Source organism: Miniopterus natalensis, chromosome 12 (genome assembly GCF_054644295.1).
Source record: "Miniopterus natalensis isolate mMinNat1 chromosome 12, mMinNat1.hap1, whole genome shotgun sequence".
Classification (NCBI taxonomy): Eukaryota; Metazoa; Chordata; class Mammalia; order Chiroptera; family Miniopteridae; genus Miniopterus; species Miniopterus natalensis.
In genome coordinates this window covers 8,025,186-8,260,134 of record NC_142092.1, presented here as the reverse complement: position 1 = coordinate 8,260,134, position 234,949 = coordinate 8,025,186, and the positions used below count along the sequence as shown (strand labels likewise).

The window sequence follows — 234,949 nt, the reverse complement described above, 5'->3', positions numbered from 1 at the left end:
CAGGTCCTTGCTTTTCATCACTTTGAATATTTCTTGCCACTCCCTTCTGGCCTGCAAAGTCTCTTTTGAGAAATCAGCTCACAGTCTATGGGAGCTCCGGTGTAGGTAAGTAATTGCTTTTCTCTTGCTGCTTTTAAGATTCTCTGTTTGTCTTTAATCTTTCACATTTTAATTACTATGTGTTTTGCTGCAGGCCTCTTTGGGTTCCTCTTGTTTGGGATTCTTTGTGCTTCCTAGACTTGTATATTTCCTTCACCAGGATAGGGAAGTTTTCCGTCATTATTTTTTCAAAAAGGTTCTCAATTTCTTGCTCTGTCTCTTCTCCTTCCAGCACCCCCATATGCGAATGTTGCTGTGCTCAAAGTTGTCCCAGATGCTCCTTACACTCTCCTCATTGTTTTGGATTCCTTTTTCTTTTTGCTGTTATGATAGGGTATTTTTTGCTTATCTTCCAAGTCGATGGTTTGATTCTCAGCTTCACCTATTCTGATGTAAAATATTCTTTATTTCAGTTAGTGTATCCTTCGTTTCTGATTGGTTCTTTTTTTTCTTTTTTCTTTTTAAGGTACAGTTCAGTGAATTTATTATGCATACTTTAAAGTTGATCTTTTAATTGACTGGTTCTTTTCTATGCTGTTGAGGTCCTCACTAAGTTCCTTGGGCACCCTTATAGCTAGTGTGTTGAGCTCTGCATCTGGTAGGTTGCTTGTCTCCATTTTGTTTTGTTCTTTTTCTGGAGTTCTGTTCTGTTCTTTCATTTGGGACATGTTTATTTGTCTTCTCATTTTGGCGGCTTCCCTGTGTTTGTTTCTATGTACTCGATCAAGCTGCTACGTCTCCTAGGCTTGGTAGCATGGTCTAACGTAGTAGGTGTTCTACAGGGTCCAGTGGCACAGCCTCCCTGATCACCCCAGCTGGGCACTCGAGGTGCACCCCCCACGTGGGCTGTACACCCTCCTGTTGTAATTGAGTCTTGGTTACTGTTGGCATGTCAATGGGACGGATTTACTCAGGCCTATCAAATGGAAAGCCTGGCTGCAACAACTGACCACTGACCTCCAACCACCTTGGAGGATTAGCAGGGCCCGTGGAATAGAGCAAGACTTACTTCAGATGCCGACATAGGAGAGGAAGGGAGATGACACAGGTCACAGCTGCACCCGCCGCCTCCCACAACCACATCAAAATTGCAACTAAAATACAGAACCACCATCACTCAGAACCTCCTGAAGTCTAGCTGAACAGAAGCCCTACAACCGGGGAACTGAAAAAGCATCGAGACCAGTAAGAGAGGTAGAGACACAGGCAGATCGGGGCTGGGTCGCTGAGACACGGCCGCGGGCCCACACCCGGTGCTGCAGTTTAAACCCGGGAGGGAATCCGGGCAGCAGAGTTTTCCCGTAGGAGCGAGGGGGCCCAGCCCCACATCAGGCCCCCAGCCCAGGGCTCCAGGGCCGGGAAGAGATGTTCCCACAACAGCGGGGCCTGTCTCTGAGGGTCTCGGCCCCAGACTTTCCTCTTAAAGGGCTGGCGCACAGACTCACATGCGCCCCCTCTGAGCCCCGCGCCAGGCAGCAGCTTGAAAGGAACCTGGGACACTCGGGGAGGAACTAACCTGCCTGAAATCAAGGCGAGAGGTGGAGGGGCAGCTTCCTCCCAGGCAGAAGAGCTGGCAGAGGCCATTGCTCTTCAGGTGAGCCCTCCCTGCACACAGCAGGCAAGCAGGCACCATATTTGAATCACCAGCACATGACTCACACCTCTGGCCCCACACTGGTGATTCCCAGATGCCCCTCCCTCCCCACCTGCAAGCTCATCCAGGCCATTTCCAGCGGCTTTTCTATGCAAGTGGCTTCTCCAGCCTCATGCTTAGGACTTTCCTAACATCTCTCAAACAAGCAGCAGCTGGCCTCGGCATGCCCCATACGGGTTGATAAGTGGCCCCAGGCCTGGTGCTAGTGGCAGCCTGCATTGGTTCATAACTTGGCCTCTCCTGGACCCCTCCAAGCCCAGCCAAGTAGCAGCCAATTATGGTTTCCTGTGTAGCTCATGCTGGGTGGCCCTGGGCAAGGCACTGGCAGAGGCTGACTTTGCACCTCCTGGGAGGCCCCAGAGACAGTGCACCTGGTGGTCAGACTCCACCAAGCTGGATTACAACCCCACCACATCCACAAGTGACACACTCAAGGGGTGCACTTGGTGAACACCAAAGCGCCACTGAAGTAAATCCTGATCCATAGGGGTGTCTCTAGCACAGCAGCTCTTTGGCTGTAGTTGCAGCTGGTCCTCACAGCTGACTGATCTGGGGGTCAGTTCCTCCCACTGATGCCAATAGCAACCAAGGCTCAACTACAACAAGACAGTGCACACAGCCCACACAGGGGAGCACCTGGAAGGCCCAGCTCAAGTGACTGGGGAGGCTGAGCCACTGGACCCTACAGAACACCTGCTACACAAAGCCACTCTACAAATTCCAGGAGACATAGAAGCTCTACCTAATACATAGAAACAAACACCTGGAAGCAGCCAAAATATGGAGGCAAAGAAACATGTCACAAAAGAAAGAACAGAAGAAATCTCTAGAAGAGGAACTAAATGAAATAGATCCAAGCAAGCTAACAGGTACAGAGTTCAGAATTTTGTTTATAAGGATGCTCAGGCATATTATTACGAAAACAACTGAGAAAATCAATGACATAATAAAGTACCAATTTGAAATGAAGCCTACATGAACTGAAACGAAGAATAATTTACAGGGAATCAACAGTAGAGTAGAGGACACTGAGAATCAAATCAACAATTTGGAACATAAGGAAACAAAAAACACCCAACCAGAAGAGCAAAAAGAAAAAGGGATCCAAAAATATGAAGATAGCATAAGGAGCCTCTGGGACAACTTCAAGCGGCCCAACATTTGTATTATTGTAATATGAGAAGGAGAAGAAGGAGGGCAAGAAATTGAAAACCTATTTGAAAAAATAATGACAGAAAACTTCCCCTACCTGGGGAAAGAAACAGACTTACAAGTCCAGGAAGCACAGAGGGTTCCAAACAAGAGGAACCCAAAGAGGCCCACAGCAAGACACATCATAATTAAAATGCCAAAGGTTAAAGACAAAGAGAGAATCTTAAAAGCAGCAAGAGAAAAACAACTAGTTACCTACAAGGGAGCACCGATATGACTGTCAGCTGATTTCTCAACAGAAACCTTGCAGGCCAGAAGGGAGAGGCAAGAAATATTCAAAGTGATGAAAAACATGGAACTACAACCAAGATTGCTCTACTCAGCAAAACTATCATTTAGAATTGAAGGTCAGATAAAGAGCTTCACAGACAAAAAAAAAGCTAAAGGAATTCATCACCACCAGACCAGCACTACAGGAAAAGTTGAAGGGTCTTCTTTAAGAAGAAGCTGATGAATGAAAGAATCTGAGGAACTAAATAGATCCAGAGACATTGACACATGTAACAGATGATCATATCTCAGAGGAAAGAGGAAAGGGGGGTGGAGGGTGGGAAGAGATTAACCAAAGAAGTTATATGCATATATGCATAACCCATGGACACAGTCAATAAAGGGGTGAAGGCCTGAGGAGGGGGCAGGAGCGAAGTGGAGGGGGTCAAGTGGGGGGGGGGAATGGGACACCTGTAATACTTTCAACAATAAATTTTTTAAAAAAAAGACTTACTTCAGCATGTCTGATACCCACTAAGTCCACCCCTTGAATGTGTCACTTATGGAGGTGTTTGGGTGGTGGTACTTCAACATGGTCTGAAGCTGTTGACTGGGTCTGGGGCCTCCTGGTAGGTGCAGGCCATGGTCAGCCACCACCTGTGTTCTGCCCGGGGCACCAGGCATAAGCTACAAAGCAATCTGCAGATGGCTGCTTCTTTTGCTGGGCTTGGAGGTGCCCAGGCACAGCCAAGCTGTGAACCAAGGCTGGTTGCTGCTAGTGCCAGACCTGAGGCCACTCAGCAAGAGGTACAGGGCTTGCTGAGGCCAGATGCCGCTTGTTTGAGAAATTTTAGGAAAATCTAAAGCATGAGCCAAGACAGGCCAGTCTTATGGTAATGCCACTGGAAATAGCTTGGGTGGGCCTGAAAGTTGGGTGGGGCAGAGTTTCTCCAGGGTGGAGCAAACACTATTATCCAGGTTGATGGCGTCTCAGACATGGTGCCCATCTGCTGGCTCTGTGTGTGTGGGGGGGGGGGGGGGCTCAGAAAAAGAACAATGGCCTCTGCCAGCACTTCCCTCTAGGAGGAAGCTGCCCCTCCAGCTCTTGCCCCGCTGCCAAACAATTCAGTTCCTCCCCATAGGCCTCTGTTCCCTTTCTACCTGCTGCCCCAGCGCTGGAGCTCAGAGGGAGTGAGTCTGAGTTTGTCCCTGCCTGGGCCCTTTAATAGGAACTGCCTGGGACTCCAGCAGCCTCCGCCTCCCTCAGCCTCAATCCCTGCTCGTTTTTACAGCCAGAAGTTATGGGGCCTTCTCTTCCTGGCACTGGAACCCTGAGCTGGGACCCGGGTGTGGGACAGGGACCCCTTGCTCTTCAATGGAAACCTTCGCATTCGAGATATCCCTCCCAGTTTTTATACTCCACACGTGGGTGTGGGACCAGCCCTTCCACTCCTCCACCCCTCCTACCAGTCTTGATGGGGCTTCTCTTTAATTCCGTAAATGCAGGACTTCCATTCAGCTCGATTTCAGGCAGCTCTGAATAATGGTTGTTCTGTAGTTTAGTCGTGAGTTTGATGTGGTTGTGAGAGGAAGTGAGTACCACTTTTACCTACCAAATTCTCAGTAAGTTTTGACCAACCTGTCCTTGAGAGGCTGTCGAGGCTGTGAGAAGGTGTGGTTCTCTCTTACCCATGTAAGCCATAAACTCAGCTTTGTCTTAGCAACAGAATGTGTTGGTGACATTTGGGAACCATCACTTGAGAGGCTAACAAAATACCACTATATCTGTGAGTTGCTTTTAGTAAATAGGGCAAGTAGAAATCATGGAGATTGAGAGTATATGATCATTTGTGTGCTTAATAACCAGGAATGAAATCACAACCTCCCACCCTCCACAGACAGAGTCTGACCTTGGCCAAGAATTTAATCAAGAACTTACAGTATGATTTTGCAGCATCTGCTAAGCCAAGGTACAGTTTTTGGAATAAAAATAGGATTGCTTTGTTTTCCTAGAGGACCTGAGAGGTTATAATTTGAAAGCAGAGAGTAGAAAAGGGGGGTGGGGAGGAACAAAACCAATACTGCTCGTGTTATAACAGGCAGCAAGGAGTGTACAGGGCAGATTCCATTGGTGGAGAAGTAGCTTATAAATTAGGGGTCAGCAGCAAAATACGTGTCTCCCTCCTCATGGGTTTACTGTACAGCTTCTGAGAATTAAAATTTGTCCTTGGGAGATAAACATGATTATGTACTTGTGTGTTTTATTTAGTCATTAGCCTGGACAATCTAGACGGTAAGATACATTCAACTCCTACTGGAGGACAGATAGTAAAAGAACCAAATTTTAAGTGGCCCGCGGCTACTCTAAACTCTCCCTGATTCCTGGACCGCTGAAGCCTTCCCTCACTCCCATGCCAGCAGTTCCGTGGGACTTGGAGAACCACCAGCCCTGGCTCTCCAGACTCCCTTCTGTGGGTTGTTACTCTCTCACACACACAAAACTGGGCATTATTAGTAGATGAAGGCATCGTGAGGGCTCCATAAGACGATAAAATTTTGTTGTATAAAAGTGTCCTTTTTTGCTCTGGACAGGTCAAGCTCAGTCTCTGGTCGATGTTTCTCTCTCACATCGATGTTCCTCCCTCTCTCTCTCCCCCATCTTCTTCTCTCTCTAAAATCAATAAAACATATCAATAAGTTAAATTAAATTAAATTGCCCTTTTTACAAATCTATAGAGACAGAAAATAAATTGGTGGTTGCCTTGGGATAAAGTAGACATTAGATTGACTGCAATTGGGCAAAGGGGTCTTCTGGGGATGGAAAAAAAGCTCTAAAATTGAATTGTAAGGATGGGTGCACAACTTTGTAAATTTATTAAACTGAATCGTGCACTTAAAACATGTGAATTATACTTCAACTGCAGTTTTTCTAAAACCACAAATTGCCCTTTCAGTTAAAAAGAATACTTACTTAAAACCCTCATGTTATCGAAGAAACCCGCATAGGAACATGCATCCTAAGTGCTTGCTGCCTGGCCTTCCATCAGAGAGGAAATTAAGAAAAAAAATTAATTCCAGAGCATTTCAGTTGACTTGCCAAGTTGATAACTGAAAATACAATAATAGACATCATTTTTAAATGAATTAATTTTTAAAACCGTACCCACTTTTGGTTTAGTAGTATTTTTCTAGACCTTTGAAAATGAACTTATAAACATGTGCGTATAAAACTGCAAGGTATATTTTGTGGCTTTTCTTTAAAACACTGAGATTAAACTTTTCCTTTTGCTCTGTGACTTGCTCTTTCACTTAGAAAAATATGTTTGGAGATCTCTCTATGCATATTGAGCTTTACTAGTATTCCACAGTATGTAGTTTATTTGACAATAGCATTCCATGTTATTCTTCCACTGATGGACATTTAAGTGTTTCAATTTTTACTAATATGTGAAACATTAATGCCATGAACATTCTTACTTATACCACCTTAGGTGCACGTGCAAAATGTTGCTGGGTTAGAAAATTACTGGATTGAACACTATAAAAATTTTTAACTGATAGCTTTTGGGTTCTGTGATTTGTTAAAGGCCTTTGCAACCCCAAGATTATAAAAAATATTTTGTTTTGATACTTTCATAGTTGACTTTGGTGTTAGCTTATTAACCCATCTTAAATTCATCATCGTGGATATGATAGGAAATCCAAATCTAGCTTAGTTTTGAAACCTCAGTGGGTAACTGTGGCGGAGATGGCTAGATGCTCACCAAAACACGGCTTCCCTTCCTGCGCACACAGCAATCTACCTTTCTTAGCCTTCTTTGCAGTGAAGTGTGACCATGCAACTAAGCTCCAGGGAGGAAATGTGGGTAGAAATTATGAACCCCTTTAGGCCTGGCTCCTAAACACTTCCCACTCCCACCCTCCTCGCCCTTTCCCCTTCTGGCTGATGCAGTAGAGCACACACCCTTGCAAGCCATGTTTTGAAAGTGGAAATATCCCAATATGGAAGAAATCTTGATCCCTAAATTATTATTTGGAGGAGGGCCACCACCAATCAGGAACACCTATTTTGGACTGTGAGAGAGAAGCAATATTTTGTATTGTTAAACCACTGAAGTTATAGCAGGTAGTATTGCCTTAACTAATACAAGAGCCAATTTTCCCAACACTATTTATTGAAAAGTTCATCCCTTCCCCGCTGAACTGAGATCCTTTTAACTTTATCAGAAATAGTTAAGTCGTTAAGAGCACAGCCACGGCACTGTTTTGTCAACTTGGGCATTGTGGTTACCTCTCTCAGTCTGTTTCCCTCTAAGGAAATGGGGTCCATGAGAATACGGTATGTAGTGAGCTCTCAATAAAAGTTAGCTGCTCTCAGTGTTGTTACAATTATTATATGCTAAATCCCATTAAGCATGGGTCTATTATATTCCATGAAATATTTGTCTGCTCCTTGTTTGTTTACCATGTCCTATTTTTTATTGGAATTCAATTTTGTTGTTGGACTTAGTACCACCTGTAGACCTGGGAACCTGGGTCTCTGGCCTGGGCCCCCAGCTTTATAGGCGCCTGCTCTGGTTGTCCTCCAGCCAAGCCCCTTCCCCGTGGCTGAAGAGTCCGTGGGTGTGGACACAGGCTGGGTGAAGAATCAGCCTCTACTGTGGTCGCAGTCTGCGTGTGTGTTTCCTCCCGTGTTGCACAGGCTGAAGGCCCACCACGTGTTGAAAAGACGCTGATGAAAATGCTCTACACCGCACGGTTGCAACTCTACACTTGCACTATTTGAGTCACAGGCCATGATATGTGACTCAAACTGGCAAAAGACATTTTGTAACAAGAGGACTACAATTTCATACAAATACAATGGACTTATAAAACTTGGGCCCGTGTAAACCACATAGAAAATACGTCTTGCCCAGTCTTACTCTCACGGGAGCACAGTAAAATTCTTCTTGGCTGACTGTAACTTGAGTAATTGGATACAAATCACTGTTAGCAGTCTAATAGCACTAGGGACGAACTGATAAAGCTCCTCAGCTTGTGACTGCAGTGTTCATAGTAATGCAGGAACACACGAAGGATCCAGAATTCTCACGTGATGGTGTTTGGGAGTGGCAGTCGGGCTGGAAGGCACTGCCAGGGGACTTGCCTTGATACTATCTTTCATAGTAAAGATGTTTTTACTTACAGCATATGTTACACATCAATACAAAATGGCAAACATTTTTGCAAAATTTACACAAGATTGAGGCAGTTTCAATTATTCATACAAATGAATTTTACTATCATTACCTCCGAAATTCCTTTCGTTGACATAGGTGGCTATTCGGGGGGCTAACCCATCTTCTAAGTACTTCTCACCCCGCCCCCCAATACTGTCAGCAGTATTGGCAGATGGGGCAGTTTTACCCTTCCGCACAGCCTTGATGGCGACCGAATGACCTTGAGGTACTAATATTGACTCTCTATGCTCCACCAAAGACATAAGCTTACTTCTTTTAGATCCACAGTGATAAATTACCAGCTGGATTTGGAATCGAGTTGAAAACGACTTGTGGCTACACACTAAATAATACTACTGTGGCGTGTTAGAGTAAAATTCAAAACATTTAAATGAAGTAGTTTAATGAGGCATCTGATTAATACTCTCAGCAAGCACTTAAGTCTTGAGAGAGGCCAAGAACTGACTCTTGGGGTTTTATCACCTGGAGGAGCTGCTGGGTGCACTAGTTGTAAGCTTCTGCCAAAGGTAGTTAGTGCATTTTGTATCTGTGGAAACTTTCTGCTATGGCATTTCATTTTAATTATTGTCATTTAATTAAGGTAAGTAAGGACAAATCCATTTTTTAAAAATATATCTTTATTGATTTCACAGTGAGGAAGGGAGAGAAAGATAGAAACATCAGTGATGAGAGAGTCATTGATTGACTGCCTCCTGCGCACCCCCTACTGGGGATGGAGCCCACAAACCAGGCATGTGCCTTGCTGAGGAATCAAACCTCTATCTCCTGGATCCTAGGTTGATGCTCAACCATTGAGCCAACCCAGCTGGGCAGAACAAATCCATTTTTAAGTTCTACTACTCTTTACTTCTTTGTGTCAGAGGTTAACTTTGGAGAATGGTGTCGGTACAGTTATAGCTGATATATGTATATTATTTTACTTTTTGTTCATAACTGATTATGGACTTACAGAAGAGTTGCAAAAATAGTAGAGAGAGTTTCCAAATATCCCTCACTCAGTTCCCCTAATGCTGTCACTATAGCCAATGATCAAAATCAAGGAATTAATATTAGGACAATACTATTAACTAAGCTACAGTCCTTATTCAAATTTCACCAATTTTTCTACTTTTTTTCTTCTTCCATGATCTACCCGGACTCTCACAGAGGACAGGTTATCATTTGGTCTTACTTCCCTGCAGTCAGTAGCAGCTTTGCAGTGTTTCCTTGGCTGTCATAATCCTGACACCTTCTATGAGAATTGATTGAACATCCCTCAGTTTACACCCCTGGATTTGTGACTGGTTTCTTTCTCTAGGCACCTCTTAAAGGCTTATCCGTGTTGAAATATATACATAAGTATTTCATTCCTCTTTATGGCTGAAAAATATTTCCTTGCACAGATGAATACCACATGCTGTTTATCCATGTATCAGTTCATGGACGTTTGGGCTGCTTCCACTTTTTGGCTATTATGAAGAGTGGTGGTCTGAACATGCGTGTACAAGTTTTTATGTGGATGTATGTTTTTATTTCTCTTGAGTAATGCCCAGGAGTGGAATTGCTGGGTCATACGGCAACTGTATGTTTAACTTTTTGAAGAGCTGCCCGATTATTTTCCAAAGCAGCCACGCCATTTCACATTCCCACCAGCAGCATGTAAGGCTCGGACTTCTTCACGCCCTCACCAGCCTTGCTGTTATCTGTCTTTTATGTTACAGCCACCGTTGTGGGTGTGATGCCCCTTAATTTTTAAGAGTTCTTTATATTATCTAATATTGGCCTTTTGTCTATGGTTTATGTGCTCTAAATACTTTCTCCCAGGTTGTCAGTTGTTTTTTGACTTGATTTTTAAAAATTTTGCCACACAAATTTATTAAAATTGTCATCTTTACCTTAGTGACTTAAGATGCCACCTTTGTCACCTGTTTCCAAATGTATTTGGGTCTAATTTTAACTTCATTGTTCTATTCCACTGGTCTGTTTGCTAGTCATTCACCAGTACTACAGTGTGTGAATTATAGTAACTTAAAAGTTTTAATTACAGTGACTTATATGTATTAATAGCCAGTAAAACATGTCCTCACATAGTATTTCAGTGTTTCCTTGGTTATTCCTGCATGTTTGTTCTGACTATAAAATGGCTTGTTGGTATTTTTATTGGGATTACATTTACAAATTAACTTTGAAAGAACTTACATCTTTATAATGTTCAGTCATTGTATCCAATAACAGAGGATGTCTTTTTAGTTTTTCAAGTTTATTTTCCTATCTTTCGGTAGTGCTTTAGTATTTCTTCATATTTTTGTTAAATTGAATCCTAAATACTTCATCTTTTTTGTTGCTATAGTAAATGAGTTTGTCTCTAATACTATGTCTTCTGTTTATTGTTTGTGTGCATAAAGGCTATTGATTCTTGTATGTTAATGTCATATCCTGCTACTTCACTGAATTATTTTATTGTTTAAGTTCATTTTATCATTCACTTTTCTGGAAGTTTCCAAGTACAGTATACTATCATGTCATCTGCAAATTTAGATATTTTTACTTCTTTACCATTCTGCTGCCTCTAATTGATGTATTATGTCTAATTGTATTGGTTAATTCCTCTAATACAATGTTGAATAGCAGTGGGCATTTCCAATCCTAGAAGAAATGCCTGGAGTGTTTTTCCATTAAATAAGAAACTAGCTTTAGGAGGAAGGTGTATATATATATATATATGTATATATATATATATACACACACACACATATATATATAATTTTTTTTTTTCTGTCATGTTAAGAAAATATTCTTTAATTACTATCTTCTTGAGTTTTTTTGGTGATGATAGGTGTTGACTTACTCAAAGGCCTTTTCAGCTTCTATGGAGATTATGAACTTTTTATTAGATGTACTAATATGGGGTATGATATTGATTTCCAAATACTACCAGATTCGCATTTCTGGAATAAATCCCACCTGGCCATGGTGTATTATTTTCTTAATGTGGCATTGAATTCTTTTTGCTAGTATTTTGTTTAGAATTGTTGTATCGGTATTCATGAATGACATTGGCCAAAATTTTTCTTTCTTTGGACTGTATCTAATTCAGATGTCAGTGTTATACCTGCTTCATAAAAGAAATCAGGGAAGTTTCCTTCCTTTTTAATGCTCTAGATGAATGGTTTCGTAGAATTCCCTTGTGAAATCATATGGGCCTGGTGCTTTTTCTTGGTGTGGTTACTTAACAATTTTCTCTGTTTCTCCTATGGAAATTAATTCCTTTAAGCTCTCTGACTCTAAGGGGTTCAATATTGCTAATTGAAATTTCCCTAGGAAATTGTCGATTTGCTCTAGGTTTTCAAATTTATTTGCATAGAAGTCTGCAAAGTAGTCTCATATGGTTTAAATTTTTCTTGCCACAGTGGCTATCTCCCCTTTGTTGATATTCATTTATAATGTGTTTTAAGAGAAACCTAATATAATATGTGATGGTATGAAACAGAATTTATTCTTTTTTCTTGGTACTTTTCTATATTACATTTTTTCCAATAGAAATATTCATATATTATATACATTTTTGAGGAGACACACATGCAGAGGGATGGTCTGTGTGGTAAGTGTCTACTCTACGGGGCCTGTGGCTCCACATGCTGCTTGATATATCAAATTAACGTCAAGATACAATCTGAGTCATCCAGTAGTATTTAAAGTTACATTAGTATCTGGAGCACATTTTGGAAACGGTTGCATTACTAGTTAAATGAGCACCTTTTTAATGTATCTGCTGCCCCTTTCCCCCAACTGAACAGAAGGCCTCTTTGTGAGCTTAGGTGCAGACTTCTCACAGTAGTAGCAGAGGCCCCTGGTTATACCAGGCGTTCAACAGTTGATGACTGGCTCTTAGAGTGACATAATTATAACACCTTACATTTTCGGCGTGCAAAGCACTTCTACATGTTTTCGTCTTTGGCCATCACAGTATCTCTATTAGGTAGACTTGGAAGGGCATCTGCATTTTAAGGGTGAGAAAAGATCTCAAAGAGAGTAAGTGGCTTTGCTCAGTCACCTGGCTCACACGGGGCAGGGTTAGGGCTGGCACCAAGCCCCCCTCGTCCCCTTGTGCCGCAGTGCTCATCACAGCCTGACTTCTCGGCCACGTTTCAATGGCATGCCCACCACACTGTTCGCTGAACGATAATGTCGATAGCAGAGATGTCATATCGGCAAAACAATGTAGTGTTGTGCTTTGAAACGCTCACTCAGCCTTAAGAGGGTAATTATGTATTGACTTAGGAAGCCCGGCCACTGTAACAGACTTACTACAATGGCAGAAATGATCTGTGATGCTAAGCCACAGAATCAAGTACACTGTCTTGCTTAGCATTTCCACTTAGCTGAAAGTACGTTCTTAGTCCTTCCACTCCTGTTCATTCAACAAATATTTATTGAATGCCAAGTACGTGCCAATCGCCGCTCTCAGCACTGCAAATTCAGCAGGTAACCTCGGAGAACAGAGTCTCCGTTCTCAGGGAGCTCGCACTCCGGTGGAGGGAGACAGATGACAAATAAATTAATTCATGCAGCGGAAGATTCTCTAGAGGAAGGTACAGTGGGAAATGGAGCTTTGATTACACTGGTCAGGTGGGGTCTCTGATGCGGAGACATCTGAGCAGGGATGTAAAGGAATTTAGGGAGCGAGCCATACTGGGGAAAGCTAGCTCCAAGCGAGGGAACAGCATGTAGACAGGTCCTGGGGTGGAGAGAAAATGATCTCTGTCATTCTGAAAAGGGTAGAAGAGAAAGCAAGTTCTCTCATCCATAGAGGGCTGCAGGAGCTCGACATCTTCTCCAAGATTAGGGAACTAGTGTGCACAGTGTCTTGTATTTACATGATTCCTTCTATTTAAAATAAACTTTCCAGCAAACAGTAAAATCTACTATGCCTCTGTTGCCTAAACAATGTCACATTTTTTAAAAAAAACCAAAACATTGCCCTGGCTGCTGTTTCTCAGTGGTTAGAGCGTCAGCCCTCACATTAAAGGGTCCCGGGTTTGATTCCGGTCAAGGGCATGTGCCTGGCAGGTTCACTCCCTGCCCCCAGTTGGGGTGTGTGCAGAAGGCAAGCAGTTGATGTGTCTCTCTCACATCGATGTTTCTCTCTCTCTCTCTCTCTCTCTCTCTCTCTCCCTTCCCTCCTTTCCTCCCACTCTCTGAAAAACAATGGAAAAAATATCCTCAAGTGAGGATTAACCAAAAAGAAAAGAAAATATTATTGACCATTTTATTTGCTCATCTATTTTTATCTTTGTATCTCCACCATGGGGACACAGTCTTTGTTTTTTAATAAATCGAATTTTTACCTAAAGAACTTACTTAAGCTGCGTACGTGAGGCTCTGGGAAAATGCAGTTGCCCGGGGGAAACCAGCAGCAGAGCTGTCTTCTCAGCTGGACACCTTTGTGCTACAGAAACTACGCTTCTTGCTCAGATGTTTGTCTTCCGGGCTGTTTTCCCGCTGCCAGGGGAACCCCCAGGACATGCGGTGCCTTTGAGTCCCTCCCCTCACGGCCTTGTGATCTCCCAACCCCAAACTCCGTGACTTGGACCAACAGCCACGCTATTGTCTTAGGATCCCGTGGGTCCACTGAGCGCAGCTGGCACCTCTCTGCGGGGCTGGCTCGGTGTGTGGCACCAGCCGCAGCGCACGGCGGGCCGGGTGACAGTCCCTGGGCAGGAACCACTGGGTCTTCCCCTTCCCCAGCGCATCTCAGGGCTGCTCCTCCCTGCCTGGCCTTTGCGGGTGGCTGGTGGGCTTCCGCACAGTGTGGCAGCTCGTTTCCAAGGACAGTTCCAAGAAGCAAGCAAGGGAAGCTGGCATTCCTCTTAGAGCCGAGGCCCAGGCCTGGCACAGCGCCCTTCCGCTTCACTCTCCTTGTTGACACCTTGCTGAGCAGTCAGAGGACACACGTGTTTCTGTGTCTGAACATCGCTGACTGCTCACGAGGTAACTCATAACTTTAAACACCTTGCTGACCAAAGTAACCAGCAGCACGGGTGAGGTCTGGCTCGAAATAGCCAGTGGGCAGGCAAGCTGTCACAGCCAGGCCAGATCCAATAAGGGACGGGACTGCACAATGACATGAGCGCCGGAGAGCGAGGTCCAGCGAGGCCGTCCTCTCACCCATCCACAGTGCAACAGACGCACCCCCGGGGGGCGCTGACAGCCCGGGAGGCTGTGCTCGGGCTGGGGAAGAGCGTATGTGGGAGGCCTCTGGGCCTTCTGCTCAATTTTGCTGTGCATCTAAAATTGCTCTAAAAAATCAAGTCCATTAAATATTTATAAAATACCAAAGGAAAAAAAAAAAAGCCAAATTGTTAATAATTTTTTTTGAGAGGGAAACCTGGGTGGACAAATGATGAGGATTTTTCTATTACATATTTTGGTGCTGTTCGGGCTTTTTTATTTTCATGTCTGTAAACTCTTAATCAGAAAAACATATAGTGTATATATGAGAAAACAAAAGTAAAGGACGGCCAACTCCTTTGGGATGAATAATGAAAGATGGAAGTGGCAGAATCCTCACCTGGCACTCCTGTCTCATGACGGGCCGGGCACACCGCTGCGGCTCAGTGAGGCTGGCAGACACCTTCTCTGCGTGCCAACCGTCTCAGCCTGCGCAGCGTGTCTGGGAAATGCTGTACGAGGGGAGGGCCCATCCCCTTATTAAAAGCCACCACTGCCCCTTTGCCAGAAACTCCTGCCTGGGGTTAGGAACTCCAAAGGAGAGACGGCGACTTGGAGGAGCAAAGACCTCCGAGGCTGTGTGGAAAGGTGTTCAGATACCCGCAGGAAGGGTCCGCAGAGGAGGGCCAGCCAACAGGCAGAGGGCCAGCCAGAGTAGGCAGGGCAGGCACTTCTGCAGGGGCTTTGAGAGCCCGTGGGTATGCTGAGGCTTTTTGAGCCAACAGAGGAGATAGAAGCCTACCGGGTCTTTTCCCCTTTGGCTAATTATATTTTTGCTAAAACAGGAAAGCAGCTTGGACTTGGATTTGGGGCCTGGTTTCAAATCCCAGCTTTACTACTTGTTACCTCTGTGATCTTCAACGAACGCTTTAGGATTTTTCACTGTAATTTCCTCATGGGTAAAACAGTGATAACACCACCTATCTCTCAGGACCCTCCTAAGGATCTCCTGGCTAATGTGATTAATGAATTGAAATATGTTAGAAATGACCACTAACGGTGAATCTGAGGGATTTCTAGGTAGGAACTGGGGGCTCTGGGAGCATAGGAAAAGGCTTCCATGCAGTAAACTGGACCCTAGAGAGCTTTTAGTTCTGTTTACAAATACCTGTAAATGTGGAGTCTAACATAACAAATTAAAAATATTCCCAGGGAGAATAAACTAGTTTCCTAAGGGGAGAAAATGGACCCTTCAGGTGCCAAGTAAAGAAGCAGCAGAAAGAGCTGTGGTCCTGGAGGTGGGCAGAGGTCTGCTGCACTGGGAGAGGCCTGAACGGCTCCGAGCTCAGGCCCTGATGGCCATTCAGAGGTGGGAGATGAGGCCTGGGTGTGTGAAGACTTCTTAAACAGACATCCTTCGTGGTAGCTTCAGCTGTTCTCGGAAAAGCAGCTGGGGCCAGCTCCAGAGGGAGCCCATGGGCACCTCTCAGTGACTCAGGCAGCTGCTGATTTCCACGGTACTTCCCCAAGCCAACCACGGCTTCCATTGACTAATCCAATTTAAAACTCTCTTGTAACAATCACTGTAGTGTAAGAATATGTATGTCTAGAGTCATTCATGCCAGTATTGCTGAAAACGGTGAAACATGGGAAACACCAAAATGTGCCTCGGTAGGGAGCTGGTGAAGCACACTCTATTGTGCCAGCTCTTGATGTATTGTCTCACATCTCCAAATTCACCCTTCATTGCCTGCTCTGCAAAAATAAAGCTGGGTCCTTGGAAACATTTTCTTTTGCCAGCAGGTGTTAAGCTCTGGCAGAAGTGGGTGGGGACACTGGAGGAGAAAGAGCTTTTCTCTGTCTAGCTCCGGTGAATTGTAGCCAGGCTACTGCATAGCATGTGTTTTTCCTCACTGCCTAACTCCAAGTGGTTTTTTAATTTTTATTTTACTTTTTAAAAATTTTACCAACATTTATTGAGTACCTACTACGTGCCAGGTCCTGTGTTACTTATCAGAATACAATGACACATAAGACATGGTTACTGCTTTGTTTTTTTATTAACAGCTTTATTGTATAATCATATGCCATACAGTTTCCTTATTGCCTTTTCTAGCTGTCAACAAGGGGAGTGGCAGGAGAGCCAGGAGCCCCAGAATGCACGGGCCTGTGTCTCAGCCCAGGCAGCTGCTCCTGGCACCCTTCTCTCTGCCCTTGTGTGCACACACTGGGGCCCTGCGGGACTAGCCACGCAGGGGGTCAGTCACCTGAACTTTGTTCCGTGCAGTGCCTGGAGTCTCTCCAGCCCAAGCCACACAGAGAAGTGTTCTGGGTTCCTACAGAGCAGGCTCTCCCCAGCTTCTGGTCCCAGCAGTGTTGACGTGGCTCCAGGTTCCCTTTGCGCACCCTGCCCGCCATCAGCCTAGACTGGCCTGAGCCCTGGGAGGCTGCTCCTGCACGCCCAGGCAGTGTGGGCCATCCCTGCCCTGACCACCTGGCCAACTTCCTCACCATCCAGGGGGCTGCCACCACGCCTTACTCAGGCAAGTCTGAACTCCCTTCCAACTTGGACCTTTCTTGGGTACCGTCCCTCCATCCGAGGGTGCCCTTTAGAATTCTTTTTCCATTTTTATAGTTAATCTTCCATCATAGTTTAATAGTTCTCTATATTCCATTTTCTGTTTAAATTATTATGTGTTTCTATCTTCTGATCGAATCCAAACTGATATATAAAGCGTTAGCATACAATGGAATATTTGTGGCCACTAGAATAACAACATGGAGCATCTATTGACACAGAACTATGTCTACGATATTGTTGGGTAACAAAAAGTAGATATGTAATATTATAAGTGTGCACATTGCATGAAGCAGACTAGAGGATGCTTAGAAAATGTTGGCAGTGGTTATTTCTGGGTGGTGAGATTTCAGATGAGTTTTACTTTCTTTGTGCTTTTCATACTTTTAATTTCTTTCAATGAGTGTGTATAATTTCACCCAAAACAATAAAGTTAGTTCTTCCCAACCCTCAAAAAACTAGTGACACACTCTAAGTTTAAACGGTAAAGTCTGAACTCCTTACAATGCCACATCAAGTATTGATGTAGCCCCATATTTTTCTATTCTACGCAAAAGTTCTAGCTAATCTGAAGCCCCCTGGTTCATACTGTTGGGCACACGTAATTTTCCCTGGAATAGCTCAATCATTCATCAAAGCCCTGCCTAAACCTCTCTCCTCTCCGGAGGCTTTCCCAACTCATGCCCCTTAATCTTGCCTTTAGGTGGTAAGTTCATCAAAGGACACATGCTGGAGGCCTTCAGAGCGGAAGGGGTGACCTGAGCCCCAGCTGGGCAGGACCTCTGTCCCTCCCTGGGGGTCAGGCAACCTTCTTCACTGTGTGCCTTGGTCCCAAGCTGAGCCACCTCGACTGTACCAGCTGCTAGATAATGCTAAACATGTCAGTGACAAAAGACAACCTGGCTTCCATCAGATGATCCTGACAGATCCCATTGCTGGTTTGTATGTTTACATAGCAGCGTCTCAATTTTTCCTGAGCACAGACATCTCTTAGGGAGGTTGTAAAGTGCAGATTCTGACTCGGTAACTCTCGGCTGGACCTGAGACTGTGCATTTCTAACAACCTCCCAGGCAGGGTGCAGCTGCTGGTCTCAGACCATCCTTAGAGAGTGAGGTGTTAGCTTATTTTTTAATACATTTCTAAAATATGATCCAACCAGAAGAGCAGCCCTATTTCCAACATCTTAGTCAATTCAGACCTAGTGAGTACAAGTATAGCTTTCACCCCACAAAAGGATAGTGAGGGAGGGTCTAAGTATATCATTACTTCTCACTAGCCCTCAGTAGGCACTCACTTATATAATTTCTTTTTAAAAATTATTTTTTTCCATCACTGTTTATACCCCACACCCTCTTCTACCTCCATTCACCTCCCTCCCCATCATATAATTTCTTTCTTTATTTTTCCACATATAACAAATGGTATACTAATCCTTTAATAACTTTTTATTTTATGACATTCTAACGCTCTTATTACCCCCTAATGTGATACAGCAGCTGCTTAACTAGCACAGAATTGAAGTGTCATTTACGTAATTTCTTTTAGTGGTACAATTATGGACCGCCACCCAGGGCTTACATGCACAGTAAAACCGTCACCCTGCTTGCAGGGCTCTCTAAGGAGAGAGGCCAGGCCCTGCTCCCATCCTAGCTGCCCACTCGATGCTTGGCAGGAGAGAGTAGCAGCGAGAGGAGCGCAGGCCCAGCCAGGCTGCCTGCGATCCGGGTCCCAAGCCTCCCACTGACTGAGGTGCTCGCTCATTTTAAGAGGGGACAGTAGAAGCACCTCCCTCCTCAGGTTGTTAGAGGGACTAAATGAACAGGTAGAAAATACTCAGAACGATGGGTAGCACCTCGTAAGCACGGTACAAAGCTCAGCTATAATTATTAGCAAATGTGTAGAATAATGAATGTTTCAGAAAAAAAGAAACAATATATCTGTTTGATCACCTAACATGTATTAATTAATTTTCATACATTAATTTGTCTTATTTTTACTTTATTTTTTTACAATTCAAAATTGTCAGGAGCACAGGAGTTTCTTGTTTATGTATATACATAAACAAGAAACTCATTCACTCACACAACAAATATTTCCTGCATGAAAGGTGCCTTTCCAGGCACTGAGGATGAAACCAGAAAAAAAGGGAGGGAAAGGATACTGAAACGAGTCAGATACAACTCTGGCCTCAGGGAACAGGAGTAAGGAGAAGGGATTATACTGCCGTGCACAGCAGCCCAGTGCCCCAGGGACACACCAGCAAGGCCCTCACGCTAATCACCACCTGCGGAGGATTCTGGTCACCCGCCCAGCCCTCTGTTCCTACCTGCTAGCATCGGAAAGCATTTTCCTGGGAACCACTGCTCCCACTCAGTCTCGGTGGTTAGGGGGTTGACCCCAATCAGACTCCAGCTTGGTGTGGTGATCTGGGCCTAGCTGCTCAGAGAATTAAATACCGTTTGTTATAGCAAATAGTTCCATTCTGGGACACCTGTGCCAGTGTTGACGTTAAGGTCCTCTTCGTTTCCTGCTGGGCTAACAACTCGAAGTCTGAAACGCTGCTTTGCTGGGACCATCTGCGGAGAGAAACTGGCAAAAGGGAAGCCAACGCAGAAGAAAATAAAGCAGAGAGAGTGGGAGGGACAGAGAGCGCTCAGGGCCTGGCATGGTTTCTCCCCAATCCAGCTATGCCCCATTCATTCTTGGACTTTTTTCATGGGCCAACAAAGTCCTTTGTTTTACTTATTCCAGGTGGGTTTTCTGTTGCTCACAACTGGAAAGATCCAGAATAAATGTGGAACTAAAAAGTTGTAAATTCAAAATTATTTCACTCAGCCTTGACAAAAGTTATAACCAGTGTCAAAATTTTAATATTAGAAACTTCAAGAGAATAAAAAAAAGTGTTCTATGGAGACAGTGCTCTGTGGATCCAAAGCGCTGTGCTAGCCAGTAACACCTTGTCGCCAGAAAGAAGGCTGGAAAAAACCTCAATGACAGCAAGAACACAAATATTGGTAGGTTGGGTCCAGGTCCTTTGCAGATTTCAATATTCTCTGACTGGTCATCATAAGTGGATTTGAGCTGCTACAAGTTCTCTTACAGCATCTTGGTTGTTAATGGTTTGTGGTTCTACAACTCCTAACTGTGAGACTCTGTACTTGCTTTATCCAATTGCTGTGAGAAACCGAATTAGACTTCACTTATCAACCTTGTAACAACTAAACCAGAAAGTAAAATGCCATTGATCTTATCACAGTCAACTCAGCTGGTATAAAGGACAGACGAGACCCTCTTAGCGTTCAGAAAAGTATTTTTGTTCTTGCCTATATTATGCAAGTAGAAACAATTGTAAGAAATGTAATTTTTTTTTTTACCTTTTTAAATTTACTATTTTGGTTTTATCTTCCCATCAAAATATGAGGAGCATAGGACCAATTATAATCATCCTAATTTTAGAGAGGAGAAAAGGTAAGCAAAGAGATAGCAGTAATCCAGTGGTAAAACAGTATATGTGGAATGCAACTCTTTGGTGAGTCACAAAAACTCACACCTTTTACAGCCTCCGCCTTAGCATTCATCCAGGTGTTGCTCCCTGCATGTAATGAAAAGTAGTAAAGCTACTTGTTTTTGTTTGTGTGTGTTTTATGTGTTTTTTTAAACTCTGAATTGATCTCTTTGTGTATTTAATTCAATATGGAAGAGGTTAGTGTACTTTATTTCATTATTCCTAATGGAATTCATATGTTAAGTCAAGGTAATTTATATTTTGTTTGTAATTAAACTTCACTGCATTTCCACTAGTGCCAATACACAATGGCTCTGGAAGGGATGGTGACATTCAGCATCTACACCTCACTGATTTTTTCGTATGCCTTATTATCTAAGCTATATGGATGTGTGTATGTGTGGTTTTCATTTTTTTCTGTTTGGTATAATTACTAGAGATTGTTTTTATATCTTGGATTATTAGAAAATTCAGTCTATTAAACTGACCACATTAAACATAATGTTGCGAGTAACTCATGCTAATGTGGTGAAGCTGTCTTTTAGGAATGCATTCATGGATGCAGCCTCCCAGAAGGAGGGTCAGGGGAAAATGTGAGGCTGCTTAATAGTTACCATCAGTAAGTTCCACATTAATTATTAGCCCCATAAGAGCTAATATCAGCTAGGGGCTACTCACCTCTACTTCAGTGGTTGTAAAGGTGTTCTTACTAAGCAGCCAGGCTAGGTTGACTGACAACTGTTTTAGGAAGTTATGATTTGGAAGTTAGAAAGGAGTGCTCACAGGGCACGCCTTAAGAACTTGCTGTGGTTGGCTGTGCTGGAAAGGACAGGAGGAGAGGGAGTGGCAGTTTCTAGATGTCCAGTAGGAATATGACAGGCCCTTCTCTCAACTGGTAATTTTTAGGGTTTGGCTGGTGACTCCAGCTGTGAAAGAATTCACAACTAAAAGAACAGATGCAGAGAGGAAGTTTATTTTACTGTACACGAAGGGAAAGGGCCAAGTATTGCGAGTCAATACAGGGCAGGGAACAAAGTGCAGCTTCCACTTTAAGCCGTGGCTGCTGCTGAGCGACGAGGGAGGGAGAGGAATTCTGTTGAGGTTGAGCAGATATTTGGGGTTGTGCTTTCTAGGAGACAGTCCGGCAGATGTCCTAGGGAGGTGTCTTATCAGCATTTTTCCCAAGTCTGTAAAACTTGCTTAGAGCAAAAGTTACAGAGTTTGAAATGGGGAGGCTTGGGTTTGAAAGGGAGGGAAAGGCACTTTCTCCTAACTAGTGACTCCTTGGCACCAGTTATCCCTGAGTTGTGCAAACAGCAGGGAGGATGGGGAGGCAAGAATGTAGCCCTTGAGAGTAACTTATCTTGTCCACAGTCTGAACAGAGGTGTTGTTTGAATTAGAGGAGCCAATAATCTTGGGGTTTAATTACCAGGTGCTTCTCATAAATTGTTGGAAAGCCACAGCAAAGAAAAAGGAGGCTTTTTCTCTATCCTTACAGTAATGGTTCCTTGGTGTTGTGGCTTGGTGATGGGCAGCTTAAACCTGCCAGAGACAACTTTGGCTTGAAGCAGTGGTTCTCCAAGTATGGTCCCTGGTGCATATGGTGATTCTGCTGCATGAAGAATCTTTGAAAATTTCATTCAACTTTTACTGATGAGGCATTGTTATGACTCTACCCGGTCTTAGGCCTGACTCAAAATGATGACGATGATGATGATAGTAGTCATGTTGATAATAACTTTTACTGAGGATGTATACCCTGTGCTGGGCATGGTGTTGACACTTCGTATGTGTTATCTGACCTAGTCCTCACAATAACCCTCTGAAGTAGGTACCATTATTGTCTTCATTTCACAGAAGAGAAAACTACGGCACAGAAATAACGAACATGAGCAAGGTCATAAAGTTAGCTAGTGGCTAAACCAGGATTTAAATCATGGTCTAGCTCCAGAATATATGCTTTTTAAAAAAAAATGTGGTAAAATACACATAAACTTTACTATTTTAACCACTTTAAACTGTACAATTCAGTGGTGTTTCGCACATTCACATTTTGTGCACCCATCACCACTCTATAGTTTCTGAAAGTTTTCATCACCCCAAAAGGCAGCCTCATGCCCATGAAGCAGCAACTCCCTATCCCCTCCCCCCAGAACCCCTGGCAACCACTCACGAATCTGCTTTCTGTCTCTATGGATTTGCCCATTCTGGACATTTCATATAAATGACATCACACAATATCTGTGCCTGGCTTCTTTCACTTAGCATAATGATTTCAAGATTCATTCATGTTGTAGCAGGTATCAGTACTTCATTGATTTTTAGAGCCAAATAGGAGGAAGGGGACAGGGAAGGGGGGGGGGGGGAAGCAGGGGGAGGGGGAGGAGGAGGGGGAGGGGGAGGGGTGCCACATTTTGTTTATGCATTCATTAGTTGATGCATACTTGGGTTGTTTCTGTCTTTTGGCTATTGTGAGTAGTGCTGCTATAAACATTCAGGTACAAGTTTTTGTTTGAACACCTGCTTGCAAATCTTTTGAGTAAAAAATATAGCCTTTCAATCATAAACCTAAGCTGGCTAAGAAGGGGATGACCAAAATATCTCAAAAACTTCATACATTCAACAACTTTTGAGAACCTACTGTCCAGCCACCTAGACTGCTAAGCACTGGGATTATAAATTGCAACGAGTAAGACGGACATGATCCCTGCCCTCCTCAGGAACGACAGAAAATTGAGAGGGTGGGTAAGACACAGCCCTGGCAGCAGTTAGGACTAAGGGTTCCTTTTCCACTTGCTACTAAAATAAAGTTAAAAGGGCAATGATGCGCCTGAGCAAGATGCTCCAACAGGGTGCTTCTGGATGCAAGGAAACAAGTGCAACTAAGAGTAACTTAAACAATAATTGCCTTTATCATTTTAGGTAATAATGGGTCTGAGGTAGGAAGGTTCCCCAGCAGGGTAAGTCAGCAGCTCCACATAAGGAACTAGTTTTCTCCATCCCTCTGCTCTGCCACCCTCACGGTCCCAATAAGGAACAGCAACTTCAGGAATCACATCCCCCTCACATAACAAGGACCCAAGAACAGAAGTGGGAAGACGGCAGATCCCCTCCCAATCCCTTTTAAGGTATAGAAGTTCATAGATACCCTTCAGAACACCTCGCTTCGGGTCTCTTCTGCCAGATTTGCATCACACGCCTATTCCTACACTAACCACTGGCGAGGGAATGGAAGTACAGGGCAGGACTGAGATTAATCAGCGTGGGCCCAACCTCCCCTGGGGCACACAGCCACCTACTGCCCCAACAAAACACAGGTTCTGGGGACACCTAAGAGGAAAAGATGGCAGCCAAGAGTGTCTGCACGGGCGCCTTGGCAAGCACTCCTGTTCTTTGAGCTGGGTGTTCTTTTTCTAAAATCCTCACCCCAGGACATATTTTTATTGATTTGTGAGAGAGAGGAAGGGAGACAGAGAAACATCGAAGTGAGAGAGAAACATCAGTCGGCTGCCTCCCGGACGAGCCCCAACCGAGGATGGAACCTGCAACCTAGTTATGTGCCCTGACGGGGAATCGAACCTAAAAACTTTGGGAGTACAGGAGGATGCTCCAACCAACTGAGCCACCCCGCCAGGGCTGAGCTTGGTGCTCTTTGAGCTCCAGGCCTCAAATGAGCATCTGGAAAGAAAAACAAACAAAACCCCAAACCCCAGCGCGTCCAAGACTGAGCTCATGATTCTCACCAAAGGGCTCTCTCCCAGTTCTCTAATTATTTGTGAGTAGCACCACCATTCCAGCTGCACCAGTCAGAAAAACAGAAGTCATCTTACCCATGCCTTTTCCTCCTTCCCTCTGGATCTAGGGCATCACCAGGTCCTGCTGGAGACCTGCAAAACAGCTCTTGGGTCTCCCCCTCTCCCCACCTCCACTGCCACCCGCAGTTCTTTCCTGGAGCTCTGCAGCAGTCTTCAGCCTGGTTGACTCCCCTCCAGGCCCTTCACGTTGCAGCCAGAGTAGCCTTTCAAGTATATGCTTGTGTTTAAAATCCGCTTCTCACTGCTCTTAGAATAGAGATCGGATGAGGCCCTCCCCCAACCCTTTGCAACCGAGGCCACCGGTAGTCTTTGAGCTCGTGGATGGGCTGTGCCCTACCCCACCGCGAGACTTCTGCACCTGCCATAGCTCCTGCGCCTCGTCATCCTTCAGATCTCGGCCTCAGGTTCCTTTTCTATCCCATAGGGAAGTCAGTCTGTGCCTTTCCTTCGGGGCACTTCTCTGTCTACACACTGGAAGATCCATGGAAACACGGAGCTAGCATCTCCTACGACATAATGCCTGGCACACAGTAAGGGCTCAATATACAGCCGTTCAATGGATAAATGAACACACAGACTTCCAAGAAGAGTAGCCGATAATGAACGCTGCGCATCCAGTCCCGGAGCGAACACAAGTTACGCCGCCTTGACCCACCCGCACTGGCCGACTCGCCTGGACCACGGGCTCCGAGCTCCTCCCAGTGGCTCCGCCCCTTGGACTCCGCCCCGCCCCGTGAGCCCAGGGGTGGGGCATAGAGGTCGCAAGACGTGACAGAAGCTGGCCTCTGATTGGGCTTCCAGGCGTGCCGCTAGGGAAAGGGGCGTGTCTGCGCGCTCTGATTGGCTGCCTGGCGAGCGGCTGGGCGGGGGCGGCGGCGGCGCGGGGGCCGGCGCCGGGAAGGAGGGGACCGGGCAGGGAGAGCAGCAGCGGCGGGCGCGATGGGTCCTCGCCGCCGGCTTCGCTGAGACTCGCTCGCGTGGGCTGCCCGCGGCGGGCCCGCAGTGGCCGCGGCGGCATGAAGGGCTCTCTGGGGAGCCCCGTGGCCGCGGCCGCCGCAGGCGCCGCGATGCAGGAGAGTTTCGGCTGCGTCGTAGCCAACCGCTTCCACCAGCTGCTGGACGACGAGTCGGACCCGTTCGACATCCTGCGCGAGGCCGAGCGCCGGCGCCAGCAGCAGCTGCAGCGCAAGAGGCGAGACGAGGCGGCGGCCGGGGCCGGCAACCGCGGCCGGAGCCCGGCCGGGGCCTCGGGCCACAGACCCGGCGCGGGCTGCGGCCGGCGGGAGTCCCAGAAGGAACGCAAGGGCCTCCCGGCGCCGGGCGCGCCGCAGCCGGACAGCCCCGGGGGCGGCCCGCAGGCCCCCGGTACGCGCGCGCCGCCGGGCACCTGGACGCCCCCGGGTGAGCGCCGTGGGCGGGGGAAGGGACGGGGGTCGCGGAGGTCCCCCCTCAGCCTCCCGGGACTCCCACTCGGGGACTGTGGTCCCTGGAACCTGTTCCGAAATAGGGGAGGGGGCTTTCGGAAGAGCCGGGTCGAGTTGAGCATCCGTGTAGCCGAAGAAAGTAGCGAAAGAGGGAAAGTGGGGAAAGTGGGGGTTGTCACTTCCCTCTGACCTTTCCCAATCCCGTCTTGGGGGGAGGGGGCTGCAGGCTCGGAGTAGGGGTCTCAAAACCCCGGAACTGAGCCTTTCCAAGTTGGGCAAACTTGAGGGCTACTGCTGGCGTGGGGGTGGGGTAAAAACTGGGGTCGCTGCCCCGGGGCTCCGCAACCTAGAGGTAGTGGGGACCGTCTGCGTCCTCCAGCCCCCCCTCTGCTAGATTCAGGTGGGGTAGCAAAAAGCGGGGCGCGGTAGGAGGGGAGCCCCACTTGGGGAGGGCGGGGAAAGTAGGGCGCGCCGGGCCCCAGCGGGTGGTGGCGAGAGCCGGGGGGAGGGGTGGGGTGAAGAGTCGCGGGAGGGAGCGAGCTGCGCGGGCCTCTGTGATGGAGCCGAGGCCGGGATGACCCCCGGGCGGGCTGTGACGTGGGCGCGCGCGGCACGCGGGGGTGGGCGCGGGGTGCCCGGCGCCTTCCCAGCGCTGCGCCTTCCCCACCCCTGACCTTAGCTTCCCGCGCTCAGCCGGCGGTGGTGGGCTGTGTAAGGGGCCGTGAACCCTGGCTGCTGTCCGCGACCTTTTCAACGAGGGTGTCCCGAGGTCCCCGCCCCCGGCGCCGGCGGAGGCGCGTGCCCGGGACTCGGGTCCTCACCGGAGCCGCGGCGGTCTGCGCCGAGCGAGCTCACAGCCGCGCGTTTCCCTAGAATGAGGCGGTGGTCGGTCCTAAGGTTTGCCTGAGCAGAGCGTTGGGATTGAGACGTGCGGTTCCGCCGCTGCAGCCAGCGTTCGGCGGGGGCTTCCTCTCGGCTTCACTGGCTAGCTCCTTGCTCGATAAAAATCGTGCATCCCCCAGATGGGCAGTTACAAAATAGTCACGGGGATGTAACGTTCAGCATAGAAAATACGGTCAGTAAGATTGTACGATGTGCTGTGCCAGGCGGGCACTAGGCTCCTGGGGGGTCACTTCCTAAATTATGTAAATGTCTAATCGCTGTGCTGTGCACCTGAACCTCATACTATATTGAATGTCAACTGTAATTGAAAGTTTTTTTAAAAAGTTAAATTGTGCATTCCAACCCTGGGAAAACAACTGATTTAAGTATTGGGGCTTTGACTCCTGCAACTAAGTTACGTTTACCGTTAGCTGTGAAAAGTGCAGTCCTGCGTGCGATATCACTTTGAGAATCAGAAAGTCAAGTCCCTGAAATACAGATACTGAAAATTATTTAAAATGCTATCTCAAGACCTCTTGGTAAGCCAGTAAGCTCATAAGCATATTTAAACAGTGAGTGAGACTTGATATATGATGTACATTTTGTACTATGTTCTATTTTTTTCTCCTAAATTTGTTTAGACAAATATAGTAGAAAAGAATAGAGAAAGGCCAAGCAGTTCCTCTCTCTTTATTTTTTAACTAATGAAAATGTGCATTTTATCCTTTAGAATAGTGTGAAACTTTTAGTGCTACTAACACACTTTTTAAACTTTTTAAAATTAAAAATGCCATGCATTTTTGTTACCTTTTAAATGAGTTAGAAATGTATGAAGTAAAATGGAGATCCTACTGTTAACACTTTGTATCTATGTACATAAATGCACAAAGCTATATTTTTACTAAATTTAAACGCTGTAAACTGGGTTGTAATCTGTTGTGTTTTTTTAAAAATATATCTTTATTGATTTCAGAGAGAGGAAAGGAGAGAAAGAGAGAGAGAGAAACATCAATGATGAGAGAGTCATTGATCGGCTGCCTCCTGCACTCCCCCTACTGGGGATCAAGCCTGCAACGCAGGCATGTGCCCTGACGGAGAATGGAACCCCAATCACCTGGATCCGAGGTGGATGCTCTACGCTGAGCCAAGCCTGGCTGGGCGTAACCTGTTTCTTTCACTTAGCCTTGTAATCTAGTATGTCAATTGTTCTTTTCTGTCAATTGTTCACAGTCCAGGTGATCTGGGTTCTGAGATCTATATTATAGATCTTTAGTTAATTTTGTAGTTAGAATGGAAATTTTTTCATTCTGGTTCCTTTTTCAAGAATGTGTTATTTCAGAAGCAAACAGCTCATTAATTTCTATTTACATGGTTACTGTACTAAATGTACCTGTAATGGACATTAGAGAGCTACTCTCGAGGTTTTGTAGTCCTAATTTATATGGACTACACTCAAAATTTCCTAACACTCAAAATTTTTAATGTAGTTAGAATATTGTGAGTGAATAGTGTAGTCAAGAAACAAAGTTGAAACATGTTTCACATATAATAGAAACATTTATTAATTTCAGAAGGATGTGGAAATCATAAGATTTTCCATTGAGGTTTTTAATATCCTTCACTTATTGAACAATATACAGTTGATCCTTGAATAACTTGGGTTTGAATTTCTCAGGTCCACTTACATGTGGATTTTTCAATGGATTCACGTTGTTCAAGGGTCAACTGTACATTGGCCCTTGTGTGAGCCTTGCTCAGTAAATTCATTCTTCAAGTCTTCAGAGGCTGTTTCATCTTTACATTTCTTAGCCTTTCAGAACTATTATCTTTGAGTCAAAGCTCAACTTTGTTTTGAAGGAAATCTCATGGTAAATTTTATTGTATTCTGTCCCTTCATGGGCTCGGTTTTAGATCAATGAACAAACTGCATGTGCCAGCCTTTCAGTGGAAAGGGCTAGTGAAAGTCAGTGTGCATTATCCACTGGGAGCTGCTGATCTAGCATAGTAAACAACTATGTTCAGTTGTAGTCTTAATCTTTTAGCACTTAATTGTGGAGAAACAATTGTGCCCCTATTATCTTTATTTTTTTGGGTTTTAGAGAAAGAATGAAATATTTGCAGGGTATTGATAATTATTCTAATAAATAGCCAGTCAATATTGAATGGTTCTCAATTTATGTACAGAAACTTTGGAAGAAATTTTAATATAAAATATGCAGTAAATGTCATTTTAACTTTTGATTGGTGAATTCCAAATTTAATTGATACAACTCAAAAATAACCTTTGAGGAAGGAGAAGGTGGGATAAGGTCCTAAGTAATTCTGTAGTTGAGTGTAGATATTAAGGTTTTTTTAAATGACAGGTTATAAATAGAAAATTTGAAGCTGTGTTAACATAGCTTTTTACTGTTTGAGGGGAAAGTGTTGAAAAGCACTGTTACTGTTGACATATTTGCTCATGACTGTTATGTCGTGGTGTAGTGTAGTTTTCAACTTGTTAGATAAGTAGCTTTCATAGTAACATTTTCTATCTTAACATGTCAAATGCCATTTCCAAATCTTCTCTCTATTAGAATGTATATACCCTTGGATCTGGCATTGTGTTCTCCTGGGCAACTGGGCACGTGTGTCAGTCTGTTTTGTTTCTGCAGTAAAAGCATAATGCTCTTTTTCTAACATTTTCCCCATATCCTAAACATGTCACAAGCTCAAATTGTGACTTCAGTACAAGATATAAGTCAGATTTAAGCATTTCTAGGTTATGGGACATTAACTTAAGGTTGAACTTAGATCTGTTGTATAACTTTTAACATTTGAAAAAATGCTTTATGTTAAATAGCATGTAATAAATTACAGAACTTTATGTTACCAATGTCACAGACATGATTTTGCTTTAGAATGAGATCAGTAAGGTATTGGAACTATGTTAGTACATGTGCCCAGTTTATAAAATTTAGATAGAAAATATTAAGTGGGAAAATGGGAAAATATGTATAAACATATTCCTTAAGAGCCATGTTTATTTGTCTAAGTAGGAGTGGAAACAAGCAATTTAAAAAATACTCATTAATCCAAATACACTTAATATTTTTATAGCCATATAATCAATTGAAGGGTAATTTATAGAGAATTGAAGGTACTGTAATAAAAGTTATATATAATGTTTGAGATGGGGACTTTTTAAATGTATACAAAGAAAAGATAAACATTTTTAGAAGATGATTTAGGAATTGACCTAAGTTCTTCAGAACATATATACCAGGTATTAGATGCCTATTAGACATAGACTTTGCTTAAAATTTTTAAAGCATCAAAACTGGAGGGGAGTAAAGTAAGGTGAGAGGAGAGAGGGAAAGACTGGAATGGCCCGGTCCCCGCCCATGAATGATGAGAGAGATGCCCCTTTGGATGCTAACTGGCCCTTGTATGATTTGGCTAGACAAGTTTGGGCTCATATTTCAGAAGTATGGCCATAAATGCATAAATACCATAAAATAGTAGAAAAATCTGTTTCTAAATAAAAAAGATAATAGTGGTATAAACTGTATTTAAAAACAAAAACCTTGCCTGGCTGGCATGGCTCAGTGGCTGAGCATCAACCTATGAACCAGGAGGTCACTTTCAATTCCCCGATTCCCAGTCAGGGCACATGCCCAGGTTGCTGGCTCGATCCCCAGTAGGGGCATGAGGACACTCTCTCCCTCTCCCTTCCTCTCTCTGAAATCAATAAAAACATATTTTAAATAAATAAATAAAAACAAAAAATTTAGTAGCTGATGATAAACTATAGTTGGGGTTCTAAAAATACAATTTGAAGTACAGAGAATTTGTCCTAAAAATTTCTGAATGTAGCTTAGTTACTATGTTTTGATAAAGCTGCTTTTGTGAAATGTAATTGATTTACAGTTATCTATATCCGTAACTATTACAGAGCCATTGTGAGATACCTGTAATTGCAGGTTAATTGGTGTAGTTTGTTTACCTTAATCATACCTTCCAGGACATGAAGAAAGCATGTAATTCAATAGTAACTTAAAACTTTTATTAGAAAGTAGTTGATGCTGGGCTGTAGTAATATGAACAACTTCTCTAAACTTTTCCAAATTTCCTGAATTTCTCCATAACATTGGTTTTTAGAAGAGTGAAACATAAAAGTACCTGTAAGTAATGTGCTGCCGTAGACCTTGTGTTCAGCTCTCCCCTTTGATTTTTTGCTTGCAGGCCAGAAGCGAACTCCTAGAAGAGGGGAGCAGCAAGGATGGAATGATAGCCGGGGGACAGAGGTGACGCTGGATAGAGCAGAGCGGAGATCCTACAGGGAATATCAACCCTATGAGACCGAGAGGCAGGCGGACTTTACATCTGAGAAGGTTACAGAAGAAAAGTATGTACTGCAAACAGATCTCGGCAGGAGGGTCGAGGAACTAGAATGATATTCAGAGAATGACTAGCCTTTGTGACCTTTTCATGGTGCCAGTTCTGGGAATAGTGTGCCAGTTTAAGTAGCAAATCAAAACCTTAGGTGCCACGTGAAGGATATTCATTTATCTCCTAAATGACCTTAAGTTTTGGTTCAAGCAATGATTTTATGATGAATTATTGGTGACTAAGAAAAGCACTCTCAAAAAAACTGCACAGTAGTATGTTCAAGTAGTTAAATTTCCTTTTGGAGTTTAGGCTAGGGATATAATTATGTTTTTGATTTAGCATTCTTAATTTATACTACTGATGAATTTAAACAGATCCCTAGCCCCATGGTCAGGTCCATAGGCTATCATGATGAAATTTGAAGAAAAACTCATATGATGTGTAACACCAACTTCTGACTCCCATGACTTCTCTAGAAAGTGATCTGACCTGGAAGATGGTCTCAGGCTGGTGCAGTCTGACACCGCTCCTGAGTGATGTGGCTTCATGCAGGCCATCTGTGCCCACTGTACAAAGGTGCTAGTTCTTCGTGTCTTATGCTTGGCACTAACAGGATGGATGCTTGCTGCCTAAAGTTTTTAATTATTAAACCTATATAGCACTGAGTTTAGATTAAACTGAAACAACTTGTGAATCACAAAGGAAAATAAAGGAAAAAAGACTTAAGGAGACTAGAGTAGTGTATAGTTTAATGTCGAAGGAACCATTTTCCCCAGAGTCTTTCAACTTCTTGACTACTAATCCTATTTATGATCCTGGCTAAAGTTTTGTTTTTGTTTTTTAATACTTTTTTATTGATTTTGGAGAGAGAGGGGAAGGGAGAGGGGGAGAGAGAGAGAAACATTGATGTGAGAGCAAGACAGTGATTGGTTGCCTCCCATTCGTACCCCAACCTGGAACCAAACCTGAAACCTCGGCATGTGCCCTGACTGAGAATCGAACTTGTGACTTTTGGGTGCATGGGACGATGCTCAGCCAACTGAGCCACACTGGTCAGGGCCTGGCTATAAATTTTAACCAAATAATATGGCTTTGTAAAATTGTACTCGAGTCCATTTAAACAAACCTTAAAAAAAAATAAAAAGTCCAGAGTAGCTCAATGAGAGGGCTGAGCAGGTGGTGACTTATGCAGATCTGTTCCCTAGCAGTTAAACGTTCAAAACATCGAGAAAGTGTATCTTCTACCACATTGGAGGTGGGGTTGGAAAAAGGCTTAATTCTGCCCTTTTTTTGAAATTACTTCAAATTTGCTGTGTAATGGCCATGTCTGCATGCTTATAAAAAGCCTTCTGGATCAGAGCTGCTTATTTTAGGGAGCATTTGTGTGTGTGTTTTTCTCACTTCAGGAATTTATTCTGTGGAAATAAGGAAATTATAGCTCAAAAGCACAAACTCGTGTTCCCAGTTTTTTTAGTAGCAAAACTACAAGTCTTTAAAAAGGGTAAGATAGGTCTTTATGTGTTAACATGAAAAGATGCCTATTAAGTGAAGTCATACATATATATAAGACTAGGGGTAGGGTGGGATGTGGGATTATGGAAGGATTTTTTTCTTTAAAAATAACTTCAGTTTAACAAAAAGTTGCAAGAATTATATAGAAAATTTCCATATCCCATCATCCAGATTCCCCAGATGTTAACATTTTACCACATTTGCTTTATTATATCCCTTTCCCTCCTCTTTCTCTCTGTTTCTCTCCCCCATATGTCTTCTCTCCCTCTCTCTCTCTCCCTCCCCGCCCCCGAGTCTCACACACACACACACACACACATGCACACACCTTTTGCTTTGTCATTTGAAATGAGAGTAAGGTGCAGGAATGTCCCTTTATCCCTAAATACTTTAAATGTGTTTCCTAAAAACATGGTATCAAACTTATTAACATCAATATAATTCTGTTGAATTCTCTAAATTATGTAATCTACAGACTACTCAGATTTAGCAGTTTTCCTACTAATGTCCTTTTAGCAAAAGGAAAAAAAAACACCTCAGGAATAAGCCTTGCATTTCATCATCTTTAATTTGGGACAGCTCCGTAGTCTTGATCTTTTAGTTTTTTTGAAGAGGACAGGCCAGTTGTTTCGTAGAGCAGTCTAGAATTTGAGTTTGCCTGGTGTTTCCTCGCAGAATGAGTTCACCTGGCAGGAACACCACAGAAGAGACGTCTCCTGTCCTTCCCAGTGTATCACGTTAGGGATATGGAGGAATTCTGACTTTCAAGGAAAATGTGCCATCAGAAAGGATATTTTTCTTAGTTTCTTTAAAAGTACTAGTCTATTAATAAAGGCCCGTAAGACCTTCAGTAAAAATAATTTATAGTCTTTTCAGATAATTTGGAAAATGTGTAGAATTATAAAGAAAATTAAAAGCACCTGTCTCACCTAATCTGAGATGTTGACTCTTAACCCTTTGCCTGTCTCCTTTTTGTACATAGATGTACTTAGATGTGACGGTGATAGTGCGTGTACACTGAGCACTTTATATTCTTTTACACCTGACACGGCAGAAGTCTTCCCCATGTCATTAGCAGTCTCTGGGAAGCATTTTTAATGGTTCTGTTATGACCTGCTGTTTGTATGTATTATAATGTAACCATCTCCTTAGTGTTGGACATTCGCTCAGCTTCCAGTCTTTTACTTTATAAATAATACCCAGTGAGCAGTGTTTTGTGTACGTAGGGACTTTCCTAGACGGAGTCCTGGAAGTGGGTCCTAGTTAGGATCATAAAGCAGTGGTTCTCATGGATGCAAATCTGGGCCGCCATTGTGCTTCAGTGCAAGGTTGGATGGCTACATATGGTGTGAAAATAAACAAAAATTGGGCTGGAAGGCACCCTGGCCGGTGTGTCTAAGGGGTTAGAGCGTCAGCCTGCGTACCAAAGTGGCCAGGGTTTGATTCCCGGTCAAGTGCAGGAGACAGCCAGTCGATGTGTCTCTCTCACATTGATCTCCCTCTCTCTACTCTTTCTGAAAAGCAATGGAAAAAATACCCTCAGGTAAGGATTAACCAAAAAAAAAATTGGGGTGGGGGGGTATTGATACATAGTGACAAATCACTATCCTGGTAACCTATTAATGTACTCTATCACTAACAATCTGTAAAACCATTTTTCATAGCACTTTGTCCATACTTAAATATAATAATGTTTGTTCTTTGCTTACTTGATAGAGAAAATAGTTATTGCCGTGCATTCCTGATACCGATCCACGCTTATTGGACAGAATTATAGAATCTTGGTCATAGAGTCTTAAGAATCTTAAGACTGTCTAGTCCCATCCTCTCAGTTTATGGATGAAGGAACAGAGGCCCAGAATTTCAGCGCTGTGGAGTCTGGTCATCGCCAGCTAACAGGGATTTTTATTCCTCCAGGGCACAGCTCATGTTTCCACGTAGAAGCAGTGGCATAAATGGTGCTGGGAGCAACTGTCAGTGTGGCCGTGTGCAGTCAGCCACGTCACTTCTTGCATATGGTCCGGGAGTGGAACTGCTCTTTTTAATACAGTAGGAATTTTTCTTTAGGCTCCAAATGATGAATTGAAGTGAACTCTTAGAACCCAGGCTATTAGGAAATTAGTCTGCCTCTGTCTGGATACATTTTGGTTCTTTGGCTCTTTCTGGCACTTTACTGCTGTTCTTTTAAAATCCGTTCTAGTTCAGAAAGAATCACTTAGGTATTTAAATTTTCCCCCTCCTCATGAGGAAGCATTTTTTAAAAACTGTAGTAGTGTATACATAATACTTACCATTTTAACCACTTTTAAATGTACAGTTCAGTGGCATAAGTCCATTCACACTTGTGTAGCCATCACCACCGTCCTCCTCCAGAACCTTCTCATCTTTTCCACCTGTTCACATTAAACACCAGCTCCCCATTCCCCCATCAGGAGCCTCATTCCCTTTACTTGTAAAAACGTCCTCATGTCTACTTAAGAGCATTGTTGTAGGAGTGGGTGACAGGTACGTACAGCTGGATGCTTGGCTCAAAGGTGGTTTTCCTTCCTTTTGCTTGTGAGTGCATCACCAAGCTCCCAAGTGGAGGACAGGATTCCTAATCTCACCACCCTCATTTTATAATGAGGGGAAAGTAAAGAAGCAATTGTAAATATATTTACTTGGGGGTGGGAGTAAATTTGTGAAGTAAAGAAAAAATGATTTAAGGGATTAAAAATACACCTGAACACACAGGGCTATTTTTAGGGTCAGTTTCAATCATGATTATAGTTTAAATGAATTTGTAACTTTATCCGTATCTGATTTAGATTTCATGTAAATTTAGACCTGATTTTGACTATTGGCATTACTTTTCTTGTATGTTTTTTGCTTTATTTCCTCTCAATTTTTAGGTAGACTTTTTTTATTTTATGACCCTATCCAACTTCCTGGTTAAGAACTTATTTTTCTTTTGTCATTGTTTTAGAACTATGCTTTAGGTCCTTTAACATAGAATCAGATTTTACAAAAATCATCTCCATTTAAAAATTTGGTTTTGGTCAGGGGTGGTAGGAGACAAAAGTCAACTTGGAACATTTATTTAGAATGGTGTTTCTTATAAGAGTCTGGCATAAACTTAATGACTGATGCTTCTCTCTTTCTTTATCTTTTTGAGTAAGGAGAATTAGAAGTTTTGTATGTTTTCACCCATGATCATATAGTAGCTTTTTAAATATATTTTTATTGATTTTAGAGTGATAGGAAGGGGAAGTGGAGAAAGAGAGAGAAACACTGTGTGCCTCCCGAATTTACTCCTACTGGAGATCCAACCCACAGCCTGTGTATGTGCCCTGTCCCAGAATTGAACCAGGGACCTACCAGTGACCTTTCAGTGCACTAGAGGACGCCCAGCCAACTGAGCCACACCGGCCAGGGCTATCGTAGTATTTTAATGTAACATTTTCAGCCATAGAAGTAGACCTCTAGTTCCAGCATTGGAGCTACTAATAATGCCCCACTGGATTTCCCTTTTTTAAAATTAAATTTATTGGGATGACAATGGTTAATATGAACATATAGGTTTCAGGTGTGGGTTTCTGTGTTATAAGACCTGTATATTGCTCTGTGTGCCCACCACCCAAATAATTAGATTTCAATAACTTATTTCTTGTAGCTTTAAATGTTTGCAAAAGTCATGACAAATTAAAAAATATAATTTGTCTTATTAAACTAGGGTTTAATGATTAAAGAGATGTGGCCCTTCCTTCAGGAGCCTTGAGTTTAGTGGAGGAGAAGGGAGTCCTCATGGAAAGTGATGGTGACCAGCAGCGAGGCAGAGCTGGGTGTGGGGAGAAGTGGGTAGGCAGTCAGGCCCTGGGTCCCGCGGGTGTGGCAGGGGAAAGGGGGAGTGGAGAAAGGGCCCAGTTCTTGGCTTGGGCACTCTTGTGTTGTGAGTTAGGGACCGTAGGAGGAGCAAGGGGTCACTGTTGGTCACACATCTACAGGGCTGGGAGGTACAGAGGAGGATGTCCGGGAAGTACCTGACTTTGTGGCCTGGAATCAGAGACACCCCCCCCCCCCAGTGAGACACACGGGGTCACAGGAATGAGGGCCACATAGCATTGGCATAGAGGTGAGGCCGGTGTGCAGGGGACAGGAAGTTGGGAATGCCAGCGCCCTTCAGGACGGATGAGTAGAAGAGAAAGGGAGGCAGCTGTGTGTCGAGTGCCAAGACATGGTGGGTGGGAAAGGCAAGGTGCAGCGCTTTTCCCTTTGTGTCACCCCGGAATTGCCTGCCTCTAGAAGTGGAAGTAAGGTGCTGAGGAGCAAGGGGAGTACCTTGTCAATTTTGTACCATGTATTGGTATTACCTATTACAAAAATAATTTTTTAAAAATATATTTTTATTGATTTCAGAGAGAGGAAGGGAGAGAGAGAGAGAAACATCGGTGATGAGAGAGTCATTGATCGGCTGCCTCCTGCACACCCCTGCTGGGGATCGAGCCCACAACCTGGCTTGTGCCCTGACCAGGAATCGAATTGCGATCTTCTGGATCATAGGTTGATGCTGAACCACTGGGCCACACCAGCCTGGCCAAGAATAGTTTTTTAAGGAAAAAGAAGCCAGAGAGGTCAGAGGAAAAGTAGTGGTTGGCAGTATCACATGGTGAGTTAGGGGCCAAATGACTTAAAGACAAAAGTTACTATTGGGTTTAACAGCCAAGAGGTGGTCTTTAGCTGTCCTTGGACGTTTATGTGGAGTAGTGGGGTAGAAGTCAGGTTGTCATAGGATAACATTTCAGCCCCAAATGTCACTGACTGGTTGTGTGTTTGAGATAGGGATATTTAGGAGGGGGCATAATTTGAAGTTGAATCATTTTTCTTATTACATAAACATTCCAAATTTAACTTAAATATTTAGTATTAGAAGTGGAAGGAACCTTCAGGTTAGTTTATCTAGGAAACCAGATCCAGAGAGAGAAAGGGGTTCCCCTCTGCATACTAATATAAGACCTGCTTAGGGCCTGCTCTCACTCGCTCCCCCACTTAGTAGCCGTATGACCTCGGGCAAGTTACCTACCTCCACTGCGTCTCAGTTTCCTCATCTGTGGGCAATAGTTGTATATTATAGATTTGTTTGTGGGAATTAAATGACTGTATGTGAAGCACTCAGAACAACACCAGGGATAGTATGTGTTCAGTAAAAGTTAACATGTAATTCATTGTTCAGGCCACCACTCTTTCCAATATACCGCAGCTGTAATGTCCTCGAATTTTTTTTCTTAAAAAGCCTTAGCTCTTTAACTGACCACTTTTTATTATACCTGTCTTTTCCTAGACCGGTTGACAGGTTTGATCGAGACAGACCCCTGAGAGGACGGGGTGGTCCCAGAGGGGCCCTGCGGGGCAGAGGCCGAAGTGGTCCTGGGAGCAGAGCTTTCGACCGTTTTGACCAGAGAGGGAAACGGGAATTTGAGAGATATGTTGGGAATGATAAAATGTAAGTTTCTTTATAAATTCTGTTTTTACTTCAAGATCGTAGTCATACATAGTATGAATCTATTATGTGTTACTGTTTAGTTGACTTTATATTAGTAAGTTGCTCTTTCTGAAGGAGCTGATCCCGGGATAGCGTTCATGATCAACTTCTCTGCGTCAGAGATTGACTACAGCCAGCTTTCAGTTTAAGGGAATATTCTTTCTTTCTCTAGAGCAATGAGAACTGAAGACAACATGGGTGGATGTGGAGTTCGCACCTGGGGATCCAGTAAAGACACCAGGTACAGTGCAAATGTGTGCATTCTGTGGACCTACAGTTAAGTGGAAAACTCAGTTCTTGTCTGTCTTTCATAAAAATTATGTTCTCTGTTGTGCTTGCAGGTCTGTATACTTTGTTCCCTGAAATAGAGGTTGATTTTAGGCTTTTGTTTAGTGAGATAACTTTTAAAAATGGGTTTGCTGTGTTGCTATTAGATTTGAAAACTTTTTAAAATTCTTTCGCCAAAATTTATAAAGAACTTGTGAAACTCAACACCAGGAAAACAAACAATTCAATTAAAAAATGGGCAAAGGACCTGAATAGACACTTCTCCAAAGAGGACACACAGCCCAGCCGGCGTGGCTCAGTGGTTGACGTCAACCCATGAGCCAGGAGATTGCGGTTCAATTCCAGTCAGGGCACATGCCCAGCTTGTGGGCTTGGAGGCAGCTGATCAATGACTGTCTCTCATTGATGTTTCTCTCTGTCTCCCTCTCCCTTCCTCTCTCTGATATCAATAAAAACATATTCTTTTTTTAAAAAAGAGGACACACAGATGGCCAAGAGACATATGAAAAGATGCTCAACATTGCTAATCATCAGAGAGATGCAAACTAAAACCACATGAGGTAGCACCTCACACCTGTCAGAATGGCTCCATCAACAAGTCAACAAACAGCAAGTGCTGGCGAGGGTGTGGGGAAAGGGGGACCTAGTGCACTGCTGGTGGGAATGCAGACTGGGGCAGCCACAGTGGAAAGCAGTTTGGAGTTGCCTCAAAAGATTAAAAGTGGAAATACGTTATGACCCAGCAATTCCACTTCTGGGAATTTATCTGAAGAAACCAAAAACACTGATTCGAAAGAATATGTGTAGCGTTATTCACAGTAGCCAAGATTGGGAAGCAGTCCAAGTGTCCGTCAGTAGATGAGTGGATAAAAAAAGCTGTGTTGCATTTACACAATGTAATACTACTCAGCCATAAAAGAAGGAAATCTGCCTGGCTGGTGATCGAGCATCCACCTATGATTCGGGAGATCGAGGTTTGATTCCTAGTCAGGGTACATGCCCAGGTTTTGGGCTCAATCCCCAGCAGGAGGTGGGGGGGAGTGCAGAAGGTGGCTGATCAATCACTGTCCCATTGATGTTTCTGTCTCTCCCTCTCCATTTCTCTCTGAAATCAATAAAAATATATATATATTTTTTTTAAAAAAGAGAAATCTTACCCTTTGCAACAGCATGGATGGACCTGGAGAGCATTATGCTAAATGAAATAAGCCAGTCAGAGAAAGACAAAATTTCACTTATATGTGGAATCTAATGAACAAAATAAACCAACAAACAAAATAGAAACAGACTCATAGGTACAGAGAACAGACTGACAGCTGTCAAAGGGAAGGGGGGGTAGGAGGGCTGGGTGAAAAAGGTGAAGGGATTAAGCAAAAAAGCAAAAAACCCCTCACAAACAGTATGGTGATTACCAGAGAGAAAGTGGGGTGGGGGGAGGTAGGAGAGGGTAAAGGGGCATAAATGGTGATCGAGGAGACTTGACTTGGGGTGGTGAACACACAGTACCATATACAGATGATGTGTTATAAAATCATACCCCTGAAACCTATATAATTTTGTTACCCAAGTAACCCCAATAAATTCAATTAAAAAAAAAATTCATTTGTCTTATTTTAGCCAAACAAATTTGTGTGTTTGCTGATGCCCCAAGCACATGACACTGCATTTGCGTATGCCTCAGAGTGCCTTTTAAATGCCTGAATATTCTATACTTACCTTTTTCATGATCTTTCAAAGATCTTATATATATTACATCTTGATTTCCTGAAATCACTTGCAGATTGAAGCTCAGTGACAGAGTTTCATCTGAGGTTCAAATTTGACATTTCTCTGAGGTATCATGGTGTCTCAGATCTGTGCTAGCTTGCTCCTTAAAGGAGGTGCTTGGTTCTGCTGTTTCTGTCATTTCATAGCCACAGGGATGATGCCTGCCTGGTGTCTGCAAAGGCTTAGGCAGGAAGCACCTGAAGGCAGTGTAGGCGAGGAATGGGTCAGCCTAGCATGTTGCAGGGCGGGCTTCCCACAAGTTTGAACTCTTAAGAGGATCCAGACTTCTACTTTTCTTCTTTGAATATAAGCTTTTTATATAAACTGATTTTTCTGAAGTTATTATCCTTAAAGACAAATGTACACAGTAATATCAAATGTAACGTTAGATCGACTACCGTTGCACATCTGTGCTGTCCTTGAAAGGAAGAAAAACTTGTTGAATGTTCTCAGTCTGGGGTTCCATGAGATCTGACCACAAATCTTTTCATTTTGTTTTATTTTGCTGTGATAAGACACATACATTTTTGTGATAAAATATTTTTAAAGAGTAACATGGGCACCTCTTGAGTCATCTGGTTTACTGCTTTAATACTGCCGCTCCATTTCCGTTTACGTTTGAACGTAAACTTCTTGGCTCCAGGTGATTACTTGCGGTAACAAAGGTCAGTGTTGGCCATGTAGCAAGAGGTGCCTGTGCTCCTGGCTGTTGGACCGGCACGTCCGACGTGGAGGTGAAAGGTGCCCCGTGGCACTCATCTTGGGTTGGTTTGTGAGTAATGAAGTCAAAGCTCTAAGATGGTAATAATCTGTACTTGAAAGATTTATTGTAGAGTAAGACTTTGTTTACTTAATTTTTGAGATTTTGACTTGCCATCATGAAAACGTGCAGTGTAGTAGAGTTACGTGCTACCTTTGATTAATGAGAAAAGAGCAGAGGTGGGCCTAATGCAGTAAGTGATGTGTCCGTGGCTGGCGAGGCCAGGTGCTGCACGTTTCATTGTAGGTGTGAGGGTTTTGCTGTAGTTTAATATTTCCGTTTGAAGATATTGGCAGTAGGACCAGATCTGCGGACAAGATGCTTTCAAAATGATGTGACTGAGCCATTTCCAATGTTACTGGTTTTCAGAACAGTTTGATCGTGAGTACCTCTGCTGGAAGTAGAATTTGCTCCATCAGCAGCAGTTTACAAAGTATAATATCAGATATTATTTCCTTGTTACCAATTGAAATAGACGCTCATGAATGCAATTTGCAATAATGCTGCCTTCCAGCTTCTGTTGTGAAGAGCAGGACAGTTTATGTAGTAATCAAGGAACATTTGGCTAAAATCTGTTCACTGTCATTGATTTGTTTAAGTGTGAAGTCTGATTGAATTTGAGCTAGGAAACAAAGCCTTGAGGTGTTCAGCATCGTTTGTGGAACATAAGTGCTCAAACAGGCACTTTCTATGTTAGAACAGCTGAAGTCAAAACATACACTTGGCCCTGGAGCTATGTCTTTCTTCTAACTAATCCAACATCGGGGATTGACTTTAAACAAAATAACAAAATCTGGCAGAATAAATTGTACCTGATATTGAAACTTAATTGTTTTGTAGTTGTGGTCATATGGTACTTTAAGAGCTATAAATACAATGTTAGTTTTACATTTATTCATAAAATAATTTAGGTCAATACAGGGAGAAGATCTGTGATTTTTTTTTTTCTTTAAAATTATTTGTTCAAGTTTTAGAAATACTGGTTTTTACAGAGTCTCTTGGTATTGTATTCTGCTTCTTTTTTCCTTCCCCATATCTTTGTAGCCGTTTTATGGATTTTAATTGTTGAAAGCTATGAATTGTCAATACACCTATGTTTTTTATCCCCTTGGTTTATTATGTGGCCAAGGGAATAAAGAGAAAGTTGGAGTCATTTGGTGGTTTGGCTGCTGCTCGACTTTGGGGCTCCTGGGTGCTAAAAGCTTCCATGATCTTGCAGGGTCAGGCAGGTGTGAAGAGGTGGCCTTTGTGAAGGGGCCTCCGCTGGGCGGAGTAGCAAGGATGCCCTCCCAATCCCAAGTGCATTTGATATAGGACCTTTTTTAAAAGTAAAAATTGCCCCGCCTGTGTGACTCAGTGGTTGAACACTGACCCATGAACCAAGAGGTCGCTGGATCGATTCCCAGTCTGCAGGAGGGAGGAGGGGGACATGCACTAGGCAGCCAATCAATGTTGGTATTTCTCTCTCATCTATGTTTCTATCTCTCCCTTCCTCTCTCTTTAGAATTAATAAAAACATATTTTTATAAAAGTGAAAATCATTCAAATTTTGTATTAAAAAAGTGAGTTGATATTTTAAAAGTTGATTACAATAGCTTTGATTTGAGAATTAAAAAATATTAGTGTAAAATGAGTATTCTGTTATTACAGTTCAGTTTATGTTTACTTTTGAAAAAATAGCTTATTTTATGAAACTGCGCTCTGTATGTAGAGTGTAAAATATTTCTAATGGATATGTAATATCCATTATATTGACATTATATATTTAAATATATTGACTAATTTTAGCATTTTCCTGAAAATGAAATTTCTTTTGCTGGGACTATTTTGTTTTTAAGTAATGTTCAGATAGGATTAATGTTACCATAAAAAGGAAGAATTAAGATCATATGTGTTAAAATTCAGATTGTTTTACGTGCTGTAATTTTCGAATGTGCAGACTATGGTATATAAATTGATGTTTCAACCTTTTTCAAGTATAGTTATTATCAGCTTGTTTGTAATCCTGCACACTTATTTCTGTGGAATGTTTTTACTTTCTTACCATTTTCTGCAAGTCTGATATGGCACATTCTTACCTATTGTAAGTCATTTCATGGTCCCTGTTGATACTGGGAATTTCCTAAGTTCGTAAGAGTTGAATATTTCTTCTGGTCCTTTATAATAAGTTTTAAATTTTAGACCATTCATAGAAACTTCTATTTCTCTAACTACCTTTCACATTTGTGGATATAGTTTATATGGATTAGCAATTGAGAGCGTTTTCTCTTTTTTATTTTAATGTGGATTACCTGCATGGATATATAATTCCTTGAGGGATATCTACTTAAGAAAAGGACATTGAAATATGTTTTTTTTTATCTTGAACATGTAAGAGCATTGATGTAAACAAGTTTGTGTGACTAGAATGGTTGTCCCTGCTTTCAGTGACGCGGAACCAACTGAGCCTTCGGAGGAGCCCCTTGTGGTGGAGGAGCCGCCGGACCCCCTGGAGGAGGGGTCTCCAGCCAAGTAGGTGTTTCATTCATTTTCCCATTGGGTTGTTGGGCTTTTTCTTACCAATTTCTAAGAGCTCTTCATAGAGCAGGAAGCTCAGCCTTTTGTCGTATCACAGAGGTTTATCTACTTAATATATTAATGAATAATTGAGCTAATTAATAATTCAAATCTAATAAATGATTAGTAATGATAATGAGTTAAATTCAGGTCTTCTGTCCTGTGTGTACACCTCTTTTCCATCTGCAACCGGTCCTCTGACTAGTCTCTCTCTTGTCATGACGCCCTTCTCTTGCCCCTTTGTTCTCTCTCCCCTCTTTTCTTCGTGGAGCTGAGGTCCCTGGTTCATCTCCAGCACGCTTGCCAAGTCTTTAAACTCCCCTGCGCCTTGGGTTTGTCGTGCCTGGCTAGCAGAACCCACCTGCCGACTGACTGTTGCTGTCTGCCTCCTCTCTGCACCCGCGGGCTGGGCCCTGCGAGTCGCTCTTGACCACCAGCATTCTGAGAGCCCGCAGCACCGCCCAGCAACCCCCATTTCGTGGGTTCACTCTTTCTCTCCCCCACTACAATGACTGACTTAATCCTCTTGTCCTCTCAAATCCCTGACGCTGTCCCCCATTTGCCTACACCTGCTCTTTCATTTTCTGGATACAACTTTGCCCCTATGTCACAGAGAAATTAGGAGCCATTAGATGGGAACTTCGTCACCTTCCCAAAGGTGCAAACCTGCCTACACCTGCGTGCCTTCCGGCCGCCTTCCCTGTGCTGAAAGGAGGCACCGTCTCTCCTCCCACCTCTCCGTGCTTTGAAGCCTGTTTGATGCTGACTTCACAGAAACCTCCCACTGTCACTTAGCTCCCCCCTTTTAGGTATGTTCACCTCCTGCCTCCCTTTTCTGCTCTTCCAGTAGCATTTGTTAAAAACATGCTCAGTTTCTCCTGTTTTAAATCTTCTCCGCTTGCCCCACATATTCCCAGCTACCTTGTCCAGGGAGCGTGCTCGCCCCTTATCTTCTCCCTTTTTACTTCTCCCTTCCCTCCAGGTCTGGCTCTGTCCTCGGTGCCCTTCTGAAGCAATCACCACATGCCTCTAGGCCTGGTGGATGCTGTGGTCTGTGTCGTCCTTGACCTCTCAGAGCATCTGACTTTATTGATCTTTTTTCTTTTTTAATACCCAAGGATATGTTGAGAGAGAGAAACATTAATCGGTTGCCCCCGAACGTGCCCTGACCAGGGATTGAACCCACAGCCTAAGTGTGTGCCCTGACCCGGAATCAAACCGCGACCTTTTCTTGGTGTGTGAGACAGTGCTCCAACCAGCTGAGCCACCTGGCCAGGGCTGTTGATCTTGAGCCTTGGTTTGCGTGATTCCTGCACACACTGGCTCTCCCTCCGCCTCTTAGCTCCTTGGCAGACTCAACCTTGTCTCTCGGTCTTTTAAAATACTGAGCTCTTCAGGGCTCCCCCCTAGGTCGTCTTCTCTAGTGTCTCTTTGTAGGAACTCATGCACTGCGCAGCTTGAATTGTCATTTATACACTGACTCCGGAATATATGCCTCGGGCTCCCAGCTTCAGCACGGACTCCAAGCTTATGTGTCCACCTTGCTGCTGGACACCTGCCTTTGGACGTCCCAGTGCTCCTCCTGCACAGCGTGTCCAGGGCGGAGGTCTCCACTCCTCCGGTCCTCAGTAGGTGTCCATCTTGTGGAGCAGTGTTGCCATCTAACCAGTTGCATAAACCAGAATCTGGGAGTGATCCCTGAACTTCTTCGCCTTGACCCCTCCCCACCAAGACCCAGCCTCACTCTGCCCCGATGACCGGTACCTTCTGATATGCACCACCTCCACTTACCATAGTCTCAGCTGTCGTCGTCTGGTCTGTCACTGTAGCTCCTGTCAGGGCTCCCTGCATGCTTACCGTTGGCCAGCCTGTTGCCACACCAAAGTGGCTTTCCCACTGGTGGTCCACTTGTCCCCACACACCTTGCGTAAGACCCTGGTGGCTTCACGTCCAGTTTCTGTTTGGTGTCCTGACTTGCATGGTTCTGTGTGGTCTGCTCCTGCAGGGTTTCTGTGCTTTCTCTGGGTTTACCAGGGGGCCCTTATTTTATGTTTTCAAATACCTTTCTCCTGCCTCTACCCCCGCACTTGCCATAGAGCTTTTACAAGTACTGTCCTTTTTTCCCTGTACCTCTCTTCCAAACCCCCTTCCAGCCTTCACCTATTTAACATTTATTCATCCTTTAGCTACCAAGAGTCACCATGTCTATTGGTTTAAGCAGGTGGATTCCAAGTGAGTATGCTGGGTTCAAATCCCAGCTCTGCCACTTAATTTGGGCAAGTTATTTAATCTCTGTTCTTGGTTTCCTTCATCTGTAAAATGGGAATAATAATAGGACCTACATCAGAGGGTTGTTTTGAGGGTTGGTTGGGGGTATGTGTATGTGTGTCATGTAGAGTAGGACTGGCACGTTTAGTACTGTATAAATATCTGCTCTTGTTACTTATTGCAAGAGTAAAATGCTATAATGATTGATGATTTTTGAAAGCTGCTAATTTACCATTCAAAACAGCTAAGAAAGGCATTTTAAGAAGTAGATTAATAGTTAATATGAATATTTAGTGAGTTAACTAATTAACAGTGTATATAGATGTTGAGAAGGTGAGTTAAATAGTTATGGGGAAAATTATATCTTTTTTGAGCCATTTCTACAAATTCAGGTAACATAAAACAGAATAAGAGAGTAATGTAGCATTATTCTAGTCTGTAGAATTGATCATGCTACTCTAGCACTGATAATATTAGACAAAATAATTCTTCCAAATTATCAGTTACTCTGAAAGACAAAATAATGATTTGGTGGCCATCTGATTGTCTGCAATATCCTAGCAGAGCTGGCCAGCAAATCTTCCACTCTTTTCTGCTGACTGAGTAGACAGTGAGCGTCTAGTTAGAATTACAGGCGCTGCACCGCAGGCAATCTAGCGGCAGACTGTGTTGAGGAATTTTTGCTTCTGCACTGCCTTGTCAAATGTTAAAATTATTACTAAAATTTCTAATTGTAGAATTATAATTTTTTGGTAATTTCAAAATTAGGCTTGTATGTAAGAAATACATTTGAAAATGGTGATGCTCTCTGATCTTGGCTTTGTCTGAATATTAATCTAACACTCAGGCTTTTGACATTCAGCTACAATGTATATTCAGCACACGTCTTGGTTTAGAACTTCTTGAAGGGTGAATTGAATGTATCGGTTTTATAGTTTTGGGTTTTATATTTAGGACTCTGATCCATTGCTTTAAAAAAGTACTATGTATGTAGTTGATCCCTTTTGAGTTGATTTTTGTACACGGTTTGTAGTGTGGATAGAAGCCCCTTTCTTTGTGTATCCAGTCGTTCCGGCACACTGAGCGCCGCTGCTGAAAGTCAGGTGCCCATGTGTGGGTGAGAGCATTCCTGTACTCGATTTTGTTAGTCTGTCTGTGTTACACTAATGTCACTCTATCTTAATTACCCTTGAGTCACTCTTAATCTATGTTTTCTCTTTTTTCTTCTTGCAATTTATGTGTTAAAGAAGCTAGGTCATATGTCCAAAGATTTTCTCAGAGTCATAATTTTACTGAAGCATCCCTGTGGGCAGTGGTGTAAATACTTAACGCCCGCATCTGTTGCACTGCTGGTTTCTGTGGTGTAGATGTTCTTAAATGGCTGATTTAAAACTACCAACGGGACATCACAACGCAGAGTTGGGAAGAGATGTGCAGTAGCACACCATCATGTGTTATTTCCACTGTGCACCTCCAAAAGGCATAAATAACCCCAATAGCACAGATAAAGGTAAAATGTAGTGAAATAATTAGGGAATAGTGAGTTGTATTTATTAACTTTTCATAATATAGTTAATTATAAGTTAATTTGATTTAATTTTTAATATGACTATGTTTAACAGCTGGCTCACAAAATTCCTGAAAATGTAACAATTGGCTTTATGACTTGATACAGCCATTTCTTGTAGAGCAGTGAACATGTTTCTCTCTCCCTCATATTTTGTGTGTTTCCTGAAAATGAATAATGAGAGAAGTTTAATCAAATTCAGGTTCAACTTTTTGGCAAGGTTGTTTCATAGGTTATGGAGGGTCTCGGATTATTATTGCCTTTACCCATGGGGCTGCAAACTGGTGATAGTCTTAATTCTGTCATTAGTTATTAGCTGGAATGATCTGCAGTAGGACTAGGTGATTGCACTGTGGTATAAGTCCATTAAGGAAATGCAGGATAAATAGAAGGCACTTGTTAAATAAAAGGTTACAAGTACCTTTTATTAATCCATTTTCAGAATAATGAGTTGGTTCCCTAGCAACCTTTGGGTACCAAATCTTTGTGTTTTTTTAAAAATATATCTTTATTGATTTCAGAGAGAGGAAAGGGGGCGTGGAGAGAGAGAGAGACAGAAACATCAATGATGAGAGTTGTCATTGATTGGCTGCCTCCTGCAGGCCCCCGACTGGGGATCAGGCCTGCAACCCAGGCGTGTGCCCTTATTGGGAATCCAACTGCGATCTCCTGTCTCCTAGGTTGACCGACACTCAACCACTGAGCCACGTGGCTGGGTGATGCCACATCTTTTTAAAGTGTCATTATGAACTTAGAGATTGAAACAGATTTGGTGTGTTTCAATCCACTGAGTTTTTATTTAGACTGGCCCATTTTTTGACTGGAGGAAATCTCAAGTTGATTGATGATCCTTTTGACACTCATTTAGTGGTCTTTGATAGCTTCCTTGCTGTTGTTCCAGAGCATTATCTAGACTTCCTATCCCATACTTCATACTGGGCCATGTTTCAAAGAGCTGTAGTCCTTTAATAGAACACGCTGTTTAGAGACCATAGTCTGGGCACTAGGTATGCTTACTGCTGCTAGGTTCTTGACAGTTTCTATGACATTTAACTGACAGAGCTGGGAAATAGACACACACACGTTTTTAAGATAAAATGTATTACTAGTTAATTTAATATTTCCTTTTGAAATTTAGGACTACAAGATTTTTAGCTAAAATTTTTTTATATTTGTTTCTTTTCCTTCCATGCTGAAAATCCCAGTTGTCAGTAACATCATACTATTACTCAATTGCAATACACACAACAGACACAGTGACTGCTGTGTGTATTGCAATTGAGTAATAGTTGCAACACTACCTCCAATAATATTACTAGACAGATATATAGAGAGAAATGAGTAAATTCATATTTTAAAGGCACTTTAGTTTCTTCGGTTGGTTAATCACCAACTTCATAAACAATTGGATTAATTGGATTAATTTTGCTTTGAAATTTTAGACATTGCTTTATAATTATGTAAAATAGTTACATGTTTCCAAAAGTGTAATCTGATAAAACATGATATTTTCCAACTAGCTTCTATCCCTGTTCTTTTCCTGGTTTATATTATATTTAAAAAATCCATTTTGTGTACATATTTGTATGTCTCTCCAGGTGAATGTTAACATACATTCCATCCCACCTGGCTTTTTCAGCAACATGTCCAGGTGGTGCTCCATAGCAATATATATATACACAGATATTTCTCATTACTTTTTAAACTGTTTAATATTCTACTGATTAATATCTGTAATTTTCCACCAGTTTCTCTCTAGATGAGTTTGGGTTCTTTCTAGTATTTTGCTATTACAAATTTTAACATCTTTTCATATTTTTGCCAATATTATTTGGGATATATTTTAATATTAGTATTTTCTGACATTATGAAAAATTTCAAACACAGCAAAGTTTAAAGATTTTTACAGTAAACACCTATACCCACCAGCTAACCTGATATAAAATTTATTTATCATAAAATGTACAAAAATACGTGTGCATACATTATTTGATAAATGCATGTACTTGTGGGACCCAAACTCCTGTCCAGATGTAGATTGTTACCATCACCCAGAAAGCTCCCTTGTTCTTCCTTGGAGAATCCACCTTCAATGCTCTTTCTTCCATCAGCTTGGTATTTAAAGTCACTTTACAGATGTGTCTGTTTTGTTTCCACTATGATTTGGTTCCCTGGTTTATGTTATAAAATCTCTCTGATTTTGCTTAGATTTTTCATATTACTAATTTGTAATCTGGAACCTTAAATTACTAATGTCCTTCACTGACGGTATTATAGATTTGATTCCCTTCCTGCCCCCCCCCCAGTGATTTATTTTCTTTTAAACCTTATTTGAGATACATTTCCTCTACTATTCATATCATCGATTTAAGTTGTACAGTTCAGTGGGTTTTGGTATATTACACTATTAAGTTTTTAAAATTGTGATAAACTACATAAAACATTAAAATTGCCATTTTAACCATTTTCAAGTGTATAGTTTAGTGGTATTAATAACCTTCACATTGTGTATAACTATCTCTACCCTCCATCTTCAGAACATGTTCATTGTTGTAAAGAGAAACTGTACCTGTGAAATAATACTCCCCTCCCCCCTCCTCTGAGCCTCTGATGACTCCTCATTCTACTTATTCTCTGTGAATTTGCCTATTTTAGGTCCCTCATATAAGTGGAATATAATAATTGTCCTTTTGTGTCTGACTTACTTCACTTAGCATAATGTTTTCAGGTTTGTCCATGTCAAGGGATGTATTAATACTCCATTTCTTTTTTGTATATTACTTCCTTTGGTGGTAAAAGATGTATAACATAAAATTTATATTTTTGATCATTCTTTTTAACTTATTGATTTGAGAGAGAGAGAGAGAAACACTGATTTGTTATTCCACTTATTCATGCATTCATTGGTTGCTTCTGTATGTGCCCTGACTAGGGATTGAACCCAAAACCTTGGCAAATAGGGACAGCACTCTGACCAACTGAGCCACCTGACCAGGGCTCACCAGCATTTTTTCAAATGTCCTTTTGAGTCTGAACATCTCCTTGAGTGTGGAGTGGTGAAAGCTGTGGTTTTGATTTGCGTTTTCCTGATGGCTGATGATGTTGATCATCTTACTGGTTATTTATAGACCTAGTTTTGGAAAATTGTTCAGAGCCTCGCCTGTTTTTTAGTTGGGTCATTTCTTTTTACTGAGTTGTAAGAGTCCTTTATGTATTCTTAGATGTAGGCCCTTATCAGATACATGATTATCAAATATTTTCTACCATTCTGTGGGTTGTCTTTTTATTTTCCTGATGGTATCCTTTGCAACACAAAAGTTTTCAGTTCTGATGTCCAGTTTATTTGCTTTTTTCTTTTGTTGCTTGTGCTTTTGGTGTCATATGTAGGAAACTATTGCCAAATCCAGAGTCATGAAGGTTTATACCTGTTTTCTAGAGTTTTATACTTCTAGCTCTTATATTTATGGTGTGAGGTGGTGATCCAACTTCATTCTTTTGCACATGGATATCCCTTGAAGAGACTGTTCTTTTGTCTTTGGTATTCTGGTCCAAAAAAATCAGTTGATCATAAATGTGTGAGGGTTTATTTCTGGACTTCATTGATCTACGTGCTTATTTTCTGTTTTCTTTTAAAAACTTAGGAACTTAAAGAGGATATTTACAAAAGTAGGCATTTGTGGCCCATCGTTTTATAATCTGTTCATGGTTTCCTTTGTTTTATCTCAATAGCTTCTCCCATTTCCTTCTACAGTTGTCTCATTTTATGTGTAATGCCATCTGGGAAGGGAGTGCTTGGTGGTCAAGTGCAATGTTAACGTCATTAGGATGGTAATGTTCCTGTTTTTCAAAGACTACTTTGAACACAGACAGGAATCACCTTCAGTTGGCAATGATGGCATAAAACCATGAAAATAAAACAAGGAAGCTTATGGCGCAAAGATTTTCTTACCTTATTTAGAACTGAGATGCAGTACTATGAAAGTATGTTAAACTAATGGTTATGACCTTCTTTGAGAAAGGAGACATTTCAGACCCATCAAAAATTAATCTTTATGATTATACTTTGTAGAGTTCCTGAGTTGGAGGTAGAAGAAACTCAAGTTCAAGAGATGACGCTAGATGAGTGGAAAACTCTTCAAGAGCAGACCAGACCAAAGCCTGAGTTTAACATCCGGAAACCTGAGTCCACGGTCCCTTCCAAAGCAGTGGTGATACACAAGTCCAAATATAGAGATGATGTAAGCATGATGTTTTGCATCTGGAGCTAATCTTCACTTACCTTATTGGAAATGAAATGGGCTTCTCCACTTTTGTTTTGAAAATGTAACATTAGTAGTTAGCGTTCTAGTTTCTACTTAAGAGCAATGGAGATGATGTGTGCTTAATTTTTCTGTATCTTTATATGAAATAATTGAATCCTGACCTGTTGACACTTAATACAAAGCAATAATAGTGACAGTGAATTTTCTGCTCACCCAGAACTGTGCTGAGACTGTGCAAAAACTGTATGTTAATTGCTCTTCATTTTTGTCTCAAAAGAGAGGTGCAGAATGTTTCTGAATGATGCCATTTCATAGGATGACTACTCTGTATCACATGATTAGATTACCCTCACCTCTAATTCTTAGAGCATTTAATTGGGAGGGCTGATCATTTGAAACCAGCTGGAGTGCTATGCCCTGTGTCACTCAGCAGCTTTGCTACCTTTGTGTAACTGCTGAAACTCAGACGAGGAGCCCGGAGAGCCTGGCAGGCTGCTGTCCAGCTGGGATTGCTTACAGCACCTCTCTCCTGTGAGGGCCTTACTGTTCATGGTTTATGTTGAGCTCTTTATTGGAGGCCTCAGCTTTGAAAGTATCAGCATATATTGATAAGGATGGTCAGCGAGTCTTTAATTACGTTTCTGTTTAAGTTACAGAGCTTAAGGCTACACTGAAGCATTCTAATTTTAAAATTTATGCCTTAACGCCATTCAGCCCCAGCTGTTTATCTTGATACCAGTTTCTGTGTCAGTGATGGTGATGAGCTTTATAGTACTCATTTTGTTTGGAACTGGGGAACTTTGTACCATGTAGAATTGTCTGGCTCCCATTTACACTTTGTTTTTTTGTTAATCTTCACCCAAGGATATTTTTTCCATTGATTATTTTAGAGAGAGTGGAAGTAGGGAGTGGGGGAAAGGTGGGGAGAGAGAGAGAAACATGATGTGAGAGAGACATATTGATTGATTGTCTCCCACATGTGCCCTGACCGGGATCGGGGATTGAACCGGCAACCGAGGTACATGCCCTTGACTGGGAATCCAACCCGAGACGCTTCCATTTGTGGGCTGACACTCTAACCACTGAGCAACACCCACAGGGGCCATTTACACTTCGGTTGGTTGTATTCTTTGAACACATACTTTCATTAAAGGTTGTTTGTGATGCAGGATCCCCCCATCCTCCTGTTTGGGTCGGTGCAGGTTCTGAGGGGCCTGTTTGGTCAGTTAGAGCTGATGACTACGGGCAATTCTACACATGGGAGGCTCTGAGAGCGTCTTTAGCAAGTATATCAGTTAGCTGGGTTGGTTCTTTTCCTCTCCACTTTCTCTGTTCCTTTTGTTCTGGGAATTGTAAATAAAGCCTTTGCCTAAAACAAATGTGCTCAGGATGTGACATGTGCAGCTGACACATTAGGTAAAAATAGAAGCTGCTCTTCCTTAATCCTCACTGGATTCCTCCTCCCGGCGCCGGAGAGAGGCTCCTGGAATATTTGAAGCAGCTGGGGGGCTGAGTCACCAGCTTGGTCTCAGGAAAGCGCACAACTTCGGTCCTCGTTAATCTTGCGGCCTTAGAGAGTTTAGCCAGGAATTGTCCTTAAAGCAACAGAAGCCTTTGTCCTGGGCCCCCTAAGAGACAAGCGCTGGGCTAACACTTCTCGTTGGCGTGGAGTTCTGCTGCTTGCAAGTTAGGTCTAAGGCTGGCCTCACACGGAGCTGGGCCCTCAGAGCGCTGCGCCCTCAGACCATTAGCTCACTCAGCATCCATCGCACAGCGTCCCTTCTTGCTGGGCCTGACCTGTCCCCCGCCACAGCAGCCCATTGTTTTCTAAACCAGGAGGCAGCGGTTCATTATCTTGCCTGTTGCTGTTTTGGGTGGGCATCTTTTTTACCTGAGGGCCAGTGCTCCTCAATTGTTTCTGTTCACCTTTTTAGCTTCAGGAGTCCATCTACTTAGGGCCTCTGCTTTAATTTTTTTTTTTTTTGTTTTATTATTTTTTAATCCTCACCTAAGGATATGTTTTTATTGATTTTATGGAGAAAGGAAGGGAAAGGGAGAGAGAAAAACATTGATTGGTTGCCTCCTGGGGGTGCCCCAACTGGGGATCAAACCCACAACCTGGGCATGTGCCCTGACTGGGGATCAAACCCATAACCCTTCAGGGCACAGGACGAGGCGCCAACCGCCTGAGCCACGCCGGTCAGGGTGGCCTCTGCTGTACTTTAATAGGAGATGTTGAAGGGATGTGAATGTTAACCATGAAACCTGCAGTGAACATGTAGCCCAAAGGGGCGATGGGCTTAGGGAAATTTGATTTTATTTCCTGGACAAGTTTGGGAACGTTTAACCTTATAGCATTTGGAAGATTCTCATCCCAGATCATTGGCATATTTTCTATAGGTTTATATTTTACTTAAAAATGAAGGGTTTTCAAAAAATCCATTATTAAGAGTTGAAGCCAAATCAGAATTGGAGGAGACTTATTAATACAGTTTTCTTTTAAGGGGCAGAACTTATTTGACCTCTTACAATGAAATGTACTTTCTCAAAGAATTTCGTAAAGCAGTTCTTAAAAAGCAGCATCGGTAGCAATCCTCAGATAACAGTCTGTTGCTTTACTGTTTCATATGCTTTGAGTAAGAATTATTTATTGTGAATCATGCAGTTTTTAACATGCTATTTGTATAATCAGTGCCCCACATCAAAAGGAGTTTCTCCATCAAGCTCTCTTCAAGGAAAGGGAATATTTCCTTATTTATCAAAGTCTCATTTGTGAACAAATAAAACAAAAGGCAGAAATTAAGATTTTTTTAATCTTAGCAAAATACACTCAGATATAAAACATTGATCTTGGTTGCTGTTGGTCATGTCAGATCTTACATCTTAACCCACTAAACTGAGAGAAATGTGGTTTCACTGGAAGTAACAGAAGGTTCAGAGATGTTTGGATCAGGACTGAATACAGGAACGTGTGGCTGTAAAATGTGCAGAGCCCCCTGTGCTGGGGCCAGAGCAGCACTGCCACCTTTCTCTGCCCAGCCTGCCCCCAGGCCGGGGATGCATCCGGAGGGCCACTCCCGGCCACAAGGCCGGCTGAGCTCCCTTGAAGCACGTTGCTAGGACCCTGAGCCCGTGTGTGTCCGTGGAGACAGCTGTGTGATGCTGTAACTGTGTTTCAGATGGTAAAGGACGACTGTGAGGATGATGCCCACGTTTTCAGGAAGGCGGCCAATGACATCACGTCGCAGCTGGAGATTAACTTTGGTAACCTCCCTCGTCCCGGGCGCGGAGCCAGAGGCAGCACTCGGGGAGGCCGGGGAAGGATCAGAAGGGCAGAGAACTACGGACCCAGAGCAGAAGTGGTGGTATGTATTGTATTCTATACTCTGGCGTTTTCTGAAGCAGCCGAGAGGGTAGGGATGCCTGGCCCTGCACGTGTGGTTTTGGAGGGCCATGGATTCCTCCACCTAGTGTGGGTCTGATGTCGAGGTGTTTGGAGCGGTGATGTCAGCATCCTGGGCATCAGCTGGGTACAGGCTGTTCTGTAGCCCTGGCCTCCAGAGTCTCCAGGGAGGGCCACTGCCTGCCCTGAGGGTGTGCTCAGAGAAACCCACTCGTCTGCGTCAGACGTTCCCAGGCTTGGGATCGAGTCAGGTGTCCTGATGACTGCTGAAGCACGATGGCCTGATTGCAGGCCTGTTGTGCTTTCAGGGTGGACAGAATCCCCTGCGACCCCCCTTCTCACTCAGCCAGGTCTGCCCTGCCTCCAGTGCTGCACATGCCGCTCCGCACTGCACGGACCCTTGCCCGCTTCCCTGGAACAGCTCCTCTGCCCTCCCCACTCAGAGGAGGCTGCTTTGATTGCATTTCCTTCCAGACCAGTTCAGTCTTGAGCAGGGGATTATCTCCAGTGGTGACTTCTCACTGGTGTGATCATTGATCCTGCTGGTGGGTGGCAGCAACCGGGTCTTTATCATTTCCCCCAGGGCCTAGCACAATGTAAGCATCGTGGGTGCTTCGTAAGTGCTTTATGAGCAAATATATGAATACCTGCTTAGTAGGATCGGGCACAAGGCCCTGTGGACAGCGCGGTCCGTGGAGTCCTTACGACGAGCAAGAGCCCCTTCTCTGTGGCTGGTCTTGGAGATGTTCCTTTTTCTTAATCCTCACTCGAGGATATTTTTTCCATTGCTTTTCAGAGAGAGTAGAAGGGAGAGGGAGGGGGAGAGAGAGAGAGAGAGAGAGACATCGATGTGAGACACATCAATTGGCTGCCTCTCAAATGCACCCCTAATGGGGCTGGGGATGGAACCTGCAACCGAGGTACGTGCCCTGGGCCGGAATTGAACCCGAGACCCTTCAGTCCGCAGGCTGAGGCTCTAACCACTGAGGAGACTGGCCAGGGTGGAGATGTTCCCTTTGCCGCCCATTCCCTGGCTCCCAGGAGCGGCCCTGGGAGGAGTGCCTACAGGTGGTTATACCTGTAAGCAAGAGCAAAAAACACCACAGTTTTTTCTGGGTACATTTGAGGCCAGGCTGGAGAAAGGTTTCTGTTCTGAGAGCAGGAACTATCCACTGTCTCCCTCGCAAGCAGAGCTGCAGCCCCGGAGCCCTAGTGTAGAGTGTGCTGGCGTCGGGCTCTGTCCGCCCGCCGCCCCGTGCTCTCCCAGCTCAGAGCTGGCGGCGGGCCCTGCCCCGCAGTCAGGTTGCAGTTTCACAGCCGCGTTCTCTGCTCGTTCACTGAGGATCACACCTGGGAGAGCCCGCTCTTCCAGAAAAACCTTCCCTGACCGTCCCATGCGTTCTTGGCCCCCAAAGTGCTTTGGACACCCCTCCCGTGGGCCCCTCCCCGGGCGTTCGTTACTGAAGTTCCGGGCTGACTCTCCCGTCTGTTTCCCTTCCCCTGCGAGCTGCCCCAGGGCGGGAACTGTCTTTGATCATCCTGTGTCAGCTTTCCGTCTGCTGACTGGATGGAGCACGTGCCAGCTACAGAGTCACTCAGGAAGGATGGGGGAGGGAAGGTGAGGGCACTGCCAGGCGCTTGCTAGAGGGGACAGGAGCGAGTGAGAAGGGGGCACCCTTCAGCCTGGCGGCTCAGAGGCAGCGCCTCACCTGCCACCCACAGCTCGTCTTTCCCTGGCCCCGACTCTGCCTCAGTGTGTGGCCCCCCGCCCCTAGGTGAGCACGCCCGTGCCGCTCACAGTGCTCTCCCCAGGTGGGAATGGGTGAAATAACAGTTGGTTCCAAAACTTTTCTTTCAGACCCAAGACGTTGCTCCAAACCCCGATGACCCTGAAGACTTCCCTGCTCTGGCGTGAGGGCCCTTTCCCTGGCAGCCTGGAGCGGCACTGGCATACCTGCGAAGAGACTTGTCTTGCTGTGGGGAAGAGACTCTAAGGACAATAGATGTTGCTTTTCCCCCCTTAGTGTGAATTCATTGCACTTTTTGGCTGGGGGTGGGGGTGGGGGGGTGGGGATTTTCCCAGATGCTTGGAGCTGCCGCAGCTGCGGTTCCAGTCAGGGGTTAGTCTGGCACTTTCCCAAGAAGGTGGTGAATGGGGATTATTTTTTTATTTAAGGACTTACAAATGAAGTTAGAAATAGTGTTCAAACTGTGTACATAGAGATTGTAAAATAGAATCTATCGAGTCTCCGTAGTAAGTTGTATGGACACTGGGAGGCTGCGTCCTTGGTGTTAGAGGAAATACACGTACCTGTGGTCGTTAACCTAAAGCAGTCACAGCCTGGTTTTCAGAGACCAAGAAATTAAAATGCAGTTGTATTTACCATTGACTTGTGAATATTACACTCCTGGGATTTTTTTTTAATCCTCACTGGAGGAGTGAGGATATTTTACCATTGATTTTTAGAGCCAATGGGAGTGGAGGGAGGGAGAGAAAGAGAAACATCAAGGTGACAAAGAAACATCAAGGTGACAGAGACACATCGATTGGTTGCCTCCCACACGTGCCCTGACCAGGGCTGGGAGCTGGCCTGCAGCCTGGCGGGTGCACAGGCGGACGCTCTAACCAGAGTCTCACTGGCTGAGGCTCTCCTGGGATTTCTGAGTTCTGCTTTTCATTTAACTAATCGTTTTAAACAGCTCTTGTGCAGCCACTGGCCACCGCTGTGACAGAACTAGGGAAAGCTTGATTTTCAAACGGTGATTTAACTACCTCGTGGTTTCTGTGTGTCACTTCCACACCACATGTTTAGGATAAATGTGCATATCGAGTGTTTGGGTGATTTTTAGGATGACTATTAAGTATATGATTTTTAAAATCATGTTAACCCACCAATCAAATGAAAAGGGGTCCAGGCGAAAGCGTTGCAACTTAATACCGTATTCTTTTCTCCTCAACACCAGCGTCGGAACTCGGCGCCTGTGTACAAAAGCCGTGTCCTGGTCCTGGCGGGGCCTGTAGACGACCAGTGTTTGTTGTTTTTTGTCAGTCCTCACTGGTTCCAGTTCGAGTTCCTGTTCTTTCCTTTGGTGAATGTTTGGGGTTAGGGGCAGCCTCCCAGTCCCAGTGGCTCCCAAGTCCCCGCGAGGTTCAGTGTGGGCGCGGAGGCTGCTGAGAGCTGGGGCGGTGCCCCCCCACCTGGCTGAAGCAGTGCGGGAGCGTTTGCCTGTTGGCACGGTTAGTGTGCTTGTGTTCGAATGCGGACCTTGGTTCCAGGACCTGCTTTCTCCTGCGTTGCTCTGCTGTCTACGGCGGCTGTGGATTTGAACCCAAGTGTTAATAAAGGTTGGTGTTCCCGCCCAGCTCTGTGTATAGAAAACGGGATTGTTTTGCTCAGACCAAGAGAGAATGCGAGGAAAAGCCCCAGTGACAGTCATGTTTTGTTGAAAAGCCGGAACTGAACCAGCTGCCCTGTGACAGGCGGCGGGGGATCTCAGTGGGGGCAGCCGACCTTTGCTCCCTTGTCATTAATGTCCAAATACGGAGCCCCATGAACGGCTTAGTTTATTCCCGCTCCCTGGAAAGGACACTGAATGGGGTACCTGATCCATGTGAAGGGGTCCCTGAGGGCGACTGTCACCGGTGCAGCTGAGGTGGACGTGAAGCCCTCGTCTGGAGTCCGCTCTCCTTTGAAGATGAGTAAAACGGGGCCCTTTCAGAGCCCTCCCCCCGTGTTGCGGACACGTGCAAAGCCCACAGCGCTACACTCGATGTGTTTGCAAACCAGGTCTTCCCCAGCCACCGAAGGGGCCTGTGCCTGGAGCAGTCTCGGGCCTGGGGCTGAGAACGGTTTGCGCCGGTGGTTCTGAGCCTGTAGGGGCCTCGTCTGCACCAGGGCTCCCTTGCCAGGGGCTGAGGCAGAGGCTGCCGGGTTTCCTCAGGCGGCGGCGGCAGTCGGCCCCAGGAAGACGGCCAAGGGCAGGGGGTCCGTAACGTGCTGTAGGGCAGTCAGAAGAGGAGGCAGGAGGGTTATGTGCTTGGCCCTAAACTCAAGGTGAGGCCTTCCAGGCCAGTTCCCCCAGGCTCCTGCGAGGGGCTGCGGGGGCCGTGCTGTCGTGGGCAGGGCGGCTTCTGGCTGGGACTCTGTACCAGGCAGACTCACCCCGCAGAGGGAAACCTGGGCCTGACAGACTTGGGAAGTGGAGGTCAGCGCGTCTGAATTCCCCGGGCAGGCGGGCCAGCTCCAGCCCGACCTGGGCCCCTTCTCAGCCAGGAGGTTACCGCTGGACCTCGGGCTGCCAGCGCAGCAGCTGAAGATGGAGCTCGGTGGCACGTCCCAGAACCTGCAGCTGGGAGACCCCCACAAATAAGTGTGACCCCTGACCGCTGTCACCTCTGCTCATCTGACAAAGTCAGGAAGAGGCGGGCTGGCTCCTGGAGCCACTGCTGGCGGCACAGCCTCGGGAAGGCTAACCCAGTGTCCAGGGCATCTTTAGCTTTGTGTCGATAATGAGCACTTAATATTTTCATCGCGTGCAGGGAAGGCCCCTCAGAGCCTGGAGGCCGCAATGGGCAGCCCCTGGTCTAGTGTTCCTTTTCCTTCTCTGTTCACTGGCTTGTCCGTGCCATCCCCCGTGTGCAGGTATCTCGGGCGAAGGCATGCTTGTCCTTTGAAGCCCCACCATGTGGTGCTGGCAAGTCCCGTGGCGCCGTGGACCCGGGTCTGGGTCTCGGAGCTGGGAAGGGGCAGCCCTCTAAGCTGATCCCGGAGCCACGCTGCCAGCCGCGGGCATCTGCCCGCCCTCAGCCTCCGCACAGCACCGCCCCGCTGGGTAAGCAGTTTCACTTGGGGAAAGGTCCCATGTTCCTTTTGCCACTGCTCCGTCTCCCCTGGGTCACCATGTGAACAGCCACCCTGGGCCTGGCCCTCCTCTCTGGACAGCGGCCGGGAGGCAGGCCTCGGGCAGCTGGCACTACTGCCTCCGGTGCGCCCAGCATGACGTCTGCCTGGCTCTGTCCCAGAGGGGCCTGTATTTATGGTAAAGAGAATGAAGAAGAGAAGCAGGTACTTAAAACAACTCTTTACTGTAAAATACAATACAGATAAAAGTGCAGCCCGGCTGGGCGTGGCTCAGCGGTTGAGCGTCGACCTAGGATCCAGGTGATCGGGGTTCGATTCCCAGTCAGGGCACATGCCCGGGTTGTGGGCTGCAGCCGATCAATGACTCTCTCATCATTGATGTTTCTCTCTCTCTCCCTCTCCTTTCCTCTCTCTGAAATCAATAAAGATATATTTTTTAAAAAGTGCAAAACCTCCTTGTAACCACTGCCTAAGTCGAGAAGCCGATGTCCCCAGAAGCCTGTCCACAGTGACAGTGCCCCGCCCGACAGGAGGCACTGCGGCAGGTGCACCACGCCCTTCATCCGGATGCCTTTTCAGCGAGAGCCCGCATTGCAGAGCCTGCGTGGGGACGCCAGCACCCGAGAGGCTGCTGCGCACTGTGTTGCAATCGTCTCATCGCTTTAGTGGGGACGGGGCACCATCCTCCTGGCTCCCGAGGCAGGGATGGGATGAGATGAGGCAGATTCTGTTCCCCTGCCCGGTGCTCTTGCTACACACTCCTGACACTTCAGTTAATGCCAATCCCCTGGGCAAACCTGCGAGGAGAGGGATGGGGAAAGGCCAGGGGAGCCACCGAGTGTGTGCCATGTGCTGCTGTGAGCCCCTTGCCATGGTCGTGAGCTGTGTGGCGGGACGAGCAGTGTTCCTGGGAAGCTTCATCAGGTCTCCGCACAGGTGGAGCTGGAAGACCTGAGGCCACGGAGAGGAAGTTCAAAGTGGGCAGCGAGCTGGGGCAGGTACAGGCGGGGCCTTCCCGGGCCTGGGAGCCTGCAGGCCTAACAGCCCCCGACACCTCCCCAAGGCCCGTCTCCTTGGCCACGTTTCCCGTGACTCAAGGCAATAGGACTTGGTCCACCCAAACCACAACGGCCTTGGAGCCCATCACAGCTCTACTAGGGGCAAAGCAGGCCCCACGCGTGGGAAGCCGGTCGAGCCAGTGGAGCCGAGAACCAACTGCCTTCTAAGCAGTTTCTTTGCAAAAACGTGGCCCGGCTTCAGACGGCTTACTTGGGAGCACACAATCCTGTCAGCTGGGAAGTGCCTGTCATGTGAGAATGGAGGGGCGTCACTTACACGTAAGTCCCTCACCCAGGACGCTCAGTTCTCAAGACCCTGGGTTGGGAGAACTATTTCCTGCCAGAGGCACTGAGGACACCGCCCCTGGCGTGCACTGTGCAGCCCTGGGACTGCCGTCGATGAAGCCTGCACTCCTGTGCTGGGGGCCCCCTGCACGTCCCGCCCTCTGAGAAGTCCCTGGCAGCGTTACAGCAACAGGGAGGAACCTTGAAAGTATGTTCTGGTGGTGGGGGAAAGACAGTGGGAATGAGCTGGAGAGGTTTGCAGGAAGAGGGGAAGGGAGGTCGAAAGGAGAAATGCAGAGGCCGAGGGCCCAGGAGGCCGGTGGCAACCTCTCCCCTGGCGCCAGCCCGACCCAGGATCCCTGGAAGGCCTGGAGGGGCCTCTGGATGACTGGCGAGCAGGCTCCTCTATGGCACACCACCAGGGGGCGCCCCTCACGCTGCACTGTGTGAACAGCACCCATGGAGCTGGACAGTGCACAGCCAGTGAGGCCACTGAGGGCCTGTTTAAAAACAAAAAATTTTTCATGAACTTTTCTAGGGAGATGGGCTTCGGCTTCTACCAGATAGTCACAGGGGCCCCTAATGTAAGCAAGTTCAAGAAACACTGTCTACTGGGGCTTGGGACTGAACCGCTACTAGAGAGGTGCCTGCCTGGTCCCTTCCCCAGCCCAGTCATCCCCCAGGTCACCTACAGGGAGGCCCAGTCTGGCCCGGGGCTGAAATCTCAATACCAAGTGAAAGAACGAGGCAAGAGCTCTTGCTGAGGCTGAGGCGTGCGCCTGAGAAACAGGTTTAACTTGCACTTGGAGCGAGCGTCCGTCCGTCGATCGCTGCTGGCCAGGGCAGACCTCTGGAGGTCTAGTCCCTGCGGAGCCCGAGCCAGGTTAAAAGTCGGTCTAGAAAGTTTATAGCCCGAGACAGCCAACCATCGCTGCAGAGGGAGGAGGCAGAGTTGCACCGACACCGCCGAAGCTGTCTGAGGGAGTTGCCGGGGGTGGCAAGGACTAGTTGCATATGCCGGCCGAAGACCCCGAGCGCCATGCTCTAAATTCCTCGGTAAACAGCAAGGCAAACTTGGGGTTGGCCACAGCGGAATCACTCTGAGTACGAGTGGTGCAGGTGACCACCAGCTGTCCCCCCCGTCCTACCCTGCCCAACAATGCTGAGTGAACACACGGCTACTTGGGGACGGTCGGTCGCCGGCCTTTCTATGGCGCTCCCGGGTGTTGTCCAGCTCTGCCCCTCTTGGGCAGAGACGACAGGCCTCGCAGCCGCTGTCGCTGCTACACCACAGGGGATTGGCCAGGCCCGGGCAGGAAGGCAGTTTGCTCACCCACCCAGGACCGGACGTGAAGTCTCAGGGGACCCCAGTCTCACGAAACTCATGAGTCCTGTTCCCAGGGCCAAGCTCCACTGCTGCCCCCTCTGTAAGCGACACCTTTCCTCCAGCCCCTTCCTCGGGCCACTGGGGCTGGGGCCAGAGCACAATGGGGTGGGAACAATCTTCACTTCAGTGTCCCCCGAGCCTCTGGGGCTGTTTTTATGACGCCCAGTAAGCTGTATTGGAGGCTCGCCAGCCTGAAGCTGAAATGTGTGGGGGTGTCTGGACTGCCCATGGCTGGGAGCATGGCTGGCATTCAGTAGGGGAGTGGGGACCGGCTGCATTCTCCAGACAGTCCTGTGCAGGGACAACTGTCCCGCCTGAAAGCCTCCCGTGTTCCTTAGAGAAGCCCGTGCGCGCTGGGAAGAGCACTGTCCTCCAAGTGAAACGCGTAAGCCACACCCCCGCCTCCTCCAGTGGGGGTCTGGCCCTGGCTGGCGGGAAGCCTCCTTACCTGGACCTTGCCGTGTGGGTGGAGCACCTGTCATCCAGAAGCACGTCAAGGCCATGCGGACTTGCTAGCAGAGAGAGAGACGCGGTTAGAGCCGAGGCGAGGTGGCCAGATGTGCGAGGGGCGGTGTGGAGGGAGCGTGTCCACGCCCGCAGGGCTGGGCCAGCACCCAGTGAGGAGCTGGGAGAAGTGGTGAGACTCCGACAGGGACTTACTGTGCCAACCACTTAAAAGACAGAAGGCCCCAAATCTGAATAATGGGGCAGCTCGAAGACAGGACTCTGTATAGCAGGGAGACGCTGGCACGGTGCCCTGCTGTTCACCAGCTCAGCAGTGAGCCGCTGCTGAGGGCGCGAGTACAGGGGCTGTGCACTGTCACTGTCCTTTCGGAGAGCATTAAGGCAACATTTCCATTTTTTAATTAAACAATATATGTGGCTCTTAGGAATGTGCCAGGCACCTGTACTAATTAACAAACAGTAAGTCATTCAATCCTCATACAACCATATTAGATATTGTCATCCTGGCTCCAAGAGCACAGCTGATAAGAGGCAAAGGTTTGCACCCAGACAGTCTGGATCCAGGATCCGTGCTCTGAACAAGGACCCCAAGCTACTTTCCGATGTGGTGAACATCAGAACTTGACCATTTTGCATATTCTTGACCTAGAAATACCTCCGGCAAGAATTGATCCAAAGTAAATACCCAGCACCCCCCAGGAGGAATTCACAGGTGGGAACGTCCGTGCAGCGTTGATGGTAAAGAGAGCACCCAGAGCCAACCATGACAAGGCTCCTTCCTTGTCACTTGCTCTCAGGGAAGTGCCTGGGGCCTCAGGAAGGGGTCTTCCACTTCAGCGTGCCCTGCCTGGCCTCTGGACGAGCCACCCTCAAGACTTACCTTCATGCATGAGTTTCTCCATTCAAGAGTCAAAATAGTTTGACCTCTTTTAATACACATGAAATTATACTGCAGGCACCAAAAATATCAGATACTGAGGGACCATAATCTATCAAAATCAGTCTTTACCTAATCACCTACAGAAAATTATCTTAAATGTAGAAAAAAATTTATTGAGAGCTTTATACCAGACAGTTTTGAGTGTGCTGAATGTACTATCTCATTTAATTTTCATGCATACCGTTAAGGTAGGGACTCTTCTTCCTGTTTTGCTTAAATGGAATGAGGGGTTTAGCAGACTGTCCTTGTGGTAGGTGGGCTCTGGACAGTGTGGTCAACACAGAAAAGCAAGTACCTCCAGGGCCAGGGGTCTCAGAGGCTCCTCATCCACACCACACAGCCCTGGGAGACACAGCTGCTCCCAGGACAGACCCCTGGTGATTGCATCTGCAGCCTGGTAGGCTGGGGCCTCGCCGCCAAGCCTGCCTTCCCGGCACTCCTGCGCTTCCAGCTGCTGGGCCCATGACAACCAACCAAGCGCCAGTGGGTCACCAGGAGGGCACATGCCCAGCACTGGCCTCACGTAAACCATGGAGGGAGCAGGGGGACGCTGTAGCTTTCAATGGAGAGCAGAGCCTGCAAATCCCACTCTGGCGGCAGGAGTCTGGATAGCGGCGAGAAGACCCGTCCCTCTGGTCTGTGCTTTGAAAACTCACATCCCAGCACGAATCAAAGCCAAGTTCCTAGGGAGCCGGGCAGGGCCTCCTTCAGAACAAGCTCCTGGGTCTCAGACACAACCTCCGCGTGCCGACCCGGGCAGTGTCTTTAGGACCCCGCCCTGCACGAGGCCATCATGAGGGAAGGCGGGGGAACAGCACCCGAATGACACAGGACTCAGCACCGGCCCTGCCTTTCGCCCAGCACTTTCATCCCGACCTTGGCAGGTTCGGGGCTACCGTCTGACTGTAAGATTCCCAGAGCCTGACTGATGTGTCGTTTCCAGAAAGTGAAACCTTTGCGTCCTTGGAGCTGGTGGTGGGTGTGCAGAATGACTTCACCATGGGAGCCCCCCCACTTGCTCACTGTCTTATCCTGGGGAAGGTGCTGTGGACTCAACTGTATCCCCCAGATTTTTTAAGCTGAAGCCCTAATCCCCAATACCTCAGAATATGACTGGATTTGGAGACAAAGCCTTTAAGAGGTGATGTTAAAGTGAGGCTGTTAGGATGAGCCCTCTCCCGTCTGACTGGTGTCAAAGAAACCGAGATGAAGACAGAGAGGGGAACACCAGGGACAGGGCCACGGAGAGGGGCATGGAAGACACCACACTGCCGACCCCGGGGTCTGGGCCCGCCTCCGGAACCGCGACAGCGTCCCCTTCTGTCCCCTTCCATCGTCTCCTCTCAGCAGCCCAGGTGGCAGTGTTTTGCTATCACAGCCCCGGCAAAGCGATACTTCGGGTCACAACCGCACTGTGTGCCAACCACGCCCCCCACAACTCAGGACGGTCAGCACGTGAACACAGAAAAACTAAGGATTGTTTGGTTAATACTTTTAATTACATGATTATAATCATACAATTTCCACTCTTCAACATTTTGTATAAAACCAGTTACAGTACACACGGTTTTTCAAACGCAACACTACGTATCAAACTACATAGATATGCAAATTTACACGCTGTTTTGAAGCTTCATCTTAAAAATACCTTCAGGAAAATAAACATTCATTCAACCAATTCTCTCAGCTTTATAAAATACGGTTAGAAATATACATTTTAATCTTAAAAAAAATCAAGACAATGACTGATCAAATACTGATTAATCAGTTACATTTTAAAACTTAATCTGTACATGAGTGCAGGTTAGATAAAAGTATGCAAGTTATCAATATAAAACTGCAGAACTCTGATCAGATGAACATATCTGCTGACAGTTAATTCTACTAGGCAACTGAGGAGGTAATTTCCTACAGTACAGGCGAGCTGGCCAGTCCTTTACAAAAGCCCAGCCGTAGTACTTCTCTTAGCGACATGGAGAACGCTCAGGTTCGGGGGAAATGGAAGAGCAGCAGCTGGCCTCGCAGGACAGTTTGAGTGGGAGATAACTATTAAAGAATTAAAGTAGGCTTTTAAGTTGTTTTTGATGAGCACTGCTTTCCAATGCGATAATTACTTTAAAAACACACAAAGAGAAACAGCCCCTTTCACAACGAACGTTGAAGGAGTGCACTGCTCACTCGTCACGACAGTGAGTCAAGCAGAGGAGTGGCACCCGGAGCTCTTGGCACAACACGGCCCAGACGCTGAGCCTGCCCAGCTGCCCAGCCAGGGACCAGGCTCCTGAAGGAAACACCTTCATCTCGGGAAAACAATGGGCAGCGCCTCTAAAACTTGTCTGGGCCCCGGGAAAGAGGTAGAAACCACCCCTGAGACGGGAGGTCAGGGAAGGGGGGGTGGTGACTGGCTAATGGGATCAAGTTTGGAACAGACCAATCCTGGGGACCAGAAGTGCAGCAAGCGCTGGGAAGCAGCCACGCCTGACAGGTGAGGCTACTGGTTTCGGTGAGGCTGTGCTCGGGACCTGCCCTCCTCACCGCAGGTCGGACTCCTAACTCCCTAGCTTTCCTTTAACACAAAACAGAGATCTGTCTACACTTCTAGGTACCCAGTTTTGCAGACATCCTTCCTTTGGACTGCGCCTGGCTTTTGATGACTTGAGTCCCCACAAAGCTTCAAGGGCACCTAAAAATATTCATTTCTAATTTTAATTGCAATGGGAACTGTGTGGTGTACTTTCAGAGCTATTTAAGGCTCTGAAGTTAAAGGAATCTCTCCGTCTGACATGCCGTTTCACATTCCATAGCAACAGGTCTCCTATGACAAGGGCTCAAAATTAGAATCTCAGAAGGTTCTGGGTGTGAAGGTTCGGTTGGGGGGAAAAAAGAATCAGTCCACTCTGAGTCAGAGCAAGAACTTTCCACCAGTCCCACCCAGAGGCTTCCTGGATTCTAGATGTGCCCCCGTGAGTTTAACGCTGTTGCTATGCCCTTTTTGTGTTTCAAAAAATGACTATCGAATCATTAGTTTCCTATGACCAATCTCAGGAACAAGCCTGTTGCACACAAGGAGTTTTAGAAAGAGCCACAGTGACAGCAATGCTAGCTGGGTACGTGAGCAGCCAACACAGGGCAACTAATAAAATAACAAGTACTGTGGTTAACACTGAAGCCCAAACTTCTCGCTCGTGGCCAAGACACCAAGCGGCTTATTCGCTGGGAGGGAGTAGCAGCTACTGGATCTGAAGTAATAAAAAGGCAAACTGAGCACGGTTCGGACGGGACTCTGACTTTCACAACCGCCTGGGTTACCTACGCAGGACGTGGCCTTGGAAAAGATACAGGGAAGGAGAGCTGCCCTGAGAAAGCGGTGCCGGTGCCTGGGCGAGTGCCTCGCACAGCCTCCCGGCACAACACAGCGGATGGAATGTCTCTCCTCCCACCCCGGGCTTACTGAGCAGCGCTCTTCCCGCCAGGGAAGTGGGTCTTTGGGTCCAGCCCCGTTTGTAAAAGCTGGTGGGGCCCGACCCCCACAGCCTGATGCGGGAGAACTGCTTGTTTAGCCAAAACGGCAGCGTCTTCCATCTCCCCTCAGAGTCAGTCGACCTCACCATTACTCCAAGAGAGTCAAAACCAAATGGAGCCAAGGCCTTCCAATTATTTCTGCATTCACAGACTTTAATCTGTTTATACCAACTACTTCCTATTCCTCAGTGCTGTGTAAAAATGGAATTGCCTACTGACCTCACTCACTCCTCTTGTATTGCGAAGGCGTTTTGCCTACAATACTATGCCTGTTTTCTCCAAACTAGGACAGGCCAACACTGGTTAACAATAACTAAAACCATTCGCTTAAAACTATTTGAAAAATATTCTCTTATTTTGGGCCTCTTTTTTGTTTTTTTAGCAGCAAATAAACTCTGTGATTGCTCTACATCACAGACTCCGCTGTGTTTCTGTAGGGGTGGAGGGGGGAAGGCACTCTGCAAAGAGCTGATTCCCTAATGGAAGGCAACAGTGAGTATCTTATGGACAAACTGAAATACAGACGTGAATAACTGTCGCTGAAACCAAAGGGTGTGCAAACAGCCTTGGGCTGATCACATAACAGAAAAAGTCCACAATGCTACAGAGAAAGACCCCAATAAAGCAGTATGGTTGTTTTTCTTAAGCCACCATTATTTGGGATCCAAAGAGAAACTGTTTCCAAAGAGAAACACCAAAAGTGTGGGCTTTTTTTTCATGCACAGAAGGAAACATGATTTTAATTTGTATGACAGGCAACCAAATAGTGGGCAGCCTTGGAATTCTTCAGTTCCTAGATGACATAAAAGGAATGACTTGCAACAGTCTTCCAACTCTGAGGCCAGTTTCTCCTCCTGAGGCTTCTAAAGCAGCTACTGCTACGCGCCTGCGAGGTTTAGGTGACAGCCCACCTGCCACCACTGCCACACCATGCAGCAGCCTTCACACGGGGCTTTCGCGGGGTCCTGATAATAAAGCACTCTGTGGTGGAACACAAGCAGCTTGGGTACTTAACAGTTAACATGACGACAGTATTACAAATATCAAAGTGAAGAGAATTACACCAAATAGTATCAAATTACAGGAAGTACCATTTCAGTAATGCCTGTTTTATCTTTATAAACTCTGACACAGGGCGAACAGAAAATAAATAGGTAAAAGACCTCCATCAGATCCTCCGTTCCTCTGAAGGCCAGCAGCTAGAGTGATTGCCATCACAGGGACACACATGCACCACAGAGCAGTCGGCCCTCCTGACAACAGAGGGCTCTGATATTTACACCTGAGACTAAATTTACAACAGCTTTTTTGTTGTTCAACGTGAGCCGTTTCTACCACGGGAGAGCCGGGTTGTCTTCAAGTCACCACTTGTACCCAAGCCCATGCAGTTATTTCAACTCCAGTGGACATATTCTTCACTGAACAAACTTCTTAGGTGGAAAGCAGCTAAGGCTTTTGCAATTTTGTTTTGTTTCCAAATAAATTGTGCTAAGTCCTGTTGTAGTTCTGTTCCTAGAGTCTTCCTTCAGTTCTGGTCACAGCTTTTTACTTAACGCAACACTGTTTTAGTCCTTGAAATGGAGGGACTACGGGGGAAAAAAAAAGGATTTTACCATGAAGGTTTTCAAGTGTCCCACAGGCAGTTATCAAAGACAAGGAAGGCAACATACTAAAAAATATTGACATGCTAAAGTATACACTTGGAATAATTCTTTAATGACAAATACTTCGGAAAAGACAGTACAATACCAACCATAAAGACAAGCAGGAGAGAAAGGCAGAGCAGAAAAGGGCTCAGTTCTGCAAAAAATAAAAAATAAAACAATAAAAAACAATAAAAAAGGGGGGGTGCAGAAGCAGCGGAGCAATGAGAGTACCATAATGCCATTAAGGGCATTTGCTGCAAAGCATTCCTTTTCCTTCTTCCCCTCTGAGGAACCAGGCTGTGGGAAAAGTGAAGAGAAGGGAAAGATAAAGGAGTGTTACTCGGTTACCCCGAAGCCGCAGCGCGGCCGCAGCTCCCCGCTGCAGCGCTTCCAGCGCGGCCTCGCGGGGCGCCGCACCGCGTCTGCCCGCAACTAACTGCCGCCAGCCATCCTCACGCTACCTCCCTGGTTTCCTTCCGCCACTTATCACCTGACACTTTCAACTAAGTAGCAACTTCCAGAGAAAAACTGAAGGAAAAGGGAACAGAAGAACCAAGCCGGATCCGGAGGGGCCCTCGCGGGGCGCAGACGGCGCGCACGGAGCAGCGCGCCCAGGTGCGCGGAGACCGCGCGGCTCCGAGCGCGCAAGTCCGGGTCCGTTCCCAAGCGGGAGAGCATCTGGAATTTCAAAGGGAGATTAACATTTTAAAAGAGCGGAGGCAACCAGCATTTTTAAAAAGAATAGCTACAACATCTGGGCCTGCTACGGATGCACTCGTGGAGGTGATGCAGTAACAACACATTAAAGCCCAGAGGTGATGAACGGTCGCCAAGAGCGGAGGCGCTAATGGACAAGAAGCAGTGACAGGTATGGTGATGGCAAGAATCACAAACGAGAAGACTTAAAAAGCCCCCCCCCCACAAAAGTCCTAAAGGCAGCTCCTCCCAAGTGAAGGGCTGGTGAGGACACTCATGGTTTCAGAGGCCAAGGAAAGGGCCTCACAACATGAGCCATCAGGTGCAAGGTCCCCCAAAGCAATGGACACTCGGTAGGTTTCGCGGGTGGAGCAGAGTGATGGTCCCCAGCGAGGCTACCTGGAATAAAAACAACTCTCCTGTGTGACAGCTCTTGCAACACGGATGGAAGGGAAAGGGAAAGGGAAAGGGAAAGGGAAAGGGAAAGGGAAAGGGAAAGGGAAAGGGAAAGGGAAAGGGAAAGGGAAAGGGAAAGGGAAAGGGAAAGGGAAAGGGAAAGGGAAAGGGAAAGGGAAAGGCTGCCGCAAAGAAAGCGCGTACGCGGAGAGCACCGCGGCCAGCTGCGCTGCGCCCGGAACCGAGGCGGCGCCCTCCGCGGGCCCCGCACTGAAGCCGCCGGCTCTGCCCGGCTCTGCCCGGCTCTGCCCGGCTCTAGGGAATCTGCGGTGCGTCCCCAGCTCCAAGGGCCAGTGGGAAGTTAGAGCGCGTTGCTTTACTGCTTCCCACTGGGGGCGGGTGCGACAGGCGCCCCACGGCCGGCACCGAGGGTCTGCTGGCATCAGCCGCCCGCGCAGCCCGTCACACGACTGGGCGGAGGTGTGGCCCGCGCTCGGCGGGCACCGGGGGGAGCCCCCGCCGCGCGGCAGACAGGGCGCTACTTCCCCAACACTCGCTTCTGGCGACACTCCTACTGTCAGGTATCTGCTCTTTTAACGTGTCTGCGGAAGTTTCCCCAAGTTGCAGGGCGCTCAGTAGACTCAGCGGCCCGGAGCGCCTGCCGGGGGGCCTGGGGGTCCCGGGCAGCCCGAGCGCGGAGATGAGGGGCGGCGCCCGCGGGGACATGGCCACCAGCAGCCGGGCGACAGGAACCTGCGAGGAAGGCTCCGCGGCGCCTCGCCAGGGTTCACAGTGTACTCGGGAAGCGTGTGCTATTTTTTTTTGTGTGTATTGGTATCTAAAGAAAGAATAATCTTAGCTCATATTATTTTGTCCTAAATCAGATTATGTACAGAAGTGTTAATTCCTTTATCATCCTCCAACCAGAAAAACACTATTCAGTAGGATGAAAGCTTCAGGCTACAGCTTGGCTGCCTCCACCCCCATTATTTCCTAGAAGCAGGGAGTGGGACCCGCACATAATGTACTTGTCTTTCTTTGGTGAGCTGTAGGTGGCTCACGAGGTGCCGTGAACACCAGCAAACCCTTGGAGGCCAAGGAGACCCTGCGCAAAGGGGGTTAAGCACACAGTGAAACCCAGCTAACCCTCACTGGTTCATTTCTTTGCCCCTCCCAATCTCTGAAAGTCCGTTTCAGAAAATTAAAAGAAGCCTTTTTGCTTTTCAGCACTATCCCCAATGCCTGGAAACGGCTTTGGGCCATTTCAATATTTAGTCAAGCCTCCTCGGTCTGAACACGACTTCAGACCCTCAGAGCTCACTGCACATGAAGCACCTCTGCTGAGAAGCACAAGTTTCGGTCAGGAGACAAGACCTAGATGGAAAAACTGTCCCAGGACCACGCCCTCAGCGGATCAGGGTGCAACAGGGCACACCCCAACCGCTGCTGGACTCTATTCTCTGCAACCTGAAGAGCACAATCCAAAAAAGCAGGTTAAATGTGCAAGACACACTAGACTGTGATGGGAGCCTGAGCCATGACACCTAAAAAGATTATGTCCATTCAAACATGTCTAACTATCACCAACAGCAAGCTTCTTGTTTGAATTTTTAATAGTTTAATTCACCTAAAAGTATCAAAGTTAAAATATTCCCATTTCACTCCATTCATTGTAGAAAAGTTAGGGGAAAAAAGAAAATGATTAAAAAAAATTCCCCAACTGTCCAACTAACTAGAAGAATTGTTAATATTATGGTATATTTTCCTTCATCTTATTTCAAAATACATATATGGAAATATACACATTTATAAATATTTATATGTCTATACATTTCTAGACATACATAAAGTGTATTGTATACTTACAAAATTAGGGTAATACTTCATAACAATTATGCATGGCTCTTTTCATTTACTGCTTCAAGAGCATTTATCCAGATCATTGAATTTTCTTTAAAAACATGATTCTAGATTCATTTGGTATAATCCATCAGTCTTTAGACCATTTCCTCTTTCTCACTGTTATAAATAACATTCTGGTTTTAGGTTATAATGTACCTAAGTCTTTGATTTTTGGTATTTCTCTAATATTCTCAGGTGGAATTAGTAGTATGAATAGTGATACCTTTCTAATGAAAAATTTAAAACCCTAAAATCATGAGTCAGTGCCCAACTCTCAAATACTTGTCCTGGGGCACGATCACATTCTCATATAAGTGGAAGTATGCAGTAAAATTGTCCAAGGGAATCAGCAAAGAGGAAAAATGGCAGAACTGAACAATTTTCTTAAAAAAGCAAAACACACAGGGCTGTACGGTTTGCCAGAGAGTGCTGAGGACATGGGCTACTGTAGGCCACACCAGAGACTCGCTCAGCACCAAAGACGGGCGCTCACCGCAGGCCCAACCTACAAAGGTATGGGGACAGAAAACTGAAAACGCAGCGCAAAATTTGTGCAGGATGTTTTACTGAAGTCGGGCCTGGGCCACCTTCAGGTGCCGGTGTCTGTTAGAAGGGACCTGCTGCGACAGGAGGGCAGAACCTCCTACAGGACTACAGGCGGCCACCTCCAGGCAAAGACACACAAACATGGAGAGGGTGCCTGCCTCCCACTCCTGAGATGACAGTATGTAGGAGACCTGCTCTTCCCCCAAGAGGGATCTGTTTTTAGAACACGTTAAAAATAAAAGGTCTGCCTTCAGTTCATGACAGACCTCCAAAGACAACAGTGTGTAATGGATGTGGTCATAGAATACGTCCATTTTCTTTGTGAATGAAGGACGTGAAAGATGCTGGGCTTGAAGTGAAAGAATGAGCCCCCTGGGGTGTGGACTGTGGCCAAGAGGACGGTCCCAGGTAAAAAGGATCACAAACTCACTAAAGTTCACGTATTTCCACCATCACGCTTATTCATAGCGAATTCTCCAACAATTATGCTGGTATCTGATACACAGAAAGATCCTCCACGTCCTGACAGACAGCTTTGGGAATCCTTCATTAAAAACTTACATATACAACATTTGCAACTTTCCCACATTATAACCTAGAGACCACACTTCCAGTGCTGAGAATCACCTTTAAAAACAAAATTAAACAAAAGCCTGCGTTAAAATGGTCCAGGATGTTCTTAGATGTTGAAAAATCAAACACATTTGATTAGTTTCCCATCTCGGGACTCTGGTTTGGCCTAACTTCACTTCTGTCACCAGGAGATTAAACTGGAAAAACAATGCTTGGAACTTTTCAGAAGAGTAGGGTTCTTTTCTCACCTTTTAAAACTGCTTTTTCTTGAAGCAGATCTGGTGGTTCTTTTAGTAATGCCTGCACTGCCAGAAATGTTAGGTTCAGGTGTTTTACAGCTCTGAACACTGGACTGAAGAATTACTCTGAAAACAGTTGGAAAAAAATAAGATTATATCACTGAAACAATTTTCAAATACTTGACACAGGAAGGAAGTTTTGTACTTGAGTGCAAGTTATTTGATGGAAATTGATAGGATTTCCCATAAACACATTTTTACCTTGAGGCTGTTTGAAATGAAGCATCTCATTTCCCTGTGAAGGTTAATTACACACAGATAATGAGAGCCCTTTGTTTTTGGAAAGCAAATGACCAGGCATTTCCAACAATTCCCACACTAAACAATCAGTAAAACAAATGTTTGTGTCCCAAAGTAAAAGGAGATTCTCAGAATTCCTGTCATAAAAACAAGAAATCATTTAACCCCCCCAATTTAAAGAACGTGAACATAAATATCTATCCAGCATTTGCTCCTCAGAGCTGAGGGTAAGGGCAAAAAACCCTGAATCAATACCAATTTTGTATAACATTTCAAACTTTAAGAGCACGATCAAGCAAAATTTGAGTTTTGTCTGGATTACAACTACTTACTAAATCACCAAGTACCATTAACAAAAAAGTGAAACTGCTTGAATTTTATGAGACTTGATTTAATTAAACTCTAAAAACCTCAAGGAAGTGATGCTATGGGAATAAATTATACCAGAGGCAAATTCATGAATCAGAAAGAACTCCCTGAGATTAAGCCTACATGCAAGTAGAGGGTATTTTTAAATTCCTCACTCAATTGTCACAGGGAAAACATCAAAAGATTTTATACACAATTCCTTTCTTCAAGAGACTGAAACGCAACCACATTTATATACAGTACTCAACTTTTATTTCTCTGTGAGAGAAAACACTGACTTGAAAAAGGTTCCTCCTCTCATGTGCAAAGACAAAGGTAACATAGCCAAGAACAACTGACTTGAACCCAGCTCATAAAAGTAAAAAGAAACCACTCCAACAAACTAGTAGTCCTACCTCCTATGCCTGTATCACCACCATGTTAGTAAATAACCAAAGCCAGGTCCTTAAAATGTAGTATAAGTTAGATTAGTACAATTCCTATAATCTTAGCATTACCTAAAGCACTCAACATTCAGTATTTATTAAAATACCTACTTCCCATCACTAAAAAAACCACGATGGGTTGTATTACACCAGAGCAGAAGTCTGGAGGCCGGTGGTTTTCCAGCTGTTTGAGGATGAGAGGGGGCAGGGCTGAGGGAGGGGCTGCTGTCCAGGTAGGATCTCTGAAAGCCTCAAGAAGCAGGCCTCACACCTCGCTGAGGGAAACTGATCCGATGAGCCAATACTGGACTCAAGAGTTCTCATAAAGCTTTATTGTTCTAAATACTGAATGTTCTAGCAAAACAGAAAAAGCATATGCAGACACAGTTGTGCGATTCAAGACACCAACTGTTCCGGTACATGAATCCTATCTCTGGAAACAAGGATTGATTTTAAAATTCTTTCTGATTAAATAAAAGAGGGGGAGAGATTTAGTAGCCTCTCTTAAAGATCTGAATCTAGAATTTTTCATAAAAAAAAACCAAACAACAAAAACCAGCCAAGGATGCTCCCACAGCCATTTCTGAGCCCAGGCCCAGGGCCCAGTGCTGCCTGTGGTCCCGAAGCCTTGCACCCACTCTGCTTTATCTCCATTTCTACAAATGGAGAAAATGAGACTCCTGTGGGCTTGTTTTAAAATACCACCTACTTTTCAAATGAGGCCACTTACAGCCAAAAGTGTAGACGACTACCACACGGTAAAATCATTAATATGAGGGAAAGCAAGGGCCAAAATATTGCCTGCTTAGGAAATTTAAGATCTCATTTCTTAAATTAACTATACTGAAATGTTTAAATACTAGTCAAGACAAGAAATTACTGCTAAATCAAATTTTAGGCTGACCAGAAACGTGTGTTTTTTTAAAGTATTTTAAAGTATCTATAAAATTAGTGTAAATAATTAATGTGAAGAAACATAATAATGTTAATAGCCAATAACTTATTTGTGGAACTTGAAACAGCATAACAGACATTTGGAATGCATTAATCACAGGTCACCAGTTGTTTGCATTAACAGAGCAGTTATTACATCTGTAGGTTATGCATCAATAAAGTGGGAAGAACCCAGCAACTACACTTAGCTATTACCTGTGACAGCCTACAAGTAACACCTGATAAGGTGGCATAAGCTGGCACTCTGCCACAGGTAGTGTGGAAGAAACCACCTCCCACCTTGCAAACCAGGCCGATCGCGTGGCTTTGCAGAGCAATATTCAGCATGTGTATTTGTTGCTTTACAATCCTTCTTATCTCTTGTCCACACTGCAGTATCTTCTGAGCCCCAGTATTCCGAGTTTGGACATGACACCTGCAACTTGAACATTGCAAAGCAAAAAGAGAAAAGCCAGGTCTCTCACCTATCAAGCCACAAAATGATCTGAACACTCAATTAAGAAAAGAATCCATCAGTGCAACCATGCACGATTTACACTGGCTGTCCACCACTGATACCAAACGAGCTTTCGAAATGATGGGCCCGGAGCCCTGCAACTCCAGATGCATCTTCCCACTAAGAGTTTGACGCAGCAATCTGAAGTGTCCTTGGAGACGAGATCTCCAAGCACGTCACCTAACAATCTATCAGGCCAACAGGTAAATGCCAACTACGGTGGGTGCCCTGAATAATCATCTCAAAGACAACTACGAGGATTATACTTGTGTACATCATTGTTACTGTTGAAAGCTTTGGTTTCTGTAAACTGAATACTCTGCTTTGGGCCTAATGCAATGGCAAACGTTAGTAGTAACAGAAAAAGGTTAGACCTTACATAGAATAGTAAAAAGAAAAGAGCCTGATGGAGCCCATTTAAAACTTACCCTGGGAAAAGTAATCAAAAGCACTTAAGTATTATTAGCAACGCCTCCACCCATTTAGAACTCACCGATTCAAGATGGATTTGCCACTGCCAAAAGTTTGAAAAGAATAAATTTACACAGTACATGATGCCCTTGAATCAGAATATCTGGAAATCTAAGTTTGCTAAGAGAAACAAAGGAAAAGACACCTAAAAGGGTAATCTGTATCAGAAATAGAGCCTATCAGCCTATGAGATGTTTGTATTTAATAAGATATTTAAGAAAATGTCTTAAGTAGAAACATGTTAAGCAGCTTTTCCTTCATTTTGAAAAGAATGAAGTCGGCCAGGTCTCAGTCTTTTCTAGCCATCTGAAGACACTCAATGAAACCACAAAGCACTAGAGTTGGTTGCCATGGAATTTTACTCTGGAGGAGGTCCTAGAAGGAACTTTTGTATTTCTTAATAATTCCCAAGTCCAAGTTGGAACAGGAAAAGAAATTCTTGAAATATGAGCTAAAGAAAAAATTTTAGAGAAAAACAAATGCAGCCTAGACATGCGAGGGCAGTGGCTAACCACAGCCCGCGGGCACACCCTGTTCCTGCTCTTGGTGGTCTTGACTCTGTGATACTCCCTGTGAGCTTCTTGCCACATTCTTCTGCAGGAAAGATGTCTCTTCACAGTAGGCATTCATTTAAGGATGAAAGATATCAAGAGAATACAAGAGAATATATTACCCTAATAAAGGCATTTTAGTTACTTTCAGGAAACAGGAAATCAAGAGTGAGGTGGGAGCAGTGCCAGTCATGCAGAAACACAGATATAAAGACTCCGGTCTTCTCTGCTTTCCTTATTTTGTTTAACATCAAGTTTTAAAAACTGTACTTAACTGTAAGGGGGAGAAAGTGAAATGAGGTAGGGGAGGAAATTCTGCAAACTCAAGACAGAGACTCCTGAGGGAAGCAGCTGCCTGCTGAGAGCAAGCTGTGCACATGGGCAGAGCCAGAGCGAAACAGGATGCCATGCTCTCTAGACCTGCTGGTTACAAAGTCATATCTTTGCCAACAGCAGAAAATCAGTGCGAAAGTTATTTTGCTAGATTGGAAAGGATATACTAAAGAAATTTACTCTAGAAAACTAGAGGATATTGTACAGACAGTTGATTGAAAGAAAAGCACCCCAAATTACCCAAAACTAATTAAATATTTTTTATAGAAAAAGGTCTATTTTTAAATTGCTATTTCAAAAACGTCTGTTAAGAGTAAGCATAACTTAAAAACAAAGTGTGCTGGCCCTACCTGATTTGGCTCAGTGGAAAGAGCATCGGCCTGTGGACTGAAAAAGGGTCCTGGGTTCGAACCCAGCCAAGGGCACGTGCCTTGGTTGCAGGCTCAATCCCCAGCCCTTGTGCGGAAGGCAACCAATCAATGTGTCTCTCACAGTGATGTCTCTCAGTCTCTCTCTCTCTCCCTTCCACTCTCTCGAAAAGCAATGGAAAGAAATATCCTTGGGTGAAGATTGAAAAAACACAGCAAAGCGTGTTGTTTTTAATATCCCTTGTATGAAAAGAAGAGTGAATGGTCTCCCTCTCTACTGCTACCCCATGAACTGAGGAGTTTTAGAAAAAAAGCAAATCAAAGCTAGGAGAGCTGCTAGTGAGAAAAACATGCATCATGGGAAACACACGGGACAGCCGAGTGAGCTCGTGGAGAATGGATGGGACACTTACACAGCAGCTATTTGTCAAAGGGTCCGATGGCTACTGTGTTCTTAGACCATCGAGACAGAATAGCAGGACGGGAAGAATGCAGTCACAAACAATCCACCAGATGACAACACTACACAGTGCAGAGGCCAGCACAGCTAGGGAACATCTGGAAAGGGGCGAAGGGAAAGAACAGATGTTCAAACTGGGAAGCCAAACTAATAAAATAATTAATAAATAAAGCCATGTGTAAATTCTAGACACCCTGCGATGATGCAAAAGGGGTGGGAAACAAGGATGGAGGTTTGCCATTTTATGTTGGGGAAAAAAATGCTGTCTTCAATATTAACCTGATTTGACACTTGGTAACAAAAGGGTAGACCCAATCTCTAGTTCGGTAACTGCCCCATGCTAATTTAATTGTGTGATACAGAAATCAAAGTTATTGTTATAGGGTTGAAATTCTTCAAAAAGCACGATATGCACACAAAGAAAACTAAACCAAATCAGAAGGGGAAAGGAGGCAAAACCAACCCAACAAAAAAAGGTGCTGGACTGATATTAAGAGCCATCCCCTAGGAGGCACAGTTATAAGTGGACACAGCACAGCAGAACTGATCTCATTTCAATGGGGCCATAAATTGTATCATCCAGGAGTTCAGGCAAATTGCATATTCTGAAAACACGGGTTACAGAAGGACAGGCAACCCCAGACAATACAAAATGAAGAAAATTAACCTTATGTATCAACACAGTAAGTCCCCACTTAACATCATCGATGGTTCTGCAACTTTATGCAAAAAGACATATGATGAAACCCATTTTACTGTAGACTGATAGCAACAAAAGTTAATTTCCTACAGCACCTCATCAATGTTATTAACAAAATGACGTTACTCGAGGACCTGCTGTACTACATACATTTCCTTAGTTGTTTTCCTCATGTAGCCGAACACAGCTTTCGGCTTGGTGTTTCTGAATCCACTGGTCTAGCTTCTAGCAGTGAGAAAAGAACCCTCTTCACAGTTGGGAGGGTGTTAACTCCTTCCAATTACTACATTTCCAAATGACCACCCAGACACATCTGTGACCAAATAACAAAAGGATCTATTGAGTATGTGCTTTGTACAAACTATTGGGGTGATCAAGTCAAAAATGACTGATTTGGCTTAGGATGCCATCTTTATCAATGTCTTTGTCATCTTAACGAATGAACACTATGGGCCAGGCACATGCCTCCTACGTGGGCGTGAAATCAAAACTAGACTTCACTCTCTCATTTACTACTGCCATAAAAAAAATTTAAAAAAATAAAAATAAAAAATCAAGTCTACTACATGTTAAGATTACAGGGGCTTAATATTTACACAGAATGTAATGAATGACCTTGGGACACTATAGAACTCTCTACCAATTCCAACTTTCACTTGTCATTACTGATTTAACAGTTATCTTAATCTTAAAGGCAGCAGGGCCTCAATATCCAGTTGTCTGCACTATACATCTTTATTTGTTCCTCTAGTAAAAGCTCAGGGCATATGAATTATTTTCCAATGATGAAAAACACTTCTGTCTACACTGTATTGCTAAGGGGGATTTAAGGCTTTTCAAGGCTAATTATACCTATACTTTTGCATGTTTCCGTGTAGGATACACTTCCACTCTTCATGAGGCACTTCATTTAACCACAACAAACTAGCAGAAACGATCAATATGCAGAAATAAGCAGCACGGAGGAAGTTATCAAATCTAAGAAATCTACTTGAGCACAGACAGACAGTAACATACCTGCCATCACTGCGAGGATTACGTGACCTACTGTCTTTACCACGGTGGGCAGGATCAGACAGGCTTTCTGAGAAAAGGACTATTTTACAATTTCTAATGATTTTAACTTTCCCCGAATATTGACTATAAAATAGAAACTGATCATTGGAATGGTATTTTATGTACCATAACTTTCTCTTAAGAGTCACATACTTTTCATCAACTTTCCTTATTATGAGTATTTTCATTTGGATCTAAGAACCAACAGCGAAGAAAACTAACTTGCCCGTGATGACAGATGAGTCAAAGTTGGGAGGCAGGAACTGAACTTAGATTTCTCAATCTAGACCACTGCTGAGAACTCTCTCGGGGGGCTTTTATTTCTAAAATAACAACAAAGACTTGGGAGGGAAAGAAAATCTCCAACTGACCTCCTTTTCTATGGCCAAAAGAGCCGCAGGTAAAAGCAAAAAAGAGATGATTTTAACAGTAAAGAGGGTTTCAAAAAGCAGAGGAGGCGGTAGGCAAAATGTACAGGAGGAGGGGAAAGGCACCGAGACGGATCTAAACCCCCGGAACCTGTGCGCACACCTGAGAGCCTCGAAGAACTTCGGAGCGTGGCCTTTTCCTTCAAAAGTGTGGCCTACAAGTCTGTTAACTGTGTGTATGGAAGGGGGACAGTTTTGGGGTTATTCTATTATTTTTAGGATTACAATTAAAGGGGATCCTGAACTAGTTCTTTTTAAATAATATTTTTAACTTTTACCACTTTACTTGGTTTTAATTTACCCCAAGAGCCCTTCAGAGCAAAGGGCCAGGGTCCTTTATTTGCTTTGGGGGTCCAAGAGGAGTGTATCTACAGAACTAACCAATGGTGATGCCCAGCCGGTGTGGCTCAGTGGTTGAGCGTCAACCGATGCACTGAGAGGCTGCGAGTTTGATTCCCAGCCAGGGTACATGTCTGGGTTTCCAGCTTAATCCCTGGTGGGGGCTGTGCAGAGGCAGTCCACTGATATTCCTCTCACTGATGTTTCTATTTCTCCCTCTCCCTTCCTCTCTCTAAAAATCAATAAAAACATATTTTTTTCAAAAACGATGGCTGATGTTTCCTCCCCACTCCCCTGCCTCTGCCAGTTACTTTCCTTCGACTATCCCATCAATGAGCACTTTTCAGCTTTCACCGCTGGAACCTTGAACACAGAGGTGACAGTAATGGCAGCTAGTGTCACCTGGGTTCCAACATATTTAGAATTTTAGTCTTCATTTGTTGTTTTCTTTTATATTACCACAAACCTATCAGCTATGAGGGATGTTTACAGCCTCAACTGTTCTGGAAAAAGAACATCAAGTGACCTGAACTCTAGGAAACACATTCACAAGGCAGCAGGCTCAGTAACAAGGACATTTCCTGTAAGCTCTATTTAACAAAAACTTTTGACTAAACAGAAGTGCCATCCCGACTCCCAGCTTGACTTCTGAACAGAGGGCAATAAGCTGTTGAGAAATAAACTGATGCTGCAGATTCTTAAAAACAAAACAAAAAACCTGAGCATGATGAAAAAGTAACCCACAAAATCACCGTTTTCTAGGGCTTACTAAGTGTGGGCCCTGGACCAGCAGCATCTGCGATGCCTGGAAACTTGCTGGAAATGTGGAATTGCAGGTCGTACCCCGGATCACTGACCATGCGCTGCACTTCGACATGCTTCCCTCTGGGAAACTCAAATGCGCACTGAAATTTGAGAAGCTCAAATCTGGGCACTGCCTATTTCCTCCAGTATGTCTAAAACTGGCATCAGAATATTTATTTGGAGGGAATATAATGTTTCTAAATAAAAATAAACATTAAGGCTTTAAATAAAGACTCTTAATGAAACTGAAAACAAAATCGCACTTGGAAAAATTACATGAAATGCACCAGTCTTAAAGCATTCTAGTTGATCGAAGCCCAGCTGCAAAGGTAATGCTTGAATGATGCTTGTAATCAATACTGATGCCCTCCATTCACATGGCACTTTATATTGGAAAACTCGATTCTTTTCTTGGATCTTTGAAGAACCTTCCAAGGCAGAAGCCCAAGACAACATGTGCATTATGTGTAATTCTACTTTAGAACTTAAGATTATGAGGCGACACCAGTGAATAACCACTTTTAACTGAAAAGAAGTGTTGCTCTTCTCTGCCATGAACATTTATTACGTACTCAGTTCTTTATCGTATTACAAGATGCTTACCGAGTAAACGACCTATCTCCATTACAAAAATGGGGAGGGGCTGGAAATTTCAAGTCCCACAATGATAAGGGAGGTTACTGGAAGGAAGAAATCCAATGTCCCAGGTGAGAGCATCTACTAAAGAATACTCTAGAGTACTGGCCGGGTGGCTCCACTGCTTGGAGCCTCACCTAATACAACAAAAGGCCAGGGGCTCAATTCCCGGTCAGGGCACATATCTAGGTTGTGGGTTCAATACCTGATCAGGATGCGTACGGGAGGCAACCAATTGATGTTTCTCTCTTGCATCTATGTTTCTCTCCCTTTCTCTCTCTCTCCCCCTACTCCTCTCTCTCTAGAATCAATGAAAAGCATATTCTCAATTGAGGATTAAAAAAACAAACATACTGGATGTTCCATGAGATTGAATCCAAACTACTGCTTACAGAACCAAGTAAAAGTAGACAAACACACTCACTGACTACAAAACATCTTAGCCCCATGCTCAACCTTCTACAAAACATCTTAGCCCCATGCTCAACTTTCTTCTGAAACTTGAAAATAATTCCTCAAACAAAAAAATGAATACAAAAGTATAGTTTAATCTATTGTTGCCATAACTACATTAAGCCACCATGTCACCACTGATTAAATTCTACCATATTAAAAGAAATTACCTCTAATAGAGTAGTGAATCTAAAGAAATTCACAATTTTTAGCAATTATGGACAGATCTGTTGGGGAAAAAGCACTCCTAACACTGCTTTCCTGTATACAGGCCAGTTGGTTAGGACAGAGATAGAACTAAATAAAGGGCAGCCTGGAGCTTCTCAGGCAACACCCCTTGGTTTAAAATAACTTAGTGATCATTTCCAAGTGCAGCTACGGAGAAAATGTACAGGACAAATGCTGACGAAGGGCCTCATATATACACTGAACATCAACCCCGCAAAGGAGGCCAGACTCACGTGAGGGGAACAGTGTTCCGTTTGGATTGTCTTCTGCTTTTCAGGGCCCGGAGTCTATCACCTTGCGTCACTCTGCTGATTTCGTCGTCATCGCTGTACTGTACAAGCAAAAACACACTGAGCCAATGATTGAAGCTGTGTCACCCATGCAATAAAGCAGAGCAGCTTTACCCACAGAACACACAAGAATACATATACTTTTGGCTGAACTCTAAAATATGTTGCTGCTTTCGAAATAAAGCTACAGGTCACATTTCAAGACAACCAAACATTAACTTCCACAGACACAGAAGCCAATAGCACTCTTGCTATAAAACACTGATGGTGAAGAAGCATAATGGGTTTTCAATATTGAAAACATTATTTTTTAAATTTCACCCTCTACTTACCACCACTTAATACAGTACAACTACTACTAAACTCTTGGTTCTCTAAAGTTCTCCATTTGAGAGCAGCTGTTGCCCTAAGTCAGCTGTCACGAAATGGGGAAAGGTGTCGGGAAGGGGGGTGTCACCAGGTCCATGTAAAGAGCTTACTTCACATGCCTCTGCCACTAGTGCCTAGTGAGTGAGAAAGGCCTTCAGTGTACTGGACACATAAACTTGTTCTAACTATTTTGAGTAAAAAGCTCCCAGAAAAGGCTCTAAGTATAAAAAATGTGACAATAATCCCTCAAAATGTACTTTATTACTTTTATCTTCAGTTTCCTCCGTGCCCTAAAAGGTTCTCAGCAGCATTTAAAGCAGTAACAACAGGGTGACCGGGATGGTTCGATTACCAGTTCAGGTTCTTGCTTGTCTTGATTCTCGACTCCATGGATTGAAATGTCATCCACAGCCAAGAGGAGTTTTGAGACAGCTGCTTTGTGTTTTCCATTCTCCTGAGCTCTTAACTTTTGACGGAAATAGTCTCCTTCCAACCAGAGGCTTGACTCCTTCCTGTTACAGCATTTAAATAACGTCAAAATCACCTTTGGAGAAAGATACAAGCAACTTTCTCCTACTAGGCTATCTGGCATTACTGGAGACTAAGTCTACTTCCAATCATTTTCCAGACCCACGCGTTCCCCGAGGAATTACCAAAGCTCTCTATCTACTTACATCACCAAAAACTGTTGCTGAGGCCCAATCACCGAGCCAGGTCTGCAGATTCTGATCCAGGCAATGGCCTCGGCCGCTGTCATCCTGTAATGCTTCATGATGTAGCAGGCTATCAGAGTACCCGTTCGTCCAAGGCCAGCTAGGAAAAGAAACCAACCAATCAGACCTGGTCTCATGCACTCCAGAATTCTGTTGGCAGGGAGAATATTTTCAAAAGGCCTGCCACGATTCTGCTTCCCTTAAGAGTGGTTCTCAAGTGTGGATGCATACTGAGATCACACGGAGGTTTACAAAAGAGACTCACCTCTAGATGCCGACTTAGTTGGCATGCGATGCAGCCTGGGCAGAGATTTCTAAAGTCCCCCAGATGGTTCTACTCATAACCGGGAAAGGAAATGACTTTCTAAGTGATGACTCTCAGTAAGTGCAGTGTCCCTACCCTGGGTTTTCTGTTAATGGTAAAATCATGTTCCCAAAAACACCGGCTTAAACCTTCCCCTCAGTGAACAGTTTTTCTACTCTTATACTCATTTTCACATGGCTTTGTAAAAAACCTATTCCAGCTGTCCTCCTTTACTCTCACCCAAACTACCATTACCTCCTGTGATGGTAATTGTACTTGTCAACCTGACAGGTGTATTTGGGTGAGAATAGTGGACTTTCGAGTAGGTGGATTACCCTCCATGTGGGTGGCCCTCAATCAATCAGTTGAAGGTGTGAACAGAATGGAGACTGGGCTCCTCAGGATAGAAGGGGTTCTCCAGCAGACTGCATGCACCACTGGCTCTCCTGGGTCTCTAGCCTGCCAGCCCACACTGCAGCTCCTGTACTTGCCAGCCTTCCTCTGTGTCTGAGACCAGTTCCCTTATCATTTTCTCTGGAAAACCCTCACTAATAGAGATTTTGGTACCGTGACTGTAACAACACGTAAAAATGCAGAAGTCGCTTTGGAATGGAATTATAAAGGCTGCAAGAGTTTTAAGGCTCATGAAAGAAAACCACCTGGACTGCCTGAGGGAACTGTCAGCAGGAATATGGACGTTAGCACTGCTTTCAGAGCAGGCGCAGATGGAAATGAAGAACATGTTGTTGGAAACTAAAAGGCAATCCTTGTTAGGAAGTGGCAAAAACAATCTTGTCCACTAGACTTTTTTATGGTATACATAAAAGATCAAGTTTACAGTACAAAACTGGCAAGTTAATGAGTTGAGGGCACATAAATATTGAATGAAATGACTTGATGTTTGCGATTCCATTGCTTCGAGCTATCAGCAGTTCCTGGACCAGACGGTCATCAGTTTAAAAACACGAGTTGACAAAAAATTATTCATTTCTGAAGATTCTTGTAAATTTTGAAAATGAAAACTGTATGTTAATAAACATGCTTTTATAACCATTCCAAGTGTCTATACATTTTGGGGGGACACCCTATATAACAACCTACTGCTCTCTGGCCTCCAGGGTTTCTGATGAGACATCTACTGACAATCTTACTGGGGTCCCCTGAATGGGTAAGTTCATTCTCTCTTACTGCTTCCAAGATTCTTTGTCCCTGACTTTAGATTGATTGATTATCATGCATCTGGGTGTGGGTCTGAGAGTTTATCCTGCTCGGAGTTCATTGAGTTTCTTTGATGTTTACATTCACGTCTTTCCTCAAATTTGGGAAGCCTTCGGCAATTATTTCTTCAAATAATCTCTCGCTGCTGTCTCTCACTTTGCCCTTTGGGACTCGCACAATCCAGAGACTGGTCCACTTTATGATATCCCAGAGGTCCCTCTTCATTTTTCAATCTTTCTTCTTCAGATTTGATCATTTCAACTGTCCTACTGTCCAGTTTGCTGATTCTGTCTCCTGCCTGCTTCTGTCTGGAATCTCACCAGTGAATTTTTCCTTTCAGTTACTGTACATTTCAGCTTTAGAACATTTTGTTTCCTATCCCTTTGTTGATATTTTCATTTGTTCACTCATTGTTTTCTTGACTTTGTTCACATTTTCTTTTGGTTCTCTGAGCACCTTTAAGACAGCTGTTTTAGCGTTTTTGTCTAGTAAATCCACCATTTGGTCTTTCTCAGGGACAGTTTCTGTTGATTCATTTTACTTTCCTTTAAATGAGTTATACTTTCCTGTTTCTTTGTATATCTTGTGACTTTTTTGGTGAAAGCTGGACATTTAAAACTTATAATGTGGCAATTCTGGAGATTAGATTTTGGCTATTCCCCAGATTTGCTGGGTTTTATTGCTGTTTTTTTCAATATTAGATTTTTCTTAACAAAAATATATTCCTTGTCTTCAGAATCAGCTATCCAACGATGAGAAAAGTTCAATAAATCCTAGTACATTCATATAATGTATTATTACAGTCATTCAATAAATATTTATTAAGTGCCAGGCACTGTTCTAGCAGCTAAAAACATAACAATTTGTTCAAATATAAACTCCACAAAGACAAGCTCTTAAAGTACACTCTGCTCATTGACATATCCTAGAACCTACCAAACAGTAGGCACCGAATAGATGTTTGATGGATAAATGAATACATTTCAGTGTGATAAGCCTTTGTAGGTTTACCTATGGACACAATTAAATTTACGATACTTTTCATATGAAATTAGGGTTTTAAAAGTATTCTTTATATGGAGAGCCTTTGTTATGTCAATCACACCACAATAAAGTGGTTTTAAGAAAAAAGCAACTTATGCCTGGCTGGTGTGGCTCAGTTGGTTGGGCATCCTCCCGGGCACCAAAAGGTCGAAGGTTCAATTCCTGGTCAAGTGCAGGCTTAATCCCTAGTAGGGTGTGTGCAGGAGGCGGCTGGCTGATGTTTCTCTATCATCAAAGTTTCTCTCTCTCTCCCCCTCTCCATTCCTCTCTGTGAAATCAATTAAAAAAACATATTAAAAAAAGAGCAACTTACAATACATTAAAAAAAATGCCTTCTGTAATACCAAATGCAGCTTCACATGTCCTGGCATATCCTCTAAATGACCTGGTATATACACATACATGCCCACCATTCTTTAACCAACCCTAGAAACATACCTTTACAATGTACTGCAATGGCACCCTCGGCACTTTCACAAATATCCAGAAATTCTTTGACGATTGCGTCAGTAGGGGTACTGCCATCCGCAAAGAAAAGGTCATAGTGGTCGAAACCAGCATTTGTAAATTGTTTGGCATTATACATCCTTTTATTCAGGCGGATTATAGTAGTAATGTTGTGATTCTTAAAATAGGGAATGTAAGCCTCAGGAGAATGTTGGTAGTAACCTACATAAAGAAATTACCAAACATTGTAAAATGCAGAAAGAAAACAATGGATAACAATTTCACCTGTAATTGTGTGGAAACAGTGTCTAGACTAGGGATTGAATACCAATTTGATTATAACTGTAAAAAAATAAAAATAAAAAAAGTTAAAATTCAGGCAGAATAATGTACTGAAATGATGAAATATACTTAAATAATTAAGACCATCAAACTTAGTTGAACTCTTAGGCCTCTTAAAAAAACAACAATAATAATACAAGATGGATACTTTTAATAACAAAACTACATTGGTCCTATATTTTTGCATACCACTTTCAAGTCTGGTTCTTGAATGAGGTCCACAGAAGGCAACAAATTGGTTTGGTATTATCCAATTTAAATCTCCGTTTTCTGCTTTCTGCAAAGGAAAGACCAGCACAATTCATTATTATACTGAATCTTCTTCCCACACCCCTTCTCAATACTGTCTGCTGAACTTCAAATCCACTTGCTTTAGCACAAAAGCTGTTTAGAAATGTCCATGAGGCAGGAAACTAAAATCAAGCTTGCTCTGAATATTCCCAGGAAGCCGGCTAACTTCTTCTGGTCCTAATCACTTTGCTTAGGTCGTCAGCCTTTGGAAAACGGAGCTGACTGCCACTATCCAAAATATGCCTAAGTACTCTGGCTATTTTATACAAGTAAATTCTCACAGAGCCGCTGCTAATTAATATAAAAGTAAACTTTTCCATTATGAGGAAACTTTTCATTATCTGAAAACTTCAGTTTTCCTGAATGACTGACTTCCAATATGAGCAGTTTGGACTCATTGAACAAAGGAGGGAAAACTATCTATTTAGGCTCCTGGCCTCTCAATATTTACTTTTTATTTGTAGAAAGATATCTTTCCATCATTTCATAAGAAGGACACTGAAAATTTTTCACTAAACCACCAGGAAATTTGAAATTGTAAGTATACTAAGATCACAGTAGGTCTATAGAAAAAAACTGAAATTTAGAACATTTTACCTCCTGTTACTGAGTCTTTGCCATAACAATTCTTATAAGATATAGTTCAAATTTAACAACAGCAGAAATGGTTACATAAAGACTTAAGCAGGGAGTAGGAGAAACTGACAGTGAAGAAGAGAACCGATGATAAAAATAAGATCAATTAGCTTTGCAAGTGGGGTGTGTACATGTGACAGGGAAGAAATAAACCAAGATTGCTTGAACATCTACAGGCCAGGCAAGCCGACTTATTTAATTGTGGAGAAGAGTCGGCGAGCACGTGTACCACGCTAAAAGCTCTAAATCGGAATGAGGACGAGTGTTTCCGGGTGTTCTGATTTTCAAGTGAAACCAGAAACCTGCAGTTTTTAACGAGAAACCTACAGTTAGATTTCATTGAACTGCAGGTGATTATAAGATGCATCCTGAATTCAGAGAAGTTAAAACAGGGGGTAGGGGGGAATGGGCATCATGGAATCAATGAAACAGCAAGCCAAAATTCCTAAATACACTGTGGAGACTAAACAAAACCAGTCTGTGAGCTACCACTGTCTGTAGCTACCTGGACAGTTAGTTCCCTGTGTCTCAATGCAAGTTCACTGAAAGTAAACTATATTTGTGAGTGACCCTGCTACTCCTGCCAACACTGGAATTTCTACATTAGTGAGAGAGAAGCCAATGAGAGTCAACATTGCTCCTTAGCACAGCTGTGCCGCAAAGAAGGAACATCAGATGGTGTTTTTAGGAGTTTTGCTTACATAGGAATGAAAGTATATTTTACTTTAAATGTTTACTTTTATAAGGAGAAGCACCAAAAAACAGTGTTAATAATTAAGTTGCAGTCAATAGTGTAATACAGTAATTAAATACATATTGTACTTTAGAAATGTATTGCTATTACACAGAAGTAAAGATAGGGTGCGACCTAATGAATCCCACATTATGCTTTTATATTATGGGCACATCTGAGTAGTGACTGATCGTTAACTATTAACCCTACTCATCAGTAAAATAGTTCAGTTATGTCTAAGGGTTTAAAACAATTAGAAATTAACTGTGAAAGAACAGTTATGTGAAGATTCAAGACATGGCTGCATAAAATGTTGTCTGCGAAATCACTCCTTTGTTAGTGACAATGTCTGTTCTAGATAACTATAGTAAGATAAAAAGACAAGATCCCACAGCATTCTTGGCTGAAAAAAACCTTTAGCGTAAGCATATTACTTATCTATTTGAAGGATGGACTAAATAGTAGAATCAAATTACTTTTCTTAAAAAAAAAAATACACTGCATTAAAAAGAGTCAAGGATATCTGTGGTTTTGCCTGCCTGCACTCTCTTTTTTTGGTCTGTGTGGCTTGATAGGGCTGACCCCAGCCAGCACTCCAGCTCCTGGGATGATCCGGGTATTTTACACCGGCCTACCCCCATCCTTGCTAGGAATATGCCTGGTTGAGGGCTAGGGATATGATCTAAGCCAGGACAACGAGAGGACTTCGTGGGTCTTCTGCTGCAGCCATGGATGCTCTTCTGGTGAATTTGCGAAATGGGTGGATCAGAGCCGCTGGTGGCTATCTTCATCACTACTGAGGGCCACTGGCCTGGGGACACAGCGAGCTTCTCTCAGCTCAGTTTCGGGTAAGTATTTGAGCACCTGAATCTGGTCATGCATGATAATACACTTGCTCCTGGCCTTTTTACTTATGAAAATCAATAAAGCTTCCCTTTTTTACTTAAGCCATATGTGTTTACTTTCTGTAATTTGCAACTAGAAGTGTCCTGACTTAATACAAACAGTTCTGATACAAACATATTTTCCAGGCTAATTAAATGTATCATGACTTTTTATCCATCTCATCAGATTCTCTGCTAAGGGCTTCACAAACATGATCTCATCTAGACACTCCAGGAAAGTCGTCAATACTGAAAGACTTTTTTAAACTAAACACTGAAGAGAAATGCCCAGGAGCACGCTCATTCACTCTGGAAGGAGCAGCGAGTGCAGAAAGCCCCACCAGGAACCGGGAGTGCAGTAAGAGGCTCAACACCAGACTGTTTTATGCTCTATACACATCTAAACTGTTCAATATTTTTAAAACCAGTAATACTTCTGTAAGCAAAACTTGAATAAGAGAATTAAAATCAGTACCCCTGAAAACTTACTTCGTAGTGCTCGTACTCCTCAAGGCTGAATGAGTTGAAGTTAAAGAAGCCATACTGCATCGCCTAAAATCCAAAGGAGAGCTTTCAAGACCAAAGATGCAAGTAAGGAAACAACCTTCAATCCAATTGCCTAACCTCAGGAGGCACTCCCAAAAACGCACTGTTGTATTTAGATTATGTTCCACTGAATAGTTTTCAAAATATGTCTTTCAAAGGCTTCCGCTATCTAGAAGACTAGTTGTAACAGTATTTATTTTAATGAGATTGGATGTTTTATCTTCCTTCACAGTCATCCTGTCCGTGAAGAGCTAAATAATCGAGCCTTCAAAGCAACCCCACTCATTAGATCAACCCCATTCGGGCTTCAAATATAATGCACAAACTCAATGGCCCCTAAATAAATAATAGAGGAAAGGTTAGTTTATCCCCAACAAACCCCATACACTTCATAAGTGTTTTCACTGTCAAATTCTTCTTGGATTAAGAGGTTAATATTCCCTCTACTAAAGACAGCCTGGAGATCAACACTAAAATTCAAATTTTTGAGGGGAAAAGTTTCTTTATATTCCAACTCCAAGACCAAATCCATGATGAATTTTATTTCCTTGAATTCACAGTACTCAATACATGTCATGATATTTGGACTAGAGATGTTCCTAACAGAATGATACAGTAAAAGGCAATTTATAGGAAATTTCTATTCTCCTTTGAATTTCATAAGGTGATCCTATTAGAAGTAGCACTAAAATGAAGACATAATTACATTTATAAATGTTTCAGGTATGCAATATTTGAAATCAGTCACAAACAAATGTTTAAGTTGAAAATCAGAAGCTGCTGACTCTTCAGTAAAATTAAACGTACTGTGAAAAGAGTAATCTTTGACCTAGAGTTCTTAATTAGGTCTGGTTAAAAAAACTAAGCCAAGAATTAACAACATAAACAGCTATACACTGTCACAAGGGTGCATTTCCCAGGCCCTCAAAGTTTTTGTGCTCTTTTTTGAAAGGTGGCGGGAGTTGAGAGAAGGGAGCCCTAGGGTTAGGACAGTATGCCTGCCAACATTAGCAGCTTCCTGAGCCCCGTCTGACAGCGACTGAAACTGCAGTCAGAAGGGCTCATTCTAATTTGAGTGGGAAACGGGCCCCTCCGACATCCTGCATGCACGGGGGACCTTTGGGGAAGACCCTGCCTTCCCTGGGCTGCATGTACTTGTTCCCTGGCGACAGTGGGGGCTCCCTTAGTCACTCACCTTCTTCACCGCATGAAAACAGTCCAGAAGGGTGATGAAGAAACTGCAGCTCCCTAAGGCAGCATCTCTGAAAGCCCAAAAGTATTGAAATACACAGCTCAGTTAATTTTCTGCAGTGCACTTACTCAAAACAAAGCTGACTAGAATTTAAAATCAAACACATACTCAGAGCAAGCCTCAAGAAAAAAAAAAAAGAATTCTTGCTGTTTGGTTTTTAAATAAAAGATAAGCCACTTTATACATTTTCCTGCTGTTGCTACCTACTCCAGTAGATAATGTTTCATAGACGGGGGCCAATAATCCACTTCCTAATTTGTAAATGATTTCTCTGGATCATTTTTGGCTTTGACAGCTGAGCTTCAAGAGTTACCAATCAATAACATGGACCCCTGCCCCAAAAGAGCAAGGTACTGAATTTTCTCTTCATACTGGAAAATACCATATCAAACCATTACCAAGAAAGATTGCTTTTTTAAAAAAAAATGTGTCTTTATTGATTTCAGAGAGAGGAAGGGAGAGGGAGAGAGAAACATCAATGATGAGAGTCATTGATCAGCTGCCTCCTGCACGGCCCTGACTGGGGATCGAGCTGAGCCCGCAACCCGGGCATGTGCCCTGACCGGGAATCGAACCTCGATCTCCTGGGTCCGAGGTCAATGCTCAGCTGCTGAGCCACGCCCGGCTGGGCCAGACTGCTTTTGGATTCTCTATATACATGTACCTGTGTGTGTGTAGGCACGCATGTGCTTGGGTACCATCTCCACCCAAAAAGGAAAAAGAGTCCTACCTGAAACACTAGGTGCAAGCTAAAAGCATTTTCTTTCCTCATTATGCTTTTACAGTTTTTAACAACTTAACTGGATTGACTTCTTTCTGATTCTTAAAGGACAACGGCACCAATAAAACCACAGGAACTAAGGCACTGACTGCCCTTGGTAGAATCGCTCTGCCCTCGGGAAGTGCTCAGGTTAGCTTGCAGGCAACTCTGCCCAGCGCTGCGCCAACCCTCAGCAATCCTTACTTCACAGGTCTTAACACCAGTGAGGGCTCCGTCCAGAAAATGAGGTGCTTCTACACTGCCACCTGCGTCTCCTTTTTCACTGCCTTCAGCCATTACAGAGTGAACATTCTGAGAGCTAAGTAAGATAAAATTAATTTAATCATGCTCATTCTAGACATGCCAAACAACTGTGCCTCTCTAAATGGTAACATTTAATCCTTATGTGGAAGGATAACATTTGACTGGAGCTGTCAATTGCCTGCCTCGGTTGGCTTTTCACATTGTAATATTACTAACATGAAAAATTAAACTGCACATTTAAAATTTCTAATTCTTGCACAAACCTTAAGAATGTAGGTAATTATAGCAACATTAAACTCACAATGAGGAAAAGTAAGGGCATCCATCTCAGCTTAGTTTCACATGTTACTGCTTGAACTGGTTAGGGCTACCGAGTATGTTGCATGCTGGCCTTCAGGTCTTAGAGCTTGCCATTTTTGTTCTGTAAGCGCCTGAATTTAAAAGCTGCTCTTCTAAAGCTTTGTATTTTACCAATAGCTCATTAACAACAGTGGGGAAGGAGAAACACAAAATGACCTGCAGCAGCGATTCTCAGAGTGGGGTCCCTGACCAGCAGCATCAGTATCACCCGACCTGTTAGAAACACCAGTTCCCAGGCTCTGCCTCAGATCTGCTGGGTCAGAAGTTCTAGGGGTGGGGCCAGGTAATTTTTGTTCAAGCGGGTGATTATGATGTATGTTCAGTTTAAGAACCACTGAAGTAGATAATCAACACAAATACTTGTTTCATAAAAATAATGTTTTATGAAATAGGAACGTTTTTAGGAAGAGACACTAAGTTAAAAATGAAGTAGTTTACTCTCAATCAAAATCAAAAGTATCAGTGAAAATAGGATGAACTCTCAAGTTACATCCCCAAGTTTTTAGCCACGTCTAGGATTGTTATCTTCTTAACATACTGATAATTCTTTTCCAATCCAGTTAAAGGCATGTTGGGTCAATCTGTGCGACAATCTGAAACATGCATTCGATGTATATTTTTGGAGAACCTACTGTGGGCCAAACCTTGCTCTAGTCAATGATGATCCAACAAGCTTTAACCTGGGCTCAGCTACAGTCCTGCCTCATACATCACACTACCTGAATAGACAATAAGAACCTTTCTTTATTCACTAATGATTATTTCATTACCATCTCCTTCCTCCCACCCAAGCAATCAGGCTTCTTCAAAACAGCAGAATAGCAGCTATGAACCTGGATGTAAGCCTTGGCCGGAAGAAGGGGCTTGGCACTAAGATCATTTAACAAACTTAGAAAATCAGATGCAAATCAATGAAGGAGTATTGCATAGAAACTGCAAAGCAATGTCAAAGTTTTTAAGAATAACAGCTTTCAAAGGGGATTGTATTCATTCTAGGCCAACACCACAAAAACCTAAGTACTCATCAAAAGGACAATGTGGGTAAATAAATTGTGACATGCTCATAGTGCTATGAAAGCAATAAAAAGAAAATGAACTACTGATATCTGCTGCAACATGGATAAATGTCATACATAGTGTTTAAAAAGCTAGATCCCAGCTCTCCAAAATGCACACTGTATGATTCCTTTATATAACATTCAAAGGCAAGAATACTAGCTGGCGGTGGTAGAAGCCATAGCTTGGAGGGGTGGGTACTGCTGACTGGAAAGTGGGTGCAGGGAATCTTCAGGGTGCTGGCAATGTTCTGTACCTTGAACTAGGTGATAGTTGCATATGCACAAGTAGAAGTTTATATATGTGTTATATAAAAGTTTTATATGTTATATAATACATAAGATTAGTGATTTTTAAAAGTTGTACGTAAGTTATACATCTAAAACAATGTATGAATGTTCAACAAATGTTAGCTGACGACCAAGCACTATACCAAATGTTTTATATGCAGGAATTTGCCTGATCCTCACAACCCCATTAGGGAGATACAGCCGTCATTCCCACTCACAGGGACCAAGCTCACATTTGTAAAGGACCATGGACGTATTAATGGCACAGCTGAGTGTCACAATTCCATCTGTCTAATGTCAAAACAGCCAAGCTATTAGCAACTATGCAATATCACCTCTAAAAAACAGAAAGCAGAGATCCCCATGCCCCACAAAATCAACTAAGAAGCAGAGGAGTATTCTAGGTAATGTCAAAGAATAGAGATAGATGCGCTTCATAACAATAATCCTAAGGTATCAAAAGAAAATGTGGAACTATATTTTATACTATTTTTTCACTTAGGCAGAGAAATAGTTAATAATTCATTAAGAAATCATATATTGTATACTCAGTAATATTGTAATAACTACATATGGTGCCAGGTGGGTACTTAAAATAATAGAGCAACCACTTTGCAAAGTATATGATTATCTAACCACTCTGCTGTGCCCCTGAAACTAATACAAAATGATACTGAAAAGCAACTGTAATTGAAAATAATAATAATTTTTAAAAAAAAGAAATCAGCCTAGCCGGTGTGGCTCAGGGGTTGAGCATCGACCTAGGATCCAGGAGATCGAGGTTTGATTCCCAGTCAGGGCACATGCCCAGGTTGCAGGCTCGATCCCCAGTGGGGGGCGTGCAGGAGGCAGCCAGTCAATGACTCTCTCATCACTGATGTTTCTATATCTCTCTCCCTCTCCCTTCCTCTCTCTGAAATCAATAAAGGCATAAAAATAAATAAAGAAAAATAAAGTATTATTAATTTTTAAAAAAGAAAGAAATCATACATTGATGCATATACATATGTAAACTCAGCGGTTGAAGTATGTCTAAGTTGAATTAAATATTGCTAAGGAGTATAAAAGTTACTGACTGTAAACAAATGCTTTTCTTTACAATCCCTTGTTAACAATACTTTGTTAGCAGTTATATTCTATGAACCTAAAGTGGGAAAGGTAAGAGGCTATTACAATGTGATTTCTTTCAAACCCTTATCTAGCTTTAGCTAATCAGTAAGTTCTACAGACCAGTAAAATGTGGTGAAGCACCAGATACTTACATCTGTCACAGGCTGATACTTTTTTGTAGAATACATTTAAAATACAATAATATTGTACTATTACATACACAAAATAATGCAATAACCTTAGTTTTGTAAATAAAAATGAATTACTAGAAAAGTGGAAGGAAAAAACATAAAATACTAGACCAAATTCTTCTATTATTTGATTCCACAGACATACACATACTCTATTAAATTACTATAAAAGTCTCTGAACTCTTAACTCTCAATTCCTGTATTTATGTCATCATAGGCTGGCAACAAAAATTTCACAACCCAGCCCTCTTTCACAGGCTCCTCTTTGAGAAACAATGCTTTAGATAAATCAAATATCTGGCCCAGGTGACTGAAGCGACTCAAATTTCATAAGCCTGAACTGTTTCTAGCTAAGTCCTGTTTATCAGAGAACTGCTGACTTCCGCTCCTGGGACCAGAAGTAGCCAACTTCATTTCTCAGTGCCAAACTTCAATAATTTAAACACAGGGGTAGCAGTAAGTAGCATTTATTTTATTCTGGCCCCTATATTTAAATGAACATACAACTTCTTTTACATCAACAGTGGATTAGGTGAAACACATGAGCGCATTTGTATTTCAGAACTTTGAGAATGGCACTAGTGTAAAGGACTAGCAATACAAGGAACAAGGAACAGTTACAGAGAACGAAATGATCCCTGTGTATCAATGCACCTCCACTCAGGGACCAAACGTATAGGCATTTTTTTCTGGAGGAAGCACATGGTTGCTGTTACATTTTAGGCTCAGAAGACAAATGAAGCACTTTCCAGTTTAGAAATAACATTCATCCCTCCCTACTCACAAGTAACAGAAAACTTAAGATGATCCATGCGCTAGGAAGGAAAGGTACTGGGTTCAGAGCAATGCTTCTACTTTGCTATATCACTAATATACAGTCTTGAGTAGTGCTGTCCTAACAGTCTGCAGACTGTCCTAACAAATCTATTTCATGCAGTAAGTCCATGGCTGATCCTTAAGGAGGAGCTTCTGCATAAAGTTAGGGAGACTTGTCCCAAAGCTCATCCACGGTAAAGTCAGACTTAGAACTTAACGTTTTAAAGGCAAGACCATAACTTCAAAATCAGGCATTTGAGGTATAAGCAACAATCCTAATGCTCCTAATTTGTGAGTGGAAAAATGCAATATTTGAGATTATCCATACAGCATGTGACAAGTGAAATTATTTCACACATTTATTACACATTCAGCATCATGTCTTTGTTTAGATTATACACTCTCTCTGCTGGCTGTGACCCCAGGAAAAAAGGGTTAGTTTTTACCCCCCAAGTTAACTCCTGACTAGTGGGAAAATTTATTTCTTAATTCCTCAGGAACCAAACTCCTTGTGGTAGTTTTGAGTACCAAAAGTCAGGACTCTCATCTGATTATCCCATTAAGAGGAGTGGTTCTCAAGTAGGAGCAATCCACCAGCAGCAGCACCTCCAGGGACATCTGGCAATGACTAGAGACATTTTTAGTTCTGACAATTTGTTGTGGGGATGAAGGTGTCACTGGCATCTAATGGGCAAAAGCCAGGGATGCTGCTAAACACCCTGTAATACACAGGATAGACCCTACAACAAACTACCAATAGTGTTACTGTTGAGTAATCTCAATCTGTGGTGCTATTTGCACCCACTCTAAAATGACTACTTACTAGGTTATCCTTTATCAGAAACCACAACACCAAGACATTTCTGGCAAGGACCAGATTATTCATATATTTACCATATCATTCTTATATTTACCTGAAAGGGATATAGGATGTATCTCCAAACATTAATATTCTATATGCTTCTTCTGGAGTTCTCCCCAAATAGATAATCTACATTTGAAAAGGGAAGAAAAAGGCAATTTAATTCTAAATGAAGATACAGTGCTGTCATTGTGAAGTTTTGTACGATTTCCAGGCAGTCGGCTGAGACTGGTTCTCCAGCCTTCCCAAGGATCCTGTCACCCAGTATCCTGCTGGGGAATCCCTTTTTTGTTTAAATCTGCCACCACTGGTTTCTGTTGCTTGCAATAAGAGCCGTGACCAAGTTTTCCCTAAGAACCTTCTGTGGTAAGAAGTACAGCAATTTTAAAACTGATTTTCTAGCCATGGGCAGTATGACTCAGTTAGTTAGGCATCATCCGGTGCACTAAAGGGTTGCCAGTTTGATTCCGGGTCAGGACACATGCCTGGCTTTTTAGGGCGTGTGCAGGAGGCAGCCAGTCAATGTTCCACTCTCATATGGATGTTTCTCTCTCCCTCTCCCTTCCTCTCTAAAAATCAATAAAAAATCTTTTAAAAACAAAACAAAACCTATGCAGTGATTTAAATAAATAACAGGTTTTCTAAATCAGGGTGTTAGACTGAGCACATGCTCTTACCTCACCTCCTTCCTAAAAATCCCGAAATGACAGGAAGTGTGAGGTACACGGGGTTGGGGACGGACTGGGACAGGGATGAGAGGGAAGGGACACAAGAGCAGAACAAAGACTGACGACCTCCGCCCGCTTACGTGTAACTACTCGTAATCCTGCACAGATTTCCTCCAAAAGGGCACTTGCTCCCTTTACCTTCAGAAGTACGTTTGCGTCGACTTGGACCTGCTAGAATGCTTCAAGGAGGTTCTGTAGCAGCCGAGGTCCGCAGCTGGTATTCCTCGCATTTCCCAAACTTTCTTGCCTCCTGCCCTGCCTTTCTGACCAGGTCTGCAGGTCTGCGCAGCTCCTGGTCCGCAGCCCTTCTCTCTCAATGGTTTAGAGATGCGGTTGCACTGTCCTCTCGTTTACTCTTGCAGAGGTGCTGAGCCAGCGTCATTCTCCCCCTGCTCTGCAGACTCAGAGCTGAGCATTTCCCCGGCCCCCCTCTGAAGAAGTCACCCCGCGCCCCATTACGTTTGCCGGGGCTTCCTGACCCCCTCTATCTGAAGGCACAAGTCCCCCCTAACTCAGAGCCTGCCTGCAGGCGGGCGTTCTCAGTTCATGGAGGGGGAGGAGGCTGGGGCACCGGATTCGGCACACGTATCACCAATACTAGATTCGATTCTAGAGCTTACTTTAGCCTCATATAATACACTTTAACTTCTGAGTAGTAAAGAAGTCACTGAAAAAGTTATAAAAGCTTTATCTCCACTACTTATTATACATGAGCTGTCTGCTCAAGCAAATGGTGAGCGTCTGAGGTGGGGACCCATATCTTACGCTTCGCTGTAACTCTTGGTGGGTACACTATATGTGGACTCTGATTCACTGTTTAATTCACTAAACTTAAGTCAACATAAAGGAAAAATTTAAATAACTGATAAAAAACTGATATAAATATATCATTGGATTAAGAGAAGTTCTAAAAATCCGAGACTCAGCAAGGATCTTTGAAACTTAGAGAGGGATCTATCCCCTGAAACAGCTGACTTACCTTCCAGAGGGCTTTTTATCAACTTTCAGTTTTAAGATTCATAAATGGGAAATTTCCCCAATGTCTAGCCTGTTTCTCAATATGATTTCATCCGATTTACACTAAAAAGAATATAAAACTATAATTAACTATACAGGATGTCTAACCTTTATTTGTCTGCAGCAGCAATATGAGCACACAGGAGGTATTACAAAGAACTCAATTCCAAGAATTGCTTTGCTATCTAGTATCAACCAATTTTCAAGTATACTATTACTGACTCATAGAAGACTATAATTTATCATGAATTAACCACAAGATCTAATCTCACTCAACATATTATACTTGTCTATACATTACTTACTCCACACTTCCATCTTTTAAGCATCAACCTATCAATTGACTTTCTACTTTATTACTATTTGGAAAAAACAGTGTAACAATTCTTTTAATAAAAAAATTTTAAAACTTTTTTCATCCAGCCCCCTCCCCGATTTCCTCATTTTCTGCTAGTCTCCAACATGCTTCCTTTCTCATCTAAGGCTTCCCAGATAATGTCAGCCTTTTCTTCATTCTATTTTGGGACTTCCTAGCAGACCCCTTCCAAATAAACCCCCCATAAGAGCAAAAACACAACAATAAAAACAAATAAGAGAATACCTGGAGGCCAATGAAAGGGAGAAGAGGGTTTGATTCATTTGTGTCTAGGTATATATAGGTATGTTAAATGAAATCCACAGACCACTTTCAGATTTTCCCTAAATTTCAAATAAGACCTTCTCTCAAATTATTTAAGTTTTTTCTTAAGCACCAGATTAATGATCATTCCTCCTACTCAGGATTGCACATCTTTGGTTTTGTTAATTACTAAAATTACAAGGGCATTATTTCCTTCTCACTTTCAAAACAAAAATCATCTCTAATACATTAAATAACTGCAGGTTAGCCTTGGGACACAAGTTCAACTCAAAGAACACAGAATATAACATTTTTTCCTATGAAAAAATCCTAATTCCTAGTGATGAACTTTAAAAAATGTACTTTTTAAATCCAGTTGGGACAAATACAACCAAAGAAAATACATAAGAATGAGAAAGACGAAAAAACAAACAAATGATGCTCGGCTGGGGGCTGGGCAGCGGGGTGCAGGAGAGGCGATGTTGGGGAAACTAGATGCGCTGAAGGACTGTGCCGTCAAAGCAAGTCTCTTCACACAATGCTGTGGTCTGAATGCCTGTGTCCCGCCCACCTCGCCCCAAATTCCTGTTGAAACTCCAAGGTCCACAGTGATGGTGATGGTGATGGTGATGGTGATGGTGTCAGCGAATGGGGCCTTTGGGAAGCCGCCCTCATGCTGGGTAAGTGCCTTATAAGGGGGGGCTCCAGGGCGATCCCCGCAGCTGATCTCAGACTCCCAGCCTCCAGAACTGTGCGAAATACATTTCTGTTGTTTAAAGCCTCTCAGTCTCTGGTATTTTGTTACAGTGGCCCCGAAGGACTAAGACACAGCCACCAAAGGAATATCTGCTAACAATCTATAATTTTAAATTTTACACCCATTCATTTTCCTAGTCAAAAGGCCTCCCCAAATGAAATTATTCTAAATTTGTTACTAACGAAAAATCCTATAAGTGGCTCCATGAACACAAATTCTCAAATCAGTAAACTCTAAATCAATGCAATTTTAGGAGCCGTCACTGTGTTCCTGGCAATTTGGAAGCTAAGTGGCTTCTCAAAGCCTTTTGGTATATTTCCGTGAGAAGCTATGTATATAGAATGGCCACTCTAACTCCACACTGCTGTCCAAAAACAGGAGGCAACAAACGATGAACAGAGAGATTAAACAGCTTGGTAGCCAGCTTCCAAGACAGCCCCAACAATGCCCATCTCCCGGGGTTTCCACCCTCATGTGGCCCACAGTGAACAGGGTGGCCCTGTATAAGCAATTGATGTTGCACTAATGGCAAAGTGTGACTTCTGAGGCTAGATCATAAAAGGCACTGTGGCTTCTGCCTTGCTTTCTCTTGGACTCCTCACTCCAGCCCCAGGTAAACCAAGCTATCACTCTGTGAGGGGACTCGGCCAGATCACATGGCGAGGACCTGATGGTCTCGTGCCAACCACCACCAATAACTTGCAGGCATGAGAAGGGGCCGTCTTAGCAGAGGAGCCTTCGGCCCCAGTCAAGCCCTCATATGACTGCAGCCCACTGAGATCCAGAAGCAGACCTACCTGAGCTACTACTTCTGGATACCTTCCCCACAGAAACTCTCAGAGAATGTTGATTATTGCTTTAAGTCACTAAGTGTTGGGATAATTTGTAATGCGGCAACGGATAGTACAGCGGCACAATAAACATAGGGAAGGAAGCAAACATTTCAGTTTATTAAAAGTGGATAAATAAAAAAATATGTGACAAGCACAGAGATGTTAAGGTAAGGAAGCCTCCACGGCTTAGGAAGCATCTGTAAGAAGTGTATGTCATAGTTTGTGTATCTCTCTCTCTCCAGCCCTGGTGGGTCTGGCTCAGTTAGCTGAAGCACTGTCCCCATACACCAGAAGGTGACAGGTTCAATTCCCAGTCAGGGTACATGCGTGGGTTGTGGTTCAGTCCCCAGTTGGGGCCCATATAGGAGGCAACTGAATGATGTCTCTGTCTCTCTCTCTCTCTTTCTCTCCCCTTTCCTCTTTCTAAAATCAATTAAAAAAATTTTTTTTAAAAAAGAATAAATAAATCTCTCTAAAGGAGCAAAAAGCAAGCTCACAAGAATGAAATATAGGGATAGAAAGTACTTGAGAAGTTAGTAATGCTTTCAGTCATGGTACAAGGTTCTTTTTTGCTGAACAACACTGTAGCCATTTCTATAAAAACACAGAGAGAGAGAGAGAGAAACAGGGATGTGAGATGACACATTGATTGGTTGCCTCCCACACATGCCTGACCAGGGCCAGAGATCAAGCCTGCAACTGAGGTCCATGCCCTTCACCAGGATCGAACCTGACACCCTTAAGTCTGTAGGCCGATGCTCTAACCACTGAGCTGAACAGGCTAGGGCCACCCCCATTTTTAAAATTACCATCTGTCTGCCCTCGCCCCTGAGAAAACTTCTGACCGTGGATTACTTATTACTTATTTACGTTTCAAAACCTGGGAGGGACTCAATTAGCCATGGCTGAATTGGTGGGCTGAAACAAAAGGATCACAACTTGCTCATTTATAGTTTCAGTCCTGACAATCTCAAATAATAAAACACGATTAAATAATTAAACACAATTACTTAGACACATGCTTACTTCTATTCCTGTACAGAACATTTTAAAGCTTAACCTATGTACTTAGAGAGCCTTTGATACATTATAAATCATTATCTGACTCAAGAATAACACAAGGTATTTCAATTCCACAGGAAATGTGGCAGCCTGATAAACCAGGAAACTATTTTCAAATATTCTTCAAGGATAAATGTCTCAATGTTTCATCAATATTTTCCATGTCACCATATTTTCACGTCAGCCAGATGACAGCATCTTTCCTATGCCATGAAGTTGACTGATCTTTTCTTAAAAAAAAAAAAAAAATCACTCTCCAGAGTAACACAGAATGTTAATGAATCAATGCAAGTTGGAAATAAGTTTAAAGATCCAACCGCTGAATAAAAAAAGGTGAGCAGAGAAAGACAATATATAATAAACAATTTTATGATAAAATAAGAAAATGAGATAAAATCACTTTCACAGTTTCTACACAAATACTAGTAAGAAAAAAAAATTCTAAATCACTTTTTAGAAAAAGTCAGATGGCCTTCTATTTCAATAGTTTTAATTTTTAAATTGCTATTATTTATATATATGTAGTAGGTTGGTATAATAATCCCCAATTTAGATAATGGGAAATTGGGCATCTGGAGTGGCAAACACGTCTGCAGGCAGCTAACAGATGTGAGGGAATTGCCCAGAGGAAAAGTGCATAGGGATATACTATCTTAGTGGTAGGGACATTTTTTTAAGACAAAGAAAAAAATCTTAATTTTTAAAAAAGGAAATCTCTTAAGTTTTAAACACTGGCATAAACACACAACTATTTATAAACACTCTGAGTTACATGAAGCTGGCAGGCTACTGTTTTCCAGCCTGTGGTGTTGACAGCTCACTCAAGATCACACTGCTTATTACTGATGGAAGAGGGCCTTACTGCTCAGGCCTTATTTATAGACAAGAAACCATGCTCTCTAAAACAAGTACCATTTCTCTTTACTCTTTCCCGAAGTTAATACCACTTAGCAAGTACCACAGGCAGCTGGAATGTGAGTCAGGCTCACTAGGGTGAAAAGGGAAGTTGTGATGAACTGCGATGACCTCAGCCAGCTGCCTTAACCACAGGCCTTTCCAAGGGCAGAGCCCGAAGGATGCTGTCCCCCCGCCATGGCTCCAAGGCACCTCACGTTCCCTGGTGCCTGCTCCTACTTACAGCTGCCTAGTTGCTGTTTGCCCAGCCTTTCAGACACTCGGGAGGCGGTCTGCCTGGGAGGTGAGTTTACAAAGACTCTGGCCGTCCACCTGCCCAGTGGGATTCTTACCCTCTGTTCCCAGGTCCTCTCCCATCTGCTCCCCTTGTCTTAACTTCTCCAGTGACGGCCTACCGCCAGCCACCTTAACCCAGAGTTCTTCAACTCTTTTATAGTCTGGTTGCAAAGATTTTTAGTTTTCAAAGATTCTACCATGCGGGGTAGTTGGTAAACCCCATGGATCAAGCCACATGAAGTGCAATACTTGGAAATACACTGAAGGCAGCTGAACAGTCAAGTTGCTCTTCTCATTTCTTATGCCTCCGATGGCGCCTGACCACGTGACAAAAGCTCCAGGGAGCATGGGCCTATCAATCCTATTTTAAGTATCTGTAAAGTCTAACCTCTTCTGTTTAAGGATAAAAAATAGAAATAGTCGTGCTTTAATCTCACACCCCCTCCACACCCTCATTAGGTCCTTCGGAAGAGAGCAGGATGGAGGAATTGGGAGGCCCAGAGTTTAAAAGGGCAGAGACAGACTCAGCCCATTTGGAATGGACATTGAGTCTTTCTCCAGATTTTTTGTTTGTTTGTTTTAACATTACCCTCCCCCCAAGTCAATCACGAAAAGCTTTACTAACTCCAAAATCCCTCAACAATTCCAGAACAGGTTGTCAAGGCCGAAGACCAATTTTTAGGAAATTCTCACTCCTCTCTCTCTCTATAAATCTCTAATCAGAGAATTCAACAGACTTCAACCAGATCAAAATGTTCACTTATTTTGATGTTCTTTTGAGGTATCCATATTATATCTTGACACTCCTTTGCTACTATTAATAAATTTCCTTTTCTTAGATGTTTTTCTCCTGTCTCCACACCTAGCATCATTACAGTTCCACGCTCCTACTTTAGCCAGCCCTTCACGGCTGCAAACACTTTTGCTACAGCCAAGAGTTGTAATCCTCCTGCCAAGCTGGCATCTAGCTGAGCCGAGGAATGAACTCAGTGGATTTCCAAATTGCTTACCTGGCACTTTCCTAACCAATCAAATCAGTGCTAACCTGAGAGCATAAAATCCTGAAAGGATTTGTAAATCTAAAATATATTAAATCCCCCCCAAATTAACTTCTGCCTGCCATTAAAAAGAAACAACAAGCCCAGAAAGGAATCACTGTTGCTAAGCCACACCAAGACTTAATACCTAACCTAATTGCAGTGTTGGCCACCCCAGGAATGGAATTCTAAACCAATCAGTCTGGAATTTCCAGGTCAGCATTAATGAAGTAATCTGCCTTAAAAGACCCTGTCTGAAATAACCCACTCTCAGGACTTACTGTCCGACCCTCTCTCTACCTACAAGAACCTTTCATTTTTTACACTCCTGGAGCACCTTTCTATTTACCAGATGGGATGCTGACCAATGCATGAATTGTTAATGAAGCCAATTATATCTTTAAATTTACTGGGCTGATTTTGTATTCTTTAACAGTATCAAAACACAACCTTAAAGTCAAAAGGCCAACACCAAACTGCAAACAAATATGCCAACAAATTTTCAAAAAATATGCCAAGGGGTTACTTTTTTAATCAGCAGTAAAAAACAGCGACAAAATTTAAAAAGGGAGATTTCTTATTTATAAAATTATCAAGTCTTTTGTTTTTGTCTTTTATGACAACCCTTGGTTCCCACCACTCCCACAGCTACCCTCACAGGGGTTCTTCACACTGATGTCACCAGGTCTGGTTCCTCAGGACCCACCATCCTGGGGACATCTCATCAAACCAGGGACAAACTGCTGCCTAAAAACAGCCCAGGCAGAGCTCCGTGTGTGCTGCTCAGGAGCACGTTCTCTTCGACGGACCGGCTCCAGCCAGCCAGTTTTCTCCTGGGCAGTGTAAAGACTTTTACTGTCATGCAGGGACCATTTCTCCAGGGCCCCCTGTAATATGTTATAAACCTCATGAATTCTGGCTGAGTCCCTTTTTCTGTAAACCTATCAAAACTTAATCATGGGGTTCTTTGCCCCAGCGTCTCGCCAAGTAATGGGAGCAAACACCCTCATTAAAACAGCCACCTCTCCATACTTTTTCTCGGGACCCTGCTCAGACTCTTTCCCTCTAAGGACTTTTGCTGCTAAGCACAACAAACACCACCACATCTGGGTAAGGTTAGGAAATCAAATTCTAATAGACACAATCTACAACCTCTGTTTCATAAACTTAGAGATGATAATAAAACTTAAAGTTATCTCAGAAGCATTTCTCAACCACTTTTGTGGGCACAAGTAGGAAAACAAAGCCCAAAAGGCCTTAATCATTGTTGTTAATCAAATACCTTGGACATAGAAAAAGAAATTATTAAATTTTGAGGTGAAATTTTAACTAATTCTATCAACTTTTGGTCTAATCAATGTAAATTCCAGATTATCAAACTATGTATCAGAAAAGATATATATCTTAAAAAGGAAGGAAGCATGTCAGAATCAAGTCACAAGCTGAGGAAAGAAAGAACTTATCTCAGCAACAAAAGCAACCCCTCTGTTTTTTAAATCTAGGAGAGTAACTATTACAAATATGGTGGGTGGAGGTCCAAGAGACACACACTTGCTATTCCCCTCCACTGAGTGAGAGAAGCTTGTTTCCCTACCACCAAAAAGATGGGGGGCTCTGCTCAGGAGGAGCTCTTAGCTGGCTAGGGAAAAACTACTGCTGAGGTTCCTGCAGGTGAATGCACTAGATGTAGAGAAAAACTGACTCAAAAACACCAACCCCTCCCACAAGTATTTTCCATGATATTCACAAACACATGAAATTCATAACTTCTGAAAACACACATACTTTCAGCGGCCCAAATAGACCAACCACTCAATGCCATTTTCTACATCACTGACACGCCATGTCCTCCCGCTAGATGCTCTGATGAGAATGAAGGTAATCTTAGAATCACACATTAGTTAGGAAAAAAGTGTTTATATTCAAATTATAAAGCACTCTTACCTCGTGTGGTGTATTTAGATTTTTCTTAAAAAAATCAATTATTGGTCCTGACTCCACTTTCACAACTTCACTAAATGGATCACGAGTTAGTAACCGACATAACTTGGAAGACATTATTTTCTAACCTTAAGTGTCATAACACAAAGGTTTTCATTATAGCTGGTCATTTTTATTTTTTTTTTAAATAGTTTTTATAAAGCAGTTTTAGGTTCACAGCAAAATAAGCAGAAGGACAAGCCTCCTGCCCCCTCACCCTTCCCCAGTTGGTCAATTTTTAAAAAGCAAAACCTACTTCTCTGGGGGAGAAAAAAATCAAGACATTATCTTAGAAAAATAACTTCAAATTTCCAACAGCAAATCTGAAGTACCACTGTTGTCTGCATTTTCACTATATACATGGGGAAAGTAGTTAGATACTTACCATGTAGCATCCAATAAGGAAAGCAGCATTTGCTTGTTTTCTCTGATCAGAGCCAGTAAAATGAACAATTTTCTTCCTTATCATTGTAAGGGACTGCATAAAGATACACAACTGTTAGTATTTTTATTTTTAATTTCAAGTTTTCTAAAGCTTTATTTTGTGATGAAGATAAATTCCAAATCTCAGCATTCCCATTAGCAAGACCTTTAAAAATACTAACTTTGATACCCCCGAAGTACCATGTCCCTTCCCATAAAAGGAACTCTTGGATTATAAGGAACGTACAATTAAAGAGGAGGGAAGGTGATGTGAACAGAGATCTGAAGTACAGACAACCTCTGAAAGAGTAAAGCAGCAGCGGGGGGTGGGGGGTCCCTACTGTTTGACTTAAAAAAACAAAATCTATTGCCAAGACCTTTAAATTAAGATAATAGGGCATATAAAAATGGGCAAAAATAATTCTTTCTGTTAGAAACTGGGACAGTGGAAGGGGTGGGAGGCCAGGGTGAAGGTGGCGGGGAGCTAACCCAGAGAGCGTGTGTGGGCTCCTGTGCGGTGCCCTGTCCTTGATCTGACGTTGGTCAGGGTGGTGGCCCGTGTGTGCTCCGTTTGTGAAAATTCATGGAGCTGTAGACGCATACGCTGCACGTATTTCTGTACATACGGCACACTTCAGTAAAAAGTTAAAGATGGAGAGGGCATCCAGTTTGAAAAGCAGAGGAACGATGCACGTGGGCACTCCCACCTGCACTGCAGTAACGTGCGTGGGTGTGGGCAGGGCAAGGGTGAGACCAACTGGCTCAGTTCAATGGGCTCACAGCCCCTGGCCTCTGAGAGTCAGTGTTGGATGTGTACTTATTTCCCTTTAGTTGTTTACAAGGAGTAAGAGAGCTGATCTTAAAAACTAAAACAAACCCAACCAGCCATAATAGAGCAACACAAGCACAAGAGACTCTTAATTCAAACTCTCGACACACTTTTATCCCTACTAATTGAATAGGCTGTGATGTTTTGACCAGTTTGGATCATCAACACTCTACAAGTTGTGCTAGTAAATGATAAAATGTTAAAAAGGGGGGCGGAGGGGGGGGGAGGATGGACGACCAATACATTCTTAGTTGACTCAAAGGACAAAAGTCCATAGATGGCTGAGTGTGGAAAAAAATTTCTTTTAAAATTAAAGCAAAGGAACACAAGTGAGGAGAGAGGAAATTATTTTTAGCTTCAAAGCCCTGTATGAAACGAAAGATCCACCACTGACAACAGAAAAGGGAGTGGGGGGGCATGAATACATAAGACCATAAATGCTTATATTCCTATTCAAGATCAAAGTCCAAAAAGAAGAGTTTCCATCTCTATATAAATCTGTAGTGAATACACATATAATGCAGAAAGAAAAGGCAATGCTACAGCTTCCACTTTACAAATCACAGCTCACCTGACAGGTGCTTCTGACAATTACGATGTGAAATTTTAGGTTTGATACTCAGGTGAAAAAAATCTGCCTTACCCATAAATTTTTAATATAATTTCATTTTAATTGAAAATAAATTTTATTTCTTCTGTGTAGTATCCTGGTAATTGCCTGAATAAAGTTGTTTTTAAGAAGGACCTGTTCCCAAATCCAGTATTTATTTGAGAATTTACAGTGACTTATTAGGAATTGCTGGCAGTATATGGGCTTCCTACTGCGCATGACCAATAATTCAAAGTTTTTAAAAGAAATGGATGGGGTCTAAGTTCCAGCTAATAGAAATATACTTTTGCAGCTTTCAGGTCTTCAAGATACACTGTTTGTCCTTGCTTCCCCTGCTCCTTAATCGTATGTGCAAAGGGGCAAGGTAAAGAGTCACAAGCAGTACAACATCAGGAGAGATTCAAGGTAGAACGAGAGAAAGTAAGGAGCAGATTTTTCTTTATTTGCCTGCCAGCTCTCCTTCCCCATCAAACTGAGGGCAGAAAGAAAAATGACCACAGCAAGGGAAGTTTCTCTTGTTAGGTTTCAGCTCCATTAGGTCAGACAGTAAGTGGTTTACTTTATGAACCGATTTCCACTTTGGCTTTCAAGTATTTGAGCATCACCAATCCAAACCAGAACCAAATGACCCAAACTTAAACTGCTCAATAAAAACTCTGGAAAACAAAAAACAAAAACCACAAATACGTCCCAACGCCACTGCAGTAAAAAACATGACATTTCCTGCCTAAAACAGCAATGTGCTTTCCTTACTCTCCCCTCCCCAAGATCAGGCTGACAATTAAGTTAAATCTAAAGTAAAAAAGACTTTACCTTTAATTTCTTATTTATCTTGCAACAATATCTGTAAACCATTGCCAGATTGAGTGGTCCAAAATCTGCGTAGAAGCTTTAAAAGTAAAACACAAAAATGAGTATATATAAATATATTCTAGATGCCCTGAATATAAATGCCTTTTTGGAGCTACAAGATCAAATAAAGACAAGAAAGCATACACCAAATTGTCATCAGTCACACACTTAAAGGTACTGCCTTAACTAGCGGAAGATATTCTGGTGAATAATGCCTACTAAGATACATGAAAAGTGGTTCAATGCCTAAATCTAACCTCAAATAACATATGAAAGTACCTTCTGAATAAAAAAGCTGTTTTTCCACACATTGTTCCACTGGTAAAAACACATCTTAGTACACTAGTTTGTATTTCACTGTACTGTAAACTATTAGAATTTCAAATATAAATCATTACATTTAGGAAGATTCTTTCACTTTGATTTTCCCCCGAAGTATCTACTTTATTATTAAAGGGTTAAAGGAAAAACATCCTGAAATTATCAGTCAACAGATTTTCTAATTTTCCAAGGTTATCCTATTTATAAACATACCTTTAGATTCTTCAAAAAAAAAAAAAAAAAAAAAGTACTAACAATCTTTTAAAAAGCAATACTTACTTCTCATATTCAAGTTCATTATCTATGGTGAAATAATGTACATTTGATGAACTCTTTGGTCTGCTGTAGAGAATGGCAAAACAAAGGCGATCTGAAATGGAAAAATTGCAATGTGCCTTCCTTCAGGTTATTTTTAAAATTTTCATATATCTTGATACAACTCTTTTCAGATGAAGTAAGATTTTTTTTTTCCCCATACATGTTTCTGATGGTAAGGGTGCCAACAGATACTTTCAAAATGTTCTGTTTTGAGGAGTGATAACAAATAAGCAAATTCTTTAAAGGAGAAACTGCCTTTAACCGTAAGTTTCAATACTGACTAGTGACTTTTCATGGAGCAGAATGGCTTGATTTCTGGAGGAACCTCTCCTGCAAAACTTCAGTTCCCCTGGACTAAGACAGCTGAGCAAAGGCAACATGCGCCTGCTGGCGGGTCACCAGCTAGCCGACTTTGGCTATGCATCACCACGTTTTCAAGACGTCCTAGAGAGTCCTTTCATAAGAAACTGCATTTTAAATAGACAAAGAACACTTTCAAAACTGCTTCAAAATTAACGTTTAAGGCTACAGGACACAAACAACAAAATGAAGCAGACGCTGACCCCCGCGTTCCCAGGGACCGCTGCTACTTTTGCAGCGACTTTTACCATTAGACGAGTTTCCGTTGCAACAGAAGCAATGAGGCGTCTGCTTGACGCGCGTGCCCTGAACTCGTGTTGCACAAACGCAGTCAGGCTGCTGTGAGCTTCAGCAACAATGACAACCGGCGCTAACAGAGTTCAGAGCTCCGACCTCCCTCCCCCGCCCTGCCCCAGGAAAAGTTCCCTAAAACGCTCGGCGAGGCGAAGCCGTCAGCAAGACCTAACTGCGGCCAAACTCGCAGCGCGGGTGATTTGACGTACGCTCCGATTACGGCAAAATCAAGCCCAGCCTTTAAAATAGTAAGAAACCAAGGGCGCCAGCTGGCATCCTTTGCCCAAATGGTCATTTAAATGGTTGTCAGCAATTCAACTCGTACTTAATTTCTTGTCAACTTCTCAGCTAAAATGTCCTGCAGCCACAAACACTCACGGGATGACGGGTTTACTCTCTTCCAACCACAAGTGACCCTTGATCCCCGTGCACAGCGGCCACGGATTTTGCTTCCCAGGGTGGAGACGCAACTCACCTACCAGCCGGGGCTCCCCACCGCACCGCTCTGGTCACACTCGCCCCCGACCCAGAGCGCGCGGGCTGGGCGCCCCAGAGGGCCACCCCCCCAGAGCGCGCGGCCTGGGCGCCCCAGAGGGCCACCCCCCCCAGAGCGCGCGGGCTGGGCGCCCCAGAGGGCCACCTCCCCAGAGCGCGCGGGCTGGGCGCCCCAGAGGGCCACCTCCCCAGAGCGCGCGGGCTGGGCGTCCCAGGGGCCACCCCCCCAGAGGGCGCAGGCTGGGCGCCCCAGAGGGCCACCCCCCAGAGGGCGCGGGCTGGGCGCCCCAGAGGGCCACCCGTGCCCCCGAGACAGCCCTGGCCCGCCCGAGGGTTAAAGGCGCCTCCCGGCCAGAAACCCGGCCTCCTCCAGCTCCCGACACTGCCTTACGACGCCTAAATACGGGTGTCCCCGGGGGCGCCCCGACAGGCTACCCCCGGTCGCCTCCGCACTCACCTTTGATCACCTCGGCCACCAGACGGGTCCCTGTCCCCTCCCGGCTCATGACTCCAAAGCATCTGGAAGGCGGGGCGGAGGGCAGGACAGGACGCCGGGGAACAGCCAGCCGCAGGGAGGAGGCGCCACGACCACACCCCCGAAGTTTAAAAAACAGAAAGTTTAAAGGGCCGCGCCCAGGCAGCGGAGCGCTGTCGCCCCTGGCCGCCCGCTCCACCCTGTACCCCGAGTCAGGCCGGAAGTTCACAGCCTCTCCAAGGGCCCCGGCGGGGCTCGGGGGCCACCCCCAGGCGCGCCCCGGCCGGGCTTCGCCCCGCCTCAGGGACGCGGGCGCCAGGCAGGCAGCTGCGACACCAGGCCCTCCGGCGCCCACACTCCGCGCTCACGGCGGGGCCGCGCCGCCCAGCGCCGGGGAGCGGGCCTGGCGACGGGAGGCAGCCGCGGAAGCCGGCGAGAGGGCTCCTCGGACGGGAAGGGTAGGTGGCGAACCTGCCCCGGCGGCACCGCGGCACCGGCGCGCCCCGCCCTCAGCCGCCGCGGCGCCGCCACCGCCGCCGCCGCCGCCGCCGCCACCAGGGGGCGCTGCAGCCAGGCGGGGCGGGGCCGCGGGGCGGGGCCGCGGGGCGGGGCCGCGGGGCGGGGCCGCGGGGCGGGGCCGCGGGGCGGGGCCGCGGGGCGGGGCCGCGGGGCGGGGCCGCGGGGCGGGGCCGCGGGGCGGGGCCGCGGGGCGGGGCCGCGGGGCGGGGCCGCGGGGCGGGGCCGCGGGGCGGGGCCGCGGGGCGGGGCCGCGGGGCGGGGCCGCGGGGCGGGGCCGCGGGGCGGGGCCGCGGGGCGGGGCCGCGGGGCGGGGCCGCGGGGCGGGGCCGCGGGGCGGGGCCGCGGGGCGGGGCCGCGGGGCGGGGCCGCGGGGCGGGGCCGCGGGGCGGGGCCGCGGGGCGGGGCCGCGGGGCGGGGCCGCGGGGCGGGGCCGCGGGGCGGGGCCGCGGGGCGGGGCCGCGGGGCGGGGCCGCGGGGCGGGGCCGCGGGGCGGGCGCAGGCACCCCCGGAGTGGGGCGTCGGGCTGGTGGGAGGGCTGCAGCCTTATTTAAGGCGGATGCCTTCAAAATAGTTCAGAATTTAAAGGTAAGCCTCCTACTGCGGCCATTCATTCCTTTAAAGCCTTAGTTTAGTATGCGTAGAAAAAACCTGACATCGTGCTGAACAACCATTTACAGTATTTTCTAAACCTATGTTCCTTTTAGTCTCAAGCGAAAAAGAATTAAGATACCATAGGAGTATAGCTCCAATTTTGTTATAAATGAAAAGTGTTTCTTTAATAATCCTTGAAAAATTTTGCGAGGACCCTCCCCCTTAACAGACAAGCAACACAGCAACAACTCTTTCCCAAGAACTACACTGTATTTATAATCCGAATACAATATATATTATATACCACATTTATGTTTTTGCCTCAAAAAGTAAACCATCCCAACTTGATTCTAAAATCCCAGGCGAATCAAAGACTTTTAATGCAAACAAAACCATGAATTCTTTTTTGTGCGGTACAAATCTAAAGGCCATCAGAGGAGAGACTGCTGAATTGATACCCATTTTTAAAAGGGTCCCGTGGCAACAGGCACATAAACAAAGTCAAGAGATAAACTGGAAAAATACTTTAAATTCATCTCACGAAGATGCCCACCTTCAATTTTATGTTCTTAAAAAATTTAAAAAATGCAAATTTAAACTACAAGGTGTAGTTTTCCTTCAGACTGGTAAAAACCAAAGGAGTTTGAAAAGGCTCTTGTTGGTGAGGTTTGGGGACAACCTCCATTCATGGCAATTCAAGGCAACAGGCACTTTGCCAGCCTAAAATACACCTTTTGGGATATTGATTTATAAGCTAGTTGCTAAGAAACAAAAGACACAGAAAGAACCCTTGACCTCCCCCCGCTTGAGGAATTCAGAGAGAAAAGCCTGCTTAAAGGAAGGGAGCATGACTTTAGCATCATAATATAAATTAAATGTGGCAGACAGGGAGGAATCTGGAAAAGCCTGTTTGTTGGCCTTCCCTCAGTGTCCCGTTGTTTCTGGGTACACCAGCAAGAATCTGTTTATCACGAGCTTGCGCTCTCTACCAGTAAACTGTCTGCTTCCCCTTTGAAATCCCAGACCCTTGCCTCCCTCTCCTGTTAATCTGTCTCACGTTACTTTGACTACTAGCCCAGCCAAAGAACTTAGAAAGGTAGAAGGAAAATTATTTTTGGCGCCCCCATAGAACCTTTCATAAAAGGAATGGTCAGAATACCTAAAACTGCAGGAGCTAAGCTTATAGGAGAGATTGTTGTTTTGTGCCTGCTGGCTAAGAATATTTAATAAGTGACTGTTGTGCAGGAAAATTTATTATCTGAGATTGGCTTTCATTATATATATAACCTGGTAGCAAGGTTGTGGAGTGGATAAACCCCAAGGACCTGGAGTTTTCCTGCAGTTACTGTTACCTATCAAGAAGTCCTAGTAGCAGTACATTCCAGATTGGCTCAGGGCATTTTCCATCAGTGTGATACAAAGAGTCCAGACCTGGCATCATTAACATGTCCTAAAACATCTAGATCATAGTCATGGCAGTCACACACTTGAGCCAGAAAGAGAAGTCACACAGAAGTAAAGCAGTCCTAGGATCCTAAGCCAAGAACTTGGATAAATTCTAATGTATCTACCAAAATAAGCATTTCAAAGGGGAGAGAGTATATGTAAATGACTGTCTCATTTCAAATTTCTTGGCAGTGAAGGAATAAAAGACTTGATTTAATGAGTATGTCTAATATGTAATTGCCTTATCAGAAGTAAGTTCTTACAATGCTCATTCTTGAAATACCTCCAATGGTATTTCAAGGCCCTTCAAAAAATATTTAGGACTTATCACAATTCTAGGCCACTAGTAGCAACAAGTACTTTTTTCTATAGAAAAACCTGTCGAGGATTTTTTAAAAACTGTGCCAGTTTGACTATGGTTTTTAAGAAAGTGGTGTAGGGAAAAGAGGAATAAGGGTCCATATCAATTTTTTTTAAATGTTAATGAGAGCAAAAGATTTGAAGACACTTGAAGAAATTATAGGAATGGCCTATAAGCTCATGAAAAAGGCATTCAAATCAGGTAAATGCAAATTAAAACCACAATGAAATACAGTCACTAGAATGGCGAAAATCAGAATGACCACACCAATTGTTGCAGAAGATGTAAAGCAATGAGGACTCTCAAACATTGCTAATGGGAATCTAAAATGGTATTAAGACACTGGAAAAGTTGAGCAGTTTCTTACAAAGTTATGTACACTTTCCCTATGACCTATATATGCACCCAAGAGAAAGTAAAACCTGTGTCTACAAAAAGACTTGTACACAAATATTTGTAGCAGCTTTGGCATGCCAGAAACTGGAAACATAAATTCCCATCAATAGGAGAATGCATAAACAGATTGTACTGTAGTCATACAATAGATCACTACTCAACAAAAACAAAACAACAAAGTGTTGATATACAAAGTAAAATGGATGCATCTGTAAAACACTATGCTGAGCGACAGAAGACACAAGAATTCATGCTGTATCATTCTTGATACATAAAGTTCAAGAACAGGTAAAACTGATTTATACTGACAGAAATCAACAGTTTGGGGAATGTGGGAAAGGGGCCCAGAGGGCAGAGTAGTTCACAAGAGTATACCCTTGTTAAAATTCACCATACACATAAACCTGTGCATTTTCCTGCGTGTGAGTTATACTTTACTTTTTAAAGGGTGGGGGCAGGGGGTGAGGTGACCCAAAAGAATTAAGTACATTAAAGAACACAGAGTTAATACAAAGTATTTTGTATAGAATATAATTAAAAATTATCTTGACCTAATTAAGTGTATAGTATAGACCATGACTAGTAAATTACATTGCTACTTGAAAAAAAAAAGACCTACCAGAAAAGATAGTGCGGCTAACAGGTTCTTTAAGAGATTCCTGAAATAATATTTTTACCCTTCCTCAGCCTGTAAGACTTTAAAAACAACAAAACAAGAAAAGGCCATTGCCTCAAGTCCTAAAATCTTTACAAAGGACAAGTCATAGAAATAAGGCTTATCTTTTAATGGAAAGATTATCTGCCCTTCTCTATATCCTATCAACCACATTATTCTAAAAATACTCTGGATTGAGAACAGGGAGAAATAATACCATGTCATATGGCTCCACCTGAGACTTGCTTTAAGTCCCATAAATATAGCAGAATAATCGAGAGCTCTTCATATATCTCTTGTCTCTCTTGATCTAAAATACTGATCTACTAATGATCCAACTCTCACGCTACCTAGAACACAAACACCGCTAACCAACGAACTTCGATCAGCATCTGCTAACGTGGTTAGTAGTTACTATAATGGACAGCATAGATTTAGAGGAAATAAATCCACCAGTTTCTAATCTACAGCCTCTGACAGGTGGATACTAAGAAACAAAAGGCCTCCAACTGTCAGAAAACCAAAAGCAAGGGAGCTATGGCTTTAAGGGCCTTTGGTTCCAAGAGCCTTGATCCTAACATTCGACTTCGATTTTCTCGGCTGCTTGAAGAGAATGAGAGCAGCTGTGGTCAGACACGTACCTTTCGTAGCACAACAGGCACTCAGAATCCTCTGCTTAATAAACGAATCAATGAGTAAATGGAGAATGGGCAGACCGGGCTGGCGCAGAAGGAAACTCTCATTTCCGGGGTACATCCTAATCCAGGCACTTTACACATATTATCTCAGTTATTTTCCAGTTATTCTTATGATACAGGCATTACCACCGTCACTTTACAGATGAGAGAGCCAGTGCCAGGAAGGTAAGTAACTGGCACAGGGTCACTCAGCTGTGACAGGGGGGGAAAAACAAAGCTTTGAACGAACAGAGCCAGCCTATCCTGATCAATTCACATATAGGAGCGATATATACCAGTAATTACCATGCAGCATTGAAACAAAAACAACAAAGGCCCCAATTTCTCATTATTACAGCTCAGTGTGGCTTCAAGGAAAGCCTATGGAAAAGAATTAAATGGCTCAGGTAAGTAACTTCCAAAACTGACTGTTTTATAAGATACGGCTTTCAAGATTTAAGACTAATTTACTTTTCAAAAGGAAAGAAGGGGAAAAAAAACACTGCAACCTGCATCATACAGAGAGATGCTTTCCGTGAGCTTTTCCAGGATCAGTTCCCTGCAGAGCTTTGCTGCCTTGGTAGGTGGGGGTGGGAGGAATGAGACATCACAGAAGAATCACTCGGGATCCCGAAGGAGGGCAGGAAGCAGCACAACTGCGTGGAGAGTGAGAAACAGACGGGCTGCTCACGGAGCCCTCCACTGCCCCGGCGGGGCCGCCTGGCACAGCCGTTCCCAACAGGCCGCCCCAGCACTCCGGGCCCGTGGCAGCAACGCTGAGCTCTCTGCCGCAGGGCTCCCCAAAGCAGCAGCCCCACGATGTGCAGGCAAACCCGCTTGGACAGGACTCACGCATGAGGAGAAAACTGCTCACGACTAAGGTTAACATAATTTTGAATTAGAGTTCTTTATGCTCTTAAATTTGATTTTTTTAAATGAAAAGTTTTAGGAGAAATCATTAAAAATCCAGGAACTTTCACACTAATACTGAATTATATTTATTACCTATTTTACGACAAAGCGCTATTTAGCTCGTGACTGTGGAGCAGCTTTACACTTTGCAGTGTTATCTAGAGAGTTACCATTGGATAACACTGCCTGAAAGCAGCAGTGTAATCTTCTTCTTGAAAAATACCATGAAGTACTAAAAATTCTGATAAAATGTATACCTGGTGAGAATATTTTATTGTTTTTTGTTAAAGTTGAATGAGTATGTGCAAGCACCGTCCTTACCCACACATCCTAAATCATTCTAATTCCAAATATTCTCTTCCACTCCTAAAAGGAACCCTTATATTTGTCAGATGCACCTATTTGCTTAAGATACAGCAAAACATTCTCCAAAATGTGGATTCTTGATCTCCAGGAGCCTAATATATTACAGGAAGGAACACCTCCACAGATAACAATATTAAGATTAGCATGCAAATAGAAATAGACGTGAAACGGAAGGTTTTTTTAAACCATAAGGGTTTTTTTTTCTGATCAAAAACAGCATGACAGCACCAGCCCGTGTGGCTCAGTTGGTTGGGCATCGTCCCGGGACCAAAAGGTTGCCAGCTTGATCCCCGGTCAGGGCTCAGGCCTGGGTTGCAGCTAGATGCCAGGTAGGGGCGTGCAGGGGGCTGTGATCCATGTTTGGCCAATCAATGTTTCACTGTCACGTTGATGTTTCTCTCTTCCCCTCTCCCTTCCTGTCACTCTTAAAATCAACTAAAAGTCTTTAAATAAAAACGACAGCATAATTACCATCATCATAACCATTTTAAGTGTATGCTATATTAGTGTAAAGTATATGCACATTTCTTTGCAACAGAGCTTCCAAACTTTTTCATCTTGAAAAACTGAAATTACACCCATTGAACAGCAACTCCCCTTTTCCTCCTTCCCCAGAATGGCAACCACCACTCGCTTTCTGTTTCTAAGAGGTTCACTACTTTAGATACCTCCTAGGTGGAGTCATACAGTGTTCGTCTTCTTGTGACTGGCTTATTTCACTTAGCATGTCCTCAAGTTGCACCCACATTGTAGAATGTGACAGAATTGCCATTTTCCTTTAGGGATGAACAACTGCAGTGTATTTATAGGCCACACTTTCCATATGTGTTCATCTGTTATTGGACAGTTAAGGTCGCTTCCACCTCTTGGCTATCGTGAAAAATGCTGCAGTGAACATGGGTGGGCAACTGTCTCTTTGAGATCCTGCTTTCAAGTCTTTTGGATATAGATACCCAGAAGTGGGATTGCTGGATCACATGGTAGTTCTATTTTTAAAGAGACTTCCATACTGTTTTCCATAGCAGTGGCACTATTTATTTTCCCCCTCAACAGTGTACAAGTTCCGATTTCTCCAGTCTTGCCAACACTTGATTTTTGTTTTTGATAGTGGCCATCCTAACAGATATGAGGTGATACCTTATTGTGGTTGTGATCTGCATTTCCCTAATAATTAGTAATGCTAGACATTTTTTCATATGCTTATTTTCATTTTTACATATTTCATAGAAAATATGTATGTTGGTCTCTGCCCCAGTTCCTGGCACAGAGCTCCTAAAACCCCAAGTGATAAGAACACTAGGAGTATAATATTGCTCTGATATTAGGTCTTTGACCAGGTTCCTGACACAGGATACTAAATCCCTTTGAATTTCATGGGTATGTCTTGTTTTGATGTGGTGACTGGGTGGGCTCCTGGATAGGAGCTGGTCACCAGAAGGACCAAGCCATACTATGAGCTTGGACTTTTCAGCCCCACTCAAATTCTCTAGAGGAGAGAGGGGCTGAAAATGGAGCTGATAATTGATATGCCTACGTGAGGAAACCTCCATAAAAATCCTGACAATTTGGGGTTCAGGGAGCTTCCAGGTTGGTGAACACCTGGAGGTGCTGGGAGAGTGGTGGGCCCAGAGAGGGCATGAAAGCTCCATGCCCATCCCACATGCCTTGTCCTATGCATCTCTTCCATCTGGATATTCATCTGTATCCTTTATCATATCCTTTTATAATAAACTGGTAAATGTAAGTAAACAGTTTTCCTAAGTTCTGTGAGCCATTCTAGCAAATTAATTAAATCAGAAGAAGGGGTTGTGGGAACCTCTGATTTATAGCTAGTAGATCAGAAGCATGGGAGGGATGGCGGTCTTATGGGACTGAGCCAGTAACCTAAGGGATCTGATGCTATCTCCAGGCAGTGTCAAATTGAGTTAAATGACAACTATGTATGCCAGCTGAGTACTGGAAATATCGAGGAGAACACTATGTAAAGTCTATGATTCTCTAACCATTAAGCGGTATACCTGAAACGAATACAAAATAAATTTGAAAAACATTTTGAGTTAAAGTGTAGAACTACAGAGGAGAAACTGTTCTATGATGTGACTAGTGCCTGCCTGCTGCCTGACACGCATGCTAGATCCAGCCAGATCTGGGCCAAAAGACAGATTGCTTCCCACACCCCCTCAGAGGCTGTCCTATCCCTTCCCTGTGCCTCAGGTGTGCTGGTTCCTGGAACAGTCCTTGCCCTACTCGGGGCAAGTATATAAGATGTTTTCCCCTTAGCTGGGGCAAGTCACTCCCCAGTACCCATATTCATGCAGCTCTGTCCTACAGATCCCCTTAGTGCCTGGCATGGTATCTATCATCTGCTATGTAAGTTCCCTTAATCAACTCTTGATGTGATGCTGGAGTTGTCAGTCTTTTTCTTTGGTCTGTCGGCCCTGGGAAATTTTTTTCAAGGACACAAGCTGGTGTCACAGAATTGCTTGGTGTGGGGAAGATACCCACACACTTGGTGACCAGAAGTGTCATAGTGAGGTGTTCTGTGTGAAAGTAAAGGAGATACAGAGGAGGGAAAACTGGGGCATCTTTTTCCAATACAGCTTGTTGGCTATTTGTGTATCTTTGAGGACATGGGCTTTGCCCATGTTTTAATTGGATTGTTTCTGTTGAGTTGTAGTTTTTTATAAGAGAGCTTAATGTATTTAACCCCTTAGATAACTCATGTAACAGTTATATCAATTACAAATATTTTCCCATTCCACATAGGTTGCCTTTTCACTATATTGTGTCATTTGTATATCTTTGGAGAACTGTGTTTTGCCCAGGTTTTAATTGGATTGCTTTTGTTGTCGAGTTGTAATTCTTTATGTATTTTGCCCCTTATATTAAATCATGTAACAGGTATGTCATTTACAAATATTTTTCCCATTCCACATAGGTTGCCTTCTCACTCTACTGCTTGTGTCCTTTGATGCACAGAAGTTTTAAGTTTGATATAGTCCCATTTGTCTATTTTTGCTTTTGTGGCCTGTGCTTTGGCTGCCAAACCCAATAAATCATTGTCAAATCCAGTGTCATGAAGCTTTCTTCCTATGTTTTCTTCTAGGGGTTTTATAATTTAATCTTACATTTAGGACTTTAGTCCATTTCAAGTTAACTTTTGTGTATAAGATAGGGGTCCAACTTCATTCTTCTGCATGTGGAAATCCAGTTTTCCCAACTCCATCAGCTGGAGACACTATCCTCTCCCCCACTGTGTAAGCCTTAGCACCTCTCAAAGATCACTTGACCACTTACATAAGAGTTTATTTATGGGCTCCATTCTGTTCCATTAATCTGTGTCTGCCTTTATGCCAATACCATACTGTTTTGGTTCCTATAGTGTTGTATTATGTTTCAAAATCAAAATGTGAGGCCTCCAGTTTTGTTTTCCTTTCTCATGTTTGTTTTGGCTATTCAAGGTCCTCTGACGTTCTGTATGAATTTTAGGATATTTTCCTACTGAAATGGAATTTCTATTGAAATTCATACATTTATTTTCTATGTAAAATATGCCACTGGCATTCTGATAGGCATTGTATTGACTATAGAACACGTGAGTAGTATGGACATTTTAACAATATTAAGTCTTCCAATCCACAAGCACAGGATATCTGTATCTTCTTTAATTTCTAAAAGCAATGTAATACTTTAAGTTTTTTAAAAGCCACTTTGTTTCTGAAGCAAATTCATATTCACTTACCAAACAGAAATCCAGTCACTGAATATGATCGTCTTTAGCTGTACTAACTTACTCTGCATAGTTCACAGCTACAGGAGAATATTAATAGAGTCTTATTTACAGGCCTATAATAAGATAAAACACAAGATCAGAATGATCAATCTCTCCATATTAATAATTAAAAACAAAACCCTGAGATAATCATCTACATGTTAATATAGTATTAATGTAGCTAAAGTAACTCTTCTTCTTTATTCTAACATCTAAGCATTGAGCAGCCACATCTACCTTCCAAACCCTGTGGTGTAGGCATGATGGAGACTAAGTTAAATAAAATGAAAATCTTTTCAGGAGCTCAGTTAACTGTTCAGAGGTGAATATTTGAAATAAAATAGAGGGGGGGAAATCCCATTTATAATAATAACAACAAAAATTAAATACTTAAGGAAAAGATTAACAAGTAAAGTATAAGACATCATGCCCAGCCGGGCGTGGCTCAGCAGTTGAGCATCGACCCAGGATGTAGGAGATCACGGTTCGATTCCCGGTCAGGGCACATGCCTGGGTTGCGAGCTCGATCCCCCGCAGGAGCCGTGCAGGAGGCAGCCGAGCAATGACTCTCTCATCACTGATGTTTCAACTCTCTCCCCCTCTCTCTGAAATCAATAAGATACATTTTTTTAAAAAAGTGTAAGACATCATATGATACGAAAATTTTAACACATTAACAGGCTACCCAAAAGAAGAGCAAACAAGACATCCATGTTTGTGAACAGAAGAATCATTATCCTAAAGATGTTTCTTCTACAAGTTAACATCCATGTAAATAACTAGCAGGATTCTGTTTGTTTATGGACTAGTCAAGGTGATCCTAAAGTTGACATGGAAAAATAATGCAAAAATAAACAAGAATAGCTGGGGGAAAAGATTTTTTTAAAAAGGTCTAAAAGGCTCTCTTTGCTACATACCTGTACCTAATACAAAATAATATTGATTACAAAAAAAAAAAAAGCTCTCTGCCAGCACCCTGACTTCACCTTCTGGTATGGTCCCTTCAGGTTCATGCACCTCCTCCAGGTCCTATGAGTAATAAACGCATCTATTTAAATATATATATATATATAAAGGAGCTAGTACTACCAGATATAGAAATGTATTAAAAGAGCTCCATTACTAACACAGAATGTTCCCGGCACCTGATAGACATGTATACAATGGAAGAGAAGTTATGAAATAGACCCCGACACACACAGGAATGTAATGCACGATAAAGATGATAAATCGGAGACAACAAGATGGCAGAGTCGGTGACCGCGGTCCCCACCACCTCCCACAACCACATCAAAATCACAGCTAAAATACATGAACCACCACCACTCAGAGCCTCCTGGAATCTAGCTGAACAGAAGCCCCACAACCAGGGAACTGAAGAAGCACCGAGACCGGGAGGAGGGGCGGAGACGTGGGCGGATTGAGGCTGAATCAGCCAGAGGGGCCGCGGGCCCACACCCGGAGCCGCGGGGTAAACCTGGGAGGGAATCTCGGCGGCGGAGGTTTCCCAGAGGAGCGAGAGGTCCCAGCCCCACAGCAGGCCCCAGCCCAGGGCTCCAGGCCAGGAAGAGAAGTCCCCAAAACTTTGGGCTGTGAAAAGCACGGAGGACTGTCCCTGAGGGTTGCGGAGGCTGCGGGAGTCCCAGCAGCTCCTCCTAAAGGGCCCGCGCACGGACTCACTCGGACATGCCCCCTCTGAGCCCAGCGCCGGGCAGCAGCCTGAAAGGACCTGGGACATTCCGGGAGGAACTAACCTGCCTGCGATTGGGGTGAGAGCTGGAGGGGCAGCTTCCTCCCAGGCAGAGGAGCTGGCAGAGGCCATTGCTCCTTTGACTAGCCCCCTCCCTCCCCCCCAGCCAGAAGGCAGGGGCCATATCTGAATCTCCAGCAACCTGACTCACACCTTTTACCCTGCCTTGGTGATGCCCAGAGAACAGCCCCCCCAATGCAAACTCATTCAAGCCATTTCCAGTGGTTTTTCTATGCAAATGGCCTCTGTAGTGTCATGCTTAGGACTTTTCTAAGATCTCTCAAACAAGCAGCTAGCCTCAGCATGCCCCATACCTCTCGATAAGTGGTCCCAGGCCTGCCATTGGTCCATAGCTTGGACTCTCCTGACACCTCCAAGCCCAACAGAAGTAGCAGCCATCTACAGCTTGCTGTGTAGCTCATGCTGGGTGGCCCTGGGCAAGGCACAGGCAGGGGATGACTTTGCACATCTCAGGAGGCCCCAGAGACAGTACACCTGGTGGTCAGCTTCGACCACACTGAATTATAACCCTACCACATCCACGAGTGACACACTCAAGGGGCAGACTCAGTGAACACCAAAGCCCCAATGAAGGAAATCCTGCTCCATCAGGGCGTTTCTAGCAGCCCAGCTTTTCGGCTGTACTTGCAGCTGGTCCTCACAGCTGATTGGCCTGGGGGGTCAGTTCCTCCCAGTGATGCCAATAGCAGCCAGGGCTCAACTACAACAGGACAGTGCACACAGCCCACACAGGGGAGCACCTGGAAGACCCAGCTCAGGGGACTGGGGAGGCTGAGCCACTGGACCCTACAGGACACCTACTACACAAAGCCACTCTACCAATTCCGGAGACATAGCAGCTCCACCTAATACATGGAAGCAGCCAAATGCAGAGGCAGCAAAGAAACATGTCACAAAGGAAAAAACAGAAGAAATCTCCAGAAAAAGAACAAAATGAAATGGAGCCAAGCACACTACTAGATACAGAGTTCAAAACAATGGTTATAAGGATGCTCAAGGATCTTAGGAAGAATATTAAGGAAACTAATGAGATCATCCATGACGTAATAAAGAACCAGTCAGAAATGAAGGCTAGCCTGGCCAGATGTGGCTCAGCAGTTGAGCGTTGACCTAGGATGCAGGCAATCAGGGTTCAATTCCCAATCAGGGCACATGCCTGGGTTGCAGGCTCGATCCCCAGTGACTCTCTCATCATTGATGTTTCTGTCTGTCTCTCTCTCTCTCTGCTTTCCTCTCTCTGAAATCAATAAAGATATGTTTAAAAAAAAAAGAAAAAAGAAATGAAGGCTACAAGAACTGGAATGAAGAATAATTTACAGGGAAGCAAAAGTAGAGCAGATGAAGCTGAGAATCAAATCAGCAATTTGGAACATGAGGAAACAAAAAACACCCAACCAGAACAGCAAAAAGAAAAAAAAAAATCCAGAAATATGAAAATAGTGTAAGGAGTCTCTGGGACAACTACAAGCGGCCCAACATTTGCATTATTGGGGTGCCATAAGGAGAAAAAAGAGAGCAAGAAATTGAAAACCTATTTGAAAAAATAATGACAGAAAACTTCCCCTACCTGGGGAAAGAGATAGACTTACAAGTCCAGGAAGCACAGAGAGTCCCAAACAAGAGGAACCAAAGAGGCCCACACCAAGACACATCACAATTAAAATGCCAAAGGTTAAAGACAAAGAGAGAATCTTAAAAGCAGCAAGAGAAAAGCAATTAGTGACCTACAAGGGAGCACCCATACGACTTTCAGGGGATTTCTCAACGGAAACTTTGCAGGCCAGAAGGGAGTGGCAAGAAATATTCAAAGTGATGAAAAGCAAGGACCTACAACCAAGATTGCTCTACCCAGCAAAGCTATCATTTAGAACTGAAGGTCAGATAAAGAGCTTCACAGATAAGAGAAAGCTAAAAGAGTTCACCACCACCAATCCAGTATTACGTGAAATGTTGAAGGGTCTTCTTTGAGAAGAAGCTAATGAACAAAAGAATCTGACAAACAAAATACACCTAGAGACATTGACGCATGCATCAGATGATGGTATCTCAGAGGGAAGAGGGAAGAGGGTGGGGGTGGGAAGAGATTAACCAAAGAAGTTATATGCATAACCCATGGATACAGACAATAATGGGGTGAAGGCCTGGGGAGGGGGTGGGAGCAAGGTGGAGGGGATCAATGGGGGGGGGGGGAATGGGACACCTGTAATGCTTTCAACAATAAAGACAAATTTTAAAAAAAGATAAATCAAACCAGATGTTGAGTAAATAAATGGTATTAGGTAGCCATCTGAGAAAATAATAGAAGTGGCTCTGTGACCTCACAGCAAAATAAATCTCAAATAAAGAAAATATTTAATTGTAAGAGAATAAAAACATAAAATACATAAGAAAACACAAGATAGCCAAGATAGTATCAGGGATCAGATTACCATACCTCCAGAAAAAAAAAGTCTTCTTAAAACAGACAAAATAGATTAAATAATGGTTTTCAAGATTTCAGGTATCAGAAAATGGAGGAACAGTAATCCCTGAGACAGAGGGAATAAAAAAGGAAAGCTCTAAGGTTGCCCCAGTTCACTGCCACTGCACAGGGAGGGTAAACTAAGGCAGAACCCAGCAGACTTCAAGTTGAAGAGATGCAGCTGAGTCCAGGGAAACCAAGGAGTCAGGAGTTAATCGGACACATTACCAAAGAGGAGAAGCTGCAGAAAAAGAACCCTAGAGATTTGCAAAAAGTCCCAAATATTAAACAGAGTACAGAACATGCATATGAGGAAACTACTAGAGGCCCAGGAAAGACCCCTCCAAAAGGAGTGCTGGGCACTCACACAAGGTTTGCAAGGGCTGTGTTCTCATGGGCCCATATGTAAAATCTCTTAAGTCCCAGGGCACTGGATTACTCTTATCTCTCGAAGGTCTTGCCTCAGTAATGGACTGAGCACTGATCCAGGCCCACCTAACCAACCACAAAAGACTGGAAAGTATGAAACTGTTGGCAGGTAACTTAAGTGCATCCCTGAACAAAGCTCGAGAAGATTTCTAAAAATACAAAAATACCCAGCACTCACTAATGTAAAATTCAGCATCCAATCAGACTGCCAGGCATCCAAGGAAGCAGAAAAGTGTGACCCATAAAGAGAATAATTGGTCAATCAAAATAGACCTAGAATTGAAGCACAAGTTAGAATTAGCAGAGAAAGACATTAGAAGTTATTATAACTGTATTCATATTTCCCTAAGCTAAGTAGATGAAAATATATATCCACATAAAAACGTGTGTGTGTTCACAGCAGCATTACCCATAAAAGCCTAAAAGTAGAAACAACCCAATGTCCATCAGCTAATGACCCAGTCATACGATACAATATTATGCAGCCATACAAAAGGGATACATGCTTGGATGACCCTCACGAAAGGGTCACGCTATGTGAAACATGCTAAAGTGAAAAAAACCAGTCACAAAAGATCACTGATAGCATAATCCATTTTCTGTGAAATGTCCAAAATAGGAGATATATAGGGACAGAAAGCAGACTGGTGGTTGCCTAGGGCTGAGATGGAGAAGGTGACAGAAATGGGGAGTAACTGCTATTAGGTACAAGGTTTCTTTTGGGGGTAATGAAAATGTCCTAAAATGATGGTGAGCGCTGTACAACTCTGTAGATATACTACTTACCCCCCAAAATACTATTTTAAAAATATTTAAAATTTAAATATTTATATATAGTATTACCCCCCTCCCCCCAAAAAACACATTAAAATGCCCACTTTAAATTGGTGGGTTGTATGGTATGTAAATTAAAGTAGAAACACAAGATATAAAAAGGGCCCAAATCAATCTTTTCTGAAGATGAAAACTACAATCTATGAGATGAAAAATAACATTGATGGGATAAATGACAGATAAGAAAACAGAAGAAAAAGTTAGTGAAGAAGGAAAAGTTAGTGAAGAAGGCATAGCAGTGGCCTCTCCAAATGAAACAGCAGAGAAAAAAATCTAAAGACTTGAAAAGAGCATCAGTGAACCGTGAGACGCATATGGCCTCATATACAAGAAGTAATTGTATATTAAGGAAGAGGACAGGCAGGAAATATATTAAAGGAAGGAAATTTGAAAATTTCTAAAATGATCAACACTATAAACCCACAGATCCCAGAAGTTCAATGAATTCTAAGCACAAGGATCGGGAAGAAAACTGCATTATAATCAAATTGCTCAAAACCAGTGGTAAAGAGAAAATCTGAAAATCAGCCAGAGGAAGAAGTCTATGCCACACACAGGCAGAGATAAGGGTATCAGATTTCTTACTGGAACCAATGCAAGTGATAAGACATTAGAAAAAAACACAATTCTGACCTTGAATGCTATCCTAAGCAAAAATCTTTCAAAAATGAAGGCATAATGAAGACACTTTTAAGACATTCAAAAGATGAAAGAGTTCATCACTAGCAGACCTGCACTATATGAAAAGTTTTTTTAAAAATCCTTCGGGAAGAAGGATCCACACAAAGGTATTAAGGGCACTAAAAATGGTACCTACATGGAAAGATTATTGTTAACAACAATGCATTTGGGAGCTTAAAATATAAGTAAAATGCCCAAGAACGACAGCATAAAGGCCAGGACAAGAAGAAATGGAAGAAAATACACAAGAATTCCTTAATAACTTTGATGAGTCCAACTATGACTTAAAATCCAGAAGCCATGAGAGAAAAGATTTCAGCAGGTTCGCCTACAAACTTTGCACAGCAAACACACATCACCACCACAACTACAAGAAAATCAAAAGGCAATGACACATAGAGAACATTTGTAAATCCTAACAAGTAATAATTTCTCTAACATTTAAAGAGCCTAATGCATATAAATTGGAAGCAGCCAGCAGCCCAATAGAAAAATGGACAAAAGATATGTAGAGCCAGTTTTCAGAAACTGCCTCTTAGGAGAAATACAAATGAAAAGTACATTGATCAATGGGGAGAAAAGGGGACATCTGTAATATTTTGAATTATATATATATATATATATATATATACTCTCTCAGTGAAATAGTTACATGCTGGCAATAAAGTGTACATACTACACTAGTGAAAAATAAATAAATAAATAAATAAATAAATAAATAAATAAATAAATAAAAAGAAAACTCCATTCAGATTTTAATCTTCCATCTGCCAGACTGGCAAAAGTCCAAAAGTTTGGTAACCCACTCTGTTGACGAACTTGTAAGTAACTCCTCTCATACACTGCTGGTGGGATTGTAAATGGGTAGGACTTCTATCAAAATTATAAATATACATACCTCTAACTCAGCAATTCACTTTTGAAAAGCCATCCCTGATACCCATTTGGACATATGAAATGGCATATGCAGCATTATTTTTTATAGCTAAAGTCGAAAACCATCCAAATGAGTAGCAATAAGGGTTCGAGTAAGGCTCTCCTGCGCGTTACAGAGTGAAACTATGCAGCGGTGAAGAAGACTGAGAAAATCTGAGTAAAATGGAAAGATCTCTAAGGTATAATGTATTCGATCAGTCTAAGATGTAAATTTTTTCATTATTTGAACATCTCTGAAATATGCTGTATCTTAAAATCTGTGACTTACAGTTATAATTGGCAGTATGTTTCCTTTCTTTGAAGTACTTATATTTAAACATATACTTATGAGAAGGAAAGATTCCACTGTAACATGAGGTGTAAAAAGCAATGATAACTATATTTATAGTGTTTCCCTTGTTGATGTAAAAACATCATAGAGGTATCTACGTATATAAGTATGCACTGAGCAATCTGAAAGTCTAAATGTAGTCATTAAAGCTGTTCACCAAATATTTCTGGCTCCTTCCTTAAAAGGCACATTCTAGTCTCTCTGCAGTTGGGTAGGATCCTGTGATTAATTCTGGCCAATGATCTATGAGTGTAAACGAGCATTTAATTATCGACTCAAGACCTTCCACAGCACCCTTTTTCCTCTGGGACAGGGTGCTATCAGTCTAGGTCCCCAAGCAATTACAACAAGCCAAGTCCCCTGCTGCCCCACAGTGGATGTGAAACAGAAATAAGAATTAAATCTTTCTTTTAAGTTGGGGAGGGAAGCAGGAGGGTGGAGGTTGGGGGTTGTTATGACCAAGTTTAAACTGATAAAGAAAACATCCTTGCTAGTATAATCATTTTTCCTTTTCTATTTGTGTTGTCTTTTTAAAAAATAATGAGCTCCTGTATCTGAGGTTTATTTGAGGGTGAAGGTGAGACAGGTCTCAGCATGGGCCTTAGCATCCAGCAGATATTGACTACCCAGAGGCTATTATCATCACATCTCGACCTAGAGCAGCTTAAAAGCATCATCCATTAGGTTTCTCCAGCTCCTTTTGTTCCAATTCTGTGCAACATCAGAACAGTAAAAAAAGCAAGGTGCAGAAACAGTGGGAATAATGTGCTGTAATTTGCATGAGGATACAAACATACACACATCTGTACACACACAGAGTGTTTAGTGGGCCACATTTCAATAACATAGAAAGCCTAATAAAGGGGCGTGCACAGACCAATAGTGAATGTGTGTGAACCCAGAATCATGAACGCACCTCAAAAAATGGAACATCATTAAAGGATGGGAAAGATCACCAGCACTACTTCTTCAAGTAAGTTCTAACACCTACTCACTGATATTCAAGAAAATATATGTAAAATGCTTCCAGAGTCAAGGGCTTTTGTTACTGAATCTTGATCCCATGTGAAAGCTTCAGCACTGTTGAATTCCACCTATTACAAGATTAGCAGTATGGCATTTCCCCCTCCACTAAGAATAGTAGCTGAACTATTATTTCCAAAGAAAAATGAAAAGGGACTGTGCAAAGCTTTAATAATAAGAGGAAAGCATCCAGAAAGGCAAGAAAACAGCACTTACACCACATACTGTTAACTGATTTCCCAACCTTGTATCTGTGTAACACTTTGTACACAAATAAACTCTTGAGCCATTTAGTCAGTAGATTTATTTATCTTGAAACATTCCCCAGAGTACCTAACACTTGTTATCTGGCCTTATTAGAAGTAAATGACATAGGTGGTTGACTTCACAAACTCCATTTAGCTGGGGATGAAGAGTTCCTGGAAATGGAACTTGCACAGAATCAGCAGTCTCCATGGAGATCCAGTCCTGGCATTCTGCACCGGCAGGGACGCAGCTTTCCAGCCACTTCACATCCACTGAAGTCAGGATGGTCTCTGCCCCTAATTTTTCTAGATGTTAATCACACTATTGTTTAGTCGAACCTCCAAGCTACAGTGATGTTTATAAAGCTTTTCATAAAAATCAAAGCGCTTCCAACCATCCTTAACTGCACACTGATCTTTACCTAGTTTCCTTAGGCAATTCCTTGCAAGAGCCCCATTAAGCTGCGGCGTACACTTCCAGCTTAGTACTCTCTGGTGGTTCTAGCAAACCCACCTTGTCACCTGCATTCTTCCCCTTTTCTCAACAGTTGCTATCAAAAACGCACCACCAGGGCACAACATAGAGACAATGACACACACAACTCAGGATAGTGGTCCAGTGCTAACTCGCTGAAAACGTACAATAAGAGCACTAAGAGCACACGGGGACCAATCAATACTGTAACTGGCAGCAGGAGGCTCCCTGGGAGCTCCACCCATAGCCCTCCTCGTTTCTTTCAGGGCTTACAAAGTCCAATCTGGCCACCCTCACAGCACTTCAAAATTATCACTCACCCTCAAGAGACTGGTATGCAAGTACCCAGCCCCTAGACCCTTACTTGTTCTCTACTGGCTCCCAGATTTCCCCTGTGGGATTAAATTCCAGTTACCACAGAATTAACTTGCTTCAATGAGCCATCTATAGCCTGCCTTTCCTGACCCCCTTATTTCCCAGCTCCCCCTTGAAAGCTTCCTGGGATCATCTCCCCAAAAAACTACAGTTGACCTTTAAATAACATAGGTTTACACTGTGTGGATCCACTTACAGGGATTTTTTTCAATAACTACCTGTACCGTTTTCAATCTGTGATTGGAAATCTGTGGATGCAGGGCCCGCTGTATGCCCTGGTGCAGGGCATTTTATGTAGGGGACTTAGGCATCCAAGGAGTTTGGTATCCAAGGGAGGCCTAAACCAATTCTCACTGACACCAGGGAACAATTAAGTTCCGTGGAGTCAAAAGTTATACTCGATTTTTGACGGCATGGGATCAAGTGTCACTAATACCAGGGTTGTTCAAGAGGCAACTGTACTTGCATTGGAGTCTTTGACTCAGTGTGTTATGGGAGAACCCAAGACATTAACTCCAATTTTACATATGTCTACTTATTCTTTAAATATTTTGAAGACAATACAATTATAACAAAGCAGAACTGCATAGGATTATGTTACATGGATGTGTAACAGGTATGCATAAAATTAGCATTAAAAATTGCTCTTGTGCCCGGCCGAGTGTGGCTCAGCGGTTGGTCGACCTAGGATCCAGGTGATCGGGGTTCGATTCCCAGTCAGGGCACATGCCCGGGTTGCGGGGTCGATCAATGACTTTCTCATCATTGATGTTTCTATCTCTCTCTCTTCCTCTCTCTTAAATCAATAAAGATATATTTAAAAAAATTGCTCTTGTGCCCTGGCTGGTTTGGCTCACTGGTTAGAGCATCGGCCAGCAGACTGAAGGGTCACGGGTTCGATTCCTGTCAAGGGTGCGTACCTTGGGTGCAGGCTCCATCCCCAGCCTCAGTCAGGGCGCTTGTGGGAGGCAACCAATTGATGTGTCGCTCTCACATCAATGTTCCTCTCTGTTTCTCCCCCTCCCTTCCACTGTCTCTAAAAAAAAAAAAAAAAAAAAAAAAAAAATCAATGGGAAAAATATCTTCTGCTAAGGATTAACTAAAAATAATAATAATAATAATAATAATAATAATAATAAAATTGCTCTTGTGGCCCAGCTGGGTGTGGCTCAGTGGTCAAGGGTTGACCCAGGAACCAAGCAGTTCGGTTCAGTTCCCAGTCAGGGCACATGCCTGGGCTGCGGACACGGTCCCCAGTGGGGGGCATGCCGGAGGCAACCAATCAATGACTCTCTCATTATTAGTGTTCTCTCTCCGCCCCTCTCCCTTCCTCTTTGAAATCAATAAAGACATATTTTAAAAAAAGAATTTTTTAATTCCCCAAAGTGTTACATTAAGGAAAAAATTCCTTTAACACTGTGCCTGGAAATGGTTGTCTTCTGAATCCCCAACTTTAACTTCTAAAAATTTATTTGATCAGGTCCTGGCCCGGCAGATCAGTTGGTTAGAGAGTTGTCCTGAAACACCAAGGTTTTGGGTTCGATTCCCAGTCGATACAAGAAGCAACCAATGAATGCATAAATAAGTGGAACAACAAATCAATGTTTCTCTCTCAAATAAAATAAAAATAAATTTATTTGATCAAAATAGTTTGAATAAGTCCTAATAAATAAAGGATACTTTAAGGTTTATTCTCCTTTCTCTGCTCTCCTGAATAAGATAGATTTCATTAAATAATTTTTCATTTTGGAGCAAAGTTCTTATTTAGTTCAGGTTGTCATGTCTTTTTTTTTTTTTTTTTTTTAATATCTTTATTGATTTCAGAGAGAGAGAGACAGAAACATCAATGATGAGAGCCCTTATTGATGGGCTGCCTCCTGCACGCCCCTGACGGGACTGAGCCCGCAACCCGGGCCTGTGCCCTGACCGGGAATCCAACCGGGATCTCCTGGATCCCAGGTCGACGCTCAACCGCTGAGCCACGCCGGCCGGCACAGGCTGCCATGCCTTGATGCTTGTTACGGGAAGAATGTAAGAAGTTACCACTGTGAGGCGGCTCTGGGGGGTATGAGGCCTTCCCCCATGCTGGGTAAAGTCTGTCCCCAAGCCCAGCACTCGCCCGCCCCTGCGGTCCCCTTCCACACACTGACAGCTCAGTTAGGGGCGGTGGTGCTGTCAGGGGGAAGGAGAAAGCAGAGACTAGTAGGGTGCAGTGGTCAAGAACAGTTCCTGCTGGTTCTGGAGGAAAACCTGAGAACCTTTTAAAATGGTACCTCAAGCCTCCTTTCCAAAGATCCCAGTCATTCAGAGGCATCCATTATTGAGTGTCCATGACATTCACAGATAAGCTCCTCTGTGCGAGACAGACACGGACACAGAGGGAGATGTAATCGCCCGGCCTGCGTGCCAGTGTCGCTGCCCAGGCGCCAGGAGCAAGCCTGCAATCTCTATTCCAGCGCTGGCAGCGGCCACTGTAAGCACGAGGCTATAAAATCATGTCCTAAGTGAATCTGTGCTTCCAGCCCTTTCAGTCACAACAGTTTAAAATTAGAATGTAGTATTAATAGTTGAGTTAAAATCCAATTGCACTTGTGTTTGCTAGCTAAATTCTAAGTATTTTACAGTTTAATGTCAAAAAGAAAGAAATGCATGTTGAGGTGCTTCAATTTGAGGTATCAGGTGCTTCCAACAAGCTCTCCAATGAAAGGATTACAACAAAAATTCCAAGAGCACACTGAGAACAGCTCCCAAAAATGTAAAAGCATAATATTAATTCTGTTATACATTCATGTCAAAGCAATTCTTCCTCAGCACCTATAAAAAATGTGAAAATCAGAATGCCTTTCAGTTCCAGTTACACATATAGTGCATATAGTATATTAACTACATGCACATATATATATCTAGATATAGATATATGATTAGTTATATAGCAAAATGAAGCTTTTTACCCTGGTTTCTGTTAAAGGTTAATACACACACACACACCAAATCTAGTTCTTAAAATATTTAGCGATCTTCATCTTTATTGCTTTCAATTTAAGAAGCAATACCCGGCTTAAAAGGTGTTCTATAACACTTCTTACCAATAAATAATGTATTCTTAAGAATAAACAAAGCATCTCATTTTAAATTGTATCCTCTGGGATACTTTGAGATTCAAGTTAGAGATATAGAATTGATTGGCATGTAGACCTTTCACTTTGGCTCTGTTTTAGTAGAGACAGGATTTTCAGTAAATTAACTATATGTACATACACATATATCTAGATATAGATATAGATATAGATATATGATTAGTTATATAGCAAAATGAAGCTTTTTACCCTGGTTTCTGTTAAAGGTTAACACACACACACATACACAAACACACACATGTATACATGCATACACAAGAAAGACACCACAAGACAAATATTCTCACTACATATTAGAAAAAATAATTCACTTTGTGTAGGAATTATCCAGTGACATTTCCATCACAAAGTTCTCTCAAACGGACATGATTTCAATGAAGAGAACAAAACTACACACTGACTCCTTCACTACCCATCTTCGCTGAGATGATGACTTAAAGTCTATTCCTTCTCAGCCTTTCAGGGTAAGGAGCAGGTCCTTATAAATCCTCACATCCCTTTCTTCCTTCCTCAGTAATACTTGGCCCAAGCCCTTGCTCAAAGTAGTTGCTCAATAAATATTTGTTGAATGAATACACTAATTCCACAGCACATTTCATACAAATACAAATGGGTATAAATGAGCAAAATGCAGAGAATGATTCAGCTGTGATGGTCCTAAAATAGAGGGCCTTGCAGAATTCAGAATCTGTAATGATATTATAGCATTATGGACTGGGTGTTCAAAGATTAATGTCATAAACTAAGTAGCAGTGCCAAGAAAGTAATCTTACTTTCAAATTAGAACTTAAAGGAACAACAGACACCACTGACATCAGGAACAAGATGTTTTTCTTTTGTGAAAAGTACACTGCCAACCAAATTTTAATGGTATAAAAGTGAACTACCGGAAAAATGAATTCAATGTGATATTATACAATTAGAATGAATTTAGCCAGCATAACTTCTCAGCTTTTCAACTCAGAGACAATGAGACCCACTCTTTGAACTGACTGGTGAATCAACCATTCTAAGAGAACTGCTCTTCTAGAATATAAATTAGACTAAAAATCAAAGGAACTGAACAAAAGACCAAGAAAATAAAGTCAGAAATTGTTTATAAAATTAGGGGGGAAAATATGTATATGTGGGGCCATTCGGATTTGTTCTGGCCTTATTTGAGGAACTTGAAAATCAAAGGGAATTGAATACTTTTTAAAAAGAAAAACAGAATATAAAAGAGCTTCCCTCTTCCCAAAGTTCAGGTTGGCATTTCATGACATTTCCTCCTGCCAAACACAGTAAATAAGACACAAGCCTGCCTATTAAGCAAAGAAATGCCTAGAAATAACTAAGTAAGCTGGGGGAGGGGGAGTCAAGAATAGCTATTATAACAACTCATTGTAAGTATCCTTTCATCAAAAGCCTACAAAAGTGAGATTCAATTAAAACACAAAAATATATATTACCAAAAATATCCACCATCTGAAACATAGCATTCATAATTGACCCAAGGAAATATCACAGAAACTACTTTCAGCATTACTGGGACACAGAAACCAACACAACTTTTCATATAAAGACAAATTTCAACTTGAGCCATAAACATACAAAAGATACTCTACAGTTATAAAAAACTGAATCCGCTACCTAAGACTAAATATTTAAAACAAGCAAACAGGAAGGGACGGAACCAAGAATCACAACTAACAGATTAAATCTACATTTAAAATCATCAGAAAGAACTGCAAAGTAGAGTCAATGATCTGAATACCTTTTTTGGTGCAGTATCCAGGAAGAGCTATAGAAAAAAAAAAAAGAGAGAGAGAGAGAGAAGGCGTAAAACTTCCATATAAACTCCAGAATCCAGATGAGATGTACACATTCCAGTTCAATATCCTTGTATTTAGGATGTTAAAATCAATTTCATCATGGAAAATGTTTTCGAAGGTAATTCCTGCCTAATACAGAAGTCAGCACTTCTAGAAATTAAGTGACTAACCCAGAAGCTAAAACCAAATGATGTAAAGAAACAATTTTGGAAGATTGGTTACCTCCTGCTGAACCAATATAATCTCTAATACAATCTCTCCACTTTTGCCCACAACAACCCCTGCACCTACTTACCTCACTCATAAAGGTGCCAGTCCTAAGTGAGGAATGGCTTTGAAATACTCAGATAAACAACTCTCGTCAGGCTTTCATTTCAACTTACAGATAATTATCAAAATAACTTTAATGCGAAGGACCTTAAAGGATTTACTAAGATTTAAAATATTCCTTACCTGGGAAGGGAAACAAATTACTGGCTACTAAAATTATTTTTTCCTAATATAGAAAAAAATAAATTTAGATATTTAATTTCTTATTTATGTACAACACCCACACATTTCAAATAAATTGGGCCTCTGTATGGAAAGGCCTTTTGAAGGACAATGTTTTACGCCTCCCTCCCCAAAAAAGTACCCTGTCTGCCGGTCACATGCACCACCAGTATAAATCTTTGGATCTGTGTAATACTCTCTTAAAATGGATGTACTAGAGGCACAATCATGGTTTAAATTAACCACTCTGAATAATTCATATTCTCTCAGTAAATAATTTAATATATTTATTTTCTATAACCTTCAACATGAGGCTCTCCCGTGAGGTCTTTGCATTTTTGCAAAACCCCCCAAATAAGCCTAGCTGCGACTTAATATTAGGCAACATAGAAACTCTTCAGTATAAGAAAAATATGTAACAATAGCTTCAAAAAGGAAGGAATGGCTTGGGTTTATTCTTCCTCTTACAAAGAATCTTTCAAGAGAAGCCTTCTCCTGCTTCCTGCTCCGCTGCTGACAAATACTGAGCCAGCCTTGGTTTGTGCCACCAGGAGCGCCCTTCAAAGCAGAGAGAGGGACACAGCATTTCCACTGTGCTGACTCACGGCCTTGTGTGCAAGTACACAGATGGGGAAATGTCTGCTCCTGAGCTAGAAACCCTTCCAGCACTGACGACTGGCCCAGTCCGCCCCTGTGTCCCTGTCCTGGCCCACTGCCGGCACACCTGGAATGCTGAGGACATCAGCGGGGCCTGGATGTCAATGTGGCACCAGGCCAGGCGGTTCACATGCAGCCCCTTCACTTCACCCTCCAAACAACTCTGAGCGCTTTTTAAACGGGTGGGAAAATCACGACTCCAAAGGTTATTAATAATCTGGCTGTGTTCAGTCCCCGCGTGGGCAGACACGAGCTTACCCTGGTTTCCTCCTGCCTACCCACGAGAATTAGCTCTGCCTGAACTCTTCCCATCAAAGTTAGATTTCAAATACGATGTGGTTCCTCTAAACACTGGTCCCTGGATCTCCCTCAGGCCCTTCAAGTTTTTTCCCTCACTTAACACACAAAACAAGTCCCATAAGAGCAGGGACGATCTCCAGCAGTGACCTACTACTTTTAGCACTTGAGAAAAAAACCAAAAACCTGGCTGAGTATTCACTATACATTTGTTAAATGAATGAAATATCAGGAAAATCTGGGCAATGGGGACTGCAAATCTGGAAAACAGCATGAGCTCCAGAGGACCTAAATTGTGTCCTTAGTTTGTTCATTTCTCCAAATTCCTGAGGTTAATTACTCATCTCTCTAAATTCAGTTTTACAGATACTACTTTTGCAGCATCTACTATGACACTGTTTACTAGCCTAAGTAGCACAGGATTCATTAGTAGATGTTCAACAAACCATTTATGTACAACTCCGTGAAACAGCTTTATCTGTTGGAAAGAACTAAAGTCAGGTAGTCATGGATTTATTTCCCAAAAAGAAACCACCAACTTGGAAAAATTACTTATCTCTAGTCTTGGCTTCTTCAGAGGGAAAAGTGGTTGGTTGTGACATTTCTAGATGATAGCCTGAAATTCTTTCAAAAAACAAAACATCTGTCCTATCAATTCAGAGATCCCCAGAGACTATCTCAGAAGCTTGGAAATGTAATTCCATCCTAAAAATCCACAATGTAGATTTCATTCCAGCCTTCCCTGAACCCAAAGGAACTGGGGAAATTCATTCCTATTCCAAGGCACAGAGAAGTTAGAGTTTACACTGACTGACCATCTCTGTAAGCCAGTTATCCCACCTTCCCTTCCTCATCTATATGTCCAACCACTCTTTATGTCCACTGAAGCAGTAATATTAAAACTGCGTTAGGATGAAAAAGCTGTGGTACATTTACACCGTGGAATACTATGCAGCCGCAAAAAAGGACCTCTTATCCTTTGGGAGAGCGTGAAGGGAACTGGAAAGTATTATGCTAAGCGAAATAAGTCAGAGGAAGACAAGTGCCACACGATCTCACTTATATGTGGAATATAATGAACAAAATAAACTGATGAAAAAAATAGATCCAGAGACATTGAAGCATGGAACAGACTGAGGGGTCTCAGAGGGAAGGTGGGAAGGGGGGAGAGGGTGGGGAGAGATTAACCAAAGAACTTATATGCATATACGCATAACCCATGGACACAGGCATTGGTATAAGGCAGGCCTCGGAGTGGGGTGGATGCAGGATAGAGGGGATCAAAGGGGGACATCTGTAATACTTTCAATAATAAAGATAAATTTAACAAAAAAAGTGTGTTAGGTTTTTGTCTGTGTGTGATGTTGGAATACTTAAAGAATTATACTTAAAGCAGATAATATGACACCATCAGAAGTAAAGATTTTGAAGAATTAAGCACATAAATCAAGAAAATTAATTCACATTATAAACAAATTTAAAAGTGCAATTTTCTTCCTTTCTATTTTATTTTTTAATCCTCGCCCGAGGATATTTTATCCATTGCTTTTCAGAGAGAGTGGAAGGGGGGGAGAGAGAAATAGAGCGACACACTGATTGGTTGCATCCCGCATATGCCCTCAGCGGGGCCGGGGATCGGGCCCACAACTGAGGTACGTGCCCTTGGCTGGAATTGAACCCAAGGACCCTTCTGTCTGCAGGTTGATGCTCTATCACTGAGCAAAACCAGCTAGGGCTTTTCTTCCTTTTTTTAATACAAGTCATATGCAAGAAGAAAAATCAATAGTACATACTTGGACGAGCTTCAGTTATTGAAACTCAATAATCTACTACATGGAACTCGAGAAGAAAAATGAATTTATTTCCTCCTTGAAATAGTGCTCCAGGTAACAGCATATCAAGTATATCTCAAGAAAATATACTTCTATCACTGCAAACAATGAACATGCATGAATGACTGTTTTACATAGTAAACATGCAATAAATACTTCCTAAATTAAGGAATAATTTTTCCCTATCTAATGATGTCTAGTGACTTTTTTTTAATCCTAAAAAAAGGAGGGGACATAGTATTGTTTAATTTTATTTGATGAGTATCCAAGACACTATCAATCAGTGCTTTCAGATGACAATCCTGAACTCAACTAGAGCGTCTCCAATAAAATAATTTACTGTTATAGACACTCTTTAAAAGGTAGAATATTGTGGCAGACACTGAAAAAAAATCATTTTTTTAAAATTTAAGACAAACCACCAAGACTCTTTTTTAACTAGTAATTATCAATTTTCTTTACTAGTTAGGAATTTAAAGGACAAGAAAGTAAAATAAGTTGAAGTTCTGTACCAAGAATCAACCCTACAAATCATCAAACAGATTACAGTGTTACAGTTTTAAAATGTTTCCCTACATTGATAAAGAGGAAAGGAGAATGTGCACTGTCGTTTACGGAGGGCCCTACTTAAGGGATAGGAACATAAGAGATCAAATCTGGCGACACGAAGGTTCATAAGAAAATAAAAAATATGACTGTGCCCAACATTTTTTCCTTTGGTATTTCTCCCATCTTGAGTTATCTAGTTCCAAATTAAACTGAAAACCCTCCTCGTTTCCCTTCTTCCCTCAGCTCCCTTGACTGGTAACAACTAATTCTGATTATATCTTTACTCAGCATTGTTTAGCATTAATGTATGCAGTTTATACTGTATTTCTGACCTTTCACATGGTGTCCTGGAACTGCACCAGGAGTACAGCTCCGGTAAAAACCCATGTCATTGCACATGGCAAGAACTCAGTGAATGGTCAGTAACATCTTGATGGGGTCGGGGTAGGAATAAAATCCCCATCAGTCTGCTTCTAGTATAGTTTAGCTCAGTGTGGTCAGGTGACTGGCTGGACACTAAGCAACAGTGACCACAGAACAAAGGACTACAGGTACAAAATAGGCATTAAGCATTCTATACTAAATGTGCACACATGAACTATCCTGGAATCAATGGGAATTCAATTTGCAGTAAAAACGTCAAGGGACTAAAGTAAAAAAAAAAAAAATTAATGTATTTAAGGGCAGAAGTGATAATGTGCATTAATTTTTACAAACTAACCCCGATGGGAAAAAATCATCACAATATTATAAGTGCTGGCAAGGATGTGGAATAATTGGTACACTGCTGGTGGGAATATTGGGTGGTGCAGCCACCATGGAAAAAAGCCTGGCAGTTGCTCAAAAGATTAAACATGGAATTACCGTGCGATCCAGCAATTCCCCTGTTAGGTATATACCCAAAGGAACTGAGAACATATGTCCATGCAAAACCTTGTACATGAACGTTCATAGCAGCATTATTCATAATCGCCAGAACATTTCACTGATGAATGAATGGATAAACCTATGAATACTCTGGCCAGCCTCTCCATTCTATTTAACTCTACAGATACAGTCACATTATGGAGGTAGCTATACACACTGATGCTACAGTAGCCATTTGCAGTAGGGACTGGAAAACCACCAAGTAACCATTTACTTATTACCATTAAATAAATCACACTTCAGCCACACAATGCAATACCACCCAGGCATTACAAAGAGGACTGCTCTTGCTGGTATGGCACAATTTGCAGAAACTAAGATATGCATAGACAACTGAAGGGAAAGAAAACTTACCAGGGAGGGAGACTGACTAAATCTGTATCTCCTTTGGTAATGTTCGACTCTAAAAAATGTGCATGCATTACTTTTTAAGTTAAGAAAACAATGAGAAAAACACAAGTTGGGAAGAATGGGACCAGGTTGCCATTTGCTGAGGATGAGCTCTCAAGTCTTCCCTTCCCTATAAACCCAACAAAAAGTAATCCACACACTGCACCCCAAGTCACTTTCTTTTCTCTTGTATGTCACACCAAAACAGACTGATTTAGTATCATTTTTTCCAGGAAGCCAAGACTGTTACTAAGGGACACCTGGGGAAACTGCAGGGAAAGTTGACCCCGTTACTTCCCTGGGGTGATCTTACCCTGAGACTGGACCCCCTCTTCCATTCATCTGGGCTTGTAAGCCAAATAACAGCATTTTAATCATCTATATACTGTAGCAACTCTTTCCTCAGTACTCTGCTTGTGATATTTTCTGAAGTTAATTCATTGCTCACCGTTCAGGAAAGCCAGCCACATTGCATTTTTTCTCAATGAAGCAGGAGGAATATTTACTCCCACGACTTTGTTGTCAAAAACCTCGTTTTTGACTGGAGCCTATCTAAATGTTCATCAATAAGGAGCTGTCTAAACAAGCTCTAAAACATATATACATTCAAATCCACATATTCTTTTTCATGGTTTTAGATTTTAAAGCCGTATCTACTTTGGCCTAAGCAGTAATTAAAAGCAAATGAGGCAGTTTTGCCTGTACTAATGCAAAACAATGGGTCTGCTAAGAAATAGCGCGAAGAAAAAACAACCTGCAAACAAGACGCCGTGTGCTACCAGGTACCTGGGTGTGGAGGGGGGTAACTGCGTAGCGCTCAGCCTGTTTCTGGAAAAAGTCCCCGAGACTAGGAACATACACTGCCACTGGGGAAGGACACTGGTGGCTGAGACCAACTTCCCACTATACTCCTGTGTACCTTTAGAATTGAGAGTTCTATACCATGGAAGGGCATTACCTGCCCTAAAATGAAAAAGCTATTGAACAAAATTTCTTTGAAAAAGTATAAATAACAAAGGCATAAGGAATGTGTGGGTCCCCCTCCCCCAGCCCTCCTCGGCGGGGCCACCTCCCGGGGCGCACGCCAGTGGGACCCGGTGCCACGGTGGGACCCGGTTCCGCCCAGCCAGCTGGCTTGGCCCCCGAGAGCAGTTCTCACTGCCATGGGCCAGGCAGGTGCCAGCAGGGGACAGGGACTTAAGGTAACCACTTCCTCTTGCCCCTCTGTTCCCAAGGGCCACCCACCCACACTGAGAAACCTCCCAGCTTTTTTTTAAAAAAAAGACCTTAGTTTCCAACTATCCATCAACCTAGAAAATAATTTGTACATTTGTTTGTCTGAATACCCTTGAAGTTAATGTCCAGGCCACTCCAGCTCACCTGGTGCATCAATGCCTAAGGGCAGGAAACAGTTTCTAAAAAGCCCAGGTATGCCAAGGCTTCCACATTACACACCCCATTGACCAGACTGCAAACCCCCCAAACTGAAGCCGGCTGCGCTCACAGCGCCTCGGCGTCACTCCCGGCCAGCCCAGCGGCTCCAGGTCCGACGGCGCAGCCGCCAACAACTGCACCATCGGCACCCATCATAGAACAGCGACGGGCGGGCTGCTTTTCTACCTGCCGGGTCTGGCTGCGGTTTCCCAGAAGCGACAACTCTGGGCGCTCCGCACGCTGACCAGGTCAGATGCCACGCGCGGGACACGCGTTTCCCGGCGCCGGGGGAGGACCGCGTGCTCGGGCCGCGCGCGGCGCACAGGCCCCGGCGGGAGGCGGCCGTCGCGCCCGCCGCCCGGCGAGGGCTCCATTTCCTACCCAGCGGCTGAGGTTTGGCAAACGCCACACAAACAGCTCCCCTGCGGGCATGTTGCGCGCGGCTGGGGAATCCTCTGGGGCGTCTCGGGGGTTCAGGCTCCTGAGAGGGCCAACCCCGCGTGGAACCCCCAAGGTGGTATCAACCGGAACTTAGAAAAAGCCCGAGGTGCTGAGCCGACTCCAGCCATCTAGAAAGGTGACCCTGGGCCCACCATGCTGGGTGGGAGGGAGCCAGATAAAGTTACAGCTCACCGCGACCCAGATGGCAACTGGGCGGAGGGGTCGCTCCCCGGGAGCCAGGCTCCTGAAGGGGGTGTGGCGGGCTGGGGCTTTTGTGGGGGTGGAGGCACCTCCGCTCCCCGGGGGGGCCGGGGCCCCGCGCGCGGCGCCGCGTGTCCCGGTGCCTCGCCGCACATTCGTCCGCCGGCTCACCGGTGATGTCCAGGTACAGGTCGTCCAGCGGGCCCAGGCGGTGCAGGTCCTGCGGGGTGGCGCTGCGGCTCTTCTTCACGCCCAGCGAGGACGCCGAGCTGCGCCTCGAGCAGGGGGGCGCGGCGGCCCAGCTTGGGCGCCGCTCGCTCTTCCGCTTCATGGAGGCGGCTGCGGCTGGTCAGGGGGCCGCCACCATGGCCCCGCGAGCCCCGGAGCCCACCCAGGCCCCCGCCAGCCGCGCGCACGCGGGGCGGCGGGCTCGGAGCGGCGCCGCAGGGGCGGCGGGCACCCGTCGGGAGGCTGCGGCGCAGGAGCCAGAGGAGGGGCCAGGCCCACCGCGCCGGCCCCGCTCCCTCCCGCAGCCTCCCCAGGACCCGCGCCGCAGCCCGGGCTACAGCGCCTCCTGCCGCTGCCGGCGCCCCCCAGCCCGCCCCTGGGTGCCCGCCGCCCGCTGGGGGGGTGCTGCGAGGGGCGCCTGGGGCTGCCTCGGGTACCCACGCCCGCCCGCCGGGGACGCAGCTGCGGAGGCGGGGGAGGCGGGGGGCGCAGCAGCCCGAGGTGCCCGGGGACCCCAGGAGGGCTGTTCCGTGGAGCTTCATTCACAAAAAAGGGCCCACAACCCTCCTCGGCCTGCAGACTGCGGCCTCTCATTGGTCAGGGCGGCGTGACGTCACAGAGAGGGGCCTTTCTACAGGCAGGTACCCAGTGACGCCATAAAGAAAAGTCTGAGTGATCCCGCCAATCAAGGGAAAAAGTGTGCGTGTGCCCCGCCGGCGCCCCGACTCGACCGCGTCCTCGGCGTTCCCCCCGCGCCGAGACCCCGGTTCCACCTCCTTCGTGAGCCGCCAGGGCTCCCACGGCCCCGGCCTGTAACTCCGGCTCCCCAGCGTGCGTGTTCTTAACGGCGCGCTTGGTCTTCTTTGTAATCACGCCAACTGGAGGACTCCAGCCGTGGCTTCTGGCTTGGACTGCTTGAATTGTCCCCCGCCACGTAGCCTTAAGGTAGATTTGGTTCCAGAACTTACGAGCTGCTTGTCAGCTACGTTCCTTGCGTTGACCTAGCACCGCACTCAGAAGGTCAAGCCGCCCTGGCTGGCGCGCTCAGACGGTCGGAGCGGCCCCTGGACTCACCAAGGCTGCGGCTGGATGGGAGGACACTTAGAAAAATCAGCCAGTGATGCCTAAATGGGCGGGACAACAAACCGATGTTTCTCCCCTTAAAAAAATAAAATTAAATAAAAATTAAAATAAAAAAAAGACCAAGCAACGGCTCCTTACTGAGTGTATAAAACAACAGTGGAGACACATAATCATAATGGTTTCCACCTCCTAACTCATCTCGAATCCAGTACTCACATTAAACTCAGTAATTTTATAGGCCAGTTACTATGTTTTCCTTACCTAAGGTGTCTACAGGTCAAATTATTGAAGTATCGAAGCCAGTGGCGAATCAAATCTATGAACTTTTTATCTTGCAAACTAGTCAGATCCCTTTGTTTTTCTACTGGGTTGAAATAACACCGGATCTTTCTGGAACTTAACCAAAACTGTCCTTTGGCAGGGCCATTAAACTAATTTCCATGATAGCATCTAAAAGGGTGAGAAGACTGGAGGAGTCTTTACATTTTGTAGCCCAAAATTCCACAACTTGCAAACTATTCCTGACTATTGGCCAGCATTTTCACGTTTTATCTTGTGGTTTTACAACTACTGCCAGCTTCTAGAAAAGAAAGGGGAGTTGAGTCTGTCAGTCCCCAGGAAGCCTCTCAGAAATGCAAATTTTATTTGCAGGCCTCCTGGATGGGCTATTTGACTTCTATTGTCAAAGACCTTTACTTTAAGCACTGTTAATGAAGGAGGAAAGGGGGCTGGAGGTACCTCGTCCAGCTTGACAGTCTCAGTGGAACAGTCTGGAAGTAGAGATCAGCCACTTAGACCAGAAGCTTAATAATCTTGTCCATCCTTACCCTATTTCTTATAAGAAAATTGGTGAAGGCCAGAAATTAACAGTGGTCTACGTGTTTTGCCTGTAGGGGCAGCAAAGAAGTTAGTTAAAGGCTGTGAAGTGCTGTGTAAACGACTTCAGTAAGCAGAAACCTGCCAGTCCCAGGTCCATCCTCTGTTTTGATTGGAGGAGACCTTTCACACTGGCCTAGGAGCTCAACAATACAAAGGCCACCCTTTCCCAAACTACAGGAGATTTTACAACAGGTCTTGTTTTTGTTTTTTGTTTTATTGAGGTATAATTGGCCTATAACATTATATTTATTTCAGATGTACAATGATTTGATATTTGCATATATTTCTAAATAATCACCACGGAAAGTTTAACATCTCAGTAGGTCTTGTTTTGAATAAATATTACATGGGAGCTGTCTGCTTGGCTTCCTGGAATGACAATCTATTTATTGGAGACTGACTTACCTAAATGTCAAATTAAAACTAAAGTGCCAAAAAGTTCACTTATATCAATTTGCTTTTCTTTCACCTTCAAATACAGTGTTTGGGCTAGAAATTCTAACAAAATTCGTTTTCAATAAAAGATAAAAGTCTAAACATAATTATACTGTTTAAGCATTTTTACATTTGACTTTGCAGTTTTGTTAGTATAACATCATTAAGAGAAAAAGTACATGATTACACTTTATAATTATGCAGAAATAGCTTCCATTCTTGGAATAAGCAAGTCCTTGTGCTGAGTATATATATTAAAGTTTGAAACCCTAATTATATTTTATTCTTGGGTCATGTTTAGATAGTGGCTAAAAGTGCTATTTCTTACAGATACTTGTTGCTGCACTTTCCTTGAAAAATTTGAGTCTTCCCGCACTTCAAAAAAGGTGTCTTCTTGGTTCTAAGAATTTGGCCACAGGAAATGTAGTTTGCATGGTTGGTTGGTGAATTTGTTGTTCATTGTCTGACCATTTATCATAGAAATTTAGAGCTTGAAAGAGCCTTGACAATATTTGGTCCAAGGCTGTCCTTTCAGTGAGGACCAGTGACCCAATTAGAGGCAGTGGCAGGGCAGGGTGAGAATCTAAACACTGGAGAACGCTAAGTTGTTTTCTCTGAGTTGTCTGAGCTCAGAGAATAGATGCATTTGGTTGTGATTATAAACATTGTGGGCAACACACTGAAAAGCAACAAAGGGACGGGAGGAGTGTAGGCAAAACTCACCCTGAAAGGAAAACAGTTATAGAGCATTTTCTTAAATGAGTATTTCAGATAAGCCACAGTCTGAAAATTTGAAATCTTACCCTGCGATTTGTAGAAACTGGTCAATAGATATGTTATGCTAAAATTTCAAATGGTAATATAAGTTTTAGAATCAATGGGTTACAGCTGGTTTTTTTTTTTTCCTTTAAAATTTTATTATATTTTCTTGATTCTGGGGCGGGGGGCGGGGGGGGGAGAAATAGATCAATTGGCTGCCTCCCAACCAGGAATCAAACCCATGACCTTCCAGTGCACGGGACAACACTCCAACCAACTGAGCCACACTGGTCAGGGCTGGATTACAGCTTTAATTATGTGAAGATACTTTCTTTAATGTCAAAATTTGATAAAAATTAGATGGTTTAGGTGGCAGGGATATGGGAAAATGGACACACAGTGAAATCTCCTCTAGCACATTTAAGAAAAATTGGTTGTGTTTAATTGGATTTCTGGTAATCTCAGCATTAATCTAAAATCCCCCATGTTCCTGACCCTGAGACTGAAAATCTCTTAGAATTGTGAAAAGGGAAGAAAACGGTTACTTACTGAGGTCAGGTCCTTAACCCAGGTCCTGCAGTGAGTTTGGTTTGAAAACCTATGGCTCTTTCTTGGGTCCAGCACCATTCTTCACAGGTTGAGAACAGAGTTTAATGGGACCTTTTCTTGCAGGTGGGTTTTTGAAATTGAATGACCTCTATAGTTGTATAAATGTCATATGTTTTTATTAAATTTTCTGGACCTCAGACCAAACCCTGTAATTGTGGACTTTTAAAACAATATTTCTGATGTTAATTTGGTTGATTGGTTATGTACGCTTCCTCCCACACAAAAAATAAAATGGAATGGGTGGGGAGGGGGTGAATATTCTAATTATTTTGAGTTTTGTGATCAGAGGATGACTGAGAATGCTTTCATCTCAAAGTAAAAGAGGACTGTGCCTAGGGGCTGAATAAGCAGTACAGAACTCGCTCTTTCATTTACCTTTTGAGAAATGCTGGCGTGCATTTGACATACATCAGATATTCAGTGTGAGACATGAGCAGAAGCCAGGTACAGATAACTCAGGTACAGAAACTCACCAGGGCAGAAAGCCCTGGATGCCTAGCAAGGGGCAAAATTGGGAAAACAAGAACCTTGACCCCAGGATAACCTAACCTCCCCCAGCATATCCCTGGTCATGCAGTTTAAACCCCCTGAACGTTTCCTCCCTAAAGGTAACATCTAGGCCTCAGCTGTTTTTCAGCTCCAGATCTAGAAATGCAGCAAAACCAGACAAGTGGTGCCTATGGCTGCCTCAGGACCAGCTACACTGACTGATGACCCCCTGCCCTGGGACCGACCCATCAGTGGACACCAGGACCCTGAAAGTGCCCATCTGGAAAGCTGATGGATATTCTATTGAGACCGTCTCCTGAGACCTCCCCTAAGATTTCCACCTGCAAAAAAGAGATAAATATGCTCAGGACAAAGGACCCTGTGCACGCTTCCCACCAGGGGAGCACGCCAGAGCCATCTCAAACTCCCTTCTTCCCTCCCAGGGGACCCCATGAGACTTGCAGCCAGGGGAGCAATGGGCAGCAGCAGCTTGTCCTGGGCTTACCCCTGAACCTGTCTCCAAGGCCCCTTCTCTCTGACTCCTCAGTGAAACAAAGCAGCCCAGCCACGCTCTCCTGTTGCTTCTTCTACGCTCTTCCTTGTTTTGCCATCCTCAGTATGTGTGTGCGTGCATGTGTGTGTATATTTATATTTTTATATCTGTATTGATTTCAGAAGGGGGGGAGATAGAAACATCAATGATGAGAGTCACTGATTGGCTGCCTCCTGCACGCCCCCAACTGGGGATCGAGCCCGCAACCCGGGCATGTGCCCTGACCGGGAATCCAACCTCGGTCTCCTGGATCCTAGGTCGATGCTCAACCACTGAGCCACCCCTGGCCGAGCCATCCTCAGTATATTTTTGCTGCCATCCTGGCCCCAAAACCCTTTGACTCAATGTTCTGTAGCCCTTCCCTTTGGATATTCCCACCCCCATCCCCTTTTCCTTAAATAAATTCAATTTTTCTTTATTCATCGTCTGAGATGGCTATTTAGCCTGCCTCGCACCACCAACCGTAACCGTTCATTTAGTATGTCAGTGGAGAATTTAGTAATCTGGGAGAAATGGAAAGAGATACATGAAGATCAGCACATTCATTCTGTCCTTGGCTAAACGCTTCTACCAAGACTGAACAGAAGCTTATGCTCATCCTGATTAGCTTCAGAAATCTAGGTCTTATTTTGTGATAGTGGCTTTTGACCTCAAAGATTCTTTTGTTTTTCGAAGATTCTTAAGGAATTTTTCTCTTTGATTTTATCCCAAATGTCTAAACATGACTATTTTTTTTAAATGTTTTTATTGATTAAAATTTTTTAAAAATTCTCACCAGAGGCTATTTTTTCCATTGCTTTTCAGAGAGTGGAAGGGAGAGAGCGAGGGGGAGGGGGAGAAACATCCATGTGAGACACATCCATTGGTTGTCTCCCACACCTTTCACCCCCACCGGGCAGGGGATCATGCCTGCAACCCAGGTACATGCCCTTGGCCAGAATCGAAGGAATCAAACCCAGGACCCTTTGGTCTGCCAGTTGACTCTCTAACTACTGCACCAAACCGACGGGCAAAAATGTTGTTATTGATTTCAGAGAGAGGAAGGGAGAGGGGTAGAGACAGAAACATTGATGAGAGAGAGCCATCCACAGGCTGCCTCCTGCAGGCCCCCTACTGGGGACTGAGCCTGCAACCCCAGCCTGTGCCCACACAGGGAATCGAACTGGTGACCTCTTGGTTCATGGGTCAACATCCAACGACTGAGTCATGCCAGTTGAGCTGTATTTTTTACTTTAAATAAAAAGCAGAAGTATATAAAAAATATAAAAGTTCTCCTTCACCTTCACCTTCACACCCTACCCCAATCCTACCCTCATAACCACCTTTAACAGTCTGTATTTAGATAAAAAGATGGATTAAAATAAGTAAATTAGTTCCTGCTGTGCATATTGTTCTGTGAACTGTTTTTTGCACTTAATACTGAACTTGAAAAGTTCCCTTGTCAGCCCTCATGGCGACTTCATGCCCTCTAATGGCTACATAGGTTTCCCTTGTATGTTTTCCATAATTTATTTTCCTGTGGATGGCCACTGAGGTTGTCTTGGGAGGGAAGAGGGTGCTGTTACAAACAATGCTCAATGAATATCCACGGGAGATGAAAGAGCTGGACCAAAGCTTATTCACTTTTTGAATTTGGATAGAACCAACAATATTTGTTGGTACTTGTTTCCCCACACTGTTGAAATCAATGGATATATAATCAGTACTCTTAAGTTTGAGATAAAAAATGATATCTCAGTATTTTCATTGCATTTCCCTGCTCACTAGTGAAGCCGAGCACATTGTAAAGTGCTCATCAGATGTTTGCAATGTGTTTTCTAAGAATTTCTTATTCATGTTCTTTGCTTTTAGCTAGGTGGTAGCTGTTTACATATTACAGATATCAGCCCTTCAACCTTTGCTGATATCACCTATCTACATATTCTGTCACATTACTCTATTCACGTTGCTATAAAAGTTTTAATGTCAAATCAATTTTATCAACTTTTTTAAGGCTTCTAGATGTTGTATCTTATTTTTCCCATCCCAATATTTTAAAAGTATTCACTTGCTTCTCTGCCTTTTAGAGATGTTGTTATATTTAGCTCTTTAATTCACCTGTAATTTATTTGGAGGACATAGTAAAAAGGATCTATTTTTTCCCAACACTTTTTAATTATATAGCCCATTTCCCCTATTAATTTGAAATGCTATCCTTTTGTATGTACAGTTCTCACATACATTGTGGCCTGATTCCAGTCTAGTTCTATATCCATCTTTTCGTCTATGTCTATGCACGCTATTTAGATGATAATAGCTTCATAGTATGGTTTGATGTCCAGCGGGATAAGTTCCTCCTTACTATTTTCTCTTTTCCAAAGATATTTTTCTTTGAAGGAGAATTTTTATTACTTTTATGTACAAACTCAACAGTGTACACTTAGTCCAGCTTGGTGGCCAGGTCTTTAGCCTTGGCCTTTTCCAGCTTGGCAAGGCAAGCTACCAACTTTGGACCTGGGATGCTGCCTCCCCAGTGGTGGCAGATCTCATCATACCTGTCGTCATAATTGATCCAGAGAGCTTCCACCAGCTTAGCCAAAGCTCCTTTGTCTTCCGAGTTAGCCTGTGTGAAGGTGACGGTGGTGCAGGTCTTCCTGTGGGCTGGACACCCCAGCCTGGCCTTCCCCTTGATGATGCAGTAGGGCACGCCATCTTCTGGCACAGGGCAGGCAAGAAGACCACCAACTGGATGGGACCCACATCGTGTACAGTCATCACCAGCTGAGCCTTCTTGTTCTCCTCCAGGGTGGCGACAGTGTGAACCCCTGCTGGAAGGACAGGTGGCCTCTTGGTGGGGACTTCCCCTTGACCGGCAGCTTATTTCTCAGTCCAGGCCTACAACCTCTGCTTCTCTCTTGCTTTGTCTCTGGTCTGTAATTGTGGGCCAGCGTAAGCGTTTGAGCAGCTGTTTGGTGGTCCAAGGCCTGGGTGAACTGGTTAATGGCAGGAGGCAATTTCAGAGGCTTACAGAGAATAGCCCTTTGCCGCTGCAGCTGACTGTAGCAGGGCCACTTGACATAGCAGGTGAGGTCCCCTTGGGGCTGGATGTCCTGTCCAATGCCAAATCTTCAAACGGGATTTACCACCTTCTTGGCCTCCTGCTGCTTCTCGACTGCAGGGGCTGGTGCCACCTTTTCCCCCTTAGTCTTCTTTCCTTTAGGCATCTTGTGTGGCAGGAAGAGAGAGAAAGCCAAAAATATTTTTATTTTATGGTTATCACCACCTTAAACCAGACAACAAATTTTGCCTCACTAAAGAGTGAGCCAAAAAGAGATTATGTGCCTTCTGATGAACACGGCATCACCAATAAAATATTATAGACAAAAATGTTTACCCTGAATCTGAGTCTTGAATGCTGACTTTAGTTTAGAGGCAATATAGCAGGTAGAAGAATAAATTCAGTGACTAGTGAGGAAACAAACTAATAAATCCTGAATGTGGGGCTTTCTACAAACTCTGTCTCTTCAAAAAGTAAATGTCATGGGGAAAAACGGGTCAAGTGGATGAGGGGACTTATGGTAAATGAAAAGAGCCTTCAGGGCATAACAACCAAATGCAATACCCAGTCTCTGGTCTGAACAAACCAGCTATAAACGACACGTTTAGGACAAGTGCCGACATTTATATATAGACTGGGCATCAGGTGATATTAGGGAAATATGGTAATAATGTGGTTATGTAGGGGAATGGCCTTATTCTAACACTGTGGACTGAATTATCTTTCCCCCACATTCATATGTTCAAGCCCTAATCCCCCAATTGTGATGGTGTTTGGAGATGGGGCCTTTGAGAGGTACTTAGGTTTAGATGAGGCACTAAGGGTGCAGCCCTCATGTTGTGAACAGGTCCCTTATGAGAGGAAGAGAGAGAGAGCTCTCTCTCTCTGCCATGTGAGGACACAGCTAGAAGGCAGCTGTCTGCAAGCCAGGAAGAGAGTCCTCATCAGGAAACATCAGCCAGCACCTTGATCTTAGGCTTCCCAGCCTTCAGAACTGTGAGAAACAAGCATCTTGTTTAAACCACCCATTCTTTGGTATTTTGTTACAGCAGCCCAAGCCGACTAATACATCTAGGAAGATACATACTGAAGAATTTATTGTAAAGTGTGAGTGTAACACTTTAAAAAGGTTCAGTAAATATAAACTCTTCTCATTGTCCTACTTTTTTCTGTGCTTGAAATTTTTCATATATCAGTCAATTTTTCTCTATATCCTTACATATTCTTAAATTCTTACTGTAATTTTGACTGGCACAGCATTTGACTTCTAGATTAACTTGAGGAAACTGATATATTTACAATACTGAATTTATAATACTGAATTCTCTAATAGGAATTTCTTAAAATACTGAATTTCTTTAAAGGAAAAGGTTTATCTTTCCATTTCTTTACACTCTCTCTTATATCCTTCAGTAAGCAAACCATCAAAGGTTTATTATGAGGTACTGCATGATTTTGCTGCAATTGTGAGTGGGTTTTTTTTCTTCGGTATAATTTTAAATTGGTCATTGCTGGTAGACAGGGAAGCTATTGATTTTGTACACTGCTCTTGTACCCTACCATTGTTACTAGAAGGTATAGCCTATATCCATACTAAGGAATGCAAACTTTCCTTAGTTTGAAAAACTTTTTTTTTCAATAAACATAGACTTTTCAACTTTTGTTCACAAGGGAGATAGTATTTTAAATTATTGTCCAGACTAATTTGTTTCTCCTCCTGGCTACTAAAAATGCCCAGAGGCCTACTGGTGCAAAAGAAATTAGACCTATTACAGTCCGGCCAAAAAGTAGAATCTACTACTTCTTTTATATACACTTTTACGTATACCAAGGCCCAAGTGAACTTTGAAATTAAACTTTCCTCTTTATTTTAGTCCAGATTTTTGGCATACAGTCTCTCATCACCTCATTTTTACAAGTATAAAGGAGGCTCCTGAATATTTATTGACCTTGTGTTCAAAGTAAGCTCTGGGGGTGCGGTAAAACTGTAATGTCAGCTACAGAAGTTTCCTGATATATCCACTTCTAATGAGCTTTTTAAAAATCAAGGTATAATTAACATACAATAAAAGCTATGATCTTAGATGTTAGTTCAAAATTATAGATGAATTTTAAAATTATATCTGTCCAACCACCACCAAAAACAAGATATAGAATCAATGGGCCAGTTTACATTCAATATTATTCTTTTAACGGGCCTTTTAAAAGTGCCATTTGTGCAAACACGAGCATGGTTCCCTGCATCAGGCCCTTACGCAGATTTCCCCCTTGCCACTCCAACCTATCCCACCACCTTCCCTGGCCCCTGCTTGCTGCTCTCCCTTGCCACTGACACCCCTTTCACACCACACCACAGCTTCTGAAATTTCCCTCCTACTCTCTCGCTCTAAGTTGGATGGGCTCTACTGGCTGGGATCTCAGCCTTTTTCAGACAGGACTTGGGCTCTGCAAGATTTTCTGCAGCCCTAAGTTTTCCTGGCATTTTGGTCAGGCCAAACCTAGCTGCTGGGCCAACCCCACCCACTGGGCCAACCCCACTGGGCCTCCTCCCACTGGGCCTTGGTGGTGGTAGGATAGAGCCTACTGGGGCAGGCAGTAATCAGTAGAGATAATCAGGTCATCTGAAGTAGCTAATAGCCTCCTTCACCTTCACAGACACACATTTTTCTTTCCACTTTTTGCAGGACAAGAAAGACATCCTTGTCTGACTCTGCCCTTATCCACACTGTTAGAAGTAAATTAAAGGAATCAATTTCAAGTCACTTCTGTCGTTGTAGAAGTGTAAAAGCAATTTATCCTTTAACTCCTGTTGTGGCTGGGAAGAAAATTCCCCGAAAAGACTTTTCCGGCTTTGGAAGAGAACTGGTTACCAATTTCAATATATTGGGTGATTTTTTTTGTCTCTTTGTTACGAGTTTTCCCATCTATGAAGATGCCCTAGCCAGTCTTGGATCGCCACCCACCATTTTCCATAGGAGTAGGGAGGACAGGAAACAGTAAGATGCACAGATCTATAGTTTTAAATTTTTAATGGTGGGAGGTTTTCACTGTTTTATGATTTTTTTCCCTCTTCAGTGACACTAGAGCACAAAATGCGCAGATTAAGTTGGATTCTTCATTAATTTCCTCTATTTTAAAATGCAGATTCAAGTGAACAGTGAATTATTTTATCCAAAGGTAAGGGCTATGCAAAAGACAAAAGCACAAGGCCGAAATGATGCATAATATAGGCAGTTTCTAGAAATTATCTGTAAAAGTGTACTGTCATTTAACAACAGAAAGAAAAGCAACTATGTTTTTACATTTACTGTATTGACTTAGTTATTTTAGTTGATGCACTATTAAATATTATATATGAAGAGAACTTATGCTTCTGAGTTAAAACTGGCTGCCAAAATAACATTAAAATGTACTTTGAAAATCCAAGCGAAGAATTTGTGGATTACACATGTCTTCTGACCTGCATGTTTGTTTCCTGCTTCCTGGTAAATTATCAAAATGGGAAATCTCATCAAATCTTCTTATCAATTAAAATGTTCTAATAGCTCCTTGCCCCATTTAGGGAAAGTCTCCTTGAGTTTATCTTCTGGATCACCCTACACATTTCTATGAGAGTCATCTTTCTTGTGTTTTTTGTTTTTGTTTCAGTTTGAAAAACTTCAAACACTCTAAAAAAGGGCATTTAGGGGGAAAAGCTTAATGTCTTTTATAGCATTTTTTCCCCTGGCCCAGGACGCAATCCTTTCTCTAAAGGTTAGGGTCAGGACATGCATTTTTGCAGGTGTTCTCTGCTGTGATGGTGCATCCTTGGAGCATCAGATTAGGAGGCTTAGGACGAGTATGCCTCATTCCGGAAGCAGGAAACAAACATGCAGGTCAGAGGACATGTGTAATCCACAAATTCTTCACTTGGATTTTCAAAGTACATTTTAATGTTATTTTGGCAGCCAGTTTTAACTCAGCATCAGATTAGGAGGCTTAGGACAAGTTTGCCTCATTCCGGGTAATTCATAAACTTTGATCACTGGATTCATTAAGATGTTGCCTGCTAGGTTTTTCTACTGTAAAGGTATATTTTTTCCCTTTGTAATTAAAAAATAATTTGTGGGAGATACTTTGAGACCAAAAACTTCCACTTCCATGATTTAGTGCATGTTGATGATTCCAAATCAGTTGTTACTGTAGCGGTGCAATCTGGAGACTTTCTAATTGTCCTCTACATTTGTTAACTGGCATTCTATAGACAAAAAGGGCTTTCTTCCCTCTCCCTTTTATGTATGTATATATGTATGCATGCACGTAGGTGGATGGGTGGGAGGCACTATGGGTTACTGACTTCCTGTGTTCTGCAGTGAGTTATAATTCCTGCTGTCATTATTTATTTTGATGCTCACACTGTCCCAGGTTTGACTAGTGGGTGCCACTTCATACTGGCTTCTGTGTCCTTTTCACATGTCCGCACCAATTTTTTAGTGTTTTCTTTCTGGAATAAGATGTTCCAGGTTTAATTTGTCCTTTCCCTGCCCCTGCCCAGGCATCAGCCATTTTTCCAGGAAGGCCCAGCTCCTTTCATTGGCTAATGGAGTTAAAAAAGCATACAAGGCCCTGGCTGATGTGGCTCAGTTGGTTGGGCATCCTCCTATGCACTGTTAGGTTGCCAATTTGATTCCCAATCTGGGCCTGTGCTGGGTTGGGGGGCTCAATCCCTGATAGGGGGCATGCAGGAGGCAGCCGATCATGTATTGATCTCACATCGATGTTTCACTCTCACATCGATGTTTCTCTCTCTTGTTCTCCCTTCCTCTCTAAAAATCAATAAAAAATCTTTAAGAAGCATAAAGGCCTCCATGACCTGACTCTGGTCTCACCTACATGTCCTCTGATTCCTCTACAGCCTCATCTACCCAGCCACATACCCTCCCCTCCTAGGGTCCCCAAAGTGCCATCTTCCTCCATAGTTTTTTTTGTAATCCTCATCTATGGATATTTTTGCATTGCTTTTTGGAGCAGGTAGAAGGGAGGAAGGGGGAGACAGGAAGAGGGGGAGGGGGAGAGGGAGGAGGAGGGGGAGGAGGGAGAGAAACATTGATGTGAGAGAAAAACATCAATTGGTTGCCTCCCACATGTATCTCAGCCAGGGACTGAACCCATAACCAGGACATGTGCTCTGACCGGAAATCAAACAGGTGACCTTTTGGTACACAGGGTAATGTTCAACCAACTGAGCCACACTGGCCAGGGTTCTTTTTGGTTTTTTAATTTTTATTTATTGATTTGAGGGGGGTGGGAGGGAGAGAGAGAAAAAAACACACAACACAGCGATTTTTGTTGTTCCACTTACTTACTTGAATCATTGGCTGATTCTTGTATGTGCCCTAACCAGGGATCGAACCCACAACCTTGGCTTGTCGGAAGAACCCTCTAACCAGCTGAGCTACCCTGCCAGCCCCATCCTCCATACTCTTGCCCATTCCTGGGTGCCCTTACCGCTCTTCTTCTGGGGGTCTAATTCTTCTTCTTTTCTACAACTATTCAAATATTAACTGATGTGTAGTCTTCTTTAACCACCTCAGAATCCCACACTGAGCGGTGCTCCTGGCAGTACTTCCTCCTTAACTAACCTCTCATGTGCTAGAAAATGGCATCTCCTTGTTTTAACTTACATTTGCCTGACTACCAGTGTGACTGAGCATATCTGCTTAGTTTGTGGGAAATAGAAAGCAATACTACCCAAGATAACATGAGAGCTGGGATTATAAAGCAACGGGGATGACAATCTTTGCTGCATTTTTTATGTGAATCTTCTATAACCAATTAGAATCAAGTAATGTAGAGAAAGTTACAGTGTAATGACAGTTTAGGATGATTATCAATTATAAAAATAACTGTATCTGTTTCTTAAATAGATAATATATCCACATGGTTCAAAATTCAAAAGGACAAAGTAATATATAGTAAGGAATCTCAATCCCATTGGCGTCCCCAAATCACCCACTTGCCCTCCTATAGGTAAACAAAGTTTTCAATTTTTTATGTATTCAGATATAGCCTATGGATATATAAGCATATATGTTATTACTTACCCTGTGTGTAGCTCACTTTTCTCTCTTAAAACAAATGACCTAAAATGATGACTTTTCTCATGTTAACAGACATATGTGTGATTACACTGTATCCCATAGATTCTAAGATAATATTAGAATAATTTCTCAACATTAGGACAGTGGGCACATTTTCTTTCCTTAAAAAATGACAGGAAGATGCTCAAGTTCTTTGCCTGTGGTCACAGGTCTCTCAACCAGAATGTCCCTGGTAATATATATATTTTTTCCTAATTACACGCTATACATGAATTATTGTTTCCAATACATTTTTGAGTGTCTGCTTTGTTCCATTTTCCTCCTGTGGCAAACAGAATTAAATCACAGGGAGTCCTCATACTTGCCAATATACACACAGGCAACAAAATGTCAAAATATGAGATTTCAGCCTGGAAAAAAGGAGAAGAAAGCTCACTGGTTTAGGCAGAAAGTGAAAGTCATGCTTATGAGAGATGCATGCATGTTGCTTGGAAATATGAAGCTACTCTTTATTTACATTAAGTCAGTAAATACATTCACATATGGCTTTTTAAGTCCTGGGAGTTGAAGTCTCAAATGTCAATGATTATAGGCTGCTCTCAGAGTGAAGTTAAATAATAGGGTTGGCATTATTACTCAAGAAAACTTAAAAATATTCTGAGTGCTTACCTATTTTAAAAAATGACATTGTTAGAAGATTGGCATAATATTTAAAATGATTTTCTAGAAACAAGTTTTACTTCCATAAGAGCTCTCATTAAATACCTCATTATGAATAAGGCTAATTACACTGTGGTCCTTGTGAGCTGCTTTTAAAAATTTATGGGCAGACCTACAAGCTCTTCAATCTGGTGCATTCCCCTCCAAGACCTTCTTTAAGGTTTATTGCACCCTGCAGAGGGCTGTTCATCATCTACTACCCTATTTTGTAAGTTACAATATTCTTCCTGCCCACCCCAAATACATTCTGAATGAAGGCAGAAATTCTCTTATCTGTCCTTTAAATCTCCCACAATCTAACACATAATAGACACTTGAAAATATCTTTTTCTTGAGTATCAGGCCACATCTCCTGTAAGGCAGTATATGTAAAACTGTTGACTGCCCTCTCTTTCAACATTTAGGCTGTAAAGGAAATTATTGGGTAATAATAATTACTGGGTAACAAAACACACACACACATACTTATATGTATATATACACACACCACATACACCTACCATACATATACCTATATAAAATATTTATATACTTATACATCATTTAAAAATCCAAAAGTTATAATGAATGACACAACAGATCAATGCACCCACTACCCCACTTAAGAAATGAATATTGAGCCCAGCCAGAGTGGCTCAGTTGGTTGAGTGTCATCCTGTGCACCAAAAGGTTGCCAGTTTGATTCCTGGTCAGGGTGCATACTTGGGTTGCAAGTTTAATCCCCAACTGGGTCATGTACACATACGGAAGGCAACCGATCAATGTTTCTCTCTCTCTCTTTCCCTTCCTCTCTCTAAGCATGTACCTGGATAGGATTAAAGAAAGAAATGAACATTGACAGCTCACCTAAAGCCCCTTGTCCGTGCCACTCTACTCACCTCCAAGGAGCTTCATCACCCCAAAATATAATTATCTTTAATTTGCTATTTATGATTGCCTTTCATTTCTTTAAAACTGTAACACATATGTAAGTACCTTAAGCAATATAAAATTTTAAAAACTTTGTACCACAATTAATCCATCCATTCTCCTGGTGATGCACACTTAAAATGTCTCCAATTTATAGCTATGACAAACAATGTTTCTGTAGACATTTTTGTGAATTTCATCTGGTTTACATAAGACTGACTCTAGACCTATACATGTTTTCAATTTTACTAGGTATTAACAAATTGTTCTCCAAATGATTTCTCCAATTTGTCCACTCTACATCAAACTAAAAAGCTTCTGCATAGAAAAGGAAACCATTAACAAAATGAAAAGGCAACCCAAAGAATGGGAGAAAATATTTGCAACTCCCTGAAAAGGGGTTAATATCCAAGACATATTTTAAAAAAACCTGATCTTGGACCCTGTGGAGACCTGCTGGGAACAGGACTTCTATAAGGACAAACATGTCTGGAAGGCTGTGGTCCAAAGCCATTTTTGCCAGCTATAAGCGAGGTCTCTGGAACCAGAGGGAGCACAGAGCTCTTCTTAAAATTGAAGGTGTTTATGCTCTAGATGAAACCGAATTCTGTCTAGGCAAGAGATGTGCTTATGTGTACAAAGCAAAGAACAACACAGTGACTCCTGGTGGCAAACCAAACAAAACCAGAGTAATTTGGGAAAAGGTAACTCGTGCTCATGGAAACAGTGGCATGGTTCATGCTAAATTCCGAAGCAACCTTCCCGCTAAAGCCATTGGACACAGAATCCGTGTAATGCTGTACCCCTCAAGGATTTAAACTTATTGAAAAGTAAATAAATAAAATGGATTTGTAAAAAATAAATAAATAAATAATAATAATAAATAAAAATAAAAAAACCTCATACAACTCAACAAAAAAACCAATATAATCAAAACATGGGTAGAGGGTCTGAACAGACATTTTCCAAAAGAGGCCCACAGATGGTTAATAGGTATATGAAAAGGTGCTCAACTTCACTAATCATCAGGGAAATGCAAATCAAAACCACAATGAGCTATTACCTCACACCTGTTACAATAGCTACTGTCAAAAAGATGAGAAATAGCAGGTGTTGGGGAGGATGTGAAGAAAAAGGAAACATTGTGCACTGTTACTGGGAATGTAAACTGGAGCAGCCACTGTCGAAAACAGTATGGAAATTCCTAAAAAATTAAAAACAGAACTATCATTTGCTCCAGCAATTTCACCTCTGGGTACTTATCCAAAGGAAACAAAACACAAACTCGAAAAGATATCTGCACCCTCATGTTCACTGCAAGATTATTTACAATAGCCAATACATGGAAACAGCCTAAGTGGCCATGAATGGGTGAACGGATAAAGATGTGGAATATACAACTGAGTGTTATTTAGCCATAAAAAAAGCAGTGTGGCCATTTATGACAGCATGGATGGACCTTAAGGGCATTATGCTAAGTGATGTAAGTCAGACAGAGAAAGATAAGTACTCTATGACCTCACTTTTATGTGGAACATAAAAAACAAAACAAAAACTCATAGATTCAGAGAACAGATTGATGGTTGCTAGAGGTGGGGTGGGGTTGGGGCAAAATGGGTGAAGGTGGTCAAAAGGTACAAGCTTCCAGTTATAAAATTAGGACGTCCTGGTGATGTAATGTACAGCATGGTGATATGGGGAAGGAAGAAACTTTCCTCTGCCCTCAAGGTTCTTTGGCTGGTCTAAGAAGCAAATAGACATGAGACAGATTAGCAAGTGAAAACAGCCAATTTAATACATACATATGTATGGGAACCCTGAATGCATAAGAGAGGCAGAGAACCCCAGTGCACAATCGGTTCAGAGCAGAAAGGGGATATGGGTACATAGCCATCTGCAGCTAGGGATGAGGTAAGGTGCCTTGGGGGCTTCAGAGGGTCATTGCAGGATGATAGGAGGAGCAGGTATTTAGTAAATAGTTTTCTTGCTCTGTAGATAGGTCAAAAGAGGCTGTCTCTGGTAATCTCTTATTCTGGACAAGGCCCATAATTCAATTTTTTCTAGGTAGCTAACAGAGGGGCAGAAATCTCTCTCGAGCTCTTGGCTGAAGTTGCCTTTAGCTTAATAAAACAAGCCACAAACTACAGAGGCACATCTTGGGGTGACTAGTGCTGAACCCCCAAGTGACTATGCTGTACTGCTTATTTGAGAGTTGCTAAGAGAGTAAATCTTAAAAGTTCTAATCATGCCCTGGCCTGATAAGAATCAACCAATGAGAGTATCCACGGGTGGAACAGCATGTCAGTCCATCCCTCTCTCTCCTTCCCTCTAAAAAAAAAATTTCTAATCACAAAAAAATTTGTGACTACATGTGGTGATGGATATTTAACTAGACTTACTGTGGCGATCGTCTTGCCACGTACACATTTATCGAATCATTGTTTGTCCACCTGAATCTAATACAGTATTTATTATAAGTCAGTTATATCTAAGGGCAAAGGAAACGTCCAAGCCTGCAGGGAACTTTATAAGAGTTTATTTGAGCTAAACTGAAGGCCTATGCCAGGGGGCAAGATCTCCGTGTTCCAGAGAATAAGAGTTTTGCAGCTTCTTTCGTGCATTTGGAATGAAGGAGGGAACATAAGGAAGATTAAGGGAAGGTGAGGGAAGCGGAAGCCAGGCAGGGTTTGGAGTACAGGGTAGTTAACAAGATCATCTGCTTTCTTAAGGGTGGTTACACTTATTTCAAACGTTTCTTAACCTAGATGCACAAAGGCAATGACCAGGGCTTGCTTATGGCAAAAGTAATCCTTTTACTAAAAAGTTACATGCCTGGGATGACATTACCCACCCTGACCTGCCCAGTTAGGAATTTATGATCACATCACCCTGTGAGGTTACTCTCCACAGATCCCTTTTTTTCACCCACATATCTCAATTTAAAGAATTATGCTCTCACCATCAGTGTATGAGAATACCTGTGACCGTATTTTTCAACACTGGCTTTTGTAATACTTTTTATGTTTTGCCAAATCCCTGAGTATAAAATAGTATCTCACTGTGGTTTTAATTTGCAAGTCCTTAATTATTAGTGACGTTAAGCATGTCTTCGTGTGTTTATAAGCCATTTATGAGGTTTTTCCCCTATGGATTCGTGTGTGTGTGGTAAAGAATGTGATCTTTCCCCAAGAGAGGTATCAGCGTCTTAGAGGTATTCTCTAAGCCCTTGGGATGCCCGTCTGGTAGGAGGGAGTGCCTTTGTTTGCCTGAGGGCCTGGGGTCATACCTGATGGACTAACATGATTTACGGTGTCAGTTCTGGTAGCAGTTCTGAGTTACCAGCTTAGCCTCTGGAGGGCTGGGGACTGAGGTCAGCGACGTGGGCAGTCAGCCGTGGAGCCCCAGGAAAGACTGGACACCAGGGTTTGGATGAGCTTCCCTGGCTGGCAGTACTGCACCCAGAATCATCGATGCTGGGAGAGCTACGCCGTCCTGAAGCCAAGAGGAGAGGGCAGCTGCCAGCTCTGAATTTGGTACTTTTTGGACTGTCCTATGTGCTTTTCCCTTGGTTCATTTTTACCTATTTCTTTTCTTTTCTTATATAATAGGTCATTTACTTCTTTTTTTCCTATTTTAAGCATTTTATTTTTCAATTTTCATCTATAGTCAATATTATTTTGTATTAGTTTTAGATGGACAAATTTTAGTCTTTTCAATATTTTAAAGGCCTATTTATTTTAATCCTTTCCCCGTGTAAACTGTAACTGAGTATAACAGCTTTCAGTGGGTTCTGCGAGTCCTTCTAGAGAATTATCCAACCTGAGTGTGGTTTTGGGAAACCCCTGCACTGGCAATTGGTGTGGGGAGGGAGGGTGGTCATTGCATTGTGCCCCCTATGTTTGCAGTGGTTGATTTTTTTTTTTAATCCTCACCTGAGTGCATTTTTTCAATTGTTTTTCAGAGGAAATAGAAGGGTGACAGAGAGAGAGAGAGAGAGAGAGAGAAACATTGATACAAGAGAGACACATCTATTGACTGCCTCCCACACGCACCCCAACCAGGCTGAAGCTTGAGCCTGCAACAGAGGTACGTTCCCTTCGTTGAAATAGAACCCAGGACCCTTCAGTCCCTGGGCCGTCGCTCTAACCACTGAGAAAAACGGGCTTGGGCTGATACAGTCTTGGTATTAAATCTTTTTTCTTTTTCAGTGCATTGCATATATCTTTTCTCTAGGTCCCATTTTGCTGACCATTGATGAATAGATTTTGATTTGATTCAATGCCTGAATCTTTTCCTTTAAGATTTTTGTTTTCTTTAAAATCTTATTTAAGAATTTCTCTCCTAGCCCAGCCATTGTGGCTCAGTGGTTGACCATCAACTTCGAATCCAGGAGATCTCGGTTTGATTCCCGGTCAGGGCACATGTCTGGGTTGTGGGATTGATCCCCAGGAGGGGGCGTGCAGGAGGCAGCAGATCAATGACTCTCTCATCATTGATGTTTCTAGCTCTCTCTCTTTCTTCCCCTTCCTCTCTCTAAAATCAATAAAGATATATTTTCAAAAAACAAACAAAAAAGAATTTCTCTCCTACTCCAATTTCATAAAGACAATCTCCTATAGAAAATAAAAGTATAAATGTTTTGTTTTTCATCTTTAGATCTTTAATACTTTTGGAGTTTATGTGTTTGGTGTGAGTTAGGGGTCTTTATCAAAGAGACTTAGATTTGACTGCAAATTTTTTTATATATATATAAATGCTCTAACCAGTATTCCCGTTTATTTATAGACTAGGAAGGATTTTCCACATCTTCAATTCCTGAACTATTTCTCTAGGAAAAAACTACTCCATGAAACATATTTCAAGTACTTGGATGGCAAGTCTGGGTGACTTAAAACATAGGCAGGTACCTGGCTCCTGGGACTTCACACGCTTACATCAGACCTTCCATGAAAAATATACAGAATGTCTGGTTTAAGTAGTGGATTGAGATCACGCACTAGCTTCCCGTTCCTCCTAAGCCCTGGTGAAAAGGAATTTTAAAAAGAATAAGCCCACAGAGCAAGGAGGAGGAGGAGATCAATGGAATAGTTACCTCAGTAAGCTTTTGGAAGAAAGCAAGCATTAAGTAAAGAAAGACACAAAGAAAGTGAAGAGGCAAGAGCTGAGGAAGTTGTAGCCCAGAACTACACAACCATGAACAGGGTACTGCAGGGTGGAACCTTATCAGAAAAGACAAAAGACAGTGAGATGACCATCTTCTAAGTGTTGCAATAAACAGATACTGAATCAAGAATTCCATATCCAGCTATACTCTCCCTGAAAAATAAAAGAGAAATTAAGATATCTCTGGATTTAAAAACAAACCATTTTTTTAAAACACCTGAGAACCTTTGCTGCTAGCAGACCCTGCCCTACAAGATACATGAGAGGCTGAAATAAAAAACACTAAACAGTAACTCAAATCCACACAAAGGAAGAGCACCAAAAACCTAATTAGATTGGTATTATGAAAATACATTTAACAATGAGCACATCAGAGCAAATCCTGGTTTCTAAAACCATTCTCCAATATAAAGATCCATTGATCCTTGCTGAAGTGGCTGATTTTAGGGCTGGAACAGAATATATAAGATGAACCTAGAGCATCCGCCCTAGAGTGCCAGAGAGCAGGGAGGTACTGAAAACACAAGCTCCTGGGAACATACCAGAGGGCTCCAGGCCACTGAAAGAGCCCCCAACGACACAAGATGGAACAATCTGAGCAACAGAATAATGCAGTTTCCAGGTGTAAATGTCTCGTAACAGAAAACTTGGGCATGTTCAATGACAACAAAATTAGGTAAAGCTTTGATAGTTTACCCTCTATAAATCATGTGAAATTGTGTTCTTGTGCAGGTATATTTTTTCCAAAGTAGGAAGACAGAATGTACCAGGAACATAGCTTCAAAGGGACAGACACACAGGAGTATGTTTACAGGGGAAGAGGCCAGGAGAGTTAGAGACTCACATGAACAACAATCCCATTCAGTAGATAAATACTTGAGCCCCTACCAGGTACCAAGAACTATGAGACGTACGGGGAATACAAGGACAAATCAAATAGTTCCTGACCTCTAAAAGGTAATTGTCTGGCCCTGGCTGGTATGGTTCAGTGGTTAGAGCATCAGCCTGCACACCTAAGGGTGACAGGTTCAATTCTTGGTCAAGGGCACATACCTGAGTTGCAGGTTTGATCCCATGCCCTGGTCAGGTGGATGTGGGAGGCAACGAATCAATGTCATCAATGTTTCTCTCTGCCTCCCTCCCTCTCCCTCTCAGCCTCTCTTCTGCCCCACCCTCTTCCATTCTCTAAAAAAAAAAATCAATGGAAAAAATATCTTCAGGTGAGGATCAAAATGAAAGAAAGAAGAAAGGAAGGAAGGAGGGAGGGAGGGAGGGAGGGAGGGAGACAAGGAGGAGATTAAAGGCCACTGTCTGGTAGAAAGAATGAAAGCATACACTGAGGGAGCAACAAATCCAAATATTTAAAGGACTGTTGTGTGGAAAAGAGTCAGAGGTGTTCAGCATGTCCTGAGGGAAAGGCTTAGGAATGAAGGGTAGATGGAGTAACAGGCTGATTTGGGGTCAATGTCTGGCACCAAATTAGTGATTAATATACATTAAGATCTCTTCCCCCAATGCCCAGTAAAACAGGATTCACTCTGCTGAAAACAATGAACTCTACCATTTATGTGACAAAAATGATATTACTTCCATACTATATTGTTATAATCACCCTAAAAGGTTAGTTTTTTAAAACGCTATAAAATTTTAAAGTCTAAAATTTAATATAAAGAAAAATATATCAATTTTATTTCCATCTTCACTAATGTGAAGAATTTTAAAGTTTGACTTGTTTATCAAGAAGGTCTTCCAGTGCCCTAGCAGGTTTGGCTCAGTGGTTAGAGCGTTGGCCTGTGGACTGACGGGTCCTGGGTCCAATTCTGGCCAAGGGCACATATCTTGGTTGCAGGCTCGATCCCCAGCCCTGGTTGGGGTACGTGCGGGAAGCAGCCAATTGATGTGTCTCACATCGATGCTTCTCTCCCTCTCTCTCTCTGTCTCCTTCTCTCTCTCTCTCCCTCCCCTGTCCCTCCTTCCCTCCCTCCCTCCCCCTTCTTCCCCTCCACTCTCTTTGAAAAGCAATGGAAAAAATATCCTCCGGTGAAGAATAAAAAGGTCTACCACTGATCCAAGTAATAATCAATCACAGAACAAGACCCTGGAGCTTAGAAGCTAAAAGCGTAATTATTCTACAATCTGTTTATAGCAGTTTAGACCATTAAGGGCATTCACACTTTAAAAATCCACAATTCCCTGTTGAAATATCTAATCATTTGCACCAGATGTAAGAAAAGAAAAGTATCTAAATGAGAATACTCTTCCCATGTGCACCACGAAACACACACAACTAATCAAGGAGAGAAGAAAATCTCCCCTGTGGTCCTGCTTATCACCTATTTTTTAAATGAGCTTTTGCTCAAAGGAAAGAAAACACTGAACTAGAGTCAGCTAATTGCATGAAGCCCTTTACTGATAAAATTAGGCAGGCTAAGTTAGATGCCAGCAAACCTTTGCAAAACAGGCTGACAGAATAGAGGAAATGTAGAGGTGAGTCAGCACTGGGGCTGAGAAACTGAACTCAGCCATGAGGAAGAAGGGGACAGCGGTCCAATAATGTGCTCTAGGCCATGGGGAAGGCAAGCCCGTTCCGGTAAGCTGCCAATATAAAGCACAGAGACACAACACAGGTTCAAGAAATGAGCGCAATGCTGACAGTCACATTAGAAAGTGTCCAGGTCAGGATGGTCAGCATCCGGGAAGAACCTGGCCTGCAGGAGGCCTCGGGTGGAGGAGCTGGGAAGACAGACACTGGCATTAGCTGCACTACATTATTCCAGCAACATGCTAAAATGTTAAAAATTGACTTAAAACGGTAAAGCACTTCTCCTAAAGAAAGTCAAATACAAAAACTGCACATAGTATGTAAAAAATAAATAGGCATAGAAAAATCTTGTTGACTTTTATTCCTTTATAATGTTTTTGTATACAGTGGTACCTCGGTTATCGAACGTCTCCGTGGATGAACATTTCGGTTTACGAACCCCCTAAACCCAGAAGGAAATGCTTCGGTTTTCAAACACCCCTCAGAATCCAAACATGCCACACACACGGCTTCCACTGAGGGCAAGATCCTAAGCCTGGCTGTGGGCTGTTGGTCCCTCGGTTTCCAGATGTTTCAAAACTCGGTCTTCCTGAACGGATTATACTTGAAAACCGAGGTACCACTGTATTCCAGTTTAATTTATATTCTCTTATTTTGTTACCACTCAGATGACTAAAACAAACTTAAAAAACTAGTTTATTCAACCCTGGCCTATTTGGCTCAGTGGTTGGAGCGTGGGCCTGCACACTGAAGGGTCCTGGGTTCAATTCCAGCCGAAGGCATGTAAATCGGTTGCAGGCTCAATCCCCAGTCTGGGTGGGTGTGGGAGGCAACCAATCAATGTGTCTCTCTCACATCGATGTTTCTCTTTTCTCTCTCCCTCCCTCCTTCCTTCCCTCCCTCCCTCCCACTCTGAAAAGCAATGGAAAAAGAACCCAAAAAACTAGTTTACTCATACCTTTCCCTAAATACCTATGATAGGCCTGATGTCTGTAGAGATCCAAGGGAAGTCAGAATCTACCGTGGTTTATGAACAGGGATAAGAGTTTGACTTTAAAATAGGAATAAGCCCATCCATGCATGGAACATGTTCAAAATTTCAACTGAAATGAACAGGGTCAAAGCTGGAATAGGAGAGCTGGCACTTTATATGACCACTATAAATAGAACCCACTATAGATTAAGAGAAAGACAAGTTAGATTAGTAAACTAATGGAATATGAACAGTGGTGGGGTTGGTTTTTTGTTTTTGTTTTGTTTTTGCCTATTGGTATTTTCCAAATTTCTATACTCAATGTTTGACTTTAATAGGAATAAAACTGCTATTTTCAAAAATTCCGTAGTTGCACAGGTTACTATTACATACATTTTTAGGTATTTTCTTAAATCCTACATTTTAAAATGTACTCCCCCCATTGTTTTAAATATCTAATATAAAGTTAATCTGTGGCCTGAGTCGTTGATATATGATTTCTCATAGACTATGAGGCATTAAGAGTGAGAACAAAAATACTGTATATTCGAAAATGGGAATAATTTAATAGTCAAATGTATTTGCACATTAGCAGCAGATATAATAAAATTACTAGAAAGTTTGAGGTAATATACAAAAGGCAAAATGGAGTTTAAAAGTTGGACCATTTTCTTTGGAACAGACAAAATTTAAACTTGAATATATATTACTCAGCTCTACACACATTTTTCTTCAGGTACTTCCCGCTTACCTACAATTCTGAGAAAGAATCCCAGCATATGTTTTTATTTTTCATATTACTCCAAAACCTCCAAACTACTCTCAAGGTTTTGCTTTGAGCAAATAAAGCAAAAAATAAAAATGCTGAAGGACTGGCTGAAAAGGTTTGCGAAGAGAACTTGAAATGTTAACTATGTGTAGCTGACTAGATAAAGCTCCCTTCAGAGATTCTCCCAAGGAAACCCTCCTGTGTGTGTGTGGGGGGGGGGGTAGGATAAAGCGGATCAGAACTCAGGAAGGAAAGGAGAAGTGGGTTTTCTCCCTGGGCGGGTGGTTTGGGTTTCTGAATTTATCCTGCAGAGCAATTTTTAATAAGTGGATTCTTTGGTCTCTATTCTAGCAATAAAGCAACTGCTTTTAAAAGAACTGGAATCATGTGATTGAAAAGCAGAGTACGATCTCATTTTTATAAAAATATAAATAAAATATGTACATACACAAAAGATTCAAAGAATACATATCAAAATATTAATAGGGTGTATTTTATTTTCTTATTTTCTGATTTGCAATATTTGACACTGAATACATATTACATTTATAAGAAAAAAGTTATGTTTAAAAGACCATATAAATTACATGCAAACTTCTTGGGAAACAGTATTGGGAATAAAATAAAATAAAACACAGTCACAACAGTAATTAAACTACTGGGCAATTTAATTCCTAAAACAGATTTCTAAAAATGAAGAAAATGTCATTCTCTAGAACCTTTTGCACCCAGAGTTGAATTAATCTTTATAAGCCATAAAAGTAACTTATCAATGATGACTTTGCAAAGGCGTGGTTCTGAATGAAAAAGAAAAAAAAAATGTTTCCGTGAGTAGCTAAGATCACATGGCTCATCTGAAACCTACAAAAACTTGCCATTGAATCTATTAAAGTAGATCCATTTAATCCATTACAATGCCTGGCACAGAGTAAGTGCTCAGAATGTTTTGATGAAATAAAGTCCCAGGGGTGGTGGTGTGTGTGTGAGGGGCCGCGGATGACTTTCCTGTGAAGGGCAGGATGCCACAATCACTGGATCAATCTGCTGGAGAAGAGGAGGTGCTGCTTGGACTGCAGCGAATAGACATGAGGCAGAGACGAAAAGGGCAGGCCTTTCTCCCTCCAGCAGACGACCTGGGCCTTCTCCTAGCTGTTCCCCACCGGCACTGCCAGCTCCTTGTGCTACAAACACTGCAGCATCCAGACGAAAAGCCTGACCCAGAGACTATGCTCATTCAGGCCCACACAGAAGGAAGAGAGAGGACGTGTCTTTCACAGCAGCCAGAAGGAGGCCAGGTGATCGCGGCCGAAACTGCCACTCAAGCGGTTGTGGATTAAAATCGTAACGTTTACCACCAAACAGGCCAAATGCTAGATTTTTAAACCATGACAAAAAAGGAATGTCCAAATGTGTACCTAGATAGCTGGAAAGCAAAATTAATAAATTGAGGAGATGCTACGCCACAATCCCTATTCATATTTTAAGTTATTTTTTCACGCAAGTGTCAGGAGTTAGGGGATTTTCAATCTTCATCATTACAACTAGTCACTTGCAAAATTCAGTGCTTTAAAAACCCAATCTGTTGAGTTTGCGGTGATCACTGTTTGATCAATGATAAAAATTAGGGTATGTAACTTCTAAATTTGTCTAAGGTTACTGGGCTAGCTGTTCTCTCACACACTTGTTTTAAAAGTCCATACTCATTGTTTGTGTTAAAATTCCCATGGGCTTAATAATCAATAAATTTTACAGGAATCGCTGAGAAAGATATTTTTGGACATAATTTTCTACCAAACTAGGTGCCCATATTCATTCCTATTAAAGGCAATAATTTGCAAGAAAAATAAGATTAGAACTTCCTAGAAGTTAAGCCAAAGGACTGTCAAAGCACTGACATTTTTACAGAACAAACAGAAACTACATCTCTTGGATCAATTGTAAACAGTATTTCAGACCTGGAAAACCTTTAATGTGGTAATTTATTTTCCTAAGCTTCCCATTTTCTGACACACAACCTACCTGCACAATCTTAACTGAGACACGAATTTAAGAGACTTTTCTAACCAACATTTTGTTATAAATGACACTCAGTGAGGAACTCATTTCCTCGCCATGTTCACATTCAGAGACTTTATAGTTTCACTGCTCAGGCATCTACCACGATCAGTAATTACCTGTATAATTTCCTTATGGTCTTTTCCCTACATAATTTCTGTAAGATCAGGGACCCCGTCTTCTTTGCTGGTATATCCTCTACATCTAACTTGTACCTGGTACTAACAAGTGTTCTTAAGTATTTACTGAATTAACAAATGCATGATTTTGGTCATAGCAAAATGTGGTAAAAAGCTAGACAGTATCCCCTTAGATTACTCAAAAATATTTTTAAAAGTTGGATCGTTACGTTTTATGGATTTTTAAAAAACGCTTCACGCACAGTTTGTCCTGGAAAAAGTTGCATCTTTTTGGAAATGAAAATGACCTTGAATATCACAGCAGGGTTGGAACTCCCAAAATTGCTCTAAAGAAAGTAAAGGAGAAAGAACTAACCATAGAAAAATACTTGTGCTTATTACTCTACCAGGGTTTTATACATGTTTTCTTAGATAAAACCTTGGAGGAACCATAAATATGAGTGAAGTGAGAATCAGAGGGGAAGTCACTGGCCCAAGGTCAAGAAAGTATTATAATTAGAATCAGAACATCTTTTTATCAAACCAAAGCCCACTTTATCTCTTCTACTCCATGTTGTCTTTACAGGAACTAGAAAAAAAAAATATAACTTTTTCCAGTAACATACACTAAGTGCATTAAATGATACAGTTACTATATGCAAAGAAATGTTTAGATTATTCAATTTATATAATTTTTACAACAGGAAATATATAAGTAAATTAAGTAATTAAAATAAATGCATTCTTTGGTGAGGTTGAAGTGATATGGGAAAGAAGAGATAAAGTCACTAGAAAAGAAATATTTTAATGTATATACATTTTCAAACCCAGTATACCACTTATTTTAGAACTAAGTATCTTCACACTTTGAGGCATTTTTAGTTTGAAAAAATGAAGATATGCCTTTAACAGAACTGTGATTTAAGACTTATCTTCAGGATAATTTTCAGGTTTCCAACTGGAATTTAAAGTTCATGCCCTTCTCTCGGAAGACTTTGCTCAGTTTTGTGAAGCAGAACAATCTATGTGATTAACAACTGGGAGATTGCTAATACATAGGACAAAACAACAGAACATGAAAATAATTGTTAGGCTGGTGACATTTATGGATGATCTGTAGTTTTTAAACTTTCTCATGGTGTTTTACAGTTTGTTTAATATTAACTCTAAAATAAATGCCTGCACCTGTTTGTTTCTTTTTCAGGAAGGTCAGAATAAGGCTAAAAGAAGCTCTACAAAAGAAAAGGGAAAGCAACTGTCAGCACTTTCTCAAACTGAGCTGTTCTGCAGTGCAAGGTGCTCTCTCCTCATCAGCCTTGGTTTCTCTCAACACAGGATTTCCTCCCGAAGCTTGGTCAGCCGCCTGCCTGCAAGGGGAGTTGGAATCTCTGCTCAGGAAGGGCAATGTTGAGTCCCTTGGGTGCAACCCCATGAGAACTGGGTGGGAAATTGGACTATAGGAGTTGTTCTCAAAATGCTCCCTGGATCACCAAAGTGGAATCACCTGGGAAAGTGGTGAAAATGCAGGTGCCCAGGCCCGGTTCCAGATACTGAATCCACGTTTCTGAAGGGGCTGCTGGGAATCTGCATCTGTTAAAAGTCACAAGGTGGAATTCTTGTGCAGAAGGTCGGGGCGCACCTGGGCTGGAGGCTGAGAACCAGCAGGACGGGCTGGTGGGTTTGGACCCATGCAGGTGGGTTTCAGTCTCAGGTCTTCCATCAATTGCTCTGACTGCAGCAAGTCACCCAAGCCCTCTGAGCCTCGGGTGTTCACACAGAAGTGGGGTGACACTTCCCCTGTTGGGACGACCACGCAAAACTGTGTGTCCCTATGTGTGAATGCCGGTTGGCCTTGATCCCTTAATGCACATGCAACCCTTAGGGACCGCCTGCTTCTCCCCAAAGCAGTTTCCCACCTTTTCCTCATGGTCCCCGCCTCCCCCCAGGAGCCTTTCTAGACATTTTCTCTCCTAATCCCCTGCCCCAGGACACCAAAGGCTCACAGAGACACTGCACATCTGCTTCTGCTCTGCAGCCTCTGGGAGGGCACGGGCCCTGCACCAAGTCCTATTTGCCCCCAAGAGCGTGAGCAGGGAGCCTCCTGGGAGGCGACAGGTCAGGCGGCACCACAAACGCGGGCAGAACCGGGTCTACAACTGTCACAAAGGTCTCCCCTGGCTTCCCAGGCGTTCAGCGAGGTACTTTCAACTAGCGGCCACCACTAGAAAGCCGGGAGCTTCCACGTGAGAGTCCGACATTCAGCTTCTCGAGACCAGGTCGGTGCCCACCGCGCGGACCCACAGCCCCGAACCTGCGGCCGAGACCCCTCCCCGCAATGCAAGGGCCCAGGCTCACCGCAGCAGCCGGAGGTCGGGACGCCTGGAGCCGCTGGTGCTGCTGCCTCACAGAGGTCGGCGCCGACTTCCCGCCCCGCCGCCCGGGTTGGCCAACGGGGCTCCCACGGAGGCGCCTGGAGCCCGGGGGCAGGAGCCGCAGCGCTGCCACCCCTCCCGGCCTCACCTACCCGCCCAGCACCCCAGGAGCGCCGACTACTCCCCACCGCCCGGGCCTCACAGTTGAGGAGCCCCGCCTCCGCCTCTCCTTCCGCACCAATCGCTGCCGCGCGCGCCAGCACGTGACGCGAGCCGGCCAATGGCAGCCCGTGGCGGCCGCGACGCAGCCGCAGGCTCTGGGCGCCTCAAAGCCGGCGCCGCCTAGTCCGAGTGCTGGGAGCCTGCAGGGTCCGGGGCGCGGGCTGTGTGGGGTCCGTGGGCCGCGCGGAGGCGGGACCCGGGCGCGAGGCAGCCGGTCGCTGGGCCGTGCGGGGTGAGAGGCCCCGGCGGGCGCGGGCCCAGGTCCGGCTCTGACTCCCGCGGCGTTCAGACCGGACTGGACGTGGGCGGGAGAAGGGGGGGAAGGAGCGGCCAGGCTTCGGCCGCCTCTCGCCCGGGACGCGGCGCTCCTGCCAGTTTCCCGCCTCTGTGCGCTGATGCCATCCTGGCACGACCCTGCCACCCAGCCCCCCCTGGCCCGTATGGTGCTGTGAAAGCAAACATGCTTGGTAAAAAGTCAAAAAGAATGGAAAAGTTTGAGCTTGATATTTCCCAGCATAGACCAGGGGTTATTAATAAGTCTGGAGCTCCCTTTATGCATTCAATAGCCTTATGCCTGTTGTATACTTGCTGCTCCATTAGGAATCAGGGATTAGTGAGGTAAATTAGGTATGGCCCTGCCTTTAGAGAGCCCACCATCTATGGGGAGAAAGTACAGAGACAATGGGAACATATCGTGACAACTGGATGGCATGGGAACACGTGAGAAGGGCATCCAACCTGGAGGGGCTGGGCTGCAAGTCGGAAAAGACTTGCTGAAGAGCTGAAAGCTGAACAGGGTCTTGAAAATTGAACTGGAGGGGACCAAGCCAGGTGTAGGGAAGGAGAGTCCAAAAGTAGGCAGATGCCATAGAGGGCGGCACATGGGACGGCTGGGAGGGAATGAAGAGAGGAGGGAGGAGAGCATCCTGAAGAGTTGGCAGGGCCTTGCTGTGACGGGTCACATACACCATGCCTAGGAGTTCGCATCCTCTGGCCACTGGCATCCTTCCCTCCTTGTTTGGGGGGAGCTACTTTACCTGTGTGCGGTCTTGGGGCGTCCTTAATTTAGACGCGCTCTGCTCCCCCAGCGGATGGGTGGGCAGTTGACTCCAGCTGAGCCAATTGGAGCATCACCAAGTCAAGAGGGAAAGTAGTTGGATGGGGCCTGAAGGAGAGTGTTGAAACATCTTCTAGAGAGGAAGCGATGGGGGTTTCTTTGAGTCATGAAAAGATTACTAGTTGGAAGGGAAGCCAAGCCCTGGGTAGACGTGTGTGATGTTTTCTTATAGCCTGGGTTCTTTTTACTTCATTTTCATGTCTCATAAGTGGATGGAAATTCTGTATTTCATTCACTGGAAATATGCACTCTGTAGTTGTAATCATATTTTGTAACTGGAAAGTCAATACTTACTGTTTTAAATGAACACTGTTATGGAAGATTCAGATTATGTAGACATCACTTCTCTATGACAGTTTGGGTGGGGTGTGCTATTGAACACATTTCTGAGTAATACGTGCAAAAGCCCTATCCAATTTTCCTCTTATCCCATGTTCACCTAACAAGCTTTTTGAAGTTTCAACCCAGGAACTACAAGGTTTCCAGTGGAAAAGTGATTCCTGTGTTATTTATGTTATACGAAGATTCTTTACTTTTCTATATTTTAAGACCTTAAAACTGTTGCACCATCCCACCCAGAATAAGAGAACTGACTGCCTAGCAGAGCTTCTGCCTTCATTACCTCCCGTAGTGAGATTTCAAGACACACCCGGGAGCCGTGATCCAGGGGAAGGAAGCCAGAATTGAGAGGAGGTGCTGCAGCTGCTCTAATAGCCTCTCACCCCTCCGGGTGGAGAAGGGATACTGGAGAACTGGAAAGAAAACCTAACATTTCCAAGACTTTGCTTCCTGGTGGAAAGAGTTGAATGGGGAAGACAGAGGTCCTTGTGTCACTCTCACCTTCCAAATCTCATCACCTTAATTTCCACTTAGACATAGTTTCAGCTGTAGCTTCCACCACTGGGGCCAGAAGGAGAGTGGAATGGAAACGGTGAATCCAGCGTCCAGCGCCCACCACACAGAGACGTCACGAAATGCCCTGGTGGAGGAGGGACGGACAGACCTCGCTTCATCCTGCCCTCCCCAGAGGAAGCTCTGATGTGCTGAGTGTGGCTGCAGCCAGTGTCGTCCACGTTAGATCCCTTGAAATCAAAGCTGTATAATTTTTTTTAATGAAACAATAAGTTATTACATATAAAGCCTGATTTTAAGCACTTTTCCATTTTTTACTGAGTCATACTGCTTTCTAATCAAAATGCTAATAAAGGAAAAAATGGAGAATTAGATATTGATTAAATTCATTTTTGTGTGTGAGTCGTTCTTAGTGAATTGAGTTGGGAGTTTCAGAGGAGACAAGTTTTCTGATGGTGGAAGTCAAATAGAGCTCAAACGCTCACATGTAATTTCTCTCCTTTTCCTCCCTAGAGTAAAGTATCAGTAGAAAGGTTATTACATGTGGATACTGTTCAAAGGATCTAATGATGATGAAATATAATTTTTATCTCTCTAGCAACTTCTTAGTTTATCTGAGAATGACTTCTTTGAGCGACAGGTAAAGTTGTTTAATTCCCCGTGCTGGAGGAAACCCTGCCTAGAGGAATTGTTATTAACTCTGGAACAAGGGAGGCTTCATGGGCTTTCCATAAAGAACAGCAGTGTCAAAAGGAGGCAAGATTGTGGGTTGTGTAGGATAAAAACCCAGCTGAGTTCTTAAGTTCTGAGAGGGCACTAATTAGAGCCACTTGCAAGAAAACTCTTTTTATCTTACTTTTCATGAGTGTAATGTACTTTTGGTGAGGCTTTCAGAAGAAATTTTTCTTAAGGCATAAAAGGATTGCAAGTTAGGTTGTATTAAAAAGCTGGGGGGGATGGGTTGTTGATTTGTTTGGTTGTTGTTTCAAATTTCCATGTAATTTAATCCCCACTCTCTTTTTTTTTAATCCTCTCTGGATATTTTTTCCATTGCTTTTCGGAGAGAGTAGAACGGAGACAGAGAGAGAGAACCATCGATGTGAGAGAGACACATTGAGTTGTTTCCTCCCCCACACACCCGGGCCGGGGATCAGGCCTCCAATAGAGGTACATGCCCTGGACCCAAATCAAACCCAGGACCCTTCAGTCCCCGGGCCGACACTATAACCATTGAGCCAACCGGCCAGAGCTATCCCCACTTTTTTTCTTTCTTTTCACATCCCAGGTTTGAGTATCTGAAAATTCATGTCTTATTAGGCCTAACTCAGTAGACTGTGTTATGAACTAGAGCACTAACAGGAAAATCCTGATATAAATATGACTCCATATTTATATGCCAATCCATACTCCAGAAAAATGATTTTCAACAGAAGCGTATTTTGCAGCAGATTGCATCTAGCAGCAAAGGGGTGCCTAAGGCCAGCAGGACCAAGGAGGCAGTACAGGGGACGCATGGACCCAACTCGTCCTACTCACCACTCTCCTTGCACCACACTGCTGGTGCTCCGAGACCAAGGCGACCTATACACAGCAGAAACACCCACCACCATAGTCACCAAAGGTGTTTCCACGACCATGGAAGTGTCCCCCCCCACGACCATGGAGGCACAGGCAGTGCAGGTGAGAGAAGACAGAAACTTGCGCTATCTCTCCATCTACTGGAAAATAAAGACTCCAAATATCAACCTGCTGAATGACGATCAAAACAGTACCTAAACAAGGAAAGAGTTTACTGCTTCAGGTGCGTTAGCAGAGGAACAACATATCAAAAAGATGAACCACCAAGGTAACCTGGTAACACAAAACGATGGTAAGTCTCCAGAAACCAAGCTCAAAGTCATCGAAGGCTGGTTTAAGTGGCAGAGAATTCAGGATTGCAGTCATTGAAAAATTCAATGAAAGACAAGGGAATTCAGAAAGGCAGTTCCTTAAGCTCAGGAATAAGATTAATAAACTAAAGAAATACCTGACCACAGAGATTAAAACTATAAAAATAGAACCAGACAAATTCTGGTGCTGAATAAATATGAAGAATGCACTAGAAAGCATTGGAAATAAAGCAGACCAGATGGAAGAAAGAATTAGTGAGCTCAGAAGTAGAAATGTAGAAATTATTCAGGCGGGAAAAGGGAGAGAACAAAGAAGTTTTATTTTAAAAAAATGAAAACTTTATGAGAACTCTCTGACTCCATTACAAAGCGCAACATGGGGATAATGACTATTCCAGAAGGAGATGAGAGGGAGAAGAAAACAGTTTATTCAAAGAAATCATTAGTGAAAACTTCCCAAACCTAGGAAAGGAATTGGACATTTGAGTACAAAAAGTTAACAGAACACCTAAATATCTCAGCATAAAAAGACCTTATCTAAGGCACATTATAATAAAACTCAAAAGTTAATGATAAAGAGAGTTCTCAAAGCAGCCAGAGAAGAAGATGGTAATTTACAAAAGAAGTCACAGAAGATTATCATCACATTTCTCAGGAGAAATGCTACAAAGCAGAAGAGAGTGGCATGATACAGTCGAAATACTGAAAGAGAAAAGCCACAAGCCAAGGATAATATACCCAGCAAAGTTATCCATCGGACATGAGAGAGAAGGCTTTCCCAGAAAAAAAAGCTGAGGGAATTTACCACCACAAGACTTGCATTACAAGAAAAGTTGAAAGGAGCTCTTCCACCTGAGACTAAAAGTATACAAAACTTTGAGGAAGATGATAAACAGAAGCAGAAAACGGCAACTCTATTTCAGAATAGAGTATTAAACAATTATAAAGGTTAAAGAGAAAAAACAGTAATAATGATTATTGCTACTGCAATTTGTTAGTGAACACACAACAGAGAAGGGGTGATCTGTGAAAAGAAAAACAAAAGTGGAGAATGAAAAGCACTGAACTTGCCCTAGCCTGTTTTGCTCAGTGGACACAATACACATTCTTCTCAAGGACACATGCAACATTTTCAAGGGTAGACCATATATGTTAGGACACAAAACAAGTCTCAATAAAGTTTTAAAAATTGACATCATATCGGGTATATTTTCTGACACAATGGTATAAAACTAAAAAACACCTACTAGAAGAAAACTGGAAAAATCACAGATATGTGGATTTTAAACAATATGCTACTGAACAACTATTGGGTCCAAGAAGAAATTAAAGGATAGAAATCAAAAGATACAGAGAAAATTAAAATACTACGTGTCAAAATTTGGGGGATGCAGCATAAGCAGTACTTAAGAAGAAAGATTATAGCAATACAGGCCTACCTCAAGAAACAAGAAAAATCTCAGATAAAAAATATAGCATTGCCCTGGTTGGTTTGGCTCAGTGTTTAGAACATCAGTCCTCAGACTGAAGGGTCTCAGGTTGAATTCTGGTCAAGGGCACATGCCTCCATTGCAGGCTCGATCCCCAGCTCAGGTAGGGGTTCATTCGGGAGACAACCAATCAATGTGCCTCTCTCAGACCAATGTTTCTATCTCACTCTCTACCTTCCACTCTCTCTGAAAAGCAATGAAATAAATATCCTCCGGTGAGAATTAAACACACAGACACACACAGCATTATACCTTAAAAAACTATAAAATGAAGAACAAACTAAGCCCAAAGTCAGTAAAAAGAAGGAAATAATATAAATTAGAAAGGAAATAAATGAAACAATGAAAAAGAAAAGAAAAAATAATCAAACAAAGAACTGGTTCTTTGAAAAGATAAACAAAGTTGACAAATCCGTAGCTAGACTCATTAAGATAAAAGAGAGAAGACTCAAAAAAACAAAATCAGAAATGAAACATGAGAAGTTACAAAAAATACCACAAAGATACTAAAGATTACACAAGAACACTGTGAAAGGCGATAAGCAGCCAAATTGGACAACCTAGAAGTGAAAACAATCTTAGAAGCATACAACCTTCCTAGAGTGAATCATGATGAGCTGAAAAACCTAAATAGAGTGATCACTAGTAAGGACATTGAAAAGTAATCAAAAACCTCCTCATAAACAAAAGTCCATGAGTAGAAGGGCTCACTGGTGAATGCTACCAAATGGTCAAAGAAGATTTAATACCTGTCTTCCTCAAACACTTTCAAAAAGTTGATGAGGAGGGAATGCTTCCTAATTCATTATACAAGGCCAACATTACCCTGATACCAAAGTCAGGCAAGGACATCACAACAAAAGAAAACTATCTCTGATGAACTTAGGTGCAAAAGTCCTCAACAAAGTACTAAGCAAATAGAATGCAACCATCTGTTAAAAAGATAACACTTCGTGTTCAAGTGGGAGTCATTCCAGAGATGCAAGGATGGTTCAACATATGCAGGTCAATCAACACAATAGACCACCTTTAACAAAATGGAAGATAAAAATCACATGATTATCTCAAGAGATGCAGAAAAAGAATTTGACAAGATAAAACATCCATTTATGATAAAACCTCTCAATAAAATGGGTATAAAAGGAAAGTCCCTCCATATAATAAAGACCATATGTGACAAGCCAACAGCTAACTTTATACCCAGCAATGAAAAGCTGAAAGCTTTGCCTCTAAGATCAGGAATAAGACAAGGATGCTCACTCTCACCACTGCTGCTCAACAGAGTACTGGAAGTGCTAGCCAGAGCAATCAGGCAAGAAAAAGAAATAAAAGGCATTTAAATTGGGAAGGAGAAGTAAAGTGTCACTGTTTTCAGATGACATGATTCCATATATAGAAAACCCTAAAGACTCCACCAAAAGATTGTTAGAAACAATAAATAAATATAATGAAGTTGCAACATACAGAGTCAATATGCAAAAATCACTGCATTCCTATATAGGAACAGTGAAATACCAGAACGAGAAATGAAGAAAACAATCCCATTTATAAAAGCAATAAAAGGTATAAAATACATAGGAACAAACTTAACAAAGGAACGGAAGCACCTGCACACTAAAGACTATAATACATTGTTGAAAGAAAAATTGAAGGAGACACAAAGACAAGGAATATTACTAGGTATTCATGGATTGGAAGAAATAACATTGCTAAAATGGCCGCATTACCTAAAGCAGCATTTTTTAACTTTTTCATCTCTCAGCACACATAAACTAATTATTAAAATTCTGCGGCTTACCAAATATATAATTTTTCCAATCTGACCGAAAAAGTAGGAATGCTTTGGCCCTTGGCTCAGTTGGCTGCAGCATCCACCCACACACCAGAGGGCTGCAGGTTGATTCCAGGTCAGGGCACATGTCTGGGCTGCAGTTTCATCTCCAGCCAGGAGGCAACACGCTGGTGTTTCTCTCTCACATCAGTGGTTCGCCCTCTCCACCCACAACCCTCCTCTTTCTCTAAAAATCAACAGACATATCCTTGGGTGAGGATATTTTTAAAAAGGTATAATTGTGATTGATTTACAAAAAAATAATAGTAGTAATTACCAACCCTTTTTGCTGCAAAGTTATTTTTATTTTTTACTGTTAACACTATTACGGATGTCCCCCATTTTCCATCCCTCGCTTTGCCCCATTCTACCTAATCTCTCCCCACCCCACCCCGCCCTCACCCCACTTCCACCTTTAAAAAAAAAAAAATCAGGTACCTAGTTCTTCCTGCGGCCTGCGCCCGGGCCTGGAGTGAGTCCTGGAGCTCTGCGAGGCCCCCCCACCCTGCCCGCCCACCACTGTGGTCCCGCTGCTGGGCCCCCCCTCGCTCTGCTGCAGGCAGTGAGCTCTGACCCCTGACTCCCTCGGCCAGGAGGCTCCAGACCACGCCAGGACTGGCATCTGACTGCGGGCCGCTTCATGCAGGGCCCCTGCGTGGTCGTGCCCAGAGACATTTTGCTGAAGCCTGGCAGGGGCTGGTTCACAGCTGCATGTGCTGACAGGCCACAGGCCCATTTGCCCCCCACCTTTTGCCAGAGGGGGTGATGCTCTCCCTCCCTCCAAGGGCCTGAGGCTTTGGGACAGAACCTGCTGGCCTCCCAGCCCCAGGCCCAGCTCCAGGGCTACACCAGAGCAGTAGCACACCAGCAGCCTCACCGGTCGATAATCTCTGAGGGGGGCATCTGGGCCAGAACTGGTTGTCTTTGGGGATCTCCTGCACTGCGCCCTTAAATTCCCCCAGTGCTTGTGGACCAGCCTCCTCCACACCTGCTCTCCTTGCTGCTGCCCTGCTCCCTTCCAAACGCCAGCCTCAAAGCAGAACCCAGTGCCCAGGAGGCCAGAGTTGCCCCATCTCTGCCTGAGCTGCTCCCCACCCCCCACAGGACTGCTGGTGTGTCCTGGAGCTCAGGCTTCTTGCACCGCGGGCACAGCCAGCCCCTGGCCCATCTCGATGTATTCAACATAATTCATATCTTAAAACCCAAGGATTAAAAGAGAGTTTTATATGATGTATTTCATCAATTCCCATATGATACTGACCAACATGGTCAGTGTTGCACTGCTGAAGATGTCATATTTCTGGGGGGATCAATAGGGGCACTTTGGCGAGGGATGACATTCTGTGGAGGGGCATGAGATGGTACAGCTGAAACCATGGTCAGTTCATTTGATACTCACCTTTTAAGAAGACTTAGAGCTCACATTCCATTTAAAAATAACCTGATTTTGAAAAACAATGCTAAATAAAAGCAACAGAAAAGTTGATTATACCCAGGCCATGAGGCAGGTCATAAGAAATATTATTAAATAATGATATTGCCATCACAATAGTAGTAATATTCATGAGCCATGAATGTTTTAACTTGGGAAATATCTTGGCAACTTTTATAGCCTGTGGTTTGAAAAAATACATAATCGAATGTCTAATGCTCTGACATATTCTTTCAATGAAAGCTTCAACTAGTAAGAACTATGATGAGGTAATTAACAAACAAGCTTATGATGGATTAAGGTCTACAGTTATGGACCTTATGGCAAATGGACCACAAAGGCAAATCAATACACATCATACAAATTTGATGCCCCCCAAAAGAGGTCTTCTGAGACCCTGACTATATTTTTCTTGTGCTTCTGTACTATGATGGGGCAAATAATACATAATGGTATCAGAACACTGAGATTCCAGGCCCAATTCTTTGCACAACTGTGAGATCACAGTCAAGGAATTTAACTGCTCTTTAAGACCCTTTATTTGTAAAGATAAGCCACAGTAGATGATCTCCAGTTCCTAAGTCTTCTATATGTGAGTACTCTATAGTGCTGTTGGCAAAATGGTGGTCTCCTCTAATTAAAAACATAAATAAGAACCAAGTGTAATTCACTGTAAGTTTGGGCCTAATTTACAATAGCTTCTGCTTCGCCTTCTCCCCACTGGAGAGCTTCATACAAAGTCTAAAGGAACCAAGGGCAACAATATACAATCACTTGTAACATCTTTCCTTGAAAATTAAACTATAATGTTATCAGTGTTACCATAGACAGTCAGTAGCAGACAGTCAGTAGGAGCACAGGCCGATAGACTACATCAGAGGGGTTGGCTGCACAGGGCTGTGCAGAGGATGCAGGTACACTGGGATCCAGGGCTGCCCTGTGGACTCCAACTGCTCCCCCAGATGTGTGGCCATACCCAGCATGGGAAGGAGGGCTAAGGGCTGTGGCATCTCCAGGCTCCTTGAAGTGAGTCCTTCAGCTCCCCCCACTCCCCACTGACACTGGTATGGCAGAGTCAGGGAGTACTGGAAGTCTCCCCCATTGGCCAAGATGGCACAAGCGGAGGTTCCTACAGCGAGCACATCAAAAGCTAGAAATATGAATGAATAGATGCCCAGCATGCCAACAGTTTGAAAGATGACTGGGCAGGGCCCAGTTGTGCCAAAAGCTAGCAAGGTAATGAGATAGACAAAAAGGCCCTTCCCTCCTTATCTCTATAAGAACCAGGGGCTTGAGCAGGAAGGGGAGATGGTCTTCGAAACAGAGTCCACCATACTCGCAGGTCATGGCACCTGAATAAACCTCTTTCCTTTTGGACCAGCACCTGCAGCAGGCAGCCAAACCTGTGTTTGGGTTACATCAATACAAGAAATCATGCCACCTAGTTACCAAGTCTCAATAGTCATCTGTCAAAAATTCATCTTGGTTTGATCTTCTCTCTCTAACTGCTGATTTTAAATGCAAACGTCTCAATCATAAACAACTCGGGGTCTCTCCCATGTAACAAGAAGTCTGGTAAAATTCTCTGCCTCAGCTTCAACATTTTCTGCTTCTGAACTACAAACTTCAGAAAGAAAAAAATACAGTTATTGATACAACATCAGGGTCTAGAATTTTAACTAGTAAAACATATTCTATGAAAAATGTTGCTGTATTTTATTTCAATAGAATGTAAAGAGTTACACTCACCCACTGTGGAGCTTTTGTTGATGCCACTTCCTGTATATGAAATACTTCTTCCTTTCTATCTGTTTAAGCCCTGACTTTTCATTCAAGAAAGCTCTCAGCCAAATGCTCTGACCTCAGCCAAAGTGATGGCTCCTTTTCAATTGTCTGTTTTGTTTTTTACTGTTATTAGATTAATTGCATGTTCTCTTATGTTATTTGTTTTCTGAACAGATCTTAACTCCTCTAGGGTATTATAAACATAAAATCCATAGCTTTTTATTTCTAGATTGACTAGAATGCCGTCTTGAATATTTGGCATTAATGCATTTTTAGAAATAAATGAACAAAAGGCACCTACAAGTTTCTCGTGTCTTTACTTCTCTTGTTAGTACCTGAAAAATGTGTTTATCCAGAAATAAGGAGAATTTCAATTATAAAAGATGGTCTACTACTGGTCAATTTTTTGACAGAAAATCCTTGAAATAATTTTAAATTCCCAACCAGAGAAAACTATAAGAGAACAAGTAAAACTATCATTTCAATATTTTGTCAGATCTGCTGACAAAAATCCCAGTTTGGTGTAATAAATTGATTAAGCAGTTAATTTCAGGAAATTAGAAGATTTGTTCTTCTCATCTGAAAAAAACTAATATTTTGAAAATCTGTTAGGAACTTAAAATAGAATTCAAGCCTATCTTGGGAATGGTGCCAAAGACTTAGTCCCAACAGAGACAGTAGTCTGATACTTTCTGAAATTCATTCATAATGTGATAGTTTGGACAATTGTGAGAATATAAAATATGAACTTTTATGATATTGTACAAATGGAACAAAGTAATAAATATGTCTCTTCCTAAGCCAAACAGACTTGCAAAAGAGAGGGAGAGAAAAGTCACTAAGGTCCAGGATTGATTAATATGCACACGGAATCTGGGTTTTGTCTTCGGGGGATACTTAAAGTTGCAAAGCCACTGGATAAGATCATGCAGTTTACTTAGGCCACCCAATTGTCACTGGTGCAAAAACTATTTTAAAGACTCAGAGAAAATATGGCTCAACAGCATCAGAATGTCACCCAAAAGCCTTTATGTCTACACTAGTCTACAGTTTAGCTCATGAACAAGGGGGGCATCCAAAACTAAGAATTCGCCTTATAAATTGAAAACGTTTACATACACTATTTAGTATTAGCAATTTCAGCAAATGTACACTATGCTAGCAATGGTATATGAATGATTCAGAAAATATAAATATCGATACTTTGTATACATAAGTTTTGACAGGGTTTATCACTGCAAAATCTATGATGTTATTTTTTGTTCATTAAGGAACTAAGGTGGGGTGTTCCTTGAGGAATAACAACACAATTCTTCCATTATCAAAAGATATGAATTCAGAATAAGAAAATGTATTCTAATCTAGGTCCAGACAACATCATTTTTACTCTATCTTGTGACACTGTTTCAGTGCCCACCAGATGGCAGAAGAGCATCGAATCTGCAGACTTATTGGGATGATCATGTCACCCCCATACTCTCTATTAAGCACGTTGTCTGGGTTTAAAATCAAGAAGGGTTTTCCAGATCAACATATACTCAGACACCAAATACAAGCTACCAACTGATAAAATAGTAGCAACTGTAACTTCCTTGATTATGGGGAGTTCAGAAGTATTAAGTTACGTCATGTCTGGTCACTGGGGTGTACAAAAAATATAAAAATATGTAATTTTAAAAATGCAAAAAGAAAACTATATGTGAGCTGCTGACATAAGGAGTCATTGTAGAGACACAGTTGCCTCCGTTTTCCTTGTAATGATGCCCAGGTTCATTTTAGAAGGTAAAAGTGATTCTGGACAATATAATTTGTAGATTTTGTCCTCAAAAAACCAATCCCAGGTTTTAGAGTGTGGGAGTGACTTAAAGTGAACTATGCTCTTCCCTCCAAATGAAACCATCTTAAAATGCATTAAAGTTTTACGCATCCACACAAGACATAAATATTGCTTGAGAAAAATATAAAAGTATTAGCTGCAAAATGCCCAAAAGACTCCACCTAAATAAGACAAACTTCTTTGGTCGGATGTCTATGATTGTCTCGACTATTAAGTAGATATCACAGTTGCTTCATAGTTTAAGAATCAGCATTAATATGAAGCAGGATTCTAAAAAGAAAGCTACATTTGTCATCAGGTTTTCATTGCTTTACTTTCTTGTTTATAGATGTGTAGGAGCTTAGTGGTAATTTTAAAAATAGTGTTCACTTATATTTTAATTATAAATGTGTTCTTTTGTTTATTGAAATCAATAACAGTAATAAGTTATGAAGCTGCAGCTAAATCTTGTATTTTAGACAGAGATACAGGATTTTATGGGGGAGTGATATGTACTTTAGAATGCATTAAAATGATAAGCCCGTACTTTTCTGTTCATAGTCTGTGACCTTGCCAAAGGGTTGCCCTTCTTCTATTAGGTAGGACTGGATCTTTTAAATAGCAATCGAGTTAATTCCATACACATACACTACTTGGTGTTCAAGCATAAAGCTGGGTAATTACCTTGAAATAAGTTATTAATTTGCACTAAATTTTCCAGGTTTTCCTTGTATTTATTATTGAAATTAGTTTAAATGTCTTATTAGAAAGACATATACTCTATAAAGCACATTATCTGGATTTAAAATCAAGAAGGGTTTTCCAGATCAACATATGCTCAGACACCAAATACAAGCTACCAATTGCTATAATAAAATAGTAGCAAATGTAACTTCCTTGATTATGGGGAGTTCAGACTATGTTGAGGTCCCATTTCCTGTAGAGGGACCGAACCACACTCTCCCCGATTCCTTTCCACATGTTACACGTGATCCTGGTCATAGTTACCGATTGTTTAAGGAACACTGGCCAGGAATGAGAATCTGGTTTCTGCCAGTCCCTGACCATGGCAACCCTGTGGTCCATGTCAAGTCACATGGAGTGCAAGTAACTACTTCGGGACAAATGCAAAGGGGGCTCACGTATGGAGAATAGGATGCAGTCCCTTTTTCGGGGTGTAAGAACTGTTCTTACTTAAAAACTTATTTCTAACATTCAATTCTCAACCACTTGGTTGCAGGCTCTTGACATACAAATAAAGGTGATGCTATCCCTGCCTCTAGAAAGCTTGTTCCTATGGAAGCCTCGTACCCTTATAGCTAGGAAACTATAAAATACAACGGATGTCTTTAATTTCTGAGTCCTCGACTCCACTTATAGAGGAAAGAAAATAAACTTGTAAGGGAAGTATACCACTTACACCAAATTAGGTCGTGCTCTTGCAAACGACATATTTTTCACTAAAAGTGGCAAAAGCTTCACAAACTTTTAGCGGAGAGAAAGTCCCTTATCAGGCTGAGGCGCCCATGGCTGTGACCTTCCAGGGGGATGAGCACCTGGGACGGGGAGGGCAGGGCTGGGAGAGCAGGTGCGGGAGGCTGAGGAGCACAGCGCGGGGTGTCCCGAGGGGCAGGGGAAAGAGGGAAAGGACAGGAAAGGAAGAGGCGAAGCACAGATGAGACAGGACGAGCCTTCGGGGGCCACACCCCTCAGCTGCTCCTGGAGCTGAGGCAGATGGGCCTGCGGGCAGGCCGCCTCCCCCTTCGCTGCTGCCCTGAGGGCGAGGCCCAGCCTGAGCTCAGGGACTGTGAGCGAAGGAAAAGGGGCGGTGGAGCTCGGGGAGCGGGAGGAAAGGCCCCAACTCTGCACCCCAGTTACCCTCCCGACCTGAAGCTCGGGGCCCTTCAACACAGCCCGTGACAAAGGGCTTCGCTAAGGCCTCTGACACGTCCTCCGCACCCTCCTTTTATTTCTTTTGTTACCCCTTACCCGAGTCTATTTCTTCCCATTGATCCTTCAGAGAGAGTGAAGGGGGGGGGGAGAGAAAGAGAGAGAGGAGAGAAACATCGATGTGAGAGAGACACATGGGCGGGCTGCCCCCCGCGCACACCCTGACCGCCCGAGGAGCGAACCTGCCCCCCGGGTGTATGCCCCTGACAAGGAATCGAGCCTGAGACCTTCACGCATGGCCAAGGCTCTAATCACTGAGCAGCACTGGCCAGGGCACATGCGCCGCACCTTTGAGGCTTAGGAGCATCATTTAAAAAACGACTGTGCAAGCACTTTGACAACTACTGTGACAACTACTGTGACAGGAGCTAAAAGATTTACACACTCACAAGGAAACCAAGGTTAAGGCTGTGATTTCCCTCAGGGACTAGCAGGTCTTAATAAAAAGTAAGGTAAACATGGCCACGACTGTTACAAATCATAACTAGCCGCGATCTGTCACTGTGTGGTGCCTCTAATGATTGCATCATTCACATGAGGTAAGTAGCCAAAAGGAATCTTTCCAGTTCTACCTGATTCAGTCCATCTTCTTTGGAGCACACAATCACTTTGTCGGTGGTTTCATCTGTAATATGGAATCTGCTAAGAAGTAAATAATCTTCATGTCACTTTTGTGTATATAGAGTTAATGGACACGTGACATTAAAGAATGCTATTTACAAATACTGACCTTCAAGAAGTTGTGTCTGCTGATGTATAATCCATTGTGATACTTCCAGGAAATTATAGAAAATTTCTCACAGCTCCAATACAACCTTAGGGCGTAAAGATGCTCCTTTAATGCTATTCTGCCTGAGAAAGCATTTTACATCTTATTGTCTTTTTTAACGTTTGCATTAACTATATTACAATGCTAGCAAGTGAGATCTGAAGTGTGTCTACAATTTTATTCAACAAACAAAAGTCTTAAACATGGAAAACTTGAATAGCACCCCATATTTGCTGTGATGGCTTGCCCCCCATATATAGAAATATATATACACACACACACACAGGAGTGTATATAACCACACGCATTGCCATCAGAGTAGCTACAAGTCTGGAGCACATTATATTCAAAGACTGTTCCGCTTTGCAAACTTTAGATCATTTAAACCCCATAACAACCCTACAAGGTGGCATTTTAATAGTCATTTTATAGGTGACGAAGCTGAGACTTTGGTAAATTAAGTAAACTGACAATTTTTCTATAACTAATAAGGATTGGCAGTGGCCCTTGAAAGCAAAAGCCTGGGGGACTTTAGAGCCCCCACCTTCCCACTGTGCTTCCAGGCCCTGCTCCTCCTGGGGAGTCTGCGGGTGGGCGGAGGGCCCTGGGAGCGCCTGCACCTAGAAGGCCTGGAGCAAACTTGAACTTCACCCGCCCACCTTACACTCACAGCACGTTTTTATAGTTAGTCTCTCATGTTCTCTAAAAGACAGCTCTTACTAACTCCTTCAACATCCAACGGTTCCACTAAATTCTGTGACTGTTAGAAAACCAGTGTATATTCCATGGAGCCAAAAAGACACGGCTTTCCAGTAAAGGGCGGCTCCACATAAACAACGCAAAACTCCAGGACTAATGTTCTGGTGAAACGTATTCGCGCACAGACCCTCACCCAGTTCCTCTATGAGGGCAAGAGTGCAGCAGCGGGACCTCTGCTCCCAAGGGGCTTACATGGATATACAGGCCTCACATGGCTGGAGTTTGCAATGATTTGCAATGGAGTTTTGCAGAGATATTTTTCTGCATTGCATTTACTGGGTACAGAATTTTGACAATTTTCATGCTAACTCTTACTTTTCTCTTGGTCAAATGAGGACATTTATAGATTAGATAAAATTAATCTAATCAATATAAATTGGATATTTATTTACAGATTGAAATTTGGACATTTATAAGTTAGATATTTATAATGGTAAAACATATCACTGTACCTCAAATGTCCAAAACTGAGAAGCTGGTTTAGCACATTATTATGACTACACAATGAACTGCTACATAAAAAATGGTGTATTAATAATATATTTTCATCATGGAGGAAAATAAATTCAATAAAAATATATATGGTATAGTTCCATTTTGTGGAAATCATACCATATTCTCAAGTTCAGGGAAAGGTCTGGAAGGATACCCACCTGAATCCTCCTGGCAGTCATGTCTCTGGTTGGGGACATGACAGGAGATATTCATTTTCTTCCCTGTCCTTATCTCTATTCTTTACTTTAAAAAAAGTTCAGGAAATATAAACTTACTTCTGATTAGATTTAATAAAAATAAATGCTGAAAATATATGCAAACCTCAATTCTTCTGCTCTGTAGGTCTCCACTTTGCGACCTTGGTTATGAGGGTGCCCTCCAGCCAGTCTTCAGTTGGGATCCAGGGTGGGTTTTCTATATTTTAATTGTAATCAGTTTTGTCCCCTGAGAGTGACAGTGTAGCTTCCACTTAATCCGCCGCCTTCTCAGAATCTCCTAGATTCTCCAGTCAGTTTAAGAAAGTGGAAAGGAGATAGTGTATCCATAAAGAAAATCCCACCACAGGAGTATGCACAGGGCCAATGACAGTAAGCGCCTGTTGAAGGCCAGTACTCATGAGGAAAAGCAAGAATTCAGGTGTTCCAGTTTGGGGGGGGAAAGAAAACACTATTTTTGAAAAGTTTCATGGCATTAAGGTCATCAGTTTTTATTACAAAATTATACAGGCAGAAATTATGTTCCCATATAAAGCATAGTGGAGAGAGCTTTGGGAGTCTTTAAAATCAAGACCTGGCTTCAAATACTGCCTCCGTCCTTTAGAGTTCTGTGAACTTGGACAAGCCACTTGGTGTCACCTTTCTAAACTGTGAAGTGAGGGAAGTAAGGCCAGTGCCTGGTTGAACACACTGGTTCACACAGGACATGGTAGCTATTACTGCTTTTGTTACAATTACTTTTGGGATTCACCACTTCACTGTGGAAACAACCCTGCTCCACATTAAATCAGAAGGACATTTGGGTGGACACTGCATGGAGCAATAGACAGCCATTAAGGGTCACCTGCCATATTTGCCTTCTGTGGAAAGGGAGTCCTTGAGCCATTTGTTAAATGTCCGGTGAGTGAGGGCTGGGCTTCAGCTCAGGGCAGAGGGAAAGAGGGGACACAGTAAGTCCCTTCCTGGGGCTCGGTCGGGGGGGAGACAATGAGGCAGCAGGCAGATACCACTCTGTGCCCACCGCCCTGGGGCTTGGATGCCCAGAACATGGGCGCGCCTGGGCAGTCACACAGCCCCACGTGCACATCACTTATCTTGTACCCTATGGGCACCGAGTTCCCACCAGGGCACAGGCCTGCGCTCCGGCCAGAGCCAGACTTGGCGAGGACCGAGGCAGAGCCAGGGAGCCGCCCCAGAGGGCGCGACGCCCACTTGAGTCTTCAGGAGTGAGGAGGCCAATGGAGAGAGCAGGGAGCACATGCCAGGGACAGGACAGAGCATGGGTAAGAGTGACCTGGGAGGTGCGACCTGGGAGGTGTGGTGCCCTCTTCAGGGCACCCCTGGACTTCAGTATGACAGAAGGGAGGGAGCTGGGAGGAGAAGCACAGAGACTAGTTGGCACTAAACAGGGCCTACCACGCAATGACAAAGGGCTTGGGAGGGTTTTAATCAAACAAAACTGATAAAAGTGCAGGACAAATAAGAACCCTATATAATTTGTTCTTTAGTCATTGGTATTTTAGAAAAAATGATGGTTAAATCCAGCTTCTTCTTTTCTAATCAATTGTCTAGTGTTTACCAGACGGGATGTTATAGTATTTAGTGATCCTGGTAGAAATATAATTGAACGTCCTCACTGTGGGGCAACTTCATTGGAAACAAGATAACATTAAACGCAGCCATTCTTCCTGCCGTCTTGTCCTCTACGTTTTTGTGGTTAAAGGGTAAACAGTGCTCACAAATATCACCTTAAAACGTGCCCTTTTAATGCCTAATCTTCAACAGCAGATGGTTATTAAATTAATATTATTCATGACCGCAATTTCACCTCAGGGCTGAGATCAAAAGAGACCATGCACTTGGAAAGGTTTGAAGTGCCCAAGGCAAAGGCCACTTGGACTAACTTTTCCTTTCCCTCACCCGAGGATATTTCTTTCCACTGATTTCAGAGAGAGTGGGAAGTCGGGAGGGAGGGAAGGAGGGAGGGAGGGAGGGAGGGAGGGAGGGAGGGAGGGAGAGAAACATGGATGTGAAAGAGACACATGGATTGGCTGCCCCCCCACACCCCCCGACTGGGGCTGGGATGGAACCTGCAGCCCAAGGCCATACCCTGACTGGACTAGAACCCACAGCCTCCTGGTGCAGGGCTGACGCTCTGACCCACGAAGCCAGGCTCAAGTATTTCTTTCATGATCCAGGCCATTCAAACGGCAAAATGAAAAGGACAAGTCCATAGATGCATCTGATTGTGTCCTCTGGGTATTTCAGAGATTCTAACCACTGTGTTGACTTCAAGAGACACACAAGGCCCTGCAGTGATGCTTCCCGGAGCCCACTCCATTGCCTCACAAGGACAGTTATTCCCTCCAAAGAGGCTCCTGGGAAAAGACTCACTTTTTATTCATTGAAAATTCCTTGTGCTTGGTTGCAGTCCCTACTAGCTGCCAGCTCTTCCCTGAGATGTCAGGGGTGTGGCACCCAGTCAGGTCAGGGCCCGGGTGGGCTCCTCAGTAACCTTCACACCTGCAGGGGGGCTGGCAGCCAGCAGCCATGGAGGGGGTGCCCCCCAGTCCAGGCCTCACAGAGAAGCTGGGGGTCCCCGCGGAGGTGGGCTGCACCCAGCAGGATCTGGGGGGCTGCCGCTCTGGCCCTGAGCAGCTCGGGCCTCCGGGACCCTGGGAAAGGGGCCGAGGCGCCCACAGAGCCCGGCAGCGGGGAGGCCTGGCGGATGGGCCTCCTGGTCTGTGCAGACGCCTCCTGGGGGCCCGGGTGCCACAGCTGCACCCCAGCGGGGGGGCCAGGCCCTAGGAAGCCCTGAAGGGGTGGCCTGCACTTGAGGCCTGACCCCTGCCCTTTGACCTGTGCCCCTGGCGCTGGCCCTGCGCGTGCACCCCCTCGGCCGTTCCCATGGAGACAGCAGCAGCTCCTTGGAGGTGGCTCAGCGCTGCTGGAGCCGAGGGGCAGCGAGCGGGAGAAGCCCCGCGTCTAGTCTCCTTCTTGGTTCGTTTGGGGCACAACTGGGCACAGATGGGCAACGTGTTGTCCAAGTTGTGCCTCTTGGTCCAGCGCCGCCCCCGGGCCTGGTCGGGTGGCCGTCGCCCGGGGGCTGTCCCTGCGCGCAGGGCTGACCCCCCGCCCGGCCCCGACCCCCCGGCGGCTCCGGCTCCCGCCCCTGCCCTGGGCCCTGGGCACAGGCGCCTCCGCGGGGACCCTGCGCCCGCAGCCTGTGGCTGGCCCGGTTCTCAGGGGGGGCCGTGCGGGGCCCCCCACCCTGCGAGCTCCCCTCTGGGGACCCGCCCCGCCGTCAGCCCGGAGGCCCCGCCAGGGAGGCCCGAGCTCCCTGCTGGCAGCGCCAGGCGGTTGGCACCCTGCAGGGCGGCCTCGGCCCCGGCCCCAGGGCGCAGGTTCCCGCCCCGGCAGGGAGTCGGGGCCCTGAGGCCCGGACCCCCCGGGACCTGCCCAGAGAGGGGGGGGAGGGTGCAGGCAGAGTCCCCAGAAGGGAGGTCAGAGAAGGCGGCCAGGGGGGGAGAGAGCGGCCCCCAGGGTGCCCCGGGCAGCCCCTGTGCCAACGGGCGCCCGGCGCTGACCCCCAGGCCCCTGGTGACCCCGGGGGCCCTCGCTTCCGGCCAGGGCGGCCCTGGGCCCCTGGACTCCAGTCCCCAGCGCCCAGGAGGCAGCCTGAGCGGGAGCGCCCAGCCGCCCCCCAGGGGCGCGCCCCCCGAAGGCCGGGGGGTCGCCGGCTCAGGGGGCCCCGCGGGAGACGCGCTGCCCGCCCCGCAGCCAGGCTGGGAAGCAGCCGCGCCCTCGGGCCCCAGCCCAGGCTGCCCCCCGCTGCCCCCCAGGCCCACGGAGGGGGTGGCCTGTGAGGACCCTCCGCCCGGCCTCCCGGAGTCCCCGCCTGCCTGTGAGGGGGCGGATGCTGGGGGGCCCGGGGGGAGCCCCCCTCCGCTGGCCTCTGCAGGCAGGAGGGCGTCCAAGAGGAAAATGCCCTTGCCACCCCAGCTCCCGCTGCCCCCCCTGGAGTGGGGTCGAGGTGAGCTGCCCCCACCTCCTAAGCTGCCTTGCCTTGCATTTGAGGAAGACCTGGGCACTGACACTGACCAGGACCTGGGCACTGACACTCACCAAGGCCTGGGCACTGGCACTCACCAAGGCCTGGGCACTGACACTGACCAAGGCCTGGGCACTGACACTGACCAAGGCCTGGGCACTGACACTCACCAAGGCCTGGGCACTGACACTCACCAAGGCCTGGGCACTGACACTCACCAAGGCCTGGGCACTGACACTCACCAAGGCCTGGGCACTGACACTCACCAAGGCCTGGGCACTGACACTCACCAAGGCCTGGGCATTGACACTCACCAAGGCCTGGACACAGACACTGACAAAAGCCTGGGCACTGACACTGACCAAGGCCTGGCCACTGACACTGACCAAGGCCTGGCCACTGACACTCGCCAAGGCCTGGGCACTGACACTGGCCAAGGCCTGGGCACTGACACGGAGGGTCAGAGTGAAGGGACCTTGCAGGGCCAAACAGAGGTCAGGGCTCACTGCAGTGCCACTCAGTCTGTCCCTGCTATCCCTCCCCCTGGCTCGGGGATTGCAGACTCCCTGCCCCTGGCCACTCACAATGGGCAGGTCCCTGCTCCCATCACAGGCAGGGCATCTGCAGATTTGACATCTCAGCTGACTTCAGATGATGACATCAGCGAAATGGACACTAGTTCTCCTTGCTCTGCTTCTCAACCGACTTCAGATGATGACATCAGTGACATGGACACTAGTCCCCCTTGCAATGCTTCTCAGCCAACTTCAGATGATGACATCAGTGACATGGACACTAGTCCCCCTTGCAATGCTACTCAGATGACTTCAGATGATGACATCAGTGACATGGACACTAGTCTCCCTTACAATGCTACTCAGATGACTTCAGATGATGACATCAGTGACATGGACACTAGTCCCCCTTGCAATGCTTCTCAGTCGACTTCAGATGATGACAGCAGTGAAACGGACACTAGTTCCACTGGCTCTTCTTCTCAGTCGACTTCAGATGATGATGACGTGAAAATGCACAGTCCTCCCCGTGGCCCTGCGGCAGTCCCCATGGGTGGGGGGAGCCATGGGGTCAGTACCTCCACCCCAGGCCCCACTCCCTCACAGACATCCAGAGCATCCAATTGAGAGGTGGACTTAGGGAGGCGCAGAGCACTGCTTCTGCCTCACTCTAGCCATATAACTGGGGATCCATCTGGCCACAGCCTGGCTGCTACAGGAGGAGGGGCATGCACCCCTCCCAGTGCTTGGGGACACTGCTGGTTCCACCTCACATCCGATCACTTGGAGCCCACCTGTGCATATCCCAGGGGGCATGGCCATGGGAGAGTGTAACGCCATTCCCATGACTGGAGGCCTGGTGTTCACACCTGCCCTCAGTGCACCTGCGGCCACCCGGACATAGAAAACCTCCTGCACTTGCAGCAGCCACCACCACGGAGAAGAAAGGTACGTCCTGAGACCTGTCTGTTTCCCCCTTTTACCAGACCCCAGGGGCTTTCCTGGCTACATCACATCCATTATGGATGCAGGTCCCAGCACCATCCCTGCGTTTACACACAGCTGTAGTTGCACTTTATTTCCAAGCTCCTAGACCCCACCTGTGCAGAATGCAGGTCATGCTGTGGGAGGGCACATCCCTCCCCGGGTGGAAGGACCTCTTATTCCCACTTTCCCAATACAACTGGGGCCCACCTGGGTGGAACACGGGTGGTGCCCTCACAGCGAAAATGTCTCACCTGGGAGAGGCCACTGTGTCACCACATGCCACCAGGTCACTTGCAGCCCCACTCTCCAGACCACAGGTAGAGTGATGGGGGACAGCACAACACCCGCAATGACTGGCTGGCTTTTGGGCTCCCATTCATACAAAGTCCTTGGTCACCCCGTCCCCAGCAGTAGTGCTGTGGGGGGAATAGCACCAGACATTTTTTCAGAGACATGTGTACTCTCAGTCAAAACCCCTGCCTCCATCCTCAAGTTAGACCACCCCTCTCACTTTGGAGGAACTGGGACTGTGTTTGGAGGCTCCTGCTCACAGCAACTGTGCCTGTGCTCTGGGTGGAGCACACACTAGCCTTGCATGTGGGGAACTGCCCAGGGATTCGTAAGAGCCACCACCTAGTTCACTCACTAATCTCAACAAATTAGGAGCAGAGCTTCCGCTGCACACCTTGTAACCATAAATGACTTTGTTCCACTAGGAAGGGGCTTAACCCCTTTCACTGAAACTTGAGGATGGTCCTACATGAAGTGAGAGGACCACACCTCAGGGGTTTGTGTGTTGGGGGAGTGGCATTTGAGGGTGAAGGGCAAAGGAGCCCAGTTGAGAACTACCTACATCTTAAATCCCTTCAGTAACCTACAGTTAAAGTTCAAACCCCTTGATCTGGCAGGAAAACCTCAAAATCTGCTCAGTCTACCCATTCCTCTGGCCTCCCTGCCTTGCATTTTATATATCAGGACATAGAACTCCCTGCTGTTGTCCCCAAATAACCATGCTGTGCTCGGGCTGTTCTCTCCTTCTAGATACCTTCCCCTGACTTCCTTCCCACCCCAATGTGATAATCCTTGCCCACCATTTATGACTTTTCTCAAGTATCTTGTCATTCAAAAGTCTTCTTTGTCTCTTGTCACATCTGGCCTCGGTACACCGTTTATGCCCTGGAATTCCCCATGCATAGCTCTGCTATCATACTTATTAGGTCGTGTCAATAGTAAGTGTGTGGACAGTGAGCCTCGGGGGCAGGCGGGGTGGTGGTGTCACTGCCAGAAGCCCCTGTTCTCTGTTGTGCCCTTGCTTCCCGCTGGGAGAGCCTGGAGGCTCAGTTATTGAAGAGGGGAGTTGGTGACCACAGGGGAGCTCACAGTGACTCTAAGGCACTTTCAGAGCCATTGGATGAGAAGAGTTTTCAATCCTCAAACCAAGGAGAAATTTCGAGGGCCTTTTTTTTTTTTAATCTCTTTGAGAGAGAAAGGAAGGGAGGGGAAAACAGAGAGAGAAACAGAGAGGGAAACATCAATGTGAGAGAGAAACATCGATCAATTGCCTTCCACACACGCCCGGATGGGGCTCAAACCCGAAACCCAGGCGTGGGCCCTGCTTGGGAATGGAACCGGTGCCCTTTGGGGCCTGGGGTGACGCTCAGTCAACCGAGCCGCACTGGCCAGGCTCCCGGGCTTTTTGGTTCTGTATTTGCTGCATCGTTGGTGGTAGGCAGCCTGCAGCAGCAGAGCAATCCCACTGTTTCTCTCCTTCCACAAGCGGTTTGCCTGCCTTTTAGGGAGGTTAGTTAACAGCAAACGCTGCAGAAAAGCCCTGCACTTCATCCGCGGGCATTGCCTTTGGTCTGGAACCTGAAGCCGGTTCATTTGGAATCACACAAATATAAAGGTCATGACATTAATCACAGCACCTACCCCTGAGCCTTTCTCCCTTTTAGAAGGGGTGGCCTGTCGGGGAGGCAGCAGAGCAACAAGAACTCTTCGTGGTTTCTGAGGCTTTTTCAGTTTCAGCTGTGGCTTCTGATTCGGTTAGTGACCGTTTGATAACAGGCTACAGCGGTGGAGACCCTGCCTCGTTGGGCTTCGTCTCCATCGCGCAGTCGTTTTGAAGCTTAAAATGAAAGATGACAGAACACGCCCTGGTTGTAGGTGCTTGATAGCTTTTTAAAAACATTGCCTTTCCCCATAGCAGGTGTGAGATGTGGCCAGTGGGGAAGGGAGCTCCAACGCCTTCCTTCCAGAGCCCATGGAGCAGAGCCTCGGTGCTTTCCCCCGGCGCAGATGCCCCTATTTCATCCCTCACTGCTTTCCCAGGCCCGCTCTCCTGCCTGCCTCTCCCACAGCTAAAGATCCTGCTTCCAGTTTTCTTGCAAACCCTTAAGCTGTTGATGCATTATAGAGCAGCAGTTTTTATTTTTGCTTTTTTGTTGTTTATTTGGACTTTTTTGTTGTCAATCCTCTACTGAGGATTTTTTCCATTACTTCCCAGACATTGGAAGGTACAGAAGGAAGTAGGGGAGACGGGGCTGGGGAGAGGGGGGAGTATCCATGTTTCTCTCATACATGAGGGGGATGAGAAACATTGATCGTTTGCCTCCGGCACTGGCCCTGAGGGCGGCCAAGGATCGAACCCACAGCCCAGGTAAGTGCCCTTGACTGGGAGTCAAACCTGTGACCCTTTGGAGCAAGGCCAGTGCTCTAACTGGGGACTCAGGCATGGCCGGGCAGTGTCGGGCTGGCCACGCAGAGGTGACACGTGTCGGGCCAGCAGGGTCTGAGGACAACCAGTTTGCCCTCCACCCGCCCGCCGAGTGGGACTCGGAAAGCAAGGAGGCCTCGCTGTCCCTCAGGGAGAGTCCTTAGGATGGGCCCGCGGAGAACAACTGTAGGAGACAGAGAGCCCTGGACTGTGAGCCTCGGCAGCAGCCCTTTCCCGGACCCCTCTCGAGAGTCGCGAGAGCTTTGCTTTCCCTCTACAATAGCCCTTGGTGCCCTGTCCCTGGCTCACACTGTCCCTGAGTTTCATTCTTCGACCCCACGAGACAAAGAACCCGGCAAGGAGAACTCCTGGTATCATAACCACTGAGCAACACTGGTCAGTCCGATGTGGATTTTTGCAATTTAAAAAGTTCTAAATTCTTAAACATGAACTTTGAAATAAGTTTATGACCTCTCTCTCTGTTATAGTAAACTTCAGTGACTAATTTCCTTAAATATCATAAAGCTCAAGGAGCATTTGTGCTAGCAATTTCCTAAACAAACTAGTAACTGCCTTCCCTGGCAGGCGCCCCCCTGTCAGTTGGATATGTCCGACAGGCTGCAGAGGGTTTCTACTGTCCTGATGGGAGTGTCCCATCAGAGCAGATAGGGAAGGAAAATGCAGTCCTGACTAATCGGCTTCTCATCTGAAATTGTTTGCAATTGATCTGGTTTCAGAGCAGCCATTCTCCACATTCACCAACTGCTTTGCTCTTTCTATCTCCCAAAACACAAACAGGCATAAGATTAACCTACTATCTCGTTATTAAAGGCAGGTAAAGTCATTTAATGCTGTTTCCATCTATGCTTATCCTTGTGCACCATTTTAACACTTTATTAGTTTACTTCCCTTGGTTTTCTACTTATGGTGATTTCAAAAAACCTCATTTCCACCATCCTTTGCAAAGAGAATCTCAGTAGACTTTTGTTTTGTAGACTTTTAAAATTATTTTGTATGTAGTTTTTCTCTTTTATACCTTTTCATAAAGAATATTTTTTCCTATTCTGTGTCTCTTTTTTTGTCCATTACTCACAAACATTAAGGAGGCTTCTTGAACCTGTACTTGACCCCATGATCTAGTAGGTTTTTGAAACTAGGTCCACACTCAGTTTAGCAATTTGAGTCACTTCAAACATAATCTTGTTATTGAGGATCTTTGTGCTATAAAGTGTCAGAGAACATTTAGGTTGAACGTCATGTCTTTCTTGATATCCTTCAGCAGAAGTATAGTAGGATCTACTCAACAAAAGTATCATATAGCAAGTAGGGAAATATGACCTACAGTTGAGCTTAGAAATGTTTTTCTTTGTTGCTGTTTTTTTTTCTGTTCCCATTTTTGTGTTAGATCCCTGTGAGCTTAAACTCATAAAACAAAATACATCATCATCTTTTATTTGTCTGATTCAGTCATTCAACAAAGGTTTACTGAACACCTGCTATGTACCAGGCCTTTTCCCCCAGGTTCTAGGGTATGGAAAATATAAGCGTAATTAATACCTTAGGAGAACAAAAATGAATTAAAGAGAAGGAACTGAGAAAGACCAAGGGACAGAACTGTATTTTGTACAGGATGTGCAGAGAAAGCCTCTCTAGGCAGATGCATTTCAGCAGGGGCCTCATTGAAGGGGGGGGGGGAGAGCCTTGCAGACATGAGGCTGAGCTTCTCAGGAAGTGTTCCATCCTGGAAGAGGTGGTGGCGAGTGCCCAGCCCTGAGGCCTCTTCCCATGCTCAGGGAAGAGAAAACAGGCCTGTGTGGCTAGAGTAGTGATCACCACAGAGCGCTTGGAAACAAGATGAGAAAGGATGTGAATGGTGATAGCATATAGTACCTGTTGGCCATGGGAACCATTTATTTACATTTTACTCTGAGTGAAATGAAAAGTTATAGGAGGGACCTGAGCCAAGGAAGGACATGCGATCTGATCTATATTTAAAAAAATTATTTACCTACTGATTGCATTAGTTTTCTCATGCTGCTTAACAAATTACTTGACATTTAGTGGCTTAAAACAACATGTACTTATTATCTCGGAGTTGCCAGGGATCAGAGTTGGGAGGGAAGGGCCATTTAGCTGGATTCTCTGCTCAGCATCCTCTAAGTCTAAAATCAAGATGCCATTTGCAGTGTGGGGTCCATTCCAAGGTTGTGCAGGTTTTGGCAGAATTCACTTCCTTGTGGTTTCAAGGTTGAGGTCCAGGTTCCCAATATTTGCGTATCGTTTGTTTTTGCCATCCTAATCTTTTTTTTTTTTTTTTTTTTGAGGTAAAAAAGTGCGTAACATAAAATTGACCATCTTAACCATTTGATCAGTATGAGTTCAGGAGTGCTAAGTATGCTCACGGTGTTGTGAAACATCTTTAAACGTTTTCATCCTGCAGATCTGAATCTCTGTGTCCTTTAAACAATTTCCCTTCCCCCTTCCTCCCATCCCCTGGTAACCAGCATTCTGCTTCCTGTCTGTGAGTTGGACAACTGTCTGTGCCACATATAACTGGATCAGAGTGTTTGCCTTTCTGTGATGGGCGTGTTTGTTTGCTTCGCTGCATGTCAGCCTGGGGCCTCTCTTAGCTCTTAGACACATAGAGTGTGTGAATTTGGGGGCCACTTCAGGATCCTTCCTACCATGTAAGTGAAGAACAGGGTTGTGGAATTATAATACTATTAGGCTTTCTGCTGATTTGCAAGAGTGTGGTGGCGAAAGAAAGCTGTGTTCATCTCCGCACTTGGTGTGTTGTTCTGTTACTGTGGACTTTTAGGGAGTATGGGGGTCTCCCCATTGTCCAAGATGGAAGGGGGAGATTCTGAGCATGTCAAAAGCTACAAGGATGAATGGACAGGGCCTGAGTTTGCCAAGGAGAAGTTAGAGACCAGGTAGAAGCACTGAAAATATCGAAAGCATTGCTTCCCCAAACTTAATGTGTATGTGAATCTCCTATGAACTGTGTTAAAATTAGTTTGAGACTTAGTAAGACCACAGCCTGACTCTCCTGATCATCTCCTAGGTGACAGCAATGTTGTTTGTGGAAGATCAAGACAGGCTGATAACAACCACAGGTTGGGCTAGGGCGGTAATGGTGTAAATGAGAAAAGGTCTGATTAGGGCTATGATTTGAAGATATACCCTAAGGGCTTGCTGAGCAGGAATGAGAGGCATCAGGATGACTTCAAAGTTTACAGGAGGACAGAGGTTGTAGGAGGAGCTGGTATCAGGGCAGAAATCAAGTGTTCAGTTTGATAAACCAAATTGGAATCCAAATAGAGACGATCACTAAACTCAATGGGTAACAGCAGGTTTATATCATATGTAATGTTGCTCGAGACTTAAATTTTTATGTTTTCCATGTACCACTCTTCCTGAGAGTCTTGGAATTTATTTCACTGTATTAAAAATTTAAGCGATACAAAGGGCCTTTCTGATTTGTGCTGCGTTTTCTCCCTCTTGCTTCTCTCGCACTGACATTAGTAAAACCAGCAGTGTTTTCTTGCCATCACACCAATATTCTTTAGAGTGAAACTGACATATATTACTCAAATCATTAGAGCTGCTCCCAGAAGCTGGCATGTGCATCACTGTGTGTATTTATAAAGCACATGACACTCAAGCACTCTCTAGGAATAGAGTTCGAGTTTTCATTTTTTTTATTTCAGCGCCTGTCGGTTTTGGTAGATGCCTCACTAGGAGATGAATTACTTCTCTGGGTATATAGGCAGTTTCATGAAATGAGTGATTATTAGATCTTTCCTGGGCTGGAGTATGCAAAGTTAGTTTTGTCACATTATGAGAGCTTGCACAAAAGTCCAGCCTCACTGATTGCTTTACCACAAGAAGTAAATGGCATAGACTAGGGTGGTATGGAGGGTGTGCTTACTTATAATTTCCCTCAACATCAACCATGTGAAATCTTGGCGCACTCAACTTGTTTCTGAAAGAAAAGCATTGGACAGGGTATATGCTGGAAACTGTGCTGCCAATCTGCTCTTTCATGGGATCTGCAGGAATGCTAGAGTAGCCAGAGAAAAGTTTAAGCCTTGGACTTGCAACATTTCATATATTTTAATAGACCTGTAAATAAAACCTAGCTGTGCTTAGCACTGCTTGGGTGCTAGCTACACAACGTCCAGTGAAATAAGGTTATGAGGATGGTTCATAGGTACAGGTAGGGGTGCAATGACGGCTGCACAGGGTAGTGTTGGTTTAGAGGACTGTTCATTCTGTGGAACAGTTGAGTGTTCACTGCACCTTAAGCCAACATCTTTATAGAAAGGCCTGTTTTGTTTTCTTTAATGTTAAATAATAAAACCTGGTAGGTTTCATTATTAGAAAAAATGGGAATGTGCTGGGAATTTCAAGGATGTGCTGGCAATTTTGTTTTTATAAATAAGACTCTGAGTAGATGAAAATGAAAGCACATCATTTGATGAGAAGGATGAGAGAAGGGGGCGATCCCTATGGGGAGTGCTAAGGAAGTCAGAAATAAGATCTGTACACCTTTCAACCTGGAACTCTGGGCTAGCACTCACTGCCTTATAATACAATTAGGCTTTCTGCTGATTTGCAGGAGTGTGGTGGCTAAGGAAAGCTGTGTTAATATCTGCAATTGATGTCTTGTTCTGTTACCATAATCAGTCAGGGAGTATGAGGTGTCTCCCCATTGGCCAAGATGGCAAAGAGAGATTCTTATACTGAACATGTGAAAAGTTACAAAGATGAATGGACAAGGTCTGAGTTTGCCAAAAACTAGACAGAGGAATGGATAAGGCCCAGAACACCAAAATTTAGAAAGATAACTGGATTGAGAAAGAAAGAGGCCTCCCCTCCCTATCCTTAGAAGAATGGCGGTCTTGAGCAGGTATGGTGGATGGTCTTTGGGAATAAAGTTCACTATTCTACCAGGCTGAGGCACCTGAATATGCCTCTTTCCTTTTGCACCAGCACCTGTTTCACAAGCTTGGCTTTTGATGCGGCAGGCAGCTGAACCTGCATTTCAGTGACAGTTCTATAGGCCTTTCTCGTATTAAAACCCAGAATCTAAATCTAGGCATCCTTGTTCTATGAACTGGTTCAAAGATGGCTTAATTTTTCATACTGCTGTACATATTTTAATGTCATGGATTAACTAGAACATAAAATTAAACTTTTGCATAGTAATTTATAAAACTAACTCCTTTACTTTCCTTTTTGGGGAGCACTAAATCAAAAAAGTTGGAGAAAGAAATATCCAACATGGAGCTGCAATTAATCACCTATCAACCTGGATGAAGATCTTACACAACTCAATGTGAATCTAAAGAAACTTCAATTTCAAGTTTGGGATAAAACATCTTTGGGAAACACTGTCATTCATAATGCTGGTTGGAGAAGAGGTAAAATGTTTACATTTCGTTTGGGACTTTAATATCTTTATTGGACCTAGAGTGTGTTTACATGTGTGTCATTTGATTTGCCTTTGAATAATGTACTATGAAGTAGTTAGAAACTATATAAAAAGAAACAAATAGAACACAGAAAATTGGAAGTTTAGACAACATTTCAAAAATGTGTATAAAAAATAAAATGACTGAAGTCATTATGTGATGTTCTCCAATAATATAACAATAATGATGCCTCCACTAGAACACTGATAAATACAATGTGCTATATAGTTAATGTAATCTAGTAATTCCATGAGAGGTTAATCAGTCAATTAGGATTTTCTTTTCTTCGGCATTATAGTTTGATCTTGTCTGCCCAGCCTCATACTATATTTAATAATTGGATATGAAAAAAACAATCTACTATAATTACATTTTAAGAAAAGGGAGTACTAGACGTTCTATAGAAAAGTTTTAAATTACTGTATATACCATACTTAGGAAGCACTAAGTGTGTTTTCTTGAGACTATCTTTTAAAAAAACATCCAAAATATAATACCATAAAAAAATCCAGTAAATGACAAATAGGTAAAATAGTTGTCAAAAATGAACACCTTTACTTTTCTGTTTTAAATGAAATGGTATGGATATCAAGCAGTTATTTAAAAGCAAATATACTCATGGGTAAAAGATTAGAAAACAATGTTCAAAATTGTAATAGTAGCTATGTAGAGATGGTTTATTATTAGTGAATTTTTCTCTCTTTTCCATATTTTGGTAATATATTTATTTGAATGTAGTAGTTTACTTTTAAATCCGATTATGGTTGGAATTTTCTTACATCAGTGCCTAATCCATATTAAGCACTCAATAAATGTGTGTTGAATGAAAAATTGAGAAAATTATTACATTATGATATATTAAATTGATAAAAGTATATTGTCCCAAATCCTGACATTTTCAGTACTGGCCTTGATAGCTGTTGCAAAGCAGTGAGGCATGTCCTCGCTGCTGTATTTTCTCAGTGGAGTGTGATCAGCATTTGTGTGCAGAGACTCACCTTTCAGTTCACTGCTGGCTTATAAAGTACAGGGGCTGGCTTATAAGCAGGTTACTCTCTGTGACTCAATTTCCTTGTCTGTAAAATAGGAATTTTATTGATGCCTCCTTCCTAGGATTGTGTGAGGACCAAATGTTTAACCCATGTAAATCACTTAGTGTAATGCATGGCACATTGTAAGTGATAAATAAATGTTGAGCATTATTGTTATTGTGTTGTTGAAGCTATTTTCATTTTTATTATTAACAGAAGTTTAGCTCTCTAGTTGGCCAGTATGTTGCACTCAGTCCCTAATGCAACAGTGGTTTCTGCCTCACAGAACAAAAATTATTTAAGTCTGATTAAGAAAGAGTAAAAATTTGCAATAGGCTCTGAAGGGAATCATTAATCTCCAGATGATTCCTGATATATGGATAATATCTTCCTTGAAACTCAAATTAGGAGAATTTAAGATTCTGTAAGCTGTCACTCAGGGTTGAAACATGGGATGGCTAAAACCCCTTCAATGGGAATGGCTTTCCGCCTTCCTTGCCGCAGCTTGGACAGAGGATCTGGAGCTGGATGAAGCCTGGGTAATGGGTGGAGGGATGCGGAGGGGGGACAGAAGCAGCAGCCTGACCAGGGGCAGAAATGAGCTGAAAGTGAGAAGGGGGAGCACTCCCAAGAGAAGACTTTTCTTCTGTCCATGCTTCTGTTCCTTCTCCCTTCACTCTGTCCCCTCACAATCATCATATGCCTTAGGGAAGCAGAGCTTTGGGGCAACGCCATCTCAGGACACCAAACAAACTGGGCAGGTGGACTGGCTAGCTGTCCTCTGCAGAGCATTTAAGGTCTTCGGGTTATTTTACACTTGTGGCAGGAATATACAGTAAGTATGTTGTCCAGTTACAATTTCAGCTTCCAAACTGGCAACTATTTGTAAAAATTTATCAAATAAATGATTTTTTCAATGTACTTTTAATAAAAAAAAAATTTAGTTGAAATCTGTAATTCTGATTTTTAGAAATTTAGATGCAATTTTATAGTGTGAGGGATTTTTTAGAGGAAATTCACTTCACTGGTGACTACTTTCTCAGTGGAGGATTTTCAGAAATGATGTTCAAAGCACTAAACTCAGTAACACCCAAATTTGGTCTTCCCACTGCCTGATAACCCTGAGTGCCATACTACAGATGATGAATACATGTGGATGAGAAATGATTGAATGAAATGTTTTCCCTTTCCCAGCAGTAAAAAGGGGAGGGGATTTTTATCAATATACTAGAGAATGAAATACAAAATTAAATGAGAACATATTTCAGCTTACAATTTTTCAAAATAAATATAATAAATAATGATTGTGGGGTAAAATAAACACTTTCAAATGTGTCTGGAGAGAGTATAAATTGGTAGACTTTCTGGGAAATAGTTTGCTTGTTTTGATCAAGAACTTTAAGTACTTCATTCTCAATAGCCACCATTTTAGTTTGTAGTAATTTAGTCTAAAATATAATTAAGGACATGCTCAGAACAGTGGAAAGTTTTACTAACACTAAAAGTTGAATCAAAAGGAATTGATTAGATACATTTTGATGAGTTATTATATTATATATCTTGTAAGAGTCATGTTTTTGAATGATTTACATAAAATGGATCGTCATTAGATATTAATGCTTCTTAATTCTTTAAAGATATTAATGGTTTTAAAAAACAGTGTGAAATAGTATACATGGTATTATAATTTCATGTCTGAGAGTTTATCTCTATCATAATATTACTAGTTCAGAACAAGGATGAAAATCAAGAAAAACCCTGAGAACCACATAAGCCCTGAACCAGCAAAATAAATGGTACAGAATCTGTGCACTAAGCCTCATCTAGTTTCCTTATTTAAAAGGCCCCTGGAGTGTTCTGTGGGTGGTATTGTTTGTTGTGTGTGTGTGTAAATGCTGTGGGTGTCATCTGCAAGCAGGGGAGCTGAGGGGTGCCCTGGACTTGCTCTCTTTTTGCTCGTCCTCAATCTACAGCCAGGTCTTCTCCACTCTGCCCCTAAATGATGGGGGAGGTCGGAGAAAAATTCAGATGACTCTTGCGTCCTACTTGGCTCCTTCTCTCTGGGCTTCATGTCTTCCAGGGGACCCCTGTCCCCCAGCCCTGCCCCCTCTCCACCCGTTAGCTGAAGGGCATCAGACTTGCCACTGCTCTCCAGACCCAGCTGCAGGCAAGGACGGCCTCGCAGACCCTCCTGGGGTGGCCCCTGCCTGCTTCTCCAGCTTCACCTCTCCTCTGTCACATGTGCTCTGCTGAAATCACGACCCAAATTACTTCCCATCCTACATTCCTCACATTTGCTGGCCTCCTGTCCTTTCCCAAGCCGGGCCCTCTGACCTGAACACACACTCATCTCTTCTGCCTTTTCTCCTGTGAGCTTTCATGCTGCTCATCCTTTCGGGCTCAGCTTAGAAACCCTTGAGGGGTTTGGGGATCACCCAAGGCCGGAGCCACCGCCATCCTCTGCCTCACACCTGCTGCTTCTCCATCGCAGCCCTGCGCCCATTAGCCCTCTCAGAGGCTGGGGGCTCTTCCCTCCATCAAACTCCTCCACTAGCTGAGCCACTTCCTGTCCCAGCACCACGTGAGGAGCACCAAATTCTAAGGGAGAGGAAGGCCGTCAGTGACAGATACACAGATGGGCAAGGTGTAGACTCACAGCTGGAGAGGAGACTAAACAAGGAACTTAAAGCTCTTGGTGTTTTGTAGATAGAAGCAAAGTCCTTAAGAGTTTCACTATTAATAGAGTGCAAGACAGAGTCCAAATCAGTAACTAAGACCTTCAAGAAAGGCATGTCAAATAAAAAAAGAAAGAAACTATATATGAAATAGCAGCAAACTAGGTAAAATAACATTTGATCATTTATTACATGTGATAATTGCTCCAGTAAATTATTATTTCAGTGTTGCCTGGTAACCTCCAAATGGTCATTTTAGTTCTAGGTGTGTCTAACTCAAGTTTCCTTCCTCGATGCACGATGATCAATGATAGTAAATGCAGTGCTTATACATATAATTGATAAAATAGTTTTGAAATATGCAGTATATAGAATTATAGAGTTTGTAGAATTTTTCAGGTAGAATTGCTTGAATTGGTAAATTACTTTATTGTTCCTTTGCTGACTTTTGTGAAGCCTTTGTATATAATAAAGCCAGCAATGTTACATTTATAGATGCAAACCTAGTGCTTTGATGTGGACCAATTTTCAAGTGTTCAAAAAGCAGTTAAAGGAAAGGGGAAGATAAGAGCTTTCTTCATTCTCTTTCAGGTAATCATTATACACAGACTTAACTCTAACTTAATTCTTTTTTAATCACCTGCAGTATTGATGTGAAATATCAAAACATTCTTTGAAACTAATAGAAGAGCTCACAAGGGGAATGCTAACTGGTGGCCACGGTGCGGACCCACCCCCCAGAACCTGCAGCCGAAGCCCCCTCCCCGCAATGCAGGGGCCCCAGGCTCACCGCGCAGCAGCTGGAGGTCGGGATGCCTGGAGCCCCTGGTCCTGCTGCCTCACAGCCGAGGAGCCCCCCTCCGCCAGGCCTTCCCCGCCAGTCGCAGCCCAGACCCAGACTGGAGAAGCAACCAGGGGCTGGACGGGCCAGGGGAGTCTGTCAGACAGTGACCCTGAGCTGTGGGAGCTCCTGAAAGGGAGAAGGCAGGCAGTGTCGTGGCCTGGACTCACTGCCTCAGAGAATTTCTGCAGTCGAGCTGCGCTGGAAGCCCTGGGGTCCTGTCTGAACAACAAGTCCTCGGGGGTTATCCTGGCAAGAGATATTCTGGAGGAGCAGAGGTAGGGGATGAAATCGAGCTGCTGTGTCAACGCCGGGCCTTGGAGGCCTTTGACCTGGATCCTGCACAGTGGGGGTCAGTGTCCAGCCTTATTCGGGGTCCCCAGCCAATCTGGGGCCTATAGAGCCCTTCTGCAGCCTCACGACCCAATCATGGGGCTGGACCTGCCTGACGGTGGCCATCTTGCCCGTGGCTGTATGTCCGATGTCCAGAGGATCTCAGCCGCATCCATCTTCTTTGAGTCTATGCCCTATAAACTGAACCCCCAAACTGGCCTCACTGACCATGCCCGGCTGGCAATCACTGCTCGACTTTTCCGACCACGGCCCGTCATAGCTGGAAGCAGCGCCTGTGCCCGCCTCGTTGATTGTGCCCGCACGAGAGAGGTGTGTGAGGAGGCCAAAGCACACCTGCTGGCAGACATGGCCCACATGAGTGGCCTGGTGGCTGGCAGGGTGATCCCTTCACCTTTCAAGCATGCTGATGTTGTCACCACTGCCACTCACAAGACACTTCGAGGGGCCAGGTCAGGACCCATCTTCTACCCGAAGGGGGTACAGTCTGTGGACCCCAAGACTGGCCGGGGATCCCTTATACGTTTGAGGACCGAATCAACTTTGCTGTGTTCCGTCCTTGCAGGGCCCCCCCACAACCATGCCATTGCTGCAGTGGCTGTGGACCTAAAGCAGGCCCGCACCCCATGTTCCGGGAGTACCCCTGCAGGCTCTGAAGAATGCTCGGGCCGTGGCTGGTGTCCTGCCAGATCGAGGCTACTCCCTGGTGTCTGGTGGCCTGACAACCACCTAGTGCTGGTGGACCTGCGGCCCGAGGGCCTGGATGGGGCCCGGGCTGAGCGGGTGCTGGAGCTTGTATCCACCACAGCCAACAGGAACACCTGTCCTGGAGACCCAAGTGCCATCACTCCGGGGGCCTTCGGCTTGGGGCCCCAGCCTTGACCTCTGGACAGTTTTGTGAGGATGACTTCCGGAAGGTGGTGCACTTTATAGATGAAGGGTCAACATTGGCTTGGAGGTGAAGAGCAAGACCCCCAAACTGCAAGATTTCAAATCCTTCTTGCTCCACGACCCAGAAACAAGCCATGGGCTTGCTGACCTCAGGGAGCGGGTGGAGCAGTTTCTGGGGCCTTCCCCTGCCTGGTTCTGATGAGCACTGAGGGCTCCAAGGAAATGAGGCCCATGGACTAAAGTCATTCGCCTTCCCTGGACCTGGACCAGGGGAGGGGATTGCGGACCAATGTGAGCCCGTGGCGTCTGTGACTCAGCCTCAGGCTCTGGGCGCCTCAAAGCCCGGTCCCCGCGGGCCTTGGGCCTCAGGAGCGTGCAGGGAGCAGGGTGCGGGCTGTGCGGGGTGAGAGGCTCTGGCGGGTGTGGGCCTGCCTCTGCTGGGCTGCGGGAGCCCAGGTCCAGCTCTGACTCCCACTGAGTTCAGACCAGACGGGACGTGGGCGGGAGAAGGGAGGGGAAGGAGCATCCAGGCTTTGGCCGCCTCTCACACAGGACGCGGCGCTCCTGCCAGTTTCCCGCCTCTGTGTCATTGATGCCATCCTGGCGTGACCCTGCCACCCAGCGCCCACTGGCCCAGTGCCTTCCCGAGGACTCCAGGAGGGACGGGAGGTGCTGGGCTGCGAGCCCCACCCAGCGGGCACCCAGTGCCTGCTGTGCAACAGCCGGGCTGCTGGGTCACCGACAGGTAACAGAAACAATTTCAATATTCTGAACCCGTGAGGTTTTAAAAACTCTGTCATGAAAGGAAGTCTTAGGTAGGTACCCAGGGATCCAAACTCTCCTGCTTTCTCATCTTTACATATTGGCGCCCACCCTCAAAGGTCCCTCCTGTGCCAGAATGGAGGCTGGAGCTCCAGCCATCACACCCTCACTTAGAAAGGGCCCTTCCTGAACCCCAACAACTTCTACCCAGGTCCCGTAGCTGTCAATTTAGCCACGGGCCTCACCTACCTGGGAGATGTGGTCTAAGCACAGTCCTGCCCTCAATACAATCGCCTTTCACAAAAAGGGGGGAATGTGTTTGCATAAGACAACCTGCAGGCCCCACTACATCCTGTTGTTCTTTAACCTTTGCAGGGAGGGGAGTGTTTATCACACACACAGCTCAGGGGAAATAAATGTGCTCAACAACTTATGAGGAAAAACCTAGTCTGTGACTCACACTGGGCTAGGCCCTTTGCACACATGGTCCTGCTTACCCCTCAGGGCAGGCGTTCCCAGCCCCGTGGTGCAGATGAGCACTGGGAGGTGTAATGCTGACAAACTAGAATGCAGAGGACCCTTTAGATAGACCAAACCGTCTGACACGAGTTGCTGCACAGTACTGCAAGCACACGGGCCTAAGGAATAGGATTCTGTGTGCTGAGTCCACAAAGGCCCCTCCGTCTAAGGCTGACAAAAATCAACAAACAGGAGGCTTCGACCGCTGCCCTGTAGCTCAGGAAGCAGGCCTCGCATGACACACCAATGAAAAAATAGTCATGTCAAAATACCCGTATGGTGCTGTGAAAGCAAACATGCTTGGTAAAAAGTCAAAAGGATGGAAAAGTTTGAGCTTGATATTTCCCAGCATAGACCAGGGGTTATTGATAAGTCTGGAGCTCCCTTTATGCATTCAGTAGCCTTATGCCTGTTGTATACTTGCTGCTCCATTACCCATCAGGGATTAGTGAGGTAAATTAGATATGGCCCTGCATTTAGGGAGCCCACCATCTATGGGGAGAAAGAAAGTACACAGACAATCTGATCATACCATGACAACTGGGTGGCATGGGAACACGTGAGAAGGGCATCCCCCCTGGAGGGGCGGCGAGGGAGGAAGAGAGAGTCGTCGGAAGACTTGCTGAAGAGTTGACAGCTGAACAGGGTCTTGAAAATTGAACTGGAGGGGATCAAGCCAGGTGTAGGGAAGGAGAGTCCAAAAGTAGGCAGATGCCACAGAGGGCGGCACATGGGACGGCTGGGAGGGAATGAAGAGAGGAGGGAGGAGAGCATCCTGAAGAGTTGGCAGGGCCTTGCTGTGACGGGTCACATACACCATGCCTAGGAGTTCGCATCCTCTGGCCACTGGCATCCTTCCCTCCTTGTTTGGGGGGAGCTACTTTACCTGTGTGCAGTCTTGGGGCGTTCTTAATTTAGACGCCCTCTGCTCCCCCAGCGGATGGGTGGGCAGTTGACTCCAGCTAAGCCAATTGGAGCATCACCAAGTCAAGGGGGAAAGTAGTTGGATGGGGCGTGAAGGAGAGTGTTGAAACATCTTCTAGAGAGGAAGCGATGGGGGTTTCTTTGAGTCATGAAAAGATTACTAGTTGGAAGGGAAGCCATGCCCTGGGTAGACACGATGTGTGATGTTTTCTTATAGCCTGGGTTCTTGTTACTTCATTTTCATGTCTCATAACTCATTATAAATACTGTATTTTATTCACTGGAAATATGTACTCTGTAGTTGTAATCATATTTTGTAACTGAAAATTCAATACTTACTGTTTTAAATGAACACTGTTATGTAAGATTCAGATTATGTAGACATCACTTCTCTATGACAGTTTGGGTGGGGTGTGCTATTGAACACATTTTTGAGTAATACGTGCAAAAGCCCTATCCAATTTTCCTCTTATCCCATGTTCACCTAACAAGCTTTTTGAAGTTTCAACCCAGGAACTACAAGGTTTCCAGTGGAAAAGTGATTCCTGTGTTATTTATGTTATACGAAGATTCTTTACTTTTCTATATTTTAAGACCTTAAAACTGTTGTACCATCCCACCCAGAATAAGAGAACTGACTGCCTAGCAGAGCTTCTGCCTTCATTACCTCCTGTAGTGAGATTTCAAGACACACCCGGGAGCCGTGATGCAGGGGAAGGAAGCCAGAATTGAGAGGAGGTGCTGCAGCTGCTCTAATAGCCTCTCATCCCTCCGGGTGGAGAAGGGATACTGGAGAACTGGAAAGAAAACCTAACATTTCCAAGACTTTGCTTCCTGATAGAAAAAGCTGAATGGGGGAGATGGAGGACCTTGTCTCACTGTCACCTTCCAAATCTCATCACCTCAATTTACACGAAGACGTAGTTTCAGCCGTAGCTTCCACCACTGGGGCCAGAAGGAGAGTGGAATGGAAACGGTGAATCCAGTGTCCAGCGCCCACCACACGGAGACGTCACGAAATGCCCTGGTGGAGGAGGGGCGGATAGACCTCGCTTCATCCTGCCCTGCCCAGAGGAAGCTCTGATGTGCTGAGGGGGGCTGCAGCCAGTGTCCTCCACGTTCGATCCCTTGAAATCAAAGCTGTATAATTTTTTTTAAATGAAACAATAAGTTGTTATATATAAAGCCTGATTTTAAGCACGTTTCCATTTCTTACTGAGTCATACTGGCTTTCTAATCAAAATGCTGATAAAGGAAAAAATGAATGTAGAATTAGGTATCCATTAAATTCATTTTTGTGAGTGTGAGTCGTTCTTAGTGAATCGAGTTGGGAGTTTTAGAGGAGACAAGTTTTTTGATGGTGGAAGTCAAATAGAGCTCAAACGCTCACACGTAATTTCTCTCCTTTTCCTCCCTAGAGTAAAAGTATCAGTAGAAAGGTTATCACATGTGGATACTGTTCAAAGGATCTAATGATGATGAAATGTAATTTTTATCTCTCGAGCAACTTCTTAGTTTATCTGAGAATGACTTCTTTGAGTGACAGTAAAGCTGTTTAATTCCCCGTGCTGGAGGAAACCCTGCCTAGAGGAATTGTTATTAACTCTGGAGCAAGGGAGGCTTCATGGGCTTTCCATAAAGAACAGCAGTGTTGAGAGGAGGCAAGATTGTGGGTGGTGTGGGGTAAAAACCAAGCTGAGTTCGTAAGTTCCAAGAGGGCACTAATTAGAGCCACTTGCAAGGAAGCTCTTTTTAACTTACTTTTCATGAGTGTAGTGTACTTTTGGTGAGGCTTTCAGAAGAAATTTTCCTTAAGGCATAAAAGGATTGCAAGTTAGGTTGTGTTAAAATGCTCAGAGCAGTTGTTTGGTTGGTTGGTTGTTGTTTGGCTTTTCTGTGTAACTTAATCCCCAATCTTTTTTTTTTTTTTAATTCTCACCCAGGGATATTTTTTCCATTGCTTTGCAGAGAGTGTGGAGAGAGAGAGAGAGTGAGAACCATTGATGTGAGAGAGACACATGGACCTGTTGCCTCCCCCACACCCGGGCCGGGGATCAAACCTCCAATAGAGGTACGTGCCCTGGACCCAAATCAAACCCAGGACCCTTCAGTCCCCTGGCCGACACTCTAACCACTGAGCGACCGGCCTGAGCTATCCCCACTCTTTTTCTTTCTTTTCACATCTCAGGTTGGACTATCTGAAAACTCCTGATTGATTAGGCCTAACTCAGTAGACTGCATTATGAACTAGAGCACTAACAGGAAACTCCTGATGTAAATATGGCTCTTTACGCCGTGTTTCCAACCTTCCACCGCACGCACTCTTTAGTTAATACTAAAGCACTTGGCTCCATGGCATCATCTCCGGTGATGTTCTCAATAACATGCTTGGCCACTGCGTTCCATTTCCCGCATCGCCCCCTGTAGTGAAGGTAAAGGGACAACTGCTCTCGCACAGCCAGTGAGGCGCCGACGGGAGCACTTGCCCTGTGAGTCTCCCTCCAGTGCCCGTCACAGGCTCACCTCGGAGATGCTGCGGGCTCGGTTCGGGAACACGGCAACAGACTGAGTGTCACAGTGAGGCAAGTCGCATGGCGTTTTCAGCTTCCAGGTGCAGAGAAGTCGTGTTCACTCTATGCTGTAGCCTGTTAAGGGTGCAATTGCATTACGTCTGAACAATGTACATATTTTAATTTAAAAATACTTATTGCTAAAAATGCTATCATCGGAACCTGTTGGAAAAATGCACTGATAGACTTACACACACTTGGTGGCAGGGTTGCCACAAAACTTCAATTTGTAAAAACCAAACAAAAAAACAAACAAACACAATAAGCACACAGTATCTGCAGAGCCCAATAAAGCAAAACGCAGTAAAAAAAAAAGTGTGCCTGCATTGGGGAGAATAAATGTTCTAGCATAGCAATTACCCAAGTTACAACTTTGTTTCCTTTTAGTCATTTCTAATTGTGTTTGACATAAGCCACAATAAAATTTTCTCAGTATGAGTTATTTTCAGCCGTGCAAAAGTTGATTGAAATTTGAAAGTTTTATCCCTAATATAAGATGGGCATCCATGTTTAATCACATCCAAGAGCGCCTTGACTAACACAAAATTGTAAAGACTCCACCAAAAAAACAAAAAGATTAGAATTAATAAATGAATTCAGTAAAGTTGCAGAATACAAAGACCATATCAAAATTACAACTAAATTATTGAACAAGCACCCTTGAGAAGCAACTGAAGACTAGCCGAACAGAACACCTATAAGTAAGGATATAAAGAAACCATGTCAGACTGATAGGATGGGCGGAGAGGAAAAAGGACTGGCCCCACAGCCACGTGTGGTGGTTAAGAATCGGGAGGGATATCTCCCCTTGGTTTCTCCTGAGGAGTTAGGGGTCCCAGCCCCACACCAGGCTCCTTAGCCTAGACCACCAGTACAAGGAAGAGGAGTCCCCATAACACCTGGATGTGAAAATGAGAGGGGACTGACTCTGCCTGGGTGACACAGAGGGCTGCTGAGGTCCCAGATAGTCTTCTTAAGAGGCTTGTGGACACACCTACTTGCTGATGAACTAACTCCTTCTGAGCTCCAGTGCTGGAGCAGCAGCTCAGAGAGCACCAGGTATATACAAGGAGGAACCCAACTGTCTAGCTTCAGGGTGAGGGCGGGAGGTGCAGCTCTGTCCTGGACTAAAGTGCTGACAGGTGCCATTGTCCCTTTGCAGAGCCCTCCCTCAGCACAGCCTGTATGCGCAGGTGGGCACCAAATCTGCTTCTTCATCAACCCCCCCCCCCCCCCCGCTTAGGTGATTCCCTGAGCTCCCCCCACCCAACTGACCCATAGGCCAGACCTCTTTCAGCAGCTGTTACTCACAAGCAGCTGGCCTCAGCCCACGCTGTGGACTGCCCTACATTTTCTGAAAGAGCCACAAACCTGAAACAAGCAGTGGATAGGCCCAGAGGGCCCTGTACTAAGTGGCCCCCAGCCCTGCGCTAGTGGCAGTTGGCCTTGGTTTGAAGCATAGCCTCTCACTGGAGCTTCCAAGGCCAGCAGAGGCACCTACCAACCATAGATCATTTTGTAGCTCATACCAGTTTGCCCCACGGCCAGGCACAAGCAGGGGCTGAGCCGGGCCTGCGTTAGAGCTCCTCCCAGGAGGCCCCAAAACCAACCCATGAGCTATGAGCTTTAGACCAAAACAGGGCACCACCAAATTACCACCTCAAATGACACACCCAAAGAGTGGGCTCAGTAAGCAACAGAGCCCCATTAAAGTGTATCCCACTCTGTGGGTTCAGCGCCCACACAAAAAAGTTCACCAAAAAACTATTAGAATTGATAAATGATTAAGTAAAAAAGCAAGATACAAAACACTATTCAGGAATCTGTTGCACTTTTATACACCAATAATGAACTATCAGAAAGAGAAATTAAGAAAAGAACCCCAAGTACAATTGCATCAAAAAATAAAATACCTAATGATAAATTTAACCAAAGAGGTAAAAGACCTGTACTGAAAAAATTATGACATTGAGAAAAGGTATTGAAGATGATACAAGTACATGGAAGCATGTGCCATGCTCATGGAGAGAAAGAATTAAGACGGTAAAAATGCCCATCCTGCCCAAAGCAATATATAGACTCAATGTCATCCCCATTCAAATACCAATAATTTGGTATTTGTTCACAAATAATTCTAAAATTTATAAGGCACCACAAAAGGCCCCTAATAGCCAAGCAATCTTGAGAAAGAAAAACAAAGTTAGAGGTCTCATGCTCCCTGATATCAAACTATACTACAAGGCAGTAGTAATCACAACAGCATGGGACTGGCTTAAAAACAGACACACAGATCGATGGAACAGAACAGAGAGCCCAGAAATAAACCCTCGCCTTTCTGGTCTATTAATCTATGACAGAGGCAAGAACACACCGTGGGGTAAAGTCTCCAATAGTGATGCTGGGAAAACTAGACCACTCTCTTACACTATATCTAAGAATAAACTCGAAGTGCATTAAAGACTTAAATGTAAGACCTGAACCATAAAACTCCTGGAAGAAAACCTAAGCAGTAAACTCTCTGATATTGCTCTTACTAATATGTTTTTGGATATGTCTCAGGCAAGGGAAACATGGGAAAAAATAAACAAATGGGACTACATCAAACTAAAAAGTTTTTGCACAGCAGACTCACAGATACAGAGAAGAAACTGCTGGTTGTCACATGAGAGGAGCTTGGGGGTGTGGGTGAAAAGGTGAAGGGATTAAGAAGTACAGATTGGTAGTTACAGTCCCAAGGATGCAAAGTGCAGCGTAGGGAATATAGTCAATAATATTGTGATAACTATATATGATGCCAGGTGGGTACTACACTTACTGGGGGAGTACTCTGTAAATTAAATAAATGTCTGACCACTATGCTGCTCACCTGAAGTTAATATAAAATAATATCAAATGTCAACTGTAGTTGAAAAATAAAAAATAAAAGCAGCAGAGTGAGTTATGACTATAACCCTGGTTCTAGGACTCACACCTGGGAGGGATGGGGTGCAGGAGTGAGCCCCGGCCCTTTGAGAGATGAATCCTTGTCCATGGCCTTGCTTGGGCTTCAGGGAGGGGACTAGGACCCCTGGGCCCCTCATCCAGCAGCCCTGGTGTTCTCCTCCCTCCAAGGCCAGCTCCACAGCCTCACCCCCAGGTCCTGGGGCAGTTTCCAGCAGAGGCCCAGGAGGGGAGTGGGTGTCTGAGGCCCACCCGTGCTAGTGCTCTCTGGGCTGCCTAGTGGATATGAAGGTGGAGAGGAGGGGAGACTGAGATGACCCCGGGCACTGGATCCCCGTGCACAGTCCCTCCCACCACCCCAGCCCTTCAGTGTCTGGTGTTCAGCCCACACAACGCCTCCCAGGAACCTGGGGATCCAGGCCAAGCTCTGTTCAGTGGTTTGGTTGCACCGCCCTCCACTGCCTCGCCTGGAGCTGCGGCAAGGGTGACGGAGGACAGGTATCCTGACAGGCCTGGGGCGGAACAGTGCAGCAGCAGCAGGAGCCAGAGCCGGTCCACTGGCCAGCCTCGGCCTCGGTGGGTTCACACCTCTGCGCTCATCGCCAGGGCCACTGACCTTGGCCTGACGCTAGTTGACCCTGTCCTGACCCTGCCTTTACTCCCACTTCAGCTGAGCCCTGACCATGGCCCCGACCTAGCCCTGTTCTACCCCAACCCCTTACACCCCCTACCCAAGACAGACCCAGCCTGACCTAGCCATGACCCGTCCGTGACCCTGCCTTGACTCCTCAGGTAATGGGCTTCTGAACCCAACTCCCACAGTGCCCGGCCTTTGACCCAGTGGGAGTGTGGGCTGGACCACAGTGCAATCAGGGCTCCTATGAATAAGTAAGAAAAGATGGTAGAGTATGCATGGAAACACGGGAAAGGGTATGAAGAGGTAATTCATAAAAGAGGAAATTTAAAAGACCCTTAAACAGGAAAATAGGGAAATCTAGTTATCTAGAAAATGAAAAAACGTCATTTTGAACCATGAATTTCTAAAATTTTCGGAGCTTGATACCCCCCCCCCCCCCCCGCATGGTCTGTCAATCAGTGATTTCCCCGTGGAGTGAAGGAAGCATCCAAATTTCAAAGACATGTTTCCCTTGTCTACTCCAGGGTGGCCTGTCCTGGACTCCTCGTCCTAGAGGTCAGGTCCTATTTCACATTCATTTCCTTGTGTGTTTGTGTCGGTCCCTGGGCTGTGAACTCTGGCTACAGGGCAATTATCCCGTTCACCCCTGAGTCTAGGGGTAAGAGAGGGAGGGAATCAGCACTGCACGCGGCGCCCACTGGAATCCCAAGGAACCCCAACAGCGGCCGCTCTTATTAATGAAAGCGGAAAGCAAGGGCACCCCCGCCTTCCCCACTGGTCAAGGCCCATGTTGTGCGTGTATATACAGAATCGGTGTAGAATGTGGATATTCAGGGTGATTAGGGTTTTGTCTGTAACAATTTAGGTGGTAAGAGGTGGTCTATCTGTATATTTAGTGAGGGTCAGGGTAGAAATGTACGTGTGTGTTCATATATGTAAATTAATGTTTGTTAATATATCTAGGGTGGGAGTTGAGGGTCTTACAAAGGGTGTAAGTGCATTGTTTGCACATAATTGTTTGAAAGGGGATGGGGTGCTCTGGCCCTGGCCCATACTAGCTTGGGATAGTCAGTGCTGCATGTCTCCTCTGGGCTCTGTGTTCATTGGGTGGGTAGCTTGAAATTAGTCAAGCTGGGAATATTTATACCAGGCAGACAGCACAAATTGGCCCATTCTTTAGGGCCAAAGGATGCCCCCAAATGTTGGTGATTTCTGGCCCCCTTCATGCAGATTGGTTGATGGGTGTCTGTCTTTTAGGCAGGTGGACACTTCTTTAGCATTTGTATGGTCCTGGCATCGGCGTCCCTAGATGGTTGGGCCTGGTGGACAGATAGCCCTGCAGAGCAGAACCTTCACAGGTGTACTTCTGGCCCGACAGGCAGCCAGAAAGACGTGGGGCTTCCTGGACAGGAGGTCAGATGGCCAAGTGTTCCCCCAGGCAGACTTTCTAAGAATTAGCTGAGCAGGAACTGGTGCTACTCTCTTCTGGGGTAATGTGGTAGGCAAGGACACCCTTCACACAGGGTCCAGGTGGTGAGAGACTACAGAGGTCATCTGCCACATTGTGGTGTCCCTGAGACCATCCGCCACATTGTGGTGGGTTGTGTTGGGTATCAGGCTGGTCAGCGGGGTTACTAGTTCTTAACCCACCTATCTCCGTGGGAACCTTAATCCTTAGGTGTAGGAAGGACTTTAGGGGTCAGTGAAGTGACAGGGGTGGAGGTGGGGAGGCTTGTCCCTGAGGCGGGCTGGGGGCTGAGACCTGGGGAGAGAGGGGAGTGTGACTCTGAGGAGATACATGCCTCTGACATTCCCAAACCCTGTAGACATGCTCTCCTTTGCTTTCTGAAGGCTCAGGATGCTTCTAGCACTGAGATGAGCCTCATCTCAGCTTCATGTTTCACCCTCTTTTCTCTATTCCGTGTTTAGCTGCAAACCCACCAGAGGGAACCACGTGATCATTATAGCCACCAGCTGACCCCACAGCTACCTCCTGCCTGCCTCCCTTAGTCCCTCCCAAGAATTTCTGGGCCTTCCTTCTGGCCTTTTCTCTCTCATGGTGAATCCTCCTGCCAACAGAATGTGCCAACCTCACTTGCTTGAATGTGCCAATAACTGCTTGTTTCAGTACAAGTGGATTCCCAGTGGCTCTCACTGCCCCCTTCATAACCTGTCCCCAATAAAATGACAGGGTCTTGTACAGATTATATTGTGTATGTTGGCAGGATGGGGCTGTGCGGGGTTTTATATTTTAGAATGTTATATATTTTCAATAAACCTGCAGTATAATGTATACAAGGTTGATGTTCTTGGGTTTGTTTGTTGAATACTTTTTGGTTTGGTTCTTAAATGGGAAGGCACGGATGCTGATTTTTATAGGTGAGGAGCAGGAGTGCCCTGGTTCTTGAATCAGCACTGAAACCCCCCACCAGGTGCAATTAGTGGACACTGCTGAATGGCTGGGGTAGGACAGTGCTGGTTTTTCTGGGGCGATATGTTTTGCAGTGTATGTCATTCTCCCATCTCTCCATGGACAGGGGGAACCTTCTGGTCTTTTGAAAAAAAGATAATTTTTTTTATTACAGTTGCCATACAATCTTATATTAGTTTCAGGTGTGCAACATGGTGATGAGACATTTATATAACTTACGAATTGATCACCTCGATAAGTCTAGCACCTATTTGACACCACACATAATTCTTATAATATTACTGACTGTGTGCCTTATGGTGTACTTTACATCCCCATGACTGTTGTTAGAGCTGGCAGCTTGTAAATCTTAATCCCTTCCCCTTTTCCCCCAGGCCCCAACCTCCCTGCCATGAGGCAACCATCAGAACGTTCTCTGTGCCTATGAGTTTGTTTCTGGTTTGTTTGTTCATTTATTTTGTTCTTTATCCTCATGTAAGTCCATTCATGTTGTTCAAATGGCAAGATTTCATTCTTCATTCTGGTTGAGTCATGTTTTATTGTACATGGTACCAAAGCTTTATCCATTGGTCTATCAGTGGACACTTAGGTTTTCCATATCTTGGCTTATGTACATAATGCTGCAATGAACAGAGGGATGCACATGTCTTTTTGATTCAGTGTTTTGTGTTTCTTTGGTTAAATACCCAGAAGTGGAATTTCTGGGTCCTTCTTTATCTCTTTTTATAGCCTTTGATTTAATGGCTATTTTCTCTGATAAAAGTATCGCTGCCCCAGCTTTTTTTCATTTCCATCTATATGAAACACCATTTTTCATCCCTTTATTTCAGTCAGTGTGTGTCTTTTGATCTGAAGGGGGTGTCTTGTAGGCAGCATATGTTCGGGTCTTGTTTTCTTATGCATTCAGCCACCCTCCGTCTTTTGATTGGAGCATTTAATCCATTTACATTTAAAGTACTTATTGATAGGTATGAGTTATTGCCATTTTATTATTCATTTCCTCCCCTCCCTGACCCCTCCCTCTCCTCCCCCTCCTCCCCGCTTCTCCTCTTCCTCCTCCCCCTCCTCTCCTTCCTCTTCCCCCCCTTCCTCCTCTTCCTCCTTGCCCTAAGCCGACAGGTCAGGGTTTCTCCGTGCCTCTGGTGCTCTTCAAGCTGCGCCTCAGTGCTGGGGCGCAGGGCGGTGGGTCCGTCAGCAGGTGAGTCTGCGGGGGCTCTTGGGGAGGAGGGGCCCTTTGTCTCACTCAGCCCCCCTCTTCCTGGGTTGATAGTCGGAAGTTATGGGGACTTCCCTTCCCACTCACAGGAACCCTGGGCTGGGAGCGTGGTGTGGGGCTGAGGCTGTCACTCCTCTTGGGAAACCTCCACCCCAGAGACAGGCCTGCCCATTGTTTCATTTTATTTTATTTTAATTATTTTTGGTGCTGTTGGCACTGTTACAGGGGCCCCCATTTTGCCTCCCTTTGCCCCCCGGCTTTGGCCATGGTGTTGTCGGTGCCCATGGCCCATGCATGTATGTTCTTTGGTTAATCTCTTCTTAGTTTATCTTCACCCAAGGATATTTTTGTTTTTTGCTTTTCAGAGAGTGGAAGGGGCAGTGCGGTGGAGAAACATCACTGGGAGACACAGGTCAATTGATTGCCTCCCGCAGGGCCCTGACCAGGGGCCGGAGTCGAGCCTGCAACCAACCGAGGTACAGGCCCTTGGCCTGAATCAAACCTGGGGCCCTTCAGTCTGCAGGTCGACCCTCTAACCACTGAGCCAAACCAGCCAGGGCATCTCTTCACCTTCTTTTATTCAGTCCCCACCCCCCTGACATTTGTCAGTCTGTCCCATGCATCCATGCCTCTGGTTCTATTTTGTTTGACAGTAATTTTGTTCATTAGATTCCACATATTAGTGAAATCATATGGATTTTTCTTTCTCTGACTGGCTTGTTTCACTCAGCATAATAATCTCCAGGTCCACGCATGTCGAAAAGCCTGAGAATTCCTTCTTTTTCCCAGCCATGTGGTATTTCATGGTGTAAATGTCCCACAGCTCCTATATCCATCATCTGCTGATGGGCACTTGGGCCGTTTCCAGATCTTAGCTATTGTAAATAACGCGGCTATGAGCACAGGGGTGAGTGTATTCTTCCTAATTGGTGTTTCACGATTCTTAGGATATATTCCCAGAAGGAGATCCCTGGGTCAAAAGGCAGCTCCATTTTTAGTTTTTTAAGGCAACTCCATACTGTTTTCCACAGTGGCTGCACCAGTCTGCATTCCCACCACTGGGGTCCCCTGTTCTCCTCATCCTTGCCAGTACTTGTTGATTTATTGATGGCAGTTCTGGTGGGTGTCAGGTGATACCTTGCTGTCGTTTTAACTTGCCTCTCTGATGATTAGTGACGTTGGGCATTTTTTAATATGTCTTGGCCATCTGTATCTCCTCTTTGGAGAAGTGTCTATTCAAGTGCTTTGCCCACTTTTAATTGGATTGTTTGTCTTCCTGATTTTAGGTTCTTTGAGTACTTTATATTGTTTGGAAATTAATCCTTTATCAGGTGTGTCATTTGCAAATATGTTCTCCCATACAGTGGAATCCCTTTTCATTTTGTTTATGGTATTTTTTTGTGGTGCAGAACCTCTTTATTTTGATGTAGTCTCATTTGTTTATTTTCTCCTTTGTTTCCCTTGCCCTAGGAGATATATCAGCAAAAATATTGCTACAAGAAATGTCTGAGATTTTACTGCCTATGTTTTCGAAGATTTTTATGGTTTCATAACTTACATTTAAGTTCTTTACCCATTTTGAGTTTATTTGTGTGTAAGCTGTAAGTTGGTGGTGGTAGTTTCATTTTTTGCATGTTCCTGTCCCGTTTTCCCAGCACAGCTTATTGAAGAGGCTGCCTTTTCTCCATCCTATGCTCTCGCCTACTCTGCCAGACTGCAGTTGTCCATGACAGTGTGGCTGATTTCTCGGCTCTCGGTTCTGTTCGTTGATCTGTGTGCCTGTTCTTGTGTCAGCTCCAGGTCACTTGGATTCCAGTGCGGTACAGTGTAGTTTGACATCGGGTGATGTAATACGTCCAGCTCTGTTCTTCTTTCTCAAGATTGCTGAGGCTATTCGGGTCTTTTTTGGTACCATATAAATTGTTGGAATATTTGTTCTACACCTGTGAAATAAATGTTTTTGTGATATTACATTATTTTTAAATTTGTATTTTATGTTTTCATCACTTTTTATCCCGTGTCTGTCCTCTTGCACCTACAAGCAACCCCACCCCTCACAATCACCACACTGTTCTCCATGTCCAGGAGTTCTCTCTTCCTCTTTTTTTTTTTTTTTTTTTTTGCTCAATAGGAATTGCATTGAATCTGTAGATTGCTTTGAGTAGTATGGACATTTTAATGATGTTAATTCCTGCAATCCATGAACACAATATATGCTTCCACTGATTTGTATCTTCCTCATTTTCTTTCTTCAATATCCTACAGTTTTCCGAGTACAGGTTTTTTACCTCCTTCTTTAAGTTTATTCCTCAGTACTTTATGTTTTTTGTTGCAATAGTAAATGTGTGTTTTTTTTCTTAATTTCTCTTTCTGATAGTTCGTTATTAGTGTATAAAAATGCCACCACCTTCTGAATATTAATTATGTATACTGCTACTTTGCCACACTCATTTATTAGATCTAGTAGTGTTTTGGTGGAGTCTTTAGGGTTTTCTAGGTCCAATATCATGTCATGTGTGACTAATGACAGTTTTATTTTCTCCTTTCCAATTTGTATGCCTTTTATTTCCTCCTCTTGTCTGATTGCTGTGGCTAGGATTTCCAGTACTATGTAGAATAAGAGTGGTGTCTTCTTCCTGATCTTAAGGGTAAGGCTTGTAGTTTTTCCTCATTGAGTATGATGTTGGCTGTAGGTGTGTCATATATGGCCTTTACTATCTTGAAGTATGTTTCCTCTATTCATACTTTGCTGAGAGTTTTTATCATAAGTGGACGCTAGATTTCATCAAATGCTTTTTCTTCACGTACAGATATGATCATGTGATTTTTGTCTTTCAATTTGTTTATGTGATGTATCACATTTATTGATTTGTGAATATTGTAGCAGCCTTGCATCCCTGGACTAAATCCCTCTTGGTCATGTTGTATGATCTTTTTTAATATATTGCTGGATCCGATTTGCTAATATTTTGTTGAGGATTTTAGCATCTATGTTCACCAGGGATATTGGCCTATGATTTACTTTCTTTGCCATGTCTTTATCTGGTTTTAGAATTAGGATAATGCTGGCCTCATAGAAAGAGTTGGAAGTCTTCCCTCCTCTTGACTTTTTTGGAATAGTTTGAGGAGGATAGGAGTTAGTTCTTTTTTGAATGTTTGGTAAAATTTGCCTGTGAAACCATCTGGTCCAGGACTTTTGTTTGCTGGGAGGTTTTTTGCTCTGCTTCAATTTTATTAGTTGTAATCAATCTATTTGGGTTTTTCTGATTCTTCTGTATTCAGTTTTGGAAAAGTGTATGCTACTAGGAATTTGTCCATTTCGCTCAGGTTGTCCAATTTGTTGGCATAGGGTTGCTCATAGTATTTTCTTACAATCCTTATATTTCTGTGGAGTGAGTTGTTACTTCTCTTTCATTCCTGATTTTATTTATTTGGTCCTCTCTTTTTTTTTCATCATGAGTCTGGTTAAAGTTTTATCCACCTTGTTTATCTTTTCAAAGGGCCAAATCTTTGTTTCATCGATCTTCCGTATTTTTTTTAGACTGTCATTTATTTCCACTTTGATCTTTATGATTTCCTTCCTTCTACTTACTCTAGACTCTGTTTGTTGTTGTTCTCCTAGTTACTTTAGGTGTAGAATTAGATTATTTGCTTGAGATTTTGCTTTCTTCTTGTGGTAGGCCTGTAATGCATGAACTTCCTTCTCAGGACTGCTTTCGCTGTATTGCATAGACTTTGGGTTGTGTGTTCATTTCCATTTGTCCCAGGGAATTTTATATTTCTTCCTTGACCTTATTGGTAAGGCATTCATTGTTTAATACCATGCTATTTAGCCTCCATTTGTTTGAATGTTTAGGAGTTTTTAAAATTATAATTGATTTCTAGTTTCATGCCATTGTGATCTGAGAAGATGCTTGACATGATTTCAGTTTTCTTGAATTTGTAAGACCTGTTTTGTGTCCTAACATGTGGTCTATCTTTGAGAATGTTCCATGTGCATTTGAAAAGAATGCATATTCTGCTGTTTTGGGATGACATGTTCTTTAAATATCAATTAAATCCATCTGTTCTAGTGCGTCATTTAAGGCTGCTCTTTCCGTGTTGATTTTTTTTGTCTGAAAGATTTATCCATTGTTGTCATTGGGATGTTAAAGTCCCCTACTATGACTGTATTGCTGTCGATCTCTCCCTTAAAGTCCACCAACGGTTGTTTTTTTAATATACTTAGATGCTCCCATATTGGGTTCATATATATTTTACAGTGGTATATCTTGTTGGATTGATCCCTTCAGTATTAGATAATGACTTTCTTTGACTCTGTGATGGTCTTTGTTTTAAAGTCTATTTTTTCAAATATAAGTATTACTACCCCAGATTTTTTTTTTTTTTTCATTTCCTTTTGCATGGAATGTTTTTTCCCCCTACCTTTACTCTCAGCCAGTTTCAATCTTCTGTTCTGAGGTGGGTCCCTTGTAGACAGCACATATATGGGTCATGTTTTCTCATTCATTCAGTTATCCTATGCCTTTCGATTAGAGCATTTAATCCATTTACACCTAAGGTTACTATTGGTGTGTACTTATTTATTGCCATATGTACCTATGTTTCTCTCTCTTTCTGTTTCTTCTTATTAAAGCAGATCGCTTTCTATTTTTTGCAGTGCTAGTTTGGTGGTAATGAACTCTTTAGTCTTTTTTGTCTGGAAAGCTCTTAATTTCACCTTCAGTTTTAAATGATAGCCTTGCTGGATAGAAGAGTCTTGGGTGCAGGCCATTGCTTTCCATTACTTTGAATTCTTCTTGCCAATCCCTTCTGACCTGATGTGTTTCTGTTATGAAATTACCCGACAGCCTTATGGGAACTCCCTTGTCCTTAACAAACTCTCTCTCTCTTGCTGCCTTTAAAATTAATTCATTGTCTTAACCTTTTCCATTGTAGTTATGATTTGTCTTGGAGTGGATCTCTTTGGATTCATCTTGATTGGAACCCTGTGTTTCCTGAGCTTATGCGACTTTCTTGTTCCCTAGGTTAGGGAAGTTCTCTGTCATTATTTCTTCAAACAGTTTCCCTAGTCCCTTGTTCACTTTCTTCTCCTGGACCCCTATGATGTAGATGTTGTTACATTTCATATTCTCTTAAACTGATCATCATTCTTTTGAATTTTTTTTTATTTTTACTGTTCTGATTAGGTGTTTTTTCTACCTTGTGTTCCAAATTGCTGATCCTCTGCTTCATCCATCCTACTTCTTATTCTTTCCAGTGTATTCTTGATGGCATTCTTCATTTCTGACTGGTTCTTTTTCATGGTTTCCATGTAATTTTTAATGCTGTTGTTGTTCTCACTAAATTCCTTGAGCATCCTTATAACTGTTACTCTGAACTCTGTCTTATAAATTGCTTGATTCCATTTCATTTAGCTCTTTTTTTGGAGATTCCTCCTGTTCTTTCGTTTGGAGCCGTTTTTTGTGTGTCCCCATTTTGGCTGTTTCTTTGTGTTTGTTTTTGTGCATTAGATAGAAATGCTATGACACTCAGTCTCCCTGGGGTGTCCTTATGTAGTAGGTGTCCTGTGGGACCCAGTGGTGCAGTCTTATTGATTTTCTGAACTGGGTTCTCTAGGAATGCCCCTTGTCTGTGTTATGTGGGCCCTCCTGTTGTAATTGGGTTTTGATTGCTGTTGGCTCATTTGTGGCTGGGATCCACCTTCAGACTGGCTGACTGTGAGGCTCCACTCTGACTATGTCATGCAAGCAGTTGTAAGGGGCAGCCTTGAGGAGGCCTCCTCTGCCAGTCCTTAGTTAAGAGTCTCCTCTGCAGACAATCTTCAGTTTGTAATTCAGGGTGATTGTTCCCAATCTTAGTTTTAGTCCAGTTTGGTTCTGGGAGAAGGTGCAAGAAAGATCCACCTACTTTGCTGCAAACTGGAACCTCTCCCCTCCTGATTTTGAACTACCACATGTGTTTCTGACACATTGTTTTGAGTCTCTGCCCCTCTTACAAGCCTCGATGTGGCTTCTTTATATCCTTATTTATAGGATTTCTGTTCAGCTAGTCTTCAGGTGGTTCCCAGGGGTGGTTGTTCTGTAATTTAGTTGTGATTTTGATGTAGTGGGTGGAGGGGGTGAGCAGAGTGTCTACCTACTCTGCCATCTGGAAGGTCAGAATCCTCTGCTCTTTACTAAGGGGACTATCTGGCCTCGCTGTTAGAAGCCTCTACATGTTCTACTTCCCAAAAATTGATTGGGAAAAGATTCTGAACCCTTCTCATCCACACTGGCATGTGGGATCCTAGGGGCGCTTTAGCGACACAGTGGTGGGTCTGAGGAGGCCCAGAAGGTGGCTGTTCAGCCACTAAGGAGCTGCCCCTGCAAAGGAGGCCATTGTGATGTCTGCTGTAGGAGCGTGGGGTCCAGAAGACGAGGCTTGCTACCTGCAAGGCCCAGAAAAAGCTGAACAGGCTCAATGAGACATGCGAAACAGAACAGGGAGAGGATGGGAGTCTCTATGGGGCTGAAGGTAGGCTGTGACTCTGTAGGAAGATTTGGAGACAGTAGGTCAGGATATGAAGGCCCCTACCAACAAGTTGAGATTCCCCTCTCTCCATCCCCCTTGGCCAGACTCACCTCCTGTGGCTGCAAGTAGGAGGGAACACTGAGGTAATGTCAGCTTGGAGGTCAGTGCTCTAGGTCCTTCCCATAGCTCACCCATGCTTTAAATAACAAACATGTCAAAACATTGTAGTACTTAAAGAATGCTGGGCCTCTTTTCTGGAAACACCGCAGAAACATAGTCTGAACCACGAACTGTATTTTAATAACTCAGAATCCTGTGTTTGCACCCTCCCCAGCTCTGTCTGAAGATTCCAGTTGATCATGAGCCCTTAATCAAATTACTGACTGGACATCTCCCAATGCAGTGAGTGTGAGCGTGTCTGTGTCCATTAAAGCTTTGTGTTGATTATCTGTTTCCTCCACTAGAATGCACAATGCAAAATGGAGCCTTTGCATGGAGGTCACTGATGTTTGCTAAATCGTTATTGGATGATTGTTGTCATAGTTTGGGTTCTTTGGAAGAAGATGTTTACTGATAACAGCTATGAGAGGATTGAAAAAGAAAAGGAGATTGGGCAGAGTGAAAGCTGAACTCTGAGGCAGGCCCCAAAACAGCTACGACCTGCCCTATAGGAGCTGAGGATCCACGATGTCTCTTCTGAATTGTCCTCAGAAGGTTGAGCCTGCAACCGAGGTACGTTCCCTTCGTTGAAATAGAACCCAGGACCCTTCTGTCCCTGGGCTGTCACTCTAACCACTGAGCAAAACGGGCTTGGGCTGATACAGTCTTGGTATTAAATCTTTTTTCTTTTTCAATGCATTGCATATATCTTTTCTCTAGTTCCCATTTTGCTGACCATTGAATAGATTTTGATTTGACTCAATGCCTGAATCTTTTCCTTTAAGATTTTTGTTTTCTTTAAAATCTTATTTAAGAATTTCTCTCTTAGCCCAGCCATTGTGGCTCAGTGGTTGACCATCAACTTCGAATCCAGGAGATCTCGGTTCGATTCCCGGTCAGGGCACATGTCTGGGTTGTGGGATTGATCCCCAGGAGGGGGCGTGCAGGAGGCAGCAAATCAATGACTCTCTCATCACTGATGTTTCTCTCTCTCTGTGTCTTCCCCTTCCTGTCTCTAAAATCAATAAAGATATATTTTTTAAAAACAAACAAGAGACTTTCTCTCCTACTCCAATTTCATAAAGACAATCTCCTATAGGAAATGGAAGTATAAATGTTTTGTTTTTCATGTTTAAGTCTATAACACTTTTGGAGTTTATGTGTTTGTTGTGAGTTAGGGATCTCTATCAAAGAGACTTAGATTTGACTGCAATTTATATATATATATATATATATATATATATATATATATATATATATGCTCTACTCAGTATTCCCATTTACTTATAGACTAGGAAGGATAACAAAATTTTCTATGTCTTTAATTCCTGAACTATTTCTCTAGGAAGAAACTACTCCATGAAACATATTTCAAGTACTTGGATGACAAGCCTGGGTGACTTAAAACATAGGCAGGTACCTGGCTCCTGGGACATCACAGGCTTACATCAGACCTTCCATGAAAAATATACAGAATGTCTGGTTTAAGTAGTGGATTGAGATCACGCACTAGCTTCCCGTTCCTCCTAAGCCCTGGTGCAAAAGAATTTTAAAAAGAATAAGCCCACAGAGCAAGGAAGAGGAGGAGATCAATGGAATAATTACATCAGTAAGTTTTTGGAAGAAAGCAAGCATTAAGTAAAGAAAGACACAAAGAAAGTGAAAAGGTAAGAGTTGAGGAAGTTGTAGCCCAGAACTACACAACCATGAACAGGGTACTGCAGGGTGGAACCTTATCAGAAAAGACAAAAGACAGTGAGATGACCATCTTCTAAGTGTTGCAATAAACAGATACTGAATCAAGAATTCCATATCCAGCTATACTCTCCCTGAAAAATAAAAGAGAAATTAAGATATCTCTGGATTTAAAAACAAACCATTTTTTTAAAAACCTCAGAGCCTTTGCTGCTAGCAGACCCTGCCCTAGAAGATACGTGAGAGGCTGAAATAAAAAACACTAAACAGTAACTCAAATCCACACAAAGAAAGAGCACCAAAAACCTAATTAGATTGGTATTATGAAAATATACTTAACAATGAGCAAATCCTGGTTTCTAAAACCATTCTCTAATATAAAGATCCATTGATCCTTGCTGAAGTGGCTGATTTTAGGGCTGGAACAGAATATATAAGATGAACCTAGAGCATCTGCCCTATAGTGCCAGAGAGCAGGTAGGTACTGAAAACACAAGCTCCTGGGAATATACCAGAGGGCTCCAGGCCACTGAAAGAGCCCCCAGCGACACAAGATGGAACAATCTGAGCAACAGAATAATGCAGTTTCCAGGTGTAAATGTCTCGTAACAGAAAACTTGGGCATGTTCAATGATAACAAAATTAGGTAAAGCTTTGATATTTTACCCTCTATAACTCATGTAAAACTGTGTTCTTGTGCAGGTATATTTTTTCCAAAGTAGGAAGACAGAATGTACCAGGAACATAGCTTCAAAGGGACAGACACACGGGAGTATGTTTACAGGGGAAGAGGCCAGGAGAGTTAGAGACTCACATGAACAACAGTCCCATTCAGTAGATAAATACTTGAGCCCCTACCAGGTACCAAGAACTATGAGATGTACGGGGAATACAAGGACAAATCAAATAGTCCCTGACCTCTAAAAGGTAATTGTCTGGCCCTGGCTGGTATGGTTCAGTGGTTAGAGCATCAGCCTGCACACCAAAGGGTGACAGGTTCAATTCTTGGTCAAGGGCACATACCTGAGTTGCAGGTTTGATCCCCTGCCCTGGTCAGGTGCATGTGGGAGGCAACGAATCAATGTCATCAATGTTTCTCTCTCCCTCCCTCCCTCCCTCCCTCCCTCCCTCTCTCCCTCTTTCTCTCAGGCTCTCTTCTCGCCCCCCCCACTTTCTTCCACTCTCTCTAAAAAAAAATCAATGGGAAAAATATCCTTAGGTGAAGATCAAAATGAAACAAAGAGGAAGGAAGGAAGGAAGGAAGGAAGGAAGGAAGGAAGGAAGGAAGGAAGGAAGGAAGGAAGGAAGGGAGGGAGGGAGGGAGGGAGGGAGGGAGGGAGGGAGGGAGGGAGGGAGGGAGGGAGGGAGGGAGGGGGAAGGGGAAGCGGAAGGGGAAGGGGAAGGGGAAGGGGAAGGGAGGCATGGAGGAGATAAAAGGCCACTGTCTGGTAGAAAGAATGAAAGCATACACTGAGGGAGCAACAAATCCAAATATTTAAAGGACTGTTGTGTGGAAAAGAGTCAGAGGTGTTCAGCATGTCCTGAGGGACAGGCTTCGGAATGAAGGGTAGATGGAGTAACAGGCTGATTTGGGCTCAATGTCTGGCACCAAATTAGTGATTAATATACATTAAGATCTCTTCCCCTGATGCCCAGTAAAACAGGATTCACTCTGCTGAAACCAATGAACTCTACCATTTATGTGACAAAAATGATATTACTTCCATACTATATTGTTATAATCACCGTAAAAAGTTTTTTTTAAAAGCTATAACATTTTAAAGTCTAAACTTTAATGTAAAGAAAAATATATCAATTTTATTTCCACCTTCACCAATGTGAAGAATTTTAAAGTTTGACTTGTCTATCAAGATCTTCCAGTGCCCTAAGCTGTTTGGCTCAATGGTTAGAGCATTGGCCTGTGGACTGATGGGTCCTGGGTCCGATTCTGGCCCAGGGCACATATCTTGGTTGCAGGCTCGATCCCCGGCCCTGGTCAGGGTACATGCGGGAAGCAGCCAATTGATGTGTCTCACATCGATGCTTCTCTCCCTCTCTCTCTCTGTCTCTCCCTCCCTCCCCCTTCCACTCTCTCTGAAAAGCAATGGAAAAAAATATCCTCGGGAGAGAAATAAAAAGAAGAAGGTCTACCACCGATCCCAGTAATAATCCATCACAGAACAAGACCCTGGAGCGTACAAGCTAAAAGCGTAATTATTCTACAATCTGTTTATAGCAGTTTAGACCACTAAGGGCATTCACACTTTAAAAAGACACAATTCCCTGTTGAAATATCTAATCATTTGCATCAGATGTAAGAGAAGAAAATTATCTAAATGAGAATACTTTTCCCATGTGGACCAGGAAACACACACAACTAATCAAGGAGAGAAGAAAATCTCCCCTGTGGTCCTGCTTATCACTTATTTTTTCAATGAGCTTTTGCTCAAAGGAAAGAAAACCCTGAACTAGAGTCAGCTAACTGCATAAAGCCCTTTACTGATAAAATTAGGCAGGCTAAGTTAGATGCGAGCAAACCTTTGCAAAACAGGCTGACAGAATAGAGGAAATGTAGAGGTGAGTCAGCACCGGGGCTGAGAAACTGAACTCAGCCATGAGGAGAAGGGGACAGCGGTCCCATAATGTGCTCTAGGCCATGGGGAAGGCAAGCCCGTTCCGGTAAGCTGCCAATATAAAGCACAGAGACACAACACAGGTTCAAGAAATGAGCGCAATGCTGACAGTCACATTAGAAAGTGTCCAGGTCAGGATGGTCAGCATCCGGGAAGAACCTGGCCTGCAGGAGGCCTCGGGTGGAGGAGCTGGGAAGACAGACACTGGCATTAGCTGCACTACATTATTCCAGCAACATGCTAAAATGTTAAAAATTGACTTAAAACGGTAAAACACTTCTCCTAAAGAAAGTCAAATACAAAAACTGCACATAGTATGTAAAAAATAAATAGGCACAGAAAAATCTTGTTGACTTTTATTCCTTTACACTGTTTCTGTGTACAGTGGTACCTCGGTTATCGAACGTCTCCGTGGACGAACATTTCGGTTTACGAACCCCCTAAACCCAGAAGGAAATGCTTCGGTTTTCGAACACCCCTCGGAATCCGAACATGCCACACACATGGCTTCCACTGAGGGCAAGATCCTAAGCCTGGCTGTGGGCTGTTGGTCCCTCGGTTTCCAGATGTTTCAAAACTCGGTCTTCCTGAACGGATTATACTCGAAAACCGAGGTACCACTGTATTCCAGTTTTATTTATATTCTCTCATTTTGTTACCACTCAGATGACTAAAACAAACTTAAAAAACTAGTTTATTCAACCCTGGCCTATTTGGCTCAGTGGTTGGAGCGTGGGCCTGCACACTGAAGGGTCCTGGGTTCAATTCCAGCCGAAGGCATGTAAATCGGTTGCAGGCTCAATCCCCAGTCTGGGTGGGTGTGGGAGGCAACCAATCAATGTGTCTCTCTCACATCGATGTTTCTCTTTTCTCTCTCCCTCCCTCCTTCCTTCCCTCCCTCCCTCCCACTCTGAAAAGCAATGGAAAAAGAACCCAAAAAACTAGTTTACTCTTACCTTTCCCTAAATACCTATGATAGGCCTGATGTCTGTAGAGATCCAAGGGAAGTCAGAATCTACCGTGGTTTATGAACAGGGATAAGAGTTTGACTTTAAAATAGGAATAAGCCCATCCATGCATGGAACAGGTTCAAAATTTCAACTGAAATGAACAGGGTCAAAGCTGGAATAGGAGAGCTGGCACTTTATATGACCACTATAAATAGAACCCACTATAGATTAAGAGAAGGCAAGTTAGATTAGTAAACTAATGGAATATGAACAGGGATGGGGTTGGTGTTTTGTTTTTGTTTTGTTTTTGCCTATTGGTATTTTCCAAATTTCTATACTCAGTGTTTGACTTTAATAGGAATAAAACTGCTATTTTCAAAAATTCTGTAGTTGCACAGGTTACTATTACATACATTTTTAGGTATTTTCTTAAATCCTACATTTTAAAATGTACTCCCCCCATTGTTTTAAATATCTAATATAAAGTTAATCTGTGGCCTGAGTCGTTGATATATGATTTCTCATAGACTATGAGGCATTAAGAGTGAGAACAAAAATACTGTATATTTGAAAATGGGAATAATTTAATAGTCAAATATGTTTGCACATTAGCAGCACATATAATAAAATTACTAGAAAGTTTGAGGTAATATACAAAAGGCAAAATGGAGTTTAAAAGTTGGACCATTTTCTTTGGAACAGAAAAAACTTAAACTTGAATATATATTACTCAGCTCTACACACATTTTTCTTCAGGTACTTCCCGCTTACCTACAATTCTGAGAAAGAATCCCAGCATATGTTTTTATTTTTCATATTACTCCAAAACCTCCAAACTACTCTCAAGGTTTTGCCTTGAGCAAATAAAGCAAAAAATAAAAATGTTGAAGGACTGGCTGAAAAGGTTTGCGAAGAGAACTTGAAATGTTAACTATGTGTAGCTGACTAGATAAAGCTCCCTTCAGAGATTCTCCCAAGGAAACCCTCCTGTGTAGGGGGGCTAGGATAAAGCGGATCAGAACTCAGGAAGGAAAGGAGAAGTGGGTTTTCTCCCTGGGCGGGTGGTTTGGGTTTCTGAATTTATCCTGCAGAACAAGTTTTAATAAGTGGATTCTTTGGTCTCTATTCTAGCAAGAAAACAACTGCTTTAAAAGAACTGGAATCACGTGATTGAAAAGCAGAGTACGATCTCATTTTTATAAAAATATAAATAAAATATGTACATAGACAAAAGATTCAAAGACTATATATCAAAATATTAGCAGGGTGTATATTATTTTATTTTCTGATTTGCAATATTCGACACTGAATGCATATTACATTTATAAGGAAAAAGTTATGTTTAAAAGACCATATAAATTACATGCAAACTTCTTGGGAAACAGTATTGGGAATAAAATAAAATAAAACACAGTCACAACAGTAATTAAACTACTGGGCAATTTAATTCCTAAAACAGATTTCTAAAAATGAAGAAAATGTCATCCTCTAGAACCTTTTGCACCCAGAGTTGAATTAATCTTTATAAGCCATAAAAGTAACTTATCAATGATGACTTTGCAAAGGCGTGGTTCTGAATGAAAAAGAAAAAAAAAATGTTTCCGTGAGTAGCTAAGATCACATGGCTCATCTGAAACCTACAAAAACTTGCCATTGAATCTATTAAAGTAGATCCATTTAATCCATTACAATGCCTGGCACAGAGTAAGTGCTCAGAATGTTTTGATGAAATAAA

General features: G+C 43.8%; 2 protein-coding genes and 3 pseudogenes across 11 annotated transcripts; 3 read left to right on the top strand and 2 right to left on the bottom strand.

Annotated features, from left to right (window-relative positions):
- The first annotated feature begins 25,475 nt into the window (after positions 1–25,475).
- Positions 25,476–57,066, top strand: HABP4 (hyaluronan binding protein 4). Its single transcript, XM_087822602.1, has 8 exons — positions 25,476–25,869; positions 30,996–31,158; positions 37,972–38,133; positions 38,345–38,413; positions 43,415–43,498; positions 51,448–51,616; positions 54,820–55,005; positions 56,902–57,066. The coding sequence occupies exons 1-8, from the start codon at positions 25,485–25,487 to the stop codon at positions 56,956–56,958; spliced, it is 1,275 nt and encodes a 424-aa protein (XP_087678728.1). The 5' UTR covers positions 25,476–25,484; the 3' UTR covers positions 56,959–57,066.
- Positions 57,067–65,517: 8,451 nt separating this feature from the next.
- Positions 65,518–143,727, bottom strand: CDC14B (cell division cycle 14B). Of its 9 annotated transcripts, none has more exons than XM_087822595.1 (14): positions 143,506–143,727; positions 110,248–110,338; positions 109,609–109,684; positions 107,319–107,411; positions 97,762–97,838; positions 91,944–92,010; positions 90,692–90,754; positions 87,848–87,935; positions 87,308–87,538; positions 84,265–84,403; positions 83,943–84,102; positions 83,165–83,262; positions 73,570–73,686; positions 65,518–69,505 (listed from the first exon to the last, which is right to left on the bottom strand). In XM_087822595.1, exons 1-14 carry the CDS (start codon positions 143,663–143,665, stop codon positions 69,250–69,252), a joined length of 1,716 nt encoding a protein of 571 aa, XP_087678721.1. In that variant the 5' UTR covers positions 143,666–143,727; the 3' UTR covers positions 65,518–69,249. The 9 variants fall into 9 exon arrangements, with proteins under 9 accessions (XP_087678721.1, XP_087678726.1, XP_087678724.1 ...); XM_087822600.1 differs by lacking the exon at positions 73,570–73,686 and adding an exon at positions 78,241–78,385 and having other exon boundaries at positions 65,518–69,148; positions 143,506–143,723; XM_087822598.1 differs by having other exon boundaries at positions 65,518–69,148; positions 143,506–143,723.
- A 5,368-nt stretch (positions 143,728–149,095) lies between these two features.
- LOC107532308 (large ribosomal subunit protein eL8-like) lies at positions 149,096–173,170 on the bottom strand (annotated as a pseudogene). Its single transcript, XR_015715397.1, has 2 exons — positions 173,092–173,170; positions 149,096–151,572 (listed from the first exon to the last, which is right to left on the bottom strand). The product of XR_015715397.1 is annotated as a large ribosomal subunit protein eL8-like (transcript).
- Positions 159,557–159,963, top strand: LOC107532309 (large ribosomal subunit protein eL33 pseudogene; annotated as a pseudogene).
- A 34,781-nt stretch (positions 173,171–207,951) lies between the features above and the next one.
- LOC148091767 (serine hydroxymethyltransferase, mitochondrial pseudogene) lies at positions 207,952–209,474 on the top strand (annotated as a pseudogene).
- Positions 209,475–234,949: the final 25,475 nt, after the last annotated feature.

What these genes read in the sequence shown, in the direction of transcription:
- HABP4 (XM_087822602.1), top strand. Translation starts at nt 25,485, where the DNA reads ATGAAGGGCTCTCTGGGGAGCCCCGTGGCCGCGGCCGCCGCAGGCGCC. An exon ending in TATGTTGGGAATGATAAAAT is followed by an intron (nt 38,134 to 38,344) that starts GTAAGTTTCTTT and finishes TTCTTTCTCTAG; the next exon opens with AGCAATGAGAACTGAAGACA. An exon ending in GGATCCAGTAAAGACACCAG is followed by an intron (nt 38,414 to 43,414) that starts GTACAGTGCAAA and finishes CCCTGCTTTCAG; the next exon opens with TGACGCGGAACCAACTGAGC.
- CDC14B (XM_087822595.1), bottom strand. Translation starts at nt 143,665, where the DNA reads ATGAAGCGGAAGAGCGAGCGGCGCCCAAGCTGGGCCGCCGCGCCCCCC. An exon ending in AATGAACTTGAATATGAGAA is followed by an intron (nt 109,685 to 110,247) that starts GTAAGTATTGCT and finishes TTACTTTTAAAG; the next exon opens with CTTCTACGCAGATTTTGGAC. An exon ending in TCCTTATTGGATGCTACATG is followed by an intron (nt 97,839 to 107,318) that starts GTAAGTATCTAA and finishes TTTCAAATGTAG; the next exon opens with ATTATCTATTTGGGGAGAAC.